Below are 288,358 nucleotides of genomic sequence, written 5' to 3' on the forward strand. Positions count from 1 at the left end.
CTTTTAGTTTTTCCAACCTACCTCAGCACCCGGTAAGCCTCTTTGTCCAGAATTTCCTGGTGGTCCTTGCCTTCCTCTCAGCCCCTAGTCCAAAGATGAAATTAAAGTTCAACCAATGTTTATGGAGCTATTTATTTCCCACGTAACCACAAAGTCACCTTGGTCAATGATGGGAGCATAAATCAGGGTGCCCTGACCCACTGCTATCATGTTTATCACACACTACTCAGCAGCATCTGAAAGGGAGCACCCCAGGCTCACTCCATAGGAAGCACCGGCTGTGAGCCTTCAGCATCTATACCTGTAACCACCTCTGCAGTTGAATCTGATGAGCCCTAAAATTTCAGAACATTGCTTTTATATTTTCATATGCCCAACTAATTTTAAATCCTGAAAGGGGAATGATAGGGGCTGTTAAGATACTGATCTCCTTTGGAAATTCAACCTTTGCTTTATAGATACAAGGGCTGAGGACCAGAGGGCACATTTTGATTTTATCAAGAACCAACAGGCCTGTCCTCAATAGTACAATAGCCTAACCTCACCGGGCACATTGCTGGGGAGGTACCATTTTCTCCCCAATCCATTTAACTTTACTGATTTCAACACTAATCTTTCTCCAGCTTTTCTGAGACATGCTTTCCTATTAGAAGCATGGATCGTGGATTCTATACTCCTGCGTGAGGCATTGTAATCACCTATTTAAATGGAACATTATCCCCACATCCCAGTGGGAAGTGAAATTAAGTAGAGGTTTTATTGATTATCTTGCTCATGGTTCACAACACAGCTTGTTCCCTTTGACTCAGCAGTATGATAAAGTGAATATAAAAGAGAAAGCCAGGATGCCACAGTGGTGGGGGGTCCAAATTTGAATTAAGCCAGTGATCAAAAGAAAGGCAAAATCCATCTCTCAGTTGTTTCCCTCTATGTTCAGACACTATTTTCTATCATAAAATAAATACAATCTCTAATTACACTTTGATCACCCAGTTCGTTCTTTTGTACCTTTGTCAAGTCAAAAAACAACAGAAACCTTTCAAAATTATTGCCTGACACTCATAGAATTTTTAAAGTTATGGAGAATGGTTCAATGTGTTAGCAAGAGATGTTGTTTTGAAGTTCTTCCATTTGATACTTGGGAACAATTTGGCCTTTAAAAGAAAGATGTAGGACATGTTCCAGAAGGATTTACAGAATGACAGATTTGGGTTATGCTTAGAAGACTCCAAAAGAACTGGTTGGAAGTTCACATTTCCAGTTATCACTGAATAGTTTACAACACCCCACTTGAGGGCAAGACCCTTCCTTGCCTTAATGTTCTGAATATCCCATGCCTATTAGCAAATTGCCCTATGTATAACAGATACTCAATAAACACTTTGCTGATTTTTCATGCCAAATTTGAGTACTTTGAATACACAGCTTCAGAGGCAGTAATTAAGAGCATAGATTTTATAACTAACCTGCCTGAGTTTGAATCCCAACTTTATCATTCACTAGTTGTGTGAGATTGGCCAATTTACCTAACTTCTCCATCCCCCCTCCATTTCTCTCTGTAAAATAGGGATAATAACCCTCCATTGAAGGATTAAATAGGTTAATACAAGTGTTTAGGACCATATTTAAGACATAATAAGAACTCAGTAAATATTAGCTATTGGAGTTTAACCTGCCCAGGAGAGAAACTATACAATTTGCTTTGGAAGGCCCAGAAAAGAGATATCCAAGGCCATTCTGATATATGTTAAATCCCTATCCAAGAATCTAAGTGATAATTTCAAACAAATAACTTTAGCACTAAAAACAAGTTCACTGATACAACCTGTGAGCCTGGGTATCCAAGCTCTCCGTGGTAACCCCGTTCACCGGATTCTCCACGCACACCCTGTCAAAATAAGCAAAATTTAGTGAGTTCACCAGGCACCATTAGTGTTCCTATTGAAGGCAACCAGCCTTTCCTGCAAGATGTCACTTGAGAGCCACAAGAGAAAGACAAAAAAGATTTTGATTGTCTGTGCTCTGTTCTCTTGGGATTGGAGAGGATATGGAGAGAGGGGGCTCCACTTATGTTGGAAAACCAGATTCTTACTGTCTTTCCCAGTCTTTGCATGTCTCCTTCCGATATCTTAGCTGGTGATAGAAGCAAAAATACTTTGTTTAAATAACCCAAGCTCTCATTTAACTTAATAACAGGTCCCTAAAAGCCCATCCATTCCTTTTAAGGGATATGGGCTAAATGCTCGCTGGTGTTAAGGACCCTTAGCCCATGTGAAGAAACTCAGAAGGTTGAACACAGTGACAAGCATGACATTCTGGGCCAAGACACATAAAGCACATAGAGAAATGGCAGAAAACTGGCTTTTTAAAAAGATTTTATTTATTTGAGAGAGAGAGAGAGAAGGAACAGGTGGAGGGGCAGAAGGGGAGGGAGAAGCAGACTCCCTGCTGAACAGGGAACCTGATGTGGGGCTGGATCCTGGGACTCCGGGATCATGACCTGAGCCAAAGGTAGATGCGCAACTGACTGAGCTCCCCCCAGGTGCCCCAGAAAACTGGCTTTAAAATCCTACAGATTTGGGGCGCCTGGGTGGCTCAGTCCTGGGATCGAGCCACCATCGGGCTCCCTGCTCAGTGGAGAGCCTGTTTCTCCCTTTGCCCCTCATCCCACTCATGCTCTCTCTCTCTCAAATAATAAATAAATAAAATCTTAAAAAAAAAAAAACCCTGCAGATTCTTACAGCATTAAGCTGGCTCTCTAGGCAAAGGGTGAGCTGTTTACACGATTCATCTAAGAACAGATTTAATTTCTCCCTCAAATTAATATTTTCACTTTTACAGAGAAGACACATTTTCTAAGATTGAAGATAAATCCCATTTTGTGAATTATTCTGCCTTCTTTTTCATGTTCATGTGTTGGGAAGATTACTATTTATTCATAGATTTGCAAAGAGAAAAAATCTTAAACTCAGAATTAATCACTATGTGGATCAATTCCTCATGCTTCTTAAGTTTTTAAAACTATTCAGGTAAATGGGAAGCACTTCTCTTAATCATTACTGCTATATTATTCTGCTCTTTATCAGTTGATTTCTAGATTTATAAACATAACTAAGTTTTATTTTTTATTTTTTAAATTCAATTAGCCAAAATATAGCACATTATTAGTTTCAGATGTAGAGTTCAAAAATTCATCAGTTGCATATAACACTCAGTGTTCATCATATCACATGCCCTCCTTAATGCCCATCATCCAATTACCACCCCCAGCCAACTCCCCTCCAGCAACCCTCACTTTGTATGTTTTAAAAGACATGTAGCTAGAAATTTTGAAATAGGTTGTGAAATGTTTGCACATAACATTACTGACATTCACAGTGCAACATTCTGAAAACAGTTTGGCTCTATGGAGCTAAGTTCAGACTCTTTTATTATACCTCCATGTCTGTACATTTATATTAAGGAAATCATTTCAGCAAAGCAAAAGCAGGAACAAAACAAAAACCCTGTAATACAGTTTTTCTTTACATCGCTGACCATGATATCTAATATAATAGAAATTACCCAAATGCTTAACATACGAATTGTTTAGCAAATCATTGTTCTTCTACAGAGTATGCTGTAATATATTAAAATGATAATAGGAAGATTTGGAAACAGAATAGCAGACATAAAATAGTATACCCATTATAATAACTCTTTATTATCTATCTAGTACCGGAAACACACAAACATGAAAATAATTGCTGGAGGCTAGTGGGCTTACGGACACATAAAAAAAGAATGATGTTCTTAATTTTATCATAATTAACAAGTTAAAGTTTTCCCTTATTACCAAAAAAGCTCTGCATTGATTTGTTTGCCATAATACAATGTTTTCCATTTAAAAAATCTTCTTTAGAATTCCAATTTAATATGCATCGTGTAGATGCCAGCATATCTAATTTTATAGACAGTAATGGGCCATATTTTCCCCACGTCCAAGGGATGCTGTAATTTGGAATTCAGCACCTCTGTAAACTATACTCTTCCGATTGTACTTGCTCATCTTTAGCAAGTTACAGCCTCAAAAACATAAATGCATCTATACGACCAATGTTCCAACACTGGGTTAACTAGCAAACTATTGACATGTTGGATAAGCCCACTTCACTGTGGAGTCTGCAAATAGTTAGGATTTTATCTCTTATTTTAAAAAATCAAAGCTTGAATAGGAAAAAGGGCAAACAATGACAGGGATTCATCAAGATTACAATGTGCTAAATGGAGAGGCTTCCTATGAAAGGCAGCAGTTTGCACACATTTTTCTCTGCTCCCAAAATGAGAGGTCGCAGTTCTACAGTTTTTCTCGAGAAGACAACAGTGCAGAGGCCCAGAGAACAATCGGTCTGAATTAGAGCAGGAGGACAGAGGGCCCAGGAAGGAGAAATCCAAGAGAAATAAACCCGACGTGTTTGAATATATTGGGAAGTTATCAGTTTTCTCAGAGCTTTATAATTAACTGGTAATAGGCACATAGAACACAAAGCAAATAAGAAGAGAGGGTGCCTCAAGGGAAACAAAAGTTACATAGCTGCAAATAATATTTGCCTAGTCATCACATGAACAATCAACTGACTTGACCGAAAGTGGAGAAACTAAGTGTATCTCAAGGATGAGCTGGAGGTAAGTGTATGGAGAAGGAGATGGACAGGTTATGGAAAATCTTTATCCCACAGAGTCAGGAATCAAGAGAAAAACATCCCAAACTGAAAACCAGGAAACACCAAAGTAAGCATGCTGTTTAGAAAAACAGCAATAATACCAGAAGGAATAGCCCACAGAGATGAAAGTAAGTGCTCCCGAAGAGCTGGAAAGAATGGACAGGGATATATTTTTCACTATAAGCTTAATGAATGCAGTTTGACTTTCAATGTGAGCACAGGCTTCACTCTGATTTAAATTAAATTTAAAAAAGAATAACACAGGAGATGGGGTCACATAGGGAAACAAAAATAACCATGACCCAACTGAGCAGAGAACCCACTGTGAACTGAATGGATATTTAGATAAACTACACGTAGCATCACAAAAGAATTAAATAATTCAAGAGCAGGAAATTCCTTCCATTGCCTAGAGCCACTTAATTATCCAAAACTTAGCCAATTTCTTTCTGCCTTGTGGGGATAAAAACAGTAGGATGAAATGATAGTTCAAGACATTATGTATTTCACAAGTTTTAAAACCAAATTAATAGTACAAGAGAATATCTATTTAAGAATTTATTTCAGGGCACCTGGATTGCTCAGTCATTTAAGTGTCTGCCTTCGGCTCATGTCATGATCTCAGGGTCCTGGGATGGAGCCCCACATCAGGCTCCCTGCTCACCAGGGAGCCTGCTTCTCCCTCTCCCTCTGTGTTCTCTCTCTCTCCCACTCTCACTCTTTCTCTCTCAAATAAATAAATAAATCTTTTTTAAAAAAAGAATTTATGTCAAATCCTAAACATTTTGTGAGAAATAATATTTTACTTGGTGTCAACAAAACTTGTTTGGATTTTTGAGACTTGGAATTTCTCAATATCCATAGTTTTCTAACCTGTTTGGTCTGAAGACTAGAGGTTCCATCTTCTTTTGTACCTAGGAGGTCAGAAGTCATTGCCCAACACACACACACACACACACACACACACACACACACACACACAAGCTCAGAGTTGACATAAATCAATCTTTGACTTTTCCTCCATCTCTAAATCATGAGAATGCTAGAAAAAAATACCAGCAGAGCATGACCACACTGTGATGGAGGGAAGTCTACATAATAAATTTATTTTGTGAAAAAATTTCCAAGAGCATCCTGATCTTTGTATTTGAATCCTGTCTCCACTGATTATTAGCCATGTGGTCTCTGACAAGTTTTGCTAAATCTATATCTTCTCTCTTATCTGTAAAAGGTAACCAATTTTGCTCCTAACTCCTGGGGTTGTAGAAGGGTTACTTGAGGTGTTAGAAATAAAGGTGTAGCACAGCGGCTGGTGCTAGATAATTGCTTAGTAAAATACAGTTCCCCGGCAGAGATGGCCACTATCCCACCCTCAAATCACATCCTTCCCATTTGGATAAATGCAAAAGCTCAATCTTTTTTCATCATGTAGGGACTATGAGATCCCCTGGAGCACCAATAGGAAGTCCCAAGTCTTTAAATGGAAAAATCATTATTTCAGAGGTAAAACCATTCACTAAGGTATTATTAGCTTTTTTGCAACCTAAATGAAAGATTATACTAGGTTGGAGGGGAAGCAGAGAACCATATAAACTTTTTCTTCTTCATGGAAAAGGTCTCAATGAAAACTTCTCAGAGATCTTCCTGCCACCTCAGACAGCCCAACCAGAACTCCCCTGGACCTCAGAGAGAACTATTTAAAGTAGCCATATCTGTGGAATAAGAAGCAAGTCTTTCCAGAAAACACTGACCTTCAGCCCTGGCACACCTCGTCTTCCTCTTGACCCCTATGAATAGAAGGGAAGCAAAGACCTTAGAGAAGGAAACAAGCCAACTTTCCCCACAGCTGACCTCTCTCCTCCACAAAAGCAGGTGAAATACAACCCATGAGTGATTGTACTAACCTGAGGGCCAACATTTCCAGGTTCCCCCTGAGGTCCATCGAAACTAGAACGTCCCTGAAAAGGAAGAAGTAAAGGGAATATGAATTTAGATGTCTACATCCTTCTGGATTTGTTCTTCTGACATGAGCTCTCCAATACAGAAGCCACTAGCCACAGGTGGCTATCAATTTTAAATTCATTAAAATTAAATTAAATTAAAAATATAGTTTCTCAGTTATACTATCCCCATTTCAAGTGTCCAGTAACTCCACATGGCTAGTGGCTACCATATTAGACAGCACAGATATAGGATATTGGATCTCAGAAAGTTCTATTGGTCAGTACTTCTCTAGAAGCAAAAGGATTAATTCTGGTGTTTTAAAATAGCCATGTTGCAGGCACCTTTTCCCAAAGATTGTTCATGTAACAACTCTTCAGGGTTCCTCATGCTGGGACAGTAGTCAGACATATTCTCCAATAACCTGTGCTTAATATTTGAAAAATATTGGTACTTCCCTTTCTACCCACCATATAGGATGCAGAGTAGCAGACAGAAACAGAACGCAGAAGAGCAAGTCTCTGCACGTGCAGACTGATCAATATAGACAGATGATGACAGAGGAAGAAGTTACACATAGTCAGGATGAGGAAACCCTCTAGTGCTTTCACTTCTTTAGGGTCAGAAATGAGAAGAGGAGTGATGTCCAGAGAAAATGAGTCCATCTTTCAGGAGAAATGGAAACCACCTTGGATCCCAAGTAGGGATATTTTAGATACTCAGTAAAGTCGCATGCTAACTCAGTAAGAACACATAAACAGGGAAAGAATGTGAAATACAGAAATAAAAACATTTGTGCAAAGCTGTTCTTCCAACCGTTATTTATAATAGATTAAATTCTGAAACAATATAAATATCCCACAATATGAGGGAAGTGTTGATAAAATTATGGTAGAAACACTTACTGAAATAGTATGCAACCATTAAAAATTATGTTTCTCAAAAAGCTTATGAAGGAGAAAAAATGTGTCATTACATTCTTTTCAAGTATGTTAAATTCTCTGAAAGAATAATTTATCCCAAATATGGAGAAAGACAAAATGATGTTTCCTCATTTCTTTATACTGTATGCAACACGTTTTAATAACCCCGGGGGATCCTTATCTGACTTTCTCAGGGAGAGTAGCTTTGCCATCACCAAGTTAGGAAAGTTTGGTAAACTGATGTTTTTCTTGGCTACCAGAACTATTAATTTTTTCTCTACATTTTACTTTTCTGTATTCCAAATATCTGTAGTGTTACCTTTTTTTAAGATTTATTTATTTATTTGAGAGAGAGAAATGAGGGGCAGAGGGAGAAAGAGAATCCTGGAGCAGACTCCCCACTGAGTTCGGAGCCCGACACGGGGCTGGATCCCAAGACCCCGAGATCGTGGCCTGAGCCGAAATCAAGAGTCCGACGCTTAACCGACTGAGCCACCCAGGTGCCCCAGTAGTGTTACTTTTATAATGGGAATTTTTTATAGATATATAGTAGGCTGTATGAGAGAGGAGGCTTCAGACAAGGCACTCTCATGATTGGTCTAGATATAAAAAAGATTCTTTCTTAAAATGCTTATCATTTTCTCATTTCAAAAGTAGACAGTTTTTTGCAGCCAGCATAGCAAAGGAATCATTTTGGCAGATGTTGGAATCATTGGGTAAAAGACTGTTGGGGAAACAAGAAATTTACAGGTTCGGAGTATCATTGCCAGATTACTTGATCATTACAAGGAGGGAAAAAGTATATTTACAATGGATAAGTCTGGCGAACCTCATCTTCATCAAGTGACCAAATTAATCTACCAGTAATTAGACAGCCAGGCACAGTGTCCCTCCTGGTGACTAAGAAGGGTACTGCCTAGGGATGTCAGGGTGGCTCAGTCCGTTAAGCGTCTGCCTTCCGCGCGGGTCATGAGCCCAGGGTCCTAGGATCGAGCCCCCCATCGGGCTCCCTGTTCAACAGGGAGTCCGCTTCTCCCTCTCCCTCTGCCCCTCCCCCTGCTTGTGCTCTCCCTCTCTCTCTCTCCCTCTCGCTCTTGCTCTCGCTCTCTGGCAAATCAATCAATCAATCAATCAATCTTAAAAAAAAAAAAAAAAGAAAGGTACCACCTTCCTTAATCTGCCAAAAACGCTTAACCTGAATCTAGTCATGAGGAAACAATCAGACAAATCCTAATTGGGGGATGTTTAGCAAAATAACTGGTCAGAAATGTCAATGTCATTTGACAAACAAATAACTGGACAACAGCTGTGATTGAAGAATACAACTGAGGCAAGACAACTAAATATGCCACGTAGTCCTTGATTGGGTCTCAGAACAACAACAATAAACATAGACATGAAGGGCATCATTGGGGCAAGTGTGGAAATCTTAATATTAGACTGCATATTAGAAAATAATTTTGTGCCATATTTAATTTTTTTGAGTGTGATGACTGTATTATGTTTATATAAGAGAATGTACTTGTTCTTAAAAGATACTTGTTGAATATTTGGAAGAGAAATGTTGTAAGACCTTCAATTAACCCTTGATTAATTAAATAATTAACTAATCAAATGGCTCAGCAAAATATTTCAAATATTACCTATGTATTTGTATAGAGAGACATAAAGTAAATATGGCTAAATGCTAACAATTGGTGTTCACTATGCTGTTCTTGCAACTACAACTTTTTCTGTAGATTTAAAATTTTTCAAAATGAAAAGTCGGGGTAAGAAATAATACAAGTTCATCATAGAATATTTCAACAATTCAGAGAATAAGGTTAAGAAAAAAATGCGTAAGTTCTGGGTGTTTATCCTTCCAGAATAGATAGATATAGCTACATTCTATCAATTTGGACTCTTGCTGAATACAGGGTTTTGTATTCCCAGTTAATATTACATCATGAATGTTTTCCTTGTTATGAAATAGTCTTCTAAACTATTTTTCATGGCTTAGTAATATCTGATCGTGTGCCATTGTTTATATAAACAATCCCTTATCATCGGACATTCAAGCAGTGTAGTGATTTAAAATCTAATAATCTAATCTCCATCCTTGGAGCTAAATTTTTGTGTTGGTCCCTGATTAGCTTCGAGATAAATTTCTAGAATGGGAAAGACTGGATCAAAGAACATACGCACCTTAATCCGTGGCAGACACAGTTGGGGGCTACACAATTCTCTTGCCCCTTTCTTTCTTGCTAAGAAAATCTGTTTCATTTGGGACACCACGCCCAGCTCCAAGGGATAAATTCTGACAGGTCTGAACCAGTCACGGAAATCTCATTCCCTCTGTCAGAAACTTGCTTCTCTGGGTCTCTTAAAATGAGGCAAGGGCAGGTGGGGAGCACAGGAGCCAGTCAATGAGCCAAATGAGCCAAGAAGAGAATATTGCTGGCAGTGCCCTGATGAAAGGAAAGCGCCTTTCTTTCTGGCATTTTATGTAAAAATTAAGACAAAATGCTTGGGCTGCTAAGCCCAGGGACCACACTGAGGATGGCACCGTGGAAGAAAGGGGCTGAGTCCCTGATGACATCCCTGGCTTTTGATGACATCATTGAGCTAGTGTACCAAACCAGAAATCACCTTTCCCTGGATTATCAAAAACATGTTTATTAGCTAAACACTGCCAGTCAGGCTTTGTCACTCATATATTAAAGTAAAAAATTGTATATTAAAATATATAAACCCATGTTTATTAAAACATATAAAAAACAAACAGCAGTCCTAGCTGATGTATGTTGCCAGATTGCCTTCCAAAAGGGTTGTATTGGTTTTCCTTCTCAGAAGTGGAAAAGCATGACGGGTTTTCCATCCCTTCCCCCATACTGGGTGTACAATAAAGTTTCTGTTTCACTTAAAAGACTGCTTCGGGACGCCTGGGTGGCTCAGTCGTTAAGTGTCTGCCTTTGGCTCAGGTCATGATCCCAGGGTCCTGGGATCGAGCCCCACATCGGGCTTCCTGCTCAGCAGGGAGCCTGTTTCTCCCTCTCCTTCTGCTCCCCCTGCTGGTGTTCTCTCTCTCTCTGTGTATCAAATAAATAAATAAAAAATAAAAAAATAAAAGACTGCTTCATTTGGGGGACTGTCTCCATCCAAATTGCAACATAGAATCTGCTCTTTGGTCCAACTCAGAAACAAATACAGGTATCCTCCCTCTTTAAAAGTATGTGTTCATACTTTTTTCAAAAATATTTGAATTTCAAAAGAAATTCAAGGAGGATTTTCACTTTTACAGAAAAGGGCGAAAAGTGAAAACAGCACTCAGCATGTTTTGCCACCGAGGCTTACAAAGGCAGCGCGCCCTCCAAACAGTGAGAGGCCCCGCCAAGCCACGCTCGCTCCCTCCCAGGGGACCACACTCAGCATCATCTCAGCATCCAGCCGCCATAGCTTTGAACTCTGAGCATCCGTGCATCTCAATTTATTTTGTGCATCCCTTATGAAGATGTGTCCTAAGGTATCAGGAAAGCCAAAGAGAGGTTATTTTTGGGGTCTGGGAACACTTAAAAATATTTCTGTAGAAATTAATGGTAATTGCTTCTTCGCTTACTCCATTTCTGTTTATGATTGGTTTCGTAGGAACGCTCTGCTTGTGCTTCGAGATAGCCAAGGAAACCTGTACCGAGGAAAGACTGCCCCCTTGAGGTTTATCTTCTAATGGCACTTAACAGGCTAGAATTTCAGGTTCCGCAGCCGCAGGCTTATGTAATCGGTGAGAGTGACTTTTATTACCCAAGTCTATTCAGAGAATACTAAGCACCCTTCTTTGAGCTCAGCATGGGAGTAGAAACCACGTAGAACACAAGTGCAGTATAACGTGGCACCACTTCAGAGGGTCACAATTTTGGTTTGCACACACAATTCAGGGATCTGCTGTTCCAAGTTAACCCTTAGCTATAAAGTCAGCAATGGAGACAGACCTCTGAAAACTGTGAGCAGGACGTTCTCCCCATCGCTGTGATGCACACAGTACTGGACAGTTTGTCTAGAGGCCAAAGTTCTTTCCTAGCTGTAAAACCACGAGCAAACCATGGAAACAAAGCTCAACTCATATACCTTCCTTCCCATGACAACCATTAACTCATGGAAACTCTGAAATGGTTTCTCTAACCTTCCCACCTTGCAGATGAGGAAACCAGGGCCCAGACGGGTTAAGAACTGCCCTGCTGTTCTCTTAGCTCAATCTCATAACTGATTAAGTAGCGATTCACAGGAGTCTCTGATCTCAACTCACCCAAGAGAACCCTCTCAATGGATTTTGTCCAAAATAACTGTAATTAACAACACGATGAGAAATTCTTGCAGTAAGGAGTGACAGCTTTCTGGCATAGCTACATAATACTGATCCTGTTACAAACTGGATTTTACTCAGGTTCTGGACATATATAAAATGGATGTGAATGAGTCACAACTTAGGGAAGAGAATCAACATCCTAAAGTTTTGTCAAAGGAGGCAAACTGGAGTCCAAAGCAAATAGAGGTTGTAAAAATTTTGCTGTGCAGACCCTGTTTCTGGAAATTGGGAATGATGAGATGTAAGGACTGAGACACTTGGGTTACTTTAGTCCCATTTTTCAGTCGTGCATTTTAATGACTAGGACATAAAACATCTAAATATGGCTTCCAGCCAGTTAGCAGCATCTGCGAAGTTAACAAGCCTTCCACCTTTGGTGAGATCTTCTGTCATGACACTTCCAATCTTCCAAGCTAAACAAGGATCTTATCTTTAAAAATGGTTAGTACTCGATTCACATCAATCAACATTGGCAGTGGTGGAAAGCAAGTCAGCGGTGTAATGGCCTGACTGCTTTTAAATCAAGACATCATTATGAAACTGGAGAATTTTTAAACTGAAAAGATCTTAGGCATCACTGAGCCTGATGCTTTCATTTTGGAGATGAAGAAACCAAGGATAAAGGAGACTAAGTAATTTGTGTTACTAGTGCTGTGGGAAATGAGATTTTTTTCAGGAAAAAAGGAATGACTAGACAAGAATGCAAGGACGAGGCTCTAAGTGGAGATTAGCATTCAGAGCTCCTGTCTCCACGGGCAGTGGAGTCCCACAGGTTTGCTCTCTATGCTGATCCAGTCGGAACGCTCAAGCCTTCTTCACCAGCTACATCTTTCCCACATGTACCAGCATCCCCAAACAAACAGAGACCATCTTACCCAATGTCCACGCCTTCCTTTTTCTCCCTTAGGGCCTTGGATGTAACTATCTGCTCCAGGATCTCCCTGAGAAAAGAAAAGGTTGCTTACCTCAAATGGATGGGAAAGATAGGAAAAGAAATTAGAGGAAATATGATTTTTTTAAAGGCACCAAAGTAGACTTTTTAATTGTCTGGGCCTGCTCAGAAATCCCGAATACCCAATGCAATTAAAGTTGTGAACTCTTTAAGAACCCAAATGTTCTATAAGATGGGTCTTCTCACAAATCTCTTATTTGTTGCAAGGCTAAAATAGGCTGAACAGATGTCTCATGATGAATAATTAATTGCTGTCTTTGTGTCTAAGCAAACTGTTTATAAGTTCCTGGATTAAAACAGAATCCTTCAACCAGCACTTACAGGGTCTCCCCTTAACCCAGGCTCTCCGTGCTCTCCAGGAGGTCCAGGTGGTCCTGTCAAGCCCTTAAATCACAGGAAAAAAAACATGTGTCACTTTAAAAGATCCTTTATTGCCTAAAGGAAAGAGAACATTAAGAGGGAAAATGAGAATCACATTAAAAGACCAATTTAGTACTTGAACTTTAAAGCATTTGCAGCTAAATAGGTGAGGTTGCGATGCAGAAAAGAGCATACTTTTTATTGGAAGTCTGTGATATATGTGTCCCTAGGTGGGCATTACCTCACTAAACCCTTACAACTCAAGAATTCCATATTGCATGCAAGTAAGCTAAGGCTCAGGGAAGTTGGACCCACCTCTCCCTACTACCAAGTCCCTGATCTTTCCACTTCTCCCTCATACTTCTACACAGAAACACACATAAGAAGAAGGTTTCCCTACCACAGACATGGGCAGCACTGACACAGCAAGATCTCATGACAAAGGGGCAAAAAGAGAGAAGAATATTTCTGGAGCTCCTACTATAGAAAGGGAACCAGTGAGGTGAAGCAACTTGCCATAAGACTATGACATGATAAGCAAATGGTTGCCTCTCTTACAACCTGCTGTTAATGGTACCCCCTCTGTGTAGTAGTTCCTGCAGAGTAGGGAAGAGCCCCCACCCCAGGAACCTTCCTCAAATTGTGTTATGTGCCTGGTTCTAGACGGTATATGCCACATTCTGAGCATAATGAAGTGGGACCCATCTCTGAGATCTGGTTCTCAGACACAATGGGAATGGAATGTTCTCTAGGCTCTAAAAAAAAAAATGCTAATTCTTTTTTTTTTTTTAAGATTTTATTTATTTATTTGACAGAGAGAGAGAGACAGCGAGAGAGGGAACACAAGCAGGGGGAGTGGAGGAGGGAGAAGCAGGCCTCCCACCGAGCAGGGAGCCCGATGCGGGGCTCGATCCCAGGACCCCGGGATCATGACCTGAGCCGAAGGCAGACGCTTAACAACTGAGCCACCCAGGCGCCCCATGCTACTTCTTATTATTACTTATAACTCCACCTTACGTCTCTCCTCGCCTGATATAATGATAAAAGGGAGTTGCTTAATACTAAATTCCAACCCTGCTATCCAATTTACTAGCTAGGCAAATTTCTTTGACTTCTCTAAGATTCAATTTTTTTATTTGTGAAACAGATAAACCCATTTTATCAGGCTATTATGGAAATTAAATGGAATAATAAATTAAAATGCTGAGTACAGAGCCTGGTATTTGGTTCTTATTATGATGTGCCCAACTTTCTAAGTGTTTTTGCTAGATACGCTCTACGAGTAAGAAGCCCTTAACATGCGTTTATTGAATTTAACTAAATTAGATGGAAACTGAAGGCTCTCCGGTCTTGAAAGAAGTGTAGTGTCCCCCCACCTTCTCCAAAATCTAATCTCCAAATTGCAGCTTATCAATTAAACCTACCCCAATAAAGAACCCTTTCTTGTGACTCCTTGTTTTACTTATCAGGAAATCAATCCACACCTTGGGGTAAAAGCATTACCCTAATTCCATAAGGGGCACACAAAAACATAACCCCACCCCTTACCTAATCCAGTCAATCAACAGAAGCTGATTATAACAGTTCTGAGATGGATCCCTCTGGCTGGATTCCATAATTGCTTAATAATATCTGCCTTGGGCACAGGAAGGCAGAGCTGTGGTACATGCACCAGGCATCAGCCTTTCCTTACATAGAAATATAATATGGGAAGGATGTAGAGAAGGGAGAGAGCACTACAGACTATGATGAAGGAGGGTATCCTGAGGGGGGAAGAGAGGAGCTGGAAATCAGAGAGAAATTGATATTCAAATAAACACTAGAGATGGAAGCAGGGAAAAGCCACTCGAGGATGGGGTACCTAACATGAGCTAAGACACAGAGGTGGGCATGCACAAGGAATTCTTAGGGGACAATGAGTCGTACAATCTGACTGGAAAGGACACTTTTGGACTGACAGTAGTGAAGGAATGTGGCTGAGAGGGCTGCAGTGTGAGACTGAATTGGATGTGGCTGAGAGGGCTGCGGTGTGAGACTGAATCACTGGCGACAGGGAGCTTTGCAAAGCCCGTGAGGTAGGGAATGGTGATTACTGTTCCAAAGGCTAAGGAAGCTGGTTTCCATCACTCATTTCACTAGCAGCACAGGCGGGTCTTCACTAAAGTTTCCAAATAGCTAATATTTATTGCCCCTTAACTCCCAATCTAGAACTTAAACCACTAGAGGATTATTCCCCAGAACTTAAAAATAAACTGCCAAGCTCAGTTTACGCAATAGAAATATAAGAGAAGAATATCCTCACTTTCTACACACATACCCGATTTCCCCTATTTCCTTTTTCTCCAGATGACCCCGGGGCTCCACGATTACCCTAGAAAAAGAAAAAGAAATATACAAAGAAGTTTTGTACATCAAGTCACACCAGAAACTTTTTTCACGTAGTTTTACATTCTAGCCAAGAGCAGACAGTTTCTTTACCATCTGACTTGTATGTGACAGAGTAGATGCCCTGAACAATCCTTCCTTTGAAAAACAGTATAAAATTCCAGATAGCAAAGTTTAAGATACTCCACATACATTCGTGAGCTGATAAAGAACAAGAGAAATCCTTTGAGTTCAGAGTAAAGAGAGGGCGCCTGGGTGGCTCAGGTCATGATCCTCGAGTCCCAGGATCGAGTCCCACATCGGGCTCCCTGCTCAGCGGGGAGTCTGCTTCTCCCTCTGACCCTCTTCCCTCTCGTGCTCTCTCTCATTCTCTCTCTCTCAAATAAATAAGTAAAATCTTTAAAAAAAACAAACAAAACAAAACATAGTAAAGAGAAAGAAGAAATCCAGAGAAGTAATAGCTATTGACTGTCCTCAGGACTTCTGATCACTCCGTGAATGCAATGTGAAAAACCAAATCTCATCATTTATTTTGAAGTGATCTCAGGAGGACATGCCACCAAGTATGTGGCAGAAACAACCTCAACACAGGCCTTAATGACTTCTCACAGATGAAGTTCATTTAAAAATGAATTTAAATCAAAAGTCACAAAAAAGGGAAAAAAGGGAAAAAAGAAAGAAAAGAAAGAAAAATTTTTAAAAAGGAAAAGGAAAAAAGAGAAAAAAGAAAATCAAATCAAATCAATCAATCAATCAAAAGTCACAACACACATGAGGGAGACACCATGAGGGAGAAGCCAGCAGAAAAAAACAGGCAACAAAATCAGATTTGTAATGACTACAGCTATTGGAATGATCATATGCAGAATATAAAATGAGTATATTTCATACATTTAAATAGGTTTTATAAAAAGAATGAGTAAAATAATATGCAGCTGTTAAAAAAGAGACCAAGCAGAATTGAGAAAGAATCAAATAGAACTTCTTAAAGTGAAAATCAGAATAATTGAAATTAAAAATCCATTTGACAGGTTAAATGGTATATTAAACACAAAAGACATAAGATTAGTGAACTTGAAACTGGAGAAAATACTCCGAATGCAGTACAGAAAGACAAACAGAAAATTTTATGAAAGAGAGGTTAAGAGACACTGATGATAGCATAAGGTCTCACAAATTTCTAATTAGACTTCCACAAAGAAATAATAGAGAAAATGGGAAGGATAAACATTTCAAAATGAGAATTTGCTAAGGAGTTTCCAAAACTGACAGAAGGCACAAATGCTCAGATTCAAAAACCTAAAAAGCTCCAAGCAGGATAAATAAAAAGAAACTCACACCTGGACACATCATATTGAAACTGCAGAACACTAGAAAGAAAGGGAAATTTTTAAAGCAGCATATTTTTTTAAGATCGCTGACAAGAGTAACAGCAATGAGCTTGATGGATACCTTCTTAATAGCACTAATGAGAGACAGAAGACAATAGAAGCCAGAAGACTATGAAATTCCATTTTCTAAGTGCCGAAAGAAAATTATTTCCCCAAGAACTTTCTTTCAAGAAAAATGGTAAAATAAAGAGATTTTCAGAGAAACAAAAACCAAAGGAGTTTATAAACTCCATTAAAAGAACTTCTAAAACTTGTACCTGAGGCAAAAGAAACAAGATCTTTCATGTTCCTTTGAAGGCATCGGCAAAAGTGACAAATATGAGGGTAAAGCTGGATAAGCAGTGACTAAGTAAAACAATAATAATAACAATATCTAATTGATAGAATTGAACAAAAATAAATGGGAATAAGATACTGGACAATAACATGTTATTATGGGAGGCAGTTGATTAGAGCTACGTTTCTAGGGTCCTTATATTTTGAGGATAAGGGCAAATAATAGATTAACTTTAGGCACTGTTGAGTATGCATGCTAACATTTCTAGACTATTTCATGGAAAGTATAAATAGAGAGCATAAATACCAAGCTAGTAGAGGAGAAACATAGAAATGAGAAACTTTCTATACCTGTTCCCCAACCAAGCCGTCAACACCTTCATCACCAGGGCTTCCCTGTGGAACAAAGGGAGATGTAACTGTTAGAGAAAAGAGGACCAGGTGTACGTGCTTATTGCTTTGATGTTAATTTCCTTGCTAATATTTGTTTTTAGTTGGGAGAAGAATCTAGACCTTCCAAAGTGACATTTATATACTGCATTCATATATTAAGAAACAATGATCATTTTCATTCCCAAAATAGTCACTAGCGTTATACACGGTTTTTCCTGACAGTTTTAGGCTCCAGCGAAAAAGATAAGAAAAAAAAAGAAACTCAAATTTTGAGTGGATAGAAAGAGGGGCGCCTGGGTGGCTCAGTCGTTGGGCGTCAGCCTTCACTCAGGTCATGATCCCGGGGTCCTGGGATCGAGCCCCACATCGGGGTCCCTGCTCGGCGGGAAGCCTGCTTCTCCCTCTCCCACTCCCCTTGCTTGTGTTCCCTCTCTCGCTGTCTCTCTCTGTCAAGTAAATAAAAAATTTTAAAAAAAAATTAAAGAGAAAAAAGAAAGGCTTTTTTTTTTTTTTTCAACTTTTGCACTGGGAACAAGTAGTAACTCTTTCACAAGACTGAAAGAAAATTTCCCACTGGTTGTCTGCATGTTAAAGATGGTCCTCTTGTCATTGGCTTTTTTTAATTTAAAAAGACTGGCAAATATGCCTGAACTAATTTGCATAATGGAAACTCAGACGATCTCAGATTTAGGAGGACTTAAATGGGAGTGTATCCATATGTATGTATTTGGGGAGACTTACCATTAGAAAACTCCTTAAGAATAGAAAGCCTGAAGCTAACTGGATAAGAGTAAAAACTGGCAGCTGCAGAGTGACATCTCATCAAGTATTCCATTGCTTCCAACTCATAGGCCCTTTGTTTTGCCAACTATATCAGAATGACAGTTATATTTATTATAGGGGTGCCTGGGTGGCTCAGTCGGTGAAGCATCTGCCTTCAGGTAGGGTCATGATCCAAGGGTCCTGCCCTGAGTTGGGCTCCCTGCTCAGCGGGGAGTCTACTTCTCCCTCTGCCCCTCCCCCTGCTCATGCTCTCTCTCTCTCCCTCCAGCTCTCTCTCAAATAAATAAAAATAAAAATCTTTTTTAAAAAACCATATTTATTATAAAGCATCTTTTGGGGGAAAAAAAGTCCACAGTTTCACAAGCCAAATAAAATGCATATAACCATGTGTGGAATAGTTGATTTACTCCTACTATTGGTACGAGGAAATCAAGTTTCAGGCACTTTTTTGTCAGTCTGTCAGCTGTCAGTCTCAGACAGCTGTGATAGTGCCTGAAAACAAGCACACCAAACTCGCAGACTAAAATTATGTGATATATTTGCCACGGCCATAAGGGTGAATCAGTGGTACCAGGAGACATGAGTAAAGAAGCTCTATCAGCCCTTGTTGTCTTGTTCATCACTTTGTAGACACTGCCAAGGATTATGTGGGGAACAGAGTGAGTACCTACAAAAATATTTTTTGAGTGCATGAATGAGCGAATGGGTACTTTGCCTCTGAATCTGAATGTAAAGTCATTCCCTTACTGTGCCAGGTCCTTTCCTACCAGCCCTGTCCTGGCATCCATCTCCCATTTGATACTCACCTTGACGACCACACCTTAAATTCAGGACCAATGCTTCCAGAGCGTCACGTGACAAATATGGTGGCTCAATTATTATAGATAATTATACATTTTCATATATGTCCCTGCCTTAAACCATTCATTAGCATGGCAGTTTGGCTATTAACATCATCTGACATTTCCCCTTGTCAAAAGTTTTAAGTCCCACCTCGCTCAAGCAAAGGAAAAGCAAGTGGACTCAGTACTGTTTCCTAAAGAAACTGCTCTCCAGTTTAAGCAAGAGGAAGGAAGGTCACCTACCTTCTCTCCTGAAAATCCTCTTGCTCCCTAAAGTTAGGAGGAAATAAAAAAAAAAAAAAACTGAGCTTGAATAAGATTTTTAAACCTTGTTTCACTTAGGACACCATATATTCCTGAATTCCAAGAAAATGCAATTAGTAGACCAAAATGAAGATTTCTTCTCCAGTGATTATAATTGCTGGAGACATCACAGCACTCTGATTACTACCGCCTCCCTTTGCCTGTGACTTGGAAAAATTCATATCGGCAACTCCTAACGTAGTAGGGGTGAGTAGAAAATGGCAATGACCTGCCACTTATTAATAGCACAATCATATTTTTTCAAACAAAAGTGAGAATATACTGTCTAAGAAGCATGAGAAGGCTCCCAGGAACAACAGGACAAATTAATTGAAAGAGTAACTTGTTAGAATGTACAGAATATGGTTGCTATGGTCAGAAAAACCCTCTATAGGACTTGGAGATTGTAGAGAGAATTTTCTGGCCTTATTTAAGGAGAGTCTCTAATCCTGGAAGGTTAAGAGACATTTATGAAACCACTGAAAAAGAAGCCCTACCCATTATTTCTTTAGGCTTTAAAATTTCAGTATTCTCAAACCCCCTTCCAACTGCCAGTGCTCAGCAGGGTCTACTTCTCCCTCTGCCCCTCCCCCTGTTTGTGCTCTCTCTCTCTCCCTCCAGCTCTCTCTTAAATAAATAAAAATATTTTCCTGAGGGCTTTTTCTGGTACCAGAGCCTGTCCACATGCAATGCAGCTCAGAAGTGCTGGGGAATTAATACCCACTGGGAGCAGCTTGCAAATAATGCCTGATAGGATTTGGTGTATAAATACCCCAGCTCTCTGCCCCCTTGGATGGGACAACGTTAAGGTGTATGTTCAACACTGGCTCACACAGTTCCTCAGCAGGATTAGGCTCCACCTACCCACAGTGGTAATCTAATTGACGCCATACCCTTTTTAGGTCACCTTCCTTCCTTAATTTCTCTCTTGTCTTGCTAGTATTTACTGAGATCCCCTCCCAATAAACTATTTGCACTTGATTCCTTTTCTCAGGCTCTACTTCTGGGAAACCCTCAGTCTGAGAAAGAGCTAAGAAACTATGTTGAAGAAGTAAAATGTTCCTCAAACTCAAGGGATAAAACAGGGACAGCGAAAGAATTCCACAGCTGGAGGTTTACACTCACCTTAGGTCCTCTCACACCTGGGCATCCTTCCTCACCTCGGGGTCCAGGAAGGCCCTGGGGGCCTCTTTCTCCCTATGGAATAAAGACACACATGGAGACAGTCAAGCAACCATCTCCATCATCGCCCAACCGATTTAAATCAGCAACGATGACCATCAGAATGACTAAAATATGACACTGTCCTTACAACTACTTCTATATCTTCAAAGGCCTGATCAGATTACCTACAAGACAATCACAATGTCCATCGGTCAACTGCCCATACTGATAACCCCAAATCATACAAATCCAAATTATCTATATTTTTGATCAAGTCATTCAAGCCACATGGGCAAAACTTCAGTATTCAAGCAAACAGAAGGTGTGTCAGAACATTTCCTTCTGGCAGCTAAAATTGGATGAAGGTTTCCTTGTGGTTCTGCAAAGAATCAACCATTATTTAACTCTTTCTCTTCTAGGTGAACTCCTGTCCATTCCTAAGGTATAGATCGTATGTCACCTCCTCCTCTAAGAAGCTTTTTCTATTACATTGTGTGCTATTCCCTGTTTCTGTGTTATATTGTTTCCTGCTATTTGGAGAACTTCTAGGAGACAAGGACAATGTCTCTTTTATTTATCTCTAGGTTTGCAGCCCTGAGTACAGTGTCTGGCACACAGCATACATCCAATCAGGATTTGAAGAGTGACTTCCTAAATTACATTAGTGAATATAACCTTTGATCTAGGTATTGGATAGGGAAGGGAATGGTAGATATCATGCCTTTGCCAAATTGATTAAATGTAAATTAGAGAGTACTATATATCCCATGAGCTTTCATTAAGAGGGTCTACAAATGTAATCTCACTTTGATTTAATGAGGTTGGATGACTTCACGACATAAGCTGCCTGGGATAGTAAAAGAGAACACACTAAAGTGAGAAGCACTTTGGATCAAAAATGAAAGGACCTGGGTTCAAGTCCTAGTTCTGCCTCCACCTTGCTTTTTCCTCCATTTATAAAATGTGGATCTTGGTAATACTGATGCTAACGATTCATAAGATCGTTGTATTGAATGCATGAGAATCTGTACTGAGAGTACTTCACGGGTGCCTGGGTGGTGCAGTCGATGAAGCATCTGACTCTTGGTTTTGGCTCAGGTCATGATCTCAGTGTCGTGGGATTGAGCCCTGCATCAGGCTCTATGCTCAGCATGGGAGTCTGCTTGGACTTTCCCTCTTCCGCTGCCCCTCCCCCCTGCTCATGCTCACTCACGCGCTCTCTCTCTCTCAAATAAATAAATAAAATCTTTAAAAAAAAAATGAATGAAAGAAAGTACCTCACAAATCATACAGATTGGACAAGTGAGGTGTTTTGTACTTAAACAGCAAGAGATAACGAGAAAAGCGCAGGTTCTGGCATCAGACTGACAGGGGCCTGGGCACAACTCCAACCTTCTCTATCTGACCTTTTAAGTCACTCTCTCTGAGTTTTGAACTCCACATCTATAAAATGAAAGTATTAGCACATATCAGTAGGATTGTCACGAAGATGAAATGTCATAATGGGTACGAAATGCTGAACGCAAAGCCTCACGTACAGTATATGCCAAGTAAATGTCTATTTTCCCCCCTCTTCCTCATCTAACTGCATTTTTAAGTTCAATGTGTGGTGTTTAAGTTTCATCTGGAAAATTTAATTTTAAGATATCGCTTTACTATTTTGTACTACACAGTGTTACCAATCATGAATAATTGGTTATTGCCTTCATTAGGAAATAGTTGCTATATACAAATGTCCCAACAAAGGGACACAAAGGGAAAGTTCTTAAAGTTTATTTTTAACAAAACAAAACACTCTTAGGATGGCTATTATCAAAAACAAAAACAAAAAGAAACTAGTGTTGATGAGGATGTGAAGAAATTGGAACAGTTATGCACTTTTCATGGGAATATAAGAGTTCAGCTGCTGTGGAACACATATGGTAGTTTCTCAAAAAAAAAAAAAAACTAAAAATGGAATTACCATATAATCTACCAAATCTACTTCTGGGTATATACCCCAAAGAATTGGAAGCTAGGTCTCAAAGAGATATCTGCACACACATATTCATAGCAGCATTATTGACGACAGTCATAAGGTGGAAGGAAGCCAAGTGTCCATTAACAGATAAATTGATAAAGAAAAAGGGTCCTTATACACACAAGAATACTATTCGGTCTTAAAAAGGAAAGATATTCTGATACGCTACAATATGGATGAATCTTAAGGATACTATGCTAAATGAAATAAGCCAAAAATACAAATACTGTATGAACCTACTTAATGAGGACCTATTTTGGTCAAACTCATAGAGACAGAAAGTAGAATGGTGGTTGGAAGAGACAGGCTGGGGAGACGGGGTCATCAGGAATTAGTGATAATGAAGACAGGGTTTCAATTTTGCAAGATGAAAAGCATTCTGGAGATGGATGGTGGTGGTGGTTGGCAACAACATTAATGTACTTAATACCACTGAACTGTACACTTGAAAATGGTTAAGATGGTAAATTTTATGTTATGTGTAGTTTGCCACAACTAAAAATTTAAAAGAAAATTGTGAAGAAAAAGAAAAAAACCTACTCTTATGACTTCTATTCCCAGTTTCTAAAGTTTCAGTTGCTATACATACATAATTAGGTATGAGTTTTCCCAAAATTACTCCTTGGAAAAAAAGATATTCTTAAACTTGAGTTTTCACAAAGTCCTCACAAAGATTCTCATATTTCAGAATACTCTCTCCATTGCTTAACTTTGAACAGCACAGTGTTGACACCCAGTCAATGTTAATATGAGATTATTTATGGGATCCTTATGGATGTCACCTACCAGATCAGGTAAAAAAGAAGGAAAAAAGGAGGTAAAGAAATCTAACAGAGATAATGTATTTGTCGTATTTGACAGTGAGAACTCACAATTTCAAATGTTAGATGTCATGCAAATAAGATTTTTAAAAATCACTTTTCAAAGCAATAGAATTCATGATTACACTGTGAAGACCATAAAAATATTCTCACAAGAAAAATGAGGCAATGGGTTTTTGAAACTGAAAATAAATTTTCAATGACAGACTTTATAAACAGACTTAAAAAGCAGTTTATCTTAGAGATGCCTGGGTGGCGCAGTTGGATAAGCATCTGACTCTTGATTTCAGCTCAGGTCATGATCTCGGGGTCGTGAGATCGAGCCCTACATCGGGCTCCATGCTGAGCATGGAGCCTGCTTAAGTTTCTCTCCCTCTCCCTTTCCCTCTGCCCCTCCCCCTGCTCTCGCTCACTTTCTCTCTGTCACACACACACCCCCACAAAAGTGGTTTATCTGAAACAATTTAGACAGAAGGGAACACAATATACTCTAGAAAACCAGGGAAGGTGTTTCCAAAACTGAGGCTCCAGGAATGCTGGGAAAACTGATATAGAAACTCCATGGGAAGAATTTGTAATAAAATTATTTGATAAAATATGAGAAAGAGAAAAAAGCAGAATTTCTTATTATATCACTTTACATAATGAAAGACTTTAAAATGTTCATGTGTAACTAAGTAAGTTAAATATTATAAGTAGACATTTGTCACCTATATCCCTCAAAGTTTATATAATCCAATTGGGCAAAAGCATTTTTTAGAATGTTCTCATGAGAAAACAGGAATCACCCTTTAATGGGTACCTATGTCAAATTGTTTTGAAAAAAAAATTGGGCTTACAGGGTTTTTCATTCAGATACTAAGCTCTATCCTGTTTAAAAACTGGTCTCCCGCTAATGGTTTAAAGCTATCAATCATAGCCATGATTCTGTGGAAAGAATAACATGATCAAAAGCTGTTCAAATGCTAGGCTGGTTCAAGTTATTTTTGAGAAATGAGAATAATAACAGTAATATCTTATTTTGTAGATGAAATGAGGAAATGTATATAAAATGTTTAGCCATGCAACCAGCACATATGAAGTTCTCAACAAATGTTAGCTAGTTTTGTTACTACTGAAGTTACATTACTGTTTTTGGGGACCCTAGATAATCTAATTTGATATATAAGGCTTTGATAGGTAACCAATGCATATTTAAACCACCATCTCATACTAGGTACATTTTAAAAATATATAGAATTCATGAGTCTGGCAGATTGTCTTTTCCAAAGATGGCCACAACAAAATCTACAGTGTTCTTCTGGATATGATCTTGCCACACCCCCATCGAGAAGAAGGGTCTAATCCCCATCCCCACCCACCTTGAATCTGGTCTGGAGTTAGTGACTTGCCTGTACCCAATAGAATGTGACAGACAAGTTACCACGTGACTTCTGAGGCTCCCTCAGAAGCTTTGGGCTTCAGCCTTGGTCTCCTGGAATGCTGCTTCTCAGGACGGACTGTCCCTGGTGGGTGCTCCCTCTCAGACCCAGCTGCCATCCCTGTCCTTGGACCACTATGGCCCATCCATCTGCCATCCCAGCCAAACTCCAGAGCATGAGAGAGGAAGTCATCTCTGCAGTGGGTCCTCCAGCTGCCTGGTCAGCCCAACTGAGATTTCAGACACCTAGCAGAGAGCCACCCACTCTTCTCTTCTTAGTTTCCCCACCCCAGAGTCCATGGCTATAATAAATTGATTGTTGTTTTACACCACTGGGGTTTTGCAGGGGGTAGGAGGGGGGGTCGGGGGAAGAGGAGTAATAAATAACTGGAACAATGAATTAGCTCTTTGTTGTTATATGCTTTCAATTTGAACCTACAAATTATAGCCCCGTTCTGAACCTGCCATCTGCAGAGAGATGTCTCAGCCATTGGGCAGACCAATCTACCTGCTCTGGGGAAAACAACATTAAAAGTCATTCAGGGGACAACATATTTTGCAGTCACCTTCTCTTGTGAGAAATGCAGTAAAAAGAAAACACCACCAGACCCTAGAGCCATTATATACCACACATGGCTCCTGAGGACTTGCAGAGGGTCTAGTCCAAACTGAGATGTGCTACGGGTGTAACACACCCAGGATTTCAAAGAGAGTGTATTTCTAAAAACTATCATCCATTTTTATATTCGTTACATGTTGAAATAATTATCTTTTGGATAGACTGGGTTAAATAAATTACTAAAATTAACTTCACCTATTTCTTGTTATTGTCTTTAAGATGGCTACTATGAAATTTTAAATTATATAGACGTATATGTATCACTCACATCATATTCCCAGCTTTGTACTAGAGAGTCTTTATAAACCATGTTGGTTTCAGGATGTTAAGACAGCGGAGAAGGAAGACAAATTTGTCTCTTACTCTAGACGGACAAGGGCTTGGTTTATATTATTTGTCTGGAATTGGTGTCAATGATCCTAATAGGTTGGCCAGACTCCAAATTGTTCTCTTAAATTTGGCCACGCTTATTGAACCATAGGCCAAGCAGACAGAAATAAAATAACACTTACAGGGCATTTTAAAACATCATAAAAATGGAAAGGAATATTTGCACCATACCTGAACAAAACAGCAAATACCCACAGCCCACACTTCTAAACGTATTTCTAAAATCTAAGACTATAATTGCTGAGGCAAAATAAAGAGAGAAAAGTTGAGTGATTCTCCCACAAATATAATCAAAGAAATGAATTGGCTTATATAGCTCAACAGCTGCATTTCTTTTTCTAATTTCTGCTGATTTTCCAAGTTCCAGCAGCCTAAATATTCAAAACAGTAAAACAATGCTCAACTCCAAGGGGGCGATGAGAACATGAAAGCTTGGATATCTCAGCAGTTTGAAAAGTATGGTCCAAGGACCCCCAGGTCCCCAAGACCCTTTGAGAGGGGGTGCTCAGAAAATTAAAACTACTTTCCCAATTACACAAAGATGCTATTATCTTATCTTATTCTCTCCCAAGTGTACAGGAGAGTTTCTAAGAGACCACAAGCAAGTGGTACCACAACAGACTGAACACAGAAGTGGACATATGAATCCAGCTATCTTCTAATAAGACAACTACTGCAAACATGTAAAACAATGCCACTCTTCTCATTCATCTATTTCGTTTTGGAAAATACAGTTATTTTTCATAAAGGAATGTGTCATTTATATTAAGGGCTTATTTTTGTTATTTGGGAGTAAAATAAATAAATATTTTAAAATTCTTTCCATTTTGGCTCAGGTCATGATCTCAGGGTCATGAGATGGAGCATGGTGTTAGGTTCTGCACTGGGCACAGAGCCAGCTTGGGATTGTCTCTCTCCCTCTGCCCCTCCCCTCCCTCATGCACGCTCTCTCTCTCTCAAAAATAAAATAAAATAAAATTCTTTCCATTTTAATTTCTAACATGGTAAATATCAATGGATAGAAACTATATCAACAGAAGCTCTGATGTCCTCAATAATCTTAGAGAGTGTAAAGATATCCTGAGACCGAAAGTTTGAGAACCAGTGGTGTATACATAGCAGCTTTAAAATAGACACCTGTGGTAAAGTGGTTTTCCACAACTTAAAATTAACTGAAAACCAAGACATTTACAAATCCTTTTGATATTTTATGTTGTAATAAAGATGGGCCCTATTGCATTCCAGTCCCTGAGCTAGCAATTCTCTCTATAATATACATTTTTCCCCACAACCAATCACACGATGGCTAACTTTCCTGTGCCCAGGGATATATCCAGGGTTGTAAGCAAACTTTTGGTGAGTAACTATAACTCTGTCACCTTTTTGGTCATTCAGGAAGGCATCTGAGGGATCTTGTTACAAGAATGGCCCTGGTTCTCTTCAATTTATTTTGTTAAATTACTTACAAACATAGCTACCTCGTTAATAGTAACAAAGTACCTGCAATTCAGCTCACGATTAACAACTACTGTTATATATATACTCACTAGACACAGACCACATTTTCAGTTACCTCAAATTCAGGTTAAAATGACCACCCCTCATCATTAAACACCTTTTAGAGACTATATCTTTATAAAATTTGTACACCTAACATTTGTTATAACAAATAGTTATTTTTATATAGATATTTTAAACCCATTTTAAATGGCATAGATGAGAAAAATTTTCATGACTTAAGTGCAATTAAGTATTTCTAATATTTGATCCATTTTACCATATTCCTTCAAATAAAAAAAAAATAAGATTCAGTACTTACATGTCCACCTTCTTCACCAGGATGACCAGGTAACCCATCAGTACCCAGCTTTCCCTGAGGAAAAAGGAAATCAAAAGAAATAACTTGGATTCTAAATTCTTTTCTTAAATCTACATGAAATAAAAATTGTTATTAGTAGGGGCTTTGGTGGCTCAGTCCATTAAACGTCTAACTCTTGATTTCAGTTCGGGTCATGATCTCACCATCATGAGATTGAGACCCACATTGGGCTCTGCACTCAGTAAAGCTTGAGATTCTCTCTCTCTCTCCTTCTGCCCCTCCCCACTTGTGCTCTTTCTCTAATAATAATAATAATAATAAATTTTAAAAATTTTTTAAATTGTTACTGATAGATACCTTTGTCTCACTGAGTTGACATTTTATTGAGAATCAACTAAATGTTGAGCACAATGTATAGGGACATCTAGAAACAAATATTTTTGGCCTGTCTTAAAGTGAAAACTTGAAATACCTGTTTGTCTTAATAGTTGGCATGTCAGCCTGTTTTTATTTTTCCAAAATATCGTTTTAAGCCATTTTATTCTGAAAATCCAAACCAAAACTAGTTTCTAGTTAAATGTTTAAGGAACATTTCTCCTCTTAAAGAGATCTTTGACCTTGTTTTTCAAAATGTCAGTAAGCAAAGATGTTACCGTCCATGCTACTTATGAGAAATGGTTGTTTATTACTGTATGACTCAGCTGTTTAGTCTCTTCCAATCTCTTTCTCTTCCTCTTTTTTACTTCTTAGATAACACACAAACCATTTCCTCTCAGGGAAGTTTGGCTTGCCATTTATAGCCAGATGTGTTTCTTTAATTTAAAAATGGTCAATAAGATATGGGAGCCGTATACTCTTTGGGATCAACAAAGACATGAACATCAATACAACCAACCACTGAATTCGTACAGACATAAAGAGCAGAGAAGTCAATTATTCAAAACAGTCCCATCTTTGACCTTTGAGGCAAAGTCCTTGAGTTGCAAAAAAACATATCAAGAGGTTCCCAAGCTTGATTTCCTCATTCTCCAGTCTGATACTTAAGAACAACGCAAGGGGGAAAAAATCTAATGCTAAGCCATAACCTCAATTTTTCTCAAGAAGTCATTATATACTGGGCGCCTGGATGGCTCAGTTGGTTAAGCGACTGCCTTCGGCTCAGGTCATGATCCTGGAGTCCCTGGATCGAGTCCCACATCGGGCTCCCTGCTCGGCAGGGAGTCTGCTTCTCCCTCTGACCCTCCCCCCTCTCATGTGCTCTCTCTCATTCTCTCTCTCTCAAATAAATAAATAAAATCTTTAAAAAAAAAAAAGAAGTCATTATATACTTTATACTGTTCTAAATCAAGATTGATCTGCAAAGTCAGTAAGAGCTCATTCCAAAACCTCACAGAAAACCTTACAAAGAGAGAATGGGAAAAGATGGGCAAAGCCAATGGGTTTGATTCAACCTTCCATGAGGATTTGGGATGATCCCGCCATCATAAAGCTGTAGTTCATGTGTGAAGGACACCTCATGTCCTGCAGAACTGAGGACCATTTTTAATGAGATTTATTCTCCCTTAAAAGTGGGACCTGGTAATTTTGCTATTGCTTCACCATGGAGTTAATAGAGAGATGCAAAGTGACCACTCGTGAGTCAGCGATTGTATCTTTCCTCAGAGTTTAATGCTATAGAATAGAACGTCAGCTCGGAGGGGAAGAGGCAGTGACCAATGTAAAAAAAAGCAGCTGGTGCGTAAGGGAATATTTTGTAGACAAGTGAAAACCTCTGTGCGGTGGTTGAGTATGTGAAATTTGTCTGTGAAATTATTTGTCAAATAAATGTAAGGAGACAGCATAATATAGTAGAAAGAACGTGAGCCTTGGAGTCAGATAGTCACAGGGGCTTAAATCACAAAGTGCCTCTTGGTACCTGTGTGACTTTGGGGAAGTAATGTTCCCTCTCTAAGCCTCTATTGCAACCTGTAAAGTAACATTGGCCTCAAAGGTTTGTTAGAGGGTTGAATTAGCAAAGGTGTGTTAAAGACAGAACACGGGCCTGGTATGTAGTGGGTGCTGAAAGGCCATCTCTCTCCCAGCACCATCCATGTCCAACAAATTCTCACCTTGCTCCCAGGGTTTCCACCATCACCCTGGTACCCATCTTCTCCAAAACACTTTATATATATATTGCAGCATCTTCTTTCCACAATTGCGTCCTGAAAAGCAGAACTCATGTAACATGATTTTTTTTCATCTGTGTTAACTGTGTCACATTACACACCAAAGAGACAAAATTCCCTCTGGGTTTTTAAAATTATTAGAATGAATAGACCTAGTGAAGGATGGTGTTAAAAAGAAAAAAACACTTACAAGTTGCTTCAGTAAGATGCTTGGGAGGGATTGCAGTGTGATGCTCAGAGGTTGATTATATATGAATCCTCTGCCAAATTCTAGCTCCTGGAGCTCTTCTAATTTATGCACACCTTCCAGGCCAACAAAGAGGAGCCCAGAGAATCCTTCAAAATACCAGCCGGTGGGAGATTTACTTGCATGTCTTTTGAACGCTCTTTGTCCTGGCCCTAGATATTCATGCATCATCCCACCCTTCCTATATCCTTCTTGTCTCAAACTGCATTTCTGACCAATGAAATGAGAGCAGAAGTGACATGTGTCACTCCCTACAAGAAATTTTCAGAGCAGTGCATAATTTGCCCCATTTCCTGTCCCCTGCCACAGGAACAGACCCTCTTTCGGCCTAGGTCCTTAAGTGATGAGAATGAGACGCAAATGAATGGTCATAAGGCATAAGATAAATATATTCTTGCTAGTTTAAGCCACTGGGATTTGAAGCATGAGCCCATCCTACTGATAAAGGCACTAAAAATCATGTGGATTTGCCCACATAATAGAGAACAAATGGACAAGGACACTTTTCAAATTGGCTAGAAATCACCGTTCATAGAATTTCAGAGTATTTGTTAATATTTTGAACAGTAAATTCACACACACACATACATACATACATCAGCTTTTGGCTATTTTAAACAAGCTACTTACAATCTTGTGGTTAAAAGAACATGTGTTTACATGTTCTTAGTTATTCCTTAAAATAAATTTCTAGAAATGGAATGCTGATCTAGCATGTAGGCAAAGTTCGCCATCTTTTGTCAAATACTTCAAATTCCCTTCCAGAAGATTTGCAACATTTTAAACTTCCTATGTGGTAAATCCAGTTGGGAGCAAGTTATCACAGCAAATATTCCAGCACATTGTTAACCAATGGAAAGCATCATCTCAAGAGGAATATACTGAACATACTCTACGGAGAAGGGAGAGGGCTACAGGGGGCTTGGGTTGCTGCTTATTCATCTTGAGTTTGCCTTAGAGCTTTTATATGACACAAAATGCGAGCAGAGGAGCAAGGGCACACGGCTGTGCAGGTGGTACTGCCCAGCCGAGGAAGCTGGGGGGCCCTGAAATCCAGCCAGCACACTACTCTTCAAGCCAGGCGCCCAGGCACAGGGTCGCATCCACCCACAGCATCGGCATCTTGTTCTATTTTCACAAAGGTGCCATATAGACTAGTAGCAGCCCTTGGGGGATGAAGAAAGAGGAAGATTGGTGAGCATAGGAGGAAGGAAGGGCAGTGGGAAAAGCGAAGCCCAACTTGAGGGTGATTCCAGAGTTTAGAAAAAAGAGACGTATGGACCCCTTGGTAGCCTGCAAGAGCAAACGGCACCCATTCATCATGAAGTAGGAGTTGCACATTCAACCCTCAAAAGCAAATGCCAGGCTGGTAACTGGTCAGTCCTGTCTCAGTCAGAGTGACCCTTGGTCACTGTCAGGGATATGGGACCCTGGGGTTCTCTCAGCCCTGATTGATACAAAGCATCAGCCTTGTGGGCACTGAACTCCAACCACCTGGGTTAGTCTATGGAAGGCTTAATGGGATCCAGTGCCATCTGGAAATGTGAAAGAGGATCTCGGTCCCTGTGGGAAGAACAGCCCACCCAGGGAAACTATGAGCACTTGCCTTTGCTGCGGAGAAGCTCAGATGTTATCTTCAGTCTCTGGAAATTATCATCCAGTCCGTCTGTAAACACTAAAAGGACCTGTTGTTTATGAGAGAGAGGAGGAGAGAGGGGAACAAGGATGGAGGGGAGGAAGGGGAGAGGGGAAAGATAAATGCTGGAAGTTGCACATTTTGTAACAATGCAAGGATAGGCTTAGCTTTTCTGGTTGTATCCAGCCTTTCACCCTGTTTCATTTCACCCATTTGTTACTTTATTACACATTCACTTTTACTTCAATATCCCTAAGGCCCCCTGCCAAAAAAAAGAATTTGAACCAGCTTAATGTGTTCCCTTAAAAATACCTTCCAAAAATGGTCTTACAATACTCATCTTTATCAGTGCAAAAATAGCAAAATTTTAATGCATTTTTATAATTAAAGTGTGTCACCTTTATTCACAGAAAATTTTAATTTAAAAGTGAATTCTATATTTTAAGAAATAAATCCACTGGATGCATGATGGAAGGAAAAACTAAATGTAACTTGCAAAGTTTGGGGATGACATTTCCTAATAAACATCACATAAGATCTTTTCATTTCTGTAGGCTTTCGTGGGTATGTAGTTCTTGGGCACCAGGAAGGGAGGACCACTAAGAAGCCATTAGCTAGTTACTAAAGATAGTTCAAAGTGCTGACCGGAAAAATAATGGGCCCTACCCTACATGACAATCAGTGATAATAAGGAGCTAATATCTTCCAAGTTGTCTTTGGAATGAATTTGCACCATGGAAGAATCTGGATCTCTAAACTGTGAGCAACTTGAGGACAGGGATTTATCCTTTTATCTCTACTGGCATTATTTAGCCCAGAACCTCTAGGGCTTAGCAAATATTTGTTGATTGAATGAAAACATATCCCTTGCTGGTCTTTACTGAGTAAGACTATGGTTTTCCTCTATGTGAAATCTCCAGTGAAGAACAGTTTATTGGCCTCCGTTACAAAAGCCTTATCCCTCCCACCCTGGCAATTGGTGTCATATCATGGGTTCTCAGCATTTATTACCTTCACTTTAGCAGAAGACAGATGGATAGCATGATCTCCCAGGGACTGCAAAAAATCCGCATCCATATAGTTGCTCGTGGCAGTCTGATGAATTAAGAATGTCTGAATAATATCATCACTATACTTTTTAAAGCCTGAGTCAAAGATAAGCTGGCCATTTGAGCCAGGGACCAAGTAGCGGAACATCAGGTTGAGGCCACCAGCCGCACTACAGCTGATGTTGGAAAGCAAGGCCAACGGTCGCATCACCTCCGGCAGTAACCCTTGAAGTTTCTGCTGAACTTGCCTTGCGGAAGTGGAAATATCAACTCCTACAGACAAATCTATGTCGCATCCTTCGAAGGTGGAAGAGAAGCAAATCAAATTAGTCATTCATAGATGCATGACTGAGCCCAGAAGACATCAGCCAACCCTGAAAGAAGAATCTCCAGCCAATCCACAGAAATGGAAGCTAAACAATGGCGGTGTGTGTTTAATTTGGTGGATATCAAAGCTAACTGATACAACATACCGTGTTTCATACCTCTGTTCCTCTGTAGAGCCTAGTCCCTCTACCTGAAGTGTCCTTTACCCTCTCCTCCATCCCGATCTGGTTAACCCATACATGTCCTTCAAGTTGCAGTTCCAGAGAACCAGCCCCCTCCCTAAAGCCCTCTCTGACTCATGTCCCCAGGTCCTCAAGTTGACTTATTAAATGCCCCTGTATGTCCATGCTACTTTACTTGAACTTCTCTCCCACTAAACAAAGATTCCTTCATAGTAGGGATTACATCATCTTACTTTCCCAATACCTAATACAGACAGATGCTCATTAAATGTTTAATAAATGAATAAAGAAGGGAATATAAATGAGCCTTGAGTCTCTTTCAGCACATGCTGTACTATTTCCTTCTTCCCCGAAAGTTTCTTTTCTTATTCACCGCCTCTGCATATACCTTATTTCAGGGGAGCATATTACAAAAGATCAAGACTGACAACCACTCCCAATTTTCCGTTTCTTCTACCTGAAAATTATTAAGCCCTCCTGGAAGAGTGTTGTGAGAATTTGAAAACCCACTGATCTTTCAGGCTATACCCACCCACTCACTGGTGAATAATAAGACCGTGCACAAAATTCCGACGGGGAGGCAAAAGTTGGTCACAAATGCACCTGAATTAGAATCTGGACAAATGACTTAAAATGTAACTTAACAGTCATAAAAGGGCCACTATTATTTACTTCTGGACAACAAGCCTAACTCTCAATTGTCCGGGGCAAGCCAAGACATGTGGACATTTTCTCCTTAGACCAGCACACACTGGAGTATTTGGCTCGGAATCAATAAAAACAAAACTGCAGATTTTAGGGGACAAATTTAAAGAAAATAAATAAATACTGGACCCTTTACCAGTGAAAATGGTCATAAACTATGTCTTAAAGTTTCTCAGGGATCTGAGATCCAGGGCTGAGCCATGAGTTTTCCATCCCCTAAATAATACACTCTCTGCTAGCTGGCCAGATATGCTTCCCAAATTGCCAAGACAGAAAATGCCTTCCTCCCCTCCTTTCATATAAAATATCTTGGTTTTGTTTTGACTTTTAAATCTCTAATTGAAATTCACCAAGAGGAGTTTTCACAGATATAAATCCCATTTCTACATCAGATCTCATTTCAGAAAAAAAAGGAATTTCCTTTCTGCAATATGGTATGTTATTCCAACATTTCTAATTTACATTTTCCCCCAGGGACATTTTCAGCTGGCTTTATTCTGCAAATGCAAGAATATGCAAGCATTTTTTTCCCTGTTAATGTAGAGGGTTGAACCTTGCCAAGTAATCTCTAAGGTCTTTATGATTCAGCTTTATGATCCTAGAATTCTGGAATTAATTAGGCTCCAGCCATTATTGAGGTATGCAGCTAATTTTATCAAAAAATCAAAAGACAAAGCTGAAGATGAATGTAAATCTTAATTTACTATGTGGTACAAAATAATCTGAAAAGAGAAGCTGGAATCCTGTATCTTTTCTCCTGCCTGGAATAATACCCAGGTACATATAAACAAACAAACAAAAATGGACTTTGACTCCTGAAAAATCTGAACTACTTAATGCGGGACAACCCATGATCATGCTTATTTAAAAAATAAATTCACACATCCACTCTTTTTGATTGATTTCTGAATTCACCAAGGACACGGCAAAGTGATATCCTTTACACAGTATAAACAAAAATATTAATCTAATACTCTAGAAAATTGGCTCCAGCTTTCAACACCAAGGTTCTGGAAAGTTCAAACCCTGACTCCCATTATTTCCCATCTACGTTTCTTACCTCTTTCTTGCTTTTCTCATCTGGGAATTGGGTATCATAGTAATAGTATCTGCTTCACATGGGGTTGGTGTAGGAATGTTGGGCTTTATGGGTTTCATTATACACTCCTTTATACGATTTCATACTATACTATGCTTTATTATACTATACTACACTTTACTAGGTATTACTATACCATATTATACCATTGTATGCCATCCGATGACATTCTATACTATATCATACTATATTAAACTCCTCTATACTATACTACCCTTCGTTATGCCTTACAATATCATACCGTACTATACTCTACTACACTACACTCTACTACACATTATAGTATATTACCCTCCTACTCAAAGTGTAATTTGAGTACCAGTGGGATCAGCACCACCTGGGAGCTTGTTAGAATTGCAGAATCCCACCCTGACCTACTGAGTCAGAATCTGCATTTCAATAAGAGCTCCAGGTTATTCAAATGCATATTAAAGTTTGAGAGGCCCTCTTATGCTCTACCATGCTATACCAAAAAGCAATGTAGAACAATATCTAGTACACAGACTCTAGATCCAGACTGCCTCAAGTTTAAATCTCAGCTGTGCTATTTACTTGAGCCAAATAACCTGATTTTGCTGTGCCTTAGTTTCCCCAACTGTAAAATAGTATCTATTTAATAGGGTTATGTGAAGATTAAGTGTTTTAATATGTGGAAGCCCTTGGAAGAGCCCCTGGCACAAAAAGGGACCATCTAAAGTTTAGCCATTCTGATTCTATTGTGATTGTGCTGGAGAATCTCACTCCCCGTGGGTAAGAGGGAGCGTTGTCCATGAAGATATTCTCCAGGTCAGTTCCGCATTATAAGGCAAGTCTTGGGGGAAGAGCAGATGCAGACTCTTGGGAGGAAGAACACCTGTCTCTGGACCTTACTGTTTAGGATAAAAACTTGAAGAGATAAAATGGGGTTGAGGATGTCCTCAGCCACGTGAAAGCCCCTGGCAACAAAGTAGAGAGGCCTCTGTACAAAGCCACATAGAAAAAAAACTGTGTTCTAGTTCCTAAGAGCATCTGTGTACCTGATATTATTCTCTGCTTCTATTTCCCTTCTGGTATGCCCAAATCTTCAGTAAATTTTTCAGTATGCCAAATCTTCAGTGTTTACATATTCCAGTCTGGTTCTTCTATCTACACGGAATAAACCTAAGAGTTGTAAGGACTTTCTAGAGGCCTGTTTTGAGAAGGTTCAGGCCCCTGGGGTCCAGAGTGGTGACAACCATGAGAACAATTGAAAGAATCCCCAGGGGAAGGTGAACCACAGCATCCAGGGTTCAGGCCCGCTGTCCTCCCCTCAGGGTGACCTTCCCTCCCTCCTCCAGCTAGAAGGATCTGTTTTATTTTCTTAAGAGAGACAACAGCACCCCTGACACTTACGATGGGCTCATAGATCAAATAACAAACCCTCTGTCACTCACCTTGCGGAATGCAAACCTTAAGAAGAAGTTTCTTCTCCAAGTTCTGCAGGGACTCAAAATTCTCTTCATAGTACACTTTCTGCGGGTCATCAGTAATCTGCAAAAGCTGAGCATTTTTGGCTTCTCCCACCCCAATGGCAAAAATAATGATGTTCCTGTCCCTGAGAGACTTGGCTGGCACGACCACGTCATCCTGGGCAACCCCATCAGTGATCACAACCAAATACTGATGAACACTGGGTCTCCCTCCTCTTGAACTGTCAAAAAAAGGCAGAGTGAAAGTCAGGGCTTTCCCAGTGTGGGTGCCATCCTTCATCTGCTGAACATTTGAGATGGCTCTGTGGATGTCCGCCTTTGAGGAGTATTGGTTGAGCCTGAATTCTTCCTGAGGAGTTGAGCTGAACTGCAAAAGGCCAATCTGAATTTCATCAGCACTAATATCAGCTTGGTTCACCATCCGCTTGATGAATCCCTTCATCTTTTCAAAGTCTTTTGGGGAGATGGATTCCGAACCGTCTATCAGGAAGATAATATCAGCTTGCCTATTCTTACAGGCTGGGGACAAAAGGGAGAACAGAACATTCCCTCAGAGTCTGAAACCAAGTAATTATAAGTCCCCAGGGACAGTCCGGGGTGGCATATATACAAACGTGAAAATATTTTTAAAGGGGGTGGGAGAGGAAGTCAATGAGATAAATTTTCTGTGACCTAGCACAAAGGAGACACAGCTGTATGATAAAGATAGAATCTAACCAGCTTGCTTCATTCCAGGTCATAGTCACTCTGTGTCCAACATTCCCTTTTGGACCCCAGTGAGTCCACACTTTGAGAATGAAGCCTATTTAATTAGATTCAATACATACACTTGGAGGGAAAGAGAGACTAAAGAAACAACTCTTACTCTCTGAGGAGCAGATGTCCTGCACCACATCTTGTTGGATGGCCTTCAGGGAATCAAACTCAGGCGTGAAAAACGTCTTATCTTTAGCTATCTCCTTGAGCTCCATAACATTAGCATTTTTTATTCCAATAGCATAAATGACGACTCCTTCTCTCCTCAATGCCTCTGCAGGCTCAGCCACCGGGTCTTCAGATTTACCATCAGTGATGATTATGAGATACCAAGGCACACTGCTGCGGCTGGTGTTCACAAAGACCTGAGCCATGCTGCTCAAGGCCTGACCAGTCATGGTGCCACCCTTCCTCTGCTGGATGTCATCAATGGCTGCCTTCAGTCCTGACACACTGGAATACTGGTTGAGGATAAATTGAATATCAATTCCATCTGAGTACTGAACGACTCCAAACCGTACTCTGTCAGGCCCAATTTGGAACCTCTTTATCGCCCCATTCATGAATGTCTTCATTTCGAGAAAATCATCATGGTTGATGCTGCTAGACCCATCGACAAGGAAGTAAATATCGGCCTTCTCAATGTGCACACAGTCTAGGCAATAAGAAGAAGGAGCGACCCATAAGAACGGGGTGTGAGATAGCACGTAGCCAAAGCTATTCATCCTGACCCCACCCATATGCTCTCAGCTCTCATTATTCCCTTGAGAGCCAACAGCTTTCTACTGAAAACACCTGTGACTCTGCTGAGGGATTCTGTTTGACCAGAAGCCTGATCAGCCACACAGCAGGCAGGCCGAAATGCCTGAGAGTGAGTTTGGAAGCAGCCACCAACCAATGACTGAGAGGGGAGTAGTGGACACGTACCCAGCTCCCTTGCCCTTTGGGTAGGACAACTCTGAGGTGAACTCTACACAATTTCCCTGAGTCCCCAGCAGAACTGAGCCCCAGATGCCTACAGCAATTACCTGCTCACTAATTCAGCCTCTGTTGGCCACCTTCCTTTCCTTTCTCAAATCTCCACGCCTTTCCTTACCAGTATCCCCAGGGGGCACCTCCCAGATAAATCACTTGCATCCATATCCTTGTCTCAGAGTCTGTTTCTGGTGAACCGCATTTCAGACATGAAGTAAGTAGTACTTGGCATTTCTCAAATGGGGAAGTTGAGGACAAGCTAAAGTAAAATATCAGGACATGTTTGAAGCTAGGAGTTGTCTGAGTCCCCAATATTCCTGTTTCCCATGCAAGTCAGACTTCTTAAAATATGGGCAAAAGAGTACACTTTCTGAAACTTAATTAATTTAATATAAACCTTTCTGTTTTAAATGAGCCTTACTTAAGTGAATCACTGTGTATTAAGGCTTAGACTCCAAAGAGCAAAATGGCTCTACATATGGATCCTTTCTCAACCACTTAGTATCCAGCCTTGCCCCTTTGCCTCTCTATTTCCTAACCTGTCAAATGGCAATCTTAACACCTACTCAGTAAGATTATAGTGAGAACGAAACAAGATCATAGAAAAACAGCAGAGCTGAGTATTAAAAATTAATGATTAAGATCACCCATTGTCACATAGCAGAGTCCTCAAAAAAAAAAAAAAAAAAGACACATAATTTTCTCCTTGCACCTCTCAGAAAATGCGGTCCAGCCTTGTGTTTTTAATCTCTAGACTCCCTTGTCCCAGGGAAGAATCAAGAGCTTTTCATGTTTCCTGGTTGAAAGGGAAGGGGTCTGAGGCAGCAGATGGGCTCCCTTGGTCAGGCCTTTCGGTTGGGAGGACCTTGGTCTGCGTGATACGTAGGACAAACTTACACTTTAAAAAGTATTTATTGTTTATCTGAATGAAGTTCAAATGTAACTGGGCATCCCACATCATATCTGGCAATCCTACCCTAGCGGGGCAGGCATTGGAAGGGGGTGTGACTTGGAAGGGTGTGGAAAATAGTTATCCACCTCTCTGGTAGTGTTTGTTGAATGCTTGGAGACTCGAGGGGGTAGTTATAGAAAAAGAAGGCAAAAATTCAGACCTTACCTGAAGCCATCACCCACTGATAACAGGTAGATGCCTGGCCCAAGTCTGAGAAAAAGACCACTGGGCAGGGAGAGGCATCTCTGGAGCCAGCCCCATGCAGCAGTGGTCCAAAGCAACTCCACAGCAGCCCAGGGCCTTTGCACAGTCCAAAGGATCCCAGAGCCCTGAAGAGCGTCTGGCACTACACATTCATGCCAATCTTGGCAGATGGAAATTTGAGGCAGGAAGGAAGAGAGAGAATAATTTTTACAGCCTGGAGGCTGCTATGCATCCATATCTATTACATACACAAAGTGCTTAGCCGAGTATCTGACACATAGCTGATGAGTAATAAATGGTAGATATTAGGATCTAATGGTCATCCAGGACAGATTTCTGGTAAAATTGCCCCAACTTCCATTTACCTTTAACCACTCTAGATTTGGGACTGATTTTCCTGATTCCAGGTTTCATTTTAGCTGCCATGCAGTCTGGGAACGAAATCAACTCTCAGCCCTTATACTGTCTGTGAATTAGAAGAAGAGAAAAGGAGGCTTCTCTCCTTCTTCCCTACAGATTATAGGGAGGGGGTGCACAAGGAAATGAAATTCATATTTAATCATTTTGTTTCTCATTCTCAGAAAAGAGAAAGGGATAAAAAAAAAACAGGCCAAAGCGAAAGATGGGAATTTATTTAGATATTTTAAATCTCTAGACCTCAGCACAAGTAATGAAGAAATTACAAGATTATTTAATGATTGTTTTAAAAAAAGGCTCAGTGATTTTCCCCTGAAGATATAATCACAGCCTTGAATTTTAAGTTAATTATCTACATTTCAAGTAGTCAACTTCTTTCTATTATCCTGATTTGAATCTTAGAAATATTAGCATGGGTGGACAAAAATAGACAAATGAACAGACAGACACAAAGACACTTACGATAGCCAGTAAGTGGAAAATTAGGGATTTAAAATTCAGGCAGTTTGACTCCAAGGTGCATATACTTAACTGCTATGTTTTCTCTGGTGTTTTTTTGAAACTGCATACACAGTAGGAGCTCTTCTAACCAACTTCTTCTTAAACGGCTCACCAGATAATTGACTTCCTCCCTTCACATCAGTAACACATGAGGGATGCTCCCACAATACGCCGAGTGCCCTCCCCCCTGGAAGCCCCCAAGGGTAACACAACACAGTTCTGCTTCACTCAGTGGAAGAAATTTAATGGTGAAATTTCTTTCACCATTAAAGTGGTGAAAATTAATAAAGGGAAACATCTCTAAAATGAGACCAGAGAGCAAAAAGGGGAACTCCAACGCCCTACCACTTGTCCATTTCAGGCCCCAACAGAAGAATCCTCAGCAGGAAAGAATCAATTATAGCCCCAATACGAAAAACATGAATAATGCATCTCCTACAAGAAATCAACCGCCCCAGCAACTCAGCCTAAGAAACTGCCACCACTCTGAGCTCTTGCATTTTTCCAATGGACTTTCATTCGAAACAATCCCTCCCAATTTCTTCCTTCTCAATAAAATATTCCTCTCCTTTGTTTGCTGGACTCACCTACTGTTGTTGCTATAGCTTGCCCGTCCTGAATTGCAGTTCTCTGCTATTCCCAAATAAACCCATTTTTTGCTGGTAAAATAACTGACTGTTTTATTTGTAAGGTCAACAAAGAATAAGCCTACCAAGAGTAACATGGGTTTGTGCTCAGCCTATTTATGGAAGTTTTGTTACTACAATTACACAGCAAATCGAATATTGTACAAATCAATAGGATATGAGTGTGAATAAAAGAGGTTTATTATGTCTATGAAAACCAGGTTAACTGCTTAGAAAAGACCCAATAAAAGCAAATTGTTTTAAAGGAAGTTGTTGGTATGCCAGATAGCGCCACAAACACTGAATTTTTGAGACCGTAAAAATCAGGATTCTATACTCAGATTGTTTCAAAAGTGGCTAGCTTTTCTTCCCACTTTAAAGAAACTGAAACTAGAAATTATAGAAACTATACTATTGGATGTGTGATGAAGAAAACATACGGAACTCCAATCAGCAGGGCTCATATTCAAAGAAGCCTTGGCTCTACACAAAAGACTGGTAAATTAATGTTCATTTATATTTTAAGTTAAAATTTTTTTAATTTCAAGAATGTTCTTATCTTTTTAGAAATAATTTTCTACTTCAAGGAGCTTAAGATTTAGTAAATCCATACCTCGATCCCTAAGGCTTCTACTGTAAATTACATATATTTTCATCAAACTGATAAAAAGGGGACACCTGGGTGGCTCAGTGGGTTAAGTGTCTGCCTTTGGCTCAGGTCATGATCTCAGGGTCCTGGGATCGAGCCCCACATCGGGCTCCCTGCTCAGTGGGGAGTCTGCTTCTCCCTCTGCCTGCCGCTCCCCCTGCTTGTGCTCTCTCTCTCTGTCAAATGAATAAATCCTTTTAAAGATAAAAAATCTCAAAAAATTTTAAAAACTAATAAAAGGGATGAAGGCTAAGATAGGAAGAGGGAGGAATGTTCACTTTTTACTTCACATTCTTTTGCACTGTTTGGAATCAAAACAAAATAATGATTTTATAAGTTTTGTGTTCTTGTTTTTTAATAAACTGACTCCAAAATCTTTCCTAGGATAAGGAGTAGAGGAGGCAGGTATATGGAACAAGCAGAGTAAAGATTTAAAAAAAAAAAAAAAAAGATGAAATTTAGAAAAGATCCCCTACCTTCTTGTGGAGCCTGGCCCATCCCAGAAATGGAAACACCTTTGTCCACGGTCTCAGGGCAGAGTTGGTTCTTAATCTTGTTTCCCACAACAGAGAGTTGCAGAAAGGATTCCAGCGAGATGACATGCTTCCAAGGAGGATATGATGCTATATTCTCCAGGTCCTTACTCTCTGAGGCAAGGTGGGTGCCCACCGCGTAGATGGTAACCCCTGCCCTGCGGAGGAGGGAAGCTGGCTTGGACAACTGGTCTTGAGAGAAGCCTTCCGTGATGACCACGGCCAGCTGCTGCACACCGTGTTTGAACCGGCTGCCCCTCTCCTCAATGAAAACTTCGTTCCTTAGGAAATCCAAAGCAGCTCCAGTCTGGGTCCTTCCACTTCTTCTCCGGTAGGTTATTTTGTCCAAATACTCTAAGATTTTGGCTGCATTCTGAAATGCATCCAGGGAAAACTCCAGTCGTGGTTCCTCACTGTAAAAGACCAAGCCAATTCTCACACCATCTGGACGAACGTTTAGAGAGCTGACAGTGGTCTTTAAGAAGCTGACAACCTGTTGGAAATTTGATTGCCTGTCCCAGCTGAATTCCTCAATGAGAAAGACCAAATCAGTTGGGATAGCCGTCGGACATGCTATAAACAAAAACAGAAAGCAAGGCTTTAGCATGAGAACAGAGTAATAAAGACAATACTCATTTGGTACTATGCTATATTTTTATGTTGTATTATGCTACATTTTTATATACTATAATAATATATGTAGTATTACAAACTCTAATAAATATGTCATACTAACTTATATTAATGAGTTTTAGAATTTAGTGGAAGCCTTTATGACCAGTATTTGGCATGATGGTCAGAGAACACAGGTTTCGTACTTATCACAGAATTTTTCACCGGGAGGAGTATTCACATCACTTGCAAAATACGTAAATATATGCATATCCACAAGAAAGTGCTTTAAGATCATTTTTTCAATTCGTCAAAGTCCATTAGAAGCATCTGAGCCAGGCTTGACTAGTTTTTTTTCTTCATTTTTCTAGTTTCAGGAAACACTAAGTCAAATTCTCTATTATAGGCCTAAAACCTCCTTCATTTAATAATTTTTCCTCTCCGTAGAGATGCAAATAAGAAATTGTGACTATTAACTTGTGCATCTTTCTCTGATAACTCTCATGTCACTTCAACAGAGGCAACATGAAATATTGCAAGTGCCTATGAAAAATCTTTGTCCACAAATTGGGCTAACTGGCTTTTTCATTCTGCTATAAAGAACCTTCACCTGAACCTGCCTCAAATGGGAGAATGGAGCTGTACCTGCCTAAACTCCCTTCCAAGAGGAGTGGAGACATCTTCCTCCAAATTTAAGACAGTGCCTAATGCAGGGAAATCCACTGTGTCCACATACCAAAAAGGTCCAGATCTGTTTTGACATATGAAAACAGAAATCTCCCTAGCACAGAGCCAAAATCACACATGCAGAAGGCTGAAGCCAAGGTATAGACAGCGGAGTCCCATTAAACAAAGTTTAGAGAAGCAACAGAATCACCTTCTGACTTATCTTTGGCCTCTCGAGGTCCTGTAATTTCCCTTTTTTATAAAGAACCAAAAACAATCCTAGATTTAAAAAGAGTGTTGCCCCTGATTTTGCCAAGTTGAAAACACTTTCTAGAGAAACTCCAAGCATCTTTGACTTCTCCCTTCCTTCACCTGTTGGTACCAAGTGTTATTACAGTTGACCCTTGATCAACATGGGTTTGCCCTGTGCTGGTCCTCTTACACGTGTGGGCTTTCTTTTTAAGAGTTGGCACCAAAAGCCACAAGGCATTTATTTACAACTGCCCGCCCAAGTCTCTACAGATACAATCAAAGGTGCCTACTAGCCTCTGAGTACGAGGGAGGCCCTCGGAGGCCGTCAGAAGCCCCCAGGGCCCTAGGACTAGACAGGGCTGCAGATTGCCGTGTGTGTCCGTGGGGTGGTCAGGTAAAGTGCCAGGGCTGGGGCAGGAGGCTGGGCTGAAGCAGAGGAACATGCGCAGAGGGCAGGGACGACACTGTGCAGGAAGCCCTGAGCCCCTGGTATACCCGCACCCTCCCACTTGGTTCTTCACTCACCGGGGTCTCAGACAGACCCCTTTCCATGGTGGTGCCCCTGCCCCTCCACCTTCCGGAGGCCAGTGCACTCATGGAGGGCCATAGCTGCCCATGGCCACAGGCTAGAGCTACACCTCCAGGCAGATGGGGCAGGTGTACTACACCTCAAGGCTACTGCCACCAGCCATGGGCCCACCTGGCAGCTGCCTCTACCAACTAGAAACCACCAGGCTGTAGAACAACGCCATTCCCATGCCAAGCCTACCCTGTGCAGCCGTGGCTCAGCCTGCCTATATGCAGATTTGTTCAATAAATATATGTACAGTACTATAACTGTATTTTCTCATCCTTATGATTTTCTTAATAACATTTTCTCTTCTCTGGCTTACTTTATTAAAGAATACAGTATATGATACATATAACACATAAAAATGTGTTAATCCACTCTTTCAGTTATCTGTAAGCATCTGGTCAACGGTAGGCTATTAGTAGTTAAGTTTTGGGGAAGTCAAAATTTACACGGAGATTTTCAGCTGTGGGGGTAGGGTAAGGGCCCCTAACCCCTGAGTTGTTCAAGGGTCAACTATATTTCCTTTCAAGTTGTCTTCAAGATTCATTCCCTTTCCTCATCATCAGAGCCACCTTGGTCTAGACCCAGGTGGCTCCTCCATATGTGGATAGATGACAGCTCAGCCTTACAGTCTTTCTGAGTCTGAGGTGTCATGTGGAATTCAGCCTGCCCCCTGAAGCCTTCCTTAAAGACCATTTTGGTCATGTCATTTTTCCTGCTTAAAAGCCTATAGTTACCTCCCAGGGACTTTGAGACCCTTGGGGTCCATTCTACCTCATCAATCTCATCTCTCACTACCTCCAAACCCTCCCCCCTCCTCCAATCGGCTCCATTTTTTTCACTTTCTTCCACATTCATCCAGCCCATTCCCACTTCCACACCCTCACTGACGCTCTTCCCCTTACCAAGAGTAGGCTCTTCTCTTCTCCCTGTATATTAAGACCATACCCATTATTGAGGGACCAACACAATTCCTCCCAGGTCAGATTCTCCATTACCTCCCCTCCCTTTCTATTCTACTTCTACTTAATGTAATGTCCGTAAGGGACTTCTTAGTTTCTTATTAGCCCTGCTTGGACCTTCCTCATCTTGTCTCACATGTGTTTGTCTCTTCTGACTATAAAATTCCCAGGACTTTCAAGCTTTACATGTTGAGAGGTCTGGGCAGAGTTATGATAGTTCAGAGAAAGGAGGGATTTATCACTTCTGTTGTGAGGATCAACCAGAAGCTCTGCCGAGAGGATAACTTAACAACTGAAGGATAAAGTTTTGTCTGTGGGCATTCCAGGCTGCTGGTATGGTGTATTCAAGGGCAGAGACAGTGGTGGGAAAGTATGACACTTACATAGCAAATGGTGAGCAGTTCAGCTTGGCTAATGGTTAGAATGTATAAAGGGACTTAGCAGGAGATGAGGTTCAATGGTTCTCATCCCCAGGGGACATTTTGAAATATATGGCAGCATTTTGAATTGTCATTGGAGATGCTACTGGCAGGGACCAGGAATGTTAGACCTCTGACAATGCACAGTACAATCCTACACTATGAATGCCTCACTCAAAATGTTAATAGCACCTCCCTTGAGCATTTTGAACACCAGCTTCTCTGGGGAGAAGCCTGAATGCTCCTTCTCCTAGAAAAGGCATATGGTAACTCGAATTATTGTTCAGAGATATTAACTCCCTATATCTCACTTCTATGGGGGAAACATACTTTCTTACGATGACATGACTATATGACTTGCTTGACCAATGGGATGTTAGCAGATGATGAAGCAGAGGTCTTAAAAGTGCTTATGTAATTAGGTTTTCTCTCTTGCACCTCTGCAGTTACCATGGGAATAATGTGTCCAGACTAGCCTAACAATCCCAGGAGGAAGATGAGAGCTATGGAGCAGAACCAAATGTAGATCAACCAACCCTCAGCCAAATCTCAAATCTGTGAACAAGCTCAGGCAATATCAGGAAAGCCATTCAGTTGAGCCCAACAAAGATCAGCTGATCCCCAGCAGATCAGCGAAAATAAATGATTCTTCTCAGCCACTGACTTTTTGGATGGCTTCTTATGCAGCCTCACTGTGACCACAGTTAACTGATATAGGGTGTATGCCCAAGGAAGCCCCATGCCTCCTCCTCTTCCCCCTGCACTGGTGCTGGTATTGCAGTACTGAGGAATCCAGAATGCCCCCCTTCTCTGCTCTTTCCCCCAGAGTTTCTGAGACCTCCCAGCGGCTCACACATGTAGGGACCAAACCTTACCTACTACAGGCTCCTTCTCAGATGCAGTCCCGAACCCGAGCTGCCCGGTCCCTTGGATCACCACACCCACATCCTGCATCAACTGTCTGACTCCACCTTGTCCTTGCATCTCATATACAAGGGGTGGGGTTGCCATCCCCTCCAGTTCTCTCCTGTCAAAGTCCTGTACACCCACAGACATGACTTTCACGCCTTTTTCCCTCAAAGTCTGTGCGGCATCCCAGACCTCATCCTCAGATTTGCCTGAGGTCATGACCACTGCATATTGCGGAACACCCTGGAGAAACCGGCTTCCTGCTGCCTCCTGGAAGAAAGTCTGATGAAGATATCGCAGAGCTTTGCCCGTCCTCCTGGAGCCACCCTGGAGCAAAAAGTGGTCACGGACATGGGCAATCATCTCATCCCGGGTCTGGTAGGTATTGAGCAAAAATTCAATGTGGCCTTGACCACCATACTGAGCCAGCCCAATCTGGTACTTGTCCCTGCCAACATCCAGCAGGTCAATCACTCTGGAGATGAAATTCTGCATCCACTGGAAACTGGCATGTGATGTGCCCTGTGAGGTGTCGGCAAGAAAGACCACATCTGCATAAGCTTGGGTGAATTCTGGAATTGAAGAGAGGAGGAAGAAGGAAAAGACATAGAGGAGAAAGTAAATCAAATCAAGATGTCATGAAAACTGAATTCAAGGATGCAGGGAATATAAGAGGGACAGGTACTATAATTATGTAACAATGTGCATATTATTCTTCCACCTCCTCTGTGTAAACCAATCACAAGACTCTCTCCCTCTTCCACCCTGCTGTCTTTGTTGTCTGCTTTATTAGACTAAAGCACCTCTCACCTATTCTTCTTCCACCAATGGAAGAGGCAAGGGAAATGGATATATGTGGAGTAGTTATTTTGTGCTAGCAGTTTTTATACACATTATTTGATTTAATCCCCATAAGCCATCCTACTAGGCAAGTGTTATTATCTTCACTGTACAGATGAGAGCATTGAAATGAAGAAGTAAAGCTGCTTGTCCTCTCTCACCTAACTAGAAAGTGGCACAGGCAGGACAAGAACATAGGTCTTCTGGACTTCCTCTGAACAACATGGCAGGATGTCCTTTTCTACCCCTGAGAACTGCATTCATTCTTCAACCCCCAGCTCCAATGTTCCTTCACCTAGGAAGTCCCCCCAGGTTCTCCAGAGATGGCAGCCAGCTCCTTCTCCTGCCCTTCCACTATACTCAGTGCATCCCGGCTCATACTGTAATTAGGTGTCCTCGTTGGAATGTTGGGTTTTGATGCAGCTTCTTACCTTTTATCTTACCCTCCACTGCTGAGCACAGAGTCTGAAGAATGCCTCCTGAGAAATCCTGAAGGGTGTTGAAGTTTTCGATGTTGAAGAGATACTTCTCAAATGGCTCACTGGCTATTTTTTGCAATTCCTGGACATCTTGGACATTGACCCCTACCACATAAACAACCACTCCATCTTCTTTTAACTTGTTAGCTGCCTCCTGAACTTCATCATTTGACTCCCCATCTGTCACCAGGATAACTATCTGAGGAACCCTGTCCTTGGCCCGGCTGCCAGCTGCCTCAGTCAAGTAGTGCCTCCTGATAAACTCCAGGGCACTCCCTGTGTTTGTGTCTCCTGTACGGTAGGGAAGATTCTGGATCTTCTCCAGGACCACACTCTTCAGAGGGTGCTGGTTCAGCTGAAAGGCTGGGTAGATGTTGTCATTATACTGAGCAAGTCCCACTCGGACCTGGTCACTGCTGATGTCAAGCCCCAAGATGACAGAGTAAAGGAAGTTCTTCACTTTTTGGAAGTTCTGGGGTCCAACGCTGGTTGAGCTGTCTACTAGGAAGACAATGTCTGCTAAGACTGCCTCTCTGCAAGCTGCAAGAAAGAGGGCAAAAGTCATGGAGTCTGTGAGTCTTCACTCAAAATGCTTAGAACCAATGGGGCTGGATGGTGTACAGAAAGGAGAGCAGGGCCAGTCAGACTAGACTCTGTGGTCCTCAGATACCCTAAATGACAGTGCTCAGAGAAATGACAACATTTTTTGTGCTTTTCCTTCCCTCAACTCCATCATCTCCTGAGGCTTCTGTCTTGTTCTACTGATACGTCTAATCTTGGAACACACTTGGACAATCCCTTGAATCTCATGAAGAAGAAAACCCCTTCTATAAATGTAGTAGCATGCTGAGAAAGGAGTTGTGCTCTTTCCAGTGGTAATAAACTTCATCTCTACAAGAGTACTGGTACCAACAGGTCAGAAAACTGGAATACATCCTGCATTCCATTATACACATCATTGTGGTTCCACCACTTAGGAGCCCTGTGACCTATGTATCACCCACCTTTCTGAGACTTGGCTTTCTTCTCTGTAGCACTGAAACTTTTATACCAGCCCTCACACTCTCACAGAGTTGTTTGGAGGATAAAATAAGATAATCTACTATAGCAGACATTATTTGTGCTCTGCCGAAGTCCTTTTGAATTCTTTGTTACCATTTCTGTACACTGTACGTTGGAGGACTTCCCTTCAGCTGCTGGAGCTGCTTTGCCTACAATATATGAAAGCCTAGCTGAAGCATAATTTATATTCCTGAGCTCTCCTGTAGGATCAAGCTAAAACTACCCTCTGGAACTTTTGCCTGAGATCACATTTTTCCTTTCTTTTCTCTACTCTCTGTCCTGCACCCCCCACATCCTTACCAACCCTTTGGGAGCTCTTCCATAATAAATAATGTATATCCAAATCCTTGCCTCAGGCTCTGCTTCTGGGGAACACAATCGATGACACTTGTCCTATTGGAATGCATCTGGTCTTAAGATCCTGGGATCAAATCCTAGCTCTGCCATCCAGTTACATTACCTTTGGCCTCAGTTTCCTCACTTGAAAAATGCAAATAATAATAACACCAATTGCCTTACATATCTATGTAAAAGTAAATACTAATTGCCTTATGTACCATACACATCCCTATGGGTCTAACAAAGAATCGCCTTATGTATGTATCTATCAGTCAGTTGGGCAATGTAAATAGGTTTGGCAAACTATATAGTACCAAGCAAATGGTAGTTAGTATTACTAAGTATATAAAACCTTTTTGTAAACCCTGAAGTGATACACAAAAGCAAGGCATATAATTTGGTTGTACAAATGCAATACTGCCACCATACACTTGCAGCATCAAATGGGTGAAAAGTTTTAGCACCTCTTCCAATTTACCTGCCTTCTGTAGAAATGCCACAATAATGAATAAGTAATGAAGGCTCTATCCTCTTATGCATTTTGATGAAAACCACTAGCAAGCTTCTCTTCCTCTGCTCAAAGGTCTTTGCTTTCTCATAGAATTAAGTAATTAACTCATAAAGGATTTCGGCAAGTCTCTGCCCCATCACCACTGACAGACATACAAAGCTAATGAGTTAGATCATCACAGGTAATGATCATAATGCTATCACCTCTGATGGGCTGAGCACTGCGATAAGCACCTGACTTGCATAATTTTATTTAATGATTTCAACAACTCTCTGAGGCAGGTACTACCATCCTAGGAAGAAAACTTAGATTCAGAGAGATAAAGTAACTTGTTCAAATTGACACAGTTAAAAAGTGGAGAAGTGGGATTTGAACCCAGACCGTACTTTCCCCTAAATTCATGCTCATAACCAATACTTTATACCAACACACTGGCAATAAACTAAGCAATAAGCAAGCTTCCTGGAAGATCTGTTGCCCCTCTCCCCTCCTCGACCCCCCATCCAGACAACATGGATAAGTTCAATCTAGGAAGAATATCATTCTAGGAACAAATATTCTTCCTCCAAAAATGGACTTCCACTACATCTGCATATAGAACCAGCATATGGCCCATGCTATTTATTTAAAAAGATGGTAAGTCTCTGGTCAATGATTGGAGAGGAGCATAGAGTACAGATAGTTTAGTGAGACTGTAATATTAAAATTCAACATGCATACATATGGAAAATAAGGAGGACAGTGGGAGAGATGAAGAAGAGATAAAGCTTTGAGCTCTGTGATTTCTAGATCAGAAACAAGAAGGGGCAAGTCTTCTGTACCTGGAAAGACGTTGTCAACAGGCTGAACTGCCTTTGCCAAAGTGTCACAGAGCTGTTGCCGCAGCTTCTGAGCATGACTGCCCAGATCAGAGAAGTTGGGAACAAAAGAGGCGAACTTCTCCTCAGGACTGCTCGCAATCTCCTTGAGCTCGGCCAAAACCGCATCTTTGACACCAACGGTATAAAGCCGGACGCCCGCCCTCCTGAGGGCCTTGGCGGCTTCCTGCGCACCGTCCTCAGCTGGGCTGCTGCTGATCACCAGGGCCGTCTGAGGCACGCCCTGGCTTGCCCGACTCCCTGCTGCTGCCTGGAAGTGCTGATCTAGAAGGAACTGCAGGGCCAGGCCCAACCTGTGGCCCCCAGGCCGAAATTGAAACCTTTGAATGTGTTTCAACACATCGACTTTGCGGGGGTAGGTGGAAAGTAGGAATTCGGAATGGGGCATGTCGCCGTACTGAGCCAGCCCCACGCGGATGGTCTCTTTGCTGACATTGAAGCTGTTTACCATGATGTACAAGAAGGTCCGCATGCTGTGGGTATGTTGGGGGTTGATGTTGGCGTCCACTAGAAACACGACATCTCCCACAGACGCTTCCCTGCAGACTGGGGAAGAGAGTCAATTCAAGATAAAACAGCACAAAATTGACAGCTTCTGGCAGTGACTCTATCTCTCCCCATTCGTTGCCTTCACAGCCTGCAGATCGGCCTGCACAGCTCTTTGACAATAGCTAATATGCATCTTCCTTTGCTTCCTCATGGCCACCATCTACCCTTGTTCACCTGCCACTCTCTGTTTCATTCTAACAGACATCTGACCCCCTCAGTGAGATCCCTGACCACGGCCCTCCACCCATCCCTTAAACTTAATAAAAGAAAATATTTTCAACCAGTAGAGGATGCTGTTGGTGCCCCGCCTAGATCTTTGCTGGCTGGCACACCTGCTTCAAGGGCTACAGTTAACTGCTCCCCTCTGACACTTGGTCTAGAGACCTGTCCATGCTGAAGGGAGCAGAGCAGCCACATCTGGAGACACCTGGAAAGTTATACCACCTGGGTGGCCAATGGTCAATCATATGGGCTTACAAGCACCTGGCCCCCTTGCCTTACTGAAACAACTCATGGTGCCATTTATGTTCCAGCATCTTCCATGGCTCAGGCCAAGGCTGGATGTTACCTGAGGCTACATCCTTGCTTGGCTTCTTCACCCCCAGCCTGTCTCACTTCTCTTATTCCCTTACAGGTCTGTCCTAAAGAGTACTCCCTCACAATAACACATTCACCAAATCCCTGTCCCAGGCTCTGCATCTAGAGATTAGAACCTGACCTAAGACATCTGCTTTCCAGCTTTGACCTCTGGCACTCCCTAGCTACCACCAGCCCCTTTTAGTTTTATCTCGTGGCATTACCATAAGCGTGGCTCCCATTTGGCTCCTTTGGCTCCTTTGGCTCCCTGAACTCAAGCCTGCACTGTACAACTACTTCCAAACCCAATTCCAACCCCGGAAACACAACCCCAACAGTGGCCAGAGCGAGTGGTGCTCCAGCTGGGCCCACCCTGGTCTCCAGCATGGAAGGGATCAGAAGCCAGCTGACTGCAGGACTTGAGCCAATAGTTCATCTTTCTGCTTCTCAGATTGCATCTCTCTACTATAAGGGCTTGACCAGATGACCTGGTCTCTTCCAACTCAAACATTGCATTTCTGTGACAAGAAGTAAATACACAAATTAAACACTGTGCTCGTGCGGACCAAAAAAAAAGGGAAGAGGTGATTATGATCTCTCTGTTTGTCAGTAACCATCATGACATTTCCCCCACGCTTCGCAATGTGATTGTCCGTGCTGATGGTAGGAGAACCCGTGAATCAGTGATGAGAGAGAGGAGAAACAAAAGCAGAAACCAGCTGAAGAGGATGTTAGTTTCAAGTGGCTCAACAACCAGGGAATGAGTATCCCACGCTGGTTAAATACATTTTGCATTTGGTCTTGTGCCAGGAGAGTTAAAATACTGGCTGGGGCTGGCCCCACACTCACTCTCCCCGCTCCATTTTGCTCTCCATGGTCCAAGCTCCATGTGGCCCCTACATGCTAGTCCATCCACTGAGTTTCTTTCCCTTTCTCTCTCTTTTCTTTTTTCTAATAAATTCCCATAGAATCATGTTCTTTTATCTTGGTTTGTAATGTAACATTCATCAATGTGCTTATTCAACTAATGGCGATCTCCCCAACTAGACAGTGGGCTCCATGCAAACAGACACTGTATCTTTCATTTGTTTGTCCATCACTCAGGTGTCTAGCATAGAGTAGTCACCCAAAAAAATATTTAAGGAAGGAAATACTCGGGAATGAGAGAAGGAGAGAGGGAGGGACAAAGGGAGAAGATATCACAAGAATGGAAATATTGAACATTAATGAAACTAAATAAGGGAATCAGAACATTTTAGAGCTAGAAAGAATCCTATGAGATAATGTGATACAATACCATAGCCACGAGGTACATGTGGTGATTGAGCACTTGGAATGTAGCTAGCACAAATGAGAAAATAAATTTAAAATTTTACTGAATTTTAATTTAATTTAAATAGTCACATGCGACTAGTGGCCACTGTATTGAAAAATGCAAGTATAGAAGAATGTAAACCAAATTTACCCATCTTGCAGATAAGGGAAATAAGATCTAGAAAGCAAAGTAACTCACGTAAATCAGTTCGAACAGCCAGTATTAGAAACCAGGTCTCCTGACATCCAGTTCATACTCTGGACTGCCATAATGAAGATTAAATTAAAAATCCATATTATAGGAAGGCAAAGACCTTGTAAGAGTTTAGGCAGAGAAGGGCTGACGAAGGGTGGTATGCTCTAGGGACACTGAATCACTTCTAGGTTCCAGAGTCCCACTTCTCAGGAGTTTGCCTAATCTTGATCATAAAGCCGAGTGGAATGATTATTGAAAAGGCAGATAATAAATGAGCTCATGGCCCTTTAAGCTTTACTTCCCTTTGGTGCTCCAGAATGCAATCCTGTTGAGAGGAAAGAATTCAGTGAGTGCTCCAGGGATGGCTGCCTGGTTTGTCCCCTTAACATCTCTTTCAGAAGAAATCAAACACAGACTTGAGAGTGTTTCCGTGATCTTTCCGAACAGGAGAAAACTCACAGCTGTGGAACAGTTTTCCAGGCAAATAAGTATGGGTTCCATGATGTGCACCTCCAGAGATGTATTACCTTTTCATACATTGTTACTTTTCTTAACCCCTCCACCAGCCCTTTGTCATTTTAGAAGGTGTTCGAAACATGAAAAGACTGACTGTCACAGCTTCTGTTCACAAGAGCGGGGAGTCAGAGCTGGAGGGAAAATTTAGAGAGCTTCATGGGTTTTTTTTTTTTCCAACAAATAACAGTGTATGTAATTATATATAAATATTTAAACCTCAATATTGTCTCAGTGGGGCTTCGAGCTACTCAAACAATCTTCTCTTCATGAGACTTTCAGCATGAAAAGTCAGAACAATCTGTTAAAATGACTGCAAAAAAAATTCCAGAGGTGTCACTGGCATTTAGCGAAGCTATCCATCTCATGATGACAATTACCTCACAGAACAGCTCTGCTAAAGGAGACAAAGCAAAATGCGGAGTCAAGAGAGTAGGCCCATGTTTACAAAAGCATTTGAGAGCCTGGTAATACATTCAGAAGTATAGCATTTTTTAATAGCTCTTTTATTTATTTATTTATTTATTTTTGTCATTTGAGGTTAAGCTTTGAAAAAAATCAAGTGCCCGCTGTTCACTAAAAGCTTCTAGATTCTAAGCTCTCCTGAAAAGAAGCATTTCCCTTCCATTAATTATGAAGCTTCTGTACTATTTTCTTTTAAGATTGTCACTACCATAGGTCCCTGGCAAGGTCATCATTTTTGGCTTAGAGAATCCAATGCATTACCAATTCTCTGTGACTTGATGAAGCCAAAACTAGCTGCAAGAATGATGAACTCCCAAAACGCCTTCCAAGTCTCCATTCTGGATATGGACCTAGGGGAAAAAAAGAAACCTCATAATTAAAATTCTGTCTTCATACATTTTAAATGAGTGCATCATATCATATGTTAATTATATCTTAAAAAGTTGATTTAAAAAAATATATAGAACCATGTCTTTCCCCAGACCAACAGAAACTTGATACAAAATTAAGGGCTTATTGCTACATTGTTTCAATTGTTCAGGGAAGATGGTCTTGCTAACCCAACTCAGGAAGAGTTTTGTAAACACCGAGTGTGTACCTCAGACTTCACTGTTTAAAATTGTCCAGATAGGACTATAAAAGGATAAAGCATATGGGGCATGGGTAGAATTTCTGTTTCACACACTGAATCCGTTTGGTGGAACATAAACATTTCTGGATGATTTTGCTTGTATTTTTATACAAGCATTGGATGACCTTATAAATATTTGTGGCATGCAGAAATATTCAAATATCTCAGGAGCACATCTGCCTGATAAAATGAGGATAGCCTGAAAATATTTTATATGTTCCCAGAAGAAGCCGAATATCAGACTTCCCTCCCCTAAACTTGGATTCATTCCTGAAGGCCTCCATGAAAATTATCCAGTCCCAATTCCATTTCTGTTTTTTTGACTCTAAAGAAGTCCATGTGTTTAAAAATAAGAAAATCATGACATTCACATTGAATGAGGTTTCAACTGGAACAGGGAACACCTCCTCTTTATCTTCTTAGCCAGCCATCCTCAGCATCCTCAGGGGGTTAAAAGTAAGGATTCTTGGGCGCCTGGGTGGCTCAGTTGGTTAAGCGACTGCCTTCGGCTCAGGTCATGATCCTGGAGTTCTGGGATCGAGTCCCACATCGGACTCCCTGCTCAGCAGGGAGTCTGCTTCTCCCTCTGACCCTCCTCCCTCTCATGCTCTCTGTCTCTCATTCTCTCTCTTGCAAATAAATAAAATAAAATAAATAAAATCTTAAAAAAAAAAAAGCCCCGCGTCGGGCTCCCTTCTCAGTGGGGAACCTGCTTCTCCTGCCGCTCCTCCTGCTTGTGCTCTCTCTCTCTCTCTCTCTCTCTGTCAAATAAATAAAAATAAAATCTTAAAAAAAAAAAAACAACAGAAAGTGGAGGTGGAGCCATCCTATTTCCCTAAGGACACATTTCTACTGTGCATGCTTAATTTACTACTTAGAAATGACTCAAGGGGTGCCTGGGTGTCTCAGTCGGTTAGGCGACTGCCTTCGGCTCAGGTCATGATCCTGGAGTCCCGGGATCGAGTCCCGCATCCGGCTCCCTGCTCGGCGGGGAGTCTGCTTCTCCCTCTCCCCCTCCCCCTGCTTGTGTTCCCTCTCTCGCTATGTCTCTCTCTGTCAAATAAATAAATAAAATCTTTAAAAAAAAAAAAAAAGAAATGACTCAAGGATGTGAGATAACCACATCTATTTTACTATTTTATGGTAACAGAAAATACTGGGAGAATCCTTGACCTCAAAGGTCAAGACTTAATTCTGGTGTCAGCTTGACCATTTGCTTTGTGGACTTGAGCTAGCCAGTTCACCTTTTGAGGTTTATGTGAGGACTCTCAAGGGCTTGATACTGATCTGGGACACCTACTACATTGCCCACTATATTACAAACACTCTCCAAGGTATTGGTCCAATAATTTTCCAATAATAGATGTGATATAATTGGATTTCTCTGTTCCTCAGTTTCTACATCAATCTCCCACTAATGCCTCCTCATGAAGGTATATAGGTAATTTGAGGGAAGATACTTTAAGACTGTAAATATCTTATTCCCCAATAAACTCTCATCTAATGGCAAAGTAAATGAATGCATGATCATAAAGAATAGAGCTTGAGAATAAAGAGCTTGAGAGTTTGAAAGTGCCAGGAAGTATGATCCAAAATAAATTCAGATGTTATGATTATGATTATTATTACTATTGTTACAATCAAATACCATACCATAACTTTTTAACTCTTGGATTAATAAAGTTGGATGAAACAGAAAACCTTGAAATAGGGTATCTACATTTTCATATTCTGTTATATCCTAATTATTAGTATTAATGCAACTAATCACAAGAAATGAGAAGTATTTTTAGTTAGTTGTAAATAAAGTACCAGAGCTTTTTATGGAAATCCAGTGGAAAAGCCAGAAGTTTATAAACATTTTACAGCTGTGCATATGTGTATTTACATTGATGAAGAGAAAAAGGTCTATAGATTAAGGACTTAACACCTATATTTTATATACTATTTCATGAAGATGTTTATATCTAATTTAAGCTGCTGAAGGGGTTTTGCATTTGAATATGTAGGGTTCATTGTGGAGGCAAAAAAAAAAAATGAAGCCATTAAAAGAAGAGCAATTAGGTAGGGCTAGCATAGAATACTGATTCTTTCTGGAAATAATTCTAATGAGTGTGGGGTAGAAAGACACTTCTCTCAAAGTATGCTGAGAGAAGTCAAATAGTTCAATAGTTGACTAGGACAATCTATTTTTTAAGACTGATTCATTCAATTAAAAAAAATTATCTTGCAAGTAACCACCATAGTAGTAATTGATTCAGGGGAGAATCATCAAATGAAGCTAAAACTATTGGGTAGAAGCACATTGGGGAACAAGGTTTTAACACAGTCTCAAAGTATCTCCTAACAGGGGCACCTGGGTGGCTCAGTCGTTAAGCGTCTGCCTTCGGCTCGGGTCATGATCCCAGAGTCCTGGGATCGAGCCCCGCATCAGGCTCCCCACTCTGCAGGAAGCCTGCTTCTCCCACTCCCCCTGCTTGTGTTCCCTCTTGCTGTGTCTCTCTCTGTCAAATAAATAAATAAAATCTTTAAAAAAAAAAAAAAGTATCTCCTAACAAATTACTTGTACGTTACAAAGGGCAAAAAAGTACTTTTACAACAGAGAAACATGGTGGACATGATGTAACCAACAATGGTAGGCTACATCAATATCACATACTTCTTGATGTGATGCATGAGAAAACTACATCACTTACATGGTAGTTCTCCTCCAATCCCGTGACTTAAATCTAATAATGAGGAAACAATCATATACACCAAAAGTTGGAGAGAGTCTAAGAAACAACTGACCTGTGCTCCTCAAAAATATTAATGTCATGAAAAAAACAAAGAAAAGCTGAGGAACCAACTGAGGTTAAAACAGTCTAAGGAGAAGTGGCGATTAAAGGCAATGAACAATCTTGGATTAGAAAAAAAAAAGTCTATAAAGGACATAAAGGGAGAAAACAGGTAAAAATTTAATATGGACTGAATGTTATATGATAATTCTGTATCAATGTTACATTTCCTGAGTTTGATCATTGTGTTGTAGTCATGGAAGAGAACGTCCTTGTTCTTAAGAAATATACATAATATGAGGCAGAGGGTTTTGAGGTCACCCACTTACTCTCAAAGGTTCAGCAGAATTATAATAATTCATAGAGAGAGGAAAAAAGTATTGCAATACTCTTGCAACCTTTTTATTGAGTGTTTACTGTGTACCAGATAATATGCCAGGCACTAGAAATAAGATGAAAGAAACAGTTCTTCTCTTGAGAAGACTTGGAACTCTAGTGGAGAGAAAGAGATGGATGTATTGTAATATTGTGGGATGAGCAAAATAATATAGAAATCTGTACAAGGTGCTGAGGAACACAGTGGGTGAGCATCTCTCTTCACTTGGTGAAGGCTTCACAGAGCAGATGATGCTGGAGTTCAGATTTAAAAGAGGAATAGAAATTTACAAGTGAGCAAGTGGAGAAAGGGAATTCCAGGTATGCAACAGCACAGGCAAGGACTCAGAAGAGGTATTGGACAACCCCAAATAGGGCTCATCCAAGGCCTTGAGAGCTAAAGTTTTGGAGTGCAGGGAACCTGGGCAAGCCTTCTTGGAGCTCAAACACCAGGTGATGCATAAGCTCTGAGGGCATACATCTAATGGAGACCTTTGGTTTTCTGACATGCATGAACTCAGAAGGTGGGATAGAAGAGGGGAGCTGGGTAGAGCTTCTCAGTCTTCAACCATAAACCACCTTCATGTCATTTAATTAAACTAGCTGTGCTTTATATACCAGTCTCCTTCAAGTTTCCTATTCTCCCTCTATTGACCCCTCGAAAATAAAATGAAAAGATGCCATCTCTAATGTCCTACGCCAGTGGTTTTTAGATTGAGCATTGTATCAGAATCACCCAGAGGACCTGTTAAAACCCAGCTTCCTGGACCCCATCTTTAGAGTTTCTGATTTAATAGGTTTGGGTGGTGAGAACTTGCATGCTGAGTGGATCCAAGGGACCACACTTTGAAAACCACTCTTCCATGCATTTAGCATGCAGCGGTTCCCAGACAGACAGATGTCTGCTCCACTTACTTTCAACAGCATCTTCAGCTCCACATGGAAAAAAGCAAGTGTCTATTATCAATTAGGTGGGGAAAGGGAAGAGGCGATCAATTAAAAATGTTTTCTTTATACATACCTGACTGAGAGGTAAGCAGAAGCTTCAAAATATTTAGATGAAAGACCCAATGCAAATGTGCAAAATTAACTTAACACATTTTTTCAATTTGCTTTGTAATTATACTCTATTCCCTAAAATAGTAAAGAGCTATCTTCTCTCTCTCTCTCTCTTTTCAATTTTTTTCTGGTCATTTAAACACGATTATTTTAAGCACTGTATTATTTGGCTTTCTTACAAGATAGTCTTGGAGTATACCACAAGAACAGTCCTGGGCCACAGGAAGCTCCAGAAAGCAAACAGTTGGGGGACATGAACGGATTCTTCTGTACACATCACATTAGAATCCACACGGCATGTTTAACAGTTAAGAAAAATGAAGGTTAGCCTTAACCTATTGCATAAACATTAGCATTTGCTTTCTGTGCCCATTCACGAATGCTATGATGGCTTGGATATATACAGAACTTTGTTGTAACATATTTGAGGGAGGCTGTGTCAAACATTTCAATGACAATTAATGTGTCATGAGGCTCAGAAAAAAAATAACAAGATGCAGAATCCTGGAGCATTCCTCCAGGAGGGATAAGGATTGCAATGGCAGAGTTCAGCAGGGCAGTGTGCAAAGCAGGAAATGGATGTTGATGGCCATGACACTCTCCCATCAGCTGTGGTCATGTCAAGACTAGCACACAATTTGTAAGGTGTTGAAAATTTGGGAACGGAATAGAATGTCAGCTCTTGGGCAGTTTTTAAATATCCTAGGCCCTCTTCATATCTTGATTCACCTAGTTTCCCACTGTGCTAGGTTCATAGGTCACCTACTCTCTTTGCCATATTGCATTGACATTGCTTAATTGTTTATCTGCCTTACTGGGCTGTGAACACACAGAGAGAGGAGCCACCATCTGAGACATCTTTGCAGTGCTGGATACGTTGTTGAAACTAATAAATCTTTCCCTTTTGTGATCATTATATAAATGTTTGAACTGCTGAGTGCTTTAATCCAAGGGCAAAATCATACTCAAACTCTTCCAAGTTATGTGTAGCTTATAAATTCCATCACCTCAGCATTTCATGAGCTTGGTTTTGCCAGAGATGGGAATAACTACGCTACCTTTCTCAAGTGTTTCATTCAGGAAGAATCCCTACAATCCACTAAGTAGATCAGGCCCCTCTGAAGACCTGGGGCAGTCAGGACACTGCCACTCCCTACTTCCTATCACCAAGAAACACAGAAAGAGCAAGTTGGGGTAGTAAATAAGGGCAAGATGGCCTTCTGCAATTGCCTAGGGCATCATACACCCTGTCCGTTATTTCTTTTATGTCCTTTAAGAAAGTTGCTCCAGAATCTGAGAAGAAAGTGTAGTGTGGAGCAGCAAAAACTGCATAGAACTTGACTTTGAATTTTTTGGTTCAAGTGTCAACCCTGCCACATTCTTGTTATATAGCTTCTTGGAAGTCTCTTGAACTCACTAAACCTCAGCTCTGTCAGCATAAAATAGAGGTTATGATACTGCACCATCACTACTTGGCAGGGTTACTGTGAAGACAGCAGAAGCTAATGGGGTAGGAAACACTTTGTAGAAAGCTATAAAACTTGGGAGGTTACCATTACCTTGTCAAGCAAATAATCCACAGAACAAAATTCCAAAAACTGAATCCTTTCTCACTGATAGAACCAAGCCTCACCATTTTTTTATTCCAAGAGAAAAAATGCATTGCTTGAATCAAAGAGCTGTGGCTACATTTCTGCTTCATTATGTCTAGGAAATAATCACACTATGATGAAAGCGAGGTTTGTATAGGAACAGCATATGTTACAGCAGTGAGAGAAAATTCCCTAAATCGGAGAAGTGGGGTATCAGGTGTGACAGCAAGTTGGTGGTCACCTGGATGAGATAAGCTCTTTGAAATCTTATGTTCTGAAATCTTAGCTGTCTATGTTCTTTGGGCTGAATCTTTCACTTTTGTCTGCAGGGCCTCAGCTTAAAAATAACTTAAGTGCCATTGAACCTTTTTGCATATCTTAAATAGCGTATAATAAAAATTTTTAAGACAAACTGAAAAAATACCCACTAAATTCAGCGACACAAACCTATCAAGCCCTTGGAAAGGTAATGATATTTCTTTACAGATTGCAAGATGCATTGACCACGCTACAAATCTCTCTGGAGTTTATAGAATTATAAGTCAGTGTGGTTTGCCAAGTCCACTCAGACTTTGATGATTCAGAATATGTCACTTATTCCTTCCTTCTGCCTAGAAGGCTGTGTACTACTCCTTGGCCCCAGTACACACGCATACGTGCACACACACCTACACATACACACACCTGCAGGCTCTAGTCACCTTTCACAACCCAGCTCACGCATCACCTTCCTAACCCAAGCCTGATGGCAAATCACTCCCTGTTCTGTTCTTCATCTGAAACGTGTACATTTATTTCAATGAATAACTGAGATTTGTTAAAACTGTGTCTTTACCATTAATATATGCTCAGCACCTAAAACAGTTCCCTTCTCTGCTCTCCTTTGTTCTTTCTCTCTCCCTTCCTTCCTTCTTCCCTCCCTTTGTTCATTTCTCTCAGTTCCTGGCAACTGCAACCTTCTTGTAGCACAGACCAGAAACCATGGAGTTATGATGAACTCATCTCTCACACACACCCTCCATTCAACCTGCCAAGAAATCATGCTGGATCAACGTTTAAAGCTGTTTACACAGAAACTGATCCTCTCATCATTTCTACTGCAAACAGGCTGGTTCAAGCCACCATCATCTCTCTTGCTTGATTACTACAACAACTTCCATGGCTCTCCCTGCTTCTAACCTTTCTCTCTGAAGTCTATTCTCAACATATATCCAGCAAAATCCTTTTAAAACCTAAGTCACCTCTGCTCCAAGGCTTCCAATGGCTCCCTGTTGCATTCAGAGTGAAAAAACAAAATAGGCTGCAAGGTTCTATGTAATCCGGCCCCCAGTTTTCTCTAACTCACCTCTCACCCTCGCACATTAGACCCTGATCGCTTTGGCCTACTGGCTGTTCTTCAAATAAGCCAGTTACACTCCCTGTTTAGGGTCTTTATACATACTGTTTCCTCCATCTGAAATGCTCTTCCCCATATATCGCCATATACCCAGATATATCCCTATATATCCGTACACATCTACACATATCCACATATATCTACGTATATCCACAAATAGCCACATATATCCTATATGTCCATCTATGTCTACATATATCCCCATATATCTACACACATCCCCATGTGGTCCCATATATGATATACATCCCCATATATCCACATGGCTGATTCCCTGGCTTACCTCAAGTCTTGGCTCAGATGTCATCTCAGTAAGGTCCACCCCAGCCATTCTACTTAAAACTGCTACCCATCCTTGTTCTCGCAGCACACCCAACCCCGTTTACCCCCTTCTGCTTTTCCTCTTTTCTTCTTTTCTTATCACCTTCTAACGTGCTACGTAATATTCATCATGGTTTTTATGAATTACCTGTTGTCATGTCCCACCTTCAACTAGAAGTGCTACAAGGAATTTTGTTTTCTGTGATATACCCCCAGTGCCTGACACACAGTAGGTGCTCAGAACAGATCTGTTGCATAAATTCATTTGTTCAGGAAAAAAATGATTTCCTGTTCTTAAGAGAGAATGTTTTATACAAAGAGTTAGAGGCATTCTTGGGAAGATTGGTGCTCCCTAGGCCATTATTTTTTGGTAAATGGAGGACTCAAAGCCAACTGGGTTCACTTTCTTATTTTAATTATAATTTTATTTTTAATTCATTTGTATTAAAAAATATAATCAGAACAAATATCATAAAACTAAACATTTGGCAAATTTGTAGAGTAAGTAAAACCGGATCACAGGCATAGTATTAGAAGGGACTTGGTTTAAGATCTCTGAGAAATCTAAAATGGAGCCAGTCTATGACTACACCCATGCCCAAGGATGCAGGGGAGAGGTGCAACCAGAGGTGAATCTTTTAAAACTCACAGCCACAAAAATTCACTTACACAGTGAGTTGCTCAAACATAAGACGTAAGATTAGGTTGGAATGTTTGGGCAAAACAATTTCTTGTATGATCTTTTTTAAAAGACTCATGGTGTTTTTATTTCAGGCCAAAATATCAGGTAGATAACATTCATTATTTCACTTTCTAGTGACTCTGTAATGCACCAAATTTGCTATTTCTGCAAAAAGGTAGACGAGGCTTCATTACTCTTGGTAATGAATAAATGCATCCATAGACCTTTCAAAGCCCATTCCTATGAGTCAGAAACTACCAGACAGAATATATGTGATGGCAGACTACTTTCAAAAGCCTGTGGCATACACACTCGGGGGCTGAAATAAAAAGGACCCTTTTGCATTTGCAATTCCCTGGGCCTGTTTCTTAGCTTCTGAAGATCAATACAAAAGAGAACAAAAAAGTGCTAGATTTTTCTCCTGTAGTTCTCCTCCATCCCTGTCTGTCCAGTGAACTTAAATGTATTAAGTATCAACCCCAGTCATCAAAAAATTGCCCATAAAATCCGAATCTGACCAATTTTATATTAACTTTTCTTGAAGTTCTTTATAAAAATAATCATTTTCTTGAACTCTAGTAAATGATATGCATGCTGACGTATTTAGGGAATTTACTGATGTTTATAATTTACTTTAAAATGCATTTAAAAATAAGATGGATTAACAGATGGCTAGAGGGATGGATATGTGAAAAAACAACTATATTAAAATGTTCATGGTGAACCTAAGTGGTGAGTATACATGTATTCCCTCTGAATTCTGTAACTTTTGCTCTATGTTTGAAATTTATCATTAAAAATTTAAATAATCACCTAACTTATTTCTTAAAATTGTGTATGGTAGTCAAATGGAAAGGAAAATGAGAGTCTAATTATATGAATCCTGGCAAACTAGATGGGAGAAAACTCTATTTCTAACTCAAAATTGCCCCTGGGATTGCTCTGAGAGAGTCATTTTTACCTGAATTTATATCTCTACTAAAGCCTTGTTTATTCCCTGAGTCTTTAGTGTTTTCTTTCTTCCTTTGGCCTTACAGTTCTAACACTAATCTCCGTGTTTAAATTCTCCCAAAGATTTGCATCAGTGAAATAATTCATGAGACATGTGTGAGTCCCCATAAATTGGTTTCCCCTTTCCACACAGATGGTAAATTCTGGGCCCAATCTTAAAATATTTCACATCTTCCTGCTCCACAAAAGTTCAGAGTTACAGATCTCCTTTCATCACACTTTGAATCTTAAAGGTTATTCTATATCTGACAGAGATACTCTTTGGGGTTTTTCCTCCACATCTTCATCCCTGTCTCATTTTCTCTCCATCTCTTCGCTATAAGAGGTCTAACTATATCACTTTCTCTTCTGTTGGTCTGTCTATATGTCCCTGTCTCTCTCTGCCCAGAAGTGAAAGAGAAGCGGGGCATTTGCAAAAATACTTGGAAACAAACTAGAGTTCCCACCTACCAAACTCTCCCTGGGAAAAGGCATTTCCTCCTACCTGGCAAAATCTTTCAGACTTGTTCTTTTAATTCCTCCTTCTGGTCTTCATCCCTTAAGAAGCTGTTTGAGCCTTGGGAATTCCCTAGAGTACAGGAAGGCTCAAGGGTACAATGACACATCAGCTTTTCCAGTATTTAATCCACTCCTGGGGGAAAGGAGCGGGGGTGAAGGGAGGAGCAAAAAACGGTGTTTATGGTGACTGATGCATTGTTTTTTCTCATGCGTGCTTTATTGCCACTAAATAAAAAGAGTCCTTCTGTAAACACTAGTCTCAAAAAGGCATACAAAAACTTACCAGGAAGAGCATTCTCAAAAAATAGTAATAATAATAATAAAATAATATAAATAAAACTAGACTTTTTCAAATTTAATTAAAAATTCCTAGAATAAAAATTAATCCTAATTATCCTTATTTCAGTGATTTAGTCTCCACCTAAAGTCTCTAGACTATGAGCCCGTTGAAAGCAGGAACAGGGTATAATTCATCTTTGGGTCACTCGTGTCCCCTGGATATCCCCAGCCAAGGGTCTTGTACATACTAGGTCTCAAAATAGTAGGTATATGGGATGGATGAATAGGTGGAAGGATGGGTGGATAAATTAATGAACTGGACACAACAAAAACTGTCTGCATTGATAACATTTACCAAGCAGGATAAAGCTCAAGTGTTCGTACTCATCTTGGATGTTCTAAACCAGCCCACACCAACCAGATTAGAAATCAGGATGGAGTCGAAGGAAATATATAAGTATTTATATGTGTATATATACATGAGTTAAACTAAGAATTAAGCAGCTATAAAAAGAAACCTAACAGGGAAGGTCATTTCCTTCTCACATAGTTCAGTCCAAGGTGAGTGTTCCAGGTCAGCAAGCAGCTTTCCTCCACACAGTCATTGAGGGACCCAAGCTAATATTCAACACGGGGCATCTGAAGTTTCTGCAAGTACCACCATGGTAGCCAGTGGGAAGGGTGAAAGAGCTAACCCTACAGACTTCCTCCTAAAAGAGTGAGTCAGAGGCTGCTCACATTCCTTCCACTCACATTCCACTGGTCAGAGCTTAATGACACTGCCACATCCAGCAGCAGGGGTGCTTGAGGTTTGATTTCCCACCAAGCAACCATGTGTCCTGTTCAACTCTGTTACCATAAAAGAAGGAGAGGGAGAATGGAGGTGGAGGAGGGGTTGGTCAACTACCATCTCCATCACATTTTGTATACATGTCATTCACCATTATCTCAAAATCCGAAGACCCATACTTAGACCCAACTCCGGCATAAGTATTCAACAAAATGGGGTCAAGTGAAGTTTCCCAAAATAAATTGTTAATAGAAGGATAGTGTATGATTAACAGAGTTGAATTCAGGCTTCTCTGTGTTTTTCCAGGATTGTTAAATTTGACCTAAAACCTAGAGAGCCTCCTACACAGAGGATAACTTCCAAAATGATAGGTTAGTTCACTCTTCATCAATTGTCCCTTAATTATTCCTGATGTGGGGATAACAGGAGCAGAGCTTTGCTCTACCTGGAAATAGAATAACATCATATATAGCTAAGAAACTGTAAGTGCTCATTAAATATTCCCTGAGGGAAATAATCAAGCCATCATATGCAAAATCCTTCAGCAAAAACAGTGAAGTTCAGATATTCAATGCCAACCAGCACTTCAGTCTTTTGTTCCCTCCTGCTCAGGAAGTCATGTTTTCCCCTCTGATTCACCCACCTCACAGCATCCCCCTCTTCTGTCTCCCTTTCATTCTCCAAAGCAGTAGCTTAGACCCCAAGATAACTTTAGGCTCAAGATCTTAAACTCTCTAACACACACCCTGGTTAAATATCAAGGTCCTTATTTTTTCTGTTACTTCAGAGCATTCACCATTTTGTTCTGCTCTGTATCCACTTCCTGACCTTCAAGCAATATTCCTACTTCTCCTTGTCTGCTCTTCTCCCATAGGGGAGAAGCTTGCCATCTTCATTTGGGTTCCCCCCAAAGCGGACCCTGAGACAAGGACTTGGGTGTAGGCAATTTATGTGGAAAGCCATCCAAGGAAGGAAGAGAGGGAATATGGCAAGTTAGACCTGAAAGAATAAAAGCCCAGAAGTTTGCCTTAATGTGTATGTTACTGTGGTAGGCAACTGAGGTTCAGTCTCCATGGGAATCTTCTGAGAAACTCAGAATGGCCCTCAGAATCATCCCAGGGAGATACAGTTGGGATTTAGTCACTGAATGCCAGCCCTCAGTGGTTGAGAACTGAAAGGGGGACAGATGTGAAATCCTTGGCACTTTCAAGCTGCCCTGTGAGCAGGCTGAGTAAGTAAGCTCTCTTGGCAACTGAGAAATCTCTCAAGTGGAAGACTATGGTGGGAAGCTATGTGCATGTTCAGAAACTGTCTACAGCTGCAGGGGAGCTCAGAGATGCACTGAGCGGATCTGGGGCATGGCATCAACAGCGTCTGCTACATGTGCCAACTTCTCCAACTCGAAGTTTCCTCACCTCAGAACCTCAGATTCCACCTCCCCCTGACTATTCTCCCCATGAGTTGGACCAAATTCCTAAGCTCAGAGTTCACAACTTCTTTCTCTTTGCTCTCGAAAACATCTATGCCAATATCCACTGTTGTCTTCACCCTTGCGTACTGGGCTTGTTTCCTTCTGCAATGTTTCCATCACTAAATTGTGACCTGCTCAAGGATAGAAATTCTATCCCTTTGCAAAGATTAGCATAGTAGGAGCTCCACAAATATTTGCAGAGTGAATAAATGGTGAATAATTGCCTCAATAATATATGTAAACTTCAAAGGACCTCCAACTTCTCTTTGTGACTGACATGACATTTTCACCTTAACTCACTCCTTGATGTTTGATTACAAAAACCATGTTTTTATTTCAAGAGAGACCCTGATGAGTGGAAGAGAATCAATCTCTTCTGCAAAGCTTGGGGGTGAAAATGCTTTTTGTTAATTAACAAAAGGACATGAGAAAACTTGTTCTCTAAGATCATGGATTGTCAGAAACTGATGTTTGAAATCACATTTAGTGAGAATTAAACACCTCTTTTTTGCCTAGAGGATTTAAATCATTTTAACACAGAAAAACAGCCTCAATTTCCAACCCAGGTGCAGAGCTTCAGATAAGGGTTTTGAACACAACATTCCACATTTATCTTAACTTTGTAGTTTCCAAGGAAACAGGACCCTGAGTTCTCATCTCAGCCCAGGCATGATGTCAAATCCTTTATACACCCCCTGCTTCACTTTGAGTGAGCATTACACTGCTTTGTTGAAATTTTACTTAAACCCCACCACCCCCTAAATACTACAACAAGCCTGAGTCTTCCTTTGGTGAGGTGCCCCTTTGGTGTGGGGTCCCCTTACTCAGCAAGTTAACCTTATTGGATGACAAGTGTCTCCTTGGTGGTTTTTATCAGATGGACTTTATCACCTCTGGCCAATTTGCTTGTAGCGGAGATAAATATATCAAGGTTGCTAGTCATTACCATGAAAAGCACTTAGAGATAGACACTGAGAAGACTGGGCAGGCAAACTTCAGTCAGGAGCTAACTCATAATTTTTTTTAAAAGATCTAGGGGCTTTGCAGGTATAATGGACTTCTGAAAAGGGCAAATTTATATGGTAGACCCAAACCCTGAGTCAAAGGGATAAAGAGAACAACCAGGGCAAGATGAAACAGTCATTTACTCTTTGCCTACCTGGAATGATAGCCTCCTTATGAGAAACTTCCATTCCATCCTCTGCTCCAGTGGGAGCTACAGTCCCCACACTATGATTGGTCCAGGAGTCAGCATGTGACCCAAGCCTGACCAATCAAAATCCTTCCTTAGATTTTTTCCCCCAACATCTCTAGTTATGAAGCTTTAAAGATAAAAGGCTGAATTTGTCTGTTGCCATGGTTTCAGCTTTGTGGGGCAGCCAGCCTAACCCCAAAACACAGAGGAAAGCAGAGATGAAACTCTGAGGACATTCAAGTACCAAGTACCTGCCCTTTCACTGTTATTTGTTTGTTTGTTTGTTTGGGGGTTTTTTGTTGTTGTTGTTGTTTGGGGTTTTTTGGTTTGCTTGTTTGAGGGTTTGTTGTTTTGTTGGGTTTTTTTTTTTTTTTTTTTGGTCATTTGTAATAGAATCATCATTACAACTTTTACATTTTACAATCTAAAATTTTTTCCAGGGTCCTAAATTATACTTTCTTACTTGCATTTTACTCCATCTCTGCAGATGCAAGCCTGCACTCTTTTCATCAATGAACACCGGATAATTCAACATCTCTTCCTGTTTTCTTTTGCTACCGGTAATTCTAGAGCCGAATACAATATCTAGCAACAGCAAATGTTTGTATAATTTAGCCCTGGAAGGGATCTTACAGATCACCTAGTCAAACCTCATTATTTTGCAGAGAAAACTTGAGGTTGTAAAAGGTGATACAATTTGCCCAAGAGACACATAAGCAATTAACAACCATTTTCTTCAGTAACTGATCACGTCTACTCACTCTACTGTCTTTATATTCTCTCTGTTCTTTTATCTGAAAACTGCCTTAAATAGGCATCTCCATTTTCCTCCTTACTGATGGGAGGGCAGATGACAGAGGATGAAAGGATGATTCTCAGAAATTAGGGAGGGAAATGGCAGGGATAATGGGATTTAACCAAGGAATTAATACTATTCAGACCCGACAAAACCTGGACCTTTACCCAAGAGATGGAGTTCACAGTGATTCCAGAAAGGGAAGGGGTTATTAAGGAGCCAGGGAGGGGAGTTTTAAGGCTGTCAAGAGAAGACTTAGGCTTGGTGCTATACGCAGGAATTCCTAAAAGATGGTTACAGCTAGAGTGCTGTAAAAATTTAAAGACATTTCTTCATAACTAATGGAGTGAATTAGGCAATGCTAGTCACAAATTTGTAACTTAGTGTATTCAGTTAGAAGTATAGAGCAAACAGCCTGTGGCAGAATCTTGGATGTAAAGCCACCCCTTACAAGCCCTTCATGGGTAAGAAATAGCAAGAGGGGAAATGGTGCAAGAAATGTCATCTATGATTCATAATGTCTTCGTGAAGGCTTCAGGAGATAAAATGTTAGCAGCCATGAAGAAGAGGGATGATTGTCAACTCTGCGAGCCAATATGAGACCCTATTTAGAAGAACATTTACATATTAGTGTATAAACTAGCTTTCATTTCCATTGGTGACATCAGACTTGTCTCCCTCTCAAATTCATCTTTTAAATTTTTTAAAAGACTTTTTATTTATTTATTTGGGAGAGAGAGAACATGAGCAGGGGGAGGGGTAGAAGGAGAGGGAGAAGCAGACTCCCCCCACCCCCACCCCACCCCGGCCGCTGAGCAGGGAGCCCAATGTGGGACTCGATCACAGGACCCTGGGATCAAGACCTAAGCTGAAGGCAGACACTTAACCAACTGAGCCACCCAGGTGCCCCTCAAATTCCTCTTGATCTGGAAGCTGGAAGGGATATGCAGGACCACAGTCTTGTTCCCCACCCCACCCCCTATAAACAGAGACATAAAGGCCTTCTTCATTTTGGGCTGGAGAGGAAGGCATCAGGATCTTTGGATCCCCAGAGACATGAAGAGTCCCAATCATCACCAAAATGTTGGCTGAGTATTCACAGTGGCAATGGCACTTCACTAGCTTCTTGGAATCCAGATTAATCCCAAAAGCTATGTTCCTTGGAGAGATAAGATATCTGCACCCATGACAAAGAGCAGACAGGAAGGGATTGAGAAACCAACCAAACAAACAAACAAAAATACCCAAACTTCATATAGTCAAAGCCTGGACTTTTGGTCATTCGTATATCATAATTTTTAAAACTATATCCAGAATATATTCAGTAATTCTGTTACACAACTTCATCAGGCTACAGGGCAAGAGATCCAAACCCGCTGTAGGAGAAAGGAAATTTGCTTTGTGTCTTTATCTGCTAAAGTCAGATATTTAATGTTTATTTGGATAGAACTTGTGCAAGAACTTCCTCAAAAAAAAAAAGTTAAATTTTCATGCTATGACTAGTTAATTACAACAAGATCAAGAGATCATAGTCAGGGGATCAATAATCCCAAAGTTAGCCATAAATTCAATCTCCAATGACAAACGTAGCTTTCAACCTTGAGTGATAAACACTGTTGTCTACAGTAAATACTCTAACAAATGTAGTTCCTCATAACACAAACTAATGATCTCAAGGTTACTAATCAATGGTCTGTCCAAGGTTTACATTAAGTAAACTTTTGACTATTACAGGAAACGCTCCCTCTCTAGCAAACTAACTTAGCCTGAAAATCAACTTTATGATGACATGATACAGGTTAAAAACATGCTGAACCCCATTTTTTTGCAACTTCTGTATAAATCTTTTCTAATCTTCATAATCTATGTAAAGCAGTGTTTGCATTTTCAAAGCACTTACTATTCTTTCAAATTTCCTGCTGTGGAAATTATGAAGCTTAATTTTAATCAAGGCTGATTCAAAGATATTCTGGCTTAATTCCTACACAAGCCAGATAGAGCACAGTAAATGTTCCCATATCCTGAGTGTGATGTGGTTGGTAAATCTTTAAAACGTTTCCCCACAGTATGGCATGTAGGTTTTGGTTTTCATCTATGCCCTAGGAGAAGTAGATTGCCCTAATCTGGATGGTCAGGTAGCACTTAATCAAAAGGCCGCACCCCAGAGACGGCTACCATCAGTCTTCAGCCATCCTTGTCTCCAGCCAACACCAGGTATTTTGCTAGTTAACATGACCATTGGAAATGGGTTCTTTGGTAAAATCGGTGATGTTCTAGATGTGTGCACTGTCCAGTTATACTATGGATGCTCCCCATCATTATACAAACAGGATATAAGAATTTAACAAGCCCAGTGTATTTTTGGAAATGTTGCCTGAGGCTTGATTCTCAAAAGTTCTGGTGTCCAACCCCCGATTTGGAAGGATTCTTGGTTCCCTCGCTTACCTAAACTGTGAGCCAAACCGTACCCCTAGAACACTGTCACACCGGAGAGATTTTCTTTCATGTGGGGTGCTATCAAGAGCTCCTGCAAAAGAAAGAACCAGCACTTTCTCAGTTTGCCAAACAGGTGGTCTGTAAACTAATTCTAATTCTAACCCTACTCTGCCTCTTTGTCCTGCTTAAATATAAATGTCTAACTGGATAAATGTAACCTGAAACTTGTTCTCTTCTAACTTAATAGTAAAGACCTGTATCTAGACTTACAGCTCCAGCTTCAAACTATTGGACACTACAGATATTAACCAAAAACTAAAACAAAATAGAAACAAAGGGCCTCATAATTGTGAACAACCATGTGCACTTAGGTCAAGTTGTAATACTGAGGCATCTACCTTGATTTTCTTGATCAGTTTTTCACTGCTTAGCTATAACAGGAATTTTAACAGCTTATAATAAGATGGTACCTCAAATAACAAACAGAAAACAAAAAGAAGGAGACCAAGTAAGAAAAAAAGTAAGAAAGGAGGAAAATGAATCAAAAACTCTGGGCTGAAGAAAGGAAGAACAATTGAGCACAGAACTTAGCACTGAGCTTCCTAACAGGGCAAGCGTTGTGTGACTGGTCTGGACCAGTGCCTCAAAACAATCCTGCTCCACCCCAGTGACGCTGCACCCGAACAGTATGACGCTGTGAGCCTTGTCGTGTTCGTGACCTTCATCCTGAACTGCTCACCTCAGCTGTTCTAGGGCTCATCCTCTCAGTTGGCATCTGATAAACGTAACTCTTAGCGCTTTGACTGGTTTCCTACTTACTGCCTCGGCTTACTCCTCAGACCTAAAACCGCTCAGTATGCTTTGCCAAAACATAATTTGAAGGTTATCATAATTCGCCTACAGGTAGATAACAAGCACACTCAACGTTTTATTCAATTCATTAACGTGCAAACTGGCAGAAAAACAAAGCCAGTTCCATGAGGACATGAGAAATTTCATTTATAGAGTCAGCGGAGAAAATGAATGCTAAAATAAGAGTGCCAAGTCAGATACAATGCTGATTCGTGCCCCACGAGGCGATAAAACCTTAATGTCTGGGTTATCTTCTCTGCTGGACAAGAAAAAAAAAGTCCCTTCTTAGTTTAATGCAACTTAATCTCTAACTTTTCAAAGCTGTAAAATAAATGGGATCTAATCATTTTGTGAATAGCAAATCAAACAAAGTTATATCCCCTGAGAATCTCTAACTTTTCAAAGCTGTAAAATAAATGGGATCTAATCATTTTGTGAATAGCAAATCAAACAAAGTTATATCCCCTGAGTTATATCCCCTGAGGCAGGCTTAGAAAATGCTCTAGTGTGGCATTTAAAATGTCAGACAGTCATCTTTTTACTTTATTCCCAAGTTTTAGATAACTCTCCTGAACACTTTCTTTTTCCTTAATGTCAACCAACAAGTGACCTGTTTTCCCTCTGACGGCACTGCCAGAAGCAGCCCCCATCCTCCCACTTGCACATGTGCCTGTGACCTTGCCACCCCTTACAGCTGAGGCAGGGCCATGTGGTCTGCTGCAGCTGTCCTGATGGACCTTATATTTGACCTTTCCTTGCTCAAAGTAGAATGCCAGTTCATGGGTGAAGCAAAGAGTTTCCAGACCCTGCAGACCAGAAGATCTCAAACTTGAATAGTTATAAAATCCTCTGGGGGATTCTGATTCCATTAACTCGGAGTGGAGTTCAAGTATTTTTAACAATCATCCTTGAGTGATTCTCGCCTTCCCACTTCCCACCTCTGTTTCTCTCCTGATTCATTTACTTCACATGTTGGGTCATGGGAATTTGCAGCAGGATAAATGATTTACAAATGTATACATGCTATTAATCTGTCCTTCCCCACCTTCCACCTTGGTCTGTGCTAAGATACTTTCTTCCTTCACAAACTGGTCAAAAATCCTTTGTTTCAGCACAATGGAAGATTCAGCTGGGTGCTTACAGGAAGATATGACAGAGGCCATTATTTGGGTTGAGAAAGGAGGGAGAAATGCCCCTGAAACTATACTCTTGGAGTGGGGTTTGGGGTCTCCATACAGGACAGACCCTGGGCCCACATGCTCACTGAGCCCCAGTAGATGAGGGCCCATGCAGGGTCATGAGATGGAGCCCCGCATTGGGCTCTGCACTCAGCGTGGAGTCTGCTTGTCCCTCTCTCTACTCCCCTCCCCTCCCCCTGCTGCCACTCCCTTTCTCTCTCAAATAAATAAATAAAATCTTTTTCAAAATCTAAAAAATACAGACAAGCCTGAGGCGCCTGGGTGGTTAAGTTAAGCATCTGCCTTCGGCTCAGTCAGGATCTCAGGGTCCTGGGATCGAGCCCCAAGTCGGCATCAGGCTCAGCATCAGGCTCAGCATCGGGCTCAGCATCAGGCTCCCTGCTCAGCCAGGAGTCAGCTTCTCCCTCTCCCTCTGCATTTCCCCCTGCTTGGGCTCAGTCTCTTTCTCTCTTTCTCTCTCTCTCTCTCTCAATAAATAAAATCTTTAAAAAAAAAAATACAGACAAACCTAAAGAAAAAATAAACATCACCTTGGGGTGCCTGGGTGGCTCAGTCGGTTAAGCATCTGCCTTCAGCTCAGGTCATGATCCCGGGGTCCTGGGATCGAGTCCCGCATCAGACTCCTTGCTCAGCGGGGAGCCTGCTTCTCCCTCTCCTCCCCACTTGTGCTCTCTCTCACTATTTCTGTCTCTCTCTCTCAAATAAATAAATAAAATCTAAAAAATATTTTAAATAAATAAATAAATAAATAAACTTCACCCATAACACAACCCATCACTCAGAAATAACCTCAGGGATCCTTTTTAAAAAGGCAAGTGTGCTTTGCTTTGTCCTTTGAACGCTATTTTCCTTCTTGTGTTTGGGAGCGCACGTGAGACAAGGCAAGTGCTGCCCAGAGAAAGAAAAAGAACTCCTGCCCAGTGGGCAGAGATGAAGACACAGGTTGGCCACGTGACCACCAGCAGCTGAGCTCATCTCTCTGATCTAAATGGCAAAGGCCAAGGGCAGGGTTTTCTTGTCAGGTCTTTTCTGAATCCAAAGGATAAAAGCTGAATTTTCAACAAATTTTAGCCTCTGGCTCCAGCTTCTGAACGCAATGCTGGAGATGTCAGTCCCTCTGCAAAGCTCATTTAAAAGCTGGAATTAAGGAGCTGATTGCTGGAGGAAAGAGGAAAAATCTGTTTCGCCATCTCTCTGATCAGGGCTTAGACCAGAATTCAGGCTGCCAGGCACATTTATAACGCAAGGACAATGGACCAGACACACTCCTGGCAGAGATGTGCACCTTGGGTCTGTGTTCTCCCTGAGTGGTTTCCTTTTTTCTAATCTAGAGAGACGTAAGTGTCTTAGTTAAAGCAGAGCTTTTAACACAGCAACTTGGAGGCAGGTGATTAATTTGGAAGGCGAGGCCAGGAAGCAGGAAAGAGGAAGACAGGGAGGAAGGATAGGCAGAACAGAGGCTGTGTTGTTGAATCAGGCGAGGGCTTGATCCTGCTGCAGCCTCCTGAGAAGCAAACTGCACTGAATGCCTCTGTTTCCTGTTAGCTAAGGGTTGTTCCCAAGGCTGACAACTTCAACCAAGCTCACTAAAAGGCCCAGTGGACACCCCCCCCCCCTTAACAGAGAAAGCCCTGAATTAGAAAGAGGGAAGATGCAGAGGCATACACTTGAGGGGCAAGTCATCAGGGTCCAGACTGGTGGTCAGGGTGGTCAGACTTCTTTCATAATGGCTGCTTTCCATAATGTGAACATCCCAAGTGAACTGGGCAGAAGCTACATGGCCTTTTATGACATAGCCTCGGAAGTCATATAGCATCATGAAGCAATCACAACCAATCCAGATTCAGAGGGAGGGGACACCTCTCAATGGGAGGTGTATCAAAGAATGTGCAGACATGTAAAACTTCCACAAGGATGTCATCAAAAAACATCTGCCTAACTCATATACTTGGCTGGTGGGAAAGCACACTGATAGAAGTCCCATAGAAACCAATTTGGAAATATTTATCAAAATTACAAATGCATATACTCTTAGACTGAGCAATTCCACTTCTGGGAATTTATCTTCAAGATGTGGCCAACTCAAATCATTACAAGTCATCTTCAGTACTTCAGGAGTGTTAAAGATGTAGGGACAGTCTTCCCACTATAAAAAAAAAATCTGGGTGCATTTTCTTCATTTAAGACGACTACAACATTATTAAGTATATTAGATAATCCTAATTATTACTTGGCCTCCAATGTGCCCAGCATGCTTCCTGCTTTCTATCCATTATTTCTAATCCTTTGTACAACTCTCAAAGGTTAATTATTTCTATTTCTCTGGAGGTTTGGAAAAATGTGACTTGCCCAAGGCCACACAACTGGTTAAGCAGGGGACCTAAAATTCAGATCCAGTTCTGCCTGAGTCCGTATCCCAATCTGCAGCTGGCAGTAGCATAATTCAGTCTTTAAAGTATATGCTTTCATTTGAGAGTCTCTAGTTTTTTTGTATTCCCAAACCACTACACAATATAAGAGAATATTTCAATACAGTTGTTTCCTGTTAGAAGTAACATATAAAGATAATTCCACATAATTCTCTGAAGGAGAAAAACTATGAGATTAATGTTGGTACTGAAAATTTCCTTAGAAATGGAAATTATTCGGGCCACCTGGGTGGCTCAGTCATTAAGCGTCTGCCTTTGGCTCAGGTCATGATCCCAGGGTCCTGGGTTCGAGCCCCGCATCGGGCTCCCCACTCCGTAGGAAGCCTGCTTCTCCCTCTGCCATTCCCCCTGCTTGTGTTCCCTCTCTCACTGTGTCTCTCTCTGTCAAATAAATAAATAAATAAATAAAATCTTTAAAAAAAAAGAAATGGAAATTATTCTTGCAGTGTGCAAGTAAAAATGGTGTCAGTTTGCATATCTTGTTAAGAAATTCCCAGAAATTGAATCTTAGCACAGTTTTCTCTCATCTCTACTCCTGCCAACGTTGCGTGAGGACAGCTGAACATTTGAGAAGAACAGAGTTTAATGTGAATCAATAATGGTTGTTTGTTGCTCAGACTAAAGAGCAGGCATAGACAATGAGCAAAAATGCTTTGCCTTAGTAAGTTAGCCAACATCTTCACCATGCCCTGATCACAAGTGTCACTGAAGGGAGCTGTCCAGGGAAGGAGCTGCCCCATCCCAGCGTTTTACACACACTCACACACATACACACATGTGCACATCCACACATTTTGCACCTGAAATTTACCCTTGCTTTTTTTCACTGAAGTATAAATGCACAAAGAATTCTCCAACTTAGTAAACTTTTCCTAGTTTTCTGAGCTAAGTGGATCACTCCCTTGCTCAGACATTTGGAATAGCTCCATATTACTCATCGCAATAAATCCACACTTCTTTCATCAGCAAATTTTAAAAGTACTGTATTCCAAAAAATAGAAAAGGAATGATAACTTCCAAAGTCATTCTACAAGGCCACCCTTACTCTGATACCAAAACCAGACAAAGACACTACAAAAGAAGAAGTAGAAGAAGGAGAAGGAGGGGGAGGAGGAGGGAGCCACAGGCCAATATCTCTAATTAACATAGATGTAAAACCCCTCAACAAAATATTAGGAAGCCAAATTCAATAATACATAATAAAAATTAGTCACCACAGGGATGCCTGGGTGGTTCAGTCAGTTAAGCGCCTGCCTTCAGCTCAGGTCATGATCCCAGGGTCCTGGAATTGAGTCCCACACCGGGCTCCCTGCTCAGTGAGAAGCCTGCTTCTCCCTCTGCCTGCAGCCCCCCCTGCTTGTGCTCACATTCTCGCTCTCTCTCTCTCTGATAAATAAATAAATAAATAATCTTTAAAAAAATAAAAAGTAAATTAGTCACCACAATCAAATGAGATTTATTCCCAGGATGCAACAGTGGTTCAATAATCATAAATCAATCAATGTGCCATATTACATTAATAAAAGGGAGGATTAAAACCATATGAGCATCTGAAGAGATGCAGAAAAAAACATTTGACAAAATATGACATCCATTCATGATAAAAACTCTCAACAAAGTGGATTTAGAGGAAACATACCTCAAAATAATAAAGTCCATATATGAAAAACCCTCAGCTAACATCATACCTGATGGGGAAAAACTGAAACGTTTTCCTATAAGATCAGGAACAAGACAAGGATGTCCACTTTCACCACTTTTATTAAACATAGTACTGGAAGTCCTAGCTGTAGCAATCAGATAAGAGAGAGAAATAAAAAGCAACCACAGTAATAAGGAAGATATAAAACTGTCGCTATTTGCAGAGGACATGAGGACTATATATAGAAAACCCTAAAGACTCCACCAAAAAACTATTACAACTGATAAATGAATTCAGTACAGTTGCAGGATACAAAATTAATATACAGAAACCGGTTGCATTTCTATACACTAATAACAAAGTAGAAGGAAGAGAAATTAAGAAAACAATTCCACTGAAAAGAATAAACTACTAGGAATGAATTTAACCAAGGATGTGAAAAACTTATACCATGAAAACTGTAAGACATCAGTGAAAGAAATTGAAGATGATACAAACAAATGGAAAGATATACCATGCTCAGGAATTGGAAGAATTAATATTGTTAAAATATCCATACTTTCCAAAACAATCTGCAGATTCAGTGCAATCCTTATCAAAATACCAATAGCATTTTTCACAGAACTAGAACAAATAATCCTAAAATTAGTATGGAACCACAAAATACCTTATACCTTAAATAGCCAAAGCAATCTTGAGAAAGGAGAACAAAGCCGGAGGTATCACAATCACAGACTTCAAAGTATACTACAAAACCACAGTAATCAAAATGGTCTGGTGCTGGCACAAAAAATAGACACATGGATTAATGGAACAGAATAGAGAGCCCAGAAATAAATCCACACCTATATGGTCAATTAATCCACAACAAAAGAGGCAAGAATACACAATGGGGAACAAACCATCTTTCCAATAAATGGTGTTGGAAAAACTGAATAGCTACATGCAAAAGAATGAAAATGGACCACTTTCTTACACCATACACAAAAATCAACTCAAAATGGATTAAAGACCTAAATGTGAGACCTGAAACAATAAAAATCCTAGAAGGAAACATAGGCAGTAATCTCTTGGTCATCACCTGTAGCAACATATTTATGGATATGTCTCTTCAGATAAAGGGAAAAAGCAGGGCTAGCCTCTCAGGTCCCCTGTCTCTTTGGGAGCTTTGTACTATCGCTCAATAAACTTTGCTGCCCTGGTCTGGTCTACCTCTTTATTCTTCAAAGCGGCATGACCAAGAACTGCAGACACTAAAGGAAAAGAAATCCTTTAACAAAATCTTTAGGAGCATGAGTATGATTGTAAAGACCAGATAAATTAAATGGATACAGTTATTGCTTTACACTGGTGCTTTTCAAGAAAGTGTTCCTGCAAAAGTACTTCACCTTCAAGGAGATTCAAGGAAAGGCCTTTTGACAAGTGCAGGTTTCTGATTACTTCAAGATTATGAAACTGAGCTGGAGTCAAGGAAATCTTCTCTTTTCTCTTAAGCTATCAACAACTTGGTAAGATATATCTTTGTGAAAAAGATGAAACAACCCGATCTGATCGCTCCGGAATTTGGAAACCTAGTCTCACTTTGGAAACACATCTGCATAACCACGTCCTGAAATGAGACACCCCGTTTAACTGAACTGACCTGTTCTCAGGACTAAGAGACCAGTTCAGTGAGATGAAGCAATCTACCAACTCAATTTATGGACTGAAACTTCCTGAGGAAGAGCAAAATACCTGACCCCAAAATAGGCCACTGTGGCATGTGGATTATTTTGAGCTGAAGGCAGTCAAGACCCAGCCGACTTGAAGCACCTGGGTGGCTCAATCAGTTAAGCGTCAGCCTTTGGCTCAGGTCATAGTCTCAGGGTCCTGGGATCGAGCCCCACCTCGGGGTCCCTGCTCAGCCAGGAGTCTTCTTATCCCTCTCCCTCTGCCCCTCCCCCCTGCTGGTGCGAGTGTGCATGCACACAAGCCTGCTCTCTCTCTCTCAAATAAATAAATAAGATCTTAAAAAAAAAAAAAGAAGATCCAGCAGACTCAAAAAAAACCTTTTACCTCTTCCTTAACTGCCTAAATGGATTTAGATAGGGGGCCTGGCCCAAAAAGAAATCTATTACCAGAGATAACTTCTTATCTGAATGACCTATCTGTATGGCAGGACAAACTTCTAACACCAAACATCTGTTCTTCTTATTGTCTGTGAATTACCCTCCTCCCTTTTGAAGCCCCAGGACCCTATCCCATTCCTTAGCTCAGGATGGCATATAAACCTCAATTACCCAAATTGTCCTTGGGTCTCATGTTCTTATGGGGCTTCTGTATATACATAATTAAATTTGGGTTTGTCCTGTTTAAAAAAAAAAGGGGGGAGGAAGGCAAAAATAAACAATTGGGACTACACCAAAATAAAAAGCTTTTGCACAGTGAAGGAAACCATCAATAAAACAAAAAGGTGACCTACTGGATGGGAGAAAATATTTGCAAATGATATATCTGATAAGGGGTTTAAAAACCCCAAACAATCCAATTAAAAAATAGCCAAAATACCTGAATAGAAAGCATACAGATGGCCAAAGAAAACATACAGATGGCCAACAGACACATGAAAAGATGCTCAACATCACTCATCATCAGGGAAATGAAAATGAAAAGCACTATGAGATATCACCTCACACCAGTCAGAATGACTAGTATCAAAAAGACAAGAAATAATAAGTGTAGGCAAGGATGTGGAGAGAAGGGAAACTTCATGCACTATTGTTGGGAATGTAAATTAGTGCAACCACTGTGGAAAATAGTATGGAGTTTCCTGAAAAAATTAAAAATAGAATTACCATATGATCTAGTTATTCTACTGCTGGGTATTTACCCAAAGAAAATGAAACACTAATTGAAAAATGTATATGTACCCCTATGTTTATTGCAGCATTATTTGCAATAGCCAAGATATGGAAGCAACCCTAGTGTCCATCCATAGATGAATGGTTAAAGGAGATATGAGATAGATATATATTACTCAGCCATAAGAAAGAGTATCTTGCTATATGCAACAACATGGATGGAACTAGAGGATATTATGCTAAGTGAAATAAGTCAGAGAAGATAAATACCATAGGATTTCACTTATATGTAGAATCTAAAAAATAAAACAAATAAATAAACCAAAAAAATCCAAACAGACTCTTTTTTTTAGAGTGGGAGGGGAGGGGCAGAGGGAGAGGGAGAGAGAGAATTCCAAGCAGGCTCTATGCCCAGCATGGAGCCCCATGTGGGGCTCAACTTCACAACCCCGAGATCATGACCTGAACCAAAATTAACAGTCAGACGCCCAATCCACTGAGCCACCCAGGCGCTCCCAAACAGATTCTTAAATACAGAGAGAACAAACTGGTGGTTGCCAGAAGGGTAGTGGGTGGGGGGATGGGCAAAACAGATAAAGAGGATTAAGAAATATGAACTTCCAGTTATAAAATAAATAAGTCACAGGGATAAAAAGTACTGAATAGGGAATATACACAATAATATTGTAATAACATCATATAGTGACTATACTTAACTGTGGTGAGCACTGAGTAAGGTATAGAATTGTTGAACCAATGTTTCACACCTGAAACTAATATAACATTGTATGTTAATCATACTTCAATTTTTAAAATCTGAAAAAAAGGATTTGTAAAAAAAATGTATGAAACATAACTCACTCTTTCCCAACTTTCTCCCTTTCTGCTCTACTAAGTCCAGTTTCTGATAATTCTATAGAAACCAAATCTACTCCCCAAGAACCTTCCTGGAGTACCCTGACCCATTATAACTCTCCTTTCGCCAATGGCCTACAGTATTTGGGAACTTTGGAATTCAACTTACTAGTTGGTTGTCTATGACCTTATAGACTCTTTTAATTCAGGGGTCCCCAAATGTTGGTGTGCATGAGTCACCTGGAAGTTTTAAACAGATTGCTGGGCTCCACTACCAGGGTTTCTAATTCAGTAGATTAGGGATGAGGCCCAAGAATGTGCATTCCTAACAAGTTCCCAGGTGGTGTTACGGCAGCCGTTTCCCTGGGAACTGTGGGAGTTATTGGTGTAGAGAAAGAACACGCTACTTGCTAGTTACTTGAAACTGGACACATTACAGAGATGTTCTTCATCCACGGTATCACTTCAAAGGACTATGGAAAGAACCGAAATAATATATTTTAATGTTTAGTACAGCCCTGGTGCATAGAAAGAGCTCAATACACGGGAGCTCTTATTTCTAGCAGAAAGAAGACAAACTTCCTGGGGATTACTTATAGAACAAAGGTAACAGCCAGACTGTGCCTTAACAAAGCTCTGGGCAGTAGGCTTGTTGACAGGGCTGCCACATCCCTTGCCAGGGCCCGAAAGGAAGCTACACCAATTTTTACTCATCCACTGAAGTAAGTCTTTATCCAGGAAGGGCAATGGAGAATAACATTCCCCATGTTTATCAGACCCCTCTCAAAGCCAAACACCTGCGATTCATTCAAATTTCAATAGCCACGTTTCCACTTTATTGTAAATTCTAGTAACTGTGACAAAAAGCAAAATATCCTATAGTCTGTCCCAAATTGTCTTCTCTTGGTTCTTCATTAGAAAAAACAAATCAAAAAGAAAAAAAAAGAGTAGAATCTTAAGAAAAGCTTTGGGAATAATTTATAATTACAAGACCAGCTCTGGCTACCTTTGTTGGCAAGGATATCTGAAAAGAAGGCCCAAGTCTGCAGAATCCTGGGCAATCCTGTTACCTGTTAACAGTTTTGATGGTTTGTTTGTTTGTTTGTTTATCTGTTATAACACTGGTGCTATATGATGACTGTGGTAAATTCAAGAAATTATTCGTCATAAGAAACCAGTACGTAGATAGGCTTCAGATTTGCCTGATAGTGTTATTTTTTTTTGCATACCTGTGTCAGTCAGGGTTGACTCAGAGAACTGCTAGGAGAAATAGAAATAATAATGGCTTTTTTAAAGGAATGTGGACGGTTAAACAGTTTATACAGGGCTGTTCTGTCCACATCTGGTACTGGGGACTGAATCAGCAGGGCTGGTCGGCAAAAGTAAAGATGGATGTGAAGTGGGAAAAAACAGGACATGCTGGAATATTCAGGCAGAGCAGGAAAGGGCAAAGATAGATGGAACCGGGTCGGTCTCTCATGGCTTCCCAGCCTCCGTGGCGCAAGGGACCGGCAGGCACAGTTGGTGCCCTTTGTCAGAGAGCTAAACACATAGCCGATGCAGGAGTTGGAGAAGCCATAGAGGAGACTGGGCAGAAGCCAAGAGGTGTGGGCAGGGTTTCTGCCCCACCCCAACCAGGGGAGCCCCACCCCGAGCATCAGCTGCCACAGCAACGGGCACCCCAAACCCACCTTCCAAGCATTAAAGACAATATAGCTGCTGATTCATTTCTGACTTCAAGTTCCACACAAAGTGTCTCATGGGGTCTACACTATGCAGAAAAGAAAACTCTGGAAAATGTGGTTCCAACTTAGACAAGTTGACACGATACAAACCCACCACCTCACCTGGCAGTGTGGCCAGAAGGCAGATTCTCCTGAGGGTGAGCCACCTTGCTCCAGCTCAGGGAGGTTCAAAGCACAAGAATCAGGTGACCACGCTGGTGACCAACCCTGACTCACAGCCAGTTCTTAGAAAAGATGGTGAATAGAAAAGGAGCAGGGTTTAAACTGCAGCCTTGTAAATTTTAGAAGGTTTAATTCGTTTCAGATGGGTTTGGTACCAGTTAGTCACGGGAGACAACTCAGGACGGATTCCTGACAAGCTGGCCCTTCAGAGCAAGATGAGAAATAGAATCTAGACTCAGAAATTGGGCTGCATAAAAATCCCCCAGTGTGTGGTAAACACACAGATTTCCCTCGTGACCCTGGCATGGCAGGTCTGGAAAGACTTCCAGGAATCTGTGTTTCAATTGACACCCAAAATGATTCTCACACAGGTGGGCCTTAGTCCACACTTAACGACTTGCAAACTCCCAAATCTACCCTGTCTGCAAAAGCTGGGGGCTGTAGGTTATTTTACTTGAGGGAACATCAGAGAATATCTTTATAGAAAGGCAGCAGTGGGAAATAAAAACCTGCTATTCATTTTAGCATGATGTTCTAAAGGTTATTTTAAAATTCTATTTATTGAGGCTTCATAAATGTTGCTTGATCTATTAATAAAGAACTTGCTGGTTGCCAAATCACATCCTCCACTCGGACTTGTCTAACAGCCCACACACCTTACCCGCCTGGGGCGGCCAAGATGGGCTAGCGCCACCTAAAGGTCACAATGAGCACATGCTAAAGTGCAAAGCACGGCGTCCTCCTGTGGATGTCCAAGTGGGACAACTGTAGTGACCCTAGCAAATAAGAAACTGAGCTTTGGGAATAGCCAATGATTTGAGTTTGACTTTTTAGTCGTAAATAATGGTGAGAATTTACATGTGTCCTTCCTTGACCACTTGAGAGAATAGAAAGAATATGGACTTCGGAATTAGGCAGACTTGGTTTAAGTCCCTGCTTCGTCACCTAAAAGCCGTGCCTGACTTCACATGTTGGCTCACCAGCTTCATGCAGGTGGAAAGCGATGCAGCTTGCCTCGGCTGCACTGTTATCTCCTTGGGTCTTGCCCAAGGCTTCTCTAAGGCAGAGATTGCTTGGGAGCCTCTCAGTCCTTCCCACATAGGCGCCACCCCGGTAGCAACCTTACCCACAGGGACCCAGAGCCCATAACAGATTCTTCACTTGTCTTGCTCATGCAGACAATTCTTAGTACCTTCTACCCAGCTTCCCAGAAGATCCCCCAAGAAAGCTGTGGGGAGCCCCCGTTACCCAGAGTGACGACCCAGTCAAGAACATCCACCCTTGTATTAGTGTTCCCTCCTTGCCTTCATATTCCCTGAGATCACTTGCCAAAATAAACTACCTGCACACAAGCCCTTGTCTCACGTGCTGCTTTCTCGGGGAACTCAGACTAAGACAAGGATAACTTTAGGCAACTTCTTTATCCTCTGCAGGCCTGGGTTTTCTCAGCTGCAGTATGAGATTATTGCAAGATGCAAGAGTTTCGCAAGGGCGTTGTAAAAAGTAAGTGAATTCCTGGGGCGCCTGGATGGCTCAGTTGGTTAAGCGTCTGCCTTGGGCTCAGGTCATGGTCCCAGGGTCCTGGGATCGAGCCCATATCGGTGCTCCCCGCTCAGCGGGAGTTTGCTTCTTCCTCTGCCTGCCACTCCTCCTGATCTCTCTCTCTCTGTCAAATAAATAAAATCTTTTTTAAAAATTTTTTTTAAAAAGTAAGTGAATTCCTGGGGCGCCTGGGTGGCTCAGTCGTTAAGCGTCTGCCTTCGGCTCAGGTCATGATTCCAGGGTCCTGGGATCGAGCCCCGCATCGGGCTCCCTGCTCCGCGGGAAGCCTGCTTCTCCCTCTTCCACTCCCCCTGCTTGTGTTCCCTCTCTCGCTGTGTGTCTCTCTATCAAATAAATAAAATCTTTAAAATATATATATATAATTTTAAAAAGTAAGTGACTTCCTGTAGGAAGAACATTTTCACCATGTCTGATCCATAACAAAACAGCCTCCCCACCCCCATGATCTGTACAGGGGATTATTTACATGCTTCGGAAGGAGAAAAGGCTTTCACAGTTTCCTGCAGGGTAGAGCACAGTGGTTGGTGGTCATGCGGCGAGCAACGGGCAGGCCCTGGGCGACGTCAGGCAGGAAGCCACAGAAGGCTGCCTCTTCTCTCTTTGGTCGTAAATGGGACACGGATGGATGATCCTATAGGAAAGACGTTTTGTTTAAGAAGTCCCATGAAGTGACCCAGCCCGGGCGCCGTCTTACAGGGCTAAAACGCCATGCACATTTTCAGCGGATACTCGTCAACCACAACCGTCTTGTTGGGGAAATTAATGGCTCGGGGGCATCTGCACAGGAGCTGAAACAGTAGCTGGATAGTCTCATGATGGCAGCTTTGAGGCGCTGGTGGGGGGAGAGGCCCCAGGATCTCACATTCATCCACACAGGCTCTCGCCCACCCGGGAGCCCATCACAACCGGAACAGAAACCAGTGCAAAATAGTAATAATGTCAACGTTACACAAGATACAGCCCTGAACTAAAAAAAAAAAAAAAAAAAGTGCACGGGGACCTGGAGGGGGCCGGGGCGGGCGCGGGGGCAGCGGTCCGGACCACCACACCCGACCACAGGATGCTCCTAGAGGTTGGAGGCCCCATTTCCTGGTAACTTCTCGGTGAGGGCCGTTTCTCCTTCAAGCTGGGCCGTCTCTACCAGCATCACATGCCTCACCACAAGCGCTCCCACCATTATCGCCTCCATCCCCCAGACCACGTACCATCACCATGAGCGCCACCAAGACCATGGTCATCACCACGACCATCACCATCACTACCACTGCCACCGGTAGCACTCCCACCTCCACCAGGCACATCACCGCCGTCCTCATCCATACCACCCCGTGTACCACCATCGCCAGCCTCATCACCTCGAGGCCACCATTACTACACTCCTGCAGGTCATTGAGCCAGATTGCTCTAGCCCAGGTCTAACCGATTCCTTTCAGCTAGAGAAAATAGTTCACATGTCTCTGTTATAATGTATCTGTCTCCGCAAGATCTACACACCAGCTAATGTCAACATTTCGGGTTATTTCAGACGAAAAGGTTTTTGGCTAATTAAAATCTCACAACAGAGTTATCACCTGGCTAAACATATATCTACCATATGTTTGTGTACCTTCTAGGAGTTGGGTACAAGGAGAAAAGGATGGGAGTCTCATTGTAAAATCACTGGAGTCAGAGGAACTGGATTTTTAAATAAACTTTATTTTTTAGAGCTGTTTTAGGTTCACGGCAAAATTAAGCAAGAAAGTACAGGGAGTTTCTATATGTCTCCTGCTCCCATATGAATAGCCTTCCCCACTGTCAATATCCCAAAGTGGTATATTTGTTACAATCTATGAACCAACATTGACGTATCATACCACCCAATTCTATAGTTTAATTAGGGTTCAGGCTTGGTGTTGTATATTCTACAGGTTTGGAAAAATGCATAATAGACATGTATCCACCATTATAGTGTTATGCAGAGTAGTTTGTCCTAAAAATCCTCTATGCTCTACCTATTCATCTCTTCTTCCCCCTAACCCCTGGCAACCACTGATCTTTTTACTGACTCCATAGTTTTCCCTTTTCCAGGATGTGACACAGTTGGGTCATGTAGTATGAAGCCTTTTCAGATAGACTTCTTTCACTTAGTAATATACAATTCAGGTTCCCCCATGTCATTTCTGGCTTGAGAGCTCATTTATTTGCAGCGCTGAATAATATGCCATTGCCTGGATGTAGCCCAATTTATCCATTCACCTGCTGAAGGACATCTTGGTTGCTTCCAAGTTTTGGCAATTATGAATAAAGCTGCTATAAACATCTATGTGCAGGTTTTTATGAAGATATAAGTTTTTAGATCATTTCGGTCAATACCAAGGATCATGACTGCTGGATCATAAGGTGATAGATAGTATGTCTAGTTTTATAAGAAACTTCCACACTGTCTTCCAAAGTGGCTGTACCATTTTCCATTCCCACCAGTGATGAATGCGGAGAGTTCCTGTTGCTCCATATCATAGCCAGCATTTGGTGTCGTCGGTGTTCTGGGCTTTTGCCATTCTAGTAGGTGTAGTGAGGTCTCACTGATGTTTAATTTGCCATTCCCTAATGACATGATATTTAGCATCTCTTCATATGCTTATTTGCCATCTGTATCTCTTCTTTGGTGAGGTTTCTCTTCACATCTTTTGTCCACTTTTTAATCAGGTTGCTTGTTTTCTCATTACTGAGTTTTAAGTGCTCTTTGTGTATTTGGATAACAGTCCTTTATTAGATGGGTCCTTTGCAAATATTTTCTCCTAGTGTGTGGCTTGTCTTTTCGTTCTCTGGTAATGAACTGGATTTTAACCCTAATTATGTTAGTAGTAAACTATAAATACTATCGACAAACTATAAAAACCTTACAATTAAGTTTCTTCCTTCATTCAATAAGTACTGTAGTACTATTATGTGGCAAGCATCTACGAGGCACTGGCAAACAAGATTGTGGGCCTTTCAAAGAGTTTTCTGAGTGGTGGAGACTGACACATGAAGAGGGAATTGCGATGCAGTAGGGCCAGCTTCATAACTGGGGAAGGTGAGGAAAGCCAATCCAGTTGGAGACGAGGAGTGTTCAGGGAAGGCTTCTTGAAGGAAGTGACCTAAAGAAAGACAAGAGGGGTGGTAACAAGAATTCTGGCAGTGGGGACAGTATAGTACATTACCCATGATAGAACGTATGACTTCACAGGACTGACCACAGCTGTAGTACAGTGTGCAAGGGGCAGTGAGGAGATGTAGAGTAAGACAAGCTGTAGCCAGATCACAGAGGAAGCGTATGCCACACTTAGGAGGTGGGAATCAGTTTTTCTATATAAATGGGGTCCCTTAAGACATTTTTCCCCCTGGGGAAAGTAGCCTTGGAAAAAGGCCAGCCCAAACCAGATGAATGCCTCACAAAGTAAGGAAATGCTTATTAGCATCTAGTTTGCTGGAAGATTCTATCCACCAAGAACTTAAAGAGAGAGCGTGGGGTTTGAGGGTATTAATATCAACTTCATAGCTACTTCCCACATATGTTTTGGTGAGGCATGTTGAAGTCATCCTCATCCGTGGGCAGATATGTATGGGAGTTCCTATATCTGGTACTTTTTAACAACTTTCTTCCTCCCCAAACCCCCAAGCAAAGAGAGCCAGAACCTTGGTCACCACTGCCTCCTATAAGTATCTCGGCTCGTAGGCTCTGACCTTGGAGTCATAAGGAAAGCAGGACTGCTAAGACTAAACCCAACCAGCATTTCCAAGAATGAACCACTTGGGATAATCTTGAAGGTGAACCTGGACACCACTGGTCCCCACAGTGAAATTTTCTTTACATGTAAGAGTGGTGTTTCTCCTTTGAATCCACCATGTTTAAACCACTCTCGACAGTCCTGAGACTGAGCAGTTTTAATAGCTTCTTCTGGAAGGATCCCGTGGGATTAAACAAAACAGCTGATTTGTTAACATCTTTGTCTAGGGTCCCCCTCTTCCTCTGACTCACAACCATCCCTCACTCCTGCTCCCTGGGCTTGCACTTCCTAATAGCATAGCAGCTTGTTCCTGGGGAACCCAAGCTAAGACATTTGGTATTCACGTAGCATTCAGGTGTCCTGAGCAGTATGCGAAAGTCCTCCTAAACACCCCAGCACTCCTCACCCCCTCCCCAGAGGTGATCACTATCACTAGTTTTGTATGTACCCTTCCAGTCTCTTCTTTATGCATTTCTGTATACATACATACTTGTGTATATATACATATATACAAATAAATGTTTACATATACAGAATATATCTTTAAAAGAAATGTTTACATCTATTAAATCATACTATTAGCATTATTCTGAGTGCTTTGTTTTGTTTTGACTTAGCAAGGATATCTTCCCAGGATATTTAAATGTGTCAAAGAATAGCTCATACAGGGACACCTGGGTGGCTCAGTTGGTTAAGCGTCTGCCTTCGGCTCAGGTCATGATCCCAAGGGCCTGGAATCAAGCCCCGCATCGGGCTCCCTGCTCAGCAGGGAGCCTGCTTCTCCCTCTGCCTGCCTCTCCCCCTGTTTGTGCGCTCTCTCTCTTGCTCTCGCTATCTCTCTGACAAATAAATAAATAAAATCTTTAAAAAAATAATAACTCATACATATAGCCATCCTTCACACTATTTGGTTGTTGGACATGCAAATTGTTTGCTCATGTGTTAGGGAGTTGGTGAAATGAAGGAAGGAACAAAAGGAAAAACAGGATTTATAGAGATGGGAGACTGCAAAACTTACAATGGATCTTCTCTGCACATTTTCGGGGGCAGGGGGGAAATTCCTGGCCAGAAACTGGCAATGAAGCCAGAGTAGTAGCATTCTATATTTGAATAGGCTGACCAGGCATAAGAAGGAACACATTTTCGGTAGTTCGTGGATTCTCCAGAAAATCTTGAGAGTTTGGTGGTGGAGCCTCATGACGGGGACGGTCTGGGGACGGTCTGGGGACAGTCTGCCAGGACATACAATCGCACCTGCACCTTGGGCCAAGTCTGTGACATGCAGCACAGTAGAATTTTCCAACGTGAAGGACCCAAAGCTACTTGGTCAAAATGCCCTCATCCTGCACTAGGACAGCCCACCCACACGGAGAGCTGGGACAGACCCAGAGACATGGTGAGCTCCGGAAGGCACTGGTCGGCACGCAAGCCCCTGCTCAGGAAGGCCCAGGCTGTCGATGGTCGAATTCCTCGCCTCCCTTCCCACAAATGGCCTCACAGTCAAAGCAGCCAAATAAAGAAGCAGCAAAAGTTTTGAAATTCAGGCTTGCAAAGGGCTTCTGGAATGAGCACTGCCCTGGGAGGCTGTAGGCAGAAGAGAGGATATTACTGGTAATAGTAGTGTATTAGTCTGTGTAAAGCTGCTAGCCTCGTAGTGATAGTTCATTACTTCAGTCAACAAATACTAAGAATTCTGTGACCAGACATGGCAGATTAGAACAAAGTGACTGGATCAGTTCACACTGTAGTGAACAGGAAGTGCATAAGCCAACGGTTCAGACAGCATTTGATAATTGTTAAGGGAGAGGTAAGTTGGGGGCCAGGAGGGCCAGAGGAGCAGCATCTCATCAGCCTGGGGGGCCTCACACCCGTCCTAGAGGAGGGCAGAGAAGAGCAAAGCAGAGAGGGAGAGGGATGTTTCAGGCTCAAGATGGGGCAGGTGTGTGGAGCCCAGGCTGCAGGGAGGACTACCATTCATTGGTATGGCTGTGGGGAAGTGATGGGAAGGAGGCAGTGCTCCTCACACTGTGGCTGAATCAGCCTCACCTGGGGCTGGGGGCCTGCTCACCCCCAGAATGCTGAGCTCTACTCCTAGGGCTTCTGATTCAGGAGGTCTGGGCAGGGAGGACCCTCAGATGTGCATTTCTGCCAGGTTCCTGGGCGCTGCTGGTGCAGAGACCACACTTTGAGAACCACTGGTCTAGATTTAAAAAGGAGACATGGGAAGCTCAAGGTCTGTTTCCAGCCAAGACTCTTGACCATGGCTCCATGGCCTCATGGCCTTGAACTTCTGGTGCTCAGGGACAGCGTGCGTCATGCTAATGATGACAGGACAGGGGTGAATCCCATGTCTGCTGTGCTGGGTCCATGTTCTTGAACTTTCCTTCCTTCCTAATCTCTTCCTCTGCCACCCTTCAGGCTGTTTTGCTTTGGGTCCTAAATGTGTCTGAACACTGCTCTTCCAGGCTCCATCACCTCACACGTCTTGTAAGGAGACAAAGCTTTCATGAGTTATCTGGGTGCAGGCGGATGGCCCTGAGGTGTTCCCACACTCCCTCCAGACTCCATCCCTGATGCCTCAGTCCCTGCCTGACTTCCTATAGAAATTTCAGGGACCTGCTTTCCTCCCCACGTAATGGGAAAATGGAATCATTTCCCTACCCACAAACACTGCCCTGTGATTTCCCACATGAGGAAAACAAAAGTAACTGTTGGTCCTTGGTTTCTTGGTCATATTGTCTCACTTGCTCCAATAAGGGACCAATTTTTCATGTTACTGACAGATTGAGGACATTAGATTTAGAAACTAAGAGAGAAAATTCTAGTGAAAGAAACCACGAGATGAGCTTTGTTTTCTAACAGATATAATAACTTTGGCCCATTTGAAACATTAGGTTCAACTACATAAAATGGCTGTTTTTCAAGGTCTAAATAGTCAAATATTTGTACTTTCATATGGTTCAACATAATTGTATGTTCTGATTGTATAAATATATAATTGTATATACATCTTAATTGTTCATGAATCCTGTATATATGATTACATATCCTAACTTCATATATTCCTAATTTTATATATAGACATTTAATAGATACTAGTTATATACATAATATATTAATTATATAAAAACTGTAAATGCATTTTAACTATACCTATATATTCTATTATGTATCCTAATCATATGTATATCCAAATTGTATATATCCCAATTATATATATTTATTATATATATCCTAATTATGTATCTTCTAATTTTCCACGGGTCTTTTTGTTTTTGTTTTTGTATTTTTTTTCCACCAGTTTCTCCTTCAAGAAGTTCTTCTAATTTTAAACATTTTTATTATATGTATATGTGTGTATATGTGTAGCTAAAGATACACTTGTTAGGATATATGTAAGATTACAATGTATTTATATTATTAGAAGATATGCACACATATTCATGGCAGACAGAATTCAAATTTTGGCGTGTAAAGAAAATCAGGACTATGGTGTTTGGCTTCTCCAGTTGGTTGGTTGCACGGGCATGTACGCGTATTTCTGAGAGCACACCACCACCTTGTGTCTTCTTGAGGAACTACGTGTCTCATAGCCTCTTACTCTAGAAGGGACTCGTGGCCACTCGTTTGTCCATTTAATAAGTATTTATTTAACACCTACTATGAACCTAGCACTAAGATGGATTCTAGTCTGGTCTAGGAATGATTTCCAGTCTGAAGCTTCTCCGGAACTCTTCGCAGCACATTAACTCCATACCCCAGGCAAAGAATGTCAGTGTGAGAAGCAGACTGGGGGTAGGAAGCAAGTAGAACAGCACATGTCCCACATCACTGGAGCAGTCACTGCTCAGCTCCAGACAGCTTCTCCAAGAAGAGAGTACGGGCCTAGGAGTCTCTCCTAAGAGAAGCCAGAAATTCAAACGTTGATGTGAAAATCCAACTTTTAAAAAACAACTAATTCTGGGACACCTGGGTGGTGCAGGTGGTTAAGCGTCGGCCTTTGCTCAGGTCATGATCCTGGGGTCCTGGAATTGAGCCCTGAGTGGGGCTCTCTGCTCAGTGGGGAGCCTGCTTCTCCCTCTGCCTGCCACACCCCCTCCTTGTGCTCTCTCTCTCTCTGACAAATAAATAAATAAATAAAATCTTAAAAAATAAAAAATTACATAAAATAAAAAACAACTAATTCTAATTATTTCTAAACACCATGAGCCAACATTATGCATCTGCAGGCTACATTAAGCTCACATCCTGCCAGGTGCAAACCCCTGGTTTGCACTTTCTTTATCCCTTTCCATCTTTCTGGCGGGGACTCAAGAATGAGAGGAGGCGAATGCTGCCCCCTGGGGATGCAGTGCCAAGCAAGCACAGACACAGTCCTCCTCTCAGGAGGCTACAGAAATGGCAATTCCTCACATCCACATTGCTGAGTATTTTCTAGACTGGTAAAAAGCATACCAGTCCAGCATACCTACAGACCTTGCTCTGGAACAATCTGACAATCTGCCAGCTCTGAATCTTTGCAAGTCACATAATAGAGACTAGGTGATTGAGAGGAATAGTACTCTCTGCCCCTTATCAAAGAGCTAAACATCTTCTTAATTACATTTCACCATTTAAGGCGGATGTTAAATTGGTAGAGGAAAAAGTGCACGAAGATAGAGATCAACCATATCCCTATTCACTGTGACTAGTACCAAGAGAATTCGGAACTAATAAAACTAAATTAGAACCCACTAGAATGACTAAAATGGATAAGGCTGACAATACGAAGTGTTGGTGAGAATGTGGAGGAACTGGAACGTTCATACGTTGCTGGTGGCTGTTGTAGGTTCACAACCCTCTCTAGAACTTCCCTGGTATAATCTGAAACCAGCCCTGTATACAGGGGGCTGGGAGAGACCACAGAAAGAGGCAGGCCACTCCAGGTTGATAGGTGGCAGTTTTAATAATAGCAAAGGGAATTTACATACAAGGCTTGTCTTGGGTGTCTTGGGTGGCAGCAAGACAATGGATACCCGTACCCACCCTCTAAATCTTAAAAGCTTATAAAGAGGCCCTAACTGGGCTGTTATGTGTACTATGCAGGTGTTTTTAATACCACATCACCATCTCAAATCTATGTCCTTGGAGCAGCCCCTGGGAGCAGAAAAGGCAAGAGGAACCCACACTTTAAGAACAGGGGAAGGGGCGAGGAGCCTCTGAGTCCCCCAGGGCTAGTTCAAATGTCAATTAAGAGTCATGGGTTTTGTTTTGTTTTTTTAAGATTTATTTATTTATTTTAGAGAGAGAGAGAGAATCCCAAGCAGACTCTGTGCAGAGCGCAGAACCCCACGTGGGGCTCGATCTCAGGACCCTGAGATCACGACCTGAGCTAAAACCAAGAGCCAGACGCTTAACTAAGTGAGCCACCCAGGTGCGCTGTGGGGGGGGGGGGTCATGTCTTTTTGATCAGTTCCCCAACAGGTATGTAAACTACTATAACCACTTTGAAGAACTGTTTTTGCAAGATCTTATAAAGCTGAACATATGCATATCTTATGATTCAGCAAGTTTTTTAAAGATTTTATTCATTTATTTATTTGAGAGAAAGAGTGAGCGAGAAAGAGAGAGAGCATGAGCATGGGCAGGAGCAGAGGGAGAAGCAGACTCCTCACTGAGCAGAGAGCCTGATGCAGGCTCCATCCCAGGACACTGGGATCATGACCTGAGCCGAAGGCAGACGCTTAACCATCTGAGCCACCCAGGCGCCCAAGACTTGTGCACTTTATCAAATGATTATTATTACTAATGCTAAAAGATCAAACAAATTAGAATCCTTAGAGACATATGCAATTTGGAGCTGGATGTACTAGCAAAATAGTGGCTCTTACTAAATTTTATGTGAAATTGTTCAGGCTATTGACCCTTAGAGCAATCCCCAGAACATGGAGGGACCTTGGAAAGTGATTTTAAACATAATCTAGCAGATTGAGATGTTCTGGTCAGAACCCCCTTCAAGAAAGAACTCACTGTCCAGCTAAGAAGAGTATGGTTGGCTGATTGCTTCCAGCTCTTAACCCCTTTGCATCTGCTGCTGTTTTCAATGGAGGGCATCCTCTTCTTGGAATAGCCCTCAACCAAGATCGGAGCAAGGCAGCAATATAAGGGCCTGACCACTGGTGCCCAAAGTGGGACACTTCTGAAGAACAATATTTGCTCTGGAGTTTCCTCTAGACCAGAGGAGACTTTGTCAGGTCTATAACGCTGGCCAAATGCTCCTCTTCCCAATCTTTCCTCCTCCCACTTTTGTTCACAAAGTGCTCCCAATAAGACTCTTTCCCCCCCCCCCCCCCATTTCAGCCTCTGATTCCCTGAGAACCCAGCAGGTAACATATGACTAGAGCACCACCTAGATGTTGTTTAGAAAGCAAGTGTTACAGTCTGAAGCTGCCAACAGAAATATGTTAGCCACATGTAGAATTTTTAATTTTCAAGGAGACACATATGAAAGAGTCAACAAAAGAGCTAAAATTTATTTTTAAAGTATTTTATTTAATACAACATATTTAGGATATTGTCATGTCAACATGTAACCAATATTAAATATAATAAGATATTCTATGTTCTCTTTTGCACTAAGCCTTTGAGAGCTGGTATAAATTTTATACTTACAGCACATCTCAATTTGGACCAGCTGCATTTTAAGTGCTTTCAAAGAAAAGAAGTCTGCTAAAATTAGAGAAATTGAAGAGTATTGTAGACAAGGCAAAGGGCAGGGATTACATTTGTATTTAGCATGGATGAAAGCAATTGCCTCCTTTTGAGGTTCTGACGAAGTAGCTGTACCACCCCCAAACCTTCTCTTTTTTACTTTTTTATTGAGATATAACACCCCCCCTTTTCACCATCATATAGCAAACTTCAGTTCGTTTCCCCAAATTCATGAAGAGATGGGCACTTGACACATAGCTGCCTCTTCTGTCACCAGGCAGAATGGTAAGTGTCATTATTACCCACGTGGATAACCTATATGTTATCTGAGTGCTCCTAATTTTGCCTGGCAGGAAGAGGTAGTCATGGACTTCTTTGGGGATCTTAAAATTTATGACCATTTTGCAAAGGAAAATGCACACAAACAAAATTTTGCATCTAATTTCACGGTGTTCACAGTACTCCTGAAGCTATATATGAATCCCAGGTTAGGAGCGTCTACTCTTTAGTTTCTTTCTTCCACAGGACAAAGTCAAAATTCCCTTGTATATCATGTGAGGCATTCTGCCACTGTACCCCACCATCCTTTCTGGTCTCATCTCCCACTGCCTCTCACCTACAGTTTTCACAGGGGCTCCACACATTCTTTTCTTTTTTTTTTTTTTAAGTAATCTCTATACCCAATGTGGGGCTTGAATTCATGACCCCAAGTTCAAGAGTCATACGCTCTACCGACTGAGCCAGCCAGGCACTCCACATGTATATATCTTATATAGTAAGTATACATAGTGTGTGTGTGTATATATATGCATATAAATGCATATACACACATGCACACATCATATATATTAGTAATGTAACTAGGTGAGTGACATTCCATAATCTTTGCCATATTTAATTGGTTAGAAGTCATGGGTCTGGCCCACACTTACAGGTGTGAACATGGGGGCCACCCTAGGGCCTGTCTACTAGTCTGCAAACCACTCTTAGAAACACGGTCTTTGGAAGTTATGTTAACTCACTATGCTGTTTCCTACTTTGGCACATTCTCTCTACTTACAATCCTTTCTCATCCCCCATGTGGACTTCTCTGCAGCTCAAACATTGATTCAGAAAAACCTTCCCTGATTCACTCACTCTTCCCAGTCACTAAATTAATATCTTCTGTTGTGTATTCATTCACTTGTAATACTTAGTATCTGTAATACCATTTGATACAGTGATTTGATATTTTTTGATACAATTATTTGTTCAAATATCTGTTTTCCTACACAAAACTGAGCACCTTCAAGGTAGAGTTGTTGTGTTTTACACACTGTATCCCTATCACCTTGTGTGGTATCTGGAATACAACTGGTGCTCAATTAATGTTAATGGAATATTGTTAACAAAATTACTTACTTACCTTTGGAAATAGCTTAAACCGTGAGGTGCTGGCAGATATTAGTGATTTTTATAGATTAATTTTACACTAAGAATATTTTACTGGGTCTCAAAATAAATTTGATTTCCAAGAAAGCTTAAATGTAAGAAGAAAAACATTTTTCTCTACCTATTTTTTCCTTTAATTAGAAGAGAAACATTGAGCAAACTCTTGACAGTCATGTTAGAAAATCAAGTCAACAAATCTTAAACAAAAGCGCCTCCAGTGAAAGCACATTTCCCTCTAGAACCTAATCCCATCCTGAAAAGGCATGTATACATCCAGTCATGTGATGTGCCAGGATAGAGATATACAGCAGAAGAAACGGAAATGCTAAGGTAAGTCAGGAACTAGCTTGAGTCACTAACAGGAGGAATTGTGTTAATAAAGGCAGGTGATTTTATTCTCATTAGGTTTCTCCTGCGTGGACCTTTGTCACATTGTATAGTATTGTTTTTATATAATTAGAAATGATATCCTATAGTCAAACTTGAAATAATCTGTTAAAATGTTACTTCTAATACTCTTTAGTGTGCATTCCTTCTAGACAGGATGAATGTTACTGACAAACCTGGTATTCTGCAAAATTAAGCACTAAAAACTAATGAAGAAAAACATGGCTCTTCGAGTAGATCACTCATCACCTATGCACCTTTGTAACCAAAGCCCTAAGAGAAGGCACAATTGTTAGGTTGAAATGATAATCTAGGCGGGCCTCCCAGGATGTCAGAGAGGCTTCCTAGAGGGATATTTGTCACCGCACAGAAACACCGCGTGGAAATCCTGGCTGGCACTCTGAGACAACAAGGGTGGAATGGGGCTCTGAACTAGTGGAGCTGATCTCCAGGCAGGCACGGGGAGAGGCACAACCTGCCCGGGGAAGCATGCAAACCGTTCATTGTTCATTTCTGCAAAATCGAGCTGAAATGACTCCTTACTGGGTAGTAGACATCTGAGAGCTTTTCCCTTCATTTCCTGCTGATGTTTTTAATTCTGCACATACTAGTATGGCTCCCCATGCCCGGGAGAAAATGTGTATAAACCAACACACCTGCCACTTACTGGGTAACAGGAAGATCTGCGATAAAAAAACATAATTTCTTTTGAAAAAGACGGAAACGATCATATTTCCAGTTTCTACTTTTAATAAACCAGCTTGAGATCATCAGAAAAGTACAAACTTCCTTAATTTGATATTACACGTTTAACCTTTGAGAATTTGTGGAGAGGAAGCACTTTTAAGTTGCTACCCAGAAAGGGCCTTTGGCTACTATTTTGGACATCGGCCAGATTGGAAGCTTAACTACTAAAACAAAGAAAATCCTGTCATCCCGTCCCCAGAACCTTTACCTCTTTTGCTAGAAACAATGTACTCTTTCTTTGTTCAGGATTCTGGCGTAATTAACTACATAGTGTAATAAAAGCGTACTTTAATTATGGGATAGAAGGTAATAGGAGATAGAAACCATTTAGGTAATTTTAATAGGAAAATTAAACATGAAGAAATGCAAACTCTTAAAAAGAAGTTAATTACTGAAAGGGATTTTTTTTTTTTTTAAAGAAATCTTAGTCCTACAGAAGTAGAAATTTCAGAAAGCAGCTACTGCTTCTATGGCTGAGAGAAAGTGAACAAGGGAGGAACTGAGAAATTTCGGCAAGGGCCATGGTGCCCTGGAAGGCTGACATTCAAGTCTTTGCAGAGGGTATGGTTACCCTTCCTGGACATAGGACAGGCCTATGTCCAGGAAGGAGAGGCCTGCCCCTGGGTGGCAGACATTCAAGTCTTTGCAGAGGGTATGGTTACCCTTCCTGGACATAGGACAGGCCTATGTCCAGGAAGGAGAGGCCTGCCCCTGGGTGGCAGACAAACTTGCTGGAGGGTATAGACAATAATTGATCCACACAAGCAACCTGCCTCACATCATTATGACATCAGCTTGATCTTGTCCTCTACATCACGTTCAGGTATGGATGGGACCACTTGGGTGTGATTCATTGGGGGCAGCTCCTTTAATATCACTCCTTTTGATTGGAGAGCTGTTAATGAAAGAGACTAGAAATCTGCTTCACATATACACATATCCACCATACCATGATAAGACACCTAGGATGATCCCTGCTATAGAAAATCCTATTCAAAAGGGGGTGAGGAAGGGCGGTACACAGCAATAGCTCATATGAATTCTGAAATCCAGGTGGATAAATGTGCTTCCAGTTCCTCATTAGAATCAGTCCTGGGGCACCTGGGTGGCTTAGTCAGTTAAGCATCTGCCTTCAGCTCAGGTCATGATCCCAGGGTCCTGGGATCCAGCCCCGGATCAGTCTCTCTGTGCTTGCTTCAGCAGCACATATACCGAATCAGGCTCCCTGCTCAGCGGGGAGTCTGCTTCCACCTCTCCCTCTGCCCCTCCCCCTACTCATGCTCTCTCGCACGCTCTCTCTCTCTCTCTCAAATAAATAAATAAAAATAAAATCTTTAGAAAAAAAAGAAATCAGTCCTACTCCTACTCTCGGGGAGTTTTTTTTTTTCTGTGAATTCCAAATTCCAAAATACATCCGACTCCAAGGATTTCGTAAAGAATTGTAGATCTACACCCACAGACGGGAGGAAAAAAACCTGATAAACACGTTGCCTGTTAATAACTGAGCTCTTCAGGTGGTGCTATTGTTGCTTCTGTTTCCCCAAGGTGATGAGTCTCCAGGAAGCTGAATCCAAGCAGCTCAGAGGCAACACTGTTCTGGGACCATGCCTTCTGGCCCTGCCCGCACTGACAGATGATCCCCTGAAACGACCAGAAGAGTATAGAGCACAGCCAAATGTTGCAGGACAGAGCTTTGTCCAGTGCCTCAGATACACCAGGCACCGTGCTAAAGGCCTTCTGGGCATAATCTCATTCAATCTTCTGCAAGCCCTGTGAAGCAGGTACTAATCTCCCCATTGATGTTGGCCCATTTAGATGAGAAAATTGAGATTTAAAGATGTTAGGTAATGTGCTCACAGTTTGCAAACCTAGAAAATGGTAGCAGAAATTGTGAAGCGACGTTCTCCATCAGTTTTTCTTGTCTTCGCTATTATGGTAGAACTGAAATTTTCTGAATTTTCTATTTTGTCCAGTGAAAATGAAAAGCAGATATTGGTGGATTGTTTCAATACTAATTTCCTGGTCATGATATTATACTACAGATTTGCAAGACGTTACCATTGGGAGAAACTGGATAAAGGTACATGGGATGTGATCTCTCCATATTATTTCTCTCTCTTTTTTTTACTGAAGTGTAGTTGGCATACAGTGTTATATTAATTTCAGGTATGTAATATAGTGATTCAACAATTCTGTACATTACACTATGCTCATCACAATAAGTAGTTACCATTCGTCAGCATAAAACGTTATTAAAATACTAGTGTCTATATTCCCTATGCTGTACTTTTCATCCCCATAACTTATTTATTTTCTAATGGGAAGTTCATACCTCTTAATCCCCTTCACTTATTTCACCCCCCCATCCTCCCCTCTGACAACCACATTGGTTCTCTGTATTTATGATTCTTCCTTTTTTTTGTTTTTGTGTTTTGTTTTGTTTTGTTTTAAAGATTTTATTTATTTATTTGACAGAGAGAGACACAGCGAGAGAGGGAACACAAGCAGGGGCAGTGGGAGAGGGAGAAGCAGGCTTCCTGCCGAAGCTCGATCCCAGGACCCTGGGACCATGGCCTGAGCCGAAGGCAGACGCTTAATGACTGAGCCACCCAGGCTCTGTATTTATGATTCTATTTCTGGTTTTTGTTTATTTGTTTTGTTTTTTAGATTCCACATATAAGTGAAATCATATGGTATTTGTCTTTCTCTGCCTGGTTTATTTCACTTTGTATAATACCCTCTGGTTTATCTACATTGTTGCAAATGGCAAGATCACATTTTTTTTTTAAAAGATTTTATTTATTTATTCATGAGAGAGAGAGAGGCAGAGGGAGAAGCAGGCTCCCAAGGAGCAGGGAGCCCGATGCGGGACTCGATCCCAGGACCCTGAGATCATGACCTGAGCCGAAGGCAGACGCTTAACCATCTGAGCCACCCAGGCGCCTGCAAGATCACATTCTTTATGGCTAATATCCCATTTGTGTGTGTGTGTGTGTGTGTGTGTACATATCACATCGTTATCCATTCATCTATCAGTGGACACTTGGGTTTCTTCCACATCTTGGCTTTCGTAAATAATGCTACAATAAACACAGGGGTGCATATATCTTTTCAACTTAGTGTTTTCAATTTGGGAAGGAAAATACCCAGTAGTAGAATTACTGGATTATATAGTAATCCTATTTTTAATTTTTTGAGGAACCTCTATACTGTTTTCAACAGTGGTTTTACCAATTTGCATTCCCACCAATAGTGCACAAGGATTTCCTTTTCTCCACATCTTTGCCAACATCTATTATTTCTTATCTTTTTGATACCAGCCATTCTGACTGGTGTGAGGTGATATCTAATTGTGGTTTTGATTTTCATTTCCCTGATGATGAATGATGTTGGGCATCTTTTCATATGTCTGTTGACCATCTCTATGTTTTCTTTGGGAAAATGTCTATTCGGGTCCTCTGCCCATTTTAATTGGATTATTTGCTTTTTTTGGTGTTGTTATATAAGTTCTTTATATCTTTTGGATATTAATCCCTTATTGGATATATCATTTGCAAAATATCTTGTCCTATTCCATAGGTTGCCTTTTTGTTCTGTTGATGGTTTTCTTCACTGTCAAAAGCTTTTTATTTTGGTGCCATCCCAATTGTTTATTTTTGTTTTTTTCCCTCGGCTGAGGAAACATATCCATAACCATGTTGCTATGGATGAAGACCAAGAGATTACTGCCTATGCTTTCTTTTAGAGGTCTATGGTTTCAGGCCCCACATTCAGGTCTTTAATCCATTTTGAGTTTATTTTTGTGTATGGTATAAGAAAGTGGTCCAGTTTCATTCTTTTGCATGCAGCCGTACAGTTTTCCCAACACCATTTATTGTGCAGACTATCTTTTCCTTCATTGTATATTCTTGCCTCCTTTGTCATAGATTAATTGACCATAGAGGTGTGGCTTTATTTCTGGGTGCTCTATCCTGTTCCATGGATCTGTGTCTATTTTTATGCCCATACCATACTGTTCTGATTACTGTGGTTTTGGGGGTTTTTTTAATGTTATTATGTTATGTTACCATACAATACATCATTAGTTTTTGACGTGGTGATCCACAATCCATTGTTTTCGTATAACACCCAGTGCTCCATGCAGTACGTGCCCTCCTTAATACCCACCACCGGGCTAACCCATCCCCGCACCCCCTTCCCCTCTAAAACCCTGTTTGTTTCTCAGAGTCCATAGTCTCTCATGGTTCATCTCTCCCTCCGATTCCTCCCCCCCTCATTTTTCCTTTCCTTCTTCTAATGTCCTCCATGCTATTCCTTATGTTCCACAAATAAGTGAAACCATATGATAACTGACTTTCTCTGCTTGACTTATTTCACTTAGTATAATCTCCTCCAGTCCCATCCATGTTGATGTAAAATTTGGGTATTCATCCTTTCTGATGGCTGAGTAATATTCCATGGTATATATGGACCACATCTTCTTTATCCATTCGTCTGTTGAAGCGCACCTTGGCTCTTTCCACAGTTTGGCTATTGCAGACATTGCTGCTATGAGCATTGGGGTGCATATGGCCCTTCTTTTCACTACATCTGTGTCTTTGGGGTAAATACCCAGGAGTGCAATTGCTGGGTCATAGGGTAGCTCTATTTTTAAATTTTTGAGGAACCTCCACACTGTTTTCCAAAGTGGCTGTACCAACTTGCATTCCCACCAACAGTGTAAGAGGATTCCCCTTTCTCCACAACCTCTCCAACATTTGTTGTTTCTTTCCCTGTCCATTTTTGCCATTCTAACTGGTGTAAGGTGGTATCTCAATGTGGTTTTGATTTGGATTTCCCTGATGGCTAATGATGATGAACATTTTTTCATGTGTCTGTTAGCCATTTGTATGTCTTCTTCAGAGAAGTGTCTTTTCATGTCTTCTGCCCACTTTTTGACTTGATTATTTGTTTTTTGGGTGTTGAGTTTGAGAAGTTCTTTATAGATCTTGGATACCAGCCCTTTATCTGTAGTGTCATTTGCAAATATCTTCTCCCATTCTGTGGGTTGCCTCTTTGTTTTGTTGACTGTTTCCTTTGCTGTGCAAAAGCTTTTTATCTTGATGAAGTCCCAAAAGTTCATTTTTGCTTTTGTTTCACTAGCTTGTGGAGATGTATCTTGAAAGAATTTGCTGTGGGCGATGTCAAAGAGGTTACTGCCTATGTTCTGCTCTAGGATTTTGATGGATTCCTGTCTCACATTGAGATCTTTCATCCACTTTGAGTTTATCTTTGTGAATGGTGTTAGAGAATGGTCGAGTTTCATTCTTCTGCATGTGGCTGTCCAATTTTCCCAGCACCATTTATTGAAGAGACTGTCTTTTTTCCATTGCATGTTTTTTCCTGCTTTGTCAAAGATTATTTGACCATAGAGTGGAGGGTCCATATCTGGGCTTTCTATTCTGTTCCCTTGGTCTATATGTCTGTTTTTGTGCCAGTACCATGCTGTCTTGGTGATCACTGCTTTGTAATATAGCTTGAAATCGGGCAACGTGATGCCCCCAGCTTTGTTTTTCTTTTTCAACATTTCCTTGGCGATTCGGGGTCTTTTCTGATTCCATACAAATTTTAAGATTGTTTGTTCCAGCACTTTGAAAAATGTCATTGGAATTTTGATCGGGATGGCATTGAAGGTATAGATTGCTCTGGGTAGCATAGACATTTTAACAATGTTTATTCTTCTGATCCATGAGCATGGAGTATTTTTCCATCTTTTTGTGTCTTCTTCAATTTCTTTCATGAGTGTTTTGTAGTTCCTAGAGTATAGATCCTTTACCTCTTTGGTTAGGTTTATTCCGAGGTATCTTATGGTTTTTGGTGGCTATTGTAAATGGAATCGTTTCTCTAATTTCTCTTTCTACAGTTGCACTGTTAGTGTATAAGAAAGCAACTGATTTCTGTGCATTGATTTTGTATCCTGCCACATTACTGAATTGCTGTATGAGTTCTAGTAATTTGGGGGTGGCGTCTTTTGGGTTTTCCACATAAAGTATCATGTCATCTGCGAAAAGAGAGTTTGACTTCTTCTTGCCAATTTGAATACCTTTTATTTCTTTTGTTGTCTGATTGCTGTTGCTAGGACTTCTAGTACTATGTGGAACAATAGTGGTGAGAGTGGGCATCCTTGACGTGTTCCTGATCTTAAGGGAAAGGCTCTCAGCTTTTCCCCATTGAGGATGATATTCACTGTGGGTTTTTCATAGATGGATTTTATGAACTCTATCCCTATACTCTGAAGAGTTTTAATCAGGAAAGGATGTTGTATTTTGTCAAATGTTTTTTCTGCATCAATTGAAAGGACCATATGGTTCTTCTCCCTCCTCTTATTAATGTGTTCTATCACATTGATTGATTTGCAAATGTTGAACCACCCTTGCATCCCGGGGATAAATCCCACTTGGTCCTGGTGGATGATCTTTTTAATGTATTGCTGGATCCTATTAGCTAGGATTTTGTTGAGGATTTTGGAATCCATATTCATCAGGGATATCGGTCTGAAATTCTCCTTTTTGTTGGAGTCTTTGCCTGGTTTGGGGATTAAGGTAATGCTGGCCTCATAGAATGAGTTTGGAAGTTTTCCTTCTGTTTCTATTTTTTGAAACAGCTTCAGTAGAATAGGTATTATTTCTTCTTTGAATGTTTGGTAGAATTCCCTAGGGAATCCATCAGGCCCTGGACTCTTGTTTTTTGGGAGGTTTTTGATCACTGCTTCAATCTCGTTACTGGTTATTGGCCTATTCAGGTTGTCAATTTCTTCCTGTTTCAGTCTTGGCAGCTTATAGGTTTCCAGGAAGGCCTCCATTTCATCCAGATTGCTCAGTTTATTGGCATATAGTTGTTGATAATAATTTCTAAGAATTGTTTCTATTTCCTTGGTGTTAGTCATGATCTCTCCCCTTTCATTCATAATTTTATTAATTTGGGTCCTTTCTCTTTTCTTTTGGATAAGTCTGGCCAGTGGTTTATTGGTCTGATTAATTCTTTCAAAGAACCAACTTCTAGTTTCGTTGATCTGATCTACTGTGTTTCTGGTTTCTAATTCATTGATTTCTGTTCTAATTTTAATTATTTCTCTTCTAATGCATGGCTTAGGCATCGTTTGTTGCTTTTTCTCTAGTTCTTTAAGGTGTAGAGTTAGTTGGTGAATTCGGGATTTTTCTATTTTTTTGAGTGAGGCTTGGATGGCTATGTATTTCCCCCTTAGGACCGCCTTTGCAGTATCCAATAGGTTTTGGACAAATGTGTTTTCATTCTCATTGATTTCCATGAATTGTTTAAGTTCTTCTTTGATTTCCTGGTTGACCCAAACATTCTTGAGCAGGGTGGTCTTTAGCTTCCAAGTGTTTGAATTTATGCCAAATTTTTTCTTGTGATTGAGTTCCAGTTTTAGAGCATTGTGGTCTGAGAATATGCAGGGAATAATCTCAATCTTTTGGTATCGGTGGAGACCTGATTTGTGACCCAGTATGTGGTCTATTCTGGAGAAAGTTCCATGTGCGCTCGAGAAGAATGAGTATTCTGTTGTTTTAGGGTGGAATGTTCTGTAAATATCTATGAGATCCATCTGGTCCAGTGTATCATTCAAAGCTCTTGTTTCCTTGTTGATTTTCTGCTTAGATGATCTGTCCATTGCTGAAAGTGGAGTATTGAGGTCTCCTACAATTAACATATTGTTATAAATATGACTCTTTATTTTGGTTAACAGTTGGCTTATGTAGATGGCTGCTCCCATGTTGGGGGCATAGATATTTACAATTGTTAGATCTTCTTGTTGGATAGACCCTTTAAGAATGATATAGTGTCCTTCTGTGTCTCTAACTACACTCTTTAGTTTAAAATCTAATTTGTCTGATATAAGAATTGCTACCCCAGCTTTCTTTTGAGGTCCGCTGGCATGGAAGATGGATCTCCATCCCTTCACTTTCAGTCTGGATGTATCTTTAGGTTCAAAATGAGTCTCTTGTAGGCAGCATATGGATGGGTCCTGTCTTTTTATCCAATCTGCAACCCTGTGCCATTTTATGGGAGCATTTAGGCCATTCACGTTAAGAGTGATTATTGAAAGATATGAATTTATTGTCATCATGTTGCCTATGAAGACGTTGTTTTTATAGATTGTTCCTGTAAATTTCTGTTGTAGATCACTCTTGGGGTCTTTCTCCTTTTATAGAACCCCCCTTAATATTTCTCGCAGGGCCGGCTTAGTGGTCACATATTTTTTCAGTTTCTGCCGGTCTGCATCTCTCCATCCATTCTAAATGACAGCCTTGCCGGATAAAGTATACTTGGCTGCATGTTCTTCTCATTTAGTACCCTGAATATGTCTTGCCAGGCCTTTCTGGCTTGCCAGGTCTCTGTGGATAGGTCTGACGTTATTCTGATGTTCCTCCCTCTGTACGTAAGGAATCTCTTCCCCCTAACCGCCCTTAAGATGGTTTCGTTAGTTCTAAGATTTGCAAGTTTTACTATTACATGCCGGGGTGTTGGCCTGTTTTCCTTGATCTTGGGAGAGGTCCTCCCTGCCTCTAGGACGAGAATGTTTATTTCATTCCCCAGATTAGGGAAGTTCTCAGCTACAATTTGCTCAAATACATCTTCTAGTCCTCTCTCTCTCTCCACTCCCTCCGGGATTCCAATTATTCTGACATTGGAATGCTTCATGGTGTCACTTATTTCTGATTCTATTTTCATGGATTCTGAGTTGTTTTTCCCTGGCCTCCTCTTTTCCCTTTTTATCTATTATATTGTCTTCCAGATCGCTTATTCATTCTTCTGCCTCACTTACCCTAGCTGTTAGATTATCTAGATAGGATTGGATCTCATTGATAGCATTTTTAAGTTCTGCCAATTCAGCTTTCATTTCTGCCCTTAGAGACTCTATGTTACCATTAATTGATTTCTCCATTCTAGCCATTGTCTTCACAATTGCTAGCCTGAATTCCATCTCCGACATCTTTTGTAACCATTGTAAATCTGCAGCATAAGTCATAATCTCTGAGTCTTTTCTATTTTGGGGGCTCCTCCTCCTAGTCATTCTGTTGATGGGTGTTTGAGGGAATGTGTAGAGTCCAAATTATTGACCAGAACCCAAGCAAGATGCACCTGTTTTCTAGGGACCTTAGGGTTGCTGGCCTCTTGTTTTCCCAGCCTGTCTTCTGGGGGAGGGGCCTGCTGCACTATTACTCAGGCAACCCCATTTGGGCGGAGTTGCCCTGCGCCCCTGTGACGGGGGATGGGCTCAGTGGGAATCAGTCTTTGGGGCTTTTGTTCTCTGGCGCCTTTCCCTGGCGGCTTTACACATCTCTTCCGCGAGTCAGAGCAGAAGAGACCCCTTCCAACCCTCGGCCTCAGAGCAGAGAGACCTCAGTCTGTTCTTCAGTGAGCTCTCCAAGCCACACCATCTCCGTCTCTCTCCGTGCTGCTATAAACTGCAGCGGCCTGGGTTGTGCGCCCCTCCGCAGCGCTCCCAGTCCTGCCTCCATGTTGGGGCGCATCTCTGCCCTTTGTGCTTCTATAACCCCCAGCCGCTCCCAGTTCATGCGCAAGTGACTCCGCTGCTCCGGGTTTCCGCCCCAGGGGCTGCCCTAAAGTCCTTTCCCCACCACTACCGGTCTGCGAGTCTGTGCCCATCCCCAGCGTGCGAGGCTGTCACTCATCGGCGGTGTAGGATCCCCACGGCCAGGCACCTTCCTGCTGCCGTTTATCCTCCGATATCTGCCCACGGAATCACAGCTCCCCAATTCGTACCTCGAAACCAACCACCTGCGATATTCTGTTTGTAGAGACCCAGATCTTCTTACATCTCAGGCTGGTCTCGTGGGTGCTCAGAGTGGTCTCGTAGATATCCAGCTCAATTCCGGGGACCAGTTGAAATAGAGTCCCCTACTCCTCCACCATCTTTCCTTCCTACCACTGTGGGGGTTTTTTTTTAAAGACTTTTAAAAATTTATTTGACAGAGAGAGACACAGTGAGAGAGGGAACACAAGCAGGGGGAGTGGGAGAGGGAGATGCAGGCTTCCCGCCAAGCAGGGAGCCTGGTGCGGGGCTTGATCCCAGGACCCTGGGATCATGACCTGAGCCGAAGGCAGACACTTAACAACTGAGCCACCCAGGTGCCCCTGATTACTGTGGTTTTATAGTATACTTTGAATTCTGGAATTGTGATACCTCCAGCTTTGTTCTTCTTTCTCAAAACTGCTTTGGCTGTTTGGAATCTTTTGTGATTCCATACAAATTTTAGCATTATTTGTTCTAGTTTATCTGTATTATTTCTTACAATGGCACATTAATTTACAATTATCTCAAAATAAAAACATTTTTTAAAAAACACTAAAACTACCCTACAAAGATAGTTTCTCCAGACTTCTTCTTATACCTTTTTTGAGAAATGATGCACTTCTTCAAGTAATGCAGTGAGAAAACTGAAGAGTGATGTCACGTAATGATTAATTTCATTATCATTTCATCAATTAGGTATTCCATCTCCTATTTCCCTGTTCTTAGTATTTTTTAAGCATAGATTAGAATTATTTAGTAATGTTGAAATAATTCATTGAATGATGAAATAGCAAAACATTTTAACATGTAGAAAGATCTCCTAAAGTTGCTTAGATGTTAAGCATCTTGCTATAAAGCAAGTGAGAAACTAAAATTGGGTGTAGTGATCCATAATGGTGTACTGAGGGTTGAGATAGAATCCAAATCTTCAACATGGCCAACAAGGCCCTACATGGTCTGGTCCCTAACCACCCACCTCCCTAGCCTCTTTGTGCATCTTACCTTTCTCATTCTCTCTGCTCCAGCCACACCAGTCCTCTCCTATTTTTTTGGTCCGGTCACAGAACCGCTGTATAAGGAAGTCCCTCTATCTGAAGGAAGTCTTTGCTGACTCCCTAGTTAAGGTCAGTTTCCTTTTCAGAAGTTCTTCCAGAATAGAGTTGATCACCTTTAGAATATTTATCTCCATTTGCAACTATTCACTCATTAGTGGATTTTTTTTTTTAATCATTGTCTGTATCTCCCATGAGACCGAAAGTAGAGCCATTCCTGTTTTCACTCACCGTTGCATCCATAGGTACCAGCATTACCACCCCCACCTCCTGAGATCCCACTATAAAAGGCAAAAGAAATAAAGTACAAACCAAGGGATCAAAATATCAGGATGTGGGCCCCTGACAGCCTACAGATGTGCACTATTGGCTCATAGTATCTAGAAAAGCATTTAAATTCATGTTTATTTAAAAATCAGGGATTTTGACACTAAAATTTGAATTTCTGGCTTCTCTTAAAAAGGTACTCGCCCCCAGTTCCCTTGAACTGTCAAGAACTGAGCAGTTGCTGGCCCAGTTAGGTGGGACATTTACTCTCTAACTCCCCTTCCTAGCCTCAGTCTATTTCTCATGTTTCTGTTCCTTGCCCTGGGGACAGAGCTGTTAGCCCCCGCGAAGGCTCGGGACTGGGAATCATTGTGCTCTTCAGGCATCCTGGTAAGCATTTAAAATAAATGTTTGTTGGAAGACTAAACGAGTGACCATAAGCATTTCTGGGGTAACATGCAGCCACATCACCTTATATCCAGCCACAGTGCCACATGGAAACATAAGTAGCAGTGTGATCACAGAAATTCCCATAAACCCAGCATAGCAGATGATGCTCTGCAGTAAATAGGATTTTTCCTCTGACCTGTTTCAGTGTGGCTTTTTTGTGTGTATGATATGGCAACTGTAAAGGACCAACAGCAACACACTCCTGTGTCCAAACAAACCCTTTCTCCATTCTTATTACTTGCCAGACTTTAAATTTAGGACCACTTGGGTGTGTGCATATAATTAAGATATGTATAAAATAAGTATAGATATATAGATATATAAATATATACAGATTTAGGAGATATATAAATTAGGATTATCAAATCTATATCAGATATATACAAATAAATTTAGAGTATGTATAGATAAAATAAAAATATGTATATATAGTTAGGATATATTTAAAAATTAGGATCGAAAGAGAATTAGGCTATCTATATGTGTCTACATGTGTATACAGGCATACCTCAGAGATGTTGTGGGTTTGGTAGCAGATCACTGCAATAGAGTGAATATCTCAATGCAAATCAAATGAATTTTTTTATTTCCCAGTGCATTTAAAAGTTTTGTTTACACTGTACTGTAGTCAGTCTATTAAGTGTGCAATAGCATTATGTCTTACACAATGTATGTAACTTAATCTAAAAATATTTTACTGCCAAAAAAGGTTAACCATAATCTGAGCTTTCAGAGTCATAATCATCAATCACAGATCCCCATAACAAATATAATAATGAAAAAGTTTGAAATGTTGTGAAAATTAACAAAACGTGACTAGGAAACACAAAGTGAGCAAATGCTATTGGGAAATGGTGTTGATACACTTCTTTAATAACACAAGGTTGCCACAAACCTTCAATTTGTAAAATACGCAGTAATTGTGAAATGCAATAAAACAAGGTATGCCTGTACTCCCCCAAGAGTAAAGCTGGAGGAGTCTGGCCTGCCTTTCTAGGATGGGGCCTGGAGGTCTGCAAAGGTACCCTCCAGTAAGAGAAAGCTGAGAGCCTTGATAACTAGTAGGCCAGGGACCCCATCAGGCAGCCAGGCCAAATGGCGACTGAATGCGGCCAGGTTAAAGCTGCCGCCTCAGAAAGATTTTGGGGAGTTAGGCTCCCTTTTCCCTGGAGGCGATGCAGGTAGTTCAGGAAGACCCAAGCTCCATGGGCCTGCAGAGCCCCAGCTGCCCTCAGTGAGCCCACAGGATGCCTGCTGCATGGACATGAGGGGCACAGGTCAGACTGGCCAGGGACCTAGAACAGGGTAAGTGTCTGGAGAGGCCAGATCACAGGTGCGGGCTACTGGGGGTACAAGGCATGTGCCTAATTCATTCAGGTGGTTGGGGTCCTGCCAGAGCTCCACTGGCTTGGAGGGCCCCTGTAGCCCATAGCATGTTAATAGGGTACACGCACACAGGTAAGGAGAGCCAGGATTCTGGAATAGCACAATGTTAGGAGAGGCTGGTTAACAGGAGGGGGCTATTGGGAGTACCTTCATCTTCTTAATTCTAAACCTTATCCTCCACATACGCACATATTCCTCCTGAATACAGAACTAGAGGAATCTGAAATGCCTCGCCAGGGTGGGGCCACACTCACTGGCTGGGGTAGCCTCCAAGAAGAGACCCCTGGAAGTTTTGATTGCTGGAGAAGCCAGGGACCCCATCAGGCAGCTAGTCCAAATGAGGATTATCTGTTGCTAGTTTAAAGCTGTCATCTCAAAAAGATTTTGGGGGAGTGGACATTCTCTACTCTGGAGGCTATGCAGGTTTTGGGCAATGGCCCAAACCCAACAGGACTGGAGGGCTTTGACAGCCAAAACCAGCTGACACAGTGCAGAATGTATATAGGAACAGGTGGCACAAATCAGGGAAAAGCCAGGGACCTGGAACAGGGCAGTTATAGGAAGAGGCGTGGGCACAGGAACAGGTTGGGGGTTCAGGGCATCTGCCTAATCCCAAGCCCTAATCTACATAAATGTGCCTACATGTTTGCCCTGAAAGTAAAGCTGCAGGAGTCTGGACTGCCTAGTTAGTATGGAGCCTGCCCTGACAGCCTTTACTAAGAGACACCGGGGAGTTATTCTGTTTTAAGATTTTATTTATTTATTTGTCAGAGAGAGAGAGACAGCAGGGGGAGCAGCAGGCTCCCTGCTGAGCAAGGTTTCGATGTGGGACTTGTTCCCAGGACGCTGGGATCATGACCTGAACTGAAGGCAGACGCTTAACTGACTGAGCCACCCAGACGTCCAGGAGACACCCTAGAGGCTATGCAGATGGTTTGGGATCCCCCAGAATTCCACCAGCCTGGATGACTGCAGCTGCCCTCTATGTACTGACAGGGTGTGTACTGCGCATGTGTGAGAGGCAGGGATTAGGGTAGGCAGAGACGTGGAAGTGTCTGGGGAAGCCAGGTTGTGAGAGCAAGCTGTTGTGGATACAAGGCATGTGACTAATTCCAAGCCCTAACTTACACAAATGCACACATTATTACACAAATTACTTACATAAATTACTCTATTTTCCCATCATGTGGGGAGGAAAGGAGGTCACTGAAATTTCTATAGGAAGTCAGGCAGGGACTGAGGCATCAGGGATGGAGTCTGGAGGGAGTGTGGGAACACCTCAGGGCCATCCGCCTGCACCCAGATAACTCATGAAAGCTTTGTCTCCTTACAAGACGTGTGAGGTGATGGAGCCTGGAAGAGCAGTGTTCAGACACATTTAGGACCCAAAGCAAAACAGCCTGAAGGGTGGCAGAGGAAGAGATTAGGAAGGAAGGAAAGTTCAAGAACATGGACCCAGCACAGCAGACATGGGATTTATCCAGCTAGGATATCATTCAAAATAGAAGAAGAAATAAAAAGCTTCCAGGAAAAACAGAAACTAAAAGAATTTGTGGTCACCAAACTAGCCCTACAAGAAATATTAAAAGGGATCCTCTAAGCAGAGAGAGCCCAAAAGTAACATAGACCGGAAAGGTACGGAGAAAATATACAGTAACAGTCACTTTATAGGTAACACAATGGCACTAAATTCATATCTTTCAATAGTCACTCTGAATGTAAATGGGCTAAATGCCTCAATCAAAAGACACAGGCTATCAGATTGGATTAAAAAACAAGACCCATCAATATGCTGTCTGCAAGAGACTCATTTGAGACCCAAAGACACCACCAGATTGAAAGTGAGGGCATGGAAAACCATTTAGCATGCTAATGGCCATCAAAAGAAAGCTGAGGTGGTAATCCTTACATCAGACAAATTAGATTTTAAACCAAAGACTGTAATAAGAGATGAGGAAGGACACTGTATCATAATTAAAGGGTCGATCCAAAAAGAAGATCTAACAATTGTAAATATTCATGCCCCTAACTTGGGAGCAGCCGATTATAAAAGCCAATTAATAACAAAATCAAAGAAACACATTGATAATAATACAATAATAGTAGGGGACTTTAACACCCCCCCTCACTGCAATGGACAGATCACCTAAGCAGAAGATCAACAAGGAAATAAGGGCTTTGATTGACACACTGGACCAGATGGACTTTACAGATATATTCAGAACATTCTGTCCTGAAGCATTAGACTACACAGTCTTCTCAAGTGCACCTGGAACGTTCTCCAGAATAGATTACATACTGGGTCACAAAACAGGTCTCAACCAGTACCAAAAGACTGAGATCATTCCCTGCATATTTTCGGACCACAGTGCTTTGAAACTAGAACTCAATCACAAGAGGAAAGTTGGAAAGAACTCAAATACATGGAGGCTAAAGATCACCCTACTAAATAATGAATGGGTCAACTAGGAAATTAAAGAAGAATTTTTAAAAATTCATGGAAACAAATGAAAATGAAAACACAACTGTTCAAAATCTTTGGGATGCAGCAAAGGTGGCCCTAAGAGGGAAGTATATAGCACTACAAGCCTTTCTCAAGAAACAAGAAAGGTCTCAAATACACAACCTAACCCTACACCTAAAGGAGCTGGAGAAAGAACAGCAAAGAAAGCCTAAACCCAGCAGGAGAAGAGAAATAATGATGATGCAGAAATCAATGAAAGAGAAACAAAAAGAACAGTAAAACGGATCAACAAAATTAGGAGCTTGGTCTCTGAAGGAATTAATAAGATTGATAAACCCCTGGCCAGACTTATCCAAAAGAAAAGAAAAAGGACCCAAATAAACAAAATCATGAATGAAAGCGGAGAGATCACAACCAAAACCGAAGAAATACAAACAATTATAAGAACATATTATGAGCAACTATATGCCAGCAAATTAGGCAATCTGGAAGAAATGGATGCATTCCTAGATACATATAAACTACCAAAACTGAACCAGGAAGAAATAGAAAACCTGAACAGACCCATAACCAGCTAGGAAATTGAAGCAGTCATCAAAAATCTCCCAACAAACAGGAGCCCAGGGCCAGTAGGCTTCCCAGGGAAATTCTACCAAACATGCAAAGAAGAAATAATACCTATTCTCCTGAAGCTGTTTCAAAAAATGGAAACAGAAGGAAAGCTTCCAGACTCATTCTATGAGGCCAGCATTACCTTGATCCCAAAACCAAAGACCCCACCAAAAAGGAGAATTACAGACCAATATCCCTGATGAACATGGATGCAAAAATTCTCACCAAAATACTACCCAGTAGAATCCAACTGTGCATTAAAAGGATTATTCACCACGACCAAGTGGGATTTATTCCTGGGCTACAAGTTTGGTTCAACATCTGCAAATCAATCAATGTGATACACTACATAAATAAAAGAAAGGACAAGAACCATATGATCCTTTCAATAGATGCAGAAAAAGCATTTGACAAAGTCTAGCATCCTTTCTTGATTGAAACTCTTCACAGCATAGGGATAGAGGGTACATACCTCAATATCATAAAAGCTGTATATAAAAAGCCCATAGCAAATATCATTCTCAATGGGGAAAAACTGAGAGCTTTCCCCCTAAGGTCAGGAACACAGCAGGGATGTCCACCATCACCACTGCTGTTCAACGTAGTACTAGAAGTCCTAGTCTCAGCAATCAGACAACAAAAAGAAATAAAAGGCATCCAAAGTGGAAAAGAAGTCAAACTCTTACTCTTTGCTGATGACATGATACTCTATGTGGAAAACCCAAAAGACTCCACCCCCAAATTGCTAGAACTTATAAAGGAATTCAGCAAAGTGACAGGATATAAAATTGATGCACAGAAATCAGTTGCATTTCTATACACTAACAATGAGACAGAAGAAAGAGAAATTAAGGAGTTGATCCCATTTACAACTGCAACCAAAACCATAAGATATCTAGGAATAAACCTAACCAAAGAGGCAAAGGATCTGTACTCAGAAAACTATAGAATACTCATGAAAGAAATTGAGGAAGACACAAAGAAATGGAAAAACGTTCCATGCTCATGGATTGGAAGAAAAAATATTGTTAAAATGTCTATGCTACCTAGAGCAATCTACACATTCAATGCAATTCCCATCAAAATACCATCCACTTTTTTCACAGAACTGGAACAAATAATCCTAAAATTTGTATGGAACCAGAAAAGACCCCGCATAGCCAGAGGAATGTTGAAAAAGAAAAGAAAAGCTGGTGGCATCACAATTCTGGGCTTCAAGCTCTATTACAAAGCTGCCTTCATCAAGACAGTATGGTACTGGCACAAAAACAGACACAGATCAATGGAACAGAATAGAGAGCCCAGAAATGGACCCTCAACTCTATGGTCAACTCACCTTCAACAAAGCAGGAAAGAACATCCAATGGAAAAAAGACAGTCTCTTCAACAAATGATGTTGGGAAAATTGGACAGCCACATGCAGAAGAATGAACCTGGGCCATTTTCTTACACCATAGACAAAAATAGACTCAAAATGGATGAAAGACCTACATGTGAGACAATAATCCATCAAAATCCTAGAGGAGAACACAGGCGCAAGCTCTTTGACCTCAGCCACAACAACTTCTTGCTACACACGTCTCCGAAGGAAAGGGAAACAAAAGCAAAAATGAATTATTGGGACTTCATCAAGTTAAAAAGCTTTTGCACGGCAAAGGAAATAGTCAACAAAACTAAAAGGCAACCTACAGAATGGGAGAAGATATTTGCCAATGACATATTAGATAAAGGGCTAGTATCCAAGATCTATAAAGAACTTAGCAAACTCAATACCCAAAAAACAAATAATCCAATCAAGAAATGGTCAGGGGACGCCTGGGTGGCTCAGTCGGTTAAGCGTCTGCCTTCGGCTCGGGTCATGATCCCAGGGTCCTGGGATCAAGTCCCACATCAGGCTCCCTGCTCTGCGGGGAGCCTGCTTCTCCCTCTGCCTCTGCTTCTCTCTCTCTCTGTCTCTCATGAATAAATAAATCTTAAAAAAAAAAAAAAGAAATGGTCAGAAGACACAAAGAGACATTTCTCCAAAGAACACATCCAAATGACCAACAGACACATGAAAAAATGCCCAACGTCACTTGGCATCAGGGAAATACAAATCAAACCCACAATGAGATACCACCTCACACCAGTCAAAATGGCTAAAATTAACAAGTCAGGAAACAACAGATGTTGGCAAGGATGCAGAGAAATGGGAACCTTCTTACACCGTTGGTGGGAATGCATACCAGTGCAGCCACTCTGAAAAACAGTATGGAAGGTCCTCAAAAAGTTGAAAATAGAGCTACCTTACGATCCAGCAATTTCACTACTGGGTATTTACCCCAAAGATACAAATGTAGGGATCTGAAGGGGCACCTGCACCCCAATGTTTATAGCAGCAATGTCCACAGTAGCCGAACTATGGAAAGAGCCCAGATGTCCATCAACAGTTGAATGGATAAAAAAGATGTGGTATCTGTATGTAATGGAATATTACACAGCCATCAAAAAAAAAAGAAATCTTGACTTTTGCAATGACATGGATGGAACTAGAGGGCATTATGCTAAGTGAAATAAGCCAATCAGAGAAAGACAATTATCATATGGTCTCATTGATATGTGGAATTTAAGAAACAAAACAGAGGATCATAGGTGAAGAGGGTAAAAATAAAACAAGATGAAACCAGAGAGGGAGACAAACCATAATAGACTCTTAATCATAGGAAACAAACTGAGGGTTGTTGGAGGGGAGGTGGGTGGTCGGATAGGGTAACTGGGTGGTGGACATTAAGGCAGGCATGTAATGTAATGAGCACTGGATATCCTATAAGACTGATGAATCACAGACCTGTACCTCTGAAACCAATAATACATTGTATGTTAATTAATTGAATTAAAATAAAAAATAAAAACAAACAAAAAAGATTTTCTGGATATTTTGTGATTACCCAATACAAGGTCAATATATAAATATCAATTTTATTCCTATATATTACCAAAAACAGTTGTAACTGGACAATGGAATTTGGAATAGCATAAAAATGTGAAATGCTTAGGGATAAATGTATTCAACGATGTGCAAGATCTGTGCACTATACAACACTGCTGAGATAAAGACTGGAAGACATGAAGAGATTTACTGTGTTCATGCATTAGAAAACTCCATAAAACTCCATTTTGTTGAGATGGCAGATATTTTGAAGTTTCAACTTGCTTTTACCCTGCCTTATCTCACTCTCTCTTATGTTTGTGTCTTCAGTGTGTAGCTCTGTGCCTGGCACCAAGTAGGTGTCCAGTGTTCACTGAGTAAATGAATGAGGATTAAATATATAGGGAATAAATGAGTAAGTGCAGGAAGTAATCACAACTACCTAGGAGTGCTAGAAAAGACTTCCTTAAAGATGGACTAGGAATTCTATAAGCTGTAACGAAAGGAGGAACATTAGACATAGAAACCCTCTTACGAGAAAACTGCATTTGTCTGCGCTAGCTTGTGGTCGGTTTGTGGGAGACAGTGACCGTAAATGCCTTGGGGATATGGCCTGAGCTCATGTTCTGAAGACCTTCTAATCTGTGCTAAGGAATTTGTATCTCATTCTTCAGAATGGAGATGGGGGGAGGGCACATTGAATATATTTAGTAGGGGGGTTCCCTCATTCATGTTTTAAAATACGGAACACAGGGGTGCCTGGGTGGCTCAGTTATTAAGCGTCTGCCTTCGGCTCAGGTCGTGATCCCAGGGTCCTGGGATCGAGCCCTGCATCAGGCTCCCTGTTCAGCAGAGAGCCTGCTTCTCCCTCTGCCCCTGCTTGTGTTCCCTCTGTTGCTGTCTCTCTGTCAAATAAATAAAATCTTTAAAAATTTTTAAAAATAAAATAAAATACTGAATACCTGCTCTGGACCAAGGCTTGCGTTCAATACTAGCATAGAACTGGTAGACAGAAACCATCCCTGCTTCAGTTATAAAACTGTCATACTAATGATGAGAACTATCTTTGTACCAGGCACAAAGTCCAATTCTTGTGTGTGGTTTTTTTTTTTTTTTACAACAGCTCAGTTAGATGTTATTAATTTCACTAAATGTGAGGGGTTAAAGAAACTAAGAAACGAGACTCCCATTTAAATACAGACCATGACTAAAATAAATTTTTTTATTAAGGTACCGTTAAGAAAAAAATTAGATCACACATTTAAAATGTAGAGTTTAGGGACACCTGGGAGGCTGGTCAGTTGGGCCACACTGACTCTTGCTTTCTGCTGGGGTCATGATCTGGGGGGGCATGAGAACAAGCTCTGGCTCCCTCTGCTCTTTCCCCTCACACCATGCTTTCTCTCTCAAATAAATTAAAAAAGAAATCTTTGTAAAATTCAATTAAAAATTAAAAACAATAAAACGTAGCATTTAATGGGTTTCCACAAACGTATATATTTTGGCGTCACCACCAAGACATAAAACATTTCTATTACCCTAGAAGTTTCTCTTGTATCCCCCCTCAACCATTGATCTCATTTCTAACATTACTGATTAGATTTGTCTTTAATAGTGTTTCTTATAAACAGAATTATGCAGTATGTACTGTCTTTCTGCTTTGAGTTATCATGATTCAATTTTGACTTTCAGCCATATTGTGGTGCCTATCACTAGTTCATTTTTATTATTGTTGAATTCAGAGTTTTAAGGGAAAAGATATTAATCAAATAATCACCTAATTAAGTGGTTAATTACAATAGCATTAAGTTGACTAAAGGATAAGTACAAGTGAAGATATACTACCTTGTTTGTTGACAATTCAACCAAGATCATACATGGGGGCAGGGGTATGTAAGATTACGATCCAGTTTGTGGAAAATAAATTAAAGGGTATCTTAAAAGAATCCTATGTCCTTATTTTACGTCCCCACTTTTTAAAAAGTCAGTCCAGATGGAAAGTGTTATTCCATGACCCTTTATACCTCCCCTTTACACACCGGAGAGAAAAAGTCTCCGTAAGGCGCATGCGCCGCCCCCACCAAGTGTTGTGCGCAACAGCTGCCGTAGGCATTGCCACATCCGCGCAAACTGCGGAGAAGTCTGCGACTCGGACTTGACTCTGCTTTTCGCCTACCCAATCCCGGGAGCCATGGCGGTCACGCGCGCGCCGGCACCCAGCAGGCCAGGCCCCGCCCATCACACTCGTACTCCCACGAGCCCGGCCTTTGCCTCCCCATCTCCGGAGAAACTCCCGAGGAGCAGCCTGCGACTGCGCAGTGGAGCCGGTGGGCGGGGCGGGGAAATGCGGTTGCCGGGATGTGGGGCAGTCCCCACAGGCTGGGAGCTGGACCGGAGATTAGGAGCCGCCGCGTTGTAGCGGGCCCTGGCCGGGAAGGCCGGCTCCCTTCCCTCAGCCATCGAAAATAAACTTTGCTGCTCTTTTCGGGGCGTTCTCGGGTCCGCCTCCCGGCGGTGCCGCTGTCGGTGAAGAGCTTTCGTGCGTCAGGGCTTCCCTCCTTCCCTCCGCCGGTGCGGGGCCTCGGCGCCATGGACGCCACGGCGCTGGAGCGGGACGCCGTGCAATTCGCCCGGCTGGCGGTGCAGCGCGACCAGGAAGGTCGCTATTCCGAGGCGGTGTTTTACTACAAGGTAGGGCAGAGGACCGCAGCACCAGGAGAGGCCAGGGGGCGGGTGCAGGTGCGGCGGCGGCCAGGCCTTCTGGGCTTTGCTTTTCCCTCTTCCTGCTCTGCTGCTCTCCTTTTCAAGGGAGGGGGGACCCGGCTGCTGCCACGGTGGGGAGGTTTGGTCGAGGCTTGGGAGCCTCCACTTCTCTGGTTACAGTCTTCAATGGCAAATGTCCACCGCTGAGCTACTTACGGCAGCAGTAGTTCGGTATGGGTAGTTAAGTGACTAATTCTCGCTGTCACTTGGCTCTGATTTATGGCTTGTGGGAAGTGGTCTCTGATACACACTAAAATAATGCACGTTCGTTGAAGAAAATAAGGTTTTAAAAAAGAATAACACGTCTCTTATCTTGGCATTTAATACATCTGTGCTGCTTTTTCTACGCGTATTTACATTCGCAGCTTTGAAAACATTTGAGTGTAGTTGACATAGAATGTTACGTTAGTTTCAAGGGAACAACATAGTGATTCAACTTCTCTATACGTAAGACAAACTTGGATTGTACCGTTTATACTATTTTTAACCTGTTCTTTGTATTTGAGCTTTTAAAAACTCATTAAAGTTGCTTGTTTAATATAGTCTTATTAACGACAGATGCGTAGTATTCCATTATGTGAATGTACCATAATTTATTTATAAACTAATGGGCATTTAGGTTCATTCTGATTTTTCAGCATCGTAAGTAATGGTGCAGTTGTTATCTTTATAGCTAATGCTTTACACATTTCTTGGCTCTTTCTTTTGGCTAAGTTACTGGGGGCGGAATTATTAAAGAATATGATCTTCCACAGTCCACTCTGCTCTCCAGTCCTGCGGATTTGCATATACACCCCTCCAGCTCTGTGCCCTCTGCTTCCTTGTGGAGGTAGCTGTATCCTCGTGATTTTGTTCCCCCCACCCCCTTTTTTTTAAAAAAAGGAAAAGAATGTCAGGCTTTGATAATAGCGGAGTAGTAAATTTTTTTTATATAAACGTATATGCAGTGAGTAAGGTATGATTTGTATTTCTCAGATTATTATTATATTGCCTTCATTTTATAACCTATATTTAGAGACTTTTGGTGTGTTTCATAATCATTTCTTTTGGACTTTTTGAGGAAAGTTTCGTGAAGGTAGTATTTCTTTAAAAGTAAAATTCCATGTGTTTGAGTTTTGTGAAATAACTGACAAATATTCGTAGGTTAAAATGGTGCCACATAAAATAGCTTTGTGTAAAGCAAAAGAAAATACTACGCGGTGCCTCTTGTTTTGCTGTGCGATTGCATGCATGTGATTATGAAGAATTTTTTTTATCCTTGAGAAAGTCAGAAAAGTGTTTGTGCTTCTAGGAACTGTTTATATAAACTTTACCAGATCTTTAGCATTTTTCGGTCTTCATTACTGTTCTATGAGGGATTCTTTAATTGTCATTTTCAAATATAAATTAAATGAGTAAAATAAGATTGATACCAGCAATTATTTAGTTGGCTTTATTTCTTTTAAGCAAGATAATTATTTGAATGTCAGTATTTACATCAAGGTAATTGGAGATGTGAAAAATATATATATATAAACTATCAGTATTTAGATAATAATAGTACATAATATATTTAATGTTTACGTGGAACACTACATCAAAAACTAATGATGTAATGTATGGTGATTAACGTAACATAATAAAAAAAATGAATCACTATGTTGTACACCTGAAACTAATGTAACATTTTGTGTCAACTATATTCAAATAAAAAATATTTTAAAAAGAAAAAAAAATGTTTACATGTAAAGTTATATTTTCCTCCCATGAAATGTCTGAGTTACAGAATCTGAGAATATCCTCTTTCCTATTCCCACAGCCTTTCAATGAATTCTCATTTCATTTCATTCAATTTCAGACTCTTTTTACTGATTCTGTTAAGTTCAGTGAAACAACTCCTGCTCCAACAACTGGATTCAAAAAGTTAGATATTCAGTAGATGGCTGGCTTCTTTGGATCCATCATGCATCAGCCTCTGTAAAGTGCACATGCTTAGGTTATTGCTGAGAAGGTGTTTTTACTTTGGAGAAATCTCTCAGTGGTCCTTCTCGCTGTAATATTGGTAACCTGTTATCCTAGAATGGTGATGGGGAGAGTGAGGCTCTTTCTTCCTCACTAGCCACAGCATAAGTGGCTGTGGGAGTATTAGAAAAACTGGATGATGAATCCAGGTTTTCTTAATTGAAATAAGTTTATTTCATACAACTGAAATCTGCTTTAAAATGTGTCACCCTTTGGCAATATTTTCTATGGAGAAGAAGATTTTCTTTCCACTGTGAGATATTTAGCCTTTATAATTTTTTTTTTTAATTTTATTTTTAAGTACTCTCTACACTCAACGTGGGGCTCAAACTTAAAACCTTGAGATCAAGAGTCTAATACTCTACTAACTGAGCCAGCCAGGCACCTTGACCTTTATAATTTATTATAATCTTCCTTTGACATTTAATTTTATTTGTTATCATTAACCAATTGACTATTTTTATTATTATTAACCAATAGTAACGAGTATTATTATTATATACCTGTCCTTATGCTTTTCAGGCTCAATTCATATTTTCAAGGTATATGATTTTAAATCTGACCTATTGCGTAAAGAAAAAGGAAAGCAAAAGACATGTGAGCTAAAGCTACTCTAAGAAAATGTTTATAATCTCTTGTATTTGAGTTTGTAAATTTTCAACAGTATGAGAAAATTGAGAGTATTGAGAACTAAAGAAAAGGTGTTGGAGGGTTATATAACCTTCTTGGTACTGTCTTAAAGACATTCTTATTTTATAGTTCATAGACAGCAATAGTGAGTTACGAAGTGGTAGAGAAAATTCAGATTGTAATTCATCTGTTAGATTCCTTTGATTTTTTTTCTTTTTTTTAGGAAGCTGCACAAGCCTTAATTTATGCTGAGATGGCAGGATCAGGCCTAGAACATATTCAAGAAAAAATAAATGAGTATCTGGAAAGAGTTCAGGCTTTGCATTCAGCAGGTTAGTAAAGGACTACTAAACTTACCATTTTTTTTTTTTTCTTCTCTCTCATCACATCCTTTCACCCTATGTTTCTCTTTCTTTTTTTTTAAATTTTTATTATTGAAAAAAGTTGACATACGGTGTTATATTAGTCCCTAGTGTTTCTCTTTCCTTTTCCTTTTCATCTTTAGATCTTGATCTTCACTCTTGCTGCTCATTCCTTTTTTGGTAATCATGTCTTTAAAAGTCATAGTGTGGGGGCGCCTGGGTGGCTCAGTTGGTTAAGCGACTGCCTTCGGCTCAGGTCATGATCCTGGAGTCCCAGGATCGAGTCCCACATCGGGCTCCCTGCTCAGCGGGGAGTCTGCTTCTCCCTCTGACCCTCCTCCCTCTCATGCTCTTTGTCTCTCATTCTCTCTGTCTCAAATAAATAAATAAAATCTTTTAAAAATAAATAAATAAATAAATAAAAGTCATAGTGTGGCAGGAAGGGAAAAATGAAGGGGGGGAAATCGGAGGGGGAGACGAACCATGAGAGACTATGGACTCTGAGAAACAAACTGAGGGTTCTAGAGGGGAGGGGGGTGGGGGGATGGGTTAGCCTGGTGATGGGTATTAAAGAGGGCATGTACTGAATGGAGCACTGGGTGTTCTATGCAAACAGTGAATCATGGAACACTACATCAAAAACTAATGATGTAATGTATGGTGATTAACATAACATAATAAAATTTTTTAAAAAGTCATAGTGTGGAAATAAGTGATAAATCTGTTAATAGGAACCTTACGAATAATATAGTCTAATCTCCTAATTTCCCAGGGGTACAGAGATAGTGAATTATATACATTCAAACTGTATCATTGTCAGAGTCAGGATTAGGACCCTGTTAAAGTCTACTTTTTCAATATCTGTCACATGCTGTCTCCTGATATTAAGATTAAATGACTACAGTTGACCCTTAAACGACAGGGATTTGAGCTGTGCAGGTCCGCTTACATGCAGATTTTTTTTTGAAGATTTTATTTATTTGCGAGAGAGGGAGAGAACACAAGGAGGTAGAGGGGCAGAAGGAGAAAGACAAGGAGACTCCCCGCTGAGCAGGGAGCCCACCATCGTAGGGCTCCATCCCAGGACCCCGGAATCATGATGTGAACCGAAGGCAGACACTTAACCCACTGAGCCACCCAGGCACTCCTACATGCAGATTTTTTACAGTACTGTAAATGTATTTTTTTTCTTTATGATTTTCTTAATATTTTCTTTTGTCTAGCTTACTTTATCATAAGAATATACTATATAACACACATAGAATATATGTGTTAATCAACTTAGGTTATTGGTAAGGCTTCTAGTAGGCTATTAGTAGTTAAGTTTTGGGGCAGTCAAAAGTTAATATGCAGATTTCCGTCAGCGCCGCTAATCCCCCACATTGTTCAAGAGCCGTCTTTACTTCCCTTTAGTGTTAAAGACTTCAGCAGTATGTTCATGGTCTCTTCTATATCCGTATCCTCAACCTCAAGACCTTAGCTAAACTCTTTTTTTAAAACCATATCTTGGAAAGCAACATGTAAGTAGAGACCTGGAACGACTTGTATTTATTTTTGTAAACAGCATGGCAAATGTCATGAAACAAGTACACAGGCTTAGTGATCACAGTTTTGTTAGAAGTATGTGGCTGCTGTCAAAATTTGCTCTTGACGTGGATAGAAAAGAAAATGATCACCTACTGGCATTTTGTTTTAGAAATGCATTTTTCTCACTGCGTTCTTTTTAACCCTTTTTTACTGTGGCTATATAATAAAGCCAGAAGCAGCTTAGAGGACTCTTTATTCAGCATTGCCTAATGGACTTAGTGTTACTTTTTACCACTCATTCTGAATAGATAAGAGCAGTTATAAGCACATCATTAGGAAAAAGTAGATTCCATCATTGGATTTCTTGTTAGAACGATACCCTTAAGGATGAGATAGATAGTTTAGTTTAAGACAGTGCCCAGAAATTGGATGTATTGAAAAGTGAACTGCCTGTGTAGCAGGGCCTCAGCTGATAGAAAGTTATATTGATTCAGGTATCCAAAATACCATGTAATTCAAAGTAACTCCATTTTCCCAGCCAAATACATTTATAAAATATTTACAAAGGTGATATTTAGGCACGGAATGTGACAGCTCTAATCTCTTGAGAAATAAAGTTCCAGAAGGATTTTTAAAGCATAGCATACCTTAATTGTATTGCCAGCTTTTTGACCCATTATGTTCAACCTATGGCGTGTAATCTGTAGAGAATTAAATGGTTTCTTTAGCATTTCAGACGATGTTTAAAACAAATTTTGCTGATAGACTCTTGAGAGTTAAGTTGATTTCTGAGTGGGGAAGGGTAACACAGTTTGAAATTCACCAGTGTAGTATAAAGAGCTCAAGACCTAGAATTACAAGATCTTGTAGCTTATAGCTACAAAACCTAGGCTAGATCAGTCATTCTCACTGGGAACAGTTTTGCATCTCGGAAGATTTTTGGTTTTTAGATTAGGGAGAAGTGGGGAGTATACTATGGCACCCAGTTGGGTAGAGGCCAGGGATCTTATTAAAAATCCTCCAATGCACAGGTCAGTCTACAGCAAAGAATTATCCAGCTGAACATGTTAGTAGTATGAGGCTGAGAAACCCTGGGCTATATATTTTAATGTTTTGAGCTTTTGTGTCTTCATTTTGTAAATGGTAGATTAGCACATACTTCAGAGAGGTGTTTCTGAGAGTTAAAGTTCTAAAAGGTCACCACCATACCTTTAAGAGACAAAATGTAAAGCTTTTTTTTTAATAACAGCTTTATAGAGATATAATTCATGTACCATAAAATTCACCTTACTAGAGTATACAATTCAGTGGTTTTTAGTATGTTTCAGAGTTGTGCTACCATCACCACTATCTAATTTTAGAACATTTTTGTTGCCCCAAAAGGAACCTCTTATCCATTAGCAGTCATTCCCCATTCCTCCCACCCTCTATCCTCTTAACAGCCACTAACCTATTTTCTATCTCCCTGGAGTTGCCTATTTTGGACATCTCATGTAAATAGAATCATCTAATTTGTGGCCTTTGGGGTTTGGCTTTTTTCATTTAACATAATGTTTTCAAGATTTATCCATGTTGTAGTATGTATCAATACTTCATTCCTTTTTATGGCTGAATAATAGTGCCGTCATATCAATATACTATATGTTGTTTATCCATTCATCAGTTGATGGACATTGGCTTGTTTCCACCTTTTGGCTGTTAATGAATAATACTGCTTTGAACGTTTGTATTTATGTTTTTGTGTGGACATGTGTTTTTAGTTCTCTTTCTCTTTGATACATGCCCAGGAGTGAAATTGCTGGGTCATATGGTAGCTTGATATCTAATTTTTCGAGGAACTGCTGAACTGTCTTCCGAAGTGGCAACACCATTTTACATTTCCATCAGCAATATATGAGGGTTTCATTTCCTTCACATCCTTATCAACATTTGTTATTTTCTGTCTTTTGTAATTTTAGCCACCCAAGTGGGTGTAAAGGTGGCATCTTAGGTTTTGATATGCATTTCCCTGCTGGCTAATGTTGTTGAGCATCTTCTCATGGGCCAATTGGCCATTTGAATATCTTCTTTGGAAAAAATGGTTATACAGACTCTTTGCCCATTATGTAAGTCAGGGTTCTCCAGAGAAAAAGAACCAGTAGAATATATATAAAGAGATTTTATATAAGGAATTGGCTTATAATGGAACCTCATTATGGAGGCTAAGAAGTCCCACACTCTGCAGTCTGCAAGCAGGAATGACCCAAGAAAGCCAGTGGTATAGTTTATTTAGTCCAAGTCCAAAGGCCTGAGAAGCAGGGGAGTTGATGGTGTAAGACCCAAGTCCCAAGGGCAGGAAAAGACCAAAAAAAAAAAAAAAAACAGTCTGGCAGAGAAGGCAAATTCTCCCTTCCTCTGCCTTTTTGTTCTGTTCAGTCCCTCAGTGGATTAGGTGATGCCCACCCATATCGGGGAGGACAGTCTGCTTTTACTACCAATTCAAAGGTTAATTTCATTCAGAATCACTCTCTTAGACATACCTAGAAGTCATGTCTAGCCAAGTATCTGGGTACCCAGTAAAGTTGACACAAGTTGACATGATTGCTCACCACACTCATTTTCAAAATTGGAATTGTCTTTTTATTGTTTACTTGTAAGAGATCTTTGTATATAATCTTGATACAGGTCCCTTATTGATATATACCTTTATATTAAAAACAAATACTTATTTCAAAGAACAGTAAAAATATGTGATTATTTAATCTGGACTCAGATGAATGGGAAACAGCAGGAACTTTATCATCAGGGCCTAGGATATTGTATTACACAATTGTCTGTACTGAAAAAAAATTTTTTTTAATTACCTTAAAACATAATTGAGTTTCTTTAGGCTTAACATTTTCTAAGTTTTTTTGTTTTGTTTTTGGGAGTGGGGCCAGGGCTATGTAAGGAGGAGGACTGGTGTTTTATTTTTTTAAAGGAAGAAAGTGCTGGTAAGGAGAGAGAAATTCAGGGGAAATTTTTTTTTCAATAAATAATACATTTTTGGTATTTTTGGTCTCTGGTGTGCATTGTGAGATGAGTCAAACAAATGGGGACTCTTTTTTAGGCCTTAAAATTCAGATTGAAAGGAGTCATTTTTTAAGGATTATTTTTTGACCTTGCTAAGTTTTTTAAATGACAAATTATAAAGTTTTTATGAAGAGTATCTTAAATATATTAAAATGGTGTGTTGTTTCCTGCATATATAAGTACATATATAGGTAATAATTTCATCTATATGGCTTTCTTCCTGTCCTAGTTCAGTCAAAGAGTGCTGGTCCTTTGAAATCAAAACATCAGTTGGACTTAGAACGTGCTCATTTCCTTGTTACTCAAGCTTTCGATGAAGATGAAAAAGGGAATGTTGAAGATGCTATAGAATTGTATACTGAAGCCGTAGATCTCTGTCTGAAAACCGTATGTATAGCTACTAGTTAAATTTGGTGGAATTATGCTAAGAAATTTCTCTTACTAGTGAATTTTATTTAACAATTCCTTAAAGAAAAATAATTATAAATATAATTGTTACCCTTCATTAAAAGATGAAGAACAGAAAACTAATGATGGGTTTTAAACCTCTTGTTAAAAAATTGACAGTAGTAAGATTGAGTCATTAGGCAATGGTTTTTTTAATTATAGGTATTATTTTTTTAACCTGTTTAAACCCATATACCTAAAATTAACTTATTACAGGAAGAACTGATTACAAATCTATGAATTTAAAATAAACCTCCCCTTTCTTAAAAAATTTCTTACATTTAAAAATAAGGTGGTGGTTTGGGAGAGCTTTATTGATTTGCAGTGTAAAATCTATATGCTGAGTGGCTTTTACTGCTTCCTGAGGACCTGGTTGGAACAGCTAAGTTTAGGGGCTGCTCAGTTTCCATGGCACCATGTTTTTACAGTTGTGGTTCATTTACCACATGAAGTGGTCTTCAGGTTTACCTCAATGTCAGGTTTTCAACACTATTTTAAATATACCTTTAAGGATGAAAACAAATTGTCATCTTTTTTTATTCTCTCATTATTTATGTATATATATTATATATAAAATATATTGCATTATAAGTTTTTTGCTTAGAAATATGAATCAAGCAAAGAAAAAAATTATGCTTCAGAATGTCTGTCTTTCTTTCTCTTAAGTCTTATGAAACTGCTGATAAAACTCTGCAAAATAAACTGAAACAGTTGGCTCGACAGGCACTAGATAGGTGAGTTTTGGTCACTCAAGTTGTTATCCATGGATAGCAGTGAACTATGTTACTTAAATTTGACAAATTTCTCTAAATATGTATAGAGTTCGTAGTAACAAACCTCCATCTTTAAGCTGAGATCTAGAGCAAGTCTACCTTCTTCCTCTGGGTGAATTTATTCCTCTCTAGTTCCCTGCTTGAAACTCAATAAATAACAAATCAGCCAAGACCTGTTTTATTTAGTTTTTGCTATGTGTAAAACAATGATTATGGTGTTTGAAGTGGAAGACTTCCTTCTGTTGTGTAACACCAGATTTCTGGGGAGAACTTCCAGAGAGCCTTCCAGAGCTACTATTAAAAGTAGAGAAATTGAGAATGAGCTGGCCTATAACCATTCACATATCCCAAATTATATAGGGTGTGTAACTCCTTCAACTCTTTGCTCAAATGTCAACTTTTCAAAAAAGCCTGCCCTAACCATTTTATTTAAAATGGAACCTCCTCCAGTATTTTCCTCCTGCTTGCCCTAATATTCTTTCCCAAAGCTCTTAACCACTTTCTAAGGCATATGAAAGTTACCAGTTTATCATGTTTGTTATTAATGTCCGTGTTCCTTTAAGCCCCCCAACCCTCCATGTAAACTCTGTGAGTGCAGAGAATTTTGTCTGTTTTGTTCAATGCTGTAACCACCTAGCAGAGTGCCAACATACCGTATGTGCTCAGTAGGTATTTGAGAATGAACAGATTTGCACAAGAGAATTATACCTCTTAAAGAGTGTTATAGATAAAGGAAAAGGATGGAAATTGCATTTTTAGTTACAGTATGAATTAATAAAATTACCTCCTTTTGAGGGTCTGACTTGGTAGCAATACCACCCCCAGCCCTTCTTTTTTTAAATTGAGGTATAACAGTCATCCTTCCTTTTCATTGTCGTCATCTAACATTTAGTTTGTCTCTCCTGATTCATGAGGATATGGGCACTTGACACATAGTTATCTTATCCATTTTCACTTTTTTCACAAGTCAGAATCAGAGGTGATGTTTATTACCTGTGTGGATAACCCATCCAGTATCCTCTGAGTGCACCCTAAGCACAGAGGGGTGGGTCAGTCATTGGCTTCTTTGAGGGTCTTTTCAAAATTATGGATCCTCTTTCTAGGAGAAATGTACATAAAATTTTTTTCATGTGCATTTTATGTAATTTCAGAGTGTTAACAAGATTCCTGGAGCTCATATGTGGACCTCAAATTAAGAACTTCTGTTTTTTAGCTCGCTGAACCTTTGACAAAACAAAGCCAAAATTCCCTTGAATATCATGTGAGACATTCCATGATCAACTCTTGCCCCTGGTCTCCTCTCCTTCTGCCTCTTGTTTTTAACTTTTCATAGGGACTTCATCTATTTTTTTGGAAGTTATCTTAACTCGCTATGCTAGTTCATACTTCTGCACATGCTATTCTCTACTTAGAATGCTCCCTCACTCCCCAGGTGGACTTCTTTGCAGCTCAAACATCAATTCAGAATAACCTCCCCCGACTCACTGTCTATTCTTGGTCATTAAGTTAATATCTTTTGCCGTGTGTACACTCACATATAATACTACTAGCATCTGTCACTTTGGATGCAGTTGTCTTTCTTTCCCCCACAAAACTGTGAACACCTTAAAAGCGGAGATTGCATTTTATATTTTCTTGTATCCCCCTTACCTTGCATAGTATCTGACATGCAGTAAGTGCTCAATAATTGCAGTTGATACAGCAGTAGTATCAATTAATGTGTATCAGTTCTGAAATACTTATTTTCAGAAGTAGCTTAAGAAGTGAACTGCTGACTGATATGTATGAATCTTATCTACTAATTTTACATTAGGAATGCTTGACTGGTTCTTGAAGTAAATTTTATTTTCTGGAAAGCTTAAATGTGAGAAGAAAAACTAGAACAGTTTTTCTGTACCTCTTTCTATTATAGAGCGGAAGCATTGAGTGAGCCTTTAACAAAACCATTATGCAAAATCAAGTCAACAAATATCAAACCAAAGCCACCTCCAACGAGAGCACATTTTCCACTAGGGACTAGTCCTTTCCTTGAAAGACCTCAACCCTTTATAAGTCCACAGTCATGTGATGCACAAGGACAGAGATATACAGCAGAAGAAATAGAAGTTCTCAGGTAAATCAGTTTATGATTCACTGTAGTGAATAATTTTGTTAACATCAACACAGGTAATTTAATTTTCATTAGGTTTGCTGAGTTGTAATCACATCTTTGTTATAGTGTGTTGTGCTTTTATTATGAAATTATAAATTATATTGTCATATAGCCCCAACTTGAAATAGTTAAAATGTGTTATAGTATATTTTAGTGTTAGCATTTCTACTAGACATATGTTTTCCTAAAAATCCTAGCATACTTTAAAATCGAGCACTAAAGGTCAAACAGCAGAATAGAGCTGTGGCAGACCACTCATCATCTATGCAGCTAGTAACCAGAGCCCTGATGGGGAGAAAACTGTTACCTTGAAATAGTGTAGGTCTGGGTCAGCAAAGGGAAGCCTGAAGTGGTGAATAGTTTTTACATTTCTTTAAAGGGTTATAAAAGAGAAAACAAAAAAACAGAAGAATATGTGACAGAGACCTCATTGCAAAGCCAAAACGATGTACTGTCTGGTCCTTTTTACAGAAAACATTTGCCAACTCAGATACCGGTATGGAAGCAGCCTCAGGGGATATTAAAAATGCAAACAACAAAGATGAGGAAATCCTTGTGCTTGCATTCTGAGCTGGTGTAGATGGGCTATATCTCTGAGCCAGAGTGGCTGCTCTTCAACTGGAAGAGATCCAAGCTGCTGAGAGCTGTGCAAGTCATGTAGTTGCTCACTTTTAATTTCCTAAAATTGCGCTGAAAGGGTTCCTTCGTTTGGAGCAGCCACCTGAAGGCAGTTTTTTTTTTTTTTTTTCCTGCTGAAGATTTTAATTCTTCTAATGTGTCTCATCTTGCCTGGAAAAATTGCATATGAACCACCACAACACACAGCAAGACAAAGAAGGGTGGTTTTGGAGCTGAGAGACAGTAATAGTTCAACAATGAGGCTACTCAGCATCCATGTGCTCCTTTCTACACACCTTTGAATTTCATGCTACAACAAAAAAATAATATTTCTACCTAACAGAATTCATCTATCCTTCATACAGGTGAAAAGTTCTCATCCTCTCAGAAATGAGGATACACAGTCACTCATTTTGTGTCTTGGTGTCAAGGGTACTTTCAATACGTTTAGTGCAGGCTTATCTTGAGACCATAGTTTAGTTGTGAAGGATGTAAGTCTTAAAAGAATAAGTCTTACAGAATTGAATTGAATCATTTATTTTTTGGTATTCAACGATTTTGTGAAAATTTTATTAAAGATATCAACAACATGAGACTATCATTTTAATTTTATTAAAGTGCCATACTTTGTCATATAAATTTTGAGTAAGATCAGTAGTTAAGGTAAACTTGAACATTTACTTTAGATTTTTTTCCTTGTGTTTTGTAGGACAACATCAAAAATAAATGGTATAGAATATGTTCCTTTCATGAGTATTGATCTGAGGGAACGTTTTGCCTATCCAATGCCTTTCTGGTAAGTAAGCACTATTGTACTTTTTACTTCCGAGATGATTTTCGTTTTTCAGTAGTTTTTCCATACTCTGAAATCCAATTTAGCTCATAGCCTTGAAATTAAAATTTGTAATAAAAAAGTTTGGAAAAGAGGTACAGTTGTGGAAAAAGGTAAGGCAACATAGCAAGAGTATCTGTGTGGGCATTTGCCTGGTAATGGGCACATATGGATCTCCTTTCGCCTACAATTACACTAGCACAGTACCTGGCACAAAGTAAATATTTGTCAAATTGGTGTTTGAATCACAACAGCAAAGTCAGTAAAGAAAGAATGGAATGGAAAGTGGAATAGAATGGTGACAGTGTCGTTATTTACTAAAAAAAATCCAGTTCAAGAAAGGGTTAATTATGAAAATGTTGGTTAGCACAGTCTTCTGGAACAGTGGCAGCTTGTGTTAAGCTTGTGTTAAAAATGTTATTTGGTTCATGACTCCCAGCTTCTCCTGATTCTAAGGAAATAAAAATTTGACTAAAGATGTGTTTAATAAGGGTATTCATCAAAGCATCTGTTACAGCAAAAAATTACTGAAACAAACTAAATATCCAACAATATGAGAATGAATAAAGAATGGCATATCTATGTTATTATAGTAAATGCTTATGCTATCAATAAAAAATACATCTTTGAAAGAGGTAGGGAAAATGCTTTCAATATAGTAAATTTAAAAACAGAAAATTTGGATGTTATATGTATATTTTTCTTTCATTTCATGTATTTATAGATAAATAGAAAAAATGATGTAAAGGTACATGTCAGATATTTACAGTGGTTATCTCTAGATAGCAAAACTGGGTGATTTAACTTTTTAAAATTTTTCAAAATTTTTGAAATGAGCATGTTCTATTAGAAAAAAATCAGAGTTGATGTTTATTACATGCCAGTTCTATAAAAGGCTCTGTAAAGAACAAAAGAGCTGCTTTCCCATTTTCTAGTGTTTTGCTGTTCTTAGATGGGCAACAGTTCGACTTCTAGCCAGTGAGTTATCAACCTAATTTTTTTCACCCAGGCAACCGTGTGATGCTAGTCACTGATTGGAGTCTAAGAAATTTTTATATCTGAGAAGCTCTATATCATTGATCGATATTAAGGGCACAGATTTCTAGAGCCAAACTGTCCAGTTTTGTATGCTGTATGATGCTGGGCAAGTTGTTAAATCTGTCTCAGATTTTAAAATAAGAATAGAATCTAGTTCATAGTGTTACTGTGATCATTAAATTAGTTAATAAAATATAAAGCACTTAGTGCTTATTACATTGTTATATAATAAGGGTTAACTTAGAAAAATAATTATTTTTGTTAAATTCTAAATTATATTACAAAGTTTGGTTTTACATTTCAGATACTTCAAAATGTTTAAAATAAACAAGCAAACAAAAGTTTATCCCTTTGACCAGTAATTTCACTTCAGGAGACCAGTTTGAAAAAGTGTTCATAGTAGTCAAAGATTTATATAAAAGATACTCATCAATATTGTAATTGTGAAAGTGTGAATCAGTTATTCTAATACGCTCTTAAATGGTTATATCTGAGTAGGGATATAAACTTGTAGTTCCAGTCTTTGTGTAATAAGATAAATCATGTTTTTAGTGCTTGTATAACAGAACATCTATAAGAATAATACTACACAACCATGAACAGTCAGGTTTTCAAGAAATTAAATAACATGGGAAAATGCTTACAATATAATTAAAACAGTAAAATATGATACCATGCAAACTCCCTGAATTTAGGCATAGCACTTGTGACAGTTGGAATTTTACATATTTTGTATAAGATTACCTAGTGCCAGTCCTCCATACTGGATTATGTTTCATAAGGACAGAGACCATGTCTCTTTTAATTGTGCTCCTGTGCGTAGTGCGATGTCTGGCATCTAGTAGATACTCGGTAAGTACTTGCTGAATTCATTAAATTTGGAGAAAAATCAAGAATAAATACTAGGTTACTCTAGCAAGATTTTTCCATTCTTGTTTTCTAGATTATTTTACAGTAGAGTAATCAGAAGAAAAAGTAACAGTAAATATTTCAAAATTCAAAGGTAACAGACTGATGAAAAGGGCTCTACAATTTATGAATCTTTGGTTAGAAAGATTGAGTGATTTTTAAACATTTTTTTTTCTATTCGGCTCATGTATTTTTAAATCTTAAAGTAAGCATATTGAATATAAATTATATTTATAAAATATGTTTAATATCTTTAAAGTTATAAGAAAACACTGAATTTGATAACTTAGTGGTGACTTTGAGAGAACAGTTATTAAGGAATCTTGGATTTACTCTGTATTCTCATATGGCAGGTTGATAATACAAAGTAATTAAATTACAGATTTGAATTAACTTTTTTTACCCTAGAATTTTTTAAAATTTAAATTCTTCTAAATTTGTTCGGCTCACTTTCTATTTACAATCAGCTACTGTTCCTACACAGGTACCAAAATGTCACCAGAACACTAGTGGTTCTATGAGATGATCATCAAAAAGTTTAAGAAACCATGTTATATTTGCCTCAGTTTGCATACCATAAACTTTGTATTATCCTAGAAATCTTAGGAAACCTGTAGACTGTTACCCTTAGAAGAGGTTTGAGGAAAGATGGGTGTTTTTTATTTTGTGCTATACATCAGTCTTAGAGAAATACCACCCAGCATATTCCCAACACGCAGTCAGAGGGTAGTGCGTAAGAATGTGGATCCGGCACCCAAGACCTGGATTCAAATGCCACTACTGCCACTTTTTAGCTATGTGACCTTGGCAAGTTACTAAATCACTTTTAAGCCTTTTCCAAAAATATTTGCTTTAATGGGATTGTTTTAAGGATTAAATGAATAGTGTGTATAAAGTACTTTAGCATGATGTCTGGCACATGGTTGTTAATGAATAATTAACTACTCTCATTGGTAGCCTTGGAGAGAAGAGTTTGTCAAGAGCCATCGTAAGGATCTGTAGCTTCCTAGATCGTTTTGAATTGAATCAGCTTGTATTATTGTTAATGGTTCCATTTTATTGAAACTGAATTTTTTGAATATAACGATGCTAATGTAAACTTTTAAATTATATTCTTAAAGTAAATATAAGTGAATTTAAGCTGCTTTCCTGTTTGCAGTTATAAATTTATACTTTTTTAATTGAGAAGGATGAGCACATTGACTGGATTCATGGTTAAGTGTGAAGAGCCAGATTTGACCAGAGCATTATTTTAGGATGATGTAATAGCTATGATCATTATACCAAAAAAATAAATGAATAAATCTCTAGGAAATTTAATTTTGTTTTTGTGTCATTTTTAAAGATTAATTTTAGTAGTAGTAGTAATAGTATTCAATTTTTATTATTACCTCAGTGATAGATGGGGCAAGCTACCATTATCACCTAAACAAAAAGCTACATTTTCCAAATGGGTACGACCAGAAGACCTCACCAACAATCCTACAATGATTTATACTGTGTCCAGTTTTAGCATAAAGCAGGTAAACATTTTATATAATTTTATATGAAAGCTAACATTTTGAAGTAATTTGAATGTAGATTTGGGGATTTTTTTTGGTTTTTATCATGTATTTAGGTGCCTGAGTATAATTGGAAAAATTATTCTGCACACTTTGACTTAGACATACTGAGATAATATGAGTATGAATAACTGGTTTGAGCAATTACAGATTTTTATATAGACCCTGTTTATCAATATGTTCTTGCAGATGAGAAGGTTGAGGATCTCAGCTTCACCTTGAGAGAACAGATTTTTTTTTTAAAGATTTTATTTGAGAGAGAGCACACAAGTGGGGGAGGAGAGAGAGGAGTAGAGGGAGAGGGAATATTTCAAGCAGACTCCATGCTGAGCATGGAGCCCGCCACAGGGCTCAATCTCCTGACCTGAGCTGAAACCAGGAGTTGGAGGCTTAGCCAACTGAGCCACCCAGGCATCCTGAGAATAGATATTTTTAAAAAAGGAAGATATTAGGCTTATTTAAAACACTTCAGTGGTGTAACAACGGTATGGTTTTATTGCCAATTTTATTCAGTTAAGTTTTGCATTGAAGTACAGATGTCTTCCAGTTAGTATAAAAATAGTGGTCCTGAAATACTATGATCAAGAATCTTTTGATGTGCATATTCAGTTTAGTTGGTCATATTATAATAAACTTTAAAAAAGGCCTTTAAATTATCATTAAAAACTTGTGGGTTCAGTAAGTATGCTTTTATCCTGTAAGAAATGTATCATCCATATTTATTCTGAATTAACTTTATTGAAATGTTTTAATCAATTTTTCTAGGATTTGTTTGAAGAAAATATGTATGAGTTGGCAGTACAGAATTTCTGTTTATTATTTTGGTATTCAACAACAGTTAACTCAGTCTAAAAAGTTGGCTGCGTAGGTGTAGTGCTTAAATATTGTGTAATGTTGAAATTACATTAATGAATTAGTTAATATGTTAATAAATTCTTATTAACAGACAATAGTATCAGATTGTTCCTTTGTGGCATCACTGGCTATCAGTGCAGCTTATGAAAGACGATTTAATAAGAAGTTGATTACCAGGTAAAATTTTGTATTTGTCCCTTTAGCCCTTTTCATATAATTATCTCTTGACTAGAAATTAACAGCTTAGGTCTTATCTGCGTAGAAAGTGAAGAAGCCATATTACTTAGAATATTGTGGCCCTATATGTTAAACAGATGATTTGTGAATGTGGAAAGATTTCCTAAAATAGTCTAAGAATGTATGCACATGTATTAATATATATGAAATTGGTATGTTTTGAAATAAAATTGGTCAAAGTAAAATCATACTTATAATTATAGTATATGGTAGCCACCAGCCACATGTGGATATTGTATACTTGAAGAGGGCTAGTCTGAATCAAAATGGGCTGTAAGTGTAAAATGCATCAGATTTTGAAAACTAAGTAAAAAAAAATACAAAATTGGAAGATATCTCAAATTTTTATAGTGATTACACATTGAAATATGATTTTGGATAAGTTCGGTTAAATAAAGTATATTAAAATCTCACCTTTTTAACTTTTAATATGGCAACTGGAAAATATAAAATATTTCTTGCGGCTAGAACTGCTTTAGAATGTACCGAAATGTTACTGAAATAGCTTTTCTCTCAATTTTTTAAAGTTTTATTACTAAAGATCGTTCATTGTAAAAATTAAGCATTATAATTTTTCAAGCATCTTTTCCTGAGTGGTTTTTGTGTAAGTCCTGAGATTACAAAGGTAAATTAAACACAGACCTTAGTTTCAAGCTATTTGCCATCTTGGATAAATAGATCATATAAGTAAATAATACGTAGTGTAAAAGAAAATTGATACTGATAACAAATGTCTTATTAGATAATTTTGTGTAACTTTATCAGAATTGTGTTAACTTTATCTCTGTCAGAGTTGTAGTTAGTTGCCTTAGTTCTTGTTAATTGAAATGGTCTCTTCTTGAACCAGTGAGAGAAGATTATTTCAAATGGCATAAAATATATCTGCTTAATAGAAAATTTATTAGAGTATATAATTTAAAACTTAATATTTTTCAGAGTATTGTGAAATTTATGCCCTGTTCTAGTATCTCATATTTTCTTTATATTAAATAAGCACTTTGATTAGGGTGAAATTCTTTTCCTAGGCCTATCATAGAAAAATATTATCATGTTTATTTTTATAAAATTGCCAAGGCAATAGCATATGTCTAAATAAAATATAATATCCTGCATAGTAGCTTATATTGAATATTAATTTGGTATTTCAATATTTATTTTCCTTACAAAAGCATAATTTACCCTCAGAATAAGGATGGTGAGCCAGAATACAATCCATGTGGAAAGTATATGGTAAAACTTCACCTCAATGGTGTCCCAAGAAAGGTGAATAATATCTCTCCCCACCCCAACCCCTTCTCTCTCTCTCTCTTCCCCACCTTTGAATATTGAATAGAATCATTAAGAAATGTTATTTGTGTAAACATTTAAAAAGATTTTGAGTCGGGTGTTATGCATATTGCTACCAGTAACATCATATGTTAGTAATTAAAAATAAAAATTAAGAAAGTTTTTAAAAATGGCTTTGGGAAATTTATAGACAGTTTCAAAAAGTAACATTGAGCTAATGATTACTAATGCTTAAACTTTAATCTGATAACTCTTAATTGATTAAAAGGAAAAGGAAATCGGGCAAACTAAATCTATTAGGTCACAAGAGTTTATATGTATTCATAACCTCACACCTAAGAAGCCTTTAAAATTATGTTTTTCTTTGTGAAATATATATAGTCTGAAATTACACTGCTTTCTTTAAGAACTATGACTTGTGTAATGGCCTGGCATTGTTGGGATTCTCTAGCTCTTGTCTACTCAGAGGTCCATGGATCAACATTAGCATTTACCGATAATTTGTTAGAATTGCGAAATTTTAGGCCTTACCCTGAGCCTACTGAATCAGAATCTGCATTTAAACAAATTCCTGATGCTTTCAGTCTGGGAAGTTGCTCAGTGGCTCAGTAATACTCAAATTTTGGTTATGTATAAAATCACGTGGAGGGCTTAAAACACAAATTCCTGCCCTGCACCGCCCTCCCCCCCTTCCCCCCCCCCCCCCGCCGAGTTTCCAGTTCAGAATTTGTGGGGTGGGGCCATGATTTGCATTTCTAACAAGTTCCCAGATGATGCTGGTGCTGCTAAGAAAACCCTTTGAGAACCGCTGCTCTAGCTGATTACTTAAAAATTAAGCAAAATCATTGAGCATGGTTTTTCTGAACTGTAGTCTTTAAATAATCCCTTGTTTATAGAATCTTTGAAAATGTAGTTGCATGATCCTCCTAATAGTGTTAGATCAGAATTTTTCCTATCCTTATTTCCCAGATCACTTTATAAATGTGACTCAGAAACTGTGTTGTGGTGATCACTTCCTCTATTACTTAAATATATCTTTTGGCCATAATGTTCTACTTTTACAACTGTACATAACATGAGTCTTTTTGCAGGTTTAGGTTAAAATTACATGTAGTAATATTGTTATTTACCTTAATAGTGAGGCCCTTTTATAATTATTTTAGATATAATGTACATTTCTAGAATCTGTAATAATTTTGATGAGTATAGGTCCATTTAGCCAGTTGGCTCAAGGTTATCAGGTGACAGGGAGATTAGCCTATAAAATGGAATAAAGACATTGTATAATATTTTATAATTGATCAGATTCTAGAAATATGAAGCTGTCATTACCTTAATAGGCATATTGTGCCTTTTATTTCATCTGTATGAAAGGTGTTTTTTTCCTTGATAGGAAGGATTTTAAGATATTTTGTACCACCTAAGGTAATTAAGGTTCTCTTTCTCCAGGTGATAATTGATGATCAATTACCTGTTGATCATAAGGGAGAATTGCTCTGTTCTTATTCTAACAACAAAAGTGAATTATGGGTTTCTCTCATAGAAAAAGCATATATGAAGGTCATGGGAGGATATGATTTCCCAGGATCCAATTCGGTAAGTATCAGGATGATCCAGATACAGACTTATGCTATCTAATATGACTATTTTAAATTTGAGAGATTATAGATGATATTTTTGCTTAAAGGAAAATAAAACAGGAGTATGAACCCCTGAAAAATGTTGATCGGTCACCTTGTTAAGGAAAACTGTATTTTCTTTTACAAGGATAGTGCATTGTAAAGGATTCAGGCAAGCCTAAAACGTATGTCTGCTGTCATGCTGAGATACAAGACCAGTTAGGTACAGTGTACCTTTCCAAAGAGGTCTCTTCAAATCAAAGGAATGTGTCCTATTGTCATCCTTACGTATGTTTTTTGATTTGTAAATTCAGGCTCGAGGAGTTTGTTTTTTAGTTTTTCCCAATCTTAACACTGCTTAACCTACAAAATCGACGTGTGTACCAGTGTCCTTTAGTTGGATGAGGTAGACTGGGCTTATGCCAGAAATTAGGTTAGTATAACTTTGAATTATGACAGTACACAGCCTTTGGCCTTAGAAAAGGTATGTAGCCATTCTTAGCCTCTTTGCTTGTCTGTAAGATGAGGATAATACCCACCTCTCAGAGTTGTAAAGATTAAATGAAGTAATGTGTGCAAGTCGTCCATGGTTCATCGCTGGTTAGTTTTCCCACCTAGTACCAGGCCTCCTTCACTCTTCTGGTTCTTATAATGTTAGGCAAAGAATGTATAGGTCATGGTTAAATGCAGTAGGATATTAAAATTTCTTCTTGGCCTACAAGCTCAATTGTTCTGTTTCTCAAATATTTTTATAGTTTAGTTTCTAATTCAGTGCCTTTTAATTTACCTAGTACAGTATAGAGAGAGAAGGAATTAGAATATCTGTAAGACTTTAGAAAAGTGTCTGTCCTAAGAACTCACTAAATGGTGAGTGACTGTCATCATCATTATTAAAGCAGCTTTTATCTATAACATGTTTTGAGTTTTCATCATATTTATCGGTAAAACAATTGTTGCATTCAGGAAAAACAACGGAGATTATAAGGAATAGATAAACTTGTGCTCAAATCCAGGTAGGAATTTGAATTTAAAATGAAATCTGTTACTGGTCTAAAACAGCTTACTACCCTGTGATTTATTCTATCATTACATCAAATCAATGAGATTTAATAGCTACCATGTGGATTCATTAAAGAGCTCAAAAACAATATTGACAGCCCTGAAAATGTGTTTGTTGCAGAATATTGATCTTCATGCACTGACTGGGTGGATACCAGAAAGGATAGCTATGCATTCAGATAGCCAAACTTTCAGTAAGGATAATTCTTTCAGAATGCTTTATCAAAGGTAAACATTCTCTCTCTCTCTTTTTGGTAGTAAAAGAGGCTATTTTTTAAAATTCATGCCTGTTTAGAAGAGAAATTGCAAAGGCTGCATTTTTAGTTATTTAGAGAAATTCTGGTTTCATTTATTTTGTTTTCGTATAAGTAATCTCTACGCCCAACATGGGTCTCAAACTCCATGACCCCCACGTGCTCCACCCACTTAGTCAGCTAGGCACCCCCAGGAAATTGTGTTTTTAAAATGGACTTCACTTTATGTACTTGCTATGGCTGGCCCTCAGTTATCCTCACTGATTGTTACAATTAATCCAGATTATAAATAATCTAAAACATTGGAATCTGGAATATGTCATATGGACAAATTGTTTCATACTTCCAAAGTACTTAACCAATTTGAGGGAAGGTGGAAAAAGAGAAGTCTGAGAATATAAAGAGGAAGGTAGCTTTTAAGCCTTAAATGAATAATCCACAGGTAGAGACGGGAAGATTGTGCAATAATACACACTCAGTAGTGAAACTAGAAAATTTCAGTATATGTGCTGCCGAAGCGAGCACGTGAAACTAGAAAATTTCAAAGATTTGACAAAATGTGTTTGACATCTTCACCTTTATTTGTAAATCATTTGAAAACTTAGCGTTTGCTTTCCTTTATTGATAAGTTCCTACCTGATTATCTAAAACTGAAGGAGGGTGGGGCAATGTGATAATTTATCTGATGCATTGTGAAACAGAAATATACCTTGTTCTTTGAGGAGTTTTGGGAATAGCCCATTTTAGAAAAGTTGTCAAATTTGTGGAAATTCTCATATAAACTCTTTAGACTAAAGGAAAGATAGTGTGATCTGATGGTATAAACGTGTTTTCTTTTAATTATTTGTCTGTTGGGGTCATTCCAGGTTTCACAAAGGGGATGTCCTCATCACTGCATCAACTGGAATGATGACTGAAGCTGAAGGAGAGAAGTGGGGTCTGGTTCCCACACATGCATATGCTGTTTTGGATATTAGAGAGTTAAAGGTTTTGCTTTACATTTTTTTCTTCTTTCTCATATCTGATAGTAAGACATTCCAAGGATCCCAAATAGTATATTAGACCTTTTTTTTTTTTAATTTTAATTTTAGGTGCAGTATTGGTTTCTGGAGTAGAATTCAGTGATTCATCGCTTACATAAAATACCCAGTGCTCATCAGTAGTGTAATAGACTAGAATACTTGTGACAAGTCAAGTTTTAGATGAAGTTTTAAAAATCATTCTACCTATTACATTAAATAATGTGACCTCAACCACTAGAAATTATGAAATAAAAAGATGGGAAATGTAATGACAATGACGTGCAGATATTGATGACAAGACAGAAATGCCTTTTGCCTCTTTTTCATAAAAGTAAAGGGTTGAGGTAAACACACAGCCCTCAAGGTTCTGGGCTATTTGCTGGTGTTGGGGGCAATCATAGCGTTAGGCTCTAGAGCATGGTAGACATTCAGTAAATATTGATGAAAGGACAAAAAATAAGAGAATATCTGTGAATAAGAAACATGCCAATGGATTTGCAAATGTTTCTCTTCCTAGCAGCCCTCACATGGTCTCAGACATTTCAGACTCTTTCTCTGCTCAGGTGTTAGAATGGTTGACTTCATTACTTCTCAGGTTATTGATTAGCTCTTTTTAACTGAAAAATAGATCTGTTCTATGGATTAGAAAATACAGAGATTGTTACGGGAGAATTCTTTTTCTCTAATGATATAGAGTACCTAAGCTGTATAGTCACTGGAAAGTTTAACTAGCCACGTGTTCCAGTTTCCCCTGCTTAAACTTACAGAAGGAAGTAGTGATCAATCAGCAATAACAGTGTTCCACTGTGTATTAATTAGATTGATTTTCTTATATGGCACATAGAATTATATGAATTATGAAGGCAGTAGGGACCTGCTGCAACATCAATTTATATGTCTCAAGGCTTTCTAAATCAGCCACTATTGTATCCCTAACCATTGTGTATAGAATAGGGTGTGCCTTTAAAAGTAGTATAAAAATTGATTACTTAAAGCAAAAAAATACAAACATATGTAAAATTGAATAAGCTGAGAGATTTGTTTGTTTTAGAAATGTAATTTTCCACAAACATGAGTCAAAGCATTGGCCATAACAGTTGCTGTTATTTAGTACTATGTGTATGTTATTTTATTCTTAAAACATCCTGGTAGGTGACCAGGATGCCTGGGTGGCTCAGTTGGTTAAGCGTCTGCCTTCGGCTCAGGTCATGATCCCAGGGTCCTGGGATTGAGTCCCACATCAGGCTCCTTGCTCAGCGGGGAGTCTACTTGTCCCTCTGCCTGCCACTCCCCCTGCTTGTGCTCACTCTCTCTTTGTCTCTGTCTCTCTGACAAGTAAATAAAATCTTAAAAAAAAAAAAAAAAAATGTAAATTAAAAACCATCCTGGTAGGTGATCAACAGTGAGTTAATAGCAAGATAATTAAATTTAGATAATGAAAGTCAGTATAAAAGTAAGCTTGAATTTGAGGAAATTTTCTGTGAAGATTGTATCATTTACTTTGAATAATGCTATTTGTTCTGATGTTCAGAGGAAACGAGACAAATAACATGTTTATGAGAAAAATAGGCACCTGTGGTTTGACCTAAAAACAAAACATTTAAAAATTTGCTGAATGTCAGTAAATTAAGAATTTTAAATAACAGCCATTTTAGTCAAAAATCAGAAAGCACTATTTACGTAGTTTTAATTCTACATGGGAGTTACTCTGTAGAGATGAAGGCATTTTAGAGCATGTATAGTTGAAGTAAACTGTGACCCCGAGACAGGTTTCTTCACTGTGGTGTAATGCTCTCTGTTCATATGTATGCTTTATGTTCCTATCTTAATTCTGTGCAAGTCACTGAAGCAGCATTATCCAGCTTGAGAAGACCTCTCACATTGCGGAGCTGACCCCAGTTTCCTTTTGCTTACACGAACTCTGTAGTCAGGGTTGATCTTTATCTAAAGGCTTCTTCATGTGTTAAAATTTATAAGGGTTTTCACCAGTATCTTTGATTAGTTATATACTTGATGAGTTCCCTGTGTTCATCATTTTTTTCGTAAAGATTTTATTTATTTTGAGAGAGAGAGCATGAGCGAGGGGGAAGGGCAGAGGGAGAGGGAGAAGCAGGTTTGCAGGCTCTCTGCTGAGCAGGGAGCTTGATGGCTGTGGGGCTCAATCCCAGGACCCCGGGATCACGATCTGAGCCGAAAGCAGACGCTTAACCGACTGAGCCACCCAGGTGCCCCTGGGTTCATTTTTTATCTTATTTTTGCTGTCTGTATTTTGAGAGAGTTCCTTAGTTCTGACTTGAATTTAAAAATATTTCCAAAAATATTTATCTTATTTAGGCATTTATCTCTAGAACCTCTTTGTGCAGATAGACCTAATCTTAGACTAAAGGTACTGCCAATCTTCTACATTTGTGAATTTCTACACTTAATAAGATTTTATTAATACTTATGTGAAAATGTTATCCTTTTTGTTTTCCTCTAACCACCTTGAGTATTCTAAGATCTTCACTTTTAGTCTCAGCAGTCCTTTTGGGTCATTTTGTTGTCTCCTCCTTGAGGTTATATTCCATAGTCTATTGTGAAGCTACATCTCATTTCAAGCTGCTGTCTTCGAAGTCCAGCAAGTCTTACCAAGGGATTTCTGAATCTATTCAAGTCTTTTCATTTGCTGCCACTTGGAAATAACTTTGAAAATGGGATGTTTCATCATAAACCAGATCCTTTTTCAGTCTAACATTTCGTCCCCTATTCAGGGCCTCTGAATTACAGGCTCTCTATCCGAACAAAATCTACAGCTCCTTCTTAGTGTCCTTACATGTCAGTGATGCCTGGGACCTGCCCCAAAAGAGCTTAGCAATTTTCTCTCCTTTATAGTCCTTCTTTAAGAAGTGTTAGAGTTCTGAAATAAGGCAGATTTCCTGCTTATGTAGAGCTAGGTTTTATGAAAAAAAATAATAATAATAGAGTTAAATATCTGTGTGGCAGGGGTAGGAGTGGACAAGTGGTAAGAAGAAATTGAAAAAAGGAATTTGAAGATTCCTGAGAGGAATGAGTCGTATGTCCAGAAATCACATCTTTCCCAGGCCATGATTTGCCACATTTATAATAGCCGAGGAATGTGTCTTTCAAAAATGTCCCCCAAACAGTTTGACATCATTAGAAAATGAATACAATTTCCTAATTTGACTGCTTGAGATAAGACAAGTACTCTTTTGGATTTACAAGCTCTTTCGATTTTCTGAGTCTGAGTAATGAGTTCTATAGACACACCCAGTACTTGTTGAGCACTTATTAACCTTAACACTCTGTTTTATAAACTCAGTGGAGACTTCTGAAAAAAGACAGTAGTGTTAACATTTCAAGGAGTTTACAATCTCATTGGGGAGACAAGACTCATACATTTGCACAAGTAGGAAACAAGATAGGATATTATTTGTTTTGAACTAAAGTAATACGGAATGTTAGCACTATAAAGTTTAGAGAAGAGGTAGTAATTAAAAGAAGACAATTACTAATTGCTAAATAATTTGCACATGTTACTTCATTTAATCTTCACAACAGTGTTCTAGGAGACATTATAATCTTCATTTTATGTGTGAGTAAACAAATGATCAGAGAGTAAATGACCCACCCAAGGTCCATAAAGCTAATTAATAGTAGAGCTGGCATTTGGTCACATTTCGTTTCTGACTCTAAAGTCCATGTTCTGTTTCTCTTCTTAACTGCTTCAGTCTTCACTGAGAGATAGTGGAGGAAAGAGCTAAGGAGGATCTGAAAGGATCTGAAGGGAGGAGGGTGCTTACAAGGGATCAGAGAGGGCTTTCCAGGAAAGGGGGACAGCATGGGTAAATGCCTTTAGAGGTAAAACTGAATAAGGATTATTTGTGGGGATGACGAGAGAAAAGACTAAATTAGAGTGAAAGATATATGCGGTATGAGTAGTGGAAAATAAAGTGGGGCCAGAGCAGAGTAGGCTTTGAAAGGATAGGAAATTCTTGATGCTCTAAGGCAGCACTGTCCAAAAGAACTTCCTGCTATGATGGAAATGTTCCGTATCTGTGCTGTACTGTGCATTAGCTACTAGCTATACATGGTCCTTGAACACTTGAAATGTTGCTAGTGTGACTAAGGAACTGATTTTTAATTTTTTATTTTAAAAAATTTTAATTTTAATTATCACCTGTGGGTAGTGACTACCATATGGACAGCATAGCTCTTGGGAATAGGTAGGCATTTAGTTTTTGATCAGATATGTGACCTAGTGAAAATGTTGATTAAAGAATATTGTAAGTTGACTTGGAAAGAAAAGTATTGATCAGTATTCAAAATGCATCCTCTCTTAGAAAATACATGATATAACTAATAAAAATTTGGTAAAACTGTTTTTGCAACTTTATCTCCTGTTTGCTTTTTTTTTTAATAGGGGCTGCGATTTATCCAACTGAAAAATCCTTGGAGTCATTTACGTTGGAAAGGAAGATACAGTGAAAATGATGTAAAAAACTGGACCCCAGAGTTACAAAAATATTTAAACTTTGATCCTCGAACAGCTCAGAAAATAGACAATGGTAAATATATCTTTTTAATTTTGATATCATTCGATCTTTAAATAACATAATAATATGAAATGTATTAACTGACTGAAGTCATTTGTCATTAAGATATTTTATAGATTAACAGACATCTAATTTTCAGGAATATTTTGGATTTCATGGGATGATCTCTGCCAGTATTATGATGTGATTTATTTGAGTTGGAATCCAGGTCTTTTTAAAGAATCAACATGTATTCACAGGTAACTTTTTGCATATTTCAGAATATGCTTTATAGTAGTCTCCACTTTTTTCATGTAAAATATAAGGATTAATTTATGATGACTAGCTTTCTTTTTGTCATGCCCACAGATGACTGCCATGTAATAGTTATTTTGTTTATATGCTATTCTGGTTATGCCAGAAATTTTTTAAGCAATAAAACAGAAATCCTGATAACTTAGTTATATTAGAAACACAAAACTTTTTAAAATGGTCTGCTGTTTTAGCTCAATGAGAAACTTAATTATTGCTTTCTTTGTTGACTTTATCTTTTAGTACTTGGGATGCTAAGCAAGGACCTGTGAAAGATGCCTATAGCCTGGCCAACAACCCCCAGTACAAACTGGAGGTGCAGTGTCCACAAGGGGGCGCTGCAGTTTGGGTTTTGCTTAGTAGACACATAACAGACAAGGTACTGATCTCTTATATATCCCATACAGAAACTTTAAAAAAGAGACCATTGTGAAGAAGATATGTAAGTTGGTCACCAACCTGTTTCATTTATGCAGGTCGCTTGAAGATAGTTTTGTATTACATAAATGAGTATTTTCCTCTAAGGAAATTTATATACTTAAAATCTTGAAGAAAAATGTGAATTTATGCTTGTCAGTGAGCGTTTTGAGCTTGATTATGTATGCTTTAGGTCTTAAGAATATTAACATTAAAATACTCTGAAGGGGGTTTGGAGATGTTAAATCATTAGGCCTGATTCTGTAAAGCATAACCATAATCTTAATAGCCTCAGAGTCTTAATGTATTATTTTATATAATGTGGTCATCCATTGAAATGAATTTAATTCAGAAAAGCGGTTTTTATAGTACTAAGAAGCTGAAATGCTCTTAAAATTAGCATTCTTTTTTCCCTACTTAAGAGCATTTTGGGCCCATTTTCCTAACTACATTGGATTCTTTGTACTTTCAGGATGATTTTGCAAATAATCGAGAATTTATCACAATGGTTGTATACAAGACTGATGGGAAAAAAGTTTATTACCCAGGTATGTTTAGTATACATTCAAACATTAAAATTTTATTTGCCTGATTAAAATGACAAGCTTTATGTAGATATATGCAGAAGTAATGCTGATAGACTAATAAAAAACCATTCGAACAGACGTGCTAGTATTTATGCTACTTTTGTGTTGTTTTGATTTGTTTTTAATTTAGAGACCTCAGGAATTTGGGATTCCTATATTCTTGCATATTGCTGTCAGAATTTTATTTCTAAAACTTAAATCCTTTTTCTCTCATCAAAAATTCTGTGGTTTTCTGTGGACTCCTGGATAAATTCTAAGCTCTCTGGCATGGTTTGTAAGACTTTTGATATTCTGACCTTAACCTTCCTGTTGCCTTTTATCTCAGGCCCCAGCTTTTCATATTACCCTCAGTGAGGTACTGACTACTGAACACACCATGCCCTTGCTTCCCCTCTTTTCATACAGTTTCTTCTCCCAAGTATCTCTCTCCTCCCTGTCCTCTACCCACGTACTCCTCTTACCCTATTCTCTGTAATGGACATGGTTAAGATCCAGCTTATATGTTATTTCCTCTGTGATAACCTTTCTGCCAGGCAAAGTGAATCTTTCCCTCTGCAGGGCTCCTGAGGCATTTAACAAACTATATTGAAATCACTTTCCTTTCACATTTAAAAAAAAAAAAAAAGTTTATCACATATTAAGCGATAGGAACTGTTAGTTTATGTTCTTGTTGGAGAGACAGAAATAAGAAAAATACCAGGTAGTGATGTGTGTGTAAAGAAATAAGTGAAGTCATGTGTTTGTGACTGATGGGTTGCTTTGGTTGGGTGGCCATGGAAGGCCTCTTTGAGAAGGGATAAGAGGAACTCTGAATGACAAAAAGGAACCAGTCCTGCAAAGAAATAGAGGAAAAAGCATTACAGGCAGAGGGAACAACAAATGCAAGGACTCTAAAATGAGAAAAAAGAGTGTTTCTTAGAAAAAAGGCCAGTAGGCCTGGGGTGGTATGGTATCAAGAGGTCAGAAGGTATGCAGGCTCAGATTACATGATGTCCTATAAGCCACCCCAGGGTTTGGATTTTGTTCTAAGTGTGACAGGAAATCTTTAGAGAGCCTTGATCAGGAAAATGACATGATACAAATTTTTTTTTAAAGACCATTCTTTGGGGCGCTTGGGTGGCTCAGTTGGTTAAGCGACTGCCTTCGGCTCAGGTCATGATCCTGGAGTCCCGGGATCGAGTGCCGCATCGGGCTCCCTGCTCAGCAGGGAGTCTGCTTCTCCCTCTGACCCTACCCCCTCATGTGCTTTCTCTCTCTCTCTCTCTCTCTCATTCTCTCTCTCTCTCAAATAAATAAATCTTAAAAAAAAAAAAAGACCATTCTTTGTAGAATTATATTGGCAGGGGCAAAATATGGAAGAGAACCAAATCAGTGATTTTGAGAAAGTACTTAGCATAGTAGGAGTGGAGTGGAGTTGAGGAAGAGTGGGCACATTTGGATTTCAGTAGGATTGTCAGGACCTGAGTTGATGTAGGGGGCAAAGAGGGATCAAGGATGATTTCTGTCTTTTTGGCTTGCTTCATAAAAAGCTGCTTAACATTTAATGAGATGGGTAAGAGTTGGCGGGGGGAGCAGTTTTGTTGTGGAGTAAAAGCACAAAGTTAGGGCGCCTGGGTGGCTCAGTTGTTAAGCGTCTGCCTTCGGCTCAGGTCACGATCCCAGGGTGCTGGGATCGAGCCCCGCATCGGGTTCCCTGCTCAGTGCGGAGCCTGCTTCTCCCTCTCCCTCTGCCACTCCCTCTGCTTGTGCTCTTCTATCTCTCTGTCAAATAAATAAATAAAATCTTTATTAAAAAAAAAAAAACACAAAGTTAATTTTTGGTTTTGTTAGTTATTTAAAATACCTATTAGATATCCAAGTGTAGAAACCAAGGAAACAATTGGGTTTTGGGTAGAGCTCTGAGATATGGTTAGGATTATAGATACAAATTGAAGAATCAGGGGCATATAGATGCCTTTTGAAGATAGGACTGTATATACTGCTGGTGGAGAGAGTTGTAGGTATAGAGATGAACATCCGGAAACTAACCCTTGGATTCAGACATCTTAAGGTTGAGCAGAGGAAAGTTACTGCAGAAAAATTAGAACAGAGTACCTGAGGAAATAGAGTAAGATTTATATGACCCAAGGGAAGACAGTGTTTCATGAGGGAAAGAGTGGGCAGCTGCATCTGTTGCTATTTTAGAGGTAAGATTAGGTTAGAGAAGAAACAATTGGATTTAGTGTCCTGCAGTCATTGTTGACCTTAACAAGAACAGAGTTGGTGGAGAGGTGGGCTTAGAAGCCCAGTTGGATTGGATTGAGGAAAGACTGGGAGGTAAGGAAGCAGTTATTGACAGTTCTTTCAAGAAGGCTGTGCAAAGAAAGTGGTTTCATTAAGTCTTGTTTCATTTAATCAGAGGAAAACATGGTATTCATCCCCCTTAAACCAGGGGGAGGGGCGGGGAGGGTGGCGCGCGAGCACGGGGAGACAACAGGCCCTGATTCCTATCGGTCAATATCTCTTGATATTCCGGAATGGGCATGGCACGTAGTATTCCAAGGATTAAAGGTAAATTAGCCAAATTTCCCATTTTTCATAAGTTGGCCACTATACAACCAAAAAACCACAAATATTGTGAGTATATATTCCTAGCATTAAGATGTTTATATGGCTTTTGAACTTCAAAAGTATTTTTGTTATACTTTTTATTTGGATTTTTTTTTTTTTAAATGATGCTCCCTCTTACATATAATGATAATGCCTTTTCAGAAAAAAAGTACGTTCTGGTTTACAGTTTTATTTTCATCACAACACTTTGAGGTGAATTTAAAAAAAACTCTTCTGTCATTCCCTATTTGACAGGAGTTGGTAAACAACTCGGGTTCCCTGCTCAGTGCAGAGCCTGCTTCTCCCTCTCCCTCTGCCACTCCCTCTGCTTGTGCTCTTCTATCTCTCTGTCAAATAAATAAATAAAATCTTTATTAAAAAAAAAAAACACAAAGTTAATTTTTGGTTTTGTTAGTTATTTAAAATACCTATTAGATATCCAAGTGTAGAGAGTGGTGGAGAGAGTTGTAGGTATAGAGATGAACATCCGGAAACTAACCCTTGGATTCAGACATCTTAAGGTTGAGCAGAGGAAAGTTACTGCAGAAAAATTAGAACAGAGTACCTGAGGAAATAGAGTAAGATTTTACTCTCCTTTACAGGAGAGTAAAATAACTTTACAGGAGAGTAAAACGGAGGCACAGAAAGTTTAAAAATCTTGTCCAAGATCACAGATATGCCCTTTTTCTCTTCATACTAGATCACACCACTCTAAGCATTAGAGACTTATTATCTGTTTGAGATACTGAAATGTTTAGTTTTTTCAATAGCTATAACTATTTGGTGTTCCTAAATAAGCTAAATGATATAGCATTGATTTTAAATGACATGTAGTAATTGACATGCATGAAATAATTTTATTGTATTGGCCTTGATTGCAATGAGACATCAGATAATATATCAGGTAGCATTGTTTGTAATAGCAAAATATTGGAAATAATCTGTCAGATTGTCTGAATAACTAATGGGGGTATAAAGAAGTCATATCCATATGATGAAATATCATACAGGCAGTTTTAAAAGGAATAAACCATATCTATATAGAACGTGAACCTTAAAAACATGTTGAGGGAAAAATGAAAGCTTTAAAATAAGACATATACTGTCCTTTTTTTAGATACATGCCCACGGAAATAATATTCATTCATTTTTAAATGAATGTGTTATAAATTTTAAATAAATGTGTGTTAAATTCTGGAAAGATGCCCATTAATCCATCAGAGTGGAAAAGAATAAGACTAAGGGTGGTGTTTAAAAGGGACTTTGTTTTATAAGGAAGATAGTATGACTCCCAGAAATGTTAATTTAGTTCTGAATGGTGGGGAATATAGATACATTTTTATATACTACTTTGTATCTTAAAAAATTTCCTCAGAATAAAAAAAAAGTGCCAATTTTGATTTTTTAAAATCCTCTATTGGAAAAAATTCCACATAGGGCTAATAGGAATTATACCTCATTGAATGTATTCCAAAAGATTGCATTTACTTATTAGAAATTACTTAAATTTTTTAGTTGTTTAATTACAAAATTTTAAGTTGAAATTGAAATTCTTTAGTACTATTATATTTTAAAGATAGACTCAAAGGGGGAAGGATGTCCGTCCATTTAATTTTTTTTCCTATCATGACCTACAAAACTTAAATTTAAAAACTACAGAAACTAAAGTATCCTTTTCTGTAAACCTACTTATTTGTAGGTGACCCGCCTCCATACATTGATGGCATTCGAATTAACAGCCCTCATTATTTGACTAAGATAAAGCTGACCACACCTGGGACCCATACCTTTACATTAGTGGTTTCTCAGTATGAAAAACAGAATACAATCCATTATACTGTCCGGGTGAGTAAACCAACATACAGTGACAGAACACAATAATATAAAGTGTATAATGTGCTCTGCTTCATAAGTGGGATTAGCTATGGAAAAAATTTCTGAAATTGTTCTCTATAACTTTTTGTGTGTATGTTTATATTAATTCAGTATTATGATGCTTCCCACAGAAAGTAATGCTTTTGAAAAGTAATGTTTTTATTTTGAATGACATGTTGAATGAATGTTTTAGTTTTCAGAATAATAGTTTAGTCCTGAGGTAATGTGATATGTTGGACTAATAAATTCTATTTCAGAACAAGCAGTTAAGAACTCCTTTATCCAATGTAATACTTTAATTGACTTAAAAAACACAACTTTGAACTCTGTGAAAGGAAATCAATTGCCTGTAAATGTATTGCTCTCTTATAGCTGGGCAGGTTGGTTGGTTGGTTGGTTGGTTGGGGTGGGGGGAGGTTATTGTAATTTTGTTCTGCATAGGTTTTTTTTCCTATCAGTAAGGGAGCTCAATTTGAATAGATTTTTAGTGATGAAAGGGACATTGGGAGGCTGCTTCCACCCCCTTTATTCTTCAGACGTAGAAACCAAGGCCTAGGGAGATTGCCCTGAGTCACACACAGTAGCAGAGAAAGCCAGAACAAGATCCCTAGCTGCTCAATTCCCAGTCCCTTAAACCTGTGTACAGAATAATGACTTTAATGTATGCCAACTAACTTTTCAGTCTTCCAGTATATTATTTTGTTACTTTGGAGTTTTTATAAGCATAAACTTTATCAGTACAATATATTTTGTTTTAAATCTAGGTGTATTCAGCCTGCAGCTTTACTTTTTCAAAGATTCCTTCACCGTACATCTTATCAAAACAGGTAAGAATTCTTTTTCTGGGTCATAATAATCAGAGAAATCTTAGAATTTTCTTGGTTTTCTCCTTTTCTCATTTTATTCACATTTAACAATTTTTTACAAAATAAAAACATTCTGGACTTGACAGTAATACAAGGAAAATGTAAGTGGTCTCCAGTCTGTGTTGGAATACAAGATCTTCAATGAACAACATTTAGTGATTCTGTGGGAAGAAATAAAACTCAAAGAAAGAAGATTATGCAGACTTTGGTCATTAGGGAAGCATTCATCATGTAGATGAACCTTTATTTTTTATTTATTTTTTTAAAAGATTATTTCAGAGAGAGAGTGTGCACAAGCATGAGAGAGAAGCAGACTCCCTGCTGAGCAGGAAGCCTGCCACGGGGCTCCATCCCAGGACCCTGGGATAATGACCCAAACTGAAAGCAGCTTAACTGACTGAGCCACCCAGGCGCCCCGTAGATGAACCTTGAAAGAGTTAGAGACTGGTTTTGCAGGGTGGGCTAGATGTGTAGAGGAAGATTTGAGGGAGAATTCTTGGCTCCCTTGTCAAATATTAATTGACCATATATGCTTGGGTTTATTTCTGGGCTCTTTATTCTGTTGGCTTCTATGTTGTTTTTATACTGTCAGTACTGTCTTGTTTTGAGGACGATAGCTTGAAATCAGGAAGTGTGTTATCTCCTGCTTTGTTCTTTCTCAGGAATTCTTTGGCTATTCAGGGTCTTCTGTGGGTCCATGTAAATTTTAAGAGTTTTTCTTCTTGTGTTAAAAAAAAAAAAAAAAGTCATTGGAGTCCTGATAGGGATTGAATTTATAGATGGCTTTTGGTGTATTGACATTTTAACAATATTAACTCAGCCCATGAACATAGGATATCTTTCCATTTATTGTGTTATTTTCAATTTCTTTGGTTAGTGTGTAATAGTTTTCAGATGACAGCTCTTTTACCCCCTTAAATTTATTCCTAAGTATCTGTTTTTGATGTTATTATAAATGGGATTGATTTCTTTTTCAGAAAATTCATTGTTAACAGAGAAATGCTACCGATATCTGTATGTTAATTTTGTATCCTGCAGCTTTACTGAATTTTTTAATCAGATCTAATAGTTTTTTGGTTGAGTCTTTAGGGTTTTTCTATATATAAAATCATGTCATCTGCAGATAGAGACAGTTTTATTTCTTCCTTTCCAGTTCAGTACATTTTATTTTTCTTGTCTGATTGCACTAGCTAGGACTTCCAGAATATGTTGAATAAGAGTGCTGAGAGTGGACATCCTTGTCTTGTTCCTGATCTTAGACGCTTTAAACCTTTCATCATTGTGTGTGAGGTCAACTATAAGCTTGTCATATGTGGCCTTTATTATGTTGAGATATGTTCCTTCTATTCCTCATTTCTTAGGGAAGAGTTTCTATCATGAATGGATGTTGAATTTTGTCAGATGCTTTTTGTGTTAAGATGATTGTAAGATTCTTTCATTCTGTCTCTTGTGACATATCACATTGGACTGATTAGCATATGTTGAGCCATCCTTGCATCCCTGGGGATGTCTGTGTTTTCATATAGTTCATTAAGCTTCCTTAAGGATTGTTCTGCATTCTTTGCCTGACAGTTCATAGATCTCCATTTTTGTAGGGTTATTGGAGTGTTAATTCGTTTTTTGGTTATTTTGTTTGTTTGATGATGTCCTATTTACCTGATTTTTTGTGATCCTTCATTTTTAGGTTTGTAAATCTGCACATCTGAGTGATTAGGCTCACTTTCCAGCTTTGCTGTGGCAGGGCCAATTTTCCACCAGTTAGCTTAGTTCGGGTTTCTGGGTGTGTCTGCTGGGTGTCCTTGGGCAGACGGGGCCTGCCATGATGGTCTCTTTTTGGGCAAGGCAACTGTTAGAACTCTGAGGATGGAGATGGTGGTTGTGCCATGAGCTGAGAACAGTTGCGTAGGACTGCTTGCTTGGTCTTACCCAAATGAGGCTATGGAACAGGCTCCACAGTTGCTTAGATTCTCTGGTCAGACTTACTACATGGTATGATCAGTAGTAGATGGGGCTATGAATTAGTTTCCCTGCTTTGGTAGGGCAACAGGATAGCACCCAGGGATTGTGCAACTCATTGTGTGGGGACCTGCACTGAATTCTCTAGTCAGGTGAGGCCACCAGTTTTGCTCTGCAGACAGGGCAAACCCACAAGCTGTGCTTTTTGTTCAAGCGCCACTATAAAAGGCCTGTTAGGTTATGCAGCTTCCCATGTGCTCTGGTTCGGTTCCCTGGTCAGAGAGGCTGAAGGCTGGTATTCAATGATGAGCAGGCCTACAAATCAGATTCCCTGCCTGGGCTCAGCAGGAGACGCATCTCTTTGTTGTCTTGACACAAGCCCACCTACACTCCCAAGTTCTGTAACCAAACAGGGCCACTGGCTTTGCTCTATAAACTATTGGTTCTCCTTGCCTCTTGGCTAAAGTGCCACTGGAATGCACAGTATCTAGTAGTTGTCACCAGCCCTTCTGGTCAGATGGGGCTGGAAGGCACTCTGTACAGCAGTTGGGGCTGTGACTCAGCTCCTTGCCTGGGTGTGGGCAGTCCAGGCTGTAGGGCTGGCAAAACTCATTTGAGTATCCAAATCAGGCAGATCTGCATCCTGCCAAGTTCCTGGGATTACTACTTGGGCACTGCAGGTATGAATTCAGCCTGCCGAGGTCCATGTGCTGGTTGTTGCAAGCTCCACCCTCTTCTCTGTCACAGATTCCCCTGTAATCCTCATGGTGCGAGATCAGGTAGGAGCTTCTGCAAAGCAAGCCACAATGCCTGGGGGAAGCTTGTTGTCCACTGGAAGAATCAGAACCTCAGGGGAGACATCTCTACATGGTGCTTTGCTGGCCTGGAAAAAGTGCGGTCAACATGTAGCTGCTTTTCTTGTCCTTCTCATGCAATCTGTCTTGGTCTCTGTGGTGCAGGAGGGTGCTTCTGCCTCACCCCCATGTTTAGGATTTTCTCAGTGCTATCCTCTTCTGGAATAGCTATTATAGTTGTCCTTGTGAACAGGAGCAAAGCAGGAGGAACCTGTTGCCACCTTGGTGACACCATTCCCTTTTTAAAGTCTTTAAAGTAGAATTGGAGAATGGGAAGTTTTGTTAATACAAAAACTTTGTTTTATTAAAGATTAATGGAAAGTGGAGTGGCCAGAGTGCTGGAGGATGTGGAAATTTCCAAGAAACTCACAAAAATAACCCCATCTACCAATTCCATATAGAAAAGACCGGGCCATTACTGATTGAGCTAAGAGGACCAAGGTTTGTGATTAAGTAACTTTCTTAAATTAATACCATATTAAAAATGAGATTAATGGAACAGAATAGGGTGTTGTTTTTTTTTTTTAATATTTATTTATTTGACAGAGAGAGACACAGCGGGAGAGGGAACACAAGCAGGGAGAGTGGGAGAGGGAGAAGCAGGCTTCCCGCGGAGCAGGGAGCCCAATGCGGGGCTCGATCCCAGGACCCTGGGATCATGACCCGAGCCGAAGGCAGACGCTTAACAACAGCCACCCAGGCGCCCCCAGAATAGGGTTTTGAAACAGACCTATGCATATACAGGCACTTGATTAATGAAAAAGATGGCATTGCAGAGGAGCGGGGAAAGGATAATCTGTTGAATAAATGTGCTGGAATAATTGAGTATCCATGAGCCAAAAGGTAATTAGACCGCTGTCTCACATCAAATCTAAAAAACTTTTGCAGTTGGGTTACTAATAAAAGAAATATCTTAATGACTTCAGGATAAAGAAAAGTTTAAGACACAAAGCACATAGAAAGATTTGTAAATATGCTACATTAGTTATTAAAAAAAAAAAAAGAGTCCACCATTCAAAAAATAAAAGCTTGGATAGGCATGTCATAAGAGGAACAATCCAAAATGGCTAATAAACCATTGTAAGAGCCAAACCTTTGTTAACAACCCAAGTGTTCATCAGTGGCATTGAAGATTATAAAATAGTCATAGAGTCCTGCATGACAATGAAAGTAAATTACAGCTACCCAGAACATGATGGATAAGTCTTAATGCTGAGCAGAAGCCATACATAATAGAACATCAACTGTGTGATTCCATTTATATGAAGTGAGGAGCAGGCAAAATGAAACTATTATTTAAAGATGCATGCTTAGGTTGTCAGACTATCTAAAAGCAAGAAAGTAGGGGAGGGGTTTGGGAAGTGGGTGAAATAGGTGAAGGGGATTAAGAGGTACAAACTTCCAGTTGTGAAATAAGTCAGAAGGATGAAAAGTACAACAGAAAATATAGTCAATAATATTGTTGCAACGTACGGTGGGTGCACTCACTGTGGTGAGCATAACGTAGAGAACTGTCGTATCATGGTTGTACATCTGAAACTAACATTGTATGTCAATACACTTTTTAAAGAAAGGCAAGAAAAAAATGTTAGCTCTGTGGGGACGGGAACTGTAAAAAGAAAGGCACGTACAGGGACTTTTGTGTTGATCTAGGTAGTGACAACCCATGTGTTTACTTTACAGGTTATGTAGGCTGTATGTTCTGTGTACATGGTGTTCTTTTTCTCAACTTAAAAATGTTTAAAAAACAATAAAAATAGTACTTTTAAATAAAACTAGACTTAATTTTGCCCCTTTACAAACTATTTCAAAAACTAATAATCCTTTAGATACGGTTAAGCTAGTTTTCTACAGTTTGATAGGTGAAATAAGGTATCTAGTTGGTTTTTGTATTTAATTCGTAGATGGAAATATTTGATGTAAAAGTGTTTGACAATGTGTAGCTTTTGCTTTGCCTATTCATGTCTTTTGCCCATTTTTCTCTTGGAATTGTCATGGTTTTCTTAACTGTAAGCATGAATAGGGATCTGTATCACATATTTGCAAGTATTTTTCCCGGGTCATCAATTTTTTTTCCCCACATAGAGAAAAATTTTCATTTTAAAGTAATCAAATCTGTCTTTTCAGATTTATTTTGCTATGGGCAGGAAATCTCACCCCAATATCAAATTTGTACCATATTTTTTTTTTTTAAGATTTTATTTATTTGAGAGAGAGAGACTGAGAGAGAGCACATAAGAGGGGGGAGGGTCGGGAGGGACAGAGGGAGAAGCAGACTGCCTGCCGAGCAGGGAGCCCCATGCAGGACTCGATCCAGGGATTCCAGGATCATGACCTGAGCCGAAGGCAGTCACTCAACCAACTGAGCCACCCAGGCGCCCCCATATTTTTTTCTAGTTCTTCTGTGGTTTACTTTTTATATCTATATGGAATGTATTTTTATATTTGGTGTGAATACAGTGTAAGTTCTTTTTCCTAAATTTGTCACCTCATCACCATCTAAATAATCCTTTCCCTACTAATTTGGAATGTCATGTCTACCATATGCTAATTACTTCTGTAAATTCAGATTTTATTTCAGGGCTTTCTCCTTCCACTTATTTTGCAAAGACAGTATTTTATCATTTAAATGTAACAGTATTCTCTGAGAGCCTGTGGTAAAAATAGTTTCTTAAGTTTAGTACTAAATCTTCTTCATAGCTTCAATTTAAAAATATAAATGGTAGATCTTGTATAATTAAGAGTAAAAATAGTATATGCATGTGTTTCAGAGTGGTTTCCTCCTAAAGCTTTAGAAAGCAATATACTTGATTTAATAGAGTATCTGCACTTTACAGACTGCACTTTTGAGACTACTTAATAACAACAGTAATTGGTTTTTTTCATTTTTTTTTTTTTATTGTTAGGCAATATAGTGTTGGATTTGAGGTTGTAACAGTGTCCACGGTGGGAGATCCCGGTCCCCATGGCTTTCAGAGGAAGTCTAGCGGTGACTATAGGTAATGTTAGCATTTTGACTACATCTAATTTATACTTTACTTTTTGTGGCATCATTTTTTGTAAACTTTGTTCTCATTTTTCCTGCATGTAGGTGTGGGTTTTGCTACCTGGAATTAGAAAATATACCTGCGGGGATCTACAATATCATTCCTAGTACTTTTTTGCCTAAACAAGAAGGACCTTTTTTCTTGGACTTCAATAGTATTATCCCCATCAAGACAACACAACTTCAGTGATGCAGCTTTCAAGCATTTACTGGATTCTCTACTTACCAGACATCAGCTCTTCGAATGAGGACGGAAATCCTCAGGACCCTAAACAGAATTAAATCTCTAAAAAGGTTACAGTGGGATCTGGTGCTCAAGTCAGAGTGTTTAGAAGTGTATATAGTCAGAATTACCCTAAATCACTCAGAAGTACTATTTACACAGTTTTGTGTGTATAAGGAGTTGGTGTGCATTGAGGGGCCACACTGTATAAACAGATTGTGGAGGATTAAAGGCGAGGCTCAGTACAAAGCCTTTGCTAAAAGAAAGAGAATAGAGACCAGATAGGGGACATGACTCATCCACTCACTGGGCGCAACAGTAGGCTGGTATAATATTCTGAAGTATTTATATTTGTCTTTTGGCAGAGCATGTTGTAAGTTAAACCTGCTTGTGTTGTGACTCTACTGTACGTCTTGGGCAGCTAATTACCAAATGAATCATGTCACCATAACAGATTTTAATTGTGTTATTTATGATTTTTAATGTTTGTTGCCCAGATGTTATAAAAGAATAAAGCTTTAAGAAATATTTTAACTTAGTTAACAATGAAGGTTGTTGAACTTAGGTACCTGTCTCCCATTAACTCATGTAAAGAGAACTGAGATATATTCACTATTGCAATTCTTATTTTTTATCAGGCTTAATGAAGGTAATAATCTGAGACACTGAAGAAAGACATTAGAGTTTCGTTTGTTTAGTCTTAAAAATTGCTCTTCTGGTAACACTGGAAAAAAAAAATACCATATATTAAATTTTCAGATGTAATTGGGGTTGTATTTGGAGAAACTGCCAAGAGACTACTGCCATGTATAAATTCCTAGTTTACATAGAAATCCATGAGAGCAGAATGATGCTCAGGATTTTAAACGTCCAAAAGTAAGGTGGAATTTTTCATTGTCTCTACTTTATAATTACCACAACTTTTGTATTTCTACTACCTTTATTTGAAATAAAAATCTTTATACTTATGGAAACTGCATAGTTTAACCTAGAGAGATTATTAAAGGGCTTCATCTAGTATGTTCCATCTAAAAGAACTCATTATTTACATGACAATTAGGCTTCAGCAAATCTGTTCATATTCAGGATAGCGATCCCACTTCGGTATTTAGTGCTTTCCCTTTTAGGTGGATTTTCTGTGGCCCTTTAAAGAAAAATTTAAACACGATTGGAACCTTTTATATTAAAGATACTATACAGGATGCAAACAAGTAAGACCTAATTCCTGCCCTCAAAAACCCAATGGAGACCTGTGTATGAACAGTTTAAGATTGAATTCTGTTACAACAGAGCTCCACATACGGTGCTACAGATAGAAAACAACAGTCTGAATGTCAGTCAGATGCACATTAGAATCACCTGGGGGAGCTTTTAAAAGTTTAGTACCTCAAGTGTACCCCAAATGATCTCAGGCTCTAGGACCAGAGAACAGCCGCATTCTTCAAGCAAGCTTCCCCGGAGATTCCGGTGCAGCAGAGGTTGGGAAACACTCCTCCGACATAATCCCCTTGTCTTCATTTTCCTCATGCTGTGTCTCCTTACTGCTCAGTGTTAGTGGCGGCAGCAGAATTCTAACTCAACTCTGGTCATTTGGGGCTTAAATTACTGGGATCCAGGACCTTAACTGGAAGTTAGAACAGATGACCACTGCATGCCATGCTCTTCCTTGTGGCAAGAAGGTTGCCTAGAATGGAAGATGTAGGCAACATCAGGGTTTCTTATTTGAAGACACACAGAGGTAAACATTTTCTTAAGCCATTTTTATTACACTCAAGGAATTAAGACAAGTACAAAATAACCTTGTAATTAGGATACTGTATCAGTCCTTAAAAAAGGAGAAAACACTACAGTATGAAGAGATTTACAAATGACTAAAATATACAAGCTGTGTCGGAATTAACAATTTGAAATGGGGTTGCTTTTCTTTTAGAAATGCTAAGTTTTCTTAACAAAAAAGGACAAATAAAATACGGTGCTCTAAATATGTGTAACCATGAAAACGTTAAAGAAAAGCAATCTTAACACGTACTACTATTAGCATAACAGACTTCATTGCTTCTATTTAACAGCCTGTGCCAACACATGCCTACTCCCTTTCCTAGCTTTAAGGAACAATTCCCTCTAAGAAATACTAATGCAGCATAACCCTTAAATAATTTATTTTTAAAGTCACAACCTACAGAGAAATTGACACCTTGTCAATCTAGATAGAACAATGGCAACCATTCTTCACATGCACTTCTTTTAATTGTTAAATCCCGTGGCTGGTGGGATAAGGTTTATGCTACAGACTATCCTCCCCCACAGCCATAAATCCACCTTCTGTGGTATGTCCCTGCTACCCTCCATCCCTCCCATCCCCACGTTGGCATTCACCTTTCCCACCCCAAAAAGTGCAGTTCATGGCAACCTTTGTAGAAAATGGTTCTAATGGGTATCCCAGCATACAGGCTTTTTTAAAAAGCCCCTTCTGAATACCAGAGGTGATGAAAATGAACTGTGTTCTTGGATTTTTTTTTTTTTTTTAAAGCCTTCGCTGGGTCAAATAGGTGTGTTCTGAATATTTGAGTTTGTTCTTGTGTTTTTTCATGTCGATCCCCTGGGCTATAAAGGAGACACCATCTCCATTTTCCCAAACTGAGGTTAAGAGAAGGGAAAGAGAAGCAAGCTGTTGACCCCCATTTGGCTCAGCTTCCCAGCCCCTTTCCTGGCTCGGGTTCTTTGACAGGAACTAGTTATTGCTTCCATAACACTGTTATGGGGAATATTCCACAAAGGCTGTGACCCTGGCCACAGTCCACTCCAACAACGCCTCTGCTCTGAAAAACCAGCCCATGAGCTCTTTCCCAGAAGAAAGCTCTTCAGCCCTCAAGGTCACAACGTCATTAGTGCAGTTTAGAGTAAACGCTTAAGATTTGGCATACAGTAAATGATTATTGGCACAATGTTCTCCATACAGCTTCGTGTATAAATACTGCTCTGCACTTGGGCCAGGGCTTTGCAGGGATCAGCCAATCTGCACCATCTGTATGTCAGCAATAACCCCGTCTCTTCCCTTTGAGCACTGCAGGGAGAGCTGCTTCATCCTGTTCTCCAGGGCCTGGCCCTCGCGGGCGGTGCTACTCTGGCTCTTGCTGCCGCCGCTGCCGAGGCCTCGGTTGTTGTTGGCTTTGTCACTCGTTTTATTCTCTGCCCCTTCTGCCCTGTCTCCTAGAGAAACGTAAAGATCATTAAGTGAGTCCCTGGGCCCCCAAGCCAACGCAGGCCTCCAGAAGCTCCCCGTGTGGCCCGACCGTGCCTGTCACAGAGCCTGCTCCAGCACGTGAGGACACACTGCTTTTACTGCCCGAGGCCTTTTATGTATTCCTCCTCTGTAGAGAGGACTGCTCCTGCCCTCACAGCCGGGAAGCCAGCCTCTCCAGCACGTGCTTGTCGAGAGGACTGCTGGTGATGAAAGACCCAGAAGCCAAGCTGCCCTTGGAAGATGCGTTCGGGAGCGGAGCCAGGAGCCCCGTGCACAGCAGCCGGCGTCTCCGTGATCAACACCGACTGCATGTGCACAGAGGCCCAGTGACGCAGCCCCGGGGGTGCCGAGACCCGGCAAACGTCTAGAACGGCGCAGAGCTCCGGCTGTATGTCGGATGTGCCGTGAGTCATCTGGCCCAGGCACTACTGGTGAGAGGGCTGGAACTCACCTCGTTCTACCTCACATTCGGGGGAGGAGGCTCCACTGCATTCACTGCGAGGGCCCAGTACCGGGAACATCAGCCCAAACTCCGACAGAGACACGGGGCTGGGCAGGTCCAGGCTGCCAGGCCTCACAGCTGCGGGGAACTGGTCAGGCATCTCGGACGGGCTCGTTGGCCCCGAACTAAAGCTGGACACCGACTGGGTTTCCGAGTCGTCCTCAGACACGAAGTTGCTGCAGTTGTCGTCTTCAAAGGCCTCGGAGGCCACTAGGAGGAGAGAGAGCACCGGTCAGAGCTTCTGACGGGGAGCAGCCCTCCGTCCCTTAGGCCCCTCCAGAAGTGTGCGCTGCTGGCCAGCAGCCGGACACGGCCTGGGGACTGCAGACTCCTTGCCACCGTGTGCACCCGATACAAGGATTCTGACCCTCCCAAGCCTGCATGGCCAGACCAGCCAGCAACCTGAAGGGAAGCAGTGGGTCCCATGGATATTCAGTGTCCTTTCGATAACTTTCTAACTCCTGCCCCAGAAGGCAGTGTCGACTACCTAAAGGTGGAGGATGAAGCCGCCCCAGGTCAGGGGCTTTTCTGCACCCCAGGCCCCCAGGCAGATCCACTCGTACAAAGGAAGAGAGTGGCCCTTTGTGATGCACACGGAACAAAGCCAGGCAGATGTACAGCTGCTTCCATGCAGTAGAAGCAGGAGCTGCTAGAAGAAACAGTCCTGTGTGCAGTATCTGTTGGCATTCTGTGATCTCCAGGTAACTTTCGATCACATAAAAGACACACCATTTGCTGCAAAAGGACAAAATTCCTTTACAATACTCTTAGCTTGTTCAGAATAACCAAGGCCCAGAGGACAGGTCATTCTTGTGGTTTGAAAGCCACTTTAACTATTCCCCCGCCTCAGCCTGCACACAAGACTGCTTATTAGACCTTCCCTATTCTATTCTCCCTCCCTCCTCCCTCATCTTTACAACAGCCTTGGTAGCGTCCCCTAGAGGACTACCATAAGTGAAAAGTACTGTAATGTTGAAGACAGGAAATGGGCTCATATCTGAATTCAGATCCTGTCTCCGCTACTTTCTGTGTAGCCTTGGTCAGGTTACTTAACCTCTCTGAGCTTCATGTTCCTCTCCATATGAGAGGATGGGTATTAGAGTACCTCACACATTACTGACAATCAAATTTTAGTTTCCTTTCCTTTACTTTGGGCCTGGCACTTAAACATTTGTTGAGTGAATTTCAAAACTCCGGAGGAAGGACCTTGGGAGAGCACCGACAGGGATTATTCCACAGAAAAGGGAATAAAGGAAGTGTGCAAAGACAGTGCTGGAAAGGTTTTGATTAACCTAAAGGGAAAACTGGACCATTTTCTTTCAACATACACAAAGAAAAACTCAAAATGGATTAAAGACCTAAATGTGAGACCTGAAACCGTAAAAATCCTAGATGAGAGCACAGGCAGTAATTCTCTGACATCAATTACAGCAGCATTTTTCAAGATAGGTCTCCTGAGGCAAAGAAAGCCAAAGCAATCAACTGTTGGGACTACATCAAAATAAGCTTCTGCCCAGTGAAGGAAACAAATCAACAAAACTAAAAGGCAACCCACAGAATGGGAGAAGATATTTGCAAATGAAATATCCAATTAAGGGTTAGTATCCAAAATATATAAAGAATTTATACAAGTCAACACAAAAACAAATAGTCCAATTAAAAATGGGTCAAAGAGATGCAAAGACATTTCTCCAAAGACATTAACAGATGGCCAACAGACACATGAAAAGATGCTCAACGTCACTCATCATCAGGGAAATACGAATGAAAACCGCAATGAGATATCATCACACCTGTCAGAATGGCTAAAATCAAAAACACAAAAAACGGGCGCCTGGGTGGCTCAGTCGGTTAAGCGACTGCCTTCAGCTCAGGTCATGATCCTGGAGTCCCGGGATCGAGTCCCGCATCGGGCTCCCTGCTCGGCGGGGAGTCTGCTTCTCCCTCTGCCCCTCCCCCCTCTCATGTGCTCTCTCTCATTCTCTCTCTCTGAAATAAATAAAATCTAATTAAAAAAAAACACAAAAAACAAGTGTTGTCGAGGACATAGAGAAAAAGGAGCACTTGTGCACTGTCGGTGGGAATGCAAACTGGTGCAGCCACTCTGGAAAACAGTATGGAGGTTCCTCAAAAAGTTAAAAATAGAACTACCCCAGGATCCAAGAATTGTACTACTGGGTATTTATCTCCCAAAACACAAAAACACTAATTCAAAGGGATACATGCACCCCTATGTTTATAGCGGCATTATTTACAACAGCCAAGATATGGAAGCAGCCCAAGTGTCCACCAATGGATGAATGAATAAAGATGATGTGAGATATTATATATATGATGGAATATTATGCAGCCATCAAAAAGAATGAAATCTTGCCATTGGCAATGACGTGGATGGAGCTAGAGAGTATTATGCTAAGCAAAATAAGTCAGAGAAAGACAAATACCATATGATTTCACTCATGTGGAATTTAAGAAACAAATGAGCAAAGGGAAAAAAAAAAAAAAAACCCAAGAAACAGACTTAACTACAGAGAACTGATGGTTACCAGAGGGGAGGGGAGTGGGGGGGATGGAGGAGATAGGGGATGGGAATTAAAGAGTATACTTATCATGATGAAAAAAATAAAATGATAAAGGCGGGGGGGGGCACAGCAAACATATCCGTTTCCCAAGGGATGGCCCTGGGAAAAAAGGTCTCCACAGTTAGATACCAGAGAGCGCCACCATTTTCAGACCTTCTGGGTGCCTGCCATTATTTCATTTAATCCCAACCTCCCCTCTACACAGTGGATATTAGGTGCCATACTCCCCACTTTACAGGTGAAGAAATAGAGTTGAGCCCTTGCCCACATCATGTACTATGGGGGAGCCAGGATTTGAATCAAATCTGTGTGCACAGTCCCTATTCTTAGGCAACTCTCCCTTCCTGCAGTACTTCTCAGAGCCCTGAATGTTCTCATATGTACTCTGAATGCCAGGATGGAAGTGTAACATTTTCCAAACTCACCCACCACAGAATCCTGACTCTGAGGAACACTCAAGTAGCACCTTGATGAATACAGTGTTCCACAAAATGTGGGAAGCCATGAGAAATAGCCACCTATCTGGCCTGCCCAACTCTGAGACCCTTCCATGATGGCGAGACAGCCCTGGAAGCAGAGCACACAAGCGTCGTCTCCCACTTGCACACCAACCCCCAGAACTCACCAGAAACGGCATCTGGCTCAGGCTTGCTCCCTGACAGGTCCTCCACAGACGTGCCACTGCCCTCAGCCCCCACACCGCAGCCCCGAGGCCCCATGGCACTGGAGCGTCGCCGCTCGTGGATCTCGTCCGAGATCATCTCCAGGTTCTTCAGGGCCGTCTTGTACTCGCCTTTCGCCAGGGCCAGTTTGGCCTGCAGGTCATCCACGGTCTTCTTCAGTTGCTGGTCAGGAGAACGAGAGGCCCAGTAAGTGGAGGTAACCCCTACTGGCCTTGCAAGGCTTTTGAATGACAAGTCCAAGCACAGTTTCTGCCCATCATTCCACTCCAAAGACTTCCCCGAGACATGACTGATGGCCTGATTTCTCTTATCCAGCTATCCACACACCAGATAAAAAAAGCAGCCCCCACCAGCCCCAACTCCCATCAAGGTGACAAACTCAAGCTAACAACCAGAAACTACCACTGGCAGAACAAACCCCATCAGAGAAACAAGAATGGGTGTCAAACTCACAAACAAGTCCCACTTTCTAGCCATTTGGTCCCTTGTACTGCGGTTCTCAAACTTGACCGTGCATCAGAATCCCCTGGAGGCCTCTTGAAAACAGATGGCTGGGCTCACACCTGCAGTTTCTAATTCAGTAGATCTGGGGTGGAGGGGAGGGGGCTTGGGAATCTGCACTTCCTAGGCGATGCTGATGCTGGTCTTAGGAACCCCCGAGAACCACTGCCCCAGTACAGTACAGAAAGGGGCTGAATGGCAGACTGAACACTGCAGAGACCACTGAAGACCCAACCAAGACCATTTTGAGGCCTGAAAACTCAATAAAGAATGTGTTTCTCTCTCCATCCTCCTCTTGTAGCAAATACGCCATGTGCAAGCCCGCTACCACATAAAGTGGGACTTTGCAGGAAAATCCCACCAACAGCAAAGCCACAGAAGGCCACACGTACCTCAAGCTGCACGTAGTACTTGGCCTTGAGTTCAAAATAAGGCCTGTGGAAGACACAAGGAAAAACGGTAAGGGTGATCGAATACAATGACCCCAATGGACACCACAGGGCGTACCAGGGGCACGAGCTATGGCTGGCAGGCCATCCGTCCAGGAGGCAGTAAAGTCTGACAAGGCCATGAGATGAAGAGGATACTCGCAGCTCTGGAGCCTGATGGATACTGGTGCCAGTCAGAGCTGAGCTGACAAAGGGCAGCCCATCTCAAGATCTGTAGAACCCACAGAACCCACACACGTGAACACTTATTCCGGGGTCCTTGTACCCTGGTTCACTTTCCTCTCTAGAAGGCTGTTCAAGGCCAGCAGCCAAGGCAGCCCGGATCCCCTTCTCCCAAGGAAGAGATCAGCTCCCTCAAGAATGAAGAACAGAGGAGGCTGGAGAAGGGGCTGCCTCCAGACACCCTCCTCTGCTGGGGTCACCGGGGGAAGGGCAAAGCACCATTCCTCCCTCTCCGGAAGGTTGGGGGTTTGGACTGGTCCTCTTGGATTCTGTCCAGGACCACAGGTATCAGTCTGCAGACCCAGCCAGGTCATGGGCAAGAGAGAGGACAAATGCCAACATTGTACTGGTCCCCGCGTTCTGGGTCAGTCAAAAGCCCCTGGCTCTTTTTAGGAACTTTGGTGTCAAGCATTAAGAATAGACCAGTGCTAGGCGCCTGGGTGGCTCAGTCGGTTAAGCGACTGCCTTCGGCTCAGGTCATGATCCTGGAGTCCCGGGATCGAGTCCCGCATCGGGCTCCCTGCTCAGCGGGGAGTCTGCTTCTCCCTCTCCTGCTCCCCCCTCTCGTGCTCACTCTCTCTCTCTCTCAAATAAATAAATAAAATCTTTAAAAAAAAAAAAAAAAGAATAGACCAGTGCTTCATTCTTGAGCTGTTCACTCCCTGTGAGAAGCTCTACAAAAGCTCGGAGAGGCCCAGCAACCGTGAATGAAGCAGGGGGCTTGTCCCCAAGATCATTACTGTGTAAAAATATATAGCAGTCGTGAGAAAAGCTTGCAAAAACCTCCATTAAAACCAGTCTTGCACCATTTCATCGGCTCTTGATTCACAGAGAATGTGTACTGTGCACACAGCTCATCCCCGTTATGCTGACAGCTAAGCTGAAGGACACGGCTCGTCCATCCTGTCCACCACAGGGCCAAGGGCACAGAGTTTCCCAAAGCCCAGCCCCAGACCCCAGCCAATGAGCCAAGCTGATGGTGTGCTTTTCAGATTCCTTTTTCTGTGTCTCCCAGGTCGGGCACAGCTGGAGCCACCCTTCCTGCGTCTGGGGGTTATACACAACGTGGGGGGCTCTGAGGAGGCGGGTCCCTGAGCACATGGCACATAAGGGGTGGAGCAGATGCCCCAGAGGGGGACCATCACACACGGCACCAGGGGCCCACACGCCCAGACTCACTTGGACTTGCTGATGGCTCTCTTGAGTTTCTTCTCCAGCTGTCGCATGCGGCCCATGGCCGCGGTGTACCCGGCCGCTGTCTCCTTGTGCACCAGCTCGCTCCTCGTCTTGGTCTGCTCCGCCTCCATGACCTACAAACGACAGCAGACGTCAGCCTGGCCAGACAGTCCCTTGCTGGGGTATTTCTTTCTTTCTTTTTTTTTAAGATTATTTATTTGAGAGAGAGAATGAGATAGAGCACAAGACAGGGCAGAGTCAGAGGGAGAAGCAGACTCTCCGCTGAGCAGGGAGCCCGATGCGGGACTCGATCATGGGACTCCAGGATCATGACCCGAGCCGAAGGCAGTCGCTTAACCAACTGAGCCACCCAGGCGCCCTGGGGTATTTCTTATATCACTTTTAAAAATACTCTTTGTGGGGCGCCTGGGTGGCTCAGTTGGTTAAGCATCTGCCTTCGGTTCAGGTCATGATCCCAGGGTCCTGGGATCGAGCCCCGCATCGGGCTCCCTGCTCGGTGGGGAGCCTGCTTCTCCCTCCCCACTCCCCCTGCTTGTGTTCCCTCTCTTGCTGTGTCTCTGTCAAACAAATAAAAAAAATTTTAAAAAAAAAAAAAAAAAAAAAACTCTTTGAGAAAATCAGTGGACAAACTAAGATTAGACTAAATTCCAACTAGAAGAGGAGCGCTTTTCTCTGTTAAGCTGTTTCAGAAAAGTCTGGTCAGGTGAGAGGAAACCGCCAAGCCTCCCATGGCAATGCCTGGGAAGGAAAACAAGGAAAAGCAAAAATCAGAGAAAAGTGAAACATTCTCTGATTCCAATCGATGTCCACTTCCTTCTGCTCAGGGCTCCTGGCACGAAGTAGCCACTGTGGGCTCCTTGGCTCCTGCCTTGGCGCAGGGGCTGATGGGCACGCAAATGGGCCAACAGCACCAGCAGGGACATCGAGGAATGGGGAGACCTAGTTAGCACAACCAGGCCTGACCACATCGGAAGGGCCAGGCAATCCCCACGTCAGCTTTTTGGCCTTTTCCCAAATACCCTGCATTAGCCAGGGGGGCACAAAAGAATCTAGGATCCAGAAGGGCAAACTTTCCATTTAAACACATGAATATAAAGTCATTCGGATCAGATTCTGAGGTTCACAGACATGCGTGACCAGGATGCCCATCAGCGTTCTGGCAGGAAATTCTGGTGGGCACATTTCAATAAAAATGAGTTTATAACCAACAATCAGGGGCCGTCGATGGGGCAGCTGAAAGGCGCATTCCCTGACACATGGAGATCATGGTCCTTTCGTCCCTCACGTAAAGAAAGTAGAACAAGGCCTGCCTTGAGGAGAGAGGAGGAAGGAAACAAACGACGGTTTTGGCCACGTAACCAACTCGCCAGTTCTTTCCCGTCTTCTAGTGACAGCTCACACTCGTGTTACCAGATGAACTGGAGAGGCAGGGGCGAGGCCGGGCTAGCACCGGGGAGGAGCCCAGAGGGTCCAGCTCAGGGGTCACTCCCTCAGACGCCAGCAGGAGGCACCGCCATGCCTTTAGCTTGGGGCAGCTGATGCCCTCCCTTCCCCCCCAGTCAATAGCCAGTCGGCCCTGAGAGAGCTTATTTATGCACTTACTTGTAAGAAGGATTTTTTTTTTTTTTTTTTTTTTAAGGGTCAGGGAAAATGGTGAAAGACTCAAATGAGCATCAAAACCTGCTGGGTGTCCTGGCTAGAGTGCCCTTCCAGGTCACCTTGGGCTCTCACTGTCTTGGAGCCGTTTTACAACCCTGTACATATTAGAACCCAGGCAGTACTACAGATGACTCTTATCCTGGAAGTTACGACAAATTGCACCCCAGTGGAGAGGGGTTCCCTGAGTGATCGCCCTGTAAATACTGACCGATTCTGCATGCTTGCAAATTCATGTCCGCATCCCTGATTCTGTTTTAATTCTCCTTTGAAATAATTACAACAGCTTACTAGTCTCCTCCTTAATTAGGGAGTTAAATATATAAATATAAATAAATATAAATCTAAAACATTCCAAATGTTATTTATCAATTATGCTTTTACCTTTTTAAGAATATATATATCTTAGCAAAGGCTTCGATGCCTGAGATACTTTTAAACAACAGAATTAAAACCGTGTCACAGAAGGGCAGTACGACGGAATGGATCTCAGCTGACGTGAGGTGACGTGCTTGAAGTGACTTCTCAGCCAAGCCCAAGGGGCTAAGAAACCCTCTCCCTCTGCTTCAAACACCAAAGATTTCACAATTTTGAAATGAAGTACACAAAAACCATCCCATACTTGGACACTTAGGGAAACAGCAGTAACTCTTTAGTCGTGTCTTAAATCTTAAGCATTAATAAGGATTTGCTGGCGTGAACTTCCTGAAAACTCAAAAGCTCAAGTTTACGGGACTGATGAAGCCGCCTATTGGTGGAGAACTGTTGCATTATGATCGAATGTGACACAGGGCTCCTCTTTAAGGAGTGGCGTGAAAGCATTTTAAATAGACCAATTCATAAAAAGCTGTGATTCGTGGCTACGGAACAGGAAGAGTCCCCACAAGAAGCAGGATCCACACCGGCTGCACACAGGCCCTCGTCTATCTCAGCCCCTAGTCTGCAAAAAGAAGCCAAGTCTGTCTGAAATTAAACACTCCGGAAGCTCTGAGCACTTGGCAATCTTGCCAGTGAAGACCCAGGAGGAGGCGGCGCACCTGTCACTGTCCCCTGCTTCACCCCTATCAGGCCACGCTGGCGATCTCCCATCTCAATCTGCACCCCCACATACACACAACTCCCAACTCCCCCAATCCCTCTTTCCGCCTGCAGGGAGAAAGTCACTGAGCAGGGAGAAAGTCACTGGTTGCATGGTAACCAAGGAGCACCCCCACCTGAAGGCCAGCAGCAGGCACAAGCAGTAGTGGGGAAAGGCAGGGCAGGGAGGGCAGGGCGGCCCAGGAAGGCAGAAGCCACAGAGAACACCGGTAAGCCACAGAAGAAAGCAACAAGGAAGTCCCTTAGTGCCTCAAGGCAGCCACAGGCTGGGCTGAGCAGCCAGACCGGCAGGTGCAACTCAGAACTGGGTACACACTGCCATCGCCCTGGGCCTCCCGGGGCCACCCTTGCCCTCCTCCAGGCCTGGCTTGATCGCTATCTGGTCCAGACGCCAATCTCTGCAACAGGCTTTTCTTTGTCCCCACCATCATCGTCACCCACGGTGAGCACCTGCGGTGTGCACACGGCACCCCGGTGACGCCCCCAGGCACAGAGGTAGCCAGCAGCCGTGGCCGCCACTCAAGGCGGCATGGGGTCGGGGCTGTCGGGAGGGCTTGACAGCAGAGGTGGCTCGTGCGCGGGCTCTTCAGGGTGGGCAGCCGGGGTAACGGACATGAAGGGAGGAAGCACGGCTGGCTGAAGGGGGCTTTATCAGCAGAGGCTGCAGCCCTTCCCTGCATCCGCGCGTCCCAGAGCCCCATCTGCCACCCTTGGTGGGATGAGCATGCAGGACTCAACAAAGGAAGACCGGCAGGGCTCAGCTTCCCGCCTCCCCCCCTGGAGCTGGAAGGCTCCCAAAAGAGATGACCATGTCCAACAGGAACAGAGTCCTGCACTCTGTCAGGATGGCCGAGAACCTTCTCCCCAGAGAGGGCCCGTCCTGGAGCTGACCTGCCGGCCAGGGCCCGATGGCAAGGTTTGAGGCCTGCCTGACCTGAGCGGCCAGAAGCAGCACCGGAGGGGTCGGCTGCAGGAGAGCCGCGGCATCGAGCCCGGGCCGGCAAGCGGGCAGCGGGCCCTGGAGGCGGCACATGCAGGCCAGCAGCGGCCTGTGCTCAGGATCCGGGGAAAGACACAGGTCTCTGCCCCTCCTCCTGGGTCAGCAGGACAGAGAGAAATGTGGGTCTGGGAGTGCCAGCCCGGCCGCCTCCTGAAAGCCCAGGGGACCCTGTTCTCAGCAGCACACCGCAGATGCTCCAACAGCGGGGCCGGCCTGCCTGGAGACCCGCGGGCACTGAAGGGGTGCGCCGGCTGGGCTGGCACAACCTCCTGGCCGGGCCCCAGGCCAGCAGAATCGCCAGCAGTGGCCAGAAGACACCCACCCGGCAGGGCTCCTTGCAGCCTTGGCTTCCGGCTCTGCCAACTCCTCTGCAAACCCCGAGGCATTCCTCGCTTGCTCCACCATCCTCGACGTCCCAGAGCCGAGATCGGGGCCCTCCTGTCCCCAGGGAAGGCGGTTTCGTGGTCTCCTCAGAACCTCAGTCACTGGCTCAGGCTGTTTTCGGATTCTGCTGCACCCCTGGGCCAGGGGGCCCCCAGAGGTGGTTTCTCACCGCCGTGCGGGAGGCGGGTGGCGCATAGCCAGCGGTGTCAGGGAAGCTGGCCTCGGCAGGCCTTGGATCCCCGCACCCAGGACCAGAGGCTGGCTCCGTGCCCTTTCCTCTCCAGAGGCCGCCTGCTGCCTGTTCGTGAACAGGTAACGCCTCTCCATTTCCAAGTCCCAGTTCCTTCTCCCTCTGCTCTCCTTCGGCAGGTATCAGAAGAGCCGATTCCTCTCCCCTCAGACGCCACGTCTCCTCTCCCATCTGATGAAAAGCGATCACCTTCCCACAAAGGCTGCTTCAAGGCCAAAATGGCCGAGGCTGGAGGGGCCTCTGCTGCCCAAGCCCCCAAGCAGTGAGCAGCAGGGACCCCAGGCCCTGTGTCCCCTGGAGGCCACTCAAGTGCAGGCTCAGCCTGCTCGGCCACTCTGCCTCACGTACTGCGGCTTCTCTGACCAGATCATCAAGCAGTGCTTTTTATGGAAGAAGAGGATGAGATGAAGCTAGCTCCCTTCTGAAGAAACGGGCTTCCTGGAGTATCCAGTTGTCAGACAAGGCAGGAGAGAGTCTGTACCCCTCCTTGTCTTCATCAACCAGAGCTGGCTGAGTGTGCCAGCCCCATGAGGTGTGGGGAGCAGGCAACACGAGCCCCATTTGGGGAAATGCTAAATCCAGAGGGAGATCCACAGCCAAGCCCAAAAGAAGGGTCTGTACCATCCATCAGATTCAGGGCGCCCCCTTCTGGGCTAAGTTTCTCAATAATGCCGGGACATGGTTGGGGAAGGCTCTGCCACCAGCTCCGTCTCTTGCTGGTGTCTGTTTCCCACTTTGCTTCTCCCTCAGCAGTTCAAACCTATGCAACCACGAAGGAATGTGGGGAAGAGAACAGGAGCCCCAGGGTGGAAATCCTGGCCTGTGACCCAGAACACAGTGGTTATCCCCACGACCAAGAAACCTCCAGTGACCTCAGTGAGGGCACACATCAGAGGACCCTCCCCAGGCCCTTCGGAGCCCATGTGATCTCAGGAGGCCGAGGGCCATCCTGTACAGCCCCGCTAGTTGTGCACTGCACCACCCCAAAAAGCATCACTCTCAAAGAGGATGGTACGAATGGTGCTCCTAAGAGTTGTACAGTGTGGAGGTCCTGGGGACAACCTCTTCTTGACCAACCACTCACCAGCCACACTAGGGCCTTGGAACTTACAAAATAGGTTTTAAAAAGGCATAGACACGTTTTGTTCCTTTTTAAAGAAGAGATTAGGGGCGCCTGGGTGTTAAGGTGTTAAGCGTCTGTCTTCAGCTGGGGTCATGATCCCGGGGTCCTGGGATGGAGCCCCGCCATCAGGCTCCCTGCTCAGCGGGGAGCCTGCTTCTCCCTCTGCCCCTCCCCCTGCTCATGCCTCCTCTCTTTCTCTAATAAATAAAATCTTAAAAAAAAAAAAGAGGGTTTCTGAAATGATTTTTTTTTTTTTTAAGATTTTATTTATTTGACACAGAGACAGTGAGAGAGGGAACACAAGCAGGGGGAGCGGGAGCGGGAGAAGCAGGCTTCCCGCCAAGCAGGGAGCCCCTTGCGGGGCTCGATCCCAGGACCCCGGGATCATGACCTGAGCCGAAGGCAGACGCTTCACGACTGAGCCACCCAGCGCCCCTGAAATGATTTCTTAAGGCTGATTTAGATCTCCAGTTGGGGTGGAGGGAGGACAAAAAGGAAGAGCAGGACTTTAATTTCTTGGAAGGATGTACTTTTTTGGGGGGGGGGTTCATTTCCACATCTGTCAAACTGTGGCTTGTAAATTTCCAACTTCTACTTTGGTTTTTCACCGGCTGACCCAGAAAAGCTACTCCAGCCCGTGTTTGACTGAGCATCACGTCCACTAGGGGGCAGGAGGCCCAAAGCCACACAGAGCCAGGCCAGGTATCTCAGGCTTCAGGGGAAGGTGGTACAAAGATTTGACTTCAGTCGTTTGTGTGTCAGGCTTTCTATTTAGGGAAGCGCAAGGCCATCTTTAATTATCAGATCCCCTAGGACTTGAGCCACTGTGGCAGGGGACACTGAAAAGGGAGAGGCTGCTGGCATTAACTCCTGACTTTTCTATTCTAGCCCCACAGATGGCAAGACCTGGGGGGTTGCAACCCCTCCATCTAAGGCCTTCGTTGGAGCTGCCAAAGCCACATGTCAGCTCTCCCAATCACCCTGCAGCAAATCAGCCCGGAGAAGGGGACAGGTATCAAGAATATTCTGTGTGACTCCTAGAACCCAGTGGAGTTAGGTAGAGATAACAACTCCAGCTGAGCCAAGCAGCTGTCTTGATTCCGAGCAATGTGGTCAGAGAGCAGGTCATGGGAGCTGGTAAAAAGCCAAACAATAATGGCACAAAACCTAGGAGTCAAATCGGGGTAAAGATCATACACAGCCCACTTCCTGTTCCCATGCTGGCTGCTCAAATCCCAGCGAAGCCCGGCCCAGCCCGAAGGCCAGACTTGAGTGCCCACTGGATTCTGGTCTCATCTATCATGGCCCCTACCGTCCCGCTAACAGCACATATACCCTGAGTCCAGGCCCCACGTGGTTCGGGGCTGTTAATCAAGGTCTTCCATCTGGGATTCTATACTCAGCCATTCCGCCTGGAACTCAGTGGGAACAGGCCCTGGAAAATAACCTGGTCCCTCTGTGAAGCCCAATCCACAGTCAAGACCTTCAGGGATGATCTGAACCAGACAAACCTCAAATGACACAGGGAAGAAACAGCTATACCCATGACTGGGGGACTGTCACTCTGAGAATGGCTTAGTACCAGGCCAGCAGAGACCACATGGAGAGGCAACCTGTGACATTCAGCGAGCGTTTCTAGGCAACAAGCCTGGGAGTCTGTCTCCTCTGCTTGGGGACCATACCCAGAGCTCATCAGGACCAGGAGGGTAGTCTGGATCACACAGACAAGGGGAAGTGTGAAGGATGCTCCCACACCCCACCCACAAGGGGGAGGCCTCCTATGTCGATGCCCACACACACCGACACATGCTCGAGACCCAGGCACACCCCCCCACCCCCGGCCCGCCCGGCAGTGACTCATACCCTCTGGGTGGCGTGATTCAGCATCTCCTGCCAGGCTGAGTCGAACTGCCGTTTGTCATCCTCCAGCAGCCGCTGCTCAGCCAGGGAGATGGTTTCCTTGGCTGCACGGAGCACCTCCGTGGCCCTCTGGAAGTCCTGCGTGGCTTTCTGAGCTTCCAGCTGAGCCTGTGCAAGAAAGAACCCTGGTGAGGCCTCAGGAAATGACAGGGGCCCCCTCTGGGCCCATCACACCCTCCAAAAGATGAGCTTCCTGAGGGCTGGGAACTGCCCATTCCATCTCCGCCTTTCCAAGTGGGAACAGGCCTGGTACCTGCAGGGCCTTGTAAATGCTGGACAAGGGGACACGCGCCAGGCAGGCGAGTAGATGATTTTCACAGTCCAGGACCCAAGAGCCCAGATAACTATACCAGCTCTCAGTCAGAGCTGGAGATGGCAAGCCACAGGTATGACCACCCGTGGCCTTTCACAGAGCTCTCATTTGCTAATGAGGCCACGGTGGACAGATACAGCGTTCCCCAGTGCCGTCCCTGCCTGGATCCATGGCTCAGTGCAAACATGTCAGAACCAGAAGGGCCCCCGGAGATCAGTCCAACGACTGTGTTCTACAGGTGGCCCCGAGGGACTCAGCCAGGTCACACGGAGCTGGCGGGAAGCCGAGCTGTGACCAGATATCAGGTGCTGCAAGTCCCACTAAGCGTGCTGTCACTCTGCCAGCCAGGCCGTCGCCCAATCCACACTCACCAATGGCGATGGGGAAGGAGTGAACAGTCACGACACCGCCCCCGCTTTCGAGGAACGTCAAGTGGGAGAAGGCACAGAAATCAAAGCAGCCCATACGTTAGACCGCCACCAGTCACGGGTGGCTAGCAAGCACTGGAAATGTCCTTAATCCACTGAGCGTAGAGCACCCCAGATTTTAAAGACTTAGTAGAATTGTTAACAATCTCAATTTTCATAACGTTACATGAGGAAATGATAGGCTTTTGGATGTACTTGGTTAAAGAGACCCATCTTATTAAAATGAATTTCACCTGTGTTTTTTTTTTTTTGTTTTTTTGTTTTTTAACTGTAACTACCAGAAAATTTAAAATGACATAGCTGGCTCACATTCTACTTCTTTTGGACAGTAAACACATCTCCCCCAAGAGTGGCCCATGAGATTGCATCAGGAATCCGCAACAAAACCCTCCGGCCCCCACTATGAACTTCCCAGCGGAGCACAGCGCTGGCCCGCTGCAGTGTCCCACCCACCCACCCTCGGTCAACCAGAGCAGTTACACAAGCCCCGGGGACATCCACGGGGTAGCCCCCGGGACTCAGGAGAGAGGGGAACAACAGGGGCCCCATCCAGCCCAAGTGAGTCTCACATGACTTACAGGAAGTCCTGGAGAACCACAAGACAAAGACGGTGAAGGGGAACAAAACAGACTCGGAACACACCAGCCCCCAAGGCGAGGAACAGCAGGGGTGCCACTCTCCAGCCTCGGGAACAGCAGACACATGCTGTGTCCTACCCTCGGGGAGGACGATCTGCTCAGGGAACAGACACAGGCATGGAGAGGACATCCAAAGTCTGTCCCACAGAGCTGTGCCCCAGAGCGCCGTAAGAGGGAGGGAGATATGGACAGTAGGAGGGTGTGCAGGACAAATTATTTCCAGGAGAGGGAATCCAGGGCTACTTGTGAAAAGAGGATGATCCGGAACGGAGGACTGAAGGACAAGATGACCTGAAAAATGCAGGGCTAGTGGGGGGCCAGGAGGAAGCAGCCTCGCAAACCGCAGTATCTGTGGGAGACCTTGACAAAGACGGGGATCAAAGTTTCAAAAGATAGACGATGAAGACTGAGTAATGCATGGAATTGTTGAATCTTTATATTGTACACCTGAAACTAAAATAACACTGTAGGTTAACTACACTAGAATTAAGAATAAAAATAGAATAAAAAATAAAAATATGTATATTGCCATCAAAAAAAAAAAGTTTTGAAAGGAATCAAGAGTGGGGGCTGAATGACACCAGGCTAATGCTTCAACCAGCAGCCCAAGGGCCTGCCTGCCTGCAGCGGCCTGCTCTGTGGCCCCGGGCCACATGGCCATGCAAGTGCGTCTCCGCGACACGGGGCCCGGCCCTGCAGAACTGCCAACCCACCACCCGGTAGCAAGACAGCACGACACGCCGCTCCAGCCCCCGGGCCTCCAGGCCAGCCTGAGGATGTCCCGTAAGAGAAGAGCCCGGGTGGCGCCCTCCTCCGCCTGCCTAGCTGCACTCCCCGGGCAAGTGGGGCAGCACGGGCACCTGTCGCTTCTAAGCTGCCCCCCACCTGCCCCACAGACCACCTACCAGCTTCGAACCGACACCAGAAGACAATAAACAATCCCACAGGATTCTAACATTTCCCAAGGTGGGATGTGTATTTGTGTTTTTTAGAAAAATCTTAGTATTTCAATTCAGCAACATTTAAGGGTAAACTCTCTACCCCCAGGTCTCCCCGCTTGAATTAGGAAGCTTTTCTTTCTTCAAACGAAAGAAAGAGCTGAGATGTGGTTGCTCTACCACAGACCCAGCACCTCTTCGCCTGCTATCTCTGTCTGATGAGTTCATATAAGGGAGCCAGAGATCTCTACAAAGACGGGGGTAGGGTGCCTGGGTGCCTCAGTTGGTTAAGCAACTGCCTTCGGCTCAGGTCATGATCCTGGAGTCCCTGGATCGAGTCCCACATCGGGCTTCCTGCTCGGCAGGGAGTCTGCTTCGTCCTCTGACCCTATCCCCTCTCATGTGTTCTCTCTCTCTCATTCTCTCTCAAATAAATAAAATCTTTAAAAAAAAAAAAAAAAAAAAGACGGGGGTAAAGGAGGCCCATCTGAAGGGGCCTTTAGAAGAACATGCTCTCTGTCAGGTCTGTTGAGTTTCTGAATTTTCCACGAGGCTCCTTCGCTCCTGTACGGTAGTATCAGAAATGTGCCTGCCTTGTCATATCAAAGATCTAATATGAGGCTTCGGTCAACCTTTGACCCACAGAAACCAGATGGCATCTCTCCATCACTTGCCCACCTACTCATTCATTCAAGTAAGTATTGGGGGGCTCTTCACTTCATCTTTCCTCGGAAGAGAGCCTGTATGTCCCAGGGTGAGGCAATGTGCCAGCTAAAATCCCTACTTCCCAGCTGTGAAGCTAGCTAGTGCCCTTCTAACTTCCAGCTAATGAGATATAAATGGACATTGAGTGAGCCTTCCAAGAGGACTGCTTTGTATTTCCATTTGTGATATTAACACAATGGCTGGTGCTTCAACAGCTATTTTGGGTCATGAGGCAACCCTCCTAAGGATAGAGGAAAAGTAAGTTAGGATTGTCTACCTCAGGAATTTTTAAATGACAGAAAAAATAAAGGCTCACGTTTAAGCCAGTTTTCTGTTAAATTCAGCCAAATCTAAACCTAAACGATAATACATCTTCCCCTCTCTACAGCTGAACTATTCTACAAACCTGGCCGAAGTGACTACAGCAACGAGCATAGACTGGTCGAATCTCCCTCAACTTCTTTTTCTTTTCTTTTTTTTTTTTTTTTAAGATTTTATTTATTTATTTGACAGAGAGAGAGAGAGAGAGAGCAGGAGAGGGAACACAAGCAGGGAAAGTGGAAGGGGGAAGCAGGCCTCCCGCTGAGCAGGGAGCCCAACGAGGGGCCCAATCCCAGGACCCCGGGATCATGACCCAAGCCGAAGGCAGACACCCAACAACTGAGCCACCCAGGCACCCTGAATCTCAATTCAACTTCTTTCTGGCTGCTCCCAGCCCGTTTTACTACTAATAAACCTGAGGAACCAACCTTTTGGAGATTCCTAAATAATCCCAGAGCTCATGGCCTCTTCGTAAGGCATTTCATCAAACATTTTCTAAAACCTGGTCCTTCACAAGGAAGGACCAGGCTGGTGTACACACAAGGGGAGGGAGCATTCTATCGTACCCTTGCTCCAGGAACCTCCTGGAGACTAATCTCTGGAGGGGAGGGGCCCACCCCAATATTAGGGGTTCCAATTCAGTCGGGAGAATAGACACGTTCGATACAAGATAGATTCTGACAGCAACAGAGGTGTAAAGTGCTGTGGGACCGTGGGGAAGAGAGAATGATTTGTCAAAGTTTTCCCAGGGAAGACCCGGCAAAAGAGAGGGTGTCGGCACCAGGCTAGGTCATGGAAAGACAGGAGGCATCCGTGAGTTTACACACACATCTAACTGGGGAGGGTTAACTCCGAGATTGCTTCCCAGTGTCATAATGGGACACATGACCCCAAAATCAGAAGCTGACTTAGCAATTCCAACAGGGGCTGGCTAGCTGGTTCTCACTGGTGTATGAAGGACACCCAGAAATCTTGGGCACAACCAATGCCAACAAGTTTTACCTTCAAACTCTAAAAAACGACCCAAGCCCTAGTATTAATATATTACTCCCGGTGTGCACAAATCAGACAGAGAAACCCAGTTAGCAAACTGAAGGGCTGAGGGTCTGCTTAGAAGAGTACTGACGAGGTAAATGTTGGGGGAGCTGGGTTTTAGCTCTAAGATGCAACACAGGAAAACTTCGAACATCTTCATGACTCATGGATACTAATGACTTTCATGGAAACAGCTCTCCGGAAAGAATTTTAAAAGGCTGTTCATGAATGAATTTGCTAAGTGACTTTCATTAGACTGGCCTGCGGCCAGCTGTGACTATGAGGGCCTCACACGTGTGAGTGTTCCACGGTGTCACCAATGAGGGGAGGGGGGAATGGAGTGGAGAGGTCCGCCAGGAGAAGGGAGAGGCTGCAATCCCGGCTGTCCACTAGACTTCCGGCCCAGCCCATGTTTGGGCTCAGGAAGGAAGAGTATCTGGACATTTGCACTGGTTGCAACAAAGGGTCGGGGTAGAAGGAACTTTCCAGACCAACCAGTTCAAGGCCTTCATTTTTCAAAAGGTGACCCAGAAACGCAAGACAACCTGCTGAATGTCACATAGCTATTTAGTGCCTGGCCACAGCCAGGGAACCAGAGCCGCTGACCCCTAAACGTGGCTATTTCTGCTCTACCTCTAATACGAGGCTTCAGTCTACCCTTGACCCATGGAAACTGGATGGTCTCTCTCCATCACTTACCACCACTCTACCTCCAACCTGCATAACTTTGGCAAGGACATAAGCATTGGACGATTGGACAGTCTACTTGGAACTAATACACAGCAAGAAGAGCTGCTCGGGGGGGCCAAAGATGAGGTAAGAATTCAAAGTGTGTGGGGGACTGCTGCCTCCCACCTGCGGCTCATGCAGGGGGGCACTGACGTACCAGCTAGGCAGCTAAGGAAACTGGAAAGGAGTCTTGTCACACATGGCTCCCCAAAGCCATGCTCCAGCTGGGGGCGGCTCCAGGTTACGGAGAACAGCCCCACGATGAGACCAGTCTTGTACCTGGGTACTAGCAAACCCCAAAGGATGGAGACAGATGGTTATAAGACAGTAATGATGGCAGTTACTGTTTGAGCATTTATCCGGAGTCAGATAACATCTGAGAGGTGTTCTGAGTACAGTGCCTCATTTCAATCTCAAAATTCCGCTATGAGCTCAGTCCAATTATCATCCCTACTTTATAAAGGAGACCAACACTCAGAGAGGTTAAATAAATTGCCCCAGATCACACAGTTAACAAAGGTGAGGTCGAGGCTCAAAGCCTGAGCCTTCGTTGTCGATTTCTATTAAATACCACCTGCTGGGGCTACAAATTCCTCACAAAGAGGTCAAGCTAAGTTCGCTCTTACCCCTGCACCCGAATCAAGGCCACGCCGGCCACTGCTACATAGATCCAAATAGGCAGGGGGCGTGCAGGGAGAAAAGAGGTCAACCACAAGGACAGCACGGGGCTCCTCACAGAGCGCATGCAAGGAGCCGGCCACCACTGTCCCAGCAGTGCGCTCACAGTGAGGAGCCAGCGTGCGGACAGCAGGGTCCCCAAGCTGATCCTGAATGCTTCCGAGCTCAACTTCTCCTACGGCCCAACACTGTTTCCTTATCTGCTCTTGGGAACAACTTGGGTCCCCCTCACAGAGGAGCGAGGAGGATGGAAGAGACACAGGGAAGCATCTGTCAAAATCACACACCCATTCCAGGTGCAGGCCCTCCTGGGAGTGGAAGCAATTACAGAGCAACCGGGTCTTCCAGAAACCCCTGGATGCTCGCGCGTGAAAAGGAAGACTTTGGGGTGCCCCACTTTTTTCTAAAGACGGTGGGAAAGACGCCTGCCTGGGGGGAAGCAGAGGCTGCCCAGAGCAGGAGGTCGGCGACAACCCTTCCTCGAACATGGGGCCGCAGGGCACCGAGGAAAAGGAGGTCCAGCTTCTCCTGCTGGGTCAGTGCTCGGGCTGGGCTGGCCCCGAAGCCCACGGGCATCAGGACACAGTCGCCGCACTGAGCAACTGTTGGCAGGGGACCCTCTGTCCTTGCTTTTTCGCTTTTCTCTTTGTAAACTGGATACAACTTTATCCTTGCCTCTTTATAGTGAATGTTTTCTGTGCTGCTGGAAAGAATGCATCTTCCAGCCAGAAGCTCATGAAGAAAAGTCCCAGACTCCTCTCTGGGCCATCTGAGGAAACCAAAACCTTTGAGGCACGCTCAAACCCCCCTCTGGCCTCAGTGAGGGAGGCATGTCCGGGATGAACATCAAAGGGGACAACAGACAGGGGCTTCCATTCTCTGTGTGATTCAAGCTCTAGTTTTTTGCGTGTATTCTGGGCAATCCAATCATCAGCCGCCGCCAGACAGACTGAGCCTCTCAATACTGAACCCTTCCAATCCTTCCACATCCCCTTCAAACTTCTGTCTGAGGTTAACCGAAGGGTGGCCAGAGATAGGAGCCAGACATTTTGTCGAGGCCGTTTGGCTCCCGAGAATGTTTTGGATACAAACATTTTAATCAGAATTACCCCAGAGTAGATACATTTTCATTTGAAAGCATTTTCTAGAGAAAATTCCATTAGGCCCATTCAGTTCCTTGATCATTTTTCATCTCCAGCGTTTCTAATTTTTTTTCATTTTTCTTTAGTCAAAGTTATTTTTATTAGAATCTGTTCTTTTCTACTTCAATAGATTTGATTCACTGAACAGTTTCATCCATATCACACTTTACTAATTACAGCTTGTTCCATGGAGCTTTTCATTATTTCTCTCAAACTCAATTTTCCTGGAGCAATTCTGTACACAGCTAAAAATCTGCTCAGCGTATGGGACAATTTTCATTCAGTCCCAACTAGTACCATGTACAGGATGAGCCATTATCAGTTAACAGTAAGCTGCATAATACAGGATAGAATAAATGATATAGATTCTAAATTAAAGGTCCATGATGTGTATCTGTGAAAATCATGAGAAGACTGTGAGTGGTTCGGAGACAGAACATAGGGCCCGCAGCTGTTTCAGAGGACAGGCCGCAAAGCTCTTGAAGAGATCCCGGGGTCAAAGGAGCCTCACGGGATTAGAAGAATCAAGATCAGATCAAGCTCTGTCCTGAGGTTAAATATGAGCTGTTTAAAAATATAAAATTAAAAATCTATTATCTATGTTCAAAACAACATAGCCAGAGGGGAGAGCTGGGAGGGGGTGGAGGGTAAGATTAGCCAAGGCTTAATCACCATAGAAGCTGGACGAAGAATATACAGGGCTCTGTTACATTATTCACTCTAGCTTTGTATTTGAAAGCTTCTATAATACAAAGTAAAAAAGAAAACAAACGTTATCGTTTGCAATTACCCACTCAGGGTTTTCTAGAACTGCACTGTCTAATACGGGAGGCACTAGCCACATGTGTTTATTTACATTTACATTCATTTCAATGCAATAAATTGTCAGTTTCTCAGTCACCTTAGCCACATTTCAAGTGCTCCGTGGCCACATGTGGCTCATGGCTCCCGTACTGGACAGTGCAGATACAGAATGTTTCCAACGTCACGGAGAGTCCTACCGGACGGCACTGGCCTAGATACCATGCAACCCTGAAATGAAGGGCAACAGAAGATCTCAGCTACCATCCATAGTCTTGAACTTGCTGTGCTCATTAAAACAGCATCTGCATTCCTGCCTTAGATGATTAATAATCATACATTTAAAAACCTATCATAAAGGAACCTGGAAGATACACTGTGGCAAGACCTTGGATGTGAGGAAGGCCCAGGCACCCAATAGGATGCCTGTTTCTGGCAGGACCATCTCCCCCTCCCCATGATCATCCAGGGCCTCACACTGACCAGGGTGGGGTCTAACTCCAGGGTTTCAGCCGGGGGCTTTGGGGAGGTTCATCCAGGATGGAGTCCACCTTGGCTTGTCTTCCGTGCCAGGCATCAGCCTGCAACTCACCTCTGGACGCAAGCATACACATCCGCATCAGACCCAAGGGCGTCCCGATGCACTTATGGGCCACTTGTCCCCCTGCTTTAGGTTGGCACATTTGTCACCCTACCAAATCTCCCCAGTTCGGCCAAAAGCTTCTGGCAGGAGAAAGGCACAGGCCTTGTACCTCCCCAGGGCACCAGGGGCTACTTAGTCCAAATCAGCATGTCAGAGCCTGTCCCCGAGTGCAGGTCTCTAATCCCTCCACACACTCCTACCCCATTCAACTATCAGTGGCTTACACGGCCTGTCAGCCATGCACGGCACACCCTGGCAGGCCCCCAAATCAAATCCTTTCTGTTGCTGCAGGGACGCGACAGGTGTCCAGCCTTCCCTACCCACCCCAGCTAGAAGGATGACACCCACTTCCTCCTTGGGCTTCCTCTTGTTCTCACACACACACGCTGGCTGGGCGCAGCATCTGCTGGCTACAGAACGACCAGCTGGCAGGAGTTTGGGGCTGGGCTCGAGGCAGAGCCTGAGGCAAGGGATAGCAGCAATGCCCAATGTCGGCCCGCGTGACCCAACAGATCCCAGGCGCCACCACCACACTGGATCCCTGCTCCACAGAATCAAGTCACCGAGTCTTCGGGCCCAAGGAGATGGAAGCAACGTAAACCAATTGTTTTCTTTCATGCAAGAAAATTCAAGAGCCTAACAAGTAAGATGGCCCACTCAAGGGCATAAGTCACATACCCCATCTCTTAAATTCTTTGAACATGTGCAAATGCAGAGTTCCTCTGCTGTGGAGGGTTTCCCCAAATTCAGCATGGCTCGACCTTCCTCTCTGCAAGTCCATCCAAATGTATCTCCCTCTCTGCCTCCCCACCCCCCCACCCACCGCCCACTGTCATTCCCAGGACACACAAAGTATCAGCATCGCCCAGTCTGAAGGCCAGAGACACACACACACCAACCACGGAAGCCACTGCATCCTTTCCAGGGAAACACAAGGTGGACCCGGGCCACAACAGGCCACGACACAGGGCCTGATCACCGCCCTGCATCTTGAACGGGTGGAGAGTGCTGCTTCACCCTGCAGGGCGGTGGGGAGGCGAGGGGGCCAGAAGAGCGCACCTGGGGGGAATCCACAGACTCCGTATCGACAGTTTTTTTGGGTTTTTTTTTTTTTAAGATTTATTTGACAGAGAGAGACACAGCGAGAGAGGGGACACAAGCAGGGGGAGTAGGAGAGGGAGAAGCAGGCTTCCCACTGAGCAGGGAGCCCGATGTGGGGCTCGATTCAGGACCCTGGGATCATGACCTGAGCCGAAGGCAGACGCTTAACCGACTGAGCCACCCAGGCGCCCCTCTCTCGACAGTTCTTTGCGTCAGTCAGGAGCCGCTGTTTCCTGTGGGGAGGATGAGGAAGCCGAGAGGTGGGCGGAGGAACCGGGATGCCCGAACCGGGGACAGCATCTCCCTCCCCTCGGCCACAGCCGGGGAGTCAAAGGCCATGAGGCGCCCCTGGAGCAGGGCTCTGATCCCCGACTTCTTGCCTTCCCCTCCAGGGGAGGACCCGGTGGCCGGCCCTCGCCCTCGCGCCGCGCTCTGCCCCTGTGGGCACTGCCCTCTCTACCGGCAACCGTGCGCAGTCACCAGCAACTCCAGGGGCCGCTCTGCCCAGAGATGCGCCTCCAACACCAGGTGCACAACCAGGTCCGCCCTTGCAGCTCTCCAACCCCTGGGGACCCCAGCTCTTAACAGACCACAGTGCCAACAAAAGAAACCCTCTGGAGCCCTGCACAGCCCGGAGCTGATTGCACAGCACAGCTGGGCCACAGCGAAGCAGCGCACTACGTCCAGAGAACGGGGAGCAACAGGGTCTATTCCTAGCACCCACCATGGCCATTGTCTTGGGTCTACAACCTTGAACAAGTCATTAGACTTCTCAGACTGGAATGCCAAGGCCTCTGCTAACTCCCAGGGAGCCTTGCTTTCAGCACTGAGGATACATAATTACAGCAGGGCTCACAAGGTCATTCCGTAACGTGGTGTCTGGCTTCAACAGGTGCAAACAGTCAGGCAGCAGACAAGTTAACCACTGAGCTATTTCGCTTCTGCCATCAGCATTTTTATTGTGTATGTTTGCAAACCTTCCAAAATATGAAGTTAATAAAATTGCTTCTTGAGGCGCTTCTCAGTCAGCTATCATTTTGCTCTTTGTCTATCAGAGTTCTTTCTGTAAACTCAAAACCATGTCCCTGGGTTGGGCAAGAGCATAATGCAAGGGCAAAGGGGAAGCCCACACTGTCAAGTCAACACAGAACGGCTGTGTCAGGTCAACTGCTGTAAACCAATAGTAAGAAACACATTTTTAATACAGCTGGGCAAATCTGAAGAAGGACTGGGTACTGGAGGATATTACAAGAACTTTGATTTTCTCAGGTATGAAAATGTGATCTCTTAGAGGTTTTTATCTATGAGAGATAAAATATGTATTTATGGTTGAAGTTATACGATATCTGAATAGTTTTAAAATAAGAACACCGGAGAGGAGAGAAGATGTGACTGGCAAGACGCTGGTTGCTGATGCCGGTGATGGGTACAGAGAGGTCGCTGATTATTCTCTCTGCCTTGCTATATACTTGCAATATTCCATCATATAAAGTGGTCAAGAAATGTTTTTTGAAGACCTATTTACCTGCCACATAATCACAAAACTCAAGAAAACGCTACTCACTGAAAGCATGGAGAAACCAAAGGTATCTGTCAAAAGTTGTCCTCACTAAAGGCAAAATTTAAGCGAAATAATATGTCAAACCAAAGAAATACCAGTGAGATTGCTGAGGAGGGAAAGTTAAAAGTCAGCGTGTTGTCTAAGCAAGAACAGGTCTCCAAGACTGCAAGGGCGCCCGAGCTCTCAGAGCCCACCCTGCCCATATTTGAGATGCATCAAAACGTGGGGGTCCCAACACCCTGTTAGTGAGTGGCCAAACCACTCCAGCTGTCCACAAGTTCTACGTCTCTTCTGCTATGACTTAAAGCCCTCAGCTCTTTCTCAGTCTCTGGCAGAGACAGAGAAGAAAAAATACATATGCTCACTTGCCACAAAGCACTTGCAAGGCGGGCTGAAATCCAACTGCAGGGACCTGGCTAAGTCTTGACCCTCCCTGCACCCCACTTCCACCGCTCCGAGAGAGGAAGGACAAAGGAACTGCGACAGGCATGTTTATTAAATCCTACGGTGTTCCAGGTGCCCCCGCACCCAGGACTGTAGCCTACAGCCCTGCTGGGTTAAGTTATTATTGTACCCATTTTACATCCAAAGAAATGGAGGTTAAGGAACTGGTCCAAGGTCACACGCTAGACAGACTCAAACCCAAGCCCTCTGATTCCAGTGACCTGGGGAGGAAAAGCACACACAGAGAGCCCCATACTGTTCCACTTCTCCAGTGGTAAAGCTTACAAAACGGATTCCCTAGATCTGGATGAGAAATCACAGGACCCTCTGGGCCACCCTCAGTTCGGTAAACAATCACCACGCCATCAGCACACCCACTCTGCTGAGCCCTGTGGCCAAGAGGTTTTCTCTGTAGAGCATCCAAAGGCTTGACAAACCCTGCCCAAGCACCCCCCCCAGCACCCCCAGTTCTGCACCGAGGAACAAATGTGCCCTAAGGAAACCTCGGCAGATGTTTCCAGCTTCGGTTCTTACCCGGATTATTTTACAAACTTTCCCACTCGTCTCCTAGCTTCCAATCTCACAGAGCCAACTGAAACTCCACCTAGTACTGATTTAGTTTCACACAATTGCATTTAGGACACCTGGTAATCTTTCTGAAGTGCACATCTGATGACATCACTCCCTAACACTCTCCCCACCCCCAACACAATCAGGCCAAGGCCCAGGTTCTCACTTCCCACCCACCCAGTGAGGCCGAACCCCTCACTGTTCCTTCAACACTCCTTGCTTTTTTATGTCCCATTCCCTCCGCCAGCAACACACGCCCTTCCTCCTTGTCGCCACTAAGGGAACTCCTACACATCCCTTAAAACCCATCTCAAATACCCCATCTTCTGTGAATTCTTTTTTCACTACAGCATGCTGGACCCATTTGTTAAACAATCAGATCTTCTTTCTTAGGACACTTCATAGGTCAAAAAAAAAAAAAGTTCTTGTCATCCCTCAGCTTCCTCCTTGGAGTAAACAGTCCTATTCTTCTAGGACTTACAGGTTTCCCCCCTTTTCTCAACTCCCATTGATAAGTTCCCGGCACGTGACGGAGAACTCATTCAGACTGACCTGAACTGCCCAATAGCAGGGGGGCGCACGGAAGTTTGCAGAACAAAAGCTTCTTGAGGGCAGGAAATGTGGTTTATACCTTACCACTCACAAAGACCAGCATGGAGGTGAACACACATCCCCGCCCAAAGCCACTCTCCCAGGCACGTAGGTTATATTGCCCATCGCCGGCTCCTGCAGCCCATTTTGCCAAGGCGGGCCATGATCACCCTCTGCTGACATGGGTAAGAAGACTAATGAGCAGTCTCCGGTTGATTGGTTCAGGAAATACCCACCGTCCCCAAAACAATGATGGCTCCAACTCCTGCAAATCACATTCAGAACTAATTCAAATCACATTCAGAAGCGAATCTAAGGTGACATGCACAACCTATGACAGAGAGAGACCACGTTAGCTCACCACAGGGAGGCGAACTCTGGATTCCAGAGCTGGCCGGAGCTTCACCCGTCCTCCTCACCACCTGCCCGCCTGCTGTGCATGCCACGAACCAGACTTGCACAGGCTAGCTGTGCTCCGCCTGTCTCCATGTGGAGGCTGCTTTCTAAAACCACTAACATAAATGGGTTCAAAGTCCTTAACATCCCTCCTACCCCTGCGACACTAAATAAAAGAAATGGGAGCATCTGTTGATGGCCCCGTCCCCCCACCCCCAGCTGGGATCCATAAAAAGAAGTTCCCAATTGAAGAGCTTCCTTCTATCGGCCAGCACTGGTCTCCCACCAGCCAGCACCCTACACACTCCCATGAGTGAACACAGGCAGAAGACACACTCATTCTAGACGAAGTGACCTCCATTAACACTAACTCACTCGGCAACCTGGAATGGATGCTTGGGAAAAAGGTTCTCAGAGCTTTCTGCTCTTGGTCTGGAAGCCTGGGAGAAACCCACCGAGGGGCCCTGAAGGGAAATGAAGGAGGGGAGGAAAGAGTAGGACAGGTCAACACCAGAGCCACCACCACATGCTATGTGATGAGAGACACCTGGCCAGTCCTCCAGACCCAGGACCCCTGGAGTCGGTGCGACAGCAGAAAAGAGCCAGGAACCACCTTGTCTCCTTTCTGCATAGTGCAGGGAATTTCTATGACCTCGACAGCAGCATCACCAGTGACCCAGGAAGCCTTAGAAGGGCAGGGACTGTGTTACTGAATTTTTTTAATTCCCAAAACCTAGCCTAGTGGCCCCTGACTGCAGTTGTTTAAGAAATATGTGTTTAATTAAGGTACCAAGCTAGGGTACCAATGATAAGCTACAAACAACTCCCTTGTGGTCAATCTTTTAATGCACCCTGTGATTTTTTTTTTCTTCTGTGGCTCACACAATCAGATTAATATCTCTCTGGGCACAACTGTCCTTGGAAATGCCCATTTACATGATGTGAAAACTCACTTGAACAATGACCTGTCTACTGTCGACACTAAATTGTGTGGCGTGAATGCCATTCTCTCAAGACCTAAATAATGCCCCCTTCCACTCTACCTTGTCTCCTCCAAGCTAAAAGATATATAACCCAGGTCCCAGTGGGTCTTCAGAAAATGTATTCCTGGGTGAAATTTTACCCTCTCTGAATTCACAGGACCAAGTTTCTATATTTATTTCAGCCGTCTGCCACATTATAAGATAGTGGAAAAATACTTTGAAACCTGCCCAACATTTGAACATATGGATGACACGGCTCTTGAATTATTTTGCTCTTCACTTGGTCTTCTCAACGAGATTACAAACTCCCTGAAGACGGCGACCACATTCTGTACATCTGGGAGTCACTACCACAAGGACAGGGAAGAATGTGCACTTAGAAATGGGGACAATTCCAAGCCCTCCTGGAGCCAAAGACCTTGGCTGCCCCTTGCCACCTTCTCTGAGTTCCAGGCTTCCCTGGGTCACTTGGCACCATTCACTGCCAGGCCCATGTAAGCACAGCCAGAGAACAACGGATTCACTGAAATGTCAAACCCCCTCCTCCAGCCCATCTTCTGTCTCTGGGGCAACATGACTTGGCTTAATCTTAACTTTTACCTGCAGTAAGATCTCCCAAGGAATTCAAGGTCAGGGGGACACAGACGAGAAGGAGGGCTTCACAAATAAATAAGAGTTAGCACAACATGGCTCCCTGCTTAGCTCAGTATATGGAAAAGCTGGGGTCAGCTGTGAGACAAGGCAAAGATGTTCACAAGGCCATGGCCAGCAGACCCCGCAGGAGCAGGCTGTCGGGAAGAGTGACCCGTTGGGCCACCGGAGCCCATGCCACTTCGAGTCACCTAGGGATCTCTGGAAAAGACAGGGACGGCCTTGTGACAGCGCCCAGCTCGGGGAGGCAAGGGCAGCACCCACTGGCATGGCAGGGGTGCTCCAAGGGAGCCAGGGCTCCTGCAAACCCCCTCCCCTTCCCACCCCGTATTGCCAAGCAAAGCTGCTCGGAGGACTCGGGACCTCTCCCAGCTGTAAGGGGTCAGGAACAAATTGCGGCCAATAAAACTAAGAAAGAAAAAGCATAAGACACCCAGTTGAAGGATCCAAACATCCCAGAGCCAAGACGATTATGCCTTAAGCCTGTGTAACTCAATCCCAAGCATCCCTCCTTCCATCAAGCATTCATTTCACCTTCACTGTGCGCCATGAAGATCTGCAAAGGGTAAGAAGCAATTTCTGTCCTCAAGGGGCTCAGGTTTCTAGGGCAGGGTTCTTAGCCCTTGGTGTAGAGGTTAGGAATACAGACTTGGAACGCGGACAGCCTGGGTCAAATCCTGGCCAGGCCACTCACTGGCTGGGTGACCCTAAGCACTTTAATTCTCTGTGCCTCAGTTTCCTCATCGGCAAAATGCAGACAATGTCTGCAAGGTACCTTGTGGGGTTGCTCTGAGGAGCGAGGTAACACATGCGAAGTGCTCAGACCAGGCACATAGTAGGCCGTACAGAAGCGTTAGCTGTTCCATAAGCAAGCAGTACGAGCATTATTCGCTCATAGTTATTAACCCACAGGACACGGGTGACCTTGAAGGGAAGCTGATGAATACCTTCGGATTGTGTTTATGATTTATGCACCCACACGCCCAGGTTTTCAGAGGATAACGTCCATAGCTTTCATCAAATTCTCCCAGAAGCAAAGCTGAAGGAAAGCTCAGTGAGGTGGGGAGACCGCGGGGCAAGTGCAGGAGTTACACGGCCCCATGCCCTCACTTTAACCAGGCGAAGGTAAGAGCCAAGTAGCCCTGCCCGAGAGAACTCCCTGCAATGACAGAAATGTTCTTTATATGCGCTGTCCCAAAACAGTAGCCATCAGCCACGTGTGGCTACTGGGCACTCGAAGCTGTGGCTAGGGAGATGGAAGAATTGAACTTTTAATTTTATCGATTTTAGGACTTGGTCTCTAAGTAGCCCCATGTGGCCAATGGCTGCGATTCTCAACATCACAGAGCTAGTCAGGGTGGGGAGGGAAACACTGCAGGCAGAGAACAGAATGCACAACAATGCAAAACACTCCAGGACGTACCCAGAAGCTGGGAGCACAGCAATAGCATGTACCCAGCACCTGGGGGTGGTGGTGGGGCGAAGGAGGGGGCGCAGGGGGCTCAGTACAGAACACACAGGGGCTAGAGAATGAGCCCCAGGCCAGACGGAAAAGCCCTGTGCGCTTAGATCTGGGCCGGACACTGGACACAGACATGCCGTATGGGTCAGGGTTCTCCAGAGAAAACAGAGCCCAAAGGACGTGTACTCGGGCAGACCTCATTCTACGGCGCTGCACTTCACTGCGCTTCAAAGATACTGCGTTTTTTACAAATTGAAGGTTTGTGCCAACCCTGCATCAAGCAAGTCTACCGGCGCCATTTTTCCACAGCATCTGTTCGCTCCATGACTCTGTCACATTTTGGTAATTCTCCATATTTCAAACGTTTTCATTTTTATTATACCGCATTGCTACAATCTCATGATCAAACTCGAACCAGTGAGGAGCTGCTTCTTAGGGATGAGCAAAGAAAGCAGTTTCTTGAGACGGCATCTACTCCTGGTGCGGATGCTAGGAACATGGCTCATATGACGACAAAGGATTTGGAATATTTCATAAACTTAGTTGATAAAACAGCGGCAGGGTTTGAGAGAAATCAACTCCATTTTGAAAGAAGTTCTACTGTGGGTAAAATGCTATCAAATAGCATCACATGCTGCAGAGAAATTGTTCATGAAAGGAAGAGTCAACCAATGTGGCAAACTTCACTGTTATCTTTTTTTAAGAAATTGCCCCAGCCGCCCCAGCCTTCAGCAACCACCACCCTGATCAGTCAGCAGCCATCAACACTAAGGCAAGACCCTCCCAGGAAAAAGATTGCCACTTGCTGAAAGCTCAGATGATAGTGAGCACTTTTTTTTTTTAGCTATAAAGTATTTTTCAATTATGGCATGTACCTTTTTAGACATAATGCTATTGCACATTTAACAGACTACAATTTATGGTAAACAGTTTTTATATGCAGAGGGAAACAAAAGAATTCACTTGACTTACTTTACTGTGACATTCGCTTTACTGCAGTGGTCTGGAACCAAACCTGCAATATCTCCAAGGTACGTCTGTTTATAGAGGAAGAGATTTATGTTAAGTAATCAGCTCATGTAATCATGGGGCTGGCAAGTCCAAAATCTGCAAGGGTGGGCCGACAGGCCCAAGACTCAGAGAACAGCTGATACTTCAAGTCCAAAGGCCATCTGCTACAGACTTCTCTGTGGGGGGCACCTGGGTGGCTCAGTCAGTTGAGCATCCAACTCTTGGTTTCGGGTCAGGCAGGTCATGATCTCAGGGTCGAGAGATCAAGCCCCATGCCAAGCTCCGTGCTCATCGGGGAGTCTGCTTGAGATTCTCTCACTCTCCCTCTACCCCTCCTCCCACTCACTTGCTCTTTCAGATAAATAAATCTTTAGAAAAAGAATTCTCTCTTGTTCGGAGGATGTCACTCTTTTGCTCCATTCAGGCCTTCAACTGACTGTATGAGGCCCACCCACATTATGGAGGGCAACCTGCTTTACTCAGATCCCACCGGTTTAAATGTCTCATCCAATAAAAGCCCTCACAGAAACATTCAGAATATTTGACCACACACCTGGGCACCGTGTGACCCAGCTAAGTTGACACATAAAATTAACTATCACGTGCACTGAAGTTTTCGGAGAACTATCAGCAGAACTGAATCTGGCAAGATTCAGTTGGGAGGCGGTGGGGACAGGTGGGGGAAGGGCACTAGAAGGCAGGAATACCAATGGAAGGCCATTTCAATCATCCAGGTCAGACGTCAGGGCTTCTACCAGAGAGGTGGAAATGGGAAATGAGTCATTTAATTAGCATTTGTTAAAAAAAAGTATGAATGGATTCTGTGACTTGACACAACACACAAAACACAACTACACCTTCATGGGAAGCTACGATTTCCTCATAGGTCTCCAACACAATATAAAGGACAGGAAGTTTTTCCACACGCCGTAAAGGGAGGGAAGTGACCCAGCAGAGAGAAACAGGGTTGACTGCATTTCCCTACTCTGAGGCGGCCTTGGCCTGCTCTGTGGGTCACACCTGCCCACCTCTAACTCCGTCCAACCCAGAGCCTTACTAGAAGATAGGTAAACCAGCCCAGACGTGGCACAGTCAGCTGCCTCCCAATATCCACCCTCCCCTCCCCATCCTTAGAAACAACCCTGCTAGTCAAAAACCTCTAAGCCAAGCCAGGTGTGCAGCTACCCACGACTGTGTGACCAGGTTCCAGCAATGAAATGGAAGCAGGGTGTTGTCTGAGAATTCCGAGTAGACTCTTTAAAACAGAAGGGAAATACGTCTCTTGCCCATTCCTCTTTTATCCCTTTTGTTCCGAAATGCAGATGTGACAGCTGGAGCTCCTGGAGCTATCTTGGACCATGAGGTGGATCTGAGCTGGAACTCCTAGGACTGAGCAATACTTATAGGTCACTGGGTCTCAGATGACCATGGAGTCACAGCACCAGACTACACTAGACTGCCTACTTCAAGTCTTCTTCCAGGTGAGAGAACGTATCCTAGCGTGTGCAGGCCATTGTTTTTGAGTCCTTGGTTGCTTGCAACCAAATGCAATTCCTGGTTGTTATAAGAAGAGGCCGTTATTCTGTGCATAAGGCAATGTAAATTTCATGATTTCAGGCTGTAGAACTTAGGTGCTGGGATGAGGCCAGACAGAAGATGAATGGACAGAAACTCAATACAGTGCCTTCCTCTTATGATTTCCTTCCAACTGCTCTTTAAGAACCCACTACAGATACCTTCAACCACCTTGGTTGAGTGCTCAGGTCAGTGTAAAAACAGACCTCCCCGTGTCCTCTGTGTAAAGTGAATCTTCACTTAGTTGGCCTGACTCTGAGATCAAGAGACTTAAATTCAAAGAATGAGAGAACCTTAGGAGATTGATGCACCATGACTTAGAAATAAAAAAGGCCCAGCATCTTCTCTGCACTATGGTGCTTTGCCAAAGGGCTGGGGAAGGCGCTTGAGGCTGGTAACGAACTAATAAACAAATGGTATCCTCGGTGTACTTCCATTTAACCCACTTCTTCAAAGTGAGGCTTCCTAAACAAACCTGATCATTGCCCTAAGTGCAGCAAAGAGGCACTCTTTCCCCTGGGAGAACGTAAGCTCCCTGGTGCCTGGCAAAGTCTGCAACTGAAAACTAAACAAACATGAGTAAATGATCAAAGTAACTAATAAAGACACTCAAGAATGGGGGGAAGAGAAGAAGTTCGAGGGAGGCAGACACCAGGTGGTGCCTGGATAAGTCAGGGCAAAGAGTGGCTGAGGGACCCACATTCCGGAAGATCCTTCAAAAGAGACCTAGTTCATGTGGCCTGTCCATGGAGCCGTTCAGAGTTCTGTCTGGAGCCGACCAGTTCTTAGCCATCAAGATGGTAAGGTCGAGGGGGGCAGTGTTCATAGACTCAGCCACTTTTCTCAGAAACCCCATTTCAGCACCTGGGTGCCTCAGTCAGTTGAGCGTCTGACTCTTGGTTTAGGCTCAGGTCATGATCTCGGGGTCGTGAGATCGAGCCTGGCGTCGGGCTCCACACTTGGCACGAGTCTGCTTGAGATTCTTTCCCTCTTCTTCTCCCTCCCCCTCTGCTCCTCCCCAGCTTGCGCTCTTTCTAAAATAAATAAATAAAATCTTAAAAAAAAAAAAAGAAAGAAAAAGAAACTCCATTTCTCCCTGGAAACACTAGGCTTAGGAGTATAGAACTATAGTGTGAGATGCTGACACTCTCAGTTGTACTGAATACTCCTACATATTCATTCACTTGTACCTGCCCAAGGCTGCAGGCTAAGGAACAGAACAGCACAGCGGGACCAGAATCCTTCCCTCCACAACACAGGCTATAAATTCAGGAACCTGAAAGGGGGTGGCTGACTCCAAAACAACTTTATCCATCTGGCTGATGACTCAACACAGATCCCCTCCTTTGTAGGGCTGCTAGATTTAGCAAATAAAAATAAAGGACTCCCAGTTAAGTTTGATTTTCAGGTGCATGACAATTTTTTTAGTTTTACCTAAGTCCCAAATACCACAGGAGACAAGAGATATCCTTAAAAAAAAAAAAAAAAAAGTGATCGGAAATTCAAATTTCACTGAACATCCTGTATTCCATCTGCTGCCCCTACCTCTGCTTTACACCCCACAAGGACATCCCACCACACACACATGAACACCCTGGCTACCACCTGAACTTCCCCGCACTTCCCTCACGGGGATGGATGTGTCCCTTCACACACCTGTCGAGAAGCTCCTACTGGGCCACAAACAATGAGCTGGGAGTCCGTGCTCCACAACGGGAAGCAGATTATCCCAAGACAGTGGAAGGTTTCTAAAGCAGAGCTACTCAAAGGTCCAGAGTCCGTAAATACTTAAGCCTTATCACACATCTACTTAGTGTGAATGAAGCCATCCGATTCTTCAGGGTAGATGTTCACAGAGGGAAAGGGGGAGAATATGAAGTCACCCTGGGAGGGCAGGGGAGAGGGAAATGGAAGAGAAAAGAAGGAAAGCAGAGTGGGCAGAGGGTGGATCCCCAAGATGAGGAAAGGGAACAGAGAGGTAAGCCAAAAGTGCTCAAGAGAAACATCATCATCTGTCCGGGACCAAACCTGGTTACCTGACAGCATAAAAAGGCCTACCCGTGTTGACAACACTCATGGCAAAAATACAACCCATACTCGAATCTTCTGCAGCTGAGAAATCGGTCACCCTGCCACCCCTTCCAGGGAACATGGCTGGTTTACCGAGGTGGAAGGAAGGGACGATTCTTAACGCAATCATTTTATTGAAGACGGAAGGAGAGAAGAGACATATCCAAGGAGCCGCATGATTTCAAATACAGTACAAAACTTCACATCCCCCACTAACCGCCAAACTGCGGTGACAAACCACCTCTGTCGGCTTCAGGCAGCATGTTGCCCACCAAGAGGCACTTACTGGGCATCAAAGGCAAAGGGGACAAGGGACAGGGAACCGCCCCTGACAAAACCCCCAACTTACAAGGTAATGGGGGGGGTAACACCTCCAGCTTCACACTGCTTGGCTGATACCCTATTGCAACCAGTCCCCCACAGCTGGCCAGGCAGGAAAGGGTCAAAGCAAGTGGCCCATTGCACTACACGAAGAGAAAACCTCAAGATCAGCAACACTCCAGCTCCAGCCCCAGCAGAGGATGCCTACTGCAGAGCCAGCCAAGCGGGAGGTGCAGAGGCTCCAGCGAGGTCAGCCCTTCCGACTTACGCCTCAAGACCTCCCCCCCATGTCAGGAGCCTTTGACCTGGGTCAGAAGCTGCCACAAACCGCCGCCCCCGCCGGCCCCCACTGACCCCATCTTGATCAAGCATCTAAGCTTCCAAAATGCAGCTGCTTCTTTGCCAGGACCTCCGAGCAAGACTGCAAGGCAGGATACAGTCTTACAGGCAAGGGGGAGTTAATAGTCCATTCCCCTCTGCTGCTGTAAATCAGCAGGGGCTCTGCTCTGGGACAGGTGCCCCATCACTCACCGCCTGCCCTTACCGTGGGCAGCAGGGATGACGCGCTTCCCAGGAACTGGCCTAGGGCCGCCCCGTGGGAACACGATCAGGGCCACGGGGAAGGACGTCACTGACCCAGACCTCCTCACCCGAGTCCCACGTGAGCGCTCCCACCCAGGCAGGCCAGTGGCCCAGCGGAAATGAAAGTGACCGGGAAGAAGGGAGGCACGATGAAGCTGCGCTCGAGTCCCAGGAGAACTAGGAGGGCGTGCCACGAGGGGAAGGAGTTTCAAAGGGCCCCAGACTGCTTGGAACCAGAGCCTCATAGTTACCCCAGGGCAGAAAAGGCAGGGGAACAACTGCACAGACGAGCTCAACTTCTTCCTTTGAGCCCTCCATGTCTGTTATTGCTCCAACCTGCCCCCTAAGCTGCGTCAGTGTGCCGTTCAGACTTTCCGGTAGTCACGAAATGCCCTGGGAGGGCCAAGCACTGGGCGGCAGCCAGAACCAGGCAGACACATGGGTTCAAATCTCCACTCCTCTCCTCACCAGGTGGGTGATCTGGGGTGCCGCTTCCCCTCCCCGAGCCTCACTCAGTACCCCCTCCGTCTGACCACGACAGTAATGCCACCTTCAAGTCAACTGAGCGGGCACGGAGAACATACATAAGGGACCTACGACTCCACAGACCTGGGGACCTAGTAGATCCTCGATACGAAAGGACACAGAGGGCCCCTTGAATAACTCAACTTCTCTACGTCACCTTCCAGCCCTGCATAACTTAAAAAAGTCCCTCCCTCCTATACGTGAAGCATTTAGAAAACTGCCTGGTATACAAAGACTGCTCCAATTCCTCTCCTCTCCCTCTTTCCCTCCAGCCTGAATCTCTGACTCCATTCTCTCCATACACGCGCTCCCATATTGACTCCACACCTCCATATTGACTCCCAGCTCCCCACCTCCAACCGCCCCGTGTCCTCGCCTGTGACATTCCTACTGCCGTGCCCCGTCACAGCTGTAACATTCAGGAGGGTGAGCTCACCACCTTCTCCCAAAGCTGGGTCCCCACTGTCCACTTCCTACTGGCACTCAAGCCATTCAGGTCAAAACCCTGGAGTTCCCTGTGACTCATTCTTGACCGCTGGTTAACCATGAAGTCTGTTAAAGCTTCCCTTCACATTCTCTCAGATTAAGCCACGACACCAGAAGGGTTTAGGCAAAGGCCCAAGTAATGGTCTTTGGGCTCCAAGACCAGTTTCCTCATCTGTACTATAGGGACAAACAGGAAAGATAAATGACAACCCCCCCACCCCCACCCCCACAACAGTACACATGGTGCTTAACACATAGTTAGATCTCAAAAGATGGTGCAGCCATTAATGTAAGACAACATTTAGTATGTCTAATTTACCATCTCAAACAACGTAACTCGCACACATAAGAGCCCACGGTGGCTTCTCTGCAGCTTCTCAACCCAGCCTGGAGGTACTCCCTCAGTTGGCCACCATCCTTCCCCATCTGGGCCTTCAGCTCCCATAGGCTCCCTTTCCATAGCCCTTGAGCTGACACACTTACCCCAGGTTATGCCCACACGGGCTTCTCTCCCTCAGATCTCAGCTCTTTCGTCTTTCCTACCCAGACTCTCTCTTGCACTTTGGGGCTCCAGTGTGCCTTTCTGCCCAGACTTCCCCCACACTCCCACTCCCTAGAGTGACCTCACCCCACTGGCTTCTTCGACACAATATCTACACCTGGGCCATGGGGTTCAGTTCTCTAACAAATGAGCCTCACCCTTGAGTGAGTACAAATGGTCCCCAGTATTCACGGATTCCACATTTGCAAATTTGCCTACTCGCTAAAACTTCTTTGTAACCCCAAAATCAATATTTACAGCACTTGCAGGGTCTGGATGCACACAGGGTAGCAAAAACAGTTCGGTCACTCCACACGCACCTTCCCGGCTGCAGCCTAACAAGGAAGGCAACACTCGGCCTTCTTGTTGCGGCTCTCACGCTGTAAACAACTGTCCACCCCTGTCTACTCAGTGCCACATTTCTCACATTTTTGTGCTTTTTGTCGGATTCAGCTGTTTAAATTGGCCCCCAAGCCTAGTGCTGAAGTGCTGGCTAGTGTTCCTAAGTGCAAGAAGGCTACGATGTAGATGCCTTATGGAAAAAATATGTGTTTCACATACGCGTCATTCAGGCATGAGTCACGGTGCTGTTGGCCATGAGTTTAATGTTAATGAATCAACAATACAGTACATCCAGAAAAAGGAAGAGGAAATTTGCAGATCCCCATAAGAAGTTGCTCCAGTTAAGTGTTAAAGTCAAGTCCATAGTGCATGAGGAAGCTACAGAAAAGTGGCTAATCTGTGGACCCCATTTGGTATCAAAGCATGGGAGATCATGACCAATTAAAAAAACATAGTGGGCAACACTGCGTGATGCTAAAAGCCAAGTAAATTTACGATCATGTCACCCAGGGTCAGGAAAATGTTCGAACCTCCTTGGCTAGTGTTTTATTATAAGGAAGTACTGTATATAATTAGTTACTTTTAAATAAGGTGTCTTTGTGTTTTTTTTAAGATTTATTTGAGAGAGACAACATGCACACAGTGGGGCGAGAGAGAGAGAGTCTGAAGCAGGCTCCACGCTGGGAATGGAGCCTGACACGGGGCTTAATCTCACGACCCTGGGATCACGACCTGAGCTGAAATCAAGAATATGTCGCTTGGGGCGACTGGGTGGCTCAGATGGTTAAGCGTCTGCCTTCGGCTCAGGTCATGATCCCAGGGTCCTGGGATCGAGTCCCGCATCGGGCTCCCTGCTCCGTGGGGAGCCTGCTTCTCCCTCTCCCTGCTGCTCCCCCCTGCTTGTACTCGCTCTCTAATAAAAAATAAAAAATCTTAAAAAAAAAAAAAAAAAGACTGTCGCTTAACCAACTGAGCCACCCAGGTGCCCCTAAATAAGGTGTCTTTAAAGACATACATGAAAGAAGGTTATGTATGGATCAGTTGATGAAAATGTGACCAGAGGCTCTCAGGACCCTGACCCTCTATTTCCCCTAGGAGCAATGCCTCAATAGGATGCCTCTCTAATTCAGCATTGGTAGTGACTTTGGAAAACCTAACTATTGTGAATAATGACCAGGGACTGTAATAACCTATGCCTTAAAATCACCTTGCTTATATGTATTGACGGGGCTCCTGGAGGATACGGACCACATTTTATGCTCCACAGTGGCCAGCACACAAAGGGGAGATGCTGAGAAAATACTTCGAGAAACCCTTTTACTCGCCAATCCACTAGCCCACTGTAATCCATAGTCTCACTCTAGTTCTCAAATGGGTGGGGAACTCACACTTTAAGTGAGACCAAAAGATTCTACTTTTGCCCACAACACCCCACCCTACATACTTTTATGAGACTAAGAGGGGAATGAATACCAGCTCCACAGTTAGGCTCTTTGTTCTGTTCTGTTCCTAAAACAAGGGCCTGACCATCGACAGGAACCCAGTAAATATCTGTTGAGTAAAAGAAAATGATAAATTCAGAGGAAAAAAAATACCCGAACAAGTAAAGAGAGTAATAACCCATCCCTGACATATCCTTGAGTTTATGTCCCCACTTTGTGAAACCCAGCCCTCTCCTTCTCCACTTATGGAGGGCCTTCTGCAAACAAAACCAATGTCTAGAATTTCCCAACAAAGAAAGACTACAATGCTCTGTTCCTCTACAGTTAACATAAGAATGAAAGGGATTATCTGATGCATTTGAGCTGTTTCATTTCATGGAAAACATAACTCTCCATTATTCAAGACCCTCACCACATTGTCTGCCAGGGCTTACAGCACTTGCCATCAGTGAAAAAGTCAGTCAGATACTCCCCCTCATCACTTTTGATCCTCTGGCACACTTTACCCCCACAGGTGACTCAGTAGTTACCTGGGGTCACCCTCCAGTCCTCAAATTCTTGACATTTTACGTATCTCCTCTCAGCCAGCACAGGACTCTCTCTGCCATCCAGCCGTTTCTAGCATGGTGGTCTTTTGTTAAGGCAGCAAATTCACCACAGAGACACAATATTTGATAGCAAAATACATCTGGAATAACAACTTAGATTCTTTTTCTTTGATCCAAATGCTTTACATGTACTAGTTCAATCCCTGTTAAGTTGCATACATGGCTACAAGACTTTGCGGGTGCTTTGCGGTGGAGTTTTTTTTCCCCACCTCTTGAGTTTGAACTGACTTTCTCTACCCAACAGGACATTAACCAGTGGGATGTAGGCAGAGGCTTGAAAAGGGCTTGTCCTCTTTATTCCTGGAATCCCCATACCACATGAAGAAGCCCTCACTGGCCTGTTGGATGAGACGCATGTGGTCCAGTCACCCGGGGAAGCCTTAGCTGACCACCCAAGTGCCTGACAGATAAAGCCATCGGAGATCAGCCAGCCCCCAGGCAACCCACCAACTGATCACATATGCAGGACATCAGCCAAGCCTGAGATCAGAAAAACTGCCCAGCAAAATCATGAGCTAAATAAGTGTTTTAGGCCACTAAGTTTGGGGTGATTTGTGTCCCAGCAAAAGCTAACATACACGACTCCATTCTACAGATGAAGAAACTGAGGCACAGAGATTCAGTAACCCACCAAAGTCCCATGGTAAGTTGGGATTCAAAGCCAATAGGTCTGGCTCAGAGGCCTGGCTTTGCCAGTTGTCCTACAGCTAAGTCACTCCACAAGCTTTAAATGTCTTCCCACTCGCCTAACTTCCCCCAAAGGAGCTTACGTGTGGGGCACAGACTTACACAAAACAGGCAACCTCCGAACAACCCTCACTGTTTTGCATTTCTGTTGCTCTTCAGGTTTGCAAAGTCTTCTGACACACTGCAACTATGTAAAAACAATGAGCGTTGCCCGTATGTATTCATCAATGGATGAAGGAACAAAATGTGGTGTATCCATACAACAGAATATTACTCAGTCTTAAAAAGGAATGGAATTTTAACACACGCTACAACATGGACGAACCCTGAGGATGTTAGGCAAAGAGAGAGAAGCCAGTCACAGAAGGACAAATCCTGCATGATTCCATTTATATCGGGTACTTATTCATAGGGACAGAAAGTAGAACAATGGTTGCCAAGGGCAGAGGGTTGGAAGGACTGGGGCGTTGGTGTCTAATAAGCACGGAGCTGCAGTTTGTTTGGGAAGATGAAAAAGTTCTGGGGATGGATGGTGGTAGGCGTGGCCCCACAATATGAATGTACTTAATGCTGCTGGATTACACACTTCCAAATGGCAAAATGTATGTTCTATATAGTTTCCACACCTCTTTAAAAATATGAAGAAAGGGGCGCCTGGGTGGCTCAGTCGTGAAGCGTCTGCCTTCGGCTCAGGTCATGGTCCCAGGGTCCTGGGATCGAGCCTCGCATCGGGCTCCCTGCTCGGCGGGAAGCTTGCTTCTCCCTCCCCCACTCCCCCTGCTTGTGTTCCCTCTCTCGCTGTGTCTCTCTGTCAAATAAATAAATAAAATCTTAAAAAGAAAAAAAAAAAAAAGGCAGCAGCAGCATGGGGAGTGGCCGCACTAAAAATGACAGGCCCAGGGTTACTGCTAGACAAGTTAGAGCCCAGGGAGCGAAGCAAGCCAGAAACACTCTCAGCTGTTCAGGCTTTACTGAGTCACACGGCTCCGCCCCCTCATCAGAACATCCCCTGCCACACACTGAAGGCCACATGGGCTGACAGATACGTCAAAGCAGCCTTACAGACAAGCTGCAGCTCAAGGACAAAAGCCCTCAAATCCATCAAAGCCAGTGTCCTGCCCCCACCCCAGCTGGGGGGCTGTGTTCTACCTCCTCTCGGCAGAATTTGGGCTGGGTTTTCCCCCTCACAGGACTGGATCTGACCCATTCCTGATCTGACATGACATCGGGAACAATAAAGTTAATGCAAATTTTTGATAAGCAAATAGAATTTCTACTGGCCCAACAATTACAAGCCTTTGTAAACTCTTTCTGGAAAACGAAGCTCTTTAAGTCTCCTTTCCACTGCGACTCTGGATGGATGGACATGGGCATTCAGACAGTAGAAAACCACCACCACAGGATAATCTCTTACACAAAAAAATAAATAAATAAAAATAGGAGATATAAATCAAATATTAACAGAAGACATGGAGACTTTTCTTCATTTATTTTCAAAATTTTCTACAACAAAAAGTTTCTTTAATGGAGCTGAAACCTAAGCTCATGCAGGGTTTCTGCAGTCAAACACACACGTTATCTCACTTAAATCCTAAAGACAACCTCACGAGAGCGCCAAGGCTGCTCCGGTAACCACCCCTGTCACATAGACAAAGATGCAGAGGCCCTGGGAACATAGCGCCTCCTGATACACACTAGAAGCAGATGTTTTGAAGGCATCCTTGAGACCATCCCCGCTGTACACAGCCAGAGGGTCCATAAATATAGAAAGGAAGGGGGTGGGGATAAGAGAGAGGAAGAAAACAGGAAGCCCCACTTGGCAGCCGCTGGAGGGGCACCGCACCCCCTTCACCATCAGGAAGGTCAGAGGATGCGGGTGCACAAACAGACTCACCACCTGGCCCGAGCCCAGACAGCCCACCATGTGCGCAGATGAAATATGACAGCCGCAACCAGCCTCAGCCTTTGAGCGTCCTTCCAGTTCCTCGGCTACAGACCAACAAAGTCCCTTGGGGTTGAGGGGTAGGGGTCCCTCTGGGCCTTCCCCGCCCTTCTTCTTCCTGCCCCACCTGCAAGAAGGCAGGGGTTCCTTTAACAATCATCTTGGCCTCTGCTGGCTGACAGTGAGTCAGTCACCCCCAGGGTCTGGGTATAATCTCAAGAGACCTGATGACTCAGTGGCTCACCCACAGAACTCCACAATTGTCACGATCATTTGTCCTCACCAGCCAAGAGAAGGAATGAGAGGAAGGAGCAATGCCATAGGTCGCAGGTGCCCAGCAGCGGGACCCTGCCAGCCCAGCTCCCTCCTACCTCTTTCCCCATCAGAGAGGATTTGGGTACAGAAGAGCGTGGTGTGAAACCTACCCCAGATGTGTCACAGACAACTGGGGACCTACCCAGCATGAGATTTAAATGGACCCAACCCAGACAAAGCTGGATTTACCAGCCGTGTTCCTACCCCTCTGCTCACGTGGCCATGTGGCAGGTAAGTTGGGAGTCAAGGGTAATGGAAGAAACGCTCAGAATGCCAAGGGCGGGCCAGGAGGAGCATGGGCTCTGCTGTGGCCTGCCAACTCGTCGTTCACGCATCTGTTCAGGCGTTCATCACAGAGCTGCACTACTATAAACAAGTAAACAATAACAAGTCAGCTGGACAGAGTACTACGGAGAAATGGCAAATCAAGGAATGAGGGATGGAGGTGCTAGAGATGGCGAGTGGCAGTTACGTCAATGGTAGCCCAGGAAGGCCTTGTTGATAAAGTGGCATTGGAACAGAAACCTGAAGACAAGGAAGTGGACCACGCAAGTTCTGGGGTTAAATCAATGACAAGCAGAGGGACCAGGAAGTTCAAAGACTCTGAGGTAGAAGCACATGTGACAGGACTACAGCCAACAGTGGACACCTCCCACCAGCTGGGGCCAGTGACCTAATGGACCAACCTCCAGCATCCCCTGAACCACAAACGCTCCTTTAGCCAGCTCTGTGCCGAAACCCAAGCTCCAGGGACCAGGTGGGCAAACATCTGCCACAACTCCAAGGGCTTGGTTTAACAGACCACTCTTAATCATCCTGAGGCGCGGGCACGTGGGTGGTTTTAAGGATATTTGTGGGCCCAAGAGAGGCAGAAGGCAACAAATTCAAGCTTTGAAGACTTTCAGAAAAAGAGATTTCATAACCTCCTCAGTATTCATCAGTGCTTACATTAAATTATCAGAAATTTCTTCTCAAACCCTTCATGCTGCAATCGTACATCAAGACTACTTCTACTCTGGGCTACATGGCAGCGGGGTGTGGCGGGGGAATGAGACATCCCCAACTTGGGGTGCACCTGAAAGACTGTGGGACACAGGTACTTTTGAGAGAGAGCACCTCAGGGCTCTGGAGCTCCTGGGGACTGGCCAGCACCTTTTGAGAAGGGCTTCATTCCCTGGAAAGCCAGAGGCCTGGGTGGGGCCCAGAGAAAGGTAGAAAGCGGGGTGGCTGCTCAGAGCTTGTTGGAGACCAATGAGTAATTGGCACTCTGATGTACAACGCCATGCAGCTGGCCAGGGAAGGAGACTGGGTTCAGGCAGCTATTCCGTCTAGGAACAAGGCAACAGATCTGGCAGGCTCCAAACAGAAAGCTCAGCTCAGGGTTCAGAGTGCGAAAGCCAAAAACATACCTAGGATCTCGGGAGAACCACCAAAGCCATCAAGGGGATCCCCTGATGAGAAACTGGAGAGGTGCATGGAGGCAGCGCAAAGGGGAAGAATGCCCAACTCCTGGCCTCTGACCCTCAATGGGTCTGATCTGAACATGTTCTTCCATTTCTGGGGCTTCATCTCTCAAGGGTTCACCCTCCCATGATCTCCCCTTCCATACCTCCACCTGCCTGTGCACATGGTAGGTGTCCAAATACCTGTTGCCCACACTTTCTTACCAGCAGAGACCACAGCTTCCATCACATAAACACATACCAGGGACGGAACCCAAACTCTGAAACCACCCCCCCACCCCACCCTGCCTAGGCCTACTTTGGGTGGCAAGTCACACTGAAGAGACACGGGACGGGGAAGCCAGAGTGGACGGAGGTTTGTGAAAGCCCCCAGCCCCGGGGCCTGCTGAGTGTTGGGGGCTCTTTTCCTCCACCACCCCCCCTCCCCGTTCATGGGGCCTGGCTATCAGAGGCTGGGAGGGGACGCAAGCACAACACTGCATCACATCAGTGCTGACAAAAGAAGACACACTGTGAAGCCAGAACTAGGTCCCACGCCGCACAAGATGGCCCAGCTGCCGGGGAGTGGATCTGGGCACCAACTCGGCATCCAAGTGGCACCCACTCACGGGGTCATCCAAATGCCAGCACCCACACTCTATTAAGAGCATCAAGAGCTGGAATGGAGCAGCTTGTGGGGGGAGGGGAAAATAAGAGGCTGTCTTCAAATGCAGCTGTTTACAAAGTCACCGTCATTCTGCATCTCCGGGGACTCGCGCTTCTACCCTTCGGTGGGAGGCACAGCCGTCAGAAGGTGCACCCCAGACCCAGTTTGGGGCGGCAGGCAGAGGCAGGGCAGACGGTCTGCAGGGCTACCTTACCTGCCTCGCCACCCTGCGCGCCTCCCAATAGGGCTTCGAGTCCTCCACGGCTTTGCCAATTTTCTTCACCAGTTCGTCCAGTCTCACCGTTGCTTCCACCAGAACAGAGCGGAACTTCTGACGAGCATCCTGCACCAAGGAGAAAACAAGGAAACAGTTCAGGCTTGAGAAGGCATCCAGGAAAATCCACCTTCCCTAACTCAAAAGCACCAAGGAGAGCCTGCACACAAACCTACAAGCCCCGAAATAAATACTTTTACAACACAGTGTCTAGAGCAGCACTGTCCGAAACGTTCTGTGATACTGGAAACGTTCTACCGCGTGCACTGCCCAGTATGGCAGCCACTGGCCACATTTGGCTACGGAGCACTTACAATTGGCTGAGACCGAGGAAATGGGTTTCTAATTTATTTAATTTTAATTAAATATATTTATATTTTAAAAATAAGTGCAGCTAGTGACTACCATATGAAGGTAGACAACTCAGGTTTGGTTTAAATATTTTTTATTTATTTGACAGAGAGAGAGAGAGCACAAGCAGGGGAGAGGCAGAGGGAAAAGGAGAAGCAGGCTCCCCACTGAGCAGGGAACCCAACGTGGGGCTTGATCCCAAGACCCCGGGATCATGACCTGAGCCGAAGGCAGACGCTTAATCAACTAAGCCACCCAGGTGCCCCTTAGATTTGATTTAAAAGTTCTGTTTGGGGGGGGCGCCTGGGTGGCTCAGTCGTGAAGCGTCTGCCTTTGGCTCGGGTCATGATCCCGGGGTCCTGGAATCGAGCCCTGCATCGGGCTCCCTGCTCCGAGGGAAGCCTGCTTCTCCCTCTCCCACTCCCCCTGCTTGTGTTCCCTCTCTCGCTGTGTCTCTCTCTGTCAAATAAATAAATAAAATCTTAAAAAAAGAAAAAAAAGTTTTGTCTGGGTCCTCAGAGGAAGACATCTAGTCCAGCCACCCCTGGCCACCAGTCCATAATGGTGGCCCCATTCCTTACACTCCCATGGAATCCTCAACCATATGATGTAGTCTACATTAAACACTGTGTGGAAACTTCCCACGTGCCAGACCCTGCTGGGCCTCAGGCTTGGTGCCTGTCTCCAGGGCACTTCCAATCTGGTGGGAGAGGCACGCACTATAGCCCATTCCAGAAAAGTCTGTGCCAGGATGAGAATGGTACCAGTGTCGTGGAACCCAGCAGCAGAGAACCTCGCCAGGCCAGGTAAGGTGGGAGGGGGTGGCAAGAGGGAGACTTGTGGGTACCATATACACAGAAGCCAGAAGTGCGAATGCTCACTTGGGGGAGGGAGAGGAAATACCCAGCCCCGAGCGGAGGAGCCATGTCCAGCAGAGAGGGGAGAGGGAGAGGCACGGGGTTTCAAAAAAAAAAAAAAAAAAAAAAAAAAACCTGGACGAAGCTAGAAGTCTGGAATGTGGAGAATGGCAAGAGATAAGGGTGGCCACCCACGCTGGAGACAGCTAGAGCAACCTGGGCCTCCGATAAGAGTTTGGAAAGGAGGAACCGGCAGGTGGGCCGTTCCAGGCTTAACCACGCTGTGAAAGTCAACAAACCCAGATCCACGGACTTCACAAGGAGGAAATACAATTAAAAAGGACTTTACAAATACAATAATATAAAAAATAAAAAAGGGGGGGCGCCTGGGTGACTCAGTCGTTAGGCAGCTGCCTTCGGCTCAGGTCATGATCCCAGGGTCCTGGGATGGAGCCTCACATCGGGCTCTCTGCTCGGCGGGAAGCCTGCTTCTCCCTCTCCCACTCCCCCTGTTTGTGTTCCCTCTCTTGCTGTCTCTGTCAAACAAACAAACAAATAAAAAGAAGGACTTTAGTCCAATGTCTAGGAAGACCTATTGGAGAGCTGGGTTAGTACTACACAGACCCTACACCCCTTTACTCCTTTTCCCTTTAGCATCTGCGTGACACAGCCACACGTGGGGGGGGGGGTGGAGGGAGAGGCTCACATTTGAGAGGGGAAATGGATACTCTGAAGATGAACAACACATAAACACCAGCCGTGGGGCTGCCCCAAGACCAAGCAGCCATCCTGCTGGCAGAACCCGTGTGCGCTCCGCTGGCTGCAGAGGGCCTGCCTCACAGGGAACTCTCTGGAATCTCTAAACGTCGAATCGTAGGGGCCTCTTGGGCCAATGGGATGGCTCATGGGGGTGAAGGAGGTTCTGCTGACTTCTATTTCATGCCCGTCTATCATATGGCGCCAGGGCTTGCTAGATGGCTTTGGAAACGAGGCCAGCACCCCAGCATATGAGGATACTGCCTTTGCTTTGTGTGGCAGTTTCTCAGCTCCTGAACCCCAGACTGCTTCTGACACTGGCCTTGGTCCTCTCCCCCAGTCCTGTATCGTCATCATCATCATCATCTTCTCTGCCTTCTCATCTATCTAGCCAGGCCCAAAGTCACCTGCTACAGCTTCTAAGGATGAAGAACACCACTAGGTTTGTCTTCCAGGCGCCGGTGCATAAGGCAGCCCAGGGACTAGTAAAGCCCCACTGAGCTTCTCCCAGGCTTAACTTCCAATATGTAGGAGGCGGCATGTTGTCTGAAGCCTGGAATTTTATATATATTTTTTATATATTTTATATATATATGTATAAAATATATATATAATAAACCTATAAATACAAATATATATATTTATGTATTTATATATAAATACATATAAAATGTAAATAAATATATATATTTCACATGAAAGATATATAAAGAGACCCAATCCCATCCAAACGTCTGTGAGGCCCTAATCAGCTAACTTCTTTATTAATCATTTTTATCACCTATTAAATAGCTACTTTACATCTTATAGGGAGGGCGGTTAGAAGGAATGAAGGAGAATGCAAATGTAAAACAACTAATAGTTCCTGGACACCCAGCAGATGCTCGGTAAATGCACACAATCCCCCACCACCACGCGGCATAAAGAGAGACCCACGTCCTATTTAAAAAAACACCAAGGAGGTCTCGCTGAGGCAGGCGCGGCTGACATGATAGAAGGAGCAACCTGTTATACCGTGTGGGCAGATGCTTGGCAAATGCGCCACGTGCACGACTGAATTCTCAAAGTCCCCACCATGGGCGGCAGCACCAGTGCTAAGCCTGTCCAGACCAGTGAGAAAACGGAGGGCCCAATCAGTCGGCGTGTGAGCCAAGGCAGATCACGTCGTCACTCTGGGCCTCATTCGCAAAATGAGAATTGGGCCCCAAACCAGCAGCCTATGGGCCAGTAGGCTTAGTGCCTTTGGTCTGTACCATGTACTAAATGCCAGGAAAACCCATTAAAAAAAAAAAAAAAAAAAAGTGGACTCTCAAAACTTCTCATAAGGGAAAAGACTCTGATAATCTGGCAACACTGGGCCCCCATTCCTACCTGGCACCCGCCTAGAAGTAGAATATGAGATGCCCCCTCAGAAAGAGATTGCCCCTTCCAGGCCCCAACACCCCCCCCCCCCCATGCCTGAATCACACCCGGCCTGCATCTCTTATTTAGGTGCCCAGCCCAGCCCCTGGAGACTTAACTTGCCAAAGAGCTATTCTGGGCTCTGGTGACTAGAACCCACCCAAGTCTGCCTTTGTGAGGGAGAGGGACGTAGAGCGCAGATGGCGATTTATTACGTGGCAGGCACTATTAGAAATGCTTTAATTCCATCAATTTGTGCAATCGCTAACAACCTTAGCAGGCAGGCGCTATTGCTGTTATTTGCATTTTACAAAGAGGAAAACTGAGGCACAGAGGTAGCCTGCCCGAGGCCACAGAGCTGGGAAATGGCAGAGCCAGGATTTAAACTCAAGCCGTAAATAAATAATGTCACGTGAGAAATACTAAGACCTCAGTATACACACGGTGCAACAGACCTACAACTGGGAAGGCCACCCAAAGTGTCATCCAAGCCAGGCCGCTAAGAAAGGGGATTTGGGCATTTCCCCAGACAGAGCGGCAGCGGCATTAGCCGCAGAGGGAGGAGCATATGAGCAAAGACCAGCAGGCCAGGGGGCAGGTGGGGGTTGGAACAAGAAGGGGCACGTGTGCGGAGTTACGGCACTGGAACTTTATCCCATGCACAGTGGGGAGACATGGTGGACTGATTTATTTCGACATTAGTCTCAATTGACCTCCCATGCCCCCGTCAGAAATGACCGAAGAACGCGTTCTACCACAAAAAGGAAGGTAATGGTAGTTTACTGGAAGGCTCCACTGTGCAGCACGTCCATAACGGCAATCACGTGACCACTGAATACCGACCACATCATAGTTCTGTTGGGAGGAAAGGAAGTGTTTGGAAACGGGGGTGCCTGGGGGGTCAGGGGGAGGAAAGAGATTAAGATCTCATCTTCCAAGTGGGATGCTGGCAGATGGTAACAAACTGATAAATCAACAAGCAGCCACACAAAGCCCACTATTTAGAGTCATAGAAGTTACTACCTAACCAGCTAAAATACATTAAACTGATTAGACGGCCTTTAAAGGAGGGAAAAAACGGGAGTGGGGTAGGAGGACGGGTCACTAACACAGGGGTTTTTTTATTTTGTTTTTCCCTTTTTGAAAATTGTGGTAAAATACCATGGTGAATTTTTAAGCAGAGGCATGACCGGATCAGATCTGGGTTTTACCCAAGAGTGAACAGGGCTCCTGAGGTGATTCTGGCGGGCAGATTCAGGGACCACCAGCCTGGGTAAGTGTCTGGCCACCAAAGGGTATCGCACCCAAGAGACTGGATTTGACACCAGCGTTTGCCTCTATCAATGAGGCTGTGTTGGCGGGGACGGTGACGCACGACTGGCTCACGTCCAACCCCCAACAAGCCTATTCATCCAAGACGCATTAAAAGCTGAACACAAAGCCAGCCTTCTCCTCGAGAAGATAAAGCAGACCCAGTTTTACCATTCCACACAGAATCATAGCCATTTGAGTAACCACTCTCCACAAATACTGGAGCGTGCGAGTCCACAAACCAAAATCTCTCCTGCCTGCCCAATGTTAACAGCCCTGATTTTCTTGGGCCTCACCCAGGGCCCAGAAGTGGTCATGTGACCCAGGCCTGGCCAATCAGATTCGGATACTCCTAGCCTCGGTGACTGTGGAGGGAGGGCATGTGACCCATCAGAACCAATGAGACTTCATCCTGGGACTTTCCTGAAACTGTTAGAGGAACTGTTTTCTCTTGAGATGGCTGCGAGAATGGAAGGAAAGAGTGGAGCAGATGGCAGCCATCTTGGCACCGTGAGAGAAGAGCCTGAGAGTAGGAAGGCCCAGCAACCTTGGAGCTTCTGGACCCAGCAATGCTGCACAGTCTAACCCTATACTCCACCTTCCCCAGAGCCAAAACGGTGCACACACCCCCCCAGCTGTCACCACTGTTTCATATTTTGTTCAAGCTAGTTGAAAATAGATTTCTGTCGGGGCACCTGGCTGGCTCAGTCGTTAAGTGTCTGCCTTTGGCTCAGGTCATGGTCCCAGGGTCCTGGGATCGAGCCCCACATCTGGCTCCCCACTCAGTGGGGAGTCTGCTTCTCCCTCTCCTACTCCCCCTGCTTGTGTTCCCTCTCTTGCTGTGTCTCTGTCAAATAAATAAAATCTTTAAAAAAAGAAAATAGATTTCTGTCATTTGCAATTGCATGAACCCTTTAAAAAAAAAAAAAGAGAGAGAAAGATGCTTTAAGGTAGTCATATCAGTGTAGACAGGGAGGGGAGCGTCAATCTATAGTCCATACCACAGCAAAGCACTGTAATATGGTCAACTGCTGAAGGTTCTTTCCCCTGACAACAAAGCCATGCTTATATGGAGCATAATCTCAAACTTTAATTCAACCTAACCTGTATAAAGTATTTCTTTAAATCCATCATAATGCCAGTTGGCCACATCTTTAAAGACCGCTTGCCACAACTGAATTTGTGCTTTTTGCCTTAGTTCCTACTTCAAGGAGAGAATTGACCATGATTGTCCTATCACCTACAATTACAGAAAAAATGTGTTTCCCAAGACCAGAGGGGAGGGTTGCTTCCAGGAACGTCCGGGGAGGAGAGAGAGCGGTTTTCCCCACAGTAAATGATCCATGCACTTTCGTATAAACTACTCTCCTGAGAACGAGATCTTTCACCGGTCAAGAAAAACAAGTCATTTACCATCTGGGGCTGTTGACCAGCTGATTTTTTAGACCAGCAGGTGAAGAAGTTCTAAGAGTTCCCTCTGCTTGGATCCCTCAGGCTTCAAATCTGAAAACCGTGTCACTTCCGTTAGGTGACTCAGACTGAGGGCAATTTTTTCAAGCAAAGAACTGCTGTGGGTGGCAGAGAGCCCTGTCTGAATGTGTCAGTGTGTCAGAAATACACCCAGGGTCAGGTCAGCACTCCGGCTAAAGCAAACCGGCCCGCGCCAGCCGGCCTTGGAAACAGCGTGCCTGGTGTCTCCACAGTGGGGACAAGTCTCTATTCTCTGGCCAGTCCACTGATCTAGGCTTCAGTTAGCTCACCTGTAAGCTGAGAATGACAGCCTGTCCCCTTCACAAAGGTGACCCTAGAACCAAGTAAGCTGAAGACGGGGCATCAGTTTTTTAAAATAACTGTCTTTTTCTTTCCCTACGGGGACCCAGTGTGCAAGGGCTCCTTGCAGTAGCCTCCTTGGTAGTGTATGCAGCCTGGTGGCTGTATGGGTTGCCCTAACGGACCTTGGAGACAACCCCTCTCAGTGGGCAGTCACGTCTAACCTCATGCTATCTCCAACCTAGGCTCCAGAAAGGGATGCGAGGTGCCCTTGGAAAGCCCCAGGGCACATCGGCCAAGTCATGTCCCTCTGTACCAAGCCACAGAACAAGGAGCATGTGATCAAGACCCTACGCAGGGCCAAGTTCCCTGGCCGCCAGAAGATCCACATTTCCAAGAAGTTGGGCTTTACTAAGTATAATGTGGATGAATTTGAAGACATGGTGGCTGAAAAGTGACTCATCCCACATGGCTGTGGGGTCAAATACATCCCTAATCGTGGCCCCTTGGACAAATGGCGGGCTCTGCTCTCATGAGAACCTCCGTACTGCCCCTCCCTATTCACGCTCACCAATAAATCCTACTTCCTATCAAAAAAACAAAAAAAAAACCCCTGTCCTACAAAGTAAAGATGCTGCCATACTTCAAAAGATCCTTAGTAATGCCATTTATAAATACACCGCTGCTTTAGAAAGATTTCACAGGCATTAACTGAGCCGCACAATGACCCTGTAAGACGGGCTTAGCAAGAATGACGGTCCCCAGTCTGCAGGTATCTCAGGCCACAAGCCAGTGCGTGTCAGACTTCAGACAAAAGCACACACCTTCAGTCTTTTCGTTGGATGTGGTTCGCTTCACCTGTGGCTCCCAAAGTGGGGGCCAGGGCGCCGTGGGGGGGGGGGGGGGGGTCCCTGAGCCTTTACTGGGAGTCTGCAAGGTCAAAACCATGTTCATTATCACGTTGGACTTATTTGCCTTTTCACCTTCATTCTCTCATGAGTGTTCAGTGGATGTCTCCAGAGACCACTTGGTATGTGCCATTACAAGAGATGGAATGCAGAAGCAGAGAACTCAGCTCTTCTATTAAGCCAGACTTGCAAGAGACTTGTTAAAAAAAAAAAAAAAAAAAAAGCACACTATTAAATGATTACATTCCTTTTATGAATTTTTTGGTTTGGGAAAATAGTTGTTGCTGATCAAATATGTGTCAACATGTAATACGTTTATTATTTTTTAATGAATTAATACAGGTTTTTAAAGGACTATCAAACAAGTTTTTACCTTTTCTAACACAGAACATCTTATAGGTATTACCCACAAATCCAGAGCTCTCTGGGGTCCTCAATGATTGGATTACAAGTGTGTAGAGGGAACCTGAGGCCAAAAGCATCAGTCTGCTGTGTAGCCTAAGCCACACTCTTCTCCTTGGGCCTGCCCCGCAAAGACCTCTCGCAAATTAGAAACACTGGTGTATTTGCAGTAACAGTGGAACAGTTGTTCCTTCTCAGATCTTTCTTGAATCCTTCTGCTTTTGTCCAAGGAGAAGGCCCTGTTGGGTGCTACTTGTCTCTGTGGCACCTTCCCACATCTTCACATTTGCCAATCTCCTCCTTAAGAAAGGGGGAGCTGGTCTAGCTCAGAGCTTTCCACAGAGAAGGGAATCTGCTAAAATTTGAGAAGCAAAATAACAAATCCACTGGAAACAAAAGAGCACTGCTTTGCAAGTCACCAAGCTGTGCCCTTCTGAGTTGGGCACTTGTACATACGTGTAAGTAAAATTCTGCAATAAAAAGCTTGCTTTCAGAGTACAGTACCATAAGCACGGAGAAAGGTCTAGAACTGTGGAAGCGCTATACTATACACCTGAAGCTAACACTGTATGTTAACTACACTGGAATTAAAAGTAAAGACTTCATAAAATAAAAAGCTCGCTTTTAAAAAAACGTATTTCCCCTTGATGGCTTTCCGCTTACAGTCATGAAGTCTCCATGTCAAACAAAGTGAAGTAAAAATGTGAGTCGATTTAAAGGAAAATATGGAATAAACAGTACATGCAGAACTAGGATACGGTAAAATTATGACAGTGGCAGAAGAATACCCAGAGTTAGACACGTAAAGTCTCCGTTTGCAGGCATATTCTCAAATTACATGACAAAAGGCACCACTGGAAATGGTCTGACTTACTGACCAGTTATAAGGTACCTGGAATGTTTTTATGTTTCCTATATACCATGGTTTTTTTTTCCACCCCTCCAATCTATTAAGAGCACTTGTGGCAGCTATTAAAACACACCAAGAAAACACTTTGAAACAGTGTTTGGGTGAAAAGGGTAAGAGCTCTCCAGGGCTGTCTGACAGAACTTTCTGCAAGAAAGGAAATGTTCTGTATCTGTCCAACAGAGAAGCCACCGGCCACATGTGGCTAAATGAAAACGTGAAAGGTGGCTAGTGCAACTTCCTCAATTCCTAATTACATTGTAATGTTTAAATTCTAATTTAAATAGCCACCTGTGGCTCGTGGTTGCTACCTGGGACTGCACAAGGCTAGCTCCTGACCCTGGATTTCACTCCACTTTTCCACTCTGAGAGACCACGCCGCGCTCCTCGGGCCCTCCAGCGGCCTTTCCTTGCCCTGTCCAGTTTTCCTTCCCTCAGTCCCAGCCTCCATGGGGAGTGGCTTTCATAGCCTTGGGAGGGGGGGGGGGGGGGGGGGGGGGGGGGGGCAGGACAATCTCATTTTTCCTTCAGGAATTTTGCAGCAGAGGCAGAACTGGAAAGAAGGCTCCAGGGTAGAGCCAGGGCCTAGAGAGCCCACCCAGCAAGGCCAAGGCTTGAGCACACAGGAGCCAGGAGGAAGCAGAAGTGGAGAGGGGAGGGGGGAGGGCAGAAGAGCAGCAGGGAGCTGGAGCCAGCCCCCCCTCCCCCAGACATTCCCCATCGCCATGCAGGCCCAATTCCACATCGGCGAGTGGCATCCCAACTAGAAGAACCTGGTTAGAACAGCTCTAAAGGAATGGCAACATGCATGCAAAAGAACAGGGAAGAAGAGAGCTGGGCCTTCCGATTGGAAGTAGTCAGTCATTGCTGGGAACCAGGTGCCTAACCCCTCCCTTCTGACTCCTTTTCTTTTTCACCTTGAGCTCTGACTTCAGTCGCAGAGGCCTCCCGGGGTGTCTGCCAAACCCACCGGTTCCTTCCGTGGGGACTCCCCCCCCCGCATCCTTTAGAACCTCGCCACCATATTTCTGCTACAAGACCCGCCACTGTCAGGGAAGAGAGGAAGCCAGAGCAGGGAGAGACAAAGCGAGAGCGGACAGTGAGTCAAGGCCAAGGGGAGAACAGAGGCGGCAAAGGAGGAAGGCTTGTGGGAGATCAGCTGGGCCCTAGACTCTAATCTTGCAATTACACAGCCAGATAAATTATCAATCAAACCAAGGCACTGTTGACCGTGAGGTGGAGCACTATTACTAACTAGGCTAGAACAACGGGCGTGAACCAAGACGGTCGGGCCAACTGGGATGTCTGGGCTCTCTATGCTTAAGGCTCTATGGTGCTTCCCTCCCTTGGCTTCCACGAAAGATTCCTTCAACCTTTCAGAAAATCCTCCCTTTTACTAAAGCTGTCTGAGTGGCTGTGGGCCAGAGTGTAGGGGATTCTAATCCCAGCTTGGGCGCTGCCCAGCTCCAGACCCAGGGCAGGCCCTATGCAGCTGGACTGCCTCAGTGACAAGGCCAGGTGCTGTTTCCCCTTTTCATAGCACCACACCACCTGCCCTGGTTCTCAATTATCAAGAGGTTCCTTCCACCGAGAGGGGGGAAAAGGAAAGAAAAGATGGTGGTCAGTATAGTTTCCTGATGCAAGTTCCCCTTGTTCTGAGGTTAACAGAGGTCTTAGAATTTTCTTTAGGCCCAAAGAAAACCAAGTTCCTCCTACACAGAAAGGCTGTTCTAGAGCTCTGATATGACTCTAGGATGTTTCCAAACACGCAGGTGAGCACCCAGTCCCCTCTCACAGGACATCACAACCCACCAGAGCTGTCCCACCAGCCCGGACCATGGGGTTTCCCTCGAAGATCTGGCCAACGTCAAGATCCCATCCCCAAGGGAGGTCCTGCCATTTGGAAGCTGAGTTAAGTCAGCTGGCAGATCTGGGAATGAGGAAAAGTCTCTTCCTTTCAAATTTTTAATTTAAAATAATTTCAGACTTGGAAAAAAAGGAAGCTAAGATACAGATATGATATCCCTTAACCCTAACAGAGTTCAGCACATAGTTCCTAAAGATGAGGACATTCTCTTACGTAACCAGAGTACAATGATCAAAATCTGAACGTTAACACAGATACAACCAATTAATCTGGTCTCTGACGTTATTCAAATTGTATCAACCGTCTCACTATTGTCTTTCATAGTAAAGGAAAAAAATCTTTCAGGATCCAATCCAGGCTTGCCAGCTTGCAGTTAGTTGTCGCATTTCTCTAGTCTCCTTTAATCTGGAACAGTTCTTCAGTCTTTTTTTGTCTTTCATGGCCTTGATATTTTTGAATAATATGAGCCAGTTACTTTGTAGAATGTCCGTTTGGAAAAGACTCACATTCAATTCATCTTTTTTGTTGATGTTACATGTGCATGAGCCCCCAGAATGGAATTTAACCAATTATAAAACAGTATGTTTAAATAGCCCAAGGTCCCAAGCACCACAAAGGAAAAAACCCATAGCTCTTCAAATCTTGGGGTACAAGGGTCAGTCCTAGTTAGCCCTGGAGGAAAGATTAAAGTTACATAATAACCCTACATTCTCACACACTCTCTCTCACACGCTCATCCTCTCTCTCTCTCTCTCTCTCTCACACACACACACACAAACACACCCACCCCGGAAAGACTGACAGGCCCCAGTGCTTTTCCATTCATGGCCAAACATAAGTTTTTAAACCCACAGGATTCTTTGTGTAAGAGGAGGCAGAATTGCTGAAACCACGGCATTTTCCGGAGTTCATCCACAAGTGAACCATTTCCATGTTTACACCAAAAGGCTTAACACATTTGCTCAACTTCAAGACCCACTTTTTTCCAAAAACTTGCAAATATTACCTTTTGGATGGATTATACTATTGATGTGCAGGTTTATCAGGCGTAGTGTTTCAACAAACATCCAAGTTGGAATGCAATACAAGGTCCATTTTATAGTTAACGCGAGTTTTCGAATCAGGGCAATATGGCAAATTCACGTAACCTCAGAAAGCTCTAGAGATCATGGATTGCAGCCTCTCTTGGACGCAAAATTCCACCCCCCACAGCATTCCAGGCAAGCTAGCCATCCTGCCTCCTTTGGATAACCCTCCCTCCTGTCTGCAGTTCGTCAGAATGGAAAGAAAGGAGGGCACAGGATGCAAAAGAACCAAAGTCAAAATCCACTGCCATCACTTTAGAGATACAGAAGAATCCACCAGAAGAAATAGCTAAAAACATTAAAAGTGGTTGTTTCTGGGAGTGGAACTCGGGGATGGGAAGGAATGAGGCAGAGGACTTTCATTTCTCAGTAAAACTTCTCAGGGGCTTTTCCTTACCTATATGCAAGTAGTGCTTCAATAAAAATAAAATTTTAAGTCTATTAGAGCATAGATTGACCAAAGAGCTTTTGTATTTCCCCTATCATCAAGACTAAGGGGGATTCATAATTCATTTGGCATATGGCTAAAGTCAAAATCTCAGGACTTTGCCGATCATTTGGCTCAGATGCTCCCATTTCACAGATGAGGTAACTGAAGCCTCAGAAAGTAAAGTTCCCCTCCCAAGGATGTACACCCGGTGAGAATCAGAGCAGAGGGTGAACACCTTGTCCCCTAAGTCCTACACCAGCATTCTCTCACCCACAGTCTTGGTGGGGACCTCAGAACATGCACCCTCCACATCCACAACACACATCCCCAAACTACTTAAGGGCATGGCCTCCAGCCTCAGACTCCTGGATTTAAATCTTGGCTCCCCCACCTGCTGGCCATGTGACCTGGGAGAAGGGGCTCAATCTTACAGGGCCTCTGTTTCTCATCAGTGTCCTCAGGTGCTGTTGTGAGACTAGGGTAACTATATAACGCACTTACCACAATACTGAGCATGTAATCAGCTTCCAGGAAATTATGCCTTTTATGTAGGTGCCATTATTTCAATAAATGACAAAAGGTAGAAAGAACCAACATTTGTTGAACATTACGTGCTAGGGAACCATGCCAGGCACTTTATAAACATCCCTTATTTAATCCTTAACGGCCCTGCAAGATAGGTATTGCCCTTCCCATTTCAGAGAGAAGAAAATCAAACCCAGAAAAGCAAACAAAACAAGCAAACAAACCAACTTTGCCAAGACTGCTCAGCTTATGAAGAGGCAGAGGGAGAACTCAAATCCAGCCCTCCTGAACTCCAGAGCCCACGCTTTCCACCACCACGTGCTAGGCAGTAAGCATCTATTGACTCCAAAACAAGTTTTCCTACTCATTTTTGACCCTATGTTTTATTACATAAAGTGTGGTTTGCTTTAACAAGTTCCAGCTTGGGGAGTAGATCCAATTTCCAGCAAATGCATGCAATACCGAGATTCTATTTCCCCAGTGGGGATGCAAGCAAAAACCAGGGGCAAGGAAAGAAAGCAGCATGTCCAGAGCTGCCCAAGAAGCTCTAGAACCTCCCCTCCACACCCCCGAATTTATAAAATGTCTGCCTAACTACTGCACTTTTGGCTTTAGGCTCCACTAATATTTTCTAATAGGCCTTGAAGCCATATCATCATTTTCTCTCAGAAAAAATTTTTAAGAAATGGGCACAGTGGCAAAGAATTCCCTAAAACAAGACGCACAGCATTGCTAAAAAAAACTGTTCCCTTTTGTTTTATTGTTGCTGGCTGGCTTAAGGGTCACTGAGAATGCTAACCAAAGTCCTTGCTTGGCTAGCTGGTTAACCATTAAAGCAACTCGACAAGGCATTAGGAAATGTGGTTGTTTATGAAGTAAATGCACACCAATGTCCTGCAGGCCTCAAAATGAGTCCCTGTCTGTACATCACCACCATGAGCATAGCAGTTTTAAAATGCGGCTCAAGATTCTTGGGCACTGCTCCCCATCAAGAGATGGAATCTATGTCCCCTCCTCTTGAATGAGGGTGAGCTCTTGACTGCTTGGGCCATAGAATGTGACAGAGCGCTGCTATGGGACTCCCAGGGCTTAGACAGAAAAGGCCACGCATGATGCTTCCACCGGGTCATGTGGGGATGCTCAGAGTTGGGGGAGCCAGAAGCCATAAGGAGGTCAGAGGGCCTGAGGCATCGGGCAGGAAAGGCCAGATTCAGCACTCTCGTTGAGGACCCCAGCTGAGCTCCCAGATACTGGAGTGGGTCTCCTCTGATGTCCTGTCCAGTCAAGCCTTCAGATGATCACAGCCCCTGACACTGGACTGCCACTGCAGGAGACCCAGTAAGGGAGAACCACCCAGCTGAGCCTTCGGCAAGTTCCCGACCCACAATCATGGGCAAAAGAGAGCAGCTGTTCTAAGCAAAGAAGTTGTGGGGTAATTTGTTGGGCAGAAATAGTAACCAGAACAATGAGGCCGGACAACACCCCCATTATACTCTTCTTCCAAGAAAGCCAAAAACTGGGGAACAGAACCTCAAATCTGCAGGCTTCAAATCGAGGACAGAATCTTTGCATGCTAGCTAAAAGGGTAGGGTAGACGAAGACAACCAAACCCCATTCATCATGCCTCAGCTGAGTCTAATGCCAAACAATGGAAGAGTTTATATTAAGTGGGCTTGTCTGAGATTATAACAAACAGCGGATGTTCCTCTCATTGTCTCCCCATTAGCAGTTTCTTTCTGTCAGAGCAAACATTAATATCTCTTGGATAATCCAGCAAAACACAGCAAAGGAAAAAAAAAATCAGGCAAGAATAGAACAAAATTTTTTTCCATCTTCCTTTAAGGAAATGAAAGAGGCTGATGCTCTGAGCTCTGGAAGAGGTGCTCTGCAAATTATCATGACAGCCTTGGTGAAGATGCACCACATAAAAGCCATACAGTCTTTCCTGCTGGAAACATCTACATGAGGATCAGCAGATTGAGTAACTCTCAAAGAGGAGGGCCGGGCAAAGAGGACTGGAATACTTATCAAACGATAAGGTTCAGTAGATGTTTAATTCATCCAGCCAAAACACATACACACCCCACTACGTTAAAAGTCCCTACAATAAATGCTCAGAGGGAAAAACAGCAGCTCTATATGAAAAGGCAACAGCCCATGGGGACCACTGCTCTGCCGACTCGGTGACCAGAAGCTTCTATCCACCACTGGGGCAGCAACGAATCCATCAACCCCCTAGCCTGTTGTCTTCTGAGGTGGGGACACTCTGTGGCACCTCAGATCGGAGGGATGGCATCTTGGATAAACCTGAGGATACAGTCACATTCACTATGGAAAAGTTCGTTTGTACCGTAACAGCAAATGCCTACATTCCTATGATGGGTTCCAGCTGAGGGGCCGGCAAAGTTCTGTATCATCTCACCGGTCTTCACAGCTTCAAAGGAAGACCTATCTGATTTTTTTTTAAGGCAATAAGAGTCCGTTCCAATATTAGATAGCTATCTCTGTGTTCTCGCTAACAGCCCATACTAACGGCAGTTTGCTAATGGAGCGCCAGTGAGTGAGTTTGTGCAAGACAACCTCTCTGTGCCCACAGTCCTCATCCGCTTAAAATTCATATAGTAACTCAAATTCATGTAATAACTATGTTTCAATATGTAAATATTCCTAATACTTGAAATGTTTCCCACTATTATATCTTGGGGATTTTTGTGTCTTATAGAAAATGTATAAATGAGGGTTTCTTGGCTATAGACGATCCTAAAATGCCTTTATGGCACTTTTCATGCTGCCATGAATTACCACAATGACCGTTTAACAATATAGTAATTCACCAAGCAAACCCACTAACATCAGGGTTTATCTACAATTAAGGCAGGGACTACCAATCTGAACATTTTTTCCCACCAGCCTTCATAGTTGCTAAAATTCCTTCCATAGAAATTCATTTCTTGAACTCATAAAGACATCTCTTCATAATAGTGCTTCATTCTCCACCCCCATCCCTTGCTTATGGTAATGATAAAATACGGTCACTGTGAATAATTCAGAAAATACCAAAAAATGAACCATAAAAATCACGCGCATTCTTAGCAACTAACATTAGTAATCACATCTGTGGGTACATTTTTCTAGAGCCACGCTTCTCAAACTATATGGTAATGGATCTTCTTGACCCCCAACCCGCTGTGAATCAATGCTTCTGCGGAATACAAAAATAAGCTGCATTTAAAAAAATTTTTTAAAGGTTTTATTTATTTATTTGACAGAGAGAGACACAGCAAGAGCAGGAACACAAGCAGGGGGAGTGGGAGAGGGAGAAGCAGGCTTCCCACGGAGCAGGGAGCCTGATGTGGGGCTCGATCCCAGGACCCTGGGATCATGACCCGAGCCGAAGGCAGACGCTTAACGACTGAGCCACCCAGGTGCCCCAGTAACTGCATTTTAAAAAAAGTTTCCAAAGTCTTACTCTCAATTTCTGTATTTACTTCACCTTAATTGGTAATAAGCAGTTCATAGTCTGTGGACCACACTAGACCTTTTTTCTCTCAGATGCACAGATTCTGTTATTGTATGTACGTATCATTTTACATATGGTCTACATATAGTTTTATGTATACTTTAATTTGTATTACCTAATTTCTTCCCACTAAACAGATCATGGCCACTTGTCTCTATCCACATATGCCACCCTTTTTTAATGTGAAACGCCACTCTTCCACCTAAAACTAACAGGATATTGTTCATCAACTGTATCTCAATTAAAAACAAACCAACCCGGAGCATCTCCAAGTAGGGCAGAATCATACCTTCAGGAACTCAGACCTCTCTGAGTGAGGGACTTTGGGGAGGGGAAGGAGAATACAGGCTGTGGGCTACCAGTGTTGTCATTGTGCCCAGGGTCAGCCTAGGAACAGCCTGGGGACAAATGCAATTCCAGAGCAGGCAATAATCAAGAAAGGGGACCCGCCTGTTTTGTAGGACACCATGTAGGACGATGCCAAGTGCTATCAGTCCATAAGGACGTTTGATCCTAGCCACAAACTAACGTCCATCCATTCCGACACGCACTGTACCTGTGTTCGGGCACTGCAGGGGATGCTGGGCCACAAAGATGGGAGGCCCGGCCCGGCCCCTCCCTCCCTCCCTCCCTCCCTCCCAGGGCCCAGGTGAGTGGGGGAGCCAGACAAGTAAATAAATGACCCGAATACAGCCTGATGAATATGCATGAGACAGGCACAGATTAAGACAGGCTCCTGGGCCCCACCCCCAGAAATTCTGATTCCCTACGTCTGGGCAGGGCTCAAGATTCTGCAGTTCTGGGGCGCCTGGCTGGCTCAGTCAGAGGAGCATGCAACTCTTGATCTCGGGATCGTGAGTTTGAGCCCCACGTTGGGTGTAGAGATTACTAAAAAATAAACTTAAAAAAAAAAAAAAAAGGAAAGAAAGAAAACGATTTGGCAATTCTAACAAAGTCCTAGGTCACGCTGAGGCACCTGGTGCAGCAAGGGCCATACTTAGAGTGGTTCACCACCAGGAGCAATTCTGTACCGCAGGGACCTTCGCAAGTCTGGAGGGGGCTAGGCTGTCACAACTTGGGGTGGGAGGGGTGCCGTTGCTGGCGTCTAGTGAGCAGATGCTACTACAGTGCACAGGGCAGCCCCCGCCCCCCCCACCCCTGCAACAAAGAATTCTCCAGCCCACCATGTCAACAGAGCAGAAGTTGAGCAATTGCTCTAGAGTAAAGACACTTGAACTCCATGCCTCCGTTTTTATCAGCAAAATGGAGATAATATCTATTACATCATGTTGTTCTGAGGTCTCAGTGAGTTATGTACACGAAGTGCTTAGAACAGGGTCCGGCACATCGTAGGCACTATTATTATTAGCTGTCATTGTGACTGAAGAGCAGTCAGGAGACAAAAACAGGCAGCGAAGACATCCCAGGATGGACCTAAGTCTTCCCTACAAGTACAAACCACACTGCAGCCTTCATTAGGGGCAGCAATAATACTTATTAATGGCTCACTATGCACCATCATTGGGATGGGGAAACCAAGGCCCAGAGACATTAAGTAATTTGCCCAAAGCCATGAAGGGGCAATCTGTTGTTATTCATCCACTCAAACAGCTACTGGGCACCACAAACTACCAGACAGACCCCAGGAGAGGACACATGCTAACAAAGCAGGGCTCGCTCAGGAAACTGATCTCCACACCCCAGCAGACCAGCCACAGGGCAAAGCCCTGTTGCTCCAGTGACTTCAAAGTCCATCCCACCTAGCGGCGCCTGGGTGGCTCAGTCGGTTGAGCGTCTTCCTTCGGCTCAGTTCATGATCCCAGGGTCCCGGGATTGAGCACCACGTCAGGCAAGAGCCTGCTTCTCCCTCCCCCTCTGCCTGCCGCTCCCCTCGCTTGTGCTCACTCTCTGTCAAATTTTAAAAATCTTAAAAAAAAAAAAAAAAGTCCATCCCGCCTAGACAAGCCCTTTCCCTGGCCCCTTGCCCAGAGCCAGTCTCTGACAAAGAAGTGTCATGGTGGAGTGTGGGGGAGAACAGAGCCATGGCCAGAGACTGTGAGAGGCCTGGCTCCAATGGACATCCTGTCAGAGACTTCTCTGCTTCTGGCACCCCTTGGGCCTTGGTGCTCCCTGCCTGCCCTGCATGCACGAGGCCTCTCCTTCACCCAGGCTGCATGGCTATCAAAGCACTCCCTCTTGTCCTCCAGGCCACCCCAGGACATGGGCAAGAATCACTACCCCAATTCACAGACGAGCTGACTCAGGTTCCAAAGGGCCAAGTACCCCTAAAAGTCAGCGGACCTCAGATTCTACCCATGTCACCTGATACCAAGACCAGTCTTCCCTCAACCCACTACTTCCCCATGACTTTTGGCTTGGGGTTTTTTTTCTGATGATAAAGTAATACAAACTCAATGCAAATAATGCAAAAAAATATAGCAAAGTATAAAGGCAATAAATATTGCTCATCTCTCATCAGATAGAACATGTATAATCTTCTCCAGACATTTTTACACAAACATATTTTTTCGGATAGGACCATACTGTGTGTTCTTTTGGAATCTGTTTTCTATTCAGACATCTTTCTAGGTTAATAACAAGCCGTGTCATCATTTTAAGGCCAAGGCTATCTGCCATTGCCTGGTCACAGTATTCATTTTACAGATCCCCTATTGATAGTCATTTGGATTCGTAATTTTCCAACATTTTTAAACAATGCTGCAATGAACATTATTGGACCTATATCCCTGCCCAGTTATTCCCTTTGGATAAATTTTTTCATGTGCAATTGCTGGGTCAAAAGTTACTGTCCCTTGACATCCCAGCAGCAGTGAGGCGGACCATTACTGAAGCAGGAAGCCCTAAGCCCTACCCTTCTGATGGCCCAACTTCAGGCCAAAATTGTGATAGCAGTAGCTGCAGCTCCAGCTCACGTCACCCAGGCGGCTTCCAAATCACCCCCACCTTTCCTCTCCCACGCCTGAGATTCTGAGCACAAAACAATTTTTTTGCTTTGTTTTCTAGTTTTTAAAGAGAAAGTGCTGCTTTTTGGAGGGGGAGAAAGGCAGATTCTGGGTGCGGGCCTTACACAAGGTGGGGGAACACAGCTGGCTCCAGAATCAAATGCTTTTTCAAACCACCCCCACCTAAGCAGTGAGGGAAAAAGCTTGAGCGTTGACAATTAACGGCTTTTCCCTCCCAGGGGAAGGGCAGGCTGAAAAAGTCAGCTTCTGACAACTTGGAGCCAGAAAAGCTGTCCATGGGTAACTAGCCCTGGTCGTGTCCTTCCTCCTCCTCTTTGACCATTTCCTGGCCCTAGAACAGCCCGCCTTCCAATCAAGAAAGGGAGACCATGAAAACACCACATATCACGGTAAAAAAAAAAAACAGGTAACTGGCATGGAAATATTGTAACCTTGATTACAATGCTTTAGAAATCCTCTGTGCCGCATCTCGTTTTAACAAACACTTGAAAAAGCTAGCTCTAGGGGCGCCTGGGTGGCTCAGTCGGTTAAGCATCTGCCTTCGGCTCAGGTCATGATCCCAGGGTCCTGGGATAGAGCCCCGCATCAGGCTCCCTGCTCCGCGGGGAGCTTCTCCCTCTGCTTGTGCTGCTTCCCCTGCTTGTGCTCTATCAAATAAGTAAAATCTTTTTTAAAAAAATCTTTTAAAAAAAAGCTAGCTCTATAGAACATATATTGTAAAAGTATATCAGCACATTTACCTTATCTGGCAGAGTTGTTACACTCTGGATGACACATTTCTCTCTCTCCTCTCCTCTATCCATGGCTCACCCCAACCCCAGGATGCTGGGCCCCCCTTGCTAGCGCTCAGTCAGGCCAGGCCCTACTCCCAGCTTAGCACTGACTATTCCCTCTGGCTGGAATGCTTGTCCCCCACATGGCCCTGAGGTGCACTCTCTCCAAACACGCGTTCAGGGAAGCCTTTCAAACCCACTACAAGTAACACTGCATCCTCCTGGCTCCCAAATACGTACACCGCTAGCCCCTCCATGCCTTTTCTCCTTAGGGCATATCACCATGTAACCTACTGTGTATTTTAATCAATTATAATTCTCTGCCCATTCTCTCCACTGCTCTCTACTCTTCGCGGTTCTCAGCACACAGTAGGTGCTCAATAAATACTCAATGATTAAAGCTGACTAATCCACAGGTGTGTGAGAAAATACATTTATTTTCTTAATTTGAAATATCAGGCTTCTAGCCAAGGGCTTCTCTGGTTAAAAGCCCCCCCCCCCCCCCCCCCCCCCCCCCCCCCCCCTCTTAAAGGACTGGCCCTCTTAATATAAATCAGTGCAAAGGGAATACGACATTGTTTAAACAACGGCAGAGGCAAAGCAAGGTTGCAGGAAGGGGCAGATTTCCAACGGACAACGTGGAAGGTGGCTGGCATCCAGAGGTCTTTCAGTAGCCTCCGATTTAAAGAACTGAGACAAGGGATGGGATTGTAAGGTGAATCCAGGCCTACGCCTCAGCCTATGGCTGCCCAGAGCCAACTGCACCACGTTCCGAGGGAAGCAGCAGCTAACACAGACCTAATCACCAATGTGCTTTAATCAGAGTCAAGGTCAGGAGGGGTGCTGGCCCCTCCAGACCGTAATTAAAAAGCAAAGGGAAAAAAACGCAGAAGCAAACGACCCTCCCCTAGAGGCTCTGACATTACAGCCAGTCAATTCTCATTATTTGCAGATTCCATACTCACTAAAATTTATGTGTAGCTCCAAAATCAATAGTCCCGGAGCTTCTCCAGTCACTCATGGACTGGCACGGAGTGACCAAAATTTGAAGTGCCCAACCTGCGTGTTCCCAGTGAGGTGGGACAGAGAGACGCTCTGCCTTCTTGTTTCAGCTCTTCTGCTGTAAATTAGTGTCCTTTCACGGTCTAGCTAATGCCACACTTTTTGCACTTTTGTGCTTTGTGTTGGGGAGTCGGCTGTTTGACGCGGCGCCCAGGCCCAGGGCTGAAGTGCTGGCCAGCGTTGCTGAGCCCAGGAAAGCTGTGATGGGCGCCGAGCACAGCCAGGTTAGCGAGGCAGGCTCTGCTCAGGCCTGAGCCACAAGGCTGTTGCCTGCAAGTCCAACACTAATGCATCAGCCACGTCAATGAAATAAACTGGCTTTCAACAGAAACACACATAGAACAAGGCACTAGATTGCCCAGCAGGGGGAAACAGTGTGACCAGAGGCTCACAGGAACACGTAATGTAAGGCCCAGCAACGGTTCAGTATTCCCTAATTCAATGTTCACAGCGACTTCACAGAAAAACGGTCACCACGAATAACGAGAGAACCGACCCTATGTTAAAATGGCTGTTTTTTGGGCGTCTGGGTGGCTCAGTCGTTAAGCGTCTGCCTTCGGCTCGGGTCATGATCTCGGGGTCCAGGGATCGAGCCCCGCATCGGGCTCCCCGCTCCGCGGGAAGCCTGCTTCTCCCTCTCCCACTCCCCCTGTTTGTGTCCCCTCTCTGTGTCTGTCAAATAAATAAATAAAATCTTTAAAAAAAAAAAAAAGCTATTTTCTGTCCCACATCTTCTGGCACACTCCCTCCGCCACACCTGCTCCTCTTTGCTCGCTCGCTCGCTCAGCGGCCTTCTGCTCAGGTGTCTTCCAGTGACCCCTCCCGCGGAGCCCGTCACCTCACTCTTCGGCTGCAGTGATGACAGTCAGCAATTACCCTCTACCTCTCGGTTCCTCACCCTCAGCTAAAGTTAGACTGCCTGAGGGCAAGGCCTTTGTCTTGTTCACCCGCGGATCAGAGGTGGCCGACACAGTGCCCCCCAACCAAGGTGGGCGCCCGGGGCTTGACGGAAGGAACACAGCCCATGGCACACACACCTCCTCCTCCCCTCGGGCCCAGGCAGCGCTGGCGCTGAGGGTGAAATCCCACTGCTCCTGAGTCTGACAGGAAATGTCTACCAGACCTGGGGCCACATGAGGCTATTCAGGCAAATGTGGCTGGTCCAAGTCGAGATGCGCTCTAAGCCTAAAATATGCACAAGAATTTGAAGGCTTAGTAAAAAAAAATACACATAAAATATCTCATTAACTACTTGTATGTTCATTTCCTGTTGAAATTATACGATGCTGGGCGTTCTAGGCCAAACAAAATAGATTAAAATTAATTTCAGCTGTTTTTTTTACTTGTTAATGTGGCCCCGAGGGAAGTTTTCATGACTTAGGTAGCCTGCTGTGAGTCCACCTTGGTTATAATACTACCAAGAAAAGGTCAGCCAGGAACACAAGCCTACTCTTCACTGCTGCCTAGCACTCTCCAGAGCAAGGCCGGAAACACCTGTCCTGCAGCTTTCTGTGACACACACACCTAAGTGTATTCAGAAAGAAGATTGTGAAATCAGAGCTAAAAGTTTATCAGATGAACCAATTTTAGACTCAGAAGGTAAGCACCCTGTGGAGCCTTCTTGGGCCCAAAAAGCCAAGTACAGGCATACAAATATTTGTCAAATAAAGCAATCCTTTGCAAAGAAGAAAAAAAAAAAAAAGAGCCTATTTCTGAATTGTCTACACAGAGTTTGGAATGGCAGAACATGGGAGCTAGAAGGGATGTGGAAAATGACCTGGCTCTGCCACATTACTGAACCATGAGACCCTGTACTCCCAACATCCTCAACTGGAGAAGAGGCAGACCCCACTTTCCAGGACTGTGCTCTCCAGAACTTTCTACAATGATGGAACTGTTCTCTGCTCTGTCCAATATGGTGGCTACTAGACTCTTGAAATGTGGCTACTGAATTTCTCATCTTATTTCAATTAATTTAAAGGTAAAGAGCCACACATGGCCAATGGCTGTCATATTGGATAGCAGAGTTCTATCCAATCTATCACAGACTGCCCTGACAGGAGATAAAGCTTATAAAAATCACTTTGTAAACTCTTAAGCCCTATAGAAATGGCAGGGGTTTTGTTGTTTAATATATTAGAAATGTGAGATTCTGAGAGATTTCAATGGCCCCAAGAGACTCGATTCATCAGCAGTCAAAAAAAAATTTTAAATAAATATGCAGGTTTTACTTCACCTGGGGGAGAAGGGCGGCCAGTGTTCGTGGATATAAACAATCAGAATAGAGGGGTGGGCGATAACCCTTCACACACAACTCAGAAAACATGCTTTTAATCCTTTTTTTTTTTTTTTTTTTTTTTGCCACGCTCAGATCTGGTGCCTCCAGGGCCTAGCCATGCTGTCAGAAATCAAGGCTGCCGGTGTCCTCCCAGTAGATTATTCTTATCTCCCACACCCTCATTCTTAGGGACCAGATGTTTCCTGCCCTTTTCGGTGACCTTCCCTACTATTTCTCCTGCTATAGAAACACGTCCTCCCAACAGCTCCCTGCAGCCCTTCGGTGCTCTGACAGAGTCATTCACAGGTTTCAGACCCATGCGGGGCTTGTTCAAATTTGTTGATGGATGGTAAAACCAACCACCACTAAAAAGGGATGGGGACTAATTGGTAGCTGCGAAGAATGCTCGTCTGTTTACACTCACGTTGGAAGATGCTCATGAAATTCAAATCAAGTTCTTGTCTCCCCCAAGACTCCTCCCAGCAGGAAAGCCCTTCCAGTCTAAACAGCTTTTTGCTACCATTAAGATCATTATATTCTACACGCAAACAGACAATAAGGAAATGAGCAGGGAAGCAGAAGGGGGTGAATTTTTAGGACAGAAAGTCAAAAATGGTACAAGTCTAAGGAAATAAACAATGTTTCCAAGTACAACTATAAGGAGCCACCCTAAAATATTGGAGAGATTTTTGTCAACTCATTCATTCTTCTCCATTATAGAGTGCAGCTAATTCTTCCCTCAATCCTTTCAAGCTTTTCCGCAGCCGCATGAACTTTAGTGCTCGCTCCACACAGCCCTTGGTTTTGGCCCCACCGAGCACCCATGATGAAAAACATGTGAAATAGGATCCACATGTGTTCCACCCACACGCTGGGCTCAGCCCTGTATTTCATTCTGTCAGAGAGCGGCTGTTGCTCAACTCCATGGAGGGGACGCCAGCAATCATCCTCCAGCTATTAAAACAAGATCAAGCAGCCTGGTGTCAGCAGGACTGACACCACCTCACCAAACAGGGACCCAGCCTCCAGTACCTCAAGTTCAGTCTCCCGTCTGTTGATGTCATCCGTGGATTGATTTAACTTCTCCAGTTCTCCCTAGTGAAGAAAAGAGGGAAGAAACTTTTAAGGGATTCGTCTTTTGTTTCCAGTATGATGGAGCGCATTCTCGGCAAAAGTACTCTAGCACCATTTATAGGCAGAGGGATGAGTCACTATTAATTCTCAAGGAAAACAGCTGAGCCCTGGCTTGAAGAGCAAATGAATGTCAGTTATTTTTTCTTGATGGTGTCCCTTTCAAAAATGCCTTAAGGTCCCAGGGATTTTTTTCTTGGAAGGTCAAGTATTTATTGCAGGTATGTGCCTTCAGGTAAACCCACCTGTTACAAATGGTTTAGGAGTCACATTAAAGCAGGATCTTCTGCCTTAGAGCAAGAACTTTGCAGAAAAGACAATAAAATAAACAAGGCCACGCCGAAACTATAAACCCAGTGAAATGATTTAAATCAAGGGCAGAATTCCGGCATTAACTCATCAGTGGTTGAGTGCTTTTTCTAGAAATGAAAATCTTTTCCCTTCAAACTGTCGATTATTAAACCTACCTAGCTGTTTTAACAAAACAAAACCTAGCTTTAATCCTGATCTTTTAAATAAACATTTATAAACTGACATTTTGTAAAAAGTACCCAGCGAAGTTAACTCATTTTACTCTGCAAACAAAGGGTCTGGTAAACCGGATTCCCCTACCAGGAAAACAAGATTTAGTAGTCTAAAGTAGTGATTTTAATTAATAGAATTCCTAATGCAAAGATTTTTCCACCTGATCTTTATCTTGCTAATCTGCCAAAACAATTCATTTAAATGGCAACAGCTGAGTTAAATGGGCTTTTAATTGATCTGCGCACTGAAAAACCAATTAGGGCTCCAGAAATTGCAGAGCACGATTAAAAGCAACATATATACATATATGTATATAATGATTAATGGAGAAGGTAGAAAAACGGGTCTTGGAAAGAGATTTGCTGTGCTTTTTGCCTAGAGGGTCACTCCTAGATCTTGGCTTAGAAATTGTTTTTTAATCATCTCCCTCAGAAATGGAGGCTCAGAAAGCCAGGCCAATCCCCTCGCCTTCTCCCCGCGTGAGCTTTGCGCATCAGTTGTCCCCGGTTTCTGTTCACACCCCGACCTCCTAACAAGGAAAAGCTGGGTTTTCGACCCTTTGAAGCCAAGCGGAGGTTTGAGCCAGGGGTGACAATAAGCCCTTTGCTAAACAATGAATCCGAGAGGAGGAAGATGGCTCAGGCCGGGCACCTCCGCCAGGTGAGAGCTCGCCACCCGGGCACCAGTGCCAGCCCACGCTGCAGGGGCGGACAACGCCCACGGTGCCCAGCGCCCACGCGGCCCGGCCGACCCCCTCCGCCCCCAGCCGGGAGGCCGCGCGATGCCCGCCGCGCCGCGAGCCTGGCGGGGGGACCCCGACACCCGCATGGCGCCCGCGCCCCCTTTTTCCCTTTGTTGCACATCCGCCCGAACCGCTGGGCACACTGCGGCGACCCCCAGATCCTGCCGGGGGTCTGCGGGGGTCACCCACGATAGAGTCAGGCCGCATCCACGCGGGCACCGCAGCCTCCCCGTGAACCCGGTGAAACTGGGAATCCGGACCCTCTCTTCTCGCCCCCGGACCTACGTGGCCACCACCGCCCGGGACCGCAGGCACTGGGGGCCGCGAGGCGGATGTAAGTGTGGATGCCCGCCTCCGCGGCGCCCCCCGCGCGCCCTACCTGGATCCGGGGGTCCACCTCTTCTTCCTCCTCTAGCCCCTGTTCCATCCCCTCTTCTTCCTCCTCCTCCAAGTCCCGGGCCGACGGCGGGAGCTCTGAGGGCTCCTCCGAGCGGCTCCGCTTCAGCGCCGCGTCCATAGGGGCAGCCGGAACGCGAACCGCGCGGCGGACTTCGGAGCGTCTGGAGGGGTGGCAGCCGCCGCAGGCTCGGCCAGAGCAGTCTCGCCCCAGCCCGGCACAGTCCGGAGGCGCCGCGGCCGACACCGGGGAGGCGCCGCTCGCCGATGCGGATCCCGCCGGCCCCGGCTGAGCGGAGGAAATGGGCGCGGCCGCCCCCTTTCTGCCGCGGCCGTCAGCGCAGCTGCGCCCGCTCCGCCCTCGCCCCGCCGGGCCGCCCTCGGCGCTGTGACTGTTCGCAGCCAGTCCCAGTCACCCAGGTCTCCGTCACAAAAACCCCGGCTCCCTGAACGCCTTCAGGGTGGTGAACTAGGACAGCCGGCCCCCCTTGTCAACTTAGCCGCCCGATGGATCACAAACTCCCCACCGTTGGCCGCCTCCTTTCCGGGTAGCGTTCCCCCTCCCGCCTCAGCCAGAGCAAATTGTATGGAAGGAAAGTTTGGGGTATTTCCGCTGTCTGAAGTCACCTTGGAAAGCTTGTACTCCGTGACCCTGGACCAGTTTCAAGATTCACTCAAATCCCTGTATACCTCCAAAGCACCTTTCTCCCCTTGGGTGAACCTTGGGAATTGGACCTACTTGAAGAGTTCCCCCAGAACGGGGAATTGAAACATATGCTCACAGGGACCCAGAAGTACAAAGAGGGCAGCTGGGTGCTGCTTCGCGCCTGGAGTCCTTGGCCAGAGGCTCGGGGGCCCCTGTTGGGCAGAGAGCCCCGTACCCAAACACCCAGGCTCTCACAGGTGTGCGAGGGTCCTACCTGAATAGCCAAGAAGTGTGGAAACTCCCGGGGTGATCGGGGATGTGGGTGGGTAGGGACAGCCTTCTCCAAGTGGCGGCAGATGTAACCCCTGTTGGTGGGCACACTCTGTCCGAGGATTTATGAACTGGCCAGATTTCCTGCCCACCTTGCCTGACAAACTCAACATCCGGAGGCCAAAGAAGGAAGGGGTAGGTCTGTGCTTTTATGAAACGTCAGGGCCACTGTGATGCCAAGGGAGCACAAATTCAGATGACCTTCGCCAAGGAGGCCAGGACATCGCCACTGGCCACTGCTAATGTTTCCACTACAAAAATGCAGACTATGTACACTCTCTACACAGAGGCTGGTGGCCCATCAGCTCTGTGAGGTTGGAGGACAAACTTGCTTGAGAAAAAAGTTTTCTGAGAGCCTATCTTGAAAGGCACCTTTGGGAAACCTGCTTATGATGGCTTCATCAGAAGCTACATTGTGTGTGGGGCGGTGGGGGGGGGGTTGCTCCTTGGGCAAGGTACTTCGGTCCACCGTGAAAGGAGATTCGTTCTGTCTCCTGGAGGTAACACAGGCGTACACAGTGGGTTGGTTCGGGAAGAGTCACACCTGGTCACTGTTCTTACCATCAAGGGAGAGCCCGCAATTCTTTGAGAGAGGTCCTGAAACCCCTCAATAAAAACCTAGTTGCTTTTGCTTTTCCACCAGTGTTTCCCCAGTGGCTTGTAACGGAGCCCGTAACTGAGCAGGTTTATCCTAGCTGTGAATAAACTAAGAGACAGAGGTTGAAAACAAGAAGAGTGAGGTCAGCCCTGACTCTTACGTGCTTCCCAGTCGGTGGAACCCCACCCTCACCATTCTAAACAACAACCTCCTAAATACACTTCCATTTCAGCTTAGATCTAAGAGTGATAGAATGGTTCAGAATGCCACCACGGACATCGGGAAACTGCTCTAGAACATCAGTTCAGGCTTTTTTTGTTGTATTTTTAGGAGACCTGGGCCAGCTACAGCATTAATCCCAATAGTGTTCTGAAGTTAAAATAAGGAACATAAATCATAGTACTACTCTATTTTTTTTTTAAGATTTTATTTATTTATTTGACAGAGAGAGACACAGCGAGAGAGGGAATACAAGCAGGGGGAATGGGAGAGGGAGAAGCAGGCCTCCTGCTGAGCAGGGACCCCGATGAGGGACTCGATCCCAGGACCCTGGGATCATGACCTGAGCCGAAGGCAGACGCTTAATGACTGAGCCACCCAGGCACCCCTCTCTGTATTTTTTTTTTTATTGGTACATAAATGCATAGGAAATGAAGCAGGGAACGAACTGAGGGTGACAAGGCAGAGGTGCTTGTGTGGTTACAGGGAAGGTCTCTTCGAGAAGTGTGCTTTGAACCAACACCTGAGAGAAACGAGAAAGTGAACCCCACGTACCTTCCTGGGGAGAGCGCTCCCGCCACAGAAGCTGCATGTGCGGAGGTCCCCGGGTGAACCCGTGCCTCAGGTGCTGGAGAGCCAGGGACACAAACCTGAGACCTGCAGATGGGTAGACCAAGGAGGGCCATGACGGGGTAAGCAGCTCGGATTTTAGTGAGTGATATGTAATCACTCTGGCGGTATGGGAACTGGACTGGGGTCACTGGGGAGCTGGGGGCAGAGGGGACACAAGGAGATGAGTTAGGCCAATGGTCTAGGGGTGGGAGAGGAGAGACACCTCTGCTGGTTGCTTCCCTTTCTCAGCTGAATGGCGGGCACGGTCGGCAGCTGAGAGTTAGGGGGGCAGGGGAGGCTAACGGCAACACTGGACGCACTGGAGGAGAGACATCGAAAGAGCTGGGAAGTCAGTTGACCAGGGGAATATATTATAATTTCCAGGCTGCACTGAGGACCCACCTGCGGTTTGGGATGCTCAGTGTGGCCAGTCAGCAGGGATGAGTGGTTTTTCCCACCCAAGCTCAGCTTCTGGACACAGGTGGAGAGTAGTGAGAATGTCAGCTTTAACCAGCATTGGGATTCTTCCACCAAAGTCTTACAACGGTGGGGGAGAAGCGTAAGGGGGTTGAGGGCAACTGCAGGTATATATAACAACTTTAATGATGGCCCATGCAACTGAAACTGGAGAGAGTGGGGGAGAGATCATTAAAATATCAGGGAGTGATGATGAAGCGCTGAATCAAGAGAGAGAAAAAGGGTATGAATTGAAGACTGTGTGGAAGTTGGTGGCCAATACTATCTGGAGAGAGACTTAAAGATGATTCCAGAGTTTCTAGTTTGAGTGATTGGATGACACCATTAAAACCTATAGAGGTTTTGGTTGGGAAGATAACAAATTTGTTTTTTAGATTTGAAGGGGAAAACCCTGAAAGTTCAACTGTGTTGTGTTTGGAAATTGGGATCCAGGTTATCCAAAGGTTGAACAAAACTCACCGGAAGGTCATTCTTGTTGCCTCAATATACCTCCCTGACTTAGCAAGTGTGTTATAGCTCCTCTGATCTTTGAGGATAACGAAGGTTGTATTTCTCCTCCTCTGCCCCACACCTTAAGCCTAAGGGAATCAGGTATTTACACAAGAGGTTTTTTTTTTAATGTTTTTAAAGTGAAATTTGCAAGCTGAAGTGGCCAGGAGCATTAATTCTATGTGTTTGAGTATTTACCTCATGCATACACTATTCCAGCTACCAATTTGAGGGCCCCAAACATATAGACAACAAAGTCATAGTGTCTTCTGATTTGGGGAGACACAGCCCCCACAAAAATTGTGCCCCCAAATTGTGCAACCATATGAGTTCCTCACTGTGAAGTTAAGGCTCTTTCTGTCAAACTTCAGTGCCATCAAAAGAAGATTCCCTGCAACACCAATTTTTTTAAAGATTATTTGAGAGAGAAAGTGTGTGTGTGAGAGCGGGGGGAGGAGCAGACGGAGAGGGACAGAGGGAATCTCTAGCAGACTCCCCACTGAGCGCAGAGCCCGATGCATGCATGGGGCCCAACCTGAGCCGAAATCAAGAGTCGGACGCTCAACCGACTGAGCCACCCAGGCACCCCTACCAATTGTTTAAGCCCTATAAAATAGAAACTGCCTGTTAACCCTTATAAAATAGAAAACTGCTCTTCTGAACTAAGAAGACATGAATCTGCATTCCCATCACATTCTGGGAGCAGTGACTGAAGAAACTGACAATCAGCATCTTCTCTCTGCCCATCTGTAACCTTTACATGCTGCCTTAGGCCAGAGATTGCAAACTGGGAGCTACTGTTTGGATCAGACCCTAGGGTATGTGTGGTCTGGCTGGCACAGTGCTTTATAAATTTGAGCCCGCAGTTAAAACTCCAGAAATGCTGGGGCACCTGGGTGGCTCAGTCGTTAAGCGTCTGCCTTCGGCTCAGGTCATGATCCCAGGGTCCTGGGATCGCGCCCCGCATCGGGCTCCCTGCTCCGTGGGAAGCCTGCTTCTCCCTCTCCCACTCCCCCTGCTTGTGTTCCTGCTCTCGCTGTCTCTCTCTCTGCCAAATAAATAAACAAAATCCTTAAAAACATAAAAAATAAAATAAAATAAAACTCCAGAAATGCAATGTGAAAATTCAGACTTCCCTGTGTGGCAAGAGTCCGGAGGAGATATGAGGAGTGGGTGACCTTTTAAAAAGGTCATGCACGTTCACATCAACCTCAGAGTCCTATGGGCAGACTCGCTTCCACCAGCGGGCTGCACACAGGTGAACCCCCACCTCTCCTCAGCATCCCAGTGGGAAGCTGGTTCCCTTTGCCTTTCTCTCACTCTCTCTTCTCTCCCACAGACCCCAAAGGATTATGGCACATGGCAAGATGGAAGAGAATTTTAAAGGAGACTTCCAGACCCTTCAACCTTACTTTTTGGCCCCAGATGACTGGTTGTCAGAACTCAAGGAGCTACAGAAGCCAGTTCTTGGAAAGACATCAGGGCCTCCACATTAACAAGGCATCTGTTTCATTCCACGATTCGGTGACATCAGTGTGTTGCCAAATTGTCTTGCACTGTGGCCACTCCCCTCTAATGAGAACCTTTATTTGTGTCCTGAATTGAATTACATTCAAGCCTCTTGGCCCAGATGAATTACAGGCCAGAGTACTTACAGAACCCAGGAAAGAGACTTTCAGTGTTTATCTGTGATCTTAGGGGACTTGCAGATTTTTCAAAAGGTGCTGGAATCCTGGAGACAGAAAAAGTGTTCCATTAAAAAGAAAAAAGAGGGTTTCATACTCTGTGAACTGGTGGGCGTAGCAGATTGAGAACATGATTCTAGAATGGATTTTAAAGGGGAAAGGGCATTTGTGATCCCTTGGAAGAAAAGTGATTGATCACTGTGACCCAGCTTGGGTTAGCCAAGAACAAATCATGTCAGCCATGCCCTCATTTACTTATTCCACAAGTTTACTAGTCTATGCAAGGAAGGAAACACGCAAGACAGGAGATCTTCATTGTTTAAAGATAATGGATACAGGAAAAGGCCACCTGAAGAAATCCACTTATAAAGGAAACCAAAATTTTGTATTAAATAATAAAAAGGTTTTTACTCGGACTTAACCCTGCAAAATGAAACTTAAAATTATGAAAATAAGGGTTTTTTTTCTTCCATTTAAAAAACTATTTATGGATATTTACCAAACATCTATTATGTGACGCCCTCTGGCAATGAAGATCGAGCAGTGAACCAACTGGACAAAAATCCCTGCTCTCACTGGGGTTTATAGTCTAAGGGAAGACAGAGAAAATGTTTCAGATACATAAATAAACAAAAGAGTTGCAGTTAGTGATAATGACAGTGCTGCGAGCAAGAAGATAACCAGATGAAGAAGGCTGGAGAGTGGGGCTGCCCTAGATGGGAGGTAGAGAAGGCCTCTAGCTGAGATTTGATGATGAGAAGGAGTCAGGCAGCCCCGTTCTGGAGGAAAGAGTGTCCAGACAGTGCGGACCATGAGGATGAGGAGGGAACCCCCCGGAGAGCCCACATGGTGGCGGAGAGTGAGCGAGGAGTGAGGAGCGAGGAGGGGGTGTTGAAACCAGGTGCCAGACGGGCACAAATCAGATGACGTGGGGCCTGGGAGGCCACAGGAAAGAGTTTGGATTTTATTATAAATGTGATGAGAAGGCATTGGAGGGATTTCAGTTACGGAATGACATGATCCAATTTGTATGTTTAAAGGCTGACTGTGGCTGCCATGTGGAAACAGGATGGCCGTGAAGGCAAGGGCGGGGGCAGGAGCACCAGTGACAAGGCTGTCATGGGGGGCCCCGGTGAGAGAGGTGGCCACTGGGCTAGGTGATGGTGGGGAGGTGGCATGGAGTCCGTTCAAGACGTAGTGGAAAGGTAGGCCCAACAGCACTTGCTACTGCATCAGATGTGAGAGTGGGCAGGTCAGAGGCATCAAGAATGACTCGAGATTTTGCCTTGAGAGGAGGCTGAAGGACGCTACCATTTACTGAGTGAGGCAGGGAGGACTTGAGCAGGTTTGAAGTCAAGAAGTGTGTTTCTAGGGGCGCCTGGGTGGCTCAGTCATTAAGCGTCTGCCTTCGGCTCAGGTCGTGATCCTAGGGTCCTGGGATCGAGTCCCACATCAGGCTCCCTGCTCAGCGGGAAGCCTGCTTCCCTCTCTCCCTCTCCCCTGCTTGTGTTCCTGCTCTCGCTATCTCTCTCTCTACCAAATAAATAAATAAAATCTTAAAAAAAAAAAAGTGTGTTTCTAAACACCTAAGTCTGAGAGGCTAATAAACACTCAGTGGACAGCAGGATACACATCCCAAGGCCAGCCAACTGCAGGCAGATGGTATTTAAAGCCCAGGGACTGGATGGGTCCCTTAGGAAAGGGGGGGACACTGGAGAGAAGAGGCCCAGGACAAAGCTCCGGACACACCAACACTTAGAGGTTGGGCCTTACAGGAGGGCCCAGGTAAGAGTGCTGCCCGCAGCTCATTCTTAGAAGAGCAACAACCACCACCACAAAAACCATCAGTCAGCTATTGAGGATTTTGGGGGGGCATATTTTTCTGATAAAATTGAAGATCATATGTGTAATTCGTAGATTGAGATTTTCACAACACAGGGGTGCGTGGGTGGCTCAGTCAGTTAATCGTCCAGCTCTTGATCTCAGCTCGGGTCTTGATCTCAGGGTTGTGAGTTCAAGCCCCGTGTTGGGCTCCATGCTGCGCCCATGGAGCCTACTTTAAAAAAAAAAAAGGATTTTCATAACACAGCCATAGACAGTATAATTTGACAAAAATATGTTTGCTAATTTTCCCAGGTAGTCTTTCACCCCCTTTGATGTTAGACTCATTCTCACTTGAAGTGTTTTTGGTCCTCGTCGTCCTTGGTTGTCTCCGATCTAACACTGCCATTTCCTCATTTGTCAATGGCTTTGCAAATAAATGACCAGGGCAGGTCCCCAAAACTGCTTTCCTATTCTTGAAATCTTGCCGATCTTGCAAGACTGACGGTTCCACTTTGCCATCAATTTTTATGTTATTTGCATTATATCTGCATTATGTTGTTGACATATGTCTCACAACTATAGAGATAATGCTGGACAAAGACTTTGACCCAATGGAAAGGGGCAGAAGCTTGGTATTGAAAGGACTGCTGTGCAGTCAGGTTTGGGGTGATTAGTTTTGTGTCATGGCAATGTTAGCTGCCTATCGCGGAGACCACTCATGGTTCAATGAGTCCATTCTCCAGTTCTTGAAGCACTTCACTCAACAGCGTTTTCCTACCTACCACTGGCTAGGCATGGCTCTGTTGACTGAGTGAGCAGCAGGAATATGTCATTTCAGGCCTGTCCCACAAAAGCTTCCCTGCTGTGCTTCCTTATGTTCTTTCCTCTTCTGTGGCTGAATGCAGATGACAGTGAAGCTGAAGAAGAGCAGATCCAGGAGGTGGAGAGAACCTAGATCCCCAAGAGGCTGCATGGAGGAGAGCGTTCCCACCAACCTGAGCACCCTGAATTGTTGTTGCCTAAGCTACAGATGACATGCCATTGTGTTTAGCCATTTAAGCCTTGGGTCTATTTGTTACTGTGGTGTAGCCTATCCTAAATGACGCACTGTTCCATCTAACTTCGAGAATGGGGTAATGAATACACCATCTTGAGGAGCCCCTTATACATTTGCACAACAGCCTTAGCTGGTACTGGGCAAGTTTCCGTGGACAAGCTGAGAAACACGGGTGGTTGCTAGCCCACGTCAGAGAAGTAGTGATGGACCAGACAACCTAACCTAATGGCTAATGAGTCACTGTCCAAGCATACTACATCCCTTTGGGCTTGATTCTTGGCTCTGTCCTTTCCAACATCTATAGTAATGACTCAGATGAAAATAGAGAAGGCATGCTTCTCAAACTTGCAGAGAACATGATGCTGGCAGGGTACCCTGGATTGCACAGTCCTGATCTCGGCACTAAGTTTTCATTATGTTGTGGTATCATGACAACCACAAAGAAAATAATTGACAAAGACTTTGATCCAAAGGGCAGAGGCAGGAGCTTGGCTTTTATAAGAAGGATCAGTGAGTGGAATAGAACATAGTGAAATTCACTGGAGCTAAATATCAGGGCATGAACTGAGTCTGAAATAAACTAGAGCAAGATGGAGAAGACGTGGCTTAAGACATCACATTTTTATAAAAGATTTAGATGTTTTAGGCTGCATTACCAAAAGTATTGTGTCTAGAATGAAAAGGTAATAATCCCATTTTTTCCTCCACCAATGGAGACTGTCCTGGAGTTTTTTAGTCAAATGCTACACTAGACATAAAATATGTTCAGAGGAGAGCTCCCAGGCCTATGAAAGGGACAGGAATATGAATTTAGTCTTAGAAAAATTATTTTCTAGGGATGCCTGGCTCAGTCCATTAAGCAGCTGACTCTTGATTTCAGCTCAGGTCATGATCTCAGTCAGAGTTCCAGGATCAAGCCTCACACCGGGTTCTGTGCTCAGCAGGGAGTCTGCTTGAGGACTCTCTCTCCCTCTCCCTCTCCCTCTGACCCTCCCTGCACTCAAGAGCACTCGCTAGCTCTCAAATAAATAAATAAATCTTTAAAAAAAAAAGAAAAGAAAGAATTTTCTGTTTGTTAAGTCTGTCCAATTTTTAATTGAGCTGGCGCAAGAGGTAGTGAGTTCCCTGTCTCTGGAGGTGTTCAATTAAGTTAGCTATATACAATTACTGATATTCAGTTATTTTTGACCTACAAGAATAGCAATTTCATATGGTTCCACCTAACCTTTGGTGGAAATGGTGGGGGGAGGGAGTCAAGCAATTGATGGTATTTTTTTTTTTTTAAAGATTTTATTTATTTATTTGACAGAGAGAGACACAGAGAGAGAGGGAATACAAGCAGGGGGAGTGGGAGAGGGAGAAGCAGGCTTCCCGCCGAGCAGGGAGCCCGATGTAGGGCTCGATCCCAGGACCCTGGGATCATGACCTGAGCCGAAGGCAGACGCTTAACGACTGAGCCACCCAGGCGCCCCAACAATTGATGGTATTTTAAGAGCAAGTGACAGAAACACAGCTCAAACTGGCTTAAACAGAGGAAGAGAGGGGTGATAGTGGAGTGGGAGATGTATCAATTTATGTAACTTAAAAGTCCAAGGAAATTCTAGCTTCAAGTATGGCTGGATCTGGAGTCTATCTGCATCCCTCCACCTTGCCGTCCTTTGGGCTGGCTCTATTCCCAGACAGGCCTGCCCTTGTGCTGGACAGTTGGGCACCAGCAGCTCCAGGTGTGGGTTAAACCAGCTGAACAACCCCAACCAAGAGTCTCTCCTCACCAATAATGCCTGGGCCTGACTCTTACTGAACTGACTTGGGTCACATGTCCATCCTTGAATCAGTAAATGAGGCTGGGTGTGTCAGGGGTGGAGAGGAGTGGAATTACGGATTGGCTTGGCCTTCATTACAAGCTGATCCTGGAGTCCAGATAAGGGGGGTGGGGGGGAGGGTGGTCAGCCACATAGCATAAAGTAAAGAAAGGGTAGGTTTCCAAAACAAACAAAAATACTGAGGTGCTATGGGCCAAACTGAATGATGAGAAGGATCAGCCGGGTGAAGAGCCAGGCAGAGAGGACAGTTGGTACTGATGGAGAAATGACCTAAGTGGGTTTGAGGAACAGAAAGAAGGCCAGGGTTTCAGTTACCTATTGCTGTAAAACCAAGCACCGAAACTTAATAGCTTAAGGTAATAACCATTTTCTCTCTCTTGGTTCTCTGAAATGGCTGGACTCGCCTAAGCAGTTCTCTGCTCCATGTGATTTCAGCTGACTGCCTCACTCCCTAGCAGGCAGTCCGTGCTGCAGGCCAGGGGCTCATCAGCGACTATGGCCCAGAACTACTCCTCCGCATGGCTTCTCCTTGGGGCCTTTGTTTTCTCACAGCACGGTGGCTGGATTCCAAGAGAGGAAGCAAAAGTTGCCAATCTTCCCAAGGCCTCAGCTCAGAAGTCCTAGAACATCAATTTTACCACATTCCATTGGCCAAAGTCGTCACAGGGCCAGCATATTCAAGGAGTCTGACATTAGTATACAGCAACAAGAAGGAGCTGATGGCAGCCATCCTGGGGGACTATCTTTCCCAGCCAGTGTGACTAGGACATAGTGAAGGGCAGAGTGGTGTGCGATGGAGTTGGAAAGGTAGCAAGGGACTGGATCAGGGTCAGCAAACTGACCCACACACCAAATCCAGCCCATTGCCTGATTTTGTAAATAAAGTTTTATTGGAACCCAGCCACATTTATCTGTTTATCATATTGTAGATGGCTACTATCTTGTTACAACAGCAGAGCTGAGTGGTTGCCACACAGATCATATGGCTCACAAAGCCTAAAAGATGTACTATCTAGGCTTTTACAGAAAAGTTTGCCAGCCCCTGGGCTAAGTCATGGGTGCCTTAGAAGTCTTGTTAAGGAATTCGAATTTACTCTGAGTGACGGGAAGCCATTAGATGGTTTTAAACCAGTGAGCCACGTTCTCTGACCTCCATTTTTAAGAGCTCTGCTCTGGGAATGGATTAGGGGAAGACAGAAGTGAAAGCAGGGAGACCAGAAGCAGGCTATGGCAGTCATCCAGATGAGAGATGGACAAGTAGAAAACCGAGAGTAGATGAATTTGGCACATGTACTGAGGAGAGGAAGCCCACAGGACTTGCTGAGCCACCAGATATGGAGATGAGAGAGAGAAATCAAACATGACTTCTAAGTTTTTGGCTTGAGCAACTGGGTTCATGGTGGTCCTATTACATGAAAAGAGAAAGACTTAGGGAAGAGAGGGTTAGGGGGTAAAAGCATCAAGAGTTCCATTTTTGTGGGCGCCTGGGTGGCTCAGTTGGTTAAGCATCTGCCTTCGGCTCAGGTAATGATCCCAGGGATTGAGTCCCACGTCAGGTTCCCTGCTGAGCGGGGAGCCTTCTTCTACCTCTGCCCCCCACTACTGCTTGCTCTCACTCTCTAATGCTCTCTCTCTCTCAAATAAATAAAAAAAATCAGTGGAGACAGCAAATATAGAGAGACCTTTTTTGAGAAGTTTTGCGGCAAAATGAATGAGTCAAAGCCACGGATGTCCATTGCAGGCTCATGACCTTTAAAGTCCCTTTCAATCCTGAGAATCTCTGACTCCATGAAGCACCTACTATGTGTCAGCTTACTCCTTGTCTGCAGTGCTGATGAGAAATGTCTTCCTGAAGGCTCATAGGGAAGCTGGACAGAGCACAAAAGAAATGCGTACCTAGAGCTTCAAGAAAAAACAAAACAAAGAAAGCTTGCAGCCACCCAGAGGCAAGTGTAGGTTTTCAAATGGTTTCTCCATGTTGTAGGAAGATCTGCAAACCCATCAAGCCAGCAGTTTCATTTCTGCTGGGTGTGCACACAAGCTCTTCCTTCCACACTTGCCCAAGGAAACTCATTCATGCCAACTTCTGAAATTTGCTGCCAAATATAAATGTGTGACCCAAAGAATAAGCAGATTTCTGGAATAAGGACACAAATGCGTCTTGTAGAAGGATACATGGTATCATTTTTGTTTCAAAAATGTGTTACTTTTGGGGCGCCTGGGTGGCTCAGTCGCTAAGCATCTGCCTTCTCAGGCAGATCATGACCTGCTCAGGTCATGATCCTGGGGTCCTGGGATCGAGCCCCGCATCGGGCTCCCTGCTCTGCGGGGAGCCTGCTTCTCCCTCTCCCACTCCCCCTGCTTGTGTTCCCTCTCCCGCTGTGTTTCTCTCTGTGTGTCAATAAATAAATAAAATATTTAAAAAAAAATGTGTTACTTTTTTCTGGAAAACAGTTTCTCATGACAGATATCTACGACAAAACATACTCATGCACATAGAATCTATTGTGATTTAAAATATATATATTTTTAAAAGTCTATTTAATCACAGGCTGTAAGGAAGACATGGAGATAATTTTGTATCTAATTCCATTCCCTGATGGTCTTAAAAGACACCATCTGACCCCAAAGACTGGGCTCTGAACCATTTGCTATTCTATTTTATAGAGGTACAGGCTGGCCCGTTAGGTTGCCTGTCTTCCTGGATCTATAAAAAGGTGTATCTACAATCGTAACAAGGGCCATATTTCTGTCTTTGCCCATGAACTAGTTTAGAATCCCAGATCTACTCCTTTTGAAGCTGTACAACCCAAGTCTTTAACCTCTGGGAGCCATGATTGTCTTATTTGTCAAGTGGTGATAATAGATCTACTTTGCTGTTGTGTATTAAATAAGCTAATGTAAAAAAAGGTCTGTGTACCTATTCTGAGTACAACAAATGGTAGCTATCATGAAGAGTAATATCTAGGAGTATACCCAATCCTTATTTCAAAGGCCAACCTACATCATGAACCACCAAGAAGAGTCCCAGATCCCCTGGGTTATACTATTCCATGATCCAGATTGTCTCTCTGTTTAGAATGACCTTGATGCTTTGGGAATCCCATAGTTAGCAATTCGCAGCCTGACTTTCAATGTTCCCGAAGCCTCAGATTGCACAGAAGCGGAAAGGTTCTATCCCCAAGCCCTACACACCTCTGAGTCAGCTTCCTTGAAGACTCTGACGAAGGGAGACAACAGGCCTGGGGATGATCATCTTTTTCATCTGACTTTAGCTGGTAAAACCCATCTACATAGAAACACACAGGCTTTGGGAGACAAGGCACTCCAGTGAAAGGGTCCCTTGCGTTGGCCCTGACCTGACCGCACGGAAGCCGGCTGTCTTTGACCATCCCCTCTTCTTGGACTTGAAGAAACAGCTGTAGAGGTTATGTCAGGTCTTAGGGATATTTCCATTTCAGTATATTTTGTTTTTGTTTCTTGAGGGGTTGATGAGGAGGATAGCTTTCCATTACAATTCATGGATAGTAGCTGATGCTCTCTGTGCTCCCAACCGCCAGCCCCTCTGGGATTCCAGCTGCGGCCAGGGTGGACATTCTCCACACACACAGGCAGTGCCCGCCTCAAGTGCTGGTGGAGTCCCTCAACTTCTTCACTGCAGGGTTCGTTTCAAGCTTCGGTAGTCCCCTTCGCCCTTACACAGGCAGCCCCAAGTAGAGGGGGCAGTTAATACTCCCAGGGCAGCCCTCAACCATTGGAGGGATGGAAACTCAGTAGAACGAGGCCCCAGTCTCTGGTTCTTCAGAGGCACAATTCTGGGGGGGTATTCTCTACCAGTTCCTCAGAGGGTCCCCAGGAAGAGTGAGCCCAGTCACCCACAGCAATAACCAGTGGATTAACACATCCCTCACTGGCTTCTTCCTCCTCTTACCTTCCTCGATCCCTCATTCCAGCATCCCGGGCTCCCCTCCCAAAAAGGCCACCTGGACCCAAGACCCAAGTCTCTCTGAGCTTTTGTTTTGCAGAGAACCTAAACTAAGACATGCATCAAGGAGCAGGATGGGAGTTTGTTTTTCTTTAACATAAAGAAAGTTAAAGGGGGCTCCTTTGCTGAATAATAAAAAGGGAAGCCGCCACTATTGGGAAGGGGAGCTGTCCTGGAAGCTGAGATGTAGGAGCTCAGTTCTGACCACTGGTAACAATGTTAATTAAGTCTTGGAGTTGACCGCTAATATAGGCCAGGATCTGCTGGGGGCTGGGGGAGGAGTCGTCTGGCTGATTCTGGGTGTGGAAGTATTTCTTCTTCCCCGCAGTGCTGGGGGCTGGAGGCAGAATGTGTGAATAGGAAAAGGCTGGGGGTTGAGACAGAGACAAATAAATACCCAAAACAGAGCATGGAGGCCTGAGAAGCCTGAACCGAGGCTCCAGAGTCAGAGAACAAAGTGGGTAAAGCAGACTCGTGAAGTGAAAGTGGTCTAGATTAATTGCAGGGACCAAGGGTGAAGGCCAAGGTAAAAGCTTCTATTCCATCCCAACATTTGTGTGAGATGCCACCAGGGACCAATGCCCCTAATAACACCACAGCTCTAAGAACACCACCTTCCCTGGCTATGAGTCTATCTGTATGGGAGGAAATGAAGAGGAGGCAGGGATGAAAAGCAGTTGGGGCCAATAGAGATGCCCGAGTCCCAAGGGCACGATTTTAACCCACAGGAAAGGAAGTGTAAAAGAAAAGGTCGCCATGAGCAAAGGGGTATTTCCAAGAACAATCAATAAGAACGGAGAACTCAAACTATCACCTGCCTTCCTTCCTGCTGATTTTTTGAGGTTGCTTTTTCATTTGGATTTGTGGGTCTACTGAGACAATGCAGTGTTTCAGGAGAAAGAAATATTTTTCCAGGTGCTACAGCTGGACAGTTTTAGTTCCACAAGAAGGCTGAGTGGTCAAGCTACAAGTGTGAAAGTTGAACAGCAAATACTGTGGGATAAATCAGATTCTCTGTAATTGAGACAGCAGATCATCAATGCGACACATGATGCGTCTGTAGAGTAAGAATCTTGACAGTACTTCAAATGGTTGTATTATCCCAAAGGAGACAACTCCTATCCTATCCCCAATCAAACCCTACAAAACAAGCCCCCCCTGAGACTCTCCCAAGCTGTAGGTCTTCATCTGCAATGCCAGAATTTCTAGATGGCTGCTGCTGGCTGTAGGTCAATAATTCTCACAACCAGACAGACCTATTCCTGTAGATCATCACAGCTGTTCCTTTGTGAGGACAGGACAAAGTTTCCTGATAAAGGACATAACCTTTCATCTCAACTAAACTCTTGTTTCAATTCCTGGTCTCGGAATGGCTCTGCAATCAATGTTAATTTCGAACATGGCTGTCTGTGTGGACCATAGGGACGTAACCGCCAAGACCTAAAAATGAAACCCATTGAGTACATTAAAAAATTCCTCAGGATCATGTGAAAAATTAATTTTAAAAAAAGCAAGGAGCACAGAGATCAGTGTGCTTTCACAGAACAATTCAACATATACCTTTACATGTATTTTTTTATTTAAAAAAATTGTTTTTTAGATTTTATTTATTTATTTGAGAGAGAGAGACAGAGATAGAGGACAAGTGGGGAGGAGAGGGAGAAGCAGGCTCCCCACAGAGCAGGGAGCCCGATGTGGGACTCGATTCCAGGACCCCGGGATCATGACCTGAGCCGAAGGCAGACGCTTAACCGACTGAGCCACCCAGGCACCCCAATCTTTTTTTTTTTTTAAGTACATTCTTTTTTTCATGCTAAATCCTCAAAAGTTGATGTGAGTCTCACACTTACAGCACATCCCAATTCAGAGTGCCTACATTTTCAAGTGCTTGGGAGCCAGAGGCGGACAGCGCGGGCCTAGAGGCATCCAGCTGTTGACAATTATCCAAAGACTTTAGATTAGTTGTAAAGAGGGAACAGTTTCATGCAATCATCCACTGCTAATTAAAAAAAAATGTAGGGCGCCTGGGTGGCTCAGTCGGTTAAGCGTCTGCCTTCGGCTCAGGTCATGATCCCAGGGTCCTGGGATTGAGTCCCGCACCGGGTTCCTTGCTCAGCGGGGAGTCAGCTTCTCCCTCTGCCTGCCACTTCCCCTGCTTGTGCTCTCTCTCTGACAAATAAATGAATAAAATCTTAAAAAAAAAAAATGTAAAACATCTCATCAGTAAATTTATTATATCAATTACATGCTGAAATAATATTTTGACATATCAAGTTAAAGAAAATATTGAAATTAATTTCACCTATTCCTTTTTACATCCTACTGTGTCTACTAGAAAACTCAGAAGTACAGATGTGTGGCCCCCTTCTGTATTTCTCCTGGACAGTGTGGCTCTAGCCTGCATGGCAGGGGTGGGAGGGGGATGTGGCTGGAGGACAGTCTGTTAGAAGGGAGGTCAGGAGGCTTGTCTTGAAGCTCCTTTGCAAAGCAAGTGCAGTTTTCCCCTACAGCCCCTACACTGTGTGTTTGGAGAGGTTTATTTGTGGGGCTGCTGGAGGTTATCTGCAAGGGAAGGAGCCTTTCTATCCCATAGTAACCAGAAATTGTTTTTGCTGACATTTCCTTGCATTTGAGAAACACTGTGGCAGTGTATCTAACAGTTCTATTGTATAATTTTGTATATTATTGTATTATTGTATAATTTACGTATCATAAAACTCATAGTTTGAGTTTACTACATTTACAGTTATGCAACCATCACCATACTCCAATTTTAGGACAATTCCATCATCCTGAGAACTTGCCTCATGCCCATTTAGAGTCAATCCCTGTTCCCAGCCACCACTAGGTAACCACTGATCTGCTTTCTACATATGTAGTTTTGCCTTTTTTTTTTTTTTAGCAATTTCATATAAATGGGATCATACAATAGGTGGTCTTTTTTGTCTAGCTTCCTTAGCATACTGTTTTTGAGGTTCATCCATGTTCACAGTGCTTCTCTTACTAACCCTGCCGCCCCCTTTTTTTGCCTACTTTTAGAGGAAACACAAATGGGTGGCAGAAAATCTGGGGAAAATTCTTCAGTAACTTGGTCTAAGCCTGGAAAAGTTGCCAAGGCTAACTAAAAGCACGCTAAAAATTTCATGTCACTCTCTTCTGTTTTTAGAAGAAAACTGACTGTATTGGCAAAACAATATTCACTTCCCCATTTTACCTTCCTGTTCTTGTCTATAAATTTACAAAATTTACATGTTATTGTACTCATAGCATAAAGACGTGGCATTCTGCATTTTCTTTACCATCAAATACATTTTCTAAATAATGATCATAAGTGTCCTCTCCGGAATCCACACACTCTCTCACCTGGAAACTGAGCAGATGTAACTGCTTTTTATGGAAGTTAACACCATGACAGTCATTCATGTATTCAAAGAATTGCAAGTTTCCGTGGCTCTATTTATACTGAAATCTAACCAGATGAATCTAACAGCCCTAAGATTTTGCAGTGCAAGTCCTGGTGTTTGTTTAACAAACAGCTAAAGAGAAACACTCCAGAACTCAGTATTCTTTGTTAATAAGCAGGTACCAGAATAATGTGTATCTTCTGACACTGCGCCCCCTCAAATCACTGAAAAGTTTACCCATAATAATATGTGGACTTGGAAGAGTGGGTGGTGAGAATTTCTGATAAACACACTCTTAAAGACTGAATCACACGTACCTTGCTACAGGAACCACCCGTGAAAATCACAGACTGTGACAAGTGTGGGGGCGGGGGGGGGTAGAAGTTGAAAGTCCAGGTTCTTTCAATCGCATTTTTAATCAAATAAAGTCAAAGTGAAACTGTGTTGCGTCTTTGGCTTAACTGCGGCCAGGTGTGTTGAACTCGCCCATCCTGCTGCAGCATTGTCAGCCGACAATCCTTCAGCACACTGGCTTCCTCCCTCAGGCACCCGTGTCTCCATGCTTGCGGGCTTTTTCGGCCACGGGCAGCGTGCTGGGCCCACAGCCAAGACTGGCCAGGAGTGCTGGGGAGTTGCACCCCCAGGACAGCCCTCAAGAGATCATGATAAGGGGTGCCGGGGTGGTTCTATCGGTTAGGCGGCCAACTCTTGATTTCAGCTCAGGTCTTGATCTCAGGGTCATGGGTTCAAGCCCCACGTTGGACTCCACGCTCGGCATGGAAGCCTACTTAAAAAATAACAAATAACAAAAAATAAATAAATTCACATTTAAGGGGCAACCCCTTCGGGTCCCCTCCCTCTTTGGGAGCTCTGTACTATTACTCAATAAACTTTGCTTTGCTGCCCACCAAACAAAAAAAAAAGGGAGAGATGAGGATAGATCCACCAGGCCCCTCAGCCATGCTGGGACAGTTGGAGGTGAGTTCTACACAACCTCCCAGAGGGGTCCCGGCAGGACTGAGGCCCAGCTGCCCTCCAAGGTAACCTGTGCGTTTCTTCCTCCCCCAGCTCACTTCCCCACCTTCTCCCTCTGCTTCCTGGGATCACTTCCCAAATATACTACTTGCCCCAAATCCTTTGCCTCAGAGTCCACTTTTGAGGAAGTCCTACTAAAACATCTACTAAAATTTTAGGTAAGTATGGACTTTAAAGGGATTCTATTACTACTTTTTAACAGAATTTTCTGGGTCATTCTTAGGAGGACTCAGGGAAAAGTAACCAAAATAATGAAAGTTGTACCAAATAGTGGGTCTCTTCTCAAGTAGTCTCAGGTGAGGTTACCGTGCCTCCCGAATGATACTATAAACACACTGTGGAGCTGGATACCATGTAACCTCCCGAATGATACTATAAACACACTGTGGAGCTGGATACCATGTACCACATAAACACTTAACTGCTTTCATTCTCACAACAACCCCATGGAATGAGTGCTGTTATTTTCCTCCTTTTACGGAGGAGGAAACTGGGAGATTCAAGTAATTACGTCCAAGTAACACAGCTAGAAAAGATGGGAGTCAGGATTCCAGCCCAGGCAGCCTGGTTCCAGATTCCCAGAGAATAGCCTCTGACACAGCCCTGAGTGTGTGAGAAATGTTTGATAAATGCTTGCTTGAAAATAAATAAAATCTAAAAAAAAAGCGGGGGTGTGCCTGGGTGACTCAGTCTGTTGAGGGTCCAACTCTTGATTTCAGCTTGGGTCCTGATTTCGGGGTTGTGGGATCAAGCCCCGCATCAGGCTCTGCACTAGGCACAGAGTCTTCTTATCCCTCACTCTCTGCTCCTTGCCCTGCTCTCTCTCTCAAATAAATAAATAAAATCTTTAAAAAAAAATGCTTGATCAGAGAATTATCACATGTAGAGAAAGGAAAGAAGATGGTCTATTAACATCTTCAAATGTTTGAGGGCTTTGATCTGTAAACCCCTTTGGTGGTTTGGTGAAGTCCATGGAGTCTTTCCCAGAATAATTTTTTGTAAGTACATAAAAGAAAACACAGAGGACTACAGAGAAGAAACCAATGATATTGAAATGCATTTATCAAAATGCTACCCCAGATTGTGATGTAGCAATCTAGGCATTCATCTTATGGGGTGATCACACAACCAATGGCTGTAATCTCTGTCACTGGGTTCCACAGATGTGTCGAATCTCTGTCATTAGACCGTGACAGGAAAGGGCTGAGGTGCCCTAGTGGCTGGGCTCAGGATAGACGTCAATGGTTGGCTCCAGAAACCCGAACTATAAGACCTCTTCCCTCTAAACCCCTCTCCACCTTCATTAACTTTCTAAAACACAGGTTTGATAATATTTCTCACCAATTCTGAACCTCCCAGGGCCCACCCTCCATTGTCCCCAGAATAAAATCTAGGACGCCCAGGATGGCATTCAAGGCCTGTGTGATCTGAATCCAATAATTTACCACACTCACCACCGACAGGTGCCTCCCACGGTCTTTATACTGAGCCACTGTAAATTCCCTGCTTCCCCGAAGCACCCCGCACTTCCAGGGGCTCCCTGTTTCCTCTGTCGGGAATGGGTGACAGCCTGGAGGCAGAGTCCTTCCCCCTCAGCTTCTTTGCAAAGTCTCCTGTGATAGCCTCTCTCCCAGGTAAAATCAATCACTCCTCCTCTGAGTGCCCATTATACTTTGCACATGCCTCCACTCTAGCATAATGAACATATTAGATCACGGTTATTGCGGGCCTCCTACATGAATGCTATCTTATTAATCTTAAATAAGGCCTGACAGAGTATCTGGCCCAGGATGAGAGTTCAGTTAATGTTGGTTAAGACTGATTTGAGGTTGGGAGATGGGGGTTTATTTGACACAAGTTTGAGACCTGCATGGAATATCTCAGGATTTCCCACCAAAGATCACAGATCTTCAGAAGTCTGGGAACAAAGTTGGAAGCGGTCCACCGAAATCATGAAATTTCCTTAAAGACTTGTGTTGTCTTAAATTTTCATGGAAGACTGGCTCCCTCTTGCATCAGACATTAACATTTGTTATCAAAGTTTAAGTAAAAATAGCTCAAATTTTTAAGTAAAATAGACATTCCTAAAAAATCTGTCCTCTCTCTCACGTGGCTTCTTATACTCTCTGGCCTGCCAAGAAACGCATGGGTACAGATACCAAGGTTGAGAGGCAGGGACCTAGAAGGCTCCTCTTCCTGACCCCAGAGGTGAGGGCACCACATGGCTGACTTTGACTGGAAATTGGGGAGAAGCCTCCACCCCCACCCTCCTCCCCCAGGCAGCTGGATGCTAAGTACACTGCATCCGACCCACCTCTCAGCAAACACTTCAGATGAGTAATTATCCCACAACCTATCCAGTTTCTAATCTTTCTCCAGCGCCTTTCAGGAATGACTCCTTCTGTGAAGCAGGAACAGCTTGCTGGGTTTTTCCAGGATGTCTCTTTCTTTGCCTTTGTTACTGTTTGGGGGATTCTTTTGTTGTTGTTGCGATTTTATCATCTCTGACATGTGACTTCCTTCGTATCTGTATGGGGCACACTGTTCTTTGAGGAGAGCCTGAGCACCTACCCAAGTTCTTCCCTTCTATTTGAGTTTGATCTACTTCTTTAAACCGTGGAGTGGAGAAAGCACGGAGATTTGAGTCAGGGAGAGCTGGCTTCAGTTTTAGTTGTGCAGCTCATGGGCCATCTCATAGCGTGCAAACAGTATAACCTGGCACACAGTAAATACACAACACATGTGAATTTTCATTTCCTTCCTCTTACTAGAGAAAGGCAGTATCTTGTTCTGTGGTCTGAAAACCTGGCTGGTGTTGGTGCCTCATGAAGAGCCAGTCGCAATAAAATCTGAGATCTTAAAGTTAGCACCATTCTTGGCTAGAAGCAAAATTAGCTTAAAATTAACTGTGCTTAAAACAAGTCATGGTGGTGGGGTGCCTGGCTGGCTGGCTCAGTCAGAAGAGCGTGCCACTCTTGGTCTTGGGGTCGTGAGTTCGAGCCCCACATTGGGGGTAGAGATTACTAAAAAAATAAATAAACTTTAAAATGATAATAAGTCATGGTGGGTGTGGTGCAGATGACCTCTCCCCACTGGCGGGTGGGATCTCTGCCTCTGGCTCAGTATCTCTAGCTCCTACCCAGCATGGGGATTCGACCAATGTCTGTTGACGGAACGAGTGAATAAATGGACAAAGGAATGAGTGAATACATCCCTCCAGAATGATGGAGGATTTGAGATGAATAAATTATGTCAAAGTAATCCAATAATTTGTAGTATGTGAAACTTACATCCCCAAACCTACCTGACTCCTACACCTGGACACTAATAACAAGTTGGTGGTGGAAGTCCACCGCACGTGGGTGGGGGCCATTCAGTGGGTGGCGGACCATCCCACCGTGCCAGAGCAGTTGGGCTAAGGAGATGGCTGGCTTGCAGGAGTTCCTTGTTAGGGCAGTCAGGAGTTCACAGGGAAGGCACGAGGAGGAGGTGCCCTGTAATTACTATTGTTTGAGCATAAATACATGTGGTTTTTTTCTGGCACATAATTGCCGTGTTTCTGGGTTGCAGCGGCAGGTTGTGACTGTGGAGATGTCTTGGAGGAACGACTTCGGATGACTAAGGGCGGCTTTGCCTCAGCAGCAGCCTCCCTGCCTGTCTCCTGCTCCCAGCATCGCCCCAGCACGGTCCGTTCTCCACACGACGGCCGCAGTGACCTCTCCAAATCACGGATCGGATCGTAGGAACCTCCCTGCTTAACACTTCCCATTCCTATTTCCATGCGAACGAAAGTCCCAAGGCCTGAGTGCTTAGTCCCAGCCTTGTGTGCACAGCCCTTGTTGACCCCTCTAATGCCCGCCCTCATTGTGTGCAGCCACACTGGGCTCCTGCGGTGCCTCAGTTCTGCCCAGCCCATGTCCACCTGCGGGCCTTTCCAGTCGTCCCTCCCTCCGTCGGGAAAGCTCCTCTTCTTCTCCACAGGCTGGCTCTTCCTCCTGCCCGGCTCTCCGATCTTTCCCTTCCCAGTGCCCTTCCCTGACTTTCTGAGCTCAAGTGGCTCTCTCCCATCCTCCCTGCTTCTCTACAGGCTTGTTACTTAGGACTACCTAAAATCGTCTTATTATTTTATCTTTTAGGGCTGTTCTGGCCCATTTCCCCTTCCCCTGATAGAATATAGGGCATAGAGGTTTATATCCATCTGTCCCCAGCACAAAGTGGCCGTAATAGGTGCTCAGTAATTATTCGTTAGGTGAATAAATACATACAGTCTGCTCCATGGAGAATAAACAAGCTCATGTAGCACAATCTCTGCCAACTTCTCACCATCACTTGCTAGAAGGTGTGGGTGGCACCGTTCCTGCAAGGAGGAGAGAGAAGGGTCTGGAGGAGGGAGCTTCCAGGCTACCACGGTGTCCTCCCAGGAACATAACCTCTGAGGGGCAATGACCCTGCACAACACAATTGTTCCCAGCAGCTCTTTAGGAATCCCGGAAACCTTAGCAACCCTGAAGAGCTTGCGGATCCGGAAGCTGTCGATGACCCCACAGCCCCAGAATCCTGTTAAAACGCCCAGAAAATGGATCTGTTCAGTCACTGTCTTCACAGCTGACACGTGACATGCGTCATCACAGATGAACACCAATTTGGATTCCTGTGCCGGTCAGCCGCCTTGGGTCAGAGTAATGGTGTTGCTCAGGAATAGTTCAGTAGCAATGAAAATGCACTCTGGGTATCGAAGCAAAATGGGGATTCACTGGAAAGATAGGAGAGGCTCATGGTTCCCGAAGGAGGGACTGGCCTGATTAAGTCAAGGAAGTAAGGAAATGCAGGGCAGAGCAGGTGAGCCACGGGGCACGGAACGCAGGCCTGACCCGTGCGGGGGCAGGAAGCCCAGCCCGTTTCCCAGGCCCCGGAGGCGGGCCCCCGCCTGACCTCTTCCACTCCTTCCAGGGCTGAGAAAGGGCAAGCTCGTCTGAGGCAGGATATCCCCAGATGAAGGAAGCAGAGCACTTTCCCCTGCCAACTCCGCCCCTGGAGAAATGAAGAGGTGACGGCAACACCTTCCTCATTCACCCCCAAACGACACGATTAAGCCGAGGCCTTGCCAGGACCCCAGGGCAAAGTGGCCCCAGCAAGTCTGGGTTAGGCCTGAGCCGGCAGCAGAGTGGGGGAGGGGGGAGTCTCAAAGTCACATGGTTGCAGGGGCCGGTGGGTCAGGGAGATGTGTAAAGCCAGCCGGGTGAGTGACAACACAGAGGGGTGATGCTCCTGCCAAGTGGAGATCAAGCCCCCCCAAGGCAACCCCCCCCCCCAGTGTGTTTGTGGCATGATATGGTGGTTTCTCTGTCTAACGTGTTGATGGAACAAATTCATTGGTGGCTCTCCTAGTTTTGAATCAACCTCTAGTGGCGTGAGACAGCTTGTGAGAGCCAGCTGTTTAAGCTTCAGGAGTTTTCGAGCCAGTTGAGATCATGTTGGTAGCTTAAAATTAGCACCATTCTTTGCTAGAAGCAAAATTAGCTTAAAATTATGCTTACATGTAGTCATGGTGGGAGTATTTACACCATGGGAATTGACAAATGCTACAAATCAGACCTTTTTTTTTTTTAAATCCTTCCCAGAGAGCTGGTTGTTAAACCAGCACACCACAGCTCGTATTCCTGAAGTAAACTGTGCTTGGGCTTATAGTATTATTTTTTTTATCATCACTGGATTTTATTTTTAATCATAAATGAGATTGGTCTGTAGTTCTTTTTTATTTGGGGGGTACATTCTTTGTCAGCTTTCCGTGTTTCTCTATGGCCCAGGTTAAATCTCTGATTCTCAATCATCTGAGGAGTATTTTAAAAAATGCAGGTGCCCATGGGAATGCAAGCTGGTGCAGCCACTCTGGAAAATAGTATGGAGGTTCCTCAAAAGGTTGAAAATAGAGCTACCCTAGGACCCAGCAATTGTACTATTGAGCATTTACCCCAAAGATACAATTGTAGTGATCAAAAGGGGCACCTGCACCCCAGTGTTTATAGCAGCAAAGTCCATAATAGCCAAACTATGAAAAGAGCCCAGATGTCCATCGACAGATGAATGGATAAAGAAGATGTGGTATACATATTCAATGGAATATTATGCAGCCATCAAAAAATGAAATCTTGCCATTTGCATTGACATGGATGGAACTAGCAGGCATTATGCTAAGCAAAATAAGTCAGTCAGAGAAAGACAATTATCATATGCTCTCACTGATATGTGGAATTTAAGAAACAAAACAGAGGATCATAGGGGAAGAAAGGAAAAAATAAAACAAGATGAAACCAGAGAGGGAGACAAACCATAAGAGACTCTTAATCATAGGAAACTGAGGGTTGCTGGAGGGGTGGAGGTGGAGGGATGGGGTAACTGGGTGATGGACATTAAGGAGGGCACAGGATGTGATGAGCACTTGGTGTTATGTAAGACTGATGAATCATAGGCCTGTACCTCTGAAACCAATAATACAGTATATGTTAATTAATTGAATTTAAATTTAAAAACTTAACAAAAACCACTCCCAATAGAGGACAATTTCAGAAGGCAATAAATGAATGAATGAATGAATGAAATGTGGATGCCCAAGCCATGGACCCGATTATTTAAATCAGAATCTCTGGGGATGGGATTCAAATACCAGTATTTTTTTAAACTCCTCGGATAATTCCCATGTTCAACCAAGGTTGAGAACCACTGGCCTAGCCTAGTGCTTCTTAAACAACACAGAGTCTCCTTTAGTAGGTCGGGGTGGGGGGTGGGGATCGCCAGTCTGCATTTCCAACGAGCTGCCAGTGATGCTGATGCCGCTGGGCCATGGACCACACTTTGAGTAGCCAAGATTTTGAGGCACATTGTGATCATGTGTATTTCAAAGATCAGGTAAGATTCAGCTATGCAGCCATTTCATCCTGATGCCTTTTCAACATCAAATCTCATTACCTCTCTAATCTCTTCCGTAGCCATCTCCCACTTTTTCCTGTGTTGTTTTTGGTATTTTGCATTTTTCGAGAAATCTATTTTTTCTAGGTTTTCAAATTTATTGCCACAGACTGACATTTAATAGTCCCTTGTTATATTAAGCTCTCCTGTATCTGTAATTACAATTCAAATTCAAAAGTTTAAAAAATATTAAGCCAATCAACCCAATACCTGTGACTGACTGATCCTTGGCTTCCAATTTACGATCCTGCCAAAGACCCCCAATTACTCCATCATTTCTCTGGCTTTTAAGTTGTTGCTGACTCCAGATGATTCCATTAAAATAGTTACTGGAGAGGTAGTCTCAAACAATCCCAGAACTGGTTATAGTTAACCAACATGTAATTCAATCACTTTACATTACAGACGGGGAAACTGAGGCCCATAGAAGTGTATCACTTATCCACCTGTAGTGGAAAGATTAAAATTAGGACCCAGGATGTCCAGGAATCCAGTCAGGGATAGGAGGTATATCACCACTGTATCCTTAGTATGGCTCCTACAATTCAACAATTGAAGAACGTTCAGCAAATGTGAATGATGTCTAGGGCACAGTGTTTACCTGGCACCAAGGCCTTTGATATTCGGACCACTTTTGTCACGTTCACACCTTTTGTTCACGGCCCTGAGGAGAAAGCGATGTCATTAAGAAACCAATGCCTGGAACGGTTGCGTACCGTTGGTGGGAACACAAAAGGTACAGCCACCGTGGAAAACAGCATGGTGGTTCCTCAAAGAATTGAAAATAGAATTGTCACACTGTTCAGCAATTCCACTTTTGGGTATATATCCAAAATACATGAAAGCAGAGCCTCAGAGAGCTATTTGCACCCCACGTGCAGAACAGCATTACTCACAAGAGCTGAAATGGGGAGGCAACCCAAGAGTCCATCGGTCGGTGAGTGGATAAGCAAAATGCGGCCTAGCCATACAATGGAATATTATTCAGCCTTCACAAGGAAGGAAATTCTGACATACGCACAACCCGAAGGCGAAAGGAAGGGTTTTGTCCGGAGCCCGTGAGCCCGCGCTCACTCGCCACCCATGCATTACACCCACGCGAGTAATGGTTGCTGCCGCCGGCACCACTAAAACCTGCCTCTCCCACCGAGCGGAAAGCCAAAGCCCACCGGCTCATGCCCTTGACCCTGGCGGCAGAGCTGCTGGACGCCTCAGTTACCCCAGCCGCCACGGCTGCCCCCGCTCCAGGACCCCTCCGGCGCACAGCCCGCAGGCACCACAGCCGCTGTGAATGTCACCATCGGGGGTCGGGGGGGTGGTTTTCTCCTTCCTCCCGCCCTCCAACCAAGTCACACGGGTGCCCCGCCCCAGCTGCACCTAACTGGCACGGAACCCAGCTAGCTGGCAAGGAAGTTTGGAAAATGCCATTGGCAGGCGGCCAGCCACTGAGATACGGAGATGAAAGTGGCAAGGCAGCAAAGAGGCTGAAGGGCCACAGACAATATCTGAGGGCAGCTACCAAGAGGAAGTGGTGAGGCAAGAAGGTGGGATCTGAAAGTCAAGTCTTGGAATTTGAACACGTCCCACCAAGGAACCATCAGCAGCCCCGAGGTATCGTGAATTCCATCTGGCGCGGCCCTTCTCTGGTCTTTCCAGAAAAACTACCTAGCCCGGAGGAGATGCCCTCTCCTGGCCTCAGGGGGCAGCTGGAGGTTGCTGAGGACTCCCAGAGGGAGAGCTCTGTGCTGGAAACCTTCTGTTAAGAGACACAGCCTAGAACCTGGAGGTCCCGGCTGGGCAGCTGGAACAACAGAGAGTTTATTTTCTCACAGTTCTGGAGGCTGGAAGTCCAAGCTCACGGCGCAGGCAGTTTGGTTTCTCCCGAGACCTCTCTCCCTGACTTGCTGTGTCCTCCCACACCCTTCGTTATCTCTGCCCGCACATTCCTGGTGCTTCCTCCTCTTCTTAGAAAGACACCAGACCTGTTGGATTAGGGCCCACCCTTATGGCCTCACTTAACCTTCATTACCTCTCTAAAAGCTCTGTCTTCACCTACAGTCCCACAGGGAATGAGGGCTTCGAGGCAAGAACTGGGAGGGGGAGGGTGGTGGGCACAGTTCAGTCCGTAACAGGAGCCAAGGGGGTATTTGCAACTCTGAGACTAAACAGGCACCTGGCTTTCAAGGCCTGGTCAGGAATCTGCTGAATCGCCCCCGTCCCTTTACCCGCGGTAAAAATGATTTTGTCTTTCCGTTCATTTCTATCAAAATATTGAACGCGAGCGGTGCCGGGCGCTTTGCTAGTACTGGGGCCATAGAGGCCGGCATCAGGCTGATGATTACAGTGCAGAGTGACTGGGGCAAGCTCACGGTGCTTAGGTCACAGACGCTCAGAAGGCAGCTCCCCGCCCAGGCTGGCAGGGAGAGGCAATGTAGACAAAGATCCCAGGGAAGCCTTCCTGGAGGAGGAGACACTGGAGCCCAGTCCTGAAATAGGAGATGAAATCATCCACTTGAGAAGGGGATTTGTTTAACCATCAGGCCTCCAAAGGCTCTAAAGCGTCCCTATTTGCCTGGAGCCACCCAAGAGGGAGCGAAGAGCTTGTGCACAACGTTTCTACTTGAAGCGTGGGCCTCTGCATCAGGAGTATGAGAATCACCTGGGAGCTCGTTCGATAGAGACAGACTCTCAGAGTCCATCCCACACTTACTGAATCAAAATCCACACTATAACAAGATCCCTAGGGAGTTTGGGGGGAGGATGAAAATTTGGGAAATGGGCACCTGGCTGGCTCAGTCGTTAAGCATCTGCCTTCGGCTGAGGTCTTGATCCCAGGGTCCTGGGATGGCGTGGGGCTCCTTGCTCAGCGGGGAGCCTGCTTCTTCCTCTCCCTCTGCCTGCTCCCCATGTTCTCTCTCTCTCTAATAAATAAAACCTTAAAAAAAAATAAAATTTGGGAAACACTGATCAAATACAAAACTGTTGCTCACAGATGGAAAAACCAAGGCCCAGAGAGGAAATGGTCCTTCAAAGATGACACAGCATTTAGAAAACAAAAAATTCCCATTATCTAAGCCCCTGCCCCTGACTTGCAAATAGCCTTCCTTCCACGGACTGACATATTTGCCAGTTCACCTGAGACTTCCACATCACTTTCTGATGCTGACCTTTCTACTCCATGAGCCCTTGAAGGCCTCATTAGCAGCTGTAACTCATCAGGTGAGAACTTGAGGGGCTCCAACTATTTACTTCTCTTGACGCTGTTCTGCCTTCTGTTTGGGATGGTCTTGACTGCTTTCTGTTAGGCTCCCACCATGTCTGTATTTTCCCGGGACTTCACTATTCTCCCTGCTCTTGCTGACACGATTGCTGCTTCCACCTAGAAGATACTAAGTTCATCCTGGCGCCTGGAACCCCAGTGACAACCTCAGACAGCCCTGCACTCACATCTTCCATATAAATATGTGTGTGTGTTGATTTTCCTGGTTTATTTCTTTATATGGTAGCCACTGCCAATGGTCTGGGTCAGGGACTATCAATCCTTGAACTCGGTTTAAGGTGTTTTGAGACTCTTGTGCCCCTACACACATCACAAAAGCAAACGCAAATACTTCTTGAAGGAAGGTACTTTCAATACAGGCCTCAAATAATTCAACAAGGTAGATCAACAAGGCAGCTTTGTTGACATCTTCGGGAACAGGAAATTACAGCCAGCGATAGAGTCTTCCCAGAACTAAGTAGAACTTCTAGGGAAAAAAATGTAATAACCAAAACACACACACACACACCTACTAAGCTCAATGGATAAGTTTAACAGCAAAAGAAATAAGACTGAAGACAGAATTATTATTTTTTTAAAAGATTTTATTTATTTATTTGACAGAGAGAGACACAGTGAGAGAGGGAACACAAGCAGGGGGAGTGGGAGAGGGAGAAGCCGGCTTCCCGCTGAGCAGAGAGCCCAATGCGGGGCTCGATCCCAGGACCCTGGGATCATGACCCGAGCCAAAGGCAGACGCTTAACGACTGAGCCACCCAGGCGCCCCTGAAGACAGAATTAGAGAATTGGAAGATAGTTCTGAAGAAATTATTCAGAGCATCATTCCAAGAGATAAAAAGATGCAAAATGCAGGGGCACCTGGCTGGCTCAGTTGGAGGAGCATGCAACTCTGGATCTTGGGGTTGTGAGTTTGAGCCCCACAAAAGGTGTAGAAATTACTTAAATAAATAAAAACTTAAAAAAATTTTTTTAAAGATGAAAAATGCAGAAGGGGAGATAAGAAATACAGAAAATATATTTTAAAAGTCTAACGTACATTTTATCAGAGACTCGGAAGGAGTGAGGGAGAAGGAGGCCGTGGCCATCCTGAAGATGTGGCGAAGGTCTGAAAAGGTGACCCTTCCAGTACCAAGCACGAGTAAAGAGTCTGCTGAAAAGAAAGAGGTAGGCTCCATGCGTGTGCTTGGTGGAGGCTTCCTCCTCTTTGGAGTTGGAGCAGCAAAATGCAAGGGCCGAGTTCCACCTCCAGCCTCATCCTTGGCTACCATACCCAGGTGTCTTTTAATTTATTTATTTTCCATCTGTTTCTAGCAGGTCCTTATTCTACATGTGAAAAAAAAATCCAGTGTCTATTTTGGATTTCACACACATGGCAGAGTCTCTAGGCAAAAATACATAGTTCAATGAATAAGAAAGTGTTTTCTTTGTTCTGGCATTGTTGATGTTAGAGACGTCTGGAACGTAGACATGTGTGGGTTAGTATGTATGTGTGGTTTGTGCACTGCACAAAGGACTGGGACCTGAAAGGCAGCCGTGGCTCTGCTGGCCAAGCTGCATACTCTGGCTGGGGGCTGTGTCTGCCAGAGGGCACCTTCTACACAGTGTGACACCAAGCTGTGGTCAAGCTGCATTTGCCCAGAGCAGAACTGCTTTCTATTTTTCATAAAAGTACTCAATCATTAATGGGGTTCCACCAAACTGTCCACTGGGGAAGTATCTAATGAAAGATGAATCCCCAAATACATAAAGAACACATAAAACTCAACATCAAAAAGCCAAATAATCCAACAAAAAAAAGGGGCGCCTGGGTGGCTCAGTCAGTGAAGCAGCTGCCTTTGGCTCAGGTCATGATCTCTGGGTCCTAAGATTGAGCCCCGAATCAGGCTCCCTGCCCAGCCTGGAGTCTGATTCTCCCTCCCCGCCCCCACACTCATGCTCTCTCTCTCTTTCACTCAAATAAATAAATAAAATCTTTAAATAAATAAATAAATAAATAGGGGTGCCCAGGTGGCTCAGATGGTTAAGCATCTGCCTTCAGCTCAGGTCCTGGGATCAAGCCCCACACTGGGCTCCTGGTTCAGTGGGGAGTCTGCTTCTCCCTCTGCCTCTCTGCCCTGCTCATGCTCTCTCTCTCTCACTCTCAAAATGAATAAATAAAAAAATAAAAATCTAAAAATAAATAAATGAATAAATAAAAATTAAAAAAAATTAAAAATGGGCAGAAGACATAAATAGACATTTCTCCAAAGAAGACATACAGATGGCCAATAGACACATGAAAAGATGCTCAACATCACTCATCATCAGGGAAATGCAAATCAAAACTACAATGAGATATCACCTCATACCAGTCAGAATGGCTAAAATTAACAACACTGGAAACAACAGGTGTTGTCGAGGATGTGGAGAGAAAGGAACCCTCGTGCACTGTTGGTAGGAATGCAAACTGTTGCAGCCACTGTGGAAAATAGTATGGAGGTTCCTCAAAAAGTTAAAAATAGAACTATTCTATGATCCAGTAATCACACTACTGGGTATTTACCCAAAGAATATGAAACAGTAATTAAAAAAGATATGTGCACCCCTATGTTTACTGCATTATTTACAATAGCCAAATTCTGGAAGCAGTCCAAGTGTCCATCAACAGATGAATGGATAAAGAAGATGTGGTAAATATATACAATGGAATACTACTCAGCCGTAAAAAAGAAGAGATCTTGCCATTTACAACAACATGGGTGGAGCCAGAGAGTATTATGCTAAGTGAAATAAGCCAGTCAGAGAAAGACAAATACATATGATTTCACTCATATGCAGAATTTAAGAAACAAAACAAATGAGCAAAGGGGAAAAAAGAGAGAGAGAGAGAAACCAAGAAGCAGAGTATTAATTATAGAGAACACACTGATGGTTACGGGGAGGGGGAGATAGGAAAAATAGGTGAAGGGGATTAAGAGTACACTTATCATGGTGGCTCAGTCATTAAGCGTCTGCCTTCGGCTCAGGTCATGATCCCAGGGTCCTGGGATCGAGTCCCACATCAGGTTCCCTGCTCAGCGGGAAGCCTGCTTCTCCCTCTCCCACTCCCCCTGCTTGTGTTCACTCTCTCGCTGTGTCCCTCTTTGTCAAATAAATACAATCTTTAAAAAAAAAAAAAGAGTACACTTATCATGATGAGCACTGAGTCATGTATGGAAGTGTTGAATCACCATATTGTACTTGAAACTAATATAACACTGTGTGTGAATTACACTGGAATTAAAATTAAAAACTTAAAAAAAAAAAAAAAGGTGAGTCCATTCTCAGTTACCTCACAAATGTAGCCAAAGCTCCGTGTGCGCGCCTGCGCACATCTGCGCTCGCTTGCGCGTGCATGATAGAGCATGGCTTCCAGGGGAGCTAACACCCAGGTTCATCTGGCACTAAGAAGTTGCCTGTGATGCAGGACTGTCCTGGCAAACTGGGATGGTTGGTTACCCTTTGAGACCCTCACCCTTGGGAATTCCCTCAAGTTGGGCAACCTTGGACTGTCATTACATGAAGGACTGAAATTCTTGGTGTTTCCCCTTTCTCTTCCCCTGAGATTCCCATGCCTCATGCTGACCCTTATGTTTAAAGGGCCATGTCACAGTGAGAGCGAGTCCTCCTGTACAAAGTATGCATCTAATGAGGAGGTTGTAGGGGCGGCTCCTCAGACATCTTGGTTGACTTAGAAGGTTATTTCTTTTCTCCTCACCCAACCCTCCCATAGGTGCTGCCTGACTACTACTCATTTTTTCTTACTCTGCATTGTTCTGTTCTCTTTTTCCTAACTCTATCCTACACACCTTCAGAACACTGTTTCTCTGATCTTTGGGTCCCTGAATACAAGATTCCTTTCCTATCCCCCTGGTCTACTTCTGAGCTTCTAGTTGTTGTTATTTGAAGATTTTATTTGTTTGTTTGTTTGTTTATTTATTTATTTATATATAGAGAGAGCACTTGCAGATGAGTGGGGAGAGGGGCAGAGAGAGAGGGTGAGAGGGAGTCTCAAGCAGACTCCACACTGAGCATGGAGCCCGATGCAGGGCTCAATCCCACGACCCTGAGATCATGACCCTGAGCCAAAATCAAGAGTCAGATGCTTAACTTGACTGAACCACCCAGGGCCCTGTGGTTGTTTTTTTAAATTGCCTTTCTCCCTCCTGATTATAAAAGTATATAAATTTGTTGTAAAATGTTTAGAGAGTACAGAAAAGAATTAACATTTTATTGTACTGCATTCTTTTTTTTTTTTTTTTTAAGATTTTATTTATTTATTTGAGAGAGAGAATGAGATAGAGCATGAGAGTGGGGAGGGTCAGGGGGAGAAGCAGACTCCCTACTGAGCAGGGAGCCCGATGTGGGACTCGATCCCGGGACTCCAGGATCATGACCTGAGCCGAAGGCAGTCGCTTAACCAACTGAGCCACCCAGGCGCCCTATTGTACTGCATTCTTACCAGTATTTTTTCTATGAATGTTTTTATATAGTTCAGAACAGACTGTGTAATTTTACATTTGGATCTTTTTTAAACTTAACATTGAAACATAAACATTGTATTAAAATGCTAAAAACATTTTCCTATGACAGTCACATAAGCAAGATGACAGACTAGGAAGCCACAGGCTCTCCTCCCCCCCCCAGAGACACAGAGTTAACCCCATGTATGGGCCAGGATATCTCTGTGAGAACTGTAGAGACCAGATGAAAGCTGTAACACCCAAGCCCTTGTAAAACCAAGAAAGGATTCTAGCAAGAGGGGGGATGCTAGAATATATAAAGAACTCCTATAACTCAACAACAAATGGCAAACAACAAAAATGGCAAAGGACTGGAATAGACATCTTTCTAAAGATGATATACAAATGGTCAATAATCATATAAAAAGATGCTCAAATCATTACTCATCATAGAAATGCAAATCAAAACCACATGAGATACCACCTTATACCCATTAGAATGCTACTATCAAAAATATACACAATAACAAGTGTTGCTGAGGATGTGGCGAAATTGTAACCCTTGTTCCAATTGGTAAGATTGTAAAATCGTACTACTATGGAAACAGCACTGACAGTCCCCAAAAGATTAAAAATAGAACTACCAAACAATCTAGCAACCCTACTTCTGGGTATATAGTCGAATGAGTTGAAAGCAGGGTCTCAAAGATATTTGTACATCTATGTTCACAGCAGCACTATTCACAATAGCAAAGGGTAGAAGCAACCCAAATATCCACTGACAGATGAATGAATAAGCAAACTGTGGTATATACACAAAATGGAATTTTATTCAGCTTTAAGAAGGAAGAAAATCCTGTCACATGCTACACCATGGATGAACTTTGAGGATATTACACTAAGTAAAATAAGCCTGTCACAAAAAAAGACAACAATTATATGATTCTGCTTATATGAGATTTCTAAAGGAGTCAAATTCATAGAAACAGAAAGTATCATGGTGCTTACCAGAGCCTGCGGAGGGGAGGGGAAAGGGAAATGCTATTTAATGGGTATAGAATTTCAGATCTGCAGATGTTCTGAAGCTGTTTCACAACAATGTGAATATAATTAACACCACTGAACTATACGCTTAAAAATGGTTGATGGTATAGGGGCACCTGGGTGGCTCAGTCAGTTGGGTGTCTGACTCTTGACTTCGGCTCAGGTCATGATCTTGGGGTTGTGGGATCGAGCCCCAAGTCTGGCTCCACAGTGGGTGTGGAGCCTGCTGGGGATTCTCGCTCTCCCTCTGCCCCTCCCCCCCCAACTTTTAAACAAAAAAAAAGGTTGATGGTGAATTTTATGTTATGCGTATTTTTTACCAGTTTAAAAAAAAAACCAAAACTTTTTCCTAGATATAATGTTCATGGATTATATTCTATTTTGTCGTATGATGTACCTTAGTTGGCTTATCCATTCTCTTACTAGTCATTTAGAGCAGCGGTCAGCAAACTTTGTCTTAAAGGACCAGTTAGTAAATAGTCTAGGCTTTGCTGGCCATAGTCTCTGCTGTTACAGCATGAAAGGAAATATAAACAACGTGTACATGGGTGTGGCTGTGCCAGGGCAACTTTCCTTACCGAAACAGGAGGCCTGGATTTCATCCATGGGCCATAGTGGCTGAGCCCTGGTTTAGACTATTCCTAATATTTAGGATCACAAATAATGCTGCTAATAAACATCTTTCTAAAGACATCCTTATAGATATGTTAGCTTCTCTCCTAGGAAGCAATCCTACAAATTAAGTTAATGGGAAAAAAGTCTGGCCATTGCTAAGGTCCTTGATCTGTACTGCACAGGTTGAAGCAGCTCTCTGCATAGCGACCTGACCCTCATTCAGCAACATCCTGGGCTCTCTGCCCAAGGGAATGCCCGGAACTAACCTTTCTTTAGTTCTAAGCACATGCCACCAAGTTCAGCATCCCTGAGTTGCCTCCGTTCTTCCAGATCCTTCAGCCCCTTTGCACTTGGCAATCATCCCAATCTCTTTCCTCCTCAAATGGTCCCTCCATCTATGGGCTGCCTTTTCCTTCCCAACCCCACTGGTTAAAGATGGCAGATTAAGTACATGCCCTTATTTCAGCTCCTTCTGGAAAGCCCACTAAAATAACAGCAAAAGGATTTTTTTTACAGGATAAAGTCAATAAAGACATGACAAACTGTGGGGGACTTGAAAGCAGAAGGATGAATAGCAACCAACCTAGAAGACTTGAGAAGCTGAATCTTAAGCCAGTAGTGATGAAAGACAAGAAGCAACTCAGTTTGCACTGAGAACTCCCAAAGGTTTTATGCCTCAGGATTTGGCAGTACCAGCTATTTCTAGAAGTGTCAGTATAGACAGGATTGAAAATCAAAGGACTGGCTGAGAGGTCTTAAGGAGCAGATACACCCCCCAAGCCCCGTCCCCATGTGTATGATCCCCACCCCAGACAGACTAGAGGCTAAACACAAAATGTCTCTGGATAAGGAGACACGGGGCAAAATTGAGGATGGAGTACTATATTGTAAATGGCACTCCACTAAAACTTCCCCAGTAAACTAAGTGAAAGCTTACATACCAAATGTTGAGATTCTCCCCACTGGCTTGGCTCCCAGATCACGGGTAGCTAGGATGGTATCCACCTGGCAGGGGCTGGAAGAGTATTTTCTGGAGAGACCTAAAGATAGCAAACTATAGGTTATACAAAGCAACAGCCTAGTCAGATCACCACGTGGGGAAGCCCACATTGACAACTCCCTCTCATGCTCAGAGCTTCTTCCTAGCAGCTTTTAAGCTCCCCATTTTAAAACATAAATGGAAAACCAAGGATCACCACACATCTGAGAAAAGCCCCTAAAGATAGAGACCAAAACAGGAAAACAAGAGAGAAAACAGTGTGATGGTTAATTTATTTTTATTTTTTAAAAAGATTTTATTTATTTATTTTAAAGAGAGTGGGGGTAAGAGGGGCAGAGGGAGAGGGAGAGAGAGTCTTAAGCAGACTTCTCGCTAAGTGCAGAGCCTGATAATGGGGCTTGATCTCACGACCCTGAGATCAGGACCTGAACTGAAACCAAGAGTTTGATGCTTAACTGCTTGTACCACCCAGGCATCCATCATTTCAGTTTGACTGGACCTCAGAGTACCCAGATATCTGCTTAAACACTATTTCTGGGTGTGTCTGTGAGGGCGTTTCTGGATGAGATTACTATTTGAATCAGTAGACTGAGTCAAGCAGGTTGGCCTCCCTGATGTGGGTGGGCCTCATCCAGTTTGTTGAAGGCCTGAATAGAATAAAAGGCTGAGTAAGATGAATTCTTTCTCTCTGCCTGACTGTCTTGACCTGGGACGCTGGTCTTGTCCTGCTTTCGGGCTCAGACTGGAACTTCAACCACTGACAATCCTGCCTCTTAGGCCTTCAGGCTGGGACTGGAACCACACCATTTGCTCTTTTGCGCCTCCAGCTTGCCAACTGCAGATCTTGGACTTCTTATCCTTCATGAGTGTGTGGGCCAATTCCTTATAGTAGTTCTGTCTCTCATAGTTGAGACTTGAACAACGTGGGTTTGAACTGCACGGGTCCGTTTATACGCAGATTTTTAAAGGCACGGTACTGTAAATATATTTTCTCTTATGATTTTCTTAACATTTTCTTTTCTCTAGCTTATTTTATCATAAAAATATAGTATAGAATATATTTTCGGAAAATAGTATAGAACATACAAAATATGTGTTAATCCGCTGTTCATTATCAGTAAGACCATCAGTAGGTTATTCGTACTTAAGTTTTGGGGGAGTCAAAAGTTATTGTAGATTTTTGACTGCACAAGGGATTGGTTCCCCTAACCCCTGTGTTGTTCAAGATATATACTGTATGTATATATTTCTATCTCTATCTATCTCTATATATTTGGGTCTCTTCTGGAGAGCCCAGACCAATTCATGGAGACTACGCGGGGAGGTGAAAACCTAAATCACACCTCTAAGGAGAAAAATTAGAATTCAATTTTATTTTTCCTAATGAGAGAAATTAAAGAATATGATTTTGTCAGATAGGGTTGAGTTTTGAAGGGCTACAAATCATTGTAATACCTAGGTTTTTTTGCCAACCCCTAAAGAACCAATTTCTGTGCCTCTGGGGGACAGTAGTGCCCCCGTGGAGAATGTACGCCTTAGACAGAGAGAAGACACTGCATCTAGGAAGCAAGGCCAAGTTGCTCTTTTTAAAATGAACATTGAAAGAATAAAAAAGCGTTCTTGGAATTTAAAAATATGAAAGCAAAAATTAACAACTCAGTGGAGGATTCTGACTGAATCAAATCTCCCAGAAAGCAAAACATGAAATAAGAGAGATGGTGGGAAAAGAGAGAACAGGTTGTAAAATTATAGTATTGGTTCAGAAAGTTCAATGTTTTAATAACAAGAGTTCCAGAAAGAGAACGTGTGTGTGTGTGTGTGTGTGTGTGTGTGCATGCGTGTGTTGGTAGTGGTGAGGAGTCATTATAAATAAATAATTTGAGTAAATTTCCCCAAACTGAGGGATCTGCATCTCCAAATTCCAACAGATGAAAATCCTGCAATCTGAGGCACCTCACCACGACTCCAGAGCACTGGGAACAAAAAGAATACCCTAGGACACCCATTCTCTCTCTTGGGGGGTGTCCTCTAGCTCCTGGTGGGTAAGAATCTTAAAGGTTGAAATGGCATTTCTAGAGGTTTGTCACAAGGATTTTGGTTAACTTGTGAGTTTTGGAAAGGAGTTCTGAGGATGCTAGATTACATTTTTTTTTTCCCTGAATGTAAAAGCAGTATATGCTCATTACAGAAAACATGAAAGTTTCAGAGATGTATAAAGAACAAAAAGTATCAGCTATAATTGAACAACTGTGAACTAAATATTTTAACCATTTTAAATTGGTTCCTTCCTAGGTGGTTTTTTTTTTTTAATATACCTACCTATCCTTTTATAATATTTATTATTAAACATAATTGGAACCATTCTTCTCTACATTTTTATATTCCTGCTTACTTATATTATAGAATGAGCATTTTCTAATTATTGTTTTAATGACTGTACAATATTTAATTTATGGTATAATTTATATAACCAATCTCCTATTTTTAGATATTTAAGCTGTTGTCACCTTTACACTGCTCTAAATAGCGTTTTCATAAAAAAGTTTGTATAAGTATTTCCTAATTATTCTATTTTTCTTTAAATTGGATTCCCAAACATGGGATTACTGGATCAAAGATTATGTATAGATTTATGAAATTTACTACACGATACTCGTGTTCTAGGCTTGCATTGTCCAATATTGTAGCCACTAGCCACGTGACTACAGTTGTATTTATATGTAATTTTAAAATTGGTTCCTCTGTTGCACTGGCCACTAGCCTTAGTCCTTAGTAATCACTTGTGGCTAGTGGTTACCATATTGGAGAATGCAGACAGAGATTATTTCCATCATTTCAGAAAGCTCTAGTGGACAGTGCTGTTTTAGAGAAGCCATACTTTTAATATCTCCATAATTGATCTCTCCATCCTTTTACCAGCATTAAGTATTACCACTTTTTAAGTTTTATGCATTCGATAGGTAAAGAAGAGAGTCTCAATTGAATAACTGTTTCTAACTAGAGCTGACCATTTTGTTAGAAGTTGTATTTCCTCTAGGAATGATCTCATTTTGCTACTCACGGTATTTTTCTAGATGTGCTTGGGAAGTTACTGTAAGTAAGAGCTCTGCATCACATTCTCATCTCCATGGCTATGCCCTACACCAGGGCATATGACGTCTCTACTGAAAACTGTGGAAATATCCTTTCCAAGTGATGGTGACAGTTGCCACCCTCAGGTTTTCCATTGCTTCTCTTCCTCTTTTTCTTTCCTCTGGTGTTCAGAGTGTTTGTGCTTGTTTTCCTTAGCTGTCGCACTTTGGCTTAGTGAAGATACGGTTGGGCTGCTTCCCTACCCACACTGTCCTCCCTCCCTATCCTGGTACTCCAGCCAGAGCAATCCCACAGTACCCTGCTTCCAGTGGGTACTTAGCAAATACTATCTAATGAAATGCCACACACGTGAGGGCAGAAAAGTGAAAAGTAACTAATTTTATTTTTAACGGAATATTTGGTTTCAGAGGCAGAGCCTATTTAAGTTTATATTAAATATCGGCTCCCCAACAGCAAACATGATCCCGCTTCACTCTCTTGGTGCACATGATTTATTTCACAATTTTCCCTTCCTTGCTTGACTACCGTGAAATAGGAAACCAAATGCTGTCAAAGATAACTATGAATAATAGTGTGAGGCAAACAAGTATCCAGGCTGCAGTCCCTTCTTTTGCTTTGCCTTAATCCCTAGCAACAGTAAAAATGAATCCACAGAACCATTCAGGGATGAGAGGGGTGGGGGTGGGGGGCCTTGCAGACACGTTCAGAGCCTACTGCCTAAAATGTTGCCCAAATTCAGCTGAAAGCAAACTACCTTCAGTAGGTAAAATAGATTGAATGCTGGATAAAAGAATCCTTACTTCTTATTTCCACAGCGAGGCCAAAATTGATCTTACGAGATAAAGCTGACCAAGAAAACACATTTGTAAGCATTTTCCTTCCTTTTCAACAACAATAAAAACGGACATGCTAGAACCACGATTAAAATGAGAACAAAGGCCAATGGGATTATTGAGTATCTAGCGCCACCTTGCGGCAGCACATCCAAATCCCAGGCCCTTTTGAGGACCCCAAGATTAAGAGCCTTCCGGAAGAATTAGGATTTAATAATGGGAGAGACCATTTTCATGGGGAATACAAACTAATAGAAATAACTAGCACTTGGCTGGCACTTTTTAGTAAACAAAGCACTCCCAATTCTATGATCTCATTTAGCACTGGCAGCAACCCTGTAGGTCACAGGGGCTCAGCCTTAGAGATGGGAAAGCTGAGGCTCCAGAAAGCTGGTGACTTGTCGGGGGTATAGTCCTGCACTTGAACCCAGATTTCCAAACTCCAAATCACGTGATACAACTTTATTAGCATTTCTGTATGTAGTACATACCAAAAACTCAAAAGAAATACCTTGTACTATATGGTATAGGATACATATTGTATAAGATGTATGCTAGACATAGTATATATACACCATACTATATAATATTATGGTACTTATACTATTCTCTGTAATACTGTTAACTAGTACTCACTGCCTTTCTGGAGCTGCTTTCTGTGAAGACAAGGCAATATTGGTGGACTGTTCGTAGTCTATGATTTAACAAATGTTCAAGTTTTGCTACTAAAACTGTGGCTTTGCTTCCCTGGATCCCTAGACACCTGACCCGTGGAAATCCCTGCTGCTCTGTCTTAACCTGGGGTGCAATAATAGAGGTTTGCCTGGGGATAATCAACAGGGGGACCCAGAGGCAGTGGGACTGAAGCCTTGTTTTTATTATGCTTAGCCTTATTTTTATTGTTTCTTAATCCAATCCATTGGCTCAAGGCTAAAACTCTGATGGACTACATCACATCATTTAAGAAGACCTTACAACCAACATATTTTAAAGTGGGTCACTGAGAGGTTACCTTGCTCAATGTCAATGTTCAAGGTGGGTAGTATGTCATTACGCCAACCTTAAATATTCCAAGTGAAAACTCTGCGGTCCTTCCTTTATGGGGTCGGACTGTCCTTTACGGGGACAGTCCATCCACTGTATTCCTGGAGAAACTGCATCGGGTAGATGGGGAGGACAGGTGATGGCGTTCCCCTCTCTCCCCGGGGGCAGTGTGGCCAGGTCCTGGCTCAATTAGAGAGGGTCTCAGGAATTAGGCAGGGCGCCATGGTGGGTTCTTGAGTCCTAGCAAAAGCTGTGTGTGTGACACTGGTCCTGAAGAGGCACATAAATGAACGGAAGCAGAGAGAAATGGGCAAATGAGAGACACGAGAAAGAGAACAATCCTTCAAGCTAAAAATACAACCGGATGTGTTATTTTAGTCTATTTGGCCTCATTTTTCCACAGGATTGCCTGACATGCTGCCTGGAGGCACATTTACTGAATCACGGCACATTTATCGATGGCAAGGATCTCTTTTAGTGCTTATGCTTTCCCCTTGGTGGAATTTTAGTCAGACAGCATGGCTACATTACATTATACTGTAAAACTTCACTTTTCAGGCCTTGCAATTTTATTTGCATTTCCATAAGACACACACAGACACTTGCTACTTTTTAATATAAAAATTATATGTCCTCATTATAGAAAAATATAAAAATATCCAAAATAAAGAGTGACTTTAAACTTTCCTCTTCAAGGGGAGGCACAAATGTCAACCTCGTGAAAGGTCAGGACTTGTGACCCAGAGTTGGGTTCTTAGGACACTTTCGGAATTTGCTCTGAAGGAAAACTCTTGGCACACACAGGCCTTCTTTTTTGTTCACCGTCTCACGAAACACATACTCATTCACCACTTCTTCATAACCTGTGTCCGTAAAGAGCCGAGCCAGGAATTCTGTAAGGCAAGCAGATCAACAATGCTCACGGTCTCGATGATACTACCACATTTGCTCTGCAGTGGTAAACAGGAGGGCAGGGGTGCTGGAAGGGATTTTTTTTTAATGTAACAAAAATTCCGCTGCTAAAATTAATAGATTTTTGTTTTGGAAAGTAACACACTCCTACTTCTCTTCTTACTCCCAAATAAATAATTTAATTAGAAAAGTTTAAGGACAACTTGGAGTACGGCCACCTTACCCTCTTATTATAAGTCCCCAAATACAAAGTCCAAGTAAAAAGAAACACAATTCCAAACTGGCTATATTCATACAAAGTCTTCATGTGTTCAATGTGTTTACATCAAACACCTCATCTATCTGAACATGATGGAGGAACATCTGTGACCAGAGTGGGGAAACCCATTACTTCTGGGTGATATACCCTAAGGAAAATTTAACCCCAGTAATCCATCTCTACATGTTAAATGAAACAAATAGAATGGCTATGCGGAGAAAATACTCTTATTAGTAATAAGCATTACTCTGCAGAATGTGCTCCGAAGCACTCTGCAGACATCACTGCATCTTCTCAATTATTTACAATTGGTTGACTCAGATTTCATCAATCAGAAACATTAAAACAAATTTTTAATTTTCACCTGACATTTCTATGACTTCACAGTTTTAATGCTAATCACTCATTTTTTATTTTATTCTAAACTCAAAAGAATATTTCAAGACATGGAAATGTTTGTGAAAATAGAGTTGAAGAAGATAATTATTTTATGGTCCAAATTACTAGGTAGGCTTAAAATTATTTTGGTATAAGACAGAAATAATGATCAGCGTTTGGATGTTTTTATCAAAATGACTTTTGAAAGACGCTTTATAGCAAATTTGTGTACTTAGCACCTTTACAGACAAAGGTTTCTTGCCTTTGTGACCTGGGAAGGTAATCTCCAGGCATTATGTAGTCCTACTTGTGTGTGTGTGTGTTTAAGTTTACTTTTTTTTTTTTTTTAAGTAATCTCTACATGCAACATGGGGCTTGAACTCATGACCCTGAGATCAAGAGTTGCATGCTCTTCCAACTGAGCCAGCCAGCTTGCCCCTGCCCTACTTGTTTTGTGACTGAAGTGACGATCCTGCTTTGCCCTCCCCCTTTTCCAGCCCGGTTCCTGGTAGGGTATACACGTGGCATGCCAGAGCCTGTCCATTAACCCAGGCTCGCTAACAAGACACTGTCACCAGAGGAGGCTTGTGAGCTCAGCATGGTCAGAGCTGTGTCCCTGTCGTCCCAGGTGCTGGGTGAGTGGTGTGCCCCGGAGATGGTTCCAGCCAGGACCTTGTGCATGTGCCCTCTGTGTTGCTGGCCCCACCCCCGACCAGTACCACAGTGATAATGCAAGCAAGTAAACAGAAATAAAAGCAAATTTCATTAACCTTACCATCAGTAAAAAAATATGATCTGGTTCCATCTTGTCTAGCGTAAAAGTTTTCTCCAAGTTTGCTGCCAGCTTTAAACCTAAGCATGGCATGATCATACAGCCCATAGTCACGAAACAAGACGCTTTTGCCTGGTTTTAATACCTATGAAACAAAAGCAGCTGGCACTTATATTGACGGCTCAAATAAAACTTACTCAAAATAAAATCTGATTGATTTAGGGGTCAAAATAACTTACATTAGTGATAAGTATGAAAAGAACCAGACTGAACCACCCAGAGTTTGAAGGAAAAAGGGCCTCCTGATCAAAGGTATAGCAACACCTGCAGGACCCATACATTGGAGGGATATTTCTCGAGCACTTACAAGGTCCAGTGTCATACAATTAAAATGCTACTGACACTAAATGAAACAGTCTTATTTTCTTTAAAGCATGTTCTCCCAACATTTTATTAGCCATCTCCTAGTATATGACCCGGCAGTCAAACTGTCTCTTTAAAAAAAAAAAATGTCATTTTGTCTTCTTACTGATTCCGGCTGGCTTTCCTCATTCTGAGTCTCAGCGTAGGGTTCACTGTGCTACAATTCTGCATAGCTTGCCCACCACGCTAGTAACAGCTGATAGCACGTTGCAGTTTCTCAGACAGGAGGGAGGAAGGAGTGATTATTAGCCTCATGTGAGATGAGGAAACTGACACTACGTAAGGGATCTGTCCACGATTCATACACTGGCCACTAAGTGGGGGGGGGTCAAGACTCATATTTGGGTCAAAAGGCAGCAGGCATATTGTAGAATCAGAGACACCTGTTCGCCCTGGACCTGGATGGGGGAAGGGGGAGGTGTTATTCTAATTCTATTCACATTACTGACAAGAAAGAGAGGCTACGGGGGGTGGGGGTGGGGGGGTGGTAACTGAGTATTCTTCCCTTGCGCTGTGCTTCTTGGTAGAAGATCCTCAGGCCAGGGCAGTGGTGTAGGGAAGAGGATCAGCGGCAGGCCCAGCTGGGATCCCTCACTACAGCCTTTCAGAGGTAGGTGTCACAGGTTAGGTGTCTCAAAAACTGGGAGGTGGCATCAGCAGGGTGTGGGTATAACCAGCTCTATCTTACAAAGCAAACAGCATATGCTTTTCAGAATAAAAAGAAAGTGGCACACACTGTGACATTTGCTTTTTATATGAGAATTCTTTCAAACTGCATTAACACTACCAAATAAGAAGGGACTTATCAGAACCTTATTCTGATTCATCAACATCAGTAAGATGATTTTTAAGACATGACATATACTATTACAATAGATTTTTGACGCAGTTTGACATATTCCTCTTCTGAATAGAGTATGAAAGATCATCCCTAATACTTCCAAGTGTGCTGCAGATTTTCTCATTTAGTAAATTCTATCAATACAAGCATGCATTTTAAATATTGTCTGTAAAGAGCCTCTTGGATGAATACATCCTACCTTAGCATAGTCTGAAATGCTAAGTTTTAAAAAATGTGAATAATTGCCAAGAAAATTCTGAAAAATTTAATTTATATGAAAAAGACTTATTCTTAATTATAGAAGGAAGGGCTACATGGGGACAGCAGAAAGAACACTCACTCAGGAATTTGGAAATCTTGATTCATATCCCAGTTCTTCCATAACTAGTTGAATGACCTTGAACAAGTAATTTCATCCCTGTGTTTTCTCGTCTGTAAAATAGTAAGTTTGATACTAATGCCTCCTTTGATCCTGGCACTGTATAGCTAACCAGGCATTTCTCACCGTTATTTTCTTTCATTCTCCAAACAACTCTGAAAAGTAGGGTAGGGTAGGTCTATTATACCCATTTTACAGCAAGTGAGGCTCAGAGTAAAAGTGACTTGCCTGAGGTTTCAAGGCAAGTTGGTGGCATTGGCAGACAAATAGCCAGGTCGTCTGATAACAGATTTGTCTATTTTTACTTGATTATTCTACTCCAAAAATGAGGGAATTCAACTTTAAGGTTGTCTTTCAGTTTAAACTTATGTAGTTTAAAAAATTCTCTGCTGTTAACATTCTACAGTAATTATATCTACCTTACAACAGCTTATTACTGTGGTTGTTCACATAAGGCTTCGAGCTGCCCAAAGGGTGTCTTATTATTGTCAGAGGCTGAGAGATCACTTCTCCTTCTGGTAATTTCCTGATGAAGCACATCATTTCAAATCAACAAGCCAGTCACTATGTATGAGGCAGAGAGCCAGCAATCCACTACTGCTGTGAACTCACTCCAGATCAGCAGAAAAAGATTTCTATTAGGGGGTAAAAACAGAAAGGATTGCTAAAATGGGATCTGTTACTCAAGAAAGGTTAGAACGGGGGCTGGGGGCCAAGTGTGGACTGAGACAGCTCAACTCAATTAAAACAATACATATAACATTCCATTACTATTAAAATACAGATAGTATAGTGTATGTTTCCATTTAAATCAAGAACAGGCATATCCTCATCAATACTTGGCTTTGTCAGACTTCTTAATTTTGGTAATCTAACAATGTCTTACTGGGGTTTTATTTTACACTTCCTGGGTTATCTTTTCATATGTGTGTTCTCTTCAGTAAAACAACTATTGAAGTCTGCCATTCTTCTATTAATTTGCTTGTCTTTCTTACACAGGAATTCCTCACATATTCAGGTCTATAGACTTCAAATTATTTTCCCCAAGTTGTTTTTTAAATTCCTTTGTATTATATTGTCTTTTGAAGAACAGAAACTCCTACTTTTATTACAATCATGTTTATGCTTAGAATGCTTTGGGTCTTGAGAAAATTTTCCCCACTCGGAGGTCATAAGGATTCTTTCCTATATTTTCTTCTGAAAGGCTTAAACTTTTATCTTTTCCATTTAATTCTTTAATTCACCCGAGAATGATTTTTGTAGAGGATGTGAGGAGGATAATTTCACTCTCTCCTGCATGAAGACTCTGGTCCTAGCAGCACTCACTCAACAGTCCTGCTTTTCCCAGTGATCTTCATTGTCACCTCCATCATATAGCAGATTTCCATTGATGCATGGATAGATTTTTAAGCTATCACATTCAATTTGTCCCACAGAATAGCATTCTGTCTTAATTACTGCAGCAGTAAGTCCTTATATCTGGTAGGGTATAAATTTCTCCCATCTCATTCTTCTTCAGGAGTGTTCTGACCCTTTGTTCTTTCATGTAAACTTAGAATCAGCTTGTCAATTTCCTCAGGGACAAAACAAAACAAAACAAAACACCCTACCAAAAAACCCTGACACAATTAAACAAAAAAATAAATGAAACGTATAATATTAAATGGAAAAGCAAAATTGCACAATGCATGTTACTCTTTTTTAGGTGTCTAGCTCAGTGACGTTATAAGTATATTACATTCATCTTATACTTTTTTAGTCTTTTAATATTTTCTAATTAGACAATTACATTATATGTAAATAATGAGTTTTGTCTCTCATCCTTATTTCCCCCCCCTTTTTTTTTTCTTGTCTTTTTGAGCTGATTAGGACCTCCAGTGTAATGCTGAGAAGAAGTACTGACAGTAGGCACTCTCACGCCCATGAAGTTCTAGATACTCCTTATTCTGTCCCTGTCTCCTACTTCTCCCCAATCCCTGAAACCCTTCATCAGTGAAATCACTGGTATCCACCTCTTTAGAATGTTCCCTTCAGATTCTTGTGCTAACAGACTGTCCCCTGAGGACTCTATTTTCCCCAAAACCTCTCAAGTCAGGGCTGTGTTTTCTCCACTCACCCTTGTACCACTGGGCTTGGAGATGACGTTGGTGTCCTCCATGCTTCTCACCGCTACTTTCTCGTGTACTCTCTCTCCTCCCTAAACCCCCTGGTCCTGAATCGCTTGTCATCAGATTATATCATCTGCTATCCCTTAATGTTACTGTCATCTATTAGTTCCAGGGTCATATCCCTGTTTCATGATTGAATGTATCCTCTGGTTTATTCTCCTGTCCTCAATACTACTCCATTCTTAGTTCTGAGCAATTTCAATATACGCGGATTGTCCTTCCAAATATGCTGGCCTCTTAATGACTTGAGCTTCTCTCTTCCTGGATCTTGTCCTCCACCCTTCTAGACCACTCACTCCCATGGTAATGTCCACAAGTCTTGTCAACAGCAAAAAGTATAACCCCTCCAGTCTCTCAATGTTATACAAGCCATGCTGGCCAACCCCAAAACCATCTTTCCAGCTCTCTCTCTAGTTCCCCATCTTTAATCATCGTTTGCCCTCACCTGGACCTTCAAATCAGGTGATCCTACCTTTTCTTCCCTGATGCCCTCTCCTCCCTCTTCACCCAGCTTCAGTTCCATGCCCATTTGTGGGGACATGCTGGGTTCTCATGTGCTCAGATACCATGGGCAGAGAAAGGGGAAGTAAGGAGGAAAAAAACCTTACAAAACCTCACAGAGAGCTGAAACCAACATAGCAATATCTGAATTTCATTTATTTTTTGACAGAGAGAAAGACAGCCAGAGAGAGAACACAAGCAGGGGGAGTGGGAGAGGGAGAAGCCGGCTTCCCGCTGAGCAGAGAGTCCAATGCGGGGCTCGATCCCAGGACCCTGGGATCATGACCTGAGCCGAAGGCAGACGCTTAACGACTGAGCCACCCAGGTGCCCCACAATATCTGAATTTCTTAAAAAACATTTAAAACATCTACTTTTTCAACCTGCCGACCGCTCTTTTCTCCCTTTATAAAGCAGACTGACTGAAGCCCCTGACTCACCAAGCAGCTGAGGCTTACAGGCTTTCTAGGCTGTGTGCCCTTGTGCTTTAAGGGCCCCCAGGTGAGCTGCACGCTTACCACGGGTCACCTGTGTTGGTTCCCAAACTTGCTTATGCCAGTTGTACTTAGATTTAGAGTTATATACGAGTACATAAACAATGCAATATGCAAAAATGAGCATTTTGGTTCCTATGAAAAGTACATTCAATACTTTTGGAAAGACTTGATAAAGCAGCACTGAACAAACTGTATCTAATTAGGTGTGGGAGAAGCAAGAAGTCTGGGTAAAAATATAAAAGAATCTGCCCTCACATTACTTTCCAATTGTTTTTAAGTCTTCGCTCCACTTTTAAGATATTTATTTATTTATTTATTTATTTGAGAGAGAGAGAGCGAGCATGAGCAGGGGGAGGGGCAGGGGAGAAGCAGACTCTCTGCTGAGCAGGGAGCCCAACTCGGGGCTCAATCCCAGGACCCAGGGATCACAACCTGAGGCAAAGGCAGACGCTTAACCAACTGAGCCACCCAGGCACCCTTCAGTCTGCTTTTAAGAAACCAAAACTCTACTATATGTGTGGTTTATATACGAAAGATGATAAACAGCCCCCTACTCAAAGAATAGGCTGTGGCTCTATATCAAAAGAGTAACAAACGAATATTAATATATTTTAAGTTATATAAAATGTTTAAGGTAAGAATGTACTTTTTTACGATTTCTTGATTTAGTTCATCTTTAAATGAATCAACACCGTTGCCATAGATGTAAGAGAAATTCTACTGTAGTTTATAAAGCAGCTTCATTCATGATCTCACCTGCAACTCTGAGAGACACCCCCATTTTACAGCCAAGGAAACTAAAGCCCAAGGAAGAAGGTGAGGTGATTTGTCTTGAGTCACATGACTTCAGAGTGTCGCTTTACTTCCTGAGTGCTACAGCAGCCTCCTGATGGCCAGTTTGGGTTCTCCCCATTCTAGTAATAATGATGATAGTAACAACAATGGCTGACTTTTAAAGAGCACTTACCATGTTCTAGGCATTGTGCTAAGCATTTTATACATATTTCATATATTTCATGCAATCTAGTATCTCAATATTCTATAGGTAATGAAACTGAGGCTCAGGGAGGTAAAGGAACTTGTTTCAGCAGGGAAGCCAGGTTTTGTCTCTAGGCACTCTGACGCCAGGTGCTTCTTGACCACCGAACCATACCCTCCCCTCACTTTACAGCAGGGAATATCTGCATGTTATTCCATGCATAGAGCCCAGATCATTGTAAAATCATCCTTGCTCCAAGGTAGGCCAAGGTCTGAAGAGCAGTGATGGCTACCAGACAAATCAGAATTTAGGGTGAATGTTTGATGTAGGAGAACCCCTTTCCATACACTGACTACAGGGCCTACACCTAGTGGGAATGAGGAGACTCTGTGAATCTAGACATGAGCCTCACAGGGGAGGTAAGCAAAAAGATCAGGATGTCCAACCTCTCGGCTCCAAATCACTAACCTGGTAAATATTTTGTAAGACAAGGTGCATCTTATCAGGGTGAACAGCAGAGAGTACAAATACCAACATGACAACATCCACAGACTCTGGGGGCACATGTTCCAGAAGGTCATCTTTGGTTAGATCACACTGGAACACCTTGCATCTTTCTGTGTCATATAAAGGATTTTGCTAGAGAAGAGGGGAAAAAAAAAAAAAGAATTTTAATGCAACATCCATGTTGACACACACAGAAAAATACAGCATCAAAAAGAGATCCAATGGAAAAAAATAAAAGGGGACCCTATTTCCACTTGTGCACTGCTGCACAAATATCAAAGATCACTTTATTACTGAGTAAAACTGAGTAATGCAGGGGCACCTGGGTGGCTCAGTTGTTAAGCGTCTGCCTTCGGCTCAGGTCATGATCCCAGAGTCCTGGGATCGAGCCCCACATCGGGCTCCTTGCTCAGCGGGAAGCCTGCTTCTCCCTCTCCCACTCCCCCTGCTTGTGTTCCCTCTCTCGCTGTCTCTCTCTCTGTCAAAAAATAAATAAAATCTTTAAAAAAAAAAAACAACAAAAAAAAACTGAGTAATGCAGCATTTGTACCCTAAAGCTTGCAGTATTCAATACTGCTATGAGGAGCAAGATTTCATTTTAACAAATCATCTTTCACTGAGAAGAGAACACAAGCTATCACATATTCAAAGCTGAGCATTCTAGAAGTACATATTTCTAAAGGAATGGTAAGTCAAAACTGACCTGGGCTTCCTTAATCCTCCTTTGAGTCACCCACTACAAGTCTAAATCCTCTGAGAAGTCCTTCCAAATCCACTCATGCAGATGCTCCCATAGTTCTTTGGGGCGTATTTTCCCTTGAGGCAGCAAGCTAAGTAAACCTAACTTTTCTTTTCTTTTTTTTTTTTGCCACAAGTGTTCCTGTACATGGTGGATGGTGGGTTTAAGAGCATTACAAGAAAAGGTAATATATAAGAGTATCATAAAGAAAGAGTATCATAAAGTATAAATCATTATAAGAGCACTATAAAAAATATTAATTTTTTCTGTAGTGTAAATAAGGACTCAAACACAGATACAAAGGTACTGGATGGGAAGATTCAATATTGAAATGATGTCAATTCCACCAATAATTCCACTTCTAAATCCAATGTGATCTCAACAGAATCCCAATGGATTTCTAGAAACTTGACAAGGCAAATTTTAATTCACCTGGAAGCAAAAATCTTTAAGAAGAGCCAAGTCAATTTTTAAATTGAAGAACAATGAAGGAGGAGGTACACTACCAACATCAAAGCATATTACAAAATGTAGTACTAACACAATGAGATTTGGGGCACCTGGGAGGCTCAGTCGTTAAGCGTCTGCCTTCGGCTCAGGTCATGGTCCCAGGGTCCTGGGATCGAGCCCCGTGTCGGGCTCCCTGCTCGGTCGGAAGCCTGCTTCTCCCTCTCCCACTCCCCTGCTTGTGTTCCCTCTCTTGCTGTCTCTCTGTCAAATAAATAAATAATCTTAAAAATAAATAAATAAATAAATAAAACAATGAGGTTTGAGAATGGGGACAAATAAATCACTGAGACAGAACAGAGTCCCCAAAACAGACCCCCTCTATATAGAGGAATTTAGTATTGCATATGACAAAAGACAGGTGACAAAGATGACAAATATAGCAAAAAACGTAGATAATAAAGGTGACAATTGTCAGGGAAGAAAAATGAATTTCTTATTCAATTTATTGTGTTTGAACAACTAGTTCTATACTTGTGTTAAAGGATGATTGGTTACCCATGAATCAGAGATCTTCTGGTTTCAGTTCAAAGATGTATAGAGGTATAAAAATGTAGCTCCCATCCTTATAATAAGAAAAACGATGGACAGAGAGCAAAGTAATGATTTTTTTGTGAACCAATCAAAGCACAGAGGCCAAAAAACCACCAGCTACCCCAAAATATGGAGACGGACAAGTGCCTTCCAGGAGAGACAGGACCTAAGCATCTGCTTACCTGAGGCAGAAGCCTCCAGACTGGAAAGACAAAACTAGAAATTTGACAAATTGCTGGAGACTGAGTACAGATGTTATAGTGTGAAGCCCCTGGGGGCTGAATTAATAGGGGTATTCCCATCCTTTTGTAGGTGTTTCCTCTAGGAACATCATGGGGCTCTCAGAGAGGATGGTGCTTCACCTTGGTGCTGGCCTTTCTCATCTCCTTTAAGGAAGAAAAGACTTAAAATGCAGGGGAAAGGTCATCTGAGGCCTACAGACTTAGGGTACCGGTGGAATACCACTGCCACTGGGGGAAGGAAACTACTCTGCTCAGACCTAGTTTTAATTTTTTTTTTTAAGCTTATTTATTTTTTTTAGTACTCTCTACACCCAATGTGGGGCTCAAACTCACAACCCCAGGATCAGGAGATGTATGCTCTTCTGACTGAGCCAGCCAGGGGCCCCAAACCTAGTCTTAATCTGAAGAGAGAATGGCCGCAACACCAGAAAGGAAGACACCGGTACAAACCTCCTGAGGGAGGGAAGGGAGAGAAAAGCTCTAGTCCTGGAGCAGCAGACATACTTGTGAAGACCACACTCCTGAGACACGGGCCCACTATGCAGTCCAGAAACTGAGAATCAGAGCATTAGACAACAATCCCTTCTCCCACACCTTACCAACAAGTGTCCAGTGCTAATAACCACAGTGGACCGGGTGCGAAAGCTGCAAGAGCGATGGTACAAAGAGAAGACACAAAGTCAAAAGGGGAGACATGAGCCAAGTCACCAGAGGAGTCTGAAGTCTCTGGCGTCCATAACAACAACAAACCTCACAGATAACTATAGCAACAGGAGATTTCAAACACTGCTCAACTCCTGTCTAGATTATTACAAACCCTTATTACCTCGGTATCCACTGCCCTATATAACGTATCTGGCTTCCAGCAAAAAACTACAAGGCATACCAAAAGGCAAGGAAAAACAGTCTGAGGAGACAAAGTAATCATCAGAACCAGACTCAAATATGACATAGATAGAGGAACTAAAAGTTCGGGCATTTAAAATAACTGTGATTAATACGTTAAAGACTCTAATGAAAAAGACAAAATTCGGGGCGCCTGGGTGGCTCAGTCATTAAGCGTCTGCCTTCGGCTCAGGTCATGATCCCAGGGTCCTGGGATCGAGCCCCACATCGGGCTCCCTGCTCTGCGGGGAGCCTGCTTCTCCCTCACCCTCTGCTTGCCTCTCTGCCTACTTGTGCTCTCCCTCTCTCTCTCTTTGTCAAATAAAGAAAATCTTAAAAAAAAAAAAAAAAGAAAAAGACAAAATTCAAGATCAGATAGGTAATTTCAGCAGAGAAACAGAAACTACAAAAAGAATCAACCACACATACTAAAAACCAGAAACATAGTAACAAAAATGAAGAATGCTTCTGAAAGGCTCATCAAAGCTTGCTGCTTAAGAAGGAATCTGTGAGCTTGATGATAATCAGGATGAAAGAAATAATACAAACTGAAAATGCAAAGAGAAAAAAAAAGCTTAAAAAAAAACCCCCCAAAAACCCCCAAACACCATCCAAGAGCCGTAGGACAATAGCTAGTAGTGTAACATATATGTAATTAGAATCTCAGAAGAAGAGGGAACAGAGCTGAAGAAATAATGGCCAAAATTTTTCCAGATTAATTAAAAAACATAATAACCAAAACTTAAAAAAAATATACATTTACAGAACTCCTAAACCAGACAGAAAACCTTAGAACCTTGAAAGGAAAAGATTAATAAATTTGCACACAATTTAGATTCTGTCAAAAGACAATACCACAAATGCTAACTAGAATGTCTGCAAAAAAATCTAACAGAATATTCAGAATGCACTCTAAAGATAAGAAAATGACAGAAAAATGAGCGAAGGTTAGGAACAGATAAGTCATACTATCATGCAAACGCCACCTGAGGGTTCTTCTGTGTTCTGTTTACTACTCAAGCCCAGTGCATACAACTGGCACATATGAGGCTCTCGATAAATGTATGTGGGATAAGGGAACTCACGATCTGAAGGAACACTAATGCTGATTTACATATGGAAGGAATAAACAAATTACAATATGGAGTATTACTTTTTGCCCATAAGATTGGGAGATGTAAAAAAAGACTGATTGCAAATGGCGAGGGTGGGGGCACCTGAACTGCTCAGTCGTTTAAGCATCTGTCTTACAGCTCAGGTTATGATCTCAGGGTCCTGGGATTGAGCCCTACTCCCCGCCCCCCTTCCCTGCTCAGTGGGGAGCCTGCTTCTTCTCTGCCTCCATGCCCCCCCACCTCCACTTGTGCCTGTACACTCTGTCAAATAAATAAAATTTAAAAAAAAGATGGTGAGGGCGTAGACAGAATGGTAGCTATATGTTAAAACTTATATATTAAATTTTAAAATATATATTTGAAATATTGAAACTTAAATGTGTATGCTTTCTCTCCAAGGAATTCTTCCATCACCACAGAGAAAAGTGTTCACACGCGTTTTGGGGAGCAGTGCATAATGCTTATGACATTAACCCTATTTGTAAGAGTGAAAAATTAGAAATGATTTAAACAAACATCAACAGGGTAATGGTTAAAGTATGGTATATCCATCCTATGGAATACTACAACAGATAGAATATGGTAGACCTACATGTACTAAGATAAACTCTATAAGATAAGATGTGGAGTGAAGAAAGCAAGTTATAGTACAATGTGATGCTACTATTAAAAAAACTTCTGGGGGAACCTCGGTGGCTCAGTTGGTTGAGTGTCTGACTCTTGATTTTGGCTCAGGTCACGATCCTGGGGGGTCATGGGATTAGTAACACACCTGGCTCCATGCTCAGTGTGAAGTCAGCTTGTCCCTCTCCTTCCTCATCTGCCTCTGCCCTCACCCTCCCCTGCACACTTTCTTTCTCTCTAAAGTAAGTACATAAAGAAAATCTTTAAAAACAACAACAAAACTTCTAATGGATGCTAAAACTGTGAAAGGTTGATGGAAAATTAAGTATTTGCCGAAGTATCCCCCACATATTTGTTAATGGCAAAAGGTAAATATTTGTAACCCTTAGGAAGGTACCTTTTAGGTAGGAACTAGGTAGTTACTACCTTAACCCAGCGATCAAAACTAAAGCTAGCATCACTTATAGTGAGGTTAGCAGACATTAATGCCTCTGGACAGGATGTAATATCAAAGATACAACATCACCTATTATAGTTATTTTTGCCAAAAACATTTTACCTGATTTAAATCTAACTTCTAGTTTACAGGAAATACAGGGGATAAAGAAACAAGTTGAACAATGATACGAATAAACAATGAGACCAATTTGGAATGTGGGACCGCACTACAGAAAATGGCTTGCTCTTCAAAAACTCAATGCCAGTGGAGAAAAGGTCAAGGGGAAGGGCAGAAATGTTTTAGGCTAAGGAGATTTAAGGTACATTAAGAAGTACAAGATGTAGTCCTGACACCTGGGACTATTTGAGTAAATCTGAATCTGTAGTGGGTATTAATGACATTAGGGGATTATAGTTACTTTTGTTAGATATAATAATAAGTGTACTGCACTCATACAGGAAAAACCCTTATTTTTTTGAATATGCAGGAAGACATATTTAGGAGAAAAGTGTCGTGACATCTATACTTTAAAATAGTTCAGCAGGAGCACCTAGGTGGCTCAGTCAGTTAGGTGTCCAACTCTTGATTTCAGCTCAGATCATGATCCAGGGTCATTGAGATCAAGCCCCTTGTAGTGCTCTGCACTCAGCACAGTCTGCTTAAGCTCTCTCTCCCTCTGCCCCTCCCCCACTGGTGTGGGCGTGTGCTCTCGCTCTCTCTAAATGAATAAATAAGTAAAATCTTTAAAATAGTTCAGCAAAGAAGTAAGTCTATAAAGCAAATGTGGTGAAATGCTGGCAATCAGTAAATCTGGGTATAAGTATCTAGGTGTCATTTTGATAATTCTTTCTACTTTTCTGAATAAAGCTATGTTTTTGTGGATACTATATTTGTAAGAGGAAAGATTTATGTGATCTGAAGAGAAACCAGAGTGTATGGATACTATATTTGTATGTAAACAGGAAAGACACATTCATGGTGATCACAGCTGGTTAGCTTCAAAGAGAGGACAGGAATTAGGCAAATGGGTAGAGAGGGCAGGTCAGAGAAATCTAAGAAAATAGCAACACAACAGAAAATAGCAACACAACAGAATACATGGATGGAGCACCAACCTTGACATAT

General features: G+C 43.1%; 4 protein-coding genes and 1 non-coding gene across 13 annotated transcripts in view; 2 read left to right on the forward strand and 3 right to left on the reverse strand.

The window, feature by feature from the left end:
* The window catches only part of LOC110570658 (collagen alpha-4(VI) chain-like), a gene marked incomplete at its 3' end in the record, with an annotated part of 83,050 nt that extends 28,282 nt beyond the window's left edge, over window positions 1–54,768 (reverse strand). Inside the window, exons 1-22 of the mRNA XM_021678709.1 lie at window positions 54,693–54,768; window positions 50,762–51,364; window positions 47,981–48,568; window positions 46,676–47,281; window positions 42,259–42,888; window positions 37,568–38,113; window positions 36,667–37,221; window positions 32,904–33,238; window positions 31,863–31,941; window positions 30,200–30,345; window positions 29,953–30,045; window positions 27,845–27,898; window positions 20,717–20,788; window positions 19,532–19,558; window positions 17,622–17,666; window positions 15,536–15,589; window positions 13,180–13,242; window positions 12,782–12,847; window positions 6,608–6,661; window positions 6,455–6,490; window positions 1,826–1,888; window positions 22–84 (exon numbers count right to left, since the gene is read on the reverse strand). Of these exons, the coding sequence (XP_021534384.1) occupies window positions 22–84; window positions 1,826–1,888; window positions 6,455–6,490; window positions 6,608–6,661; window positions 12,782–12,847; window positions 13,180–13,242; window positions 15,536–15,589; window positions 17,622–17,666; window positions 19,532–19,558; window positions 20,717–20,788; window positions 27,845–27,898; window positions 29,953–30,045; window positions 30,200–30,345; window positions 31,863–31,941; window positions 32,904–33,238; window positions 36,667–37,221; window positions 37,568–38,113; window positions 42,259–42,888; window positions 46,676–47,281; window positions 47,981–48,568; window positions 50,762–51,364; window positions 54,693–54,768 (4,854 nt within the window). The remainder of the gene's footprint in view (window positions 1–21; window positions 85–1,825; window positions 1,889–6,454; window positions 6,491–6,607; window positions 6,662–12,781; window positions 12,848–13,179; window positions 13,243–15,535; window positions 15,590–17,621; window positions 17,667–19,531; window positions 19,559–20,716; window positions 20,789–27,844; window positions 27,899–29,952; window positions 30,046–30,199; window positions 30,346–31,862; window positions 31,942–32,903; window positions 33,239–36,666; window positions 37,222–37,567; window positions 38,114–42,258; window positions 42,889–46,675; window positions 47,282–47,980; window positions 48,569–50,761; window positions 51,365–54,692) is intronic.
* A 64,580-nt stretch (window positions 54,769–119,348) lies between these two features.
* CAPN7 (calpain 7) lies at window positions 119,349–160,226 on the forward strand. Of its 5 annotated transcripts, XM_021678901.2 has the most exons (21): window positions 119,349–119,678; window positions 122,605–122,713; window positions 127,551–127,708; window positions 128,435–128,502; window positions 130,454–130,654; window positions 132,021–132,107; window positions 135,487–135,613; window positions 136,599–136,684; window positions 137,914–138,007; window positions 139,481–139,627; window positions 140,831–140,937; window positions 141,830–141,950; window positions 146,406–146,550; window positions 146,678–146,777; window positions 147,073–147,208; window positions 147,719–147,794; window positions 152,122–152,267; window positions 153,062–153,124; window positions 156,284–156,414; window positions 158,880–158,972; window positions 159,065–160,226. In XM_021678901.2, the coding sequence occupies exons 1-21, from the start codon at window positions 119,577–119,579 to the stop codon at window positions 159,207–159,209; spliced, it is 2,442 nt and encodes an 813-aa protein (XP_021534576.1). In that variant the 5' UTR covers window positions 119,349–119,576; the 3' UTR covers window positions 159,210–160,226. The 5 variants fall into 5 exon arrangements, with proteins under 5 accessions (XP_021534576.1, XP_021534575.1, XP_044776421.1 ...); XM_021678900.2 differs by lacking the exon at window positions 130,454–130,654; XM_044920486.1 differs by lacking the exons at window positions 147,073–147,208; window positions 152,122–152,267.
* A 1,930-nt stretch (window positions 160,227–162,156) lies between these two features.
* Window positions 162,157–233,271, reverse strand: SH3BP5 (SH3 domain binding protein 5). Of its 2 annotated transcripts, none has more exons than XM_021678902.2 (9): window positions 232,978–233,271; window positions 231,233–231,295; window positions 206,954–207,082; window positions 175,997–176,161; window positions 168,605–168,735; window positions 167,147–167,189; window positions 166,196–166,415; window positions 162,938–163,198; window positions 162,157–162,452 (listed from the first exon to the last, which is right to left on the reverse strand). In XM_021678902.2, exons 1-9 carry the CDS (start codon window positions 233,113–233,115, stop codon window positions 162,250–162,252), a joined length of 1,353 nt encoding a protein of 450 aa, XP_021534577.1. In that variant the 5' UTR covers window positions 233,116–233,271; the 3' UTR covers window positions 162,157–162,249. The 2 variants fall into 2 exon arrangements, with proteins under 2 accessions (XP_021534577.1, XP_021534578.1); XM_021678903.2 differs by having other exon boundaries at window positions 166,364–166,415; window positions 232,978–233,270.
* Window positions 213,521–213,657, forward strand: LOC123323193. Its single transcript, XR_006539269.1, has one exon. It is a non-coding gene; the product is annotated as a small nucleolar RNA SNORA70 (small nucleolar RNA).
* A 40,818-nt stretch (window positions 233,272–274,089) lies between the features above and the next one.
* The window catches only part of METTL6 (methyltransferase 6, methylcytidine), a 16,790-nt gene continuing 2,521 nt past the window's right edge, over window positions 274,090–288,358 (reverse strand). The window contains exons 3-6 of one of the 4 annotated variants that reach the window (XM_044920509.1): window positions 288,349–288,358; window positions 282,110–282,280; window positions 275,859–276,000; window positions 274,090–274,427 (exon numbers count right to left, since the gene is read on the reverse strand). The exon at window positions 288,349–288,358 is cut by the window's right edge and continues 122 nt beyond it. In XM_044920509.1, coding sequence (XP_044776444.1) covers window positions 274,261–274,427; window positions 275,859–276,000; window positions 282,110–282,280; window positions 288,349–288,358 — 490 coding nt within the window. In that variant the 3' untranslated portion in view covers window positions 274,090–274,260. The remainder of the gene's footprint in view (window positions 274,428–275,858; window positions 276,001–282,109; window positions 282,281–288,348) is intronic. The other 3 variants (XM_021678906.2, XM_044920514.1, XM_021678905.1) reach the window with 3 other exon arrangements.

Source organism: Neomonachus schauinslandi, chromosome 1 (genome assembly GCF_002201575.2).
Source record: "Neomonachus schauinslandi chromosome 1, ASM220157v2, whole genome shotgun sequence".
Lineage (NCBI taxonomy): Eukaryota > Metazoa > Chordata > Mammalia > Carnivora > Phocidae > Neomonachus > Neomonachus schauinslandi.

Excerpts from the sequence above, each read along its gene's own strand:
- CAPN7 (XM_021678901.2), top strand. The coding sequence starts at position 119,577 with ATGGACGCCACGGCGCTGGAGCGGGACGCCGTGCAATTCGCCCGGCTG. Across the intron at positions 136,685-137,913 it reads AATAAGAAGTTGATTACCAG|CATAATTTACCCTCAGAATA; the intron begins GTAAAATTTTGT and ends TCCTTACAAAAG. Across the intron at positions 140,938-141,829 it reads TTCAGAATGCTTTATCAAAG|GTTTCACAAAGGGGATGTCC; the intron begins GTAAACATTCTC and ends GGGTCATTCCAG.
- SH3BP5 (XM_021678902.2), bottom strand. The coding sequence starts at position 233,115 with ATGGACGCGGCGCTGAAGCGGAGCCGCTCGGAGGAGCCCTCAGAGCTC. Across the intron at positions 176,162-206,953 it reads CGCGCAGGGTGGCGAGGCAG|GCTCAGCTGGAAGCTCAGAA; the intron begins GTAAGGTAGCCC and ends TTTCTTGCACAG. Across the intron at positions 162,453-162,937 it reads CGAATGTGAGGTAGAACGAG|GAGACAGGGCAGAAGGGGCA; the intron begins GTGAGTTCCAGC and ends ACGTTTCTCTAG.